General features: G+C 39.6%; 6 protein-coding genes and 1 long non-coding RNA gene across 14 annotated transcripts in view; 4 read left to right on the forward strand and 3 right to left on the reverse strand.

Annotated features, from left to right (window-relative positions):
* Positions 1-208: 208 nt before the first annotated feature.
* Positions 209-79,358, forward strand: mob2a (MOB kinase activator 2a). 4 transcript variants are annotated; one of them, XM_067436575.1, is made up of 5 exons: positions 209-438; positions 66,828-66,991; positions 73,436-73,529; positions 76,906-77,030; positions 78,623-79,358. In XM_067436575.1, the coding sequence occupies exons 1-5, from the start codon at positions 422-424 to the stop codon at positions 78,892-78,894; spliced, it is 672 nt and encodes a 223-aa protein (XP_067292676.1). In that variant the 5' UTR covers positions 209-421; the 3' UTR covers positions 78,895-79,358. The 4 variants fall into 4 exon arrangements, with proteins under 4 accessions (XP_067292676.1, XP_067292675.1, XP_067292674.1 ...); XM_067436574.1 differs by lacking the exon at positions 209-438 and adding an exon at positions 32,422-32,571; XM_067436573.1 differs by lacking the exon at positions 209-438 and adding an exon at positions 35,769-36,140.
* Positions 79,359-94,195: 14,837 nt separating this feature from the next.
* Positions 94,196-95,698, reverse strand: kcnj11 (potassium inwardly rectifying channel subfamily J member 11). The gene has a single exon (XM_067435754.1). The coding sequence runs from the start codon at positions 95,394-95,396 to the stop codon at positions 94,251-94,253; it is 1,146 nt and encodes a 381-aa protein (XP_067291855.1). The 5' UTR covers positions 95,397-95,698; the 3' UTR covers positions 94,196-94,250.
* A 1,654-nt stretch (positions 95,699-97,352) lies between these two features.
* abcc8 (ATP-binding cassette, sub-family C (CFTR/MRP), member 8) lies at positions 97,353-218,057 on the reverse strand. Of its 5 annotated transcripts, none has more exons than XM_067435751.1 (40): positions 217,504-218,056; positions 212,638-212,800; positions 207,450-207,591; positions 207,159-207,280; positions 204,650-204,816; positions 202,519-202,761; positions 198,030-198,218; positions 195,731-195,895; positions 194,864-195,019; positions 191,047-191,181; positions 190,694-190,856; positions 175,042-175,082; positions 174,813-174,958; positions 172,823-172,931; positions 172,220-172,336; positions 172,041-172,113; positions 171,617-171,722; positions 161,525-161,557; positions 152,687-152,719; positions 149,797-149,895; positions 143,666-143,750; positions 143,135-143,215; positions 142,920-143,057; positions 133,275-133,400; positions 132,467-132,560; positions 121,239-121,486; positions 114,449-114,615; positions 112,756-112,825; positions 112,481-112,638; positions 109,269-109,361; positions 109,031-109,133; positions 108,764-108,877; positions 108,554-108,674; positions 108,256-108,386; positions 105,719-105,797; positions 105,515-105,623; positions 105,108-105,211; positions 100,309-100,442; positions 97,783-97,845; positions 97,353-97,592 (listed from the first exon to the last, which is right to left on the reverse strand). In XM_067435751.1, exons 1-40 carry the CDS (start codon positions 217,525-217,527, stop codon positions 97,455-97,457), a joined length of 4,782 nt encoding a protein of 1,593 aa, XP_067291852.1. In that variant the 5' UTR covers positions 217,528-218,056; the 3' UTR covers positions 97,353-97,454. The 5 variants fall into 5 exon arrangements, 4 of the variants coding, with proteins under 4 accessions (XP_067291852.1, XP_067291851.1, XP_067291853.1 ...); XM_067435750.1 differs by having other exon boundaries at positions 132,467-132,563; XM_067435752.1 differs by lacking the exon at positions 217,504-218,056 and adding an exon at positions 212,916-213,252 and having other exon boundaries at positions 132,467-132,563.
* Positions 126,337-127,204, forward strand: LOC137064425 (uncharacterized). The gene is made up of 3 exons (XR_010901545.1): positions 126,337-126,462; positions 126,596-126,766; positions 126,876-127,204. It is a non-coding gene; the product is annotated as an uncharacterized lncRNA (long non-coding RNA).
* A 9,099-nt stretch (positions 218,058-227,156) lies between the features above and the next one.
* Positions 227,157-247,335, reverse strand: LOC137065012 (uncharacterized). The gene is made up of 9 exons (XM_067436583.1): positions 246,793-247,335; positions 242,186-242,485; positions 238,956-238,972; positions 238,820-238,869; positions 238,470-238,678; positions 230,411-230,565; positions 229,861-230,288; positions 228,963-229,168; positions 227,157-228,868 (listed from the first exon to the last, which is right to left on the reverse strand). The coding sequence occupies exons 1-9, from the start codon at positions 247,333-247,335 to the stop codon at positions 228,686-228,688; spliced, it is 2,091 nt and encodes a 696-aa protein (XP_067292684.1). The 3' UTR covers positions 227,157-228,685.
* A 19,501-nt stretch (positions 247,336-266,836) lies between these two features.
* LOC137065245 (uncharacterized) lies at positions 266,837-269,658 on the forward strand. Its single transcript, XM_067436837.1, has 7 exons — positions 266,837-266,872; positions 266,940-266,987; positions 267,105-267,289; positions 267,946-268,100; positions 268,303-268,766; positions 268,956-269,161; positions 269,267-269,658. The coding sequence occupies exons 2-7, from the start codon at positions 266,972-266,974 to the stop codon at positions 269,471-269,473; spliced, it is 1,233 nt and encodes a 410-aa protein (XP_067292938.1). The 5' UTR covers positions 266,837-266,872; positions 266,940-266,971; the 3' UTR covers positions 269,474-269,658.
* Positions 269,659-287,540: 17,882 nt separating this feature from the next.
* The window catches only part of LOC137064926 (pneumococcal serine-rich repeat protein-like), a 6,580-nt gene continuing 5,762 nt past the window's right edge, over positions 287,541-288,358 (forward strand). The window contains exons 1-3 of the mRNA XM_067436484.1: positions 287,541-287,642; positions 287,738-287,790; positions 287,873-288,358. The exon at positions 287,873-288,358 is cut by the window's right edge and continues 5,762 nt beyond it. Of these exons, the coding sequence (XP_067292585.1) occupies positions 287,623-287,642; positions 287,738-287,790; positions 287,873-288,358 (559 nt within the window). The 5' untranslated portion in view covers positions 287,541-287,622. The remainder of the gene's footprint in view (positions 287,643-287,737; positions 287,791-287,872) is intronic.

Raw genomic sequence — 288,358 nt, forward strand, 5'->3', positions numbered from 1 at the left:
ATATATATATATATATATATATATATATATATATATATATATATTTTTTTTTTTTTTTTTTTTTTTTTTTTTTTTTTTTTTTTTTTGCGCGCTGATCATTGTAAATAGTCATCTCGCTAGGTTTTGAGAGCCTGCCGTTTTTACTTCCGGATTCCTGAAATCAACCAGTAGCGGGTTGAAGCATTACTCTTTCAGTTTACTTGCCTTACTGACATCAAGCAACGGACCACCGGCATCCACAACACTGACAAGTGACAACCCCTGATAACACCAGCTGCTGAGTTCATATCCTGGCTCTTCAGAAACACTATTCAAAGTCAGTGAGGAGCAGCTCTATGTCCAGAACTGTTATACATTTAGGCATCAGTCCATAATTCTAACCTTGGATATAATTTGAGACAACCGGTAAAAGTCAAAGCAAATGGACTGGTTGATGGGGTGAGTTCAATATATTGGTCATTTATAAAATATCATGCTAATGTGACATTAATTATGCTGTCTTCACATGTGTAAAGTTTTATGCTAGATCACAGGTTTAGTGGAACATAAACTGACTGTATTGAACTGTCAGCATTTGTTACAGGGGTCCAGGACGTTGTTGTCGGACATTAAAATTCTTAACTTTAAACAGAACAGGGGCATTTTGTTCTACTTATGTGGTTTCCTTCATGACATCCTGCCGCATGAGAAGCTACACCCTGACCTGTCGGGTTATTTTAGGTTAAGAAGCTAACAGAATTATTTGTCACTGCATATTACTTTTTGATTTATGCTTGAATTTTATTCATTTTTGGCCATGAGATTTTTCTCAGGTATTTGGCAATGGTTGGATGGATATCTAAAAATTGATTAGTTTTACATTAACTGCATGAGGTGTACTATACCATGTATGACTATATTTTCTTTGTGGAACATAAAGTTTTTTGTCCATACATTAATGGTCAGGGGGTCAATGCAATGCAAGGGCGGTCCATCTTCTTTTGTGATCTGCTGAAGAAAGGAAAGACGTGAGACAAAATTTTAAGGTGTGTTAAAATGACAATGAAAAGTGTTTCCTTTGCTTTTTCCTTGTACAGGCAGCAAAGCTGTCAAAAAGAGTCCCCCGTTCGTACAGATCCATTAAAATGACTAAAAACGCTGCATTATTCATACCAGGCCAGTATATGGAATATCCACCTTATTCATATGCCCAATGCGTTTTTCCCACCAGGGGAGCTAGTTGATAGAGTAAACTTCTGCCGTATCCGGTCAGAAAAACTCAGAACACATTTTCCTTCTTAAAGAATGACTTCAGTGCCATTCTTTGTTAGCAGGGAAGTAGCAGAGAATGCAACTCTGTCATCACTATGTTAAACCCACCCACTGACTCTATCCACGATGTGATTGGCCTGACTAGAGTTTGGTTTTTCAAGCTCGCAAAGGGTTGCTAGACGACTCTGGCTGCAAATTACATTTGCTGCCGCTAGGGTGCGTCTAGATTTCTAGGCTAAAATCTTAAATGTAATTGTTAAATTAAAGGACACCTCCGGTGAAAAATGAACCTAGGAGTAATTAACACATGATTACAGAGTAGTTCGTTCTTTGGGATGCGTTTTCATGAAAATCGAATGTAAAGAGTTTTATCTCTAAAAACAGATTAGCTTATAACTCTAGTTTATGGGGCATAGAATAAGTAAAATTAAATTGCTAGTTAATACCACTAACAAGGCTCAAAATAGCCTCACTAAGGCCGGGGACACACTGCAAGCATGCCGTGAGCGTCTCGGCTGCGTGGCGTGTCCATTTTTATTTTGCCTCCCATGTTAACTGGTTAGAGGTTGCACACTGGCTGCGTGACACGTGTGGCTCGCGCAGCTCGAGCCACACGGAAAATGCGTGCATGCTTGAAATAGAAGAGACACCTATTTTTCACACGTGTGTTGGAAGCGTTTCCAGGCAAAATTAGAAAAATAGGTTTATATGTCATTTTGACATGAATACATATTAGTAAATGACATTTTCATGTTTGAAAGTCTGTAGGTTAACATAAATGCAGATATAGACCTAATTGTAATAATAAAAAAAAACATAATTATCGATTTTGAAATATTAAACAGAACAAAATATTCTACTGCCGACGTTGTCTTTGCTGTATCAATAGGCAATATATTTATATTTAACATGAAGTATAGGGGTTCCCTGTACATCAATAGCAGCAGGAGCGCCGCATCAGATACGCTCTTTGTGTGCAAAGACAGAGAAAACGCCAGGACACACAACAGAAACGCCATGCTCACGCCACGCTTGCAGTGTGTCTTTGGCTTAACACAGTAGAATAATGACGGTCCCTACATGCAAACTGAAGCATTGAGAACTTTGTAAGTGTACAAACAGTTTAATAAGAAGATACTTTATAAAGACAGTACATTACGTGGATACAAACAGTAGCCATCTTGGAACACAGTCTCGACAAGTCGAGCCATGAATGCTGTGATAAATTGTGGTTTAGTCTATACGGCTAAATTTGCTCTTCCTGACAACTGAATTGTTGTATTACTCACTAATTTAAAGTATATAAAGCCTTCAAGTTCTGCATAATTTTAAGGGCGTGTCACTTTGAGTGACAGGTGGATTGCCGTTTGTTTGCTGTCTGTTAGTCATCACATCACTCAGCTCTTTTGCTTTTCATTTTCTGTTATACGGGAGTGACGTGCTGCCAAGATGGTAATGGCCGACCTTATGATTCAAAACTGCTCTTCAGAACCCTATGGGTGACGTCACGGACACTACGTCCATATATATTTACAGTGTATGAGGTAAACCCATGAATAGGGGTGGGAATCACAGGGTACCTCATGATACGATACATGATACATGGCTCACGATACCGATAATATCACGATACAGCAATTCTGTGATAACTATGAAAACAATATGCCTGTGAAAAAGGTTAAGTGTAGGTTTTCCAGACGTTGGACTTAAACGTGGTTGTGTCATCTATTATTTTACTCCCTCTGCTGTCCACCATCCTGTTAAAAATATATATTTTTCTTAGGCTAGTTAACTTATTTTTCTAGTCACCTTATGCATACATTTTATTCAAAAAAAAAGTTACCCTTGAAAAGTACACTATGCCTTATTTAATTTCCATTTTTAGAAAAATCACCAATATATAACATAATATATTATAAATGTTTTACCCATCTTCTGAGCAAAGTCAAGTTTTGAACCATGTGAACTCCCATCTGCACTCCCATTGGTTGTCACAGCATTATGCCACTTCTCATTTGCATAATGTTGAATTGCACCACATGACTTTTATGTCTGTGCAGACCATGTGCAAAAGTAAGTTCTATAATTTACATATATATTTGATTTAGTTTTAGGCTATGAAGCCCTGAATAAGCACATGCGAGATGAAACGTGTCATTTTAGGAACATCTCTGTTGTCTGTCAGTGAGAGGTCACACGTGGCTTCCGCCGCTGGTTATAAACAGGGTCAGGCATTGTCAAGCATTCCTATGGGTTTATGCCCTCATACAGCTGGTTTAACAGGTCCAAAGACAGTGACCATACATTCACATTCCTGTGTCATTACATAAGCACCCTCTCTTGACCTGCTGCTGCTGTTTTTGTCTATTCTGACCACATAAAGCATCACGCTGGTCATTGCAGGCTGGTAGGCCAAATCCTTTCCTGTTTTGATGTCTTGCATAAGTGACATTTTGGCTTCTGCCCTGCGATTCACCCAGTATTCAGGCAGAAGAATAGGTTTAATTGTGTTTATTCAAACTTGCAAGCAAATTCACTAAATAAAGACAAAATGAGCAAGGATTTGTAACTCATTGAACAGAATATTCAGCAAGAAATTATGCAGGCCAGGTTCATTTTTAAACCCCGACTCTAACCCTAAGCAGTGGGGCATAAGCAGATTATATGAAAACATATGGATAAAATTGTATGAATTCATATGAATTAGCGACTTATTTGCCAAAATGTAAAATAGTTACAAATGGCCATTTAGTTGGATTTTCATTTTATGTTTTCTTTCTCTCTCTTTTTTTTTTTTTTACACTGACAAAAAAGACAATAAAAAATTATATATATATATATATATATATATATATATATATATATATATATATATATATATATATATATATATATATATATATATAAAATTAGTTTTTTCCCCCTGCCTTAGTTAACATTAAAATAATGTATTTTTAGCGACAAGGAACTTTATTTTTATTGATAATTTTTTTCCCATTTTATTTATATCGGTTATTTATTGATGCTTGTTTCCACCACAGAATAAAAACATTTAAAAGATTATTGACTTTAAAACATAAAAACTCGCAATTGCGAATTATAAAGTCCAATTCTGAAGAGGATTTTTTTCCCCCTCAGAATTGCAAGTCTATATCCTGAATTCGGAGAAATAAAAGAAATGTGAGTTTAAGAAGTTGGAAAAAAAAGCTTCTATAGTTATTGGGCAATTCAAGTTTTTTTTGGTTATCAGAATTGGTCGATACTATTTTTTTAAAATATATTTTACAAATATGTTTTATTTATATTAATATTGGATGTTTAATGCTCATTTAATGTGTTTTATGCTTGTGGTACGTTTGCCGTCATCTAATGCTCATTTTTTGGTTATCAGAATTGGTCGATAGTTTTTTTTTTTCTTTATAAAAATATTTTTTCTTTATATATTTTTATTTGATGTTTAATGCTCATTTGCCGTATTTTTACGCTTGTGTTACATTTGCCGTCACCTAACGCTCATTTAACCACCAAATGTGGGGTGCAGAGCTGAAGTGGTTAAAGTTAATAACACTATTAAAATTTTGCCTTTAGCTAATCTCAAAATGTATATTTATTTTCTTATGTACATTATGATATTGTGATATTTAAATACACATGTAGCTATAAATTTTAAAACAAATGAATTTATTTAGACAAAATGGTATAGAATTGTATCAGTCATCGGCCATAATATGTCAGTTATTAGCATCTTATCGGCTAGAATTTTAATATCAGTGTATTGTTCTCTGTCGATTTTGATTTTGTTTGTCTTTAATCTGGTCGGAAGAAATTGTGCAAACACTGGTTCTGTCAAAAGACTGCATTAGATTATTATTTTTTAAAGACTTTGCTATTGATGTCAAGGGGGACACTTGACACACATATAATGGAGCATAGAGCTTTTATTTGAGTGGAGATTTCCACTATGGAGAAAAAATAGCGATTACAGAAAGGCCGGAGGGAAGGAAGCGTCTCTACTGGGTGGAGGGAGCCATTGTTTTCAGAACAGTGCTTTATGGGAACTGTGTCAGATTTTACAATAGCCATGACGTTCATTATGCCAGGTCAAGATTTTATGACTGGTCAATTTGGTTATAGCTTGCTACAATGTATTAAATATTTGATACAGTTATTTTAAAATGTATTTGTTTCCTTTTGACCATTTGTAGACAGAGACTCTACAAATGTAAGTGTTTTACCTGGAAAGGAAATACATTTATTCATTTGACAAAAGACACCATTATATTGCAGTCTTGAGAACTGTGTTTGGCAAATTATGGAAGTGTGTTTTTCCTTCTAAAAGGTCCTGGTCTGTCCTTGGAGTTTGTTCTTGTTTTACTTGGCAAAGCTGCTTATTTGGATGTTTGCTTGCAAATTCTATACTTAGTGCAGAACCGACATTGCCAGTACATTCAAAACAAATCCAAATTTGAGTAATATTAAACTCTCTATTGTATTTAAAAAAAAAAACACATCTAGTCTTTTAAGCTTTCTGAACTCCCATAGCTCTTATATGATAATTGTCCATATAATTTAAATAAAAACACAGTTGAATTTTTCATAGCATCTTGTATTTGTTTATGTGATGCTCCTTTGTTTGCCCAGATTTGTTAATTGGAAGGTACAGTAATTTTACATGACAGTATACAACACATTAGGGTTCGTTTTTAGGGTTCAGGTTTGTAGAATAATTTGATACTTGCAAAGTAAATTCTAGTGAGTAGAATGTCTGTTGGGGAGGATCAAAATAAAGAGCAGATATTAAAGGCCCACTGAAGTGCTTTGAAACACTCAGGGTTATTGTGGCAAGGGGGGCGTGGTTCAGCGAGGTCTGCAGCGGGAGAGAGGGCCGCGGGACGAGCGGTAAGTGAGTGGGTTGGACGCAGATTAATATCACCTGTCTCTTGTTCTAGTAATGAGCGCGGAGACGGGATAAAACACCAGCGGAACCGGAGACCAGAAAGAGAGAGAGTCGGACTGTTGATGCGACCCACTGAGTTATCCGGAACCCGGAAGTGCGTGACCCGGAAGCGAAACTGAGCATATGAGAAACAGACACACGCTGAAGTGTGCACGTTGTGATTTGAGTTATTGAGAAAATAAAGAGCATCAACAGTCCTGCCGACCTCCGTGTCCTCTTCCTTCCTCACTATATCGAACTTGTTACACTGGTGCCGAAACCCGGGAAGGAAGCAGGACAGAGCCGCCGCCATGACAACGCCCTCCGCCTCGCCATTTGCGGAGATCATCAACTCCCTCGCGGTCCTCCACCAGGAACACCATAAGGCATTGCTGGACCTTCGGACCGAACAGGAGCGCCGCTTCGAGGCAATCGTCCAAGGCCAGCAAGAGGACCGCGAGCGGTTCCGGAGCTGGATGGACCGGGAGGTTCGCGCCGAGGCCGCTGGGCGGGCCAGCGCACCGGTGCACGTGCCCCTACAGAAGATGGGGCCGGAAGACGACCCGGAGGCCTTCGTGGATCTATTCCAGAAGGCCGCGGAGGCCTGCGGGTGGCCCCGGGCACAGTGGCCGGTGCGCCTCATCCCCCTTCTATCCGGCGAAGCCCAGGCGGCCGCGCAACATCTACCGGTCGCGAACCTCCTGGACTACGACGACCTGAAGAGGGCCATACTTCAGCGGGTCGGCCGGACCCCAGAACAACACCGCCAGCGTTTCCGCTCCCTGGAGTGGGGTGAGTCCGGTCGACCCTTCGCATTGGCCCAACAGCTCCGGGACGAGTGCCGCAGATGGCTTCTGGCCGGCGGCAGCGACGTGGACCATGTTGTCGATCTGGTGGTGCTGGAGCAGTTTATCACTCGGCTCCCCAGGAAGACCGCCGAGTGGGTCCAGTGCCACCGGCCCACGTCGCTGGAGACGGCCATCAACTTGGCGGAGGACCACCTGGTGGCGTGCCCGGGGGTCGGCGAACCCCCACTAACTTCTCCCTCTCTCTCTCCCCCCCCTCTCTCTCTCTCTCGACCTGTCCCTCTCCCCAGGTCCCGCCCTCCAGGCCCTCCTCGCGTCCCCCCCAGAGGCCGGGGTGGGATGGGCCTTGGACCGTCTGGGAGTTCGCGGGTCCCGCCCAGGGGGGCGGGGCCGCTGGGGGCTGGTGGTGACAATGGCTCTGGTTCCGCCCCCTTTCCGCGCTCATCCTCCAACCCACTCCCCGCCGCCGGGGCGGCGGGTAGGCCTGGGCTGGCCTGCTGGCGGTGCGGCGATCCGGATCATTTTGTGGACCGATGTCCGATGATGGACATCGGAACAATGATCCGGATCCCGGATGTCCAGCGGACCACCCCCGATCAGGCAGGAGAGTACCAAATTCCTGTGAGTATCAAGGGGGGTACATATCAGGCCTTGGTGGATTCAGGATGTAACCAAACCTCGATCCATCAAAGCCTGATGCAGCCTGGGGCATTGGATACAAGCCGCGTGGTTAAGGTGCGGTGTGTGCACGGGGATGTGGTGGAATACCCGGTTGTCCCGGTCACGATACAATTTCGGGGGAAAAAGCATAGTGTAGAGGTGGCGGTTAGTCCACACCTCCGGCATCCGCTAATTCTGGGGACAAATTGGCCCGCCTTTTCGGCGTTATTGGGGTCACTATGCGCGGATGCCGCTTGGGAGAAGAAGGCGAGGAGGGGGGCGGCGCGAGTGCAGCTTGGGGAGACTGAGACGGGACCCTTGAGGACAGCTGCAGCGGAACCGAGCGGGATCGAGAGACTGATTCTCTCGGACCGCGATGACTTTCCGCTGGAGCAGTCACAAGATGAGACCCTCAAAAATGCCTTCCAACAGGTCCGATCGATTGACGGCCAGTCTCTCCAACCTGCCTTGCCTGTCTCGTATCCATATTTTGCCATAATTAAGGATCGGTTGTATCGAGTGACCCAAGACACTCAGACAAAGCTAGATACAACCCAGCTGTTAGTACCAAAGAGCCGCCGGGAAATGCTTTTCCAGGCGGCTCATTCTAACCCAATGGCGGGCCACCTGGGACAGGCGGCCACGCTGAATCGCTTAATGACCCGATTTTTTTGGCCAGGCATTCATGACAATGTGCGCAGGTGGTGCGCGTCTTGTCCGGAATGTCAGTTGGTGAATCCACTGGCCGCCCCAAAAGCGCCATTGCGCCCCCTTCCATTAATGCAGGTCCCCTTCGAGAGAATTGCGATGGACCTCATCGGGCCATTAGAGCGATCCGCACGCGGACATCGTTTTGCGCTAGTTATCGTGGACTACGCAACGCGATATCCGGAAGCAGTGGCTCTCCGCAACATCTCGGCGAAGAGTGTTGCGGACGCACTGTTTCGTTTAATCTCCCGGGTGGGGATTCCGAAAGAAATCCTCACTGATCAAGGCACGGCGTTTATGTCACGCACGTTAAGCGAATTGTACGGGTTATTGGGCATTAAATCCATTCGAACCAGCGTCTATCACCCACAAACAGACGGCTTGGTCGAGCGATTTAATCGCACTCTTAAATCCATGATCCGTAAATTCGTACAGGAAGACGCCAAAAATTGGGATCGGTGGTTAGAACCCCTCTTATTTGCTGTGCGCGAGGTCCCGCAAGCCTCCACGGGGTTTTCCCCCTTCGAGCTTCTCTACGGTCGACAGCCACGGGGTGTGCTGGACGTCCTACGAGAAACTTGGGAGGAGGGGCCTTCGGTGGCCAAAAACGAAATCCAGTACGTCATGGACTTGCGAACAAAACTCCACACATTGGGGCGGCTATCTAGGGAGAATTTGTTGCAAGCCCAGGACCGCCAGAGCCGGTCATATAACAGGGGTACTAAACTACGCAAATTCACACCGGGAGAGAAAGTGCTCGTTCTACTCCCAACGTCGAGCTCAAAATTAATGTCAAAGTGGCAGGGGCCGTTTGAGGTCGCACGGCAGATTGGAGAGCTCGATTATGAAGTGATACGATCCGATAGGAACGGGGCACGTCAAATATACCACCTCAATCTGCTGAAAAAATGGAATGAGGTGGAATCGGTGTTGTTGGCAACGGTGATCGGGGGAGAGGATGATCTCGGGCCAGAGGCGAGCATTAAAGCGCAATCAGTCGCGTTGGCCCCTGGGGGAGATCACCTCTCACCGTTACAACTCGCTGATTTATCGAAATTACAGGCGGAATTCGCTGACGTGTTCTCGCCACTACCGGGACGTACCGACTTGATTCAGCACCATATCGAGACCGAGCCGGGCGTGGTAGTTCGCAGCCGGCCGTATCGCTTGCCTGAACACAAGAAAAAAGTAGTTCAGGATGAATTAGGGGCAATGCTCGACATGGGAGTAATCGAGGAGTCCAACAGTGACTGGGCGAGCCCGATAGTTTTGGTCCCCAAAACAGACGGCTCGGTCAGGTTCTGTGTGGACTACCGCAAGGTGAACGCTGTGTCGAAGTTCGACGCGTATCCAATGCCACGGGTTGACGAATTGCTTGATCGGTTAGGCACGGCTCGATATTATTCGACACTGGACTTAACAAAGGGCTATTGGCAGATCCCCTTGTCTCCATTGTCCAAAGAAAAAACAGCTTTCACCACGCCGTTTGGATTACACCAATTTGTCACGCTTCCTTTCGGCTTGTTCGGGGCGCCCGCAACCTTCCAGCGGCTCATGGATAGGATTTTGCGTCCCCATGCTGCATATGCTGCTGCGTACCTAGATGACATAGTGATTTATAGTCACGATTGGCAGCGGCATATGCAGCATGTGAGGGCGGTCCTGAGGTCGCTGAGGAGAGCGGGGCTCACGGCCAATCCGAAGAAGTGTGCGATTGGGCGGGTGGAAGTAAGGTATCTGGGCTTCCACTTGGGTCATGGACAGGTGCGTCCCCAAATTGATAAGACTGCCGCAATTGCAACCTGTCCGAGGCCCAAGACCAAAAAGGAGGTAAGACAGTTCTTGGGGCTGGCGGGATATTATAGACGGTTTATACCAAATTATTCGGACCTCACCAGCCCTTTGACTGATCTTACTAGAAAGGGGCTACCAGATACGGTCCAGTGGACGGAGCCGTGTCAACAGGCTTTTACCCAAGTAAAGGCTGCTCTATGTGGCGGGCCGCTGTTACACTCCCCTGACTTTTCTCTCCCTTTCTTGTTGCAGACTGACGCGTCGGACAGGGGGCTGGGCGCAGTCCTGGCCCAGGAGGTGGAGGGGGGAGAGCGGCCGGTGCTGTACATTAGCCGTAAGCTCTCCAAGAGGGAAGCTAAGTACAGCACCATAGAAAAGGAGTGTTTGGCCATCAGATGGGCCGTTCTCACTCTCCGCTATTACCTCCTGGGGCGGGAGTTCACTCTCTGTTCGGACCACGCTCCTCTCCAATGGCTCCACCGCATGAAGGATACCAACGCGCGGATCACCCGTTGGTATCTGGCTCTTCAGCCGTTTAAGTTCAAGGTGGTCCACAGGCCGGGTGCTCAGATGGCTGTGGCCGATTTCCTCTCCAGAAATGGGGGGGGGGGGGCGTGGTTCAGCGAGGTCTGCAGCGGTTCTAGTAATGAGCGCGGAGACGGGATAAAACACCAGCGGAACCGGAGACCAGAAAGAGAGAGAGTCGGACTGTTGATGCGACCCACTGAGTTATCCGGAACCCGGAAGTGCGTGACCCGGAAGCGAAACTGAGCATATGAGAAACAGACACACGCTGAAGTGTGCACGTTGTGATTTGAGTTATTGAGAAAATAAAGAGCATCAACAGTCCTGCCGACCCCCGTGTCCTCTTCCTTCCTCACTATATCGAACTTGTTACAGTTATTCAATGTGTTGATGTAATTTCCACTGAAATAGGAAGACAGGGCAGAACAGATTGAACAGCTCCTCCACTTTTTTAAAAACAGCCAATAGCATTTCATTTATATCACAGTTTGGCCACAGCCTTTTAGCTCGGTGAAGCTGCAGTTTCCTCCTAATCTCTAAATGTTTCTACTCCTAATCTCATCCGTATCGCTTTAAAATATAGAAACCTGTGCAGAATTCAAATGGTCTGATACGTATTCTGGTCTGTGTCAAATCATGATCCGCTCTGTGCTGTCGTCTCTGGATCGGAGCAGACTGTGTGTGCGCTGCAGCTGTTTAAGTGATATACTCATGGTGAAGTTCTTTTTCGTTCTTCATTTAGGGGTTCTTAATCCATAGGGTTTAATATGGAGTTGGCCCACCCATTGCAGCTATAACAGCTTGAACTCTTCTGGGAAGGCTTTCCACAAGATTTAGGAGTGTGTTTATAGGATTTTTATTTACCATTCTTCTAGAAGAGGATTTGTGAGGTCAGGTACTGATGTTGGACGAGAAGTCCTGGCTCGCAGTCTCCACTCTAATTCATCCTAACCTACTGTAAACCTTAACCCGATATGCACGATATTATCGGATGCACGATATTATCGGCACGACATTCGGCATTGGCCGATATAAAAAAAAATATGCCTTGCCTATATGATAACTAGTTGATATGCGCCTGCAATAACTCACGTGTGTAAGGAGTGCTATAGCAATTAGATCATGTCAGCACTGCAGTCATTCTCCAAGTGAAAACAAGCAAATACATTCCATGTACAGTGATTTATATTGACTGCTTTAAATTTTGCCTTGAATATCTGAATACACGTACAGAAGGACGTGACCGTCAGCAGCAGATTTTCCACGTTTTCGCAACAAAACAAGCCCAATCGTGTCTTTTCCATAGACAGTAAAAGAAATGGACAGAGCTATCCCATTGACTTAAACGGCGGATAATGAGGCCAATCAGAGGCACTCACTTCCTGATGGCTGAGCGAACTGCGCAGGCTCAGACTAAGCTTGACGACGTAGATGTGATGTAAGCAACCTGTCTGACAGTTGTAGGTCTTCTAGTAGTTGTGGAAAATGAAATCTGAAACGCGTTGTTTAAATATTTTCTCCCGTTGCTTTTGGCTCCCTATCGGCTTCTCCCCATTCTTCTCCCTTGACTTTATTGGACTTTATGTTTCCACGTCCCCCCGACTGTCTCATAGACAGTAAAAGATTGCTCCTGAGCGTCTCCTCCTGTCTATACGGTAATTTCTCAACTGTGCGACAGAGTCGCGTTGTTATGACGCAATCGTTAGCCTATTTTTACAAAAACAGCTTCTACGGGGCGATAGTGTAAGATACAAGGTAATGGAGCCTTTTATGCATTGTCGTGTTTCTTTATAAATAAACAATGGACAAGTGGAGTCTTTAAACGCCTTAGATGTAAAGTTATTCACTGTCAAAGTGACTCAAAAATGAATGGGAGTCAATGGGATTCTAACAGCAGGTGATGGCTTGGTTAGCAATGGCCGCCCCTATGGGTGGAACGCTTTCCGAGCGCTAGATTACCCCCTTGGTCTCTTCACTCTCTAGTGAGTGCAGCAGCCTCCACAGCAGCAGAAGCCTCCTCCAGGTCCTAGTGCCCGCCCGCCAGATCGCTATATATTTATATATGTAGTAGGGGTGCTGTTGTTACAGTAATACAATGAAAAGTAGAACACAAATAAATTAAAGTTACTTCTTGTTCTGATTAAACAAATCAGTAATGATGTCATAAATCACAAGCATGACACTTGTAAATTAAATACTTTTATATACATATACATTTATAGTGTATTAATCTGTAATGAAATTATAGAAAATGGATGATGAAAAATAATCCAAGGATTGACAGACAGCATCTATGGATGTTACCCCCACTTCATGTGCACAAATGTTAAATCCAAAAATACAATATTTAGGTTACAGCTGCATTTGGGGTGAACGGACTTTATTATTGTTATTTTCAGAGCTTTTAATAGACTCTTATCATAAAAAGAACATTATTAACATTAATTTATCTTCAGTAAGAATCCTTTTAGTAAGGATACCTCAGAAATCTGAAACCAGAATGTAAAAAAAAAAAAAAGTTTTTGCTCAAAATGGTGTTGTTTCCAAACGAAGGGAAAAAATAAATATATATCGCATCGGCATCAGCCAAAAATAGCTGAAAAATATCAGCATATCGGATATCGGCAAAAATCCAATATCATGCATCCCTAGTTTACAGGAAAGGTTTCCTCGCTTAGCTCTGCTTTGCCCGCTCAGAGTATTAGTGGATTCAGTTTATCAGTTGTGATATCAGCACAGGCTTTACCATATGGATTCGACAGCACTGCTACAAACAGTGAGTAACAGTGTTTATTAATGCCTGATCTGGGATCAGTGAGTTCTGATGCGTAGCTAATCATCCAAGTTCGCACAGACTTTCTTTGTAAATCATTTAATACTGTCAGTCCTGCCGCTGGTCATCTTGATGCATCAGTGAATCAAGCCAGTGACTAAAACGATCAACTTCACGTCGTTTCTGTTAGTAGTATGAAACAAATCTGTTATTTAAATGATTAAACTACAGAGAGTGATCAAATACTGAACACTCTTTATAATGTTCGGATCTTTCAATCACATGTATATCTGCAGTGCACACTTGTCCAAACTACCATTAAGCTGCACAACAAAAGCTCTTACTGTATTCATGTTGTGTGTTTGCTGTTAGCTGGGGTGAAAGCATGTTGTGAAAGAAATAACGTTGCAAAGTTCACTCGTGTTTATTCAGAGCTCTCAGATACAAACAACATAAACTTGTGCTCTCAAACAACTTGGTACAATAACACTTTCTCAGCAATCTTTCCCCAGCTGCGTCTCTCTCGACTGGCAGTGAGTGCTGCTGCTGCGCCTGCTCGCGCCTGACTAAACCACGCCCCCTCCGCACTTTATCTCATTTCAAATGCAAAGATGTCAGCCAACCATAGGGCTTATATCAGTATAGAAAAAATGCCTTTTATTTCTAAATTATGGTTTTTTTTATGTATAAGTACACTTCAGGAAACATTATAAAATAATAACAACATCCATGCCATGGGACCTTTAAAAGCATGCAATGTGACTTTGAATATCATTTAGTGCTCCCACCTTTGTAACATAGCAGTACTAAATGGAATGGATAATTCACCTGAGATCTCGAAATTAAACATCTGGTTTGGACCGACAAATTACTTGATGCTGGAATCTTATCGCATCTGGTCTGGTTAGGACACGGTGTTCTACCACTGCATCTGGTGCTTTGCATTGCTCATAATGATGTAAGGCATGGATGCAGCTGCTCCGCCATGGAAACCCATTCCATGAAGTTCTCTACACACTGTTCTTGAGCTAATCTGAAGGCCACACAAAGTTTGGAGGTGTGTAGCTATTGACTCTGCAGAGATTGGCAGATATCTCGATATCGATACAATACGACATGACTACGTGTTCTGAAAACCAAGCATTTCTCAGAAAAATAAAAAGATTTAAGCCTACATTTCAAAAATTTGTGTCAGAAAATGTATTGTTTTTAAGCCTTTCGCACGTACGATCACACAAGTGTAATCAGTCTAGGCTGGTCCCTGGAGCGCATGATCAAGTGCATCACGATCAACTGCTAAATTCAAATGTTGTTGAATATATCATTCAGACCTACTTCTGAGCACTGTGAACCTCAGCACGCGCTGACCCTGCTCTGTGATTTTACATGGCATAACACTTCTTGGCTGATTTTCTGTTGTTCCCAATTGCTACCACTTTGTTATAATACCCAACAGTTTACCGTGGAATATTTAGTAGTGAGGAAATTTCATGAATGGACTTATTGCACAGGTGGCAGTCTATCACAGTACCACGTTTGAATTCAATGAGCCCTTGAGAGCAATCCATTCTTTCACAAATGTTTATAGAAGCGTCTGCATGCCTAGGTGCTTGATTTTATACACCTGTGGCCATGGAAGTGACTGGAAAACCTGATTCAATGATTTGGAGGGGTGTCCCAATACTTTTGGCAATATAGGGTATGTGCGGAGCGCTTTCCTGTCAATAACAAAATAAACACAAGAAAATCCGATGAGAAGCTGGAGTGCAGTAGCCTGACAAGCCAGACCCACATCAAGATGTTTGGTCTGGAAACTCACATTTGACGGGGGCTCAATCCGAGGTGCGGATAAACGGTTGTCTTTCAAACTCCCTCTGCACGCAATAGGATAGCGCTACCAGTGCTACCACCAACCAGAGCAACGAAGGTGAAACAGAGCTTGTTGATAGATTAAACATTCGCCGTATCCGGTCAGCAAAATTCTGAACACATCTTCCCTTTTTAAGAATGACTTCAGTGCCGTTCTTTGTTCTTTTCTCAGAGAAAAGCTCAACTCCAAGTCTTCCAGAGTCGCGGTCAAAGCTGATTCGAAAGACCGCCGTTCGCCAGTTTCTGTGTTTACTAGAAGCACGCAAACGCAACTCGGCCGTCGTCATTATGGCCCCGCCCGCCGACTCTATACACGATGTGATTGGTCCGGCAAGAGTTAGGCGAATACAGCTCAGAAGGGTATTGAGAGTTGCTAGACGACACTCGAGGGCAGATTAAATTTGCTGCCGCTAGAGTGCGTCTAGATTTCTAGGCTAGGAGTGCAGAGGGATGTCTTCAAATCACTGATCCATATTGGCAGAAGTGAGAGACTAAGTTTTAAAGGCTTATATCTTCTAAATGTGAATTGTGTCATTGGTTTGGAGAACACTTGCTTATAAATAACAGTAAGGCTAACAAATTCATTCTAAAAGCCAAAAAAATCAATGTAACGTGTTCGTGGGTGTGGAAGGAAGAGGACACGTGGGTCGGCTGGACTGTTGACGCTTTACTTTATTTAGAATACTCAAAACACTTTCAACACACTCAATAGTGAGGTTTCTCTCAACACAACGATCACTTCCGGGTCGGCACTTCCGGCTTCCGGGGTAACTCAGTCTCTGGGGATCGCGTCAACAGTCCTGCTCTCTCTCTCCCTGGCTTCCGGTTCCACTGGCGTTTTATCCTCTCTCCACGCCCATTACTGGAACAAGATACAGGTGTTATTAATCTGCGTCCAACCCACTCACTTACCGCTCGTCCCGCGGCTCTCTCTCCCGCTGCAGACCTTGCTAAACCACGCCCCCCTTGCCACAATCAACAACAAAAAATGTGTTATAAAACAGGTAATGAAAACCAATGCAGACCTATCTTTCTATATTTCATAGTAAGTAAATGTCTTAAAATATCAGTAGTTTTTCCATTTTACTTTAACTAGATCTTTATTGCAATATCTGGAAGTAGCAGAAGTAAATTGAAAGCAGTTTTTTTTTTTTTTGATGTATAAAATATTTCATGTGTTTGACCTGATGTATGTTTCCACTAGCAGTGCAAAGACACACTTGTGATAACTGATAACCTTCTGTGATTGTTTTGACCTCTTTTATCTTGTGTTTTTTAAACAATTAGCTTGCATTGTTATTAGCACTGTAAAGCAAACATCACCACACAAAATGTCAATTTCTAAAAGTGTCTTGAGATATAAGCTATAGCTTTGGTAATGCTGGTAAAACAGACACTTAGAGCCTCGATCAGTCTATCAAAGCCAAAAACAAACCTTCATGGCCTGTTGTTTAGACCTTTAGTCTTTTTAATTGGCTGTTGAGATGGAATGTCTGCTCTCAGCCAATGAGCTCTGATTAGGCAGAAGGTCATGTCATGTGTTCATTTGAACTATCATCATCATAGCATGTTCTTTTGAAGTGCTAAACATCGGTTTTATTCAGATTAAATTAGTTAAAAAGGGATTTAATGCCGTTTTAATGCACACAAAAGCAAAGGACAGGAGTTTTATGAGTTTCAAAGGAAGTTTGACAGCTCAATGAACTCTGCCAGAGCACTAAATCATCCTTATACTGTACTAAAGTAAGTATGTGTTCTTGGTAGCATATTTGTGTCTGTTGGTCCGGTATTATAATAATGCATGTGTGCTCTCTTCAGGCAGGAGACTGTTATTGCATCCTCATTCATGAGCTGTGCAGCACTTGTCTGTAAACGCCACTGCCTGTCATGGAACAGTTGGTAGATTAAGTGCACCTTATTAAACGACATATTGAGCTCCATATGTCTCCTTTATGTGTGCGGATGACGTGCCATGCTTTGTTTTATGCATACATAATTATGCATAAGGATTGTATAATGTGTTCATGGACCTTTTCTTTTATCAACATAAGATTTTGACCTTTTTTAAATAGGTGTTTTGACTTGAAATGTGTTAACATTTTTGAAAGAAGCTAGCCTAGAAATCTAGACGCACCCTAGCAGCAGCAAATCTAATCTGCCTCGAGTGTCGTCTAGCAACTCTCAATACACTTCTGAGCTGTAAACGCCAAACTCTGGTCGGGCCAATCACATCGTGTATAGAGTCGGTGGGTGGGGCTTAACATATTGACGGCCGAGTTGCACTTGCGTGCTTCTAGTAAACACAGAAACTGGCGAACGGCGGTCTTTCGAATCAGCTTTGTCCGCGACTCTGGAAGACTTGGAGTTAAGCTTTTCTCTGAGAAAAGAACAAAGAATGGCAAGTCATTCTTAAGAAGGGAAGATGTGTTCTGCCGACTACGGCGAAAGTTTAAACTTTCAATAAGCTCTGCGTCACCTTCGTTGCTCTGGTTGATTGTAGCGCTATCCAATTTAGTGCATGCCGTGCAGAGGGAGTTTAAAAGACAACCGTTTATCCCGCCCCTCGGATTGAGCCCTGTCAATGGTGAGTTTCCAGACCAAATATCTTGATGTGGGTCTGGCTTGTCAGGATAGAAAGAAGCCTTTTATGCTCAAAATAATAATTTTGAGCATAAAAGTAATAATGGGAAAGTAATAATGTGAAATATTATTATAATTTAAAACAACTGTTCTTCTATTTGAATACATGTTGAAATGTAATTTATTCCTGTGATGGAATTTTCATGAATAAAGTTTAAAAGAACAGCATTTATTTGAAATATAAATCTTTTGTAACATTATAAATGTCTTCACTGTCACTTTTAATTAATTTAATGCAATTTAATCCATGGATCGGACTTGTTTGTTCAGCACATCCCACAGATGCTCGATTGGATTGAGATCTGGGGAATTTGGAGGCCAAGTCAACACCTCAAACTCGTTGTTGTGCTCCTCAAACCATTCCTGAAGCCTTTTTGCTTTGTGGCAGGGTGCATTATCCTACTGGAAGAGGCCACAGCCACTAGGGAATACCGTTTCCATGAAAGGGAGTACATGGTCTGCAACAATGCTTAGGTAGGTAGTAGGTAAGCTCAGGTAAACAATGCTTAGGTAGGTTGATGTGTCAAAGTAACATCCACATGGATGGCAGGACCCAAGGTTTCCCAGCAGAACATTGCCCAAAGCATCACACTGCCTCCGCCGGCTTGTCTTCTTCCCATATGCATCCTGGTGCCATGTGTTCCCCAGGTCAGCACCCGGCCATCCACGTGATGTTAAAGAAAACATGATTCCTCAGACCAGGCCACCTTGTTCCATTGCTCCGTGGTCCAGTTATAATCCTTACGTGCCCACTGCTGCCACTTTCAGCGGTGGACAGGGGTCAGCATGGGCACCCTGACTGGTCTAAAGTTATGCAGCCCCATACGCAACAAACTTCAATCAACTATTTATTCTGACACCTTTCTATCAGAACCAGCCTTAACTTCCTGAGCAATTTGAGCTACAGTAGCTTGTCTGTTTGATCAGACCACACAGTCCAACCTTCGCACCCCACATGCATCAATGAGCCTTGGTTGCCCATGAGCCTGTTATAATCCTATACCAAGATAAACATATTTTTATTATATCAGTTATTGACCATTCCATTATTTTACTATATGTATTGGCCTAAATTTCTATGTCTCTACTGTAGTAACATTTATTCATAAAGGAACAAAAGTAGTTTTTTTACACAACCTCACCTTTAACTTCTTTGACTTGTGTGCTGTGTAATTATTAAAAGGAGGATTGCAATACGTCCTACCACTGGACAGCAAGTCAAGGTCAAATCAGCTCACATTCCAGTGCCATTGGCATCGAGTCAAACCCGAACCCCTACACACACACACACACACACACACACACACACACACACACACACACACACACACACACACACACACACACACACACACACAGCTGCTTCACCATAGTGCTGATACTGAAAAGAAGAAGTAACCAAAAGGATCTCACCAGCAGAAAATGGGACTACACAGCTTGTCTTTTTGTGTTGTGCTAAAATTTAGAAGCATTTGGACTGAATGGATGGGCATTATCATCATAATCTCATGTATATGTATTCATTTATTTATAGGCAAGTAAATGACAAATTAATTTGAATGCACTGAATCTGAGTGAGTTTTCATGGTTTGGCTCTGAAAGGAATTCAGAGATTCAAGAGCGATAGAAAACATTGAACAAGCACGTAACATCTTTCACGTCTCACTCTGGATGTGGTTTTTAAGCTCTCACTGGGTATTGAGAAATAAAGTTCTTTTCAGACAGAAAATAAACGACATAATAAAGGGCCGTTAACAACATTGGTTTCAACCAAAAACAGAACTTTTTAGGCATTTTGGCCGTTTATTTACACAACAACAGTTTTCATGACAACTTTAAATGTCTTAGTTCTTTTTGGTGGTGTTTTCTGGAGAAAGCATCATGCAAAATTAAGTAAAACTTGCAATTTTGAATGTAGTTTTGTAATTTGTATTATTGTGCATAATATTTAATCAAGCTGTATTTTTTTAATGATAAAAAGTTAGAATATTATTATTATTTAACTGTGTAGCATATTTAGGATTAAATGCTAGCTAAAAATGTTTGCCTTAGCAAAACAAAAAAGTATTTTATTAAAAAGAAAAATGTTTTCAAAATATCTATCATTATAATTTCTGCTACCTTATTAAACTATTTACTGTTTAAAAAGTATTTTTTTTCTTCTTTTTTCACAAAGGATGTAACATTGATCAAAAGTGACATTTTGATTTGGAAGAGAGGTTTCCATGTCAAATAAATACTATTCTTTTAACCATTCTATTTATCAAAGTTTTCCTCAAAAATATATAGCAAAACAACCTTTTTCAACATTTATATAATAATAATAATAATAATAATAATAATAATAATAATAATAATAATAATAATAATAATAAATGTTTCTTGAGCATCAGATCATCATATAATAATTTCTGAAGTATTGATGCTGGAAATTCTTATATTATTATTTACAATTTGTATAAAACAAATTCATCCTTGGTGAGCATTAAAAAAATACCCCCCCCCCCCCCAACTATTAAAAGTGTACAATATTTGTCTTGTGGAATGGAACATTTGGACGTTTTTCCCCTCAGTACATTTTCAGACATCCTGCCAAAATCTCAACCTTTTTGCTTTCTCACGTCTGAAATGTGTTTGCAGAACGATGTGAAACTCCTAGAGTCAGATGTTCTTCATCTTATGAAAGAGAAATGAAACCAAACGGTGTATAATGACTTCAAGTGTAATGGTCTACATAACAGGATATTGCAACAAGACAAAACGGTCATATACCCACAAAATCCCCACGGTTTAACCTCTCGAGACAGAAGTATGAAGAAAGCCACCTGATATGAAGTTTCATAATCATTCATGCACATAAATAATCCAAAAATGAAACTTCTTTCATACTTGCATGAAACACAAGTAGAATAGTTTAGCAGAATGCCCAGGCTGATCAGAAAGTAGGCTTTCATGATTCATGATTTTATGACTTATTCTTCATCAGCATGTTTTACATTGCTTTAACGCATCAAAATAAGTTAAGCAACTTCAGTTTTACAAGATTCAACTCACTTTTTTAAAGGGATAGTTCACCCAAAAATGAAAATTAGCCCATGATTTACTCACCCTCAAGCCATCCAAAGTGTATATGACTCCATCCATCCATCCATCCATCCATCCATCCATCCATCCATCCATCCATCCATCCATCCATCCATCCATCCATCCATCCATCCATCCATCCATGTTAATAAATACCTTCTGAAGTGAAGCAACTTTTATGTAAATTTTTCACATTTAACAAGCCAGACCGGCTTCCATATTCAACTTACGAAGAAAGTGTAGCACCTCTTGCAGTTCAAAACGCTTACACTACGTCCGGCTTCACACGTCGTTTCAGTCTGTAAGTTGAATATGGAAGTCTGTCTGGCGGAAACTAGATATTTTAATTTATAACATTTAAAATATGGGTATTTTTCTTACACAAATGCATCCCTTCGCTTCAGAAGGCCTTTATTTTATCACGTCAGAGCAGTGTGGAGTACTTTTACGGATGTATGGATGCACTTTTGCACTTTTTTTGGGCTTCAAATTTTTGGCTGCCATTATAAAGCTTGGATTAGCAAGGATATTTTTTAATATAACTCAGATTGTATTCGTCTGAAAGAAGCATTTCATATACACCTGGGATGACTTGAGGGTGAGTAAATCCTGGGCTAATTTGCATTTTTGGGTGAACTATCCTTTTAAGTCAGTTTAATGTAATTCAAGTTGACTGAAACATTCAAGTTGGTTGTACTCAAAAATTGAAGGCAGCATTTTTTTACAATGATGTTTGTTCTCCCCCTACAATTGTGTTAAGTCCTCATTTATACACTAGATGGCAGCACTTCTCTTCAATAACTCTCTCTGCATTCTCTCTAACAGAAAATCTTTATACTACTGTAAAAGAAGTTCCATACACTAACCCACAATAAGTTTTTACACCTGTTTCTTCTGTTTGATGGTTCAAATTCACAGTTTACCAGCTGTTTTGAAGTGAAATGAAACCGTTGAGTCCTTTCTGACATGTTGGACCATATTGGGAAGTTATGCAGACATGAGTGGAATGTTCTAGAGGAGTGAGAGCAGCACAGCGGCTGTTATCGTCTCTACCCAGACTCCCACAGATGTCATCCTCCTAAACTTGTGTGAAAACTAATATCGCATTCTTCAGCTATTTATCCAAACATAAATCGAGTTACATAAGTTCGTAAACTTTCTCTTGGCGCCAAATAGTTTATGGCGTCTGAGTTTTCATTGACTCTGTTGGGTCAGTTCATCACAGTGTTAACTGTGCCTCAAGTCTTGTTACATTAAATAGATTAGTGAGCCAACAAATAATATTCAGTGCTATTGTTCTTGATCTTTCCTACTGTAATTAGGCCGGGCTATAATGAGATGCAGTGACAGCAGAGACTGTGGTTCGTGTGGTTGGTGCTGATTGATTTGACTGTGCATGTGAGAGACGTCCAACCCGGAGGTCTGACACATTTCAGCAAACACTTACGTCACTTTGGACACATGGTGCACGTTATAGATCTGAGCAATGATACTTCATACTGTCTGCAACATGAGATTGCAAGATCACACACACATGTGTATATATATATATATATATATATATATATATATATATATATATATATATATATATATATATATATATATATATATATATATATATACACACACACACAAGTTTGGACACATTACTATATGCAATGTTTTTGAAAGAAGTTTCTTCTGCTCATCAAGCCTGTACAGATTTTTTTTTTTTAAATATTGTGATATATTATTACACTTTAAAATATTTGGTTTTCAATTTATTATACTTTAAATTATCATTTATTATGCAAAGCTAAATTTTCAGGATCATTACTCCAGTCTTCAGTGTCACATGATCCTTCAGAAATCATTCTAATATTCTGATTTATTATGAGTGTGGGAAACAGTTCTGCTGCCTAATATATTTGATAAATAAAAGGTTCAAAAGAACTGCATTTATTCAAAATAAAAACATTTTCAAATAATATAAATATCCTTTACCATCAATTTTTTGTAATCAATTTAATACATCCTTGCTGAATAAAATTATTGATTTATTTCACAAAAAAGACAGACCCCAAATTACTGACCAGTAGTGTATATTATTGTTACAAAAGATTTCTATTTTTAAAACATTTGCTTCTTTTTTTTCTTTTTTCTTTTTTTTTTACTTTTTACTTTTTATTAATCAAAGTATTATAAAAAGTATCACAAGTTATGAAAAAAATATTAAGCAGCAGAACTGTTTCCAACTTTGAAAATGAATCATCATTAGAATGATTTCTGAAGGATCACGTGGCACTGAAGACTGGAGGAATGATACAGAAATTCAGCTTTGCATCATCGAAATAAATGATAATTTAAAGTATAATAAATGGAAAACCAATTATTTTAAATTGTAATAATATATCACAATATAATTTTTTTCTTCTGTATTTTTGATCAAATAAATGCAGGCTTGATAAACAGAAGAAACTTCTTTCAAAAACATTACAAATAGTAACGTGTCTAAACTTTTGGCCTGTACTGTATATACCGGTCAAAACTTTGGAAACATTACTGTTCGTGATGATTTTGAAAGTCTCTTATGCTCATTAAGCCTGTATTAATTTGATCAAAAAATATTTTGATAAAACAATTTTTAAAAAGAATTTAAAATAATGGTTTTCTATTTTAATATACTTTTAATATATTTCATTCCTGTGACCAAAGCTAAATTTTCAGCCTCATTACTCCAGTCTTCAGTGTCACATGATCCTTCAGATATCATTCTAATATACTGATTTGATCATTTATGTATTTTAATTGTATAGTTCTATTTGAACCATTTTTTTTTATTTGAACCATTTTTTGCTTCATCGTTGTGTTCACACGTGCTCACACAATGTGTGTGTGTGTGTGTGTTGGTTAAGCAAAAAATCACACATTGGAAATAACACAAATTGGAAAAAAGTTGAGAAGACTGATTTTGTTTTGTTGGTTCAGAAAAAATCTAGCCTGACGTGGTCATACTCAATTCTAGTCAGAATATGAGTCTGAAACTGCTCCATTGGGCTGTGATTATGGGGTGTGTTTCAACTGAACCAGGAAAGACCTCAATTGGATAGAGCTACAACCAATCAGAGCAATGAAGTGACACATTGTCAAATGTCAACAGAGTTCAACTGCACTGTGTTGCCAAATCCGCGTTTTTTTCCGCGGGTTTAAGCGACTATTATGTGATATATAGACCAATGAGTATTTTAGCTGGCAACCATGCCAAAATAACACATTTTACCCAAACACCATTTTTCCCCAGAGAACCCTCGAGAAGCTATTGTTTAGAGCTAGTAGTTGGCGGGTTTTGTTGTAAAAACTTGGCAACCCTGTCTGCACGCGCTGGAATAAACGATCTTTGACGGTGTTGTAAAAAAATAAAAGAATTTAATGATACATAGAGTACTTGACCAACATGATCATCATTTCTGAGAGAAATTGTGAAGGTGAATGCATACAAACAAGCTCTCCGTTTAGGATTCGATCAATATAATCCAATAATGGATTTTTTCTAGCCTGGATGCCAGCCGAACTTAGCCCCGCCCACAAAATGTTTAGGTCGAGCAGTTCGGTCTGGCCTCGCTCCATAGAGGAGTAATTATCCCCGAACAGAAACTGTTCGGACCAATGAAATCATCAGGGCGGGCTTTAGACGATGACGGACAGATGATAAACAGCAACGTTTTCATCACGTCATCAAAGGGTTTTACATTTTTTTAGACACACACACACATCTAGAATCAGCATGTGAATCTCAAAAATGGTGACATGTTTCATGCTGCAATGCATGATGGGAACCCTCATTTTAATACTACTTTGGTTCCCAGCATGCATTGTTGCATGAAGCGTGTGCCAACGATGAGATTCACATGCTGATTCTTGATGTCTGCGTGTGAGTTTGTGGCCTTTGTAACGGTGTTTAGCAAAAAAGCATAATTTTTGCTACGAAAGAAACCAAGATGATCTCTCTCTCTCTCTCTCTCTCTCTCTCTCTCTCTCTCTCTCTCTCTCTCTCTCTCTCTCTCTCTCTCTCTCTCTCTCTCTCTCTCTCTCTCTCTCTCTATATATATATATATATATATATATAATGATGGCTTGAGACTGCTGTTAGCTAAAACTTCTCCACATACTGGGCCTACACATTGCAGGCTCGGACTTTCTGCATCACCAATCAATGTAAACCCGAAACCAATGTAACTGTCACAGTATTTGCGTTTTACTTGACATTTTCTCAGTCTCTAATGTAGGCCCATCTCTCTTATAAAGCACATCTTTGTTATGGACCTCTGTCTCTACTTTCTGGAAATATACATCACTTTGACATTTGTTTTAGACAAAGTAATGTATTTACACTAAATTACTCTGGTACCATTTCCACCTGATTTGGCCGACCCAAATTGAAAAGCCTCCCATACACATATAGTCGGTCTAAGTTCAAAATTTTGGTGTATAAATGTATAACTAAGGCCCTGCGTGCATGCTCTAGCACCCTGCCATCAGTTTGGGATGTTTCCAGTATATATAATTAATTCAATGACACTGGAATATTGCATTTATATCACTGTATATGGTGGGGGGTGGGGTCATCCCTGACATGTGAAGTTTACCTAAGTTATATAAGTAAAAATAAATAAGAGGACATTTTTCTGCCATTACAAACATTCTCTCGGTATTTACAACAAATAACATCTCAAAACCAATGATGATAATAATTTTTAATTAATATATATATATATATATATATATATATATATATTTTTTTTTTTTTTTTTTTTTTTTTTTTTTTTTTTTTTTTGCACGTAGCAGCATACTGTATAAGTGATCATATTAGTGCCCCTGCTGTGGGCTATTCATATAGGCCTGTCACGATAACAAATTTTGCTGGACGATAAATTGGCCAAGAAATTATTGCGATAAAGGGTAATATTGTCACTGAGACCATTTTCATCTAAAATAATGAATATGGCATAATAATGCAGCTACACCTTTTCAAAGATCAATAAACTTTTATTTTTAAAGACTATTTACAACTGAAAATGGAAAGCATTATAAATATCCACAATAAATGAACAAAACAACCAAAAAGCAATGGACTCTCAGTCTGTTAACAAAAAATGCATGAAAATGAATGAAAACTGCCACGGATGATTGTGTTTTAGGTGCAGGGATGGCACGGTTCACAAAACCCACAGTTTGTTTCGTATCACGGTTTGGGGTTCTGTACGGTTCTTTTTCTTTTTCTTTTAATCGTTAACACTCCAGAAATGTACATCAGCATATGATCTTAATTATCCACAATTTAGGATACAGTTATTTAAATATATATATATATATATATATATATATATATATATATATATATATATATATATATATATATATATATATATATATATATATATATAAAATCAATCATGGACAAACAGAAATTGACCATCTCTGAGGAAAGCTTGGTGAGATTTTGATACAGCAAAAGACATTGGTGACATGCTTTTCATTTATTTGGCAAAGAAAGGAGATTGTGAATTGCTATCTACAGGAATTCATGTGGCTTTTTTAGCACACAAAGATTGAACTGAAGAATTAACTTGCGTTTATCAAACTGCCAACTTCAGTATACTCAATACGTCCCCACGCGCGCGGCAAAAATGACTTCAACGGGAGTGCACGAGAGACGCCATTTTGCCATGCATGCTGCTCCGCAACCGTTCCAGGCGAATCTGGCCGAGCATGACGTCTCATCATGCCGGCATCCAGTTTAATTGATTTATTGACTATTGCAACAGGTCTATAGTCATTTTGCGTTATTAGACTTTTTTTTTCTTCCAACGCCTTTGGTTGGACGGCCGTTCTGGACTTTTTCAGAATGCACAGATTTTCAATCCGTCCCGTAGCTTCTCTTTGTGCTCCGAAAGAGAGATTGGTGTGTGATTGCAATTCACAACCTACCCGGTAGATGCCGCTAAAATGTACAACCTGCACCTTTAAGTTGTAAGATCAGATAATTTAAAATAAAAATTAAAAGATTAAAGTAAAAAAAAAAAAACATTTTATTGTGTAAAAAAAATATTAAAATGTATTTAAATATATTCTGTCTTAATGATCAGTTGTAAATGGAAATATTTAAAATAAAATATGAAAATGTAAACTAATTATTGTAAAAAATAAAAAAGTTCCAATAAATGGATAATTTTTTAGATGTGTCGAAAGAGCAAAACTAGTTATTTTGTTTTTGTTTGTGATCAATAGGTTTTGAGTGCTGTTGGATTTTTAGATAATGAATATTTGACTTTATTCTCCTTTGCAAATTCTTCTTGGTCTTCCATCTTGTTCTAAAATCTGACATTTACCTCATACCCCAATGATGGATGGTGCGTGAGGGAGACGTGCACTTGAGTTTTGTAACAGTTTGGCAAGCAAAGTTTCCCCAAAAGTCTCTAAAATGAAACTGAGCACAAGTTCTACCCAAAACAGCCCTGTTACCCAGAGACTGAGTAAACAGCCTTTTATTTCATAGAAATTCGAGTTCGGTCCAGATTAAGAATTTCAAACTAAACTAGCTTTTCAGCATCATAAGTCGTCCTATTAGAGAACAAGAGAACAGCTTCCAAAGGTTTATAAGATTCAGTCACAACCAGATGTACTGCTCTTGAAACTCGAAGGTGGTGTGTGTGTGTGTGTGTGTGTGTGTGTGTGTGTGTGTGTGTGTGTGTGTGTGTCCATGTTGCACAGTAAATAGCAGTCTGTCCCAGGATAGTACGGCTGGCTTGTCCTGTAGCTGGTTCTCGCTGAGGATTGCATAACTCTTTGCAGCCGCAGGGATCGATCACTCAGGACACTGCCAGCTTGCTGTAATTATAATGATCCAGCCAGCCAAGCGCTCTGCAAGAGACTAACCTACAGAGAGAAACACATTCATCATATTTTGTGTGGTACTGCAGGATCGGGGAAGATTAAGTAAGAACTGGCTCTTTTTCAATTCATGAGTGTGCATTTGAATCACATTCGCCACACCCTATGGGATGCTGAATGGGAATTAGAATTGGAAGGACAGGAAGAGGAATTCACTGAATGACAATTCAAAGAAATTAAATGAATTTCATGAGTCCAGCTCAACAAATAGGGAAGAAAACATCAATGCTTTAGTGTTTTATTTAAGGGATGATGTAATCTGTTTAAATTGTGTTACTATATTTAAAGGCACAGTTCACCCAAAAATGTAAATTCTGTCATTTACTCACCCTCAAGTTATTCCACACCTGTATTAGTTTTTCTTCTACTGAACACAAAAAAAAAAACACATTTTTAAGAATGTTTTAATTCAGACAGTTGACAGTCCCCAATGACCTCCAAAGTAGGGACAATAATATGGAAGTCAATGGGGACCATCAATTGTCTGATTAAAAACATTCTTAAAAATATGTGTGTGTGTGTGTGTGTGTGTGTGTGTTCAGCAGATGAAACAAATTCATACAGGATTAGAACAACTTGAGGGTGAGTAAATGATGGTAGAATTTGTATTGTTGGGTGAACTATCCTTTCTAATACAGAATTTTTTATTTTCTTCAAATGTGATATGTCTGTATGAAAACGTGTATATTGGTCATTCTGCTGAAAGATTAAATGTATATTGTTTCTCAGAAATAAATAGAAATTGTATCCAGTTCAAATGACATTTTTATTCAGAAACCAGAGATTAAAAAAGTGTCAAAGATCCAGAAAATTACATAATAGTGACAACAGTGCCGCATGCACGCACGCACGCACGCACGCACGCACGCACGCACGCACGCACGCACGCACACACTTTTTTCAAAATTTATTTAATAATTAAGTATTTTAATGAGTTTAATATTAAACTCAATTTAATATTCGAGCTTAATAAAACATTTGTCCCACTTAGGTGGCCTTAACTAACATTTAAATTGATAAATTGATACAGTGCACTTATTGTGTACATACCTGTTTTACATTGTACTTACATTAAAAAAATTACCTGCATGTAATTAAATCTGTAATTCATTTCTGTAGTTAAATTTATAATTATACTGTTGACACTTACTCTTAAACTTACCCACACCACCACACCTGTCCCTAACTTTACCCTTCAACTTACCCATACCACCACACCTGTCCCTAACTTTACCCTTAAACTTACCCACACCACCACACCTGTCCCTAACTTTACCCTTCAACTTACCCACACCACCACACCTGTCCCTAACTTTACCCTTAAACTGACCCACACCTCCACACCTGTCCCTAACTTTACCCTTAAACTTACCCACACCACTACACCTGTCCCTAACTTTACCCTTATACTGACCCACACCACCACATCTGTCCCTAACTTTACCCTTAAACTGACCCACACCTCCACACCTGTCTCTAACTTTACCCTTAAACTGACCCACACCACCACACCTGTCCCTAACTTTACCCTTAAACTTACCCACACCTCCACACCTGTCTCTAACTTTACCCTTAAACTGACCCACACCACCACACCTGTCCCTAACTTTACCCTTAAACTTACCCATACCACCACACTGTCCCTAACTTTACCCTTAAACTTACCCATACCACCACACCTGTCCCTAACTTTACCCTTAAACTTACCCACACCACCACACCTGTCCCTAACTTTACTCTTAAACTTACCCACACCACCACACCTGTCCCTAACTTTACCCTTAAACTTACCCACACCACCACACATGTCCCTAACTTTACCCTTAAACTTACCCACACCACCACACCTGTCCCTAACTTTACCCTTAAACTTACCCACACCACCACACCTGTCCCTAACTTTAACCTTAAAATTACCCACACCACCACACCTGTCCCTAACTTTACCCTTAAACTTACCCACACCACCACACCTGTCCCTAACTTTACCCTTAAACTGACCCACAACACCACACCTGTCCCTAACTTTAACCTTAAACTTACCCACACCACCACACCTGTCCCTAACTTTACCCTTAAACTTACCCACACCACCACACCTGTCCCTAACTTTAACCTTAAACTGACCCACACCACCACCCACACCACCACACCTGTCCCTAACTTAAACTTACCCACACCACCACACTTGTCCCTAACTTTTCCCTTAAACTTACCCACACCACCACACCTGTCCCTAACTTTACTCTTAAACTTACCCACACCACCACACCTGTCCCTAACTTTACTCTTAAACTTACCCACACCACCAAACTTGTCCCTAACTTTTCCCTTAAACTTACCCACACCACCACACCTGTCCTTAACTTAAACTTACCCACACCACCACACTTGTCCCTAACTTTTCCCTTAAACTTACCCACCAGGGGTAGATTTTTAATTAGTTACCTGGAACCATTGACTTCCATAGTAGGAAAAAAAATACTATGGAAGTCAATGGCTCCTGTTTGGTTACTGACACTCTTCAAAATATCTTCCCTTGTGTTCAGCTGAAGAAATAAATTCATACAGGTTAGAAACAACTTGAGGGTGAGTAAATTATGAAAGAATTTTCCTTTTACAGTGAACTATCCCTTTAAACTTACCCACACCACCACACCTGTCCCTCAGTTTACCCGTATCAGACCTCAATATCAGCACAAAGTGTTTTGGAAAAGTGTTTTGCAATAATAATTATTTTCTTTTATTGTTTTCTGAATATGAATCACTTAAACTAAATGGTCCATTCCCTTGTTCCATTAATATTTATAAAAAAAAAGAATAAAAACATAATATTAATCAAATCTTAATTCATAATGTGTAAGGATTAATCAATTCAATTTGATTTTACTGTCAATTGGAATGTGTAAATCTTGAAAAAAAAACTATTGTTTAATGTAACAATCTAAAAATTTACATGTTATTTGTGTATTTGTTCTTTAAAAATGTCATTATTAAAAAAATAATACATTGAATACATACAAGGCTACATTGAAAGAGAGACCAAGCCATATTTGTCCAATAGAGTAAAATTTCTAGATGAATTAGTCTAGCCCATAATCTTATTCCTGATACATGATACACACACTCTTCTTTTTGTTGCTTTCAGAGCTGCACTGCTCTGGTCTGTTTCTATTTTTAGTTTGGCACTTTAAGTGGAACCAGTCAGTGTTGCTGTATTGGGTGGGGTCTTGGTTGAGACCAGACTAAAGCATATCATTACGTTTATTTTTAGCTCTTCCCGCCCCCATATATGCCTTGGGAAACAGCTAAAACTTCTCTAGGAGAACCTTTAAAGGATTAGTTCACTCAAAAATGCAAATTAGCCCATGATTTACTCACCCTCAAGTCATCCTAGGTGTGTATGACATTTTTCTTTCAGGCGAATACAATCAGGGTAATATTAAAAATTTACTGGCTCTTCCGATCTTAAAATGGCAGTGAATGGCTGTTTGAAAGTCCATAAAAGTGTATCCATCCATCATAAAAGTAATCAATATGGCTCCAGGGGGGTTAATAAAGGCTTTCTGAAGCGAATCGATGCGTTTGTGTAAGAAAAATATCCACATTTAAAACTTTACAAACAATCTCTAACTTCCGCTAACTGTCGTGCGCGTGTTCACGAGAGACTGAAGTTCCAGCACATGACATAGAACGCAGTTCCGGTGAGCGGTGACTAACGCAGAAGCGCAGAGGAAAGGGCGAAATAAAACTTGGTTCTCGTGGGAGTTAGTTAAGTTTTAAATATGGATATTTTTCTTACACAAACGCATCGTTTCGCTTCAAAAGACCTTTATTAACCCCTCAGAGCCGTGTGGAGTACTTTTATAATAAATATATGCACTTTTATGAACTTAAAAACAGAAACAGCATTTACTGCCATTATAAAGCTTGGATTAGCCAGGACTTTTTTATATAGGCTACTGATTGTGTTCATCTGAAAGAAGAATGTCATAATACACCTAGGATGATTTGAGGGTGAGTAAATCATGGGCAAATAGTGAGTAATCAAGATAATGTTCATTTTTGGGTGAACTAACCATTTAAGCTTATAAATGAATGGAAGTTGGTCCAAGATTTCTGTTTCTCTCTAGCTCTACTAACAAAAATACAGTAGGCCTAACTCACATGCATTTGGCAACATATTTATACTCGCCTTATTTTTTTTAAAACTCGTCTGGCTGGCAAAACTCTCTCCTTTGTTAGCCAATTTCCTCAGGCAATCAAACACCCTCCATCCTGGCCGCGGTTTCACCAAAACAGCTTAACTGAGACAAAAACATAACGTTTTACTGCCATGAATAACTTCACAGGCACACAATGAAGTGTTTAATCTCCTTTTCATCCCCCTGTCTGATTTTAAGCCAGTCCTACTGAGACAAACGGACATTAGAGGCGGTCTCGTCCTCAGGACTCCCCTCTCTTTGTGTTTCGGCAGCTTACAGTAACATACTCCGTTAGCAGCCTGATTATTTTACAGTTCTGGATTTAATCGTCAAACTTTTATCATCCAAGATGCGGTTCAAACGGAATGGTTCGTACACCTTAAATAGGTAAGCACTTTAAATGTCGTTCATTGATTCGAATTTTGAATTCGATTCTTTTGTGTTCTTCACATTAATGACAACCGTTTTTCGTTCGAATTAAATTGTTACGTTCCACATGTGTTACATTGAGGGTTTCCGTAAGGTCACGCAGGACGTTTGAATAGTAGCCTACGCGTCCACACTCCTTTAAAAGGTTTAAATTGACTGTCATAACAAACACTAATGTTTTAGTCAGGTTTAATGAGTAACGCACGCTAGCGGCAGCGTGCGAACTGGTTTTGCAGCGTTGTTTTACTTTACGAAATTGTTAAACGTTCACGTTTTCTTCTAACGAACCACGAAACCCGGGCAGTAAATGGGTTTAATTTCGCGGGTTTAAAATAAACTAGTAAACTTGTAATACTTGCTTTTAGAAAGGGAGAGGTGTTTCTTTTCTCACATTTCCATTGAGAAACTCAAACGAATGCATAGCATCATTCGTTCCTACTGCCTCCCCGCTACTGTTCATTGGATTCATTGAGTCCAGCATTTAGACTCGAGTGACCAGTCATTCATATTTAGATCATTAGGACACAAGACACATGCACTTTCTCTGCTCATTATGATTTCTCTCCGGTGTTCTGTTACCCAAAATGTTAAGTCTTCCTGCAGTTGTAGCCTACTCTCTGCAGCTTTTCCATCACAAAGGGAAGGTTCTTATCACAGCTCGGGCGCTGAAGTCTCCAGAGCTTCTGCTCCGTAATCACTTTGTTCTGCTACGAATAACGTCATCGAGTCTGGGAGAAGATCACTGTGGTCAATGCTTTGTTTAATGCAGAGAGAGCTCAGATTTAAAACTGAGGAGGCTTGAGGTCCAGCTCCTCTCAGTGGTTTTAGATTGACACAATAGGTGACGTAATGTTTTTTTTTGTCTGTGCTTACTGGTAAGGTATTTGATCTGTATGCATATTTACACAGAAACAAAACAGACCGCTTGCACTGAGCTTATTTTTGTTGGTGTCAAATATAATGTACTATTTGCTACAAAAGTATAACAACCAGTCATGACAATTTTCTCTTATTTTCTCTTTTTATATTTTTAAGAAAGCCACAAATTATGTAGGCTGTTTATGTATGTTTGTTTGTTTATTATTCACTTTATCATAAATTGGATAGATTATCCTATTTTTCCCCCAGTGGAACACAAAAAGCCCCCCCCCCCCCCCCATTCAATGGCAGTTTATACAGACATAAAATTAGTCCATATGATTTGGGTGCCAAATCTTCTGAAGTCGTATTATAGTTTTACATTATGAAAAGGCTAACATTTATGTTATTCACTGAAATCCGTTCCAACTCTCAAGTCAAATATGTTGCCGTTTAATGTCATGAGACACAAGAACCAGTGGAGTCAAACATGCTGGCTTAATTGCTTTGTTCTTTGACAAGAAGGAATGACATTTCATATATATGCTTTCAAGACGACGACACGATAGTGACAGGATAGTGACGACAGTCCAAAATCAGGATGCGGTTCTATGCTAACCTCAACCAATGGCGTGATTTTAGGACTAGTTGTTTCAATAATTGTTTGTCTGAATAGTGAGCGACTATGCTATTTGCCTATGCTATTTCACGAGTTTGCACTTACATATTATTTATGGAGAGTGAGTTTAAATGTGTATTTGCCATGCTGTCCAGGGGGAGAAGAAGGGTAGCGGAGGGATGCTGGTAAACTGTCAATGAAACACAGGTAAGACTGTTGGGTATATATGACCTTCTTATTGTTGATTAGCTATGTGCTCTCCAACTGTGTCCATTATCTGAACGAGCTTCTCCCGAAACTTGTTTATAAAACATTGATTATGCTCTTTCATGCATTCTGACTTGTTTACACTGTTAAAGATTTGTATCTCAATGGTAAACATGGACAAAATTTTAAAAAAAGAGTTGGACATGTGACGGAGTATTTCTGTGCCAAATACACTCCTTCAGGATTCAAACAACTTTCAGAACGCCTGTATGCCGTCATCAAGGGTGGAGTTCCTTGTATGGGCACTTCTCCTGGATGAGTGCGTGCACATTAACCAGAGTGAGAGCACGGCCATGAACAAGCTTTGTTTGGGTTACGGGAGCTGTTGGCAGCGCTGTCATTTTGTTTTTAGACCATTAAATCAACAATGTCACTAAAGAAGTGTGTTTCTGGTTGTGAGGGAAAGATAACCTTGTTCAGCTTCCCAAATAACCCAGTGTTAAGGGAACAGTGGATGCAGTTAGTTTTTTCTGGAGCAGCAACAGAGTTCTGTTTGTGTGTTTGTTTGTTCCCGGTCATGAGTGGAAACTGCAGGCGGTGAGTGAAACTGCATCAAATGTCTGTGCTTTTTTGGCACTTACAAAGTAAGTGCTTGTAATGTCAATAACAAAATATTTAGTGAATCAAAAGTTATCCAGGGATAATGCCATGATGTATTGTGTGTTTCACGAGTTTGGCCTTTTTCTGAGAGCGTCGAAACAGCGTATCTGGCTTTTATAAATCTGATAAAACTAAAGACTCTTCGGAAATATGAAGGATGCAGTACTACTCTATAGGTACTCAAGATTAACACCAGGTTGGCAGAAACGGTGTGTGTGTGTTATGTACCAGTTAAAGGGTTAGTTTACACAAAAATGAAAAATATATCATTAATTACTCACCCTCATGTAGTTCGACATCCGTAAGAACTTCAGCAAGAACTAAAATATCTTAATTTGTGTTCCAAAGTTGAACGAAGTTCTTACTGGTGTCGAACGACATGAGGGTGAGTAATTAATTATATATTTTTCATTTTTGGGTGAACTAACCCTTTAAGTAAGGCCATTATCTCTCCTTTGTCTTTTAAGATTAGGTCATTCTTCTTGTTTCCCTTTAACTTTATGTGCCTGAAAAGTGTTTGAGGTGCTCAGCCATGGCGAGTATATTTTTATTGACTCCTTTTTTGAGAGGGGAGAAAGTTTTCCTCTGAAGAAATGTCCTTAAAGGCACAATTTGCATGGGCTGTATGGGCCCTTAAAAGATTCCTGGCTCAGAATATTCCTGCAGTGGGCCGTCATCGGTTTGCAGCAAGTCTATTTGCCAACCCAGCGCTCCCGCCTCAAAGTCAGAGCCAACGGGAGAGTGAGACGGGGAGGAAAGGGAGAGAGACAGCGACAGAATGAGAGAGAGAGAGAAAAGATGGGAGGGGGGGAAACTGAGGGTATCAGCAGAGAGGAACACACAAGTGCTGAGCGACTGTATGCGCTGTGCTCGCCTGCTGAGGACGCTTGTGTTTGTTTGCTGACTGAAGTGTCAAGGGAAGGGAAATCACCACCTAACAAAGCCCCCACTGTGCGGTCCAGCAACTGAAAACAGCGGGAAACAGGAGAGGGAGTCACAAAGTGTGAGGGAGGAACAGTTTCTGTAGATCTGTGTGGATGCAATGCCAAGAGTTCACTCTGTAACGGATGCCACTCACCTGTAGTATATCTTAAAGCCGGCACAACAGAGGACAGGGCGATCTGATTCCCGACTTCACAAGCTGCATGGGGGTTCTAGTGTGTTGTGACTGCTTCTTTTACAGGTACCAGTTTTGGGATGTTTTATCACCCTCTTCCGCATGTTTTTGTCTTCCTTGGAGTTGTGGGTGTTCTTGAAGCTGTGCCAGGTTATGCAGAGATCAAGTGTGATGTTGTACGATCAGATCAGTCCTAGAACCTTCAGCAAGAGAAAGAGCAGATAGCTAAAGTTCGAAATCAATGCAGCTTGTAGCGTGTGGCTGCAGACCAATGTTGGTTTGGACACTGTGTTCCCAATTTGCTTTTTTCCGTACAGCTAAGGGCAGACTTTGCCCTTTCAAATGTTAGTTTTGACCTCTACCTCAATTTACAAAAGTTAAGCAAGAGGACTGTTCGAAAGTTAGTGAATGTTAACAGACCAATGCATGCTCTTCACATGAAAGGACTGAGAGATGCTGTTCCCTTTTTTTCCTTTTACATGTGGTTGTAGTTTTATTTTACTGCGGTGCTGCTATATATAACAAATCGCTAAAAGTTCCAGGGTTTTTCAAGGATGCTGGCCAATGTGAAAAGTCCCAGATGTATCTGATTAAAAGGCTGAGTTTGTTTCTTTCTGATCTATCAGTCTATTTTTTGTTATATATTCTTCATCTTCACAGTTAATGTTTACGTTGGGCAAGCTAGAAACCATCACTAATGGCTTGATCTGGCATTTTTTTTTGTCTTCTGTGGCTGAGATGTTTTTTGCTCTTTGGTGTGAAAGGAGTTCTCATCTTTTTAGTGCAGTATCCAAACATTGTTTTATTTTATAACACCGTCGTCCGGTGGGGTTGTTTAGTCTTTCAGGCTTACGTTGCCCATTGCAACTGTCCTGAGGGATGTTGGTTTTAGACACACCTGCTTTCCGCAAAAACTGTTTAGCCTCCATAGTGTCTGATGTTTAGATAACCTCAAAGTTATACTCAAGTTGCAATAACTGCACTGATAAACTGTGTGTAGATGGAAACTGTTATATGTGACCACGCCAAGATTTGGATGAATGGAAAATGCATCCTTGCAAGTTCACGGCGTATCAAATACAGTGTTGCTAAACTTGTTTAGGCGAAGTCCAACTCTCAAAATCTGTAATCGCATCCTGTTTGGTATCGTGTAAACAGATTTGACTGTAAATTTCCATTTGGTCCTCAAAGGTGGCCAAAAATGTGGTGTAAGATTTTTCATGGAAGTGATTTGTTATGGGAGTGTGTAAGTAGTTTTTAAATCTTCCAGCACTGTCTGGTTTTGGAGTATTTGTTATCAGCTAAGCCATCTGACTGTGCCGTCTATTTAATCTAATGTGCTTTGATTGGTCTGTGTCGGCCGGCGGTTCCTTACTGTCTGCATTCTTCTCTAGCTTTGGGCCAATCTCTAGTGAAGATCATGTCTTGGGAAGCTAACGTCTATTTTCATGATCTTAGAGGTTTTCTTTTGAATTAAATTTGCATTGTGAGGAATACTTCATTGAGGGTCTCATGTACCATAAAAGTAACCTTGTAAATTTGGATTGTATTCAAATGTACAAAAACGCACAATGTATTGGTAACCCTTTTGCTTTTGTCTAGTAGTAGTTTCTTTTTTAATCTTCAGTTTGATTTTGGATGCTGATAAGTTCCAGTCAACTGTTCTTATTTTCACAGTCAATTCTTTTTCAGGTTTCAGAAGAACTAAACTATACTTAGCTAATTTTTATTTGTGATATCGCCTAAAAACACAAAATTCTAGATTATATATTTAGTCTAAATGTTAACCCTTAAATGAATGAATGTTTTGCTAATCATCATTACATATTCGGATCTTTAGCAACCCGGATCTATATCTAACCCGGATTGATCTCTACCTGTTAAGATAATATAAAGCTATCCTGATATTATAGTAACACTTACAGAAGAATTAAACAAAGCATATTTTGTTACCTTTTAAAGCTTGGAAGTGTTCAGTCTGAGATGTTTTATACCATCATCACTGTCCTCACAGAGCTCATCTTCAAAATCAATATTTTGATCGTTGACAGCTTCTTCATCAGATCCACCATCAGTGACAGTAATATTAGCTAGTGTTCATTTCTTGCTCTGCAGTAAATCTCTGAGCCATTTCAAGTTTTGCTGATGATACTTCCTATTCTTTTGTTTTCTGCCTGCGGTAACTATGAGTGAAACGTCACTACATCATTGTGTATCAGACATTAAGAACTTGTGGAATAAAGGTGAATTGCACTTATTAAGTTATCAAAGATTCAATTTTTATTGTGCAGAAAAATTATTCTTACACTACTACACACCTTGGGTCCTATACAATAAAAAAAAAATGAATGGGAAAACGGCATTCTTTTATAATTGTTTTTACTTTTTTCTTATGTTGTTTATAATTAATTGATTGAAGGTTGATGTCGAAATTAAAAAATATCTATATGAGGGGTAGTGAATGACGTCCCAGGTCACTAAAGATCCGAGGTATGTGTTTAAGGGTTAGTAAAACCTTAAAGATTTGGGTTGCACCTTATTTTACATTGTTTACCTAAGAAAGTACTGGGTAATACAAGGTAATTACATGGATTACAGTTAGGTTTAGGGGTAGGTTCAGGGTTAGTACCTAGTTATTCCCCAGTTATTGTAAAAACTATAATAAGTATGTACAGTATTTGGAAAACAGGTTAGTAAAATAAAGTGCTACCAATATTTGTACCTTTTACCAATCATATCAGCCATAAAATAATTGCTGGAGGTAGGATGTACTAGATTGCACTATACTGTACCTTCAGTTTTTGCAATAAATAGGCAGTACATTTACGATGAGATGTATTTATCCACCATTTTGTTGTATGTTGTCATCATTGAATAATGTTGTCATTTTATCTGTAGCCCCTTCAGACCTCCCAATTCTCCACTGTCTTTCCCCCTCCTGTCTCTCGTGTGAAAATTACATAAGCGCCTCCTCCTACTGCAATAGATCAGGTTGCAGTGATGCCACTCTTGCTCTGCCTCAGCATCCCGAGCTGCAGCGCGAGCACCTGATAATGCTTACTCAGCGTCAGCACCCAAGGTCACTCCATTCATTCCCACCTCAGCTGAAGACTCTGCACACATCCAGCCGTTTGACACTTAATCACATCAGGGAAGAATAAATTAATGCTTAAGTGGTGTTGGGCATAATCTGTTTTGGCGGTACTCTGCGAGCCACGTGTCCACCCCTCCCAGTACTCGTTTAATTACCTTAGAGATGTTGTTCACTCTCAACTTATGTGACCCTTTCATTTCTTTTTAAATTATCTGTGATAAGTTGTGGTGAAATTGAGGGAGGTTAGGTTACCACAAGACTATTGAAGTGCTCACCACTCCCTTAGCTTAATAATGTCCACATCTCATAACGGGAGTGTATTTTTTTTTTCCAATGCTAAGCCTTTCTAAATTTAGCAGACCAGAGCTTCTTGTTGGAGGAGAATTACAAAGAGGAACGCAGTATTGCCCATCACAGCAGGTTCCTATTACGTAACATCCAGAGGTCACAGCTGTGACATCATCAGGCTGAAAATGCCTCTGGCCTCGCTTGTTCAGGTACGCATGCTCTCTGGTGGACCCATTTAGTTGCATATGTGCGCCAAGGTTACATCATTCATACGTTTCAGTGGTTCTTGACATTTAACCATTTTACACATCTTGACATCATGGGAGTAACCTATTTGTAAGAGTTAACTGGATGTGTGAAATTCTTTGAAGAGATGTCATGATGGCTTTATGGAGGATAGAATAGATGGTGCATACATCAGGGTTGGTTGGTCCAGTTTTACTTCTCTTTGGAGCTATTTATTTTTCAAAAAGAGTAGTCTTTGTTTAATGTGGGAGTTTTGCACAGTGCTTCTGCAATCCTACATTGGACCATGTGCTTATAACAAATATGGACAATCCTACCTCTTGTAGAATATAGTTATGGCTTCAGATGGTGTGCTTATGGAAAACTCACTAACAGTTGAATGCATATTAAACCCAAATAGTAACAACTGGCTTAAGTCATCAGTTCCATTGTGACTGAATGGTATCTACACTGTTTCACACATTAGAAAGGGTCTACTCAACCTAAGGATTCCCCTTTCCTCTAAGTTATGTCAGATTTCAGATTTACATTGAACTCTGGTTAGTCACTGAATCCTTTTGATGCTAATGGAGATTATCACTCATTAAAGATACCAGCTAGATAGATTTGTTTGCATCCATATAAGTGTGTCAGACCACTTTTTATGGTGATCTGACAAAAGTCCCTCTTTCTGTTTGTGCTGTTTAGATCTGAGAATGAGAAGCGTAAGTATTCTGCAAGCATCAACGGTCAACAGTAGGATATTAATTTCACCTATTTATCTCTGGCCAATTTTCCTTCCGAAGCATGCACTTTGGAAGTTTTTCATATCTATTGGAAAGCATGTCAGGCCTGAATTTTAAGAACTGGAACTTCTGAAAATAGTTGGCTAGACCGGCATCAGGTTTGTCATGACTAGGAAATCTATTTTTAAATTCCGCAGGAAGTTCTTTTTGACTCTTGGTATGAATATGTTAGCCTTACTGTTATCTATAAGCTGGTGTGTCCAAAAAAAATTATATTTAGAAGATAGATATATAAGCATTAAAAACTTAGTCTCTTAATTCCGCCATGATGGATCAATGTTTTTGATGACATCACTCTGCACTTCAGGTTTACTATCCAATCAAATGCTCTAGAATCTGAAGCCCCGCCCCCTACATTATAAATAGAAGCTGTGGCTAAAATCGGTCATTTGTTCACACAATTACTATTTTCTACATGGCAAAAGGCACATAGTGCACTATATATAGGTCAGGCCTGGGCGAACTCGGTCCTGGAGAGCCACTGCCCTGCAGAGTTAAACACAGTGCAGTTTACTCAGGTTTATCGGGGTTGGAGCTAAACTCTGCCGGGCAGGGGCCCTCCAGGACAGAGTTTGCTCATTTCAGTGGAAATTACATCAACACATTGAATAATGCTGAGTGTTTCAAAGCACTTCAGTGGGCTTTTAAGGTTCACCTGGTATTTTCTACACAGATGTGAAGCTCTGAACCACAACATTCAGTTGTTGTTGATTCAGCATCCTCAGGGATGATATCCAATGGGCTCTGAGGTCTGGCTGGATGAGTTTCTCCGAAACTACCTCCCTCCCAGAGGCATCTAAGCTACTTAGAGGATAACAGTTTCCATGAGCCTCACACCTGATCTGGCCAACTGTTAACGTTTCTACAGCCAATAAAAGCATGAGGCAGAGCCAATGCTTTGTTTTGAGTAGATTCTCAATTAGTTATTCTGAGCTTGTGTCATTGAGTATGTCAACTGAGCACTTATTGCGGCGAAGAGGGACTTGTTATTAAATTAAATGTAAAAAATTAAGAGTATGGGCAATATATGCAAATTGGTAAGCTTTTGAATTAATCTCCAGTTCATCTCTTTGAGGCTGGGTGGAGATTTTTGTATAAACACTGGAAAAATGTCTATGACGGTGGAAGACCTGCTTAAGCAGAATCAGGATAGTGTTCAGGAAATGAGCATCCGAGGGCACTTAAGGGCCAAATTACGTACGGAAATTTACTTGCCTAAAAAGGAATTGGGACAGGAACAAATGTAACCACAGAGTGATTAGCCTAAAATAGCACGAAAACCAGCTGGAGAACATGTCTTGAAGCTCGTCTTGCAGACTATAATCACTTGAGTGCTGCTGTTATCAGAAAGTCCCTACTGTTTGACATTTAACCCCATTAGGGTCAATATCTATTACAGTCGCTTTCTGAGAGAGTGTTTCCTGTTCTGTTCTGTAGCACAGTTATATAGCTCATTGTCTTAAGCATGTTTCATTTACAAACATGGCATTTCGCAGCTAAGCGGTCAGCTTCTTTATTACACCTTCATGCACAAAGGTCTTGATAAACCTCTGTCCTGAGGCCTGTTGCATGAAGCTATAGCTAAACAAACTCTGAGTCTTAGAGTAGGTTTAGAGTTGACAAATCCAGATAAATCCAGCCTGGTTTAGATCAAGTTCAACCGTTTCTCAAAGCTTGGTATAAACTTTCTCTGTCAGCTCAGGTTTAATCCAGAGTTAGCAGTTAACTCTGAAGCGCGTGCACCTTAAAGTGTGACACGTGCGGCATACAGCCAATCACAGTGTCCCTTTGATTCACTTCTCGCAAGAGAGAGGGTGCAATTCACCTCTCTTCTGAAGATTGAGAGATCGTTTTGAAAATTATCATGTAATTAAATGTTTACAAAGCACGAATAAACACTGCTGCTGTAGCGAGAGTTTGAGAAGGCAGCTTAAAGAATATCTGACTATATCAATGCATGATGTGAATCATGAAATATGTTTAATAATTATAGGTTCATAAAGAGCTCAAAGGAATACACGTTGTTTAAAAGAATTATCAATGCATGTATTATATATACTATTTGGCTACTTGTCAATCAATATAGTATTTATACGAACATATTAGGCTATATTAATTCAAAGTGATTATAATTCATATAATATAAATATAATAAATAATTAGCACCAACATTTTTTAGGGAATTTAAAGAATTAGCACCACAATTTTATTTCTAAAGTTGTCTTATTATAAACTGCTTTAATTTGGAACGAGATATACAGGGGGTGTGGCTTTATTGTGTCTTTACTTGCAGCTGATTGGTCCAGTTTGGGTTTGCGATCTCTAACCCAGAATAAAACCTGCTCCAGAGCAGGTTAGCCATGTAGTGTAAGTTACCATGGTGATGAACACTAATAAAAACCAATCCACCTTCTTGAGCCAAAAAACAAACAAAAACAAAAACAGTTTGCTCAAACTAATCTTGAACTTACCTGGGTAACAACTGAAACCAGCTTTGTGCAACAGGCCACTGCTTTTGTTTACAAAAATATTGACATTCTCTTAGCTTGTACCCAAAAGTCATTTGTAACGACCCTGAGTGTTTCTCTCTACCCATTGGTGGCAGACTGTGGGAGTTTCTGAGTCACACCCTCTTCTTAATTGATAATTTGTAGATTAGGGTATTTAAGTGCTCTTAGTTTTCATTTGAGTAGCACTCTCTGTGGGATAGTTTCTCACGGGAGTGGCTCTTTGCTTTTCATTTAGTTTCTTTCTTGTACCTTTCTTATATCATGTAGCTTTAATATTTTGTTTATATCTTTGTTTCTTTAGTTCCCTAGACTTATGTTTGTTATTTGTAATTATTGTTATATTTGTTAATACCAATAAATATAATTTACTTTGATTAAACGTTGGTGTTTGATCCCTCTTTTATGTTGCGACTTAAACCGAGCTGGTCGTAACATAAAATTGGAGGCTCGTCCTGAATTGCTGCATGTGTAAGTAAGTGTATATTGTTTTAGTGTTCACTTTTGTAAATGAGAAGACTTCAGTTATTTAGAGTGTCCTCAGCTGGGTTTACAATCCTTCCATCGAGGCACTGTTTGTTATTTTGTTTGTTGTTTTGCCTTTCTTATTTTTGAAGGTTATTCTGGGCGGAGGTTTTAAATCTCTGTCGGGGGTACGCTTCGGGCTTTTGGTTTAAATGTACCAATTGTCTTGAGTTTAGCGTTTAAATGCTGCCTCGAGTCCGGTACACCTTTGAAGATCAGGTAGGTTTAGTTAGTTTTGTTTCTAGTTAGGAACTGAAGTCTCTCATTTTCATTTAAGGTGACACTTTGTTGCTTTTCATGTCCGTGTTGTTTGTTTATGCCTGCTAAGAGTATGAAGATGTGAAAACGATTCGTGGTAAGTTTTCATCTATCTTGTAACTAGGCGGGTTTACAACAGGAGCGTGTTATGCTGTGACGATCCCTGGTGAAGTGGCTTATGGGATTTGTAGTCTAAACGCTGTAGTTTATAGTGGTGTCAGTCACGCATGCGTGTGTTTTGGTGTTGTTTAGCATCAGTCTAACTCCCGTTTAAGCAAAAATGTCTTCGGTAGTCGAAGATTTCTTTGTGTTTCCTTCAGAAGTATTACTGGAGAGATGCACAAAGGAAGAGTTGTTACAGATTGCTGAGCGTTTTGATGTGGAGTTGACCAGTAATGATAAAAAGCTTAAAGAAACTCTGACGAACACTGTGAAATGCGCACTTTTTGAACGTGGTGTTTTAGAGGTAAGAGCTCAAGTTACTGATCCTGAAGAGTCTTTGTCTCCTTTTCATGATACTGACAGAAATGTAAAGTTTAGCGAAATGTCTTTACAAGAAAAGCAGTTATGTGTTGATGCTGATAAGCTTCGTGCCGAGCGAGATGCTTGTGCTTTGAAAGAGAGAGAGTTTGAGAGAGATGTTGAAGTAAAGAAATTACAACAGCAGTTTGAGATGCGAAAGTTGGAGTTAGAGTTTGAGAGAGAGAAGGATGAAAGGCAGTTTCAGTTGAGGAAACTTGAGTTGGAGCTGAAGGCAAAACCAGTTGAAACTCCACTCTCCGCGCCATCGACTGAACCAGTCTCGACTTCATCTGTGTTTGATGTTTTTAGAAACATTAGGATGGTACCGCCGTTTTCTGAGAGGGAGGTAGAGAAATATTTTTCTCATTTTGAACGTGTTGCAGAGTCGTTAAAATGGCCCCGAGAATTTTGGACGTTATTGTTGCAATGTGTTTTAACCGGGAGAGCACAGGAAGTGTACTCGGCGATGACTGTTGAACAAAGCGGTAATTATGATACTGTTAAATCTGCAATATTGCAAGCATATGAATTAGCACCTGAGGCATATCGTCAGAGATTTAGAAGTTTTTTAAAACCTGAGACATGCACTTATCTTGAATTTGCCAGAGAAAAAGAAAACATGTTTGATCGTTGGTGCACCTCAATGAAAGTAAACACAAAGGAACAGCTTAGAGAGCTGCTTCTTTTGGAAGAGTTTAAACAATGTGTACCAAATGCAGTTGCTATGTATTTAAATGAGCATAAGGTGAACAAACTGTCAGACGCTGCTCTCATGGCCGATGAATTTGTTCTTACTCACCGCAGTTCGATTAGCCATTTAAATGAATTGCATAGACCTAAAGCGAGTTATCAGGGAAAGAGCAAAGCGGCTGTTGTACGACAGAATATTACTCCTAATTCTTCCTCTGATCATGCTGTTCATACACGATTAAAAGGGGAGATTGTTTGCTTTTATTGTAAGAAGGCAGGACATAAAATTTCTGATTGTGTAATTCTTAAGAAAAAAGAGAGGTCCGCTAAAACGGTTGGTTTAATTTCTACATCATGTGAGAACCCTAGTCCTGCCCAATTTGTGAACATGCATGGGGATATTTCAGAAGTAGAGACTCATAATGATTATGCACCATTTCTTACAGAAGGGGCCGTGTCTGTGCCTGGATCTGATGAGACTGTTCGGGTTCGTGTTCTCCGAGATACTGGAGCTGCACAGTCCTTTTTATTGGAAGGACTTCTGCCTTTGTCTGATAGTACTGCTACTGGAACTCATGTACTAGTGAGAGGGTTTGAGATGGGGTTTATGGAAGTTCCTTTACACCGTATTCATCTTGCCTCAAAACTAGTATCAGGTGATGTTGTTGTAGGCGTTCGTTCAGTGTTTCCTGTCCCTGGTGTCAGTTTCATACTTGGAAATGATCTAGCAGGGGGAAATGTGTGGGAAAAATCAGATGGTGGGGTTCCGCCTATAGTAGATCCTGTTGTAGGGAAAATGGATGACTCCCGTGACTGTCCAAACTTATTCCCTGCATGTGCGATAACTCGTGCTAAGGCTAAGAAAGTAAAAGATGAAGGGAAAAGTATTCTTAGTGATACTTTTCTTTCGTCTGTGAATTCCTCTCAACCAGAGAATAATGTGGTGTGTGCTAGTCTTGAAGATGAAACTCCTGTGCCTGATTTACTGCCTGTGGTTGATGATACCATGGAAAAGTCTGATTTCATGCCTGAAAGTCCATTTAATCATGATGACCATGTTAATGCTTGTTCTTTATCTCCACTTTATAGTGTCACTCGAGATGAATTAATTAAAGAACAGCAGTCGGACTGTACCCTTCAGGATCTGTTTTCTTTGGTGGATGACGTAAATGGTGATAAATCACTTCCTCTTTATTTTGTTACAGATGGATTGCTCTGTAGGAAACAACCCATGTGTTCTGATGTTTTGCTAGATCCCAGAATTCAAATTGTGATTCCTCTTACTTTTCGTCAAGCCATCCTACAGCTGTCCCATGAGGGCGTCGCTGGTCACATGGGTGTACGAAAGACCTATGACAGAATTCTGAGAAAATTCTATTGGCCTAGAGTTAAGCGAGATGTGATTAACTATATACGGTCTTGTCATACCTGTCAAATGACCGGGAAGCCAAATCAGAAAATTCCGTTGGCTCCTTTACAGCCTATTGCTGCAGTTACTACTCCCTTTGAGCATCTCATTATAGACTGTGTTGGTCCTTTGCCACGATCAAAGGCTGGACATGCGTATTTACTAACTGTAATGTGTCAGTCCACACGCTATCCTGCAGTTTATCCCTTGCGATCGATTACTACCAAATCGATTTTAAAGGCTTTAACGAGTTTTATGTCCATTTTTGGCATTCCTAACACTCTTCAGTCTGATCAGGGCTCAAACTTCATGTCTCGACACTTCGCTAAAGTTATGCAACAACTTAAAGTTACCCATAACATCTCAAGTGCTTATCATCCTCAGAGTCAGGGGGCGCTAGAAAGATTCCACCAGACCCTGAAGTCACTTTTGAGATCTTATTGTGTTGAGCTTGACTCTGATTGGGAAGAGGGACTTCCTTGGATGTTGTTAGCTATCCGTGAAGTCGTGCAGGAGAGCATAGGGTTCAGTCCTAATGAACTAGTGTTCGGACACACTGTTAGGGGACCTATTGCTGTCTTAGCCGATGAATGGAAGATCTCTGACCCTCCAGAGAATGTGGTGGACTATGTAAGCAGTTTTCGCTATCGACTCTATGAAGCTAGAGCTATTGCCCAACGTAAATTAGGTAGGTCCCAGGGGAAGATGCAGAGATTGTATAACCGTAAGGTCAAGTCCAGAGAACTTCAAGTTGGTGATCAAGTGTTGGCATTGTTACCTGTGGTTACAAGTCCTTTCCAGGCTAGGTTTGCTGGACCATATTCAGTTGCAAAGTGTTTCCCTAATAACAACTATCTACTAAATACTCCTGACCGCCGAAAGAAATTACAGGTTTGTCATATTAACTTATTAAAACCTTATGTGACTCCTGTGACTTCTTTGTCTGTTGATGTTGTATCAACTGCTCTTGTTAGCCGAAGCAGTTTAGATGTATCTGAAAAGATGGGGGAAAATGCAGATCAAATGGCTACGGACGAAATAAACGGTCCTTCTCGAGGAGTCGTGGAAGGGCGACTAAATAATTCTGAAATTCTTGCCAATTTGACTTCTCATTTATCTCATTTATCTGACTCTGAGAAGACAGATATAATGAAGTTGGTAAATTCGTTCCCCTCTCTTTTTTCTGATATCCCTACCCAAACTAATATCATTGAGCATGATATTGATGTTGGTACGGCTTCACCTGTAAAACAACATGCATACAGAGTAAATCCTATAAAAAGGGAATTGCTTCAGAAAGAGGTTGATTATTTACTTTCTCATCATTTGGCAGAACCCAGTTTCAGTTCTTGGAGCTCTCCTTGTATTTTAGTGAGTAAGCCGGATAAATCTTATCGTTTTTGCACTGACTACAGGAAGCTCAATGCTTTAACTAAACCTGATTGCTACCCCTTGCCTAGAATCGATGATTGCGTTGATCGTGTTGGCTCTGCGCAATTTGTTAGCAAATTCGACCTTTTGAAAGGCTATTGGCAAGTGCCTTTGACTTCTCGTGCTAAGGAATTGTCTGCTTTTGTGACACCTGATAGGTTCCTGCAGTACACCGTTATGCCTTTTGGGGTCAGAAATGCACCCGCTACATTTCAGCGATTGGTAAATCGAGTACTGTCCGGGTTGTCAGGGTGTGAGGCCTATCTAGACGACGTTGTTCTGTTTAGTTCTTCTTGGTCTGAACATCTTGACCAAATTAGAGAACTTTTTGTACGACTGGTTGAAGCCAATTTAACTATTAACCTTGCCAAGTGTGAGTTTGGAAAGGCTACTGTGACATACTTGGGCAAAGTAGTTGGTCGGGGTTGTGTAAAGCCAATCGACGCTAAAGTTAATGCTATTAGTAGTTTTCCTAGTCCTGGTACCCGCCGTGAGCTCCGCCGATTCCTGGGAATGGTAGGCTACTACAGAGGGTTTTGTAAGAATTTTGCCAGTGTAGTTACTCCTCTGACTGATTTGTTGAGTCCGAAGAAACCATTCTTATGGACTGAACAATGCCAGTTTGCTTTCAATAATGCTAAAGCCCTGTTAGCCAATGCGCCTGTATTGGTTACACCTAATTTCCAGAGACCTTTCCTCTTAGCAGTTGATGCCAGTGCCTGTGGTGCTGGTGCTGTTCTCCTACAGGAAGATGCTGATGGAATCGAACATCCGGTTAGTTATTTTTCAAAAAAATTTAATCGCCATCAATTGGCATACTCTACGATTGAAAAAGAGGCTTTAGCTCTTGTGTTGGCTGTACAACAGTTCGAAGTCTATTTGAGCTCAATTTGTGGTCCCATTATTGTCTATACTGACCACAATCCTTTGACATTTTTAGACCGAATGCGTGGTAAAAACCAGAGAATTATGAGATGGAGTCTTGCATTACAACCTTTTCATCTGCTGATCAAACATATCCGTGGCAAGGATAATTTGATTGCAGATGCTCTTTCCCGGGTGTAAAAGTTGTTTCAGTATGGGCTGTGTTTTTCTATTTCTCTTTCTCTCCCTTTCTCTATCTCTCTTTGAAACCCTAGGGCCCAGGGGATCCGAGAGTGAACTGGAACGGGATTGCTAGGATGAGTATCAACGGCCTGAATGTTTTGTGTATTTGTGAAATATCTATATATTAATTTGCTTTGTTGTTTGTTTTCCTTTTTTGTCGGTTCTTTAGGGAACCTCTTTTTGGAGCGGGAGGTGTAACGACCCTGAGTGTTTCTCTCTACCCATTGGTGGCAGACTGTGGGAGTTTCTGAGTCACACCCTCTTCTTAATTGATAATTTGTAGATTAGGGTATTTAAGTGCTCTTAGTTTTCATTTGAGTAGCACTCTCTGTGGGATAGTTTCTCACGGGAGTGGCTCTTTGCTTTTCATTTAGTTTCTTTCTTGTACCTTTCTTATATCATGTAGCTTTAATATTTTGTTTATATCTTTGTTTCTTTAGTTCCCTAGACTTATGTTTGTTATTTGTAATTATTGTTATATTTGTTAATACCAATAAATATAATTTACTTTGATTAAACGTTGGTGTTTGATCCCTCTTTTATGTTGCGACTTAAACCGAGCTGGTCGTAACATCATTAAAAATTTGTCTTTGTCGTTCTCTGTGCTGTACATATTGAAGAAAACACATTTGTTTAAGCACAAGTAAAAGTTAATTTTTAACTTAATTCACCCAAAAAATAAAATTATCCCATAATTAACTCATCCTCAACCCATTCTAGGTGTATATGACTCTTCTTTCAGACAAATATATTATGAGATATATTGAAAAATACCCTGGCTCTTCCAAGTTTTTAATGGGAGGGAATGGTACCATAGATTTTAAAGCCCAAAAAAGTGCATGCATCCATCATATAACTGCTCCACACGGCTCCAGGGGTTAATAAAGGCCTTCTAAAGTGAATCGATACTTTATTTTATAACTAAAATATCCATATTTATAACTTTAAAAACTAGAATCATTGACAAGTCGAGTTCTGGCGGACGAGTGACCCTTGACCTGACGTACATTGTTTCTCTTATTAACCTGGTGCCATATGGATTACTTTTATGATGATGGATATATGCATTATTGGGGGCCTTAAAGGGTTAAAGGCTTTTTGGGTTCCCCCATGAAAATTAGCCTGATTTACTCACCCTCAAGCCATCTTAGGTGTCTATGACATTCCTCTTTTTGAGATTAATACATCCAGAGTTATATTAAAAATGTTCTGGCTCTTCCAAGCTTTATAATGGCAGTGACTATGTGTTGTTTTTAAGTCCATAAAAGTTCATCCATCCATTATAAAAGTACTCCATAGGGCTCTGGTGGGTTAATAAAGATCTTCTGAAGCAAAATCATGTGTTTGTTTAAGAAAAATATCAAAACGTTACACACTGTAATCTCTTACGTCAGCTTACTGTCGGGCATGCGTTCACGAGAGACCAGCATATTTCTTCAGAAGACCAATATTAACCCCTCAGCGCTATGTGGAGCATTTTTTATGATGGATGGATGCACTTTTATGAACTTTAAAATCAGAAACAGCCATTCACTGCTTTTATAAAGCTTGGAAGAGTATTGGTCTTTGTGGTATTCGTCTGAAAGAAGAAAGTCATATGCACCTAGGATGAGTTGAGGGTGAGTAAATCATTGGATATTTTTAATTTTTAGGTGACCTGTCCCTTTAAAAATGACAGGTCATTTAACAATTGACAATTTTTAACAATTTTTAACCTCTATTTTTACATAGAGGTTTGTTTGAGGCAATCCTGGCAAAGTAAAGGAATTACTCCTGGTGGTAATGACTAGGCTATTTGGACACTACTTGGAGAAATACTGTTACTTTTGGGTGGCTGTCAATGGAGAAACATACTTTTTTTTTTTTTTTTTTTTTTTTTGCAGATGGTGTAGTTAAAGCATTTACCAGCAGGGGCTAACTGGACTGTGTTATCCAATCACTTGGCCACTTGGTTGATGTACCACTGTATTTCTCCAGTAGGAGGCAGTGAAGTTCTTATAGTAAAAACAGGACTGCCATCCACCTCATTGTGCTTTCAGATGCAACTTGTGGTTCAACCAGTGCAATTTTGCATCACATGGTTGTCTTGTCTTTTCATTTCTTTACTGTTTTTATTTTTTAGCCCACAGCTATTTTTTTTTTTTTTTGCTCTTGATCTTTTTAAATCTTTGCTGGAACTTGCCATCCAATTCGGATGAAATATCTCTGTGTCTGTGCACGTTCATGTATACATCATTACTTTACATAATGCCTGTCCACACTGATGAAGCTTGTCTCATCACCTTTCATGTCTTTATTCTCCTAACAAAGACTTGATTAGCTTTTCCTACCCCCTGAATCAAAGGATCAAAGGCTCTGCCTCCATAATTACCAACATTCAGTAGCTCTCTCACAAGCTGAATGAAGCCAGTTCTTTCCATTGCTTTGTTTTCGAGTTTCAATTGATGTTGCTATGGATTAACAGCTGCATCCCATCTTTAAGTCTATAATCCTCCTAGTCCACTTGAAATCCTGATGACTGCATTTGTTTAAATCACTGTAATTGATGGCAACTGAAGGTGACAAAAGATAGCATGATAGCATTTTTAATTACCAATATTGATAGGGATTGTGGCTGATATGACAAGCTGATCATTTGTATGACCCACAACAGATTAATCAAATAAATTTTTACCAAATTTAAACTGACCAGAATTATAATTATTTATTAATTTGTCCTAATAAATACATTAAAAACTACTTAATACTGTACTACTACTACTACTACTACTACAAAAAAAAACAAAAAACAAAAAAAAAACCTGTTGAACAAACTGTTTACATAATTAAATTAAGGAAACCTTTTCCACGAAACTGAATTACGTTTTTCCAACAAAATCGAATTGGTTTGAAATGATTTGTTGTAATCTTGTTGTATGAACTTAAATTTATTTAGTTAAAACTAAAACATTTTTTTTTTATTCCAAGTAGATAAAATAGGATAGAGAGGAGTAGAATTGATGACCATATTCAGATTGTGAGAAATGTCAACTAAAGTTTTTTCTTTATTTCTATTAAAACTAAAAGTCAACACAACACTTGTCCGCATGCTAATTGTAACAATTGTAGCATACAAGTAATGATCAAAAAATATATGTCTCATCACTCATTAGCACAGTTTCACAGCTCATTGAGAACAGCACAGCCTAATGCCAAGGTCTACACTTTACAATAATGGTAACCTCAAAAATGGACAGAACATAATACAACTTTTAAATGTCAAATATCACTGTCAAATATTACATCAAACTTTAACAGGTCTTTCCCTTCACTAAAAAAATATCCCTATGCTAAGCATGCTGGGAGCTAGAAATACACTGCCCGTTTTAGTCAGCACAACATAAATGATTCATGTAGTCCCAACACAAATGGTTTAGGTTAACTTAACATTTTACAAATTGTATTTAATTTACCGTTAATACAATTGAGTAAAATGGCAATTAAGTGAAAAATTGTGAGATTTGTGTTGTTTCAGCTTTTTTTATTTAAATAAACTGAACAAAAAACTAATATTTTTTCTTCATTTTTTTAGCATCACAATATTACAGTATGAATAATGGATATTTATTTTGAGATTTGTTTAAAAATTGGAAATGTTGTTATATTGTTCTAAATAAATTTATTGAGGAATACTAAGAAGGTTTGTTTTTAATAAATGAATGCAGAGAAGGGTAGTGAATGACGTCCCGGCTCAAGACCCAAGGAATGCGTTTAAAGGTTAACTAAACCTTTGATGGTGGAAAAGATAATGATACTGTCATCAAGCAAGCAATAGAATGTTAACCTAAGGCACTGATGAATGTACACTCAACTAAATGATTATTAGGAACACCATACTAATACTGTGTTTGACCCCCTTTCGCCTTCAGAACTGCCTTAATTCTACGTAGCATTGGCGCTGAAAGCATTCTTTAGAAATGTTGTCCAATATTGATAGGATAGCATCTTGCAGTTGATGGAGATTTGTGGGATGCACATTCAGGGCATGAAGCTCCCATTCCCCCACATCCCAAAGATGCTCTATTGGGTTGAGATCTGGTGACTGTGTGGGCTAGATTAGTACAGTGAACTTATTGTCATGTTCAAGAAACCAATTTGAAATGATTCAAGCTTTGTGACAGTATCCTGCTGGAAGTAGCCATCAGAGGATGGGCACGGCCTATCATATCCATGTCCATGCCTTTATGATCGGCCTATCTGGTGATCATAAAGGCATGGACATGGTCAGAAATAATGCTCAGGTAGGCCGTGGCATTTAAATGATGCCCAAATGGCACTAACAGGCCTAAAGTGTGCCAAGAAAACATCCCCCACACCATTACACCACCACCACCAGCCTGCACAGTGGTAACAAGGCATGATGGATCCATGTTCTCGGTCTGTTTACGCCAAATTCTGACTACCATCTGAATGTCTCAACAGAAATCAACATTTTTCCAGTCTTCAACTGGTCAATTTTGGTGAGCTCATGCAAATTGTAGCCTCTTTTTCCTATTTGTAGTGGAGAGGAGTGGTACGCGGTGGGGTCTTCTGCTGTTGCAGCCCATCCGCCTCAAGGTTGTATGAGTTGTGGCTTCACAAATGCTTTGGTGCCCATCTGGCACCAACAACCATGCCACGCTCAAAATTGCTTAAATCCCCTTTCTTTCCCATGCTGGCATTCAGTTTGGAGTTCAGGAGATTGTCTTGACCAGGACCACACCCCTAAATGCATTGAAGCAACTGCCATGTGATTGGTTAATTAGATAATTGCATTAATGAGAAATTGAACAGGTTTTCCTAATGATCCTTTAGGTGAGTGTATATTAACTTTTATTTTACACACCAAAAATGTTTAAATCAGAAAAAGCGTAGGCAAAGTTATTGCTAGATTTGATACCAGGCAATTGATTACTTTTTTAATTGGTTACAAAGTTATCAGCTGAAACTGTATCACTACTTTGGATAGATTCTGTCGTTTTGTCGGACAGTTTCTGTACAGTTCCTTTAGATACATACAAGTTAGAACTGCAACTACCGACTATTTTGAGACATTGATTTAATCTGAGACTTCAGGATATGTTTGAACATTTGTTTGCCCTGTGTCTAGATTCCCAAAACCAAAGCCGATTCCTTCAACCGCTGGAATGCTGCGTGCGCGTTGAAGCCTTTTGAACATGCTACAACACGCCTCGATCTTTCCTTCATTTTCTGTTTTGCTCACTTTCTTTTTGCCCATCTGGCCTTTTATCTTTGCATGTGCATTTTTTGTTTTATAATACTTGGGAAGCTTATTTTTTCCAGTTGTAAGTGGGCATAGTGATGTCACACTTGCATGGAATCCAATTTTAAACCTTCCTGGAATTTGTATGAATTCCGTTCCAACCTAAAAATGTTATCTCAAGCAAGATTTGTAAAACGAGAGCTGTAAAAACGGAGCTGATATTATTCCTGAAAGGTTTTCTCAATCATTCATCTGCCTCTCGCTCCCTGCCGTGTGTTTTGTTAGCCGAGAGCAGAGCGTGTTGATGCATGCAGTCGCTTCCCCGCAGGAATGCGCAATAGGATGCAGGACATTGTTAATGAGGGCCATCTTCCAAAATCTCTTCAGGACAGCAGGGGAGATGAGTAGATAGACAACTCGTGGTGTAGCAACACATTTTTGCATGTACTTTGCTAATAAAAAAATGGATGATTCATACCATGAATAATGAAATAAATACTTTTGAACTATTGCTGACCAGAACAAAAATAGATCTTGTTTGGGAAGCTTTTGGGAGTGGCATCTTATGATTTGTGTAATGTTTTGAATTAAATGCTCCAGTCCAGATCATGAACAATGATCGAAGGAGGATTTTAACTCTACACTAGATCCTTGAATTGGAACTAGCGATCAAGCATTGGGCAATTCTCGTTAAACGTCTTTTCTCCGACTGCATCAGGACTGTGGGGAATTTTTTTTTTATCTATCTTGTTCATCTCATGTCGCCCTCGGCCGTTCAGCAGTGCTGGATTACTCATCTGCTGGTTGCTTTAGCCCCAGGCCTAATGTGCTGTGTCTGAGAGGATTTTTTTTTTTTTTGAGTTTGCTTTGTCTAAGAGGAATGTTCGTTGACTTTCTTACCAAACGAGTCGAACCAGCCATGTGACCAATCGTATGATCAAGCTTGGGGAAAAAGTGTTTTTGGATACTGGCGCAAACTATAAATTGAGCAGATTTTGTTTTATATTTAATGTTTTAACCTGACATGCTCTCAGTGAATGATGAGTAACATTTGCAACCAAGCATTGGCCTGATGTCCTTGTCTCAAACATGGGGCCTCATTTATAAAATGGTATAAAACTACATTTGATCCTACGCTCAATTCTCAAATTTTCTTCCATATGTGAAATTTATGAATCGCAAATGCAGTGGCGTCAATTCCCCAAAAGCCAAGGTATGGGAGACTCTGAAGACGTCATCATATCTTACTCCCTCAACATGGCAGTCCCCCTAAAAATATATTGTGTGTGTGTGTGGTTTATCCAAAGATAAATCACACATGTGACCCTGGAGTCTTAAGTTACACCGGTATATTTGTGGAAATAGCCAACAATACATTGTTTGGGTTAGAATTCACATTAGGATATTAAGTAAAGATCTTGTTTCATGAAGATATTTTTTTTAATTTCCTACCGTAAATATAGCAAAAATAGATTATTAGTAATAATATGCATTGCAAAGGACTTCATTCTCAGATTCCAGATTTTCAAATAGTTGTATCTCGACCAAATATTGTCCTATCCTAATGAACCATATACAGCTGTAAAGAGTATTTATTAAAAAAATGTGCCCTGATGTTAGCATTCAAATCAGAATATGTGACTTTTAGGTCATGAGTATATATCACACAATTCTGTTGTATATCTCGCAATTCTATGATATCTTTATATCTCACAATTCTGACACTTTATATCTAACAATTCTGACTTTATATCTCACAATTCTGACACTTTATATCTCAAAATTCTGGCTTTATATCACATAATTCTGTCTTTATATCTTGAAATTCTGACACTTTTTATATCTCACAATTCTGTCTTTATATCTTGCAATTCTGACTTTATAACTCACAATTCTGTCTTTATATCTTGAAATTCTGACACTTTTTATATCTCACAATTCTGACTTTATATCTCACAATTCTGTCTTTATATCTTGAAATTCTGACACTTTTTATATCTCACAATTCTGTCTTTATATCTTGCAATTCTGACTTTATAACTCACAATTCTGACTTATCTCGCAATTCTGACTTTATATCACACAATTCTTACTTTATATCACACAATTCTTACTTTATATCACAGAATTCTGACTTTGTCACACAATTTTGACTTTATATCTCACAAATCTGACTTTATATCACACAATTCTGACTTTATATCACAGAATTCTGACTTTGTCACACAATTTTGACTTTATATCTCGCAAATCTGACTTTATATCACACACTTTTTACTTTATATCTCGTAATTCTGACTTTATATCTTATATACATTTTTTATAAAATCCATGATGGCCCATGATGTCTAATCATACAGCACATTTGTTCTCTTCTTTAATTGGTAGTTGGACACATGTGAACATGACTAAATGTCTAAGACTGAAAGTAATGTCTGAGCAGAAAGTGCATCCCGTAAATCAGTGACTTAATTGTCTTATCAGACATGGCAGATGCTGCCATGTTGTTTCAGTTGTCGTGAATCAGGTAGTCAGTAAACATCTCATGAAGTGTGTGGGATCAGACAGAGGATTTTGTTAGGCCTCAGCTGACACATAACCTTTAACTATGCAAGTCCAGTTGCTTGTATATTTCCAAAAGATTCTCTTGCATAATATGTGAAGATTGCTGAGATAATATGCTATTTTTTACCTTAAGGAACTTTTTAAATGTGGTAACATTGCTTATTGTCTGTCATCAAAGTATGTCAGGCTAACACTGCTTCTTTTGTGGTTTTATGATTCATAGCTTCCAGAATAAATAATTTCCTTTTGGGTTTCATTAAAGACGCACAAGATTCCAATTACGAAAATGCTTTTGCAACAACTACATTGTTTAAATATCTTACCAATGAGGTAAAAATAAAGACTTATTTCACTTCATATTTTACTAGATATTTCTGTGTTATCTTTTCTGTATCCAGCTTCAGCTATTTTTCTTCTTCTTTTCTAAAGTATACTAGTCCCCCCCCCCCCCCAATACTCAAATAATTTTCTATAACTAAATAATAAATAACTTTGTTTCACTGTCAGCAGTCAAAGTAATGTTTAAACATGTTCCCTCTGCTCTGTGACAGGAATTTGTGTGTAGTTTGGCTTCAGGCACAGTTCAGTGTCAGGCACATTTATTGATATTTTCTCATGTTGTTTAACCTTTAAAACATGATTTGGACCCTTTATATGTTTGGCTTTAAGTTTGGCATTGTCCCAAATATTAAATAAAGATTTCTGTGCATAATGTGAGCCTTATTGTTTATGTATGTTTAAATATGTTAGTTTTGTATGAAGGATTTTAAAAACAAGTTGCATTGGCATGTTACCTCAGAATGTCTTGATATAATGCTTCTTCTTAAATGTAGTTATAAAGAAGTAACGTCATCTGGAAGCTGGTGGTTTTAAAAAAACGCACTGTCTGACCGAGAAGATCATCAACTGAGAGCACAGTCCGTCAAACTACATGTTAACCAAAACACGCCCCGCCCAAGCGTGCGTATGATTGGCTGTCGTTTGGACCAACATTATCGTGCCCCGCCCATGAACTGTTCTGATTGGCTGGCCTTCGGTAGAACGAGATCTTTGGAGCAAGAACTTTATATGCACGTAGTACCTGCCCAGTCTCTGAAAACATCTGCGGAAGGGAAAGGGAAAGACCGGTCGGTTCAAAACTCTTTGGACTCGCAGTCCATTTTGGTCAAAAGCACTTCGGATATGCACTCGCAGAAAACTCCCAGAAACGGATTAACTTGCAAGATGGTTCTTCAAGCTGTTGGTAAAGTTTTAAGGTAACGTTAACGTGGCTTTGTTGTTTTTATAAATCCGTTTGATTTCTACGTCTCATGCATCTGAATAAACGTAAATAAAGGGTATATTTAGATATTTATTATTTTTTTAGGATAGGACAATATTTGGCCTAGATACAACTTTGAAAATCTGGAATCTGAGGGTGCAAAATAAAATCGAAATATTGAGAAAATCGTCTTTAAAGTTGTCCAAATTAAGTCCTTAACAATAGATATTACTACTAATAATTTATTAGTAGCAATATTGTTAAGGACTTAATTTGGAAAACTTTAAATGCAATTTTCTCAATATTTAGATTATATATATATAGGCCTATATATATATATATATATATATATATATATATATATATATATATATATATATATATATATATATATACATACATACATACATACATACATACATACATACATACATACATACATACATACATATATATATATATATATAATATTGAGAAATATAAAATCGCATTTAAAGTTTTCCAAATTAAGTATACGGTAGGAAATTTACTAAATGTAATAATATATGTAATATGTAAAATGTAATAATAATATGTATTGATTTTTGGCATTAATAAAATATTGATTATTTTGATCAATATAATTATATATTGTTGGCTATGCTGAATATAGCCTACACGTGAGACTTATGACTGGTTTTGTGGTCCAGGGTCACATATAATAAACAAAGTAAAAATATTATGTTAATTAATATGTGTATACTTTAGACATTATTTACACTCATGCCTTGGTAGATATTTAGTTATTGTTATTTTTTTTTACTCCGTATGGAGGATGATTTTTTTATGTAGCCTATATCTCATATCTGTAAGAAGATTGTTATATTTGGATGCCACGCAAAACTTTACATGCCAGTCACAGGTACACAGGCAAATTAGTTTTTTGAAGTGATTGAAGTGAATTCTTAGACTTTCCTACATACTTATATACATTATTATGGGGGCTATACGTGTTTTTTTTTTTTTTTTAGGATTTTGGAATGATGTTACTGACAGTGATTGAAACAGTTTTTCACTATAGGCCATTTGTTATTATTAGCACATGATGAAAAGCATGCGCTAATAATACACATTCCAATCAAAGATATCTGAATTAGTTGCAAAATATTACGTGTCTCATACTTAATTATTAATGAACAAACTGAAACCGTTTGTAATGACTCACCGTTTATTTAAGCACTTGCACTGGTAGGCTAATTCAGTGATAGATAGATAGATTTTAGATAGAAACTATAGTGTGATGTTTTTCTTTTCCTTATTTTACCTATAAAAATGAACAGCACTTTCTTGCATTACTGCTTTTCAACCTTTTCATGCTTTTAATAAGATCAGAAAGGAGTTAAAATTGTATTTTAAGTGTGTATGAGTGAGTGAGTTATGGCTTCCAAAGACCCCTCTTCTTCCCTCCATCTGTTGTGATGCTGATGACTTCTTGTCTGTCCCCATGCCGTTGTTTCTGTGTTTAACACAAGACTGCAATCTTAATGGCTCTTCACACACTCTTCATGCCTAAACAAACTTGTGTAGACTCTCATCCAAAGACCACTGGATGCTGAAGGTCACCGTGGTTGTTTGAAACCATTCGAAATGATATAGCCTAAAATAGGTTGAAGCAAATATAAATTCATCCTGATGAGTTTAATCTTTGCAATATTCATTTTTATTCATTTTCAATATTATATTTTTATTTTTATATTTTTATTTTTATAATATATATTTTTATATATTACATCAGTCAAGGACTTCTGCAAGAACTACATGCCACTAAATATTAGTGCTTATATAATATATAGAGAGCATAATGATATATGTACACTGTACAGTATTAACATGATGATCAATGTACATTAGATTTATTTTATATAATGTTTAGTTAATGGGAAATGTTGATTAATTATCTATTCCTACCCATATTATTACCAGCTTTCTTGGTGGTGCTTTTGCACACCATATTTTAATCTTACTCATTTTAAAATAACATAATCATTTGACACAGTTTATTTGGACTTTATGGACTGAAACTAAACATTGGTTTATTATTATTATTATTACTTCATATTGTCATGACAGTATTTATAGGTTTCTTTTGTTTGCAATTTTCAGCCTGATAAAGAGCTTCTAGCTCAAAACGTCACTCAAAAATTTACAGTTTGTCAATTTTTGGAGAAACAATATTGAAACTTTTAATGAAGTGTAACAGTGTTTCCCTGAAGAGCAAATGAAACCATGCACATACAGATCGACCCTGGATTGTTTTACTGCTGTCAACTGATTTCCAGATTGTAGTTTTGGTATGCATATGGAAGCTTTGAAGTTCTCTGAGTTTTGTTTGAGTCAGAATGATTTAGAGATGTTTAGATGTTTTAGCTGTGGCAGATGCTGGATGAGAATTTGCACAGTGTGTTGCATAATGTCAACCCTCATGCATGGCTCATCTTTGAGATTCTGAACAGCACACCGCATTTAGATGTTTGGCAATGTAAAGTGTTTAATTGCTTCAGTTCCCTAAAGAACCTATGAACCTTTTTTATGCCAAACATTTGAGGAAAACCAGTGAACATTTCACATGCTTAGACACTTCCAACAAACACACAACATGTGTCAGACAAACATCTCTATTGTTGTTTAAGGTTTTAAAATTAATCGTTAGATGTCAGTGTGTGGGAATGCATTTACGTGTCCAGAACACCATGATGTGTCAGTTAGGTTTTACTTGAAGAAACAGTCTGTGCATACAAAAATCTGAACACACATTGTTTTATTTTAGCCTTCCCTGGGTTTCGTAACTTTCCAGGAAGCACTGTTTTTCATGAATTATGTGGCGTAGGGCAAATTCTCAAGCCATTAGCTAGTTTATTTTAGGGGAAAGAAAAACTTTCTAGCTGCCAGCGGTCCTCCTCTTACACACACACACACACTTCATGCCCACTCAGAGCAGTTTCCCGCAGATATCTTTGCCATAAAAGGCATTGTAGTTTTCAAACTCTCAAAGCAAGCCAAGGTTTTGACCTAAGACCTGTATCATCCACTCAGCTACAGAAAAACCTCTGTGTATGTATATCAAACACTAAACTCACGTGTCACAACATCTTTTTACAGATAACCATTGTCGGCTCCACATGGTAGTGTTCACACTACAGTTAAATATGGTGTCACTCTGTTTGTGAGTGGTTGTTTATATGGTTTGTATTTCTAAAAACCTACAATGGTGTCGTTATATGTAGTGAGTTGGCTCACATGATTTAAGTTTCGTGCTTTAGAACTTCTGTTAAGGGAACATAGTGAGCATTGACGCGCAATGGTTTCACTGTTCATTGTGGGACTTTTTACGGAGCGAACATTTCAGTGTACTGGAGGGTTTTGCGATTGGGACAGCAAATGGCCGACTCCCCTGATGAGTGAACTATCTACTGAACTAGGGAGCTGATTGAGACGTACCCTAAATTATTGCGAGAGAGTCCCCTCTGGCTTCGAGTATGAATGAAACATGAACAATACATTACATCGCCCTGTTTTAGATAAAAATAAAATGTTCAGGCTTAGACTATCTTGTCTCTTTGAATTTAAATCCAGATGTATTCATAATGAAAACTTCTATGTGAACATATTGAACGTTTTATTAAAAGTATACACCCATGACTATAATGTTTACTGTGCGTTGTGTGTTCAGGAGTGACTACTACTTTTATTATGTAGAATGAATTTTGGGGACATCAATCTGACATTTGCTTGTAGTTGTCACTCCCCAAAAAGTCTGGAATGGAGCTGATGTAATCCCTAGAAACAGAAAAGCCATAATTAGCAGGACTGCTGCAAAGATGTTGATGTGAATTTGGTATAACTGGAGTACAAGTTTTTAAGGTGGATTATGTGTGTGTTTGGCTAAAGAAATGCGTTTTTTTATCTAGATTTAAACTGGGAGAGTCTGAGTTCCAAACATTATCACAAAGGCTATTCCAGAGTTTGGGAGCCAAATGTAAAAATGCTGTTCTTCCTTTAGTGGACTTAGATGGTACTACCACAAGACTTTTGTGTCTTTAAAGAGTGTGATGGATTGCAGGGCGATAGAAGATCGGTTAAATACACAGGAGCTGAACCGTTTAGGGCCTTATAGGTCAATATAGCAGTACTTTATAACTGATATGGAACTTAATAGGTAACCAGTGTAAAGATGATAACTTTGGGGTTATATGATAATACTTTCTTGACCTGGTAAGAACTCTAGCGACTGCATTTTGGTCTAGAGTAGCTTTAAAGTGTGCAACTTAAGAAACCGTATTCTCTTCCTATTATTTTGCGGAATGTTTGAGCTCAGCTGCGGTGATCCATCAAAGATTCTGGGAGATTCTTTGGATCTTCCAGCTGCTTTAAGCCTTGGGTTCCTATTCTTCTCAGATGGACCTGACAGCTGCCTGCTGGCTTCACTTTCACTTCATATTGGTTGGTCCTTCAGTAGGTTCTTTACTAATAAATTGGTTTCACTTTATTTTGATGGTCCCCTTTAGACTTTCTGCTGACTTTAAGTAATGTTGCACCAACAATCACTAACTCTTATTAGAGCATTAGTAGACTGGTAGGATTAGGATTAGTAGAACAAGTTAACTTGCAGAGTTACTTATTGTCAGTAAAAAGTCAGTTAAGGACCTTCAAAGTAAAGAGTTTCCAGACAGTCTACTAATACTCTAATATGAAGGTGGTGCAACGTTGCTTATAACCAATGGAATGTTAAAAGGAGACCATCAAAATAAAGTGTTAATTGTATTTGAAAAATGAAAGCTCATCCCACTAGTGTTGCGTGATATACCGGTACTAGAAAAGTATTGCGATACCCTGCTATTACAAACGGTACTATATGGAATTTTATTGGTACCAGTACTTTAAAACAGCGCTATTGAGGACAGCTCTAATGAGCTGTATTTCTTAATTTGCGTCTGTGTGCACACCTTTCAGACAACATGCGATCGAGATTCAGTTCTTTCGCGGATTATTGTTTGGGTTTTTTTACGGTCTATGATTTGAATGGTAAAAAAAATATGTAAAAATGCACGGCCTGGCGAGTATTCAGGTAAATACAGTGGGATATGTCTTTAGTAAAGATATGAGGTAATTAGACCCTTGGAGGTCTTAAGCCAGATCTAATATTCTTTGTGATTAATTTTAATCAAACAATGAAAAATAGAAAGCCACTACATGCTTGGCTAAATAACTAAAATATTAAGAATCAGTGTATAATTAAATTATAGAGTGAAGACTAAATAAGCAGTTTTATATTTGATTATTTAATTTCTTTCTTGACTTAATTGCTACTGTTAAATGGACCTAATGTAGCTGAAAAATGAAGAACTGTTTTTGTCATAGTGTTTGTAATTTGCATTTTTTGCTTATTTTTAAAAACAAAGATACAATTCAAAATCTATATTATAATTATAAAATTACATTAAAAAACATTAAATTACTCGTATCATGAAATAAGACTTTGTTCATCCTAACCTGTAACCTGTTCAGAAATGAAAGGTTAATGAATGATAACATGATTGATAATGTGATCTCTGTAAGGATGTTCACACTGGCATGTAGTTATTATAGCAAAATAAGAGAAGGGAATGGTCAAAAACCAGGGCAGGAACATGCTGGCCAAGTGAATTTGTAGTAAAAAAATAAAACAATAAATAATAAATTCTGTTGTCATATTTATATTATCTGTTTTTTTTGTTGTTGTTTTTTTACCATGGTATCGATTTAGTATCAGTATAGAGGTATTTTAGTCTGGCATCGTATCGAAGTCATAATTTTGGATCAATTGTGCAAGTTCTTTGACAATAATTCAAACAAAGAGTTTTGAAGAATAATTTCATGATCTGGATGTCTCGTTCTGCTCAGCTGAATTAGCTGAATTATACTGAAACATACACTTTTTAGAACAAAAGAAAATTTAACCCTATCCGTCAGTGGGACGTACAAGCAAAATCATATGAACATGTACTGAGATTGTATAAATTAGCCACCCAATTCACCTAAATATATTGCGAAATGCCATGAGTGTTTTAGTAACACTTTCATTAGGATTCTACTGTTTTTAGGTGGTTGACAGGGCTTTGCTATGCAGTTGCTTAGGTGTTCAGAATAGGTTAATCTGTCCACTGTTACCATAATGCTTAAATTAATTAATAGGTTTGAGTTGAGCCAATTAAAATTAAATAAATTAGTTCAAACAAATCCACTTTTTGAGTATTTAGCACTTTCTTTTTCTTTTGAGTTCTCAAAACTGACACATTTGAAATAATCTGAATTGTTAAATTGTTTTGAGTTTTATAAACTTGTTTCTTTTAATTTAGACTAACTTAAATTTAACTGAAACTAGGCTGGGATTTCTATTTCACAGCATGCTTTGCCATGACACTCAAAATGGAGAGTAAATGATAAAATTGGTATATAATGTTGGTTTTGGGATTAAGATAAGGGGTTAAGTGGGAGATTCAGTAGTGTTTAATGTTTGGCTATGCTAGTTTAAAAGAGTTTCTGTTATGTTTTTTTTTTTTTTAAATGGGGGGGGGTGAGTTTGTTGGATGTCATTCGTCATAATCATTGCCTCAGTGTTTTAATTTTAATAGTGAGGCGCCTTCTTTTTATAGTAGTTCGTCATTACTGTTAAAAGAGGAAAAAGAAAGATCCTCTTTTGTTGTTCTGTCTATATTTTGTTCATATTTAGAATTTTTTGTATATTTGATTTCAAGCAGTAAACTGGCTCATATCCTGTGGTGATTTCTTTCCTGTTTTACACAATACACTGATCCTGTGTAGTTAAACAGAATGACATGCAACTAAAGTTGAAGTTTACCAGACTTCCCACGCTCCAATGATGTTTGATCAGACCGTGCTCCATGATTAACCCTTTTAGACCTTTGACACGAGTCAATTTAAAACCTTGATATGAATGATAAGATCTTTCCCGCTCGGAAGCAATCCAGAATCTCATAAACCATTCCTTTGTCTTGGCTTCAGTTTAAAAAACACTGTTTATGGACTTTGGTCTCTGTGATAAGTCCTCTTCCTGCTCCTATGATGGAGTGTGTGGAACAGAGGAAATGGTGAAGGTGGTCAGAAACTTGAGGTTGGGAATGAGGTGTTTACACTGCAGAGGGACTTTAACAGGAAATCAAGTTGGTGGATGAGCAATAAATTCAGTGAGTTCCTTTGTCTGAAGCAAAACAATGATTTGAGACTGAAACGGAAGAAAAGAGTTCAACTGAGCGAGCCGTAAAGAGAAACTCCCCATAATTTGTTCACATAAACACAATAAACCGAGTAGGGGTCGCAGCGAGCGCAAGGAAAGGATGTAAATTCTTTATAACCCGTCCTTGCCTGTACTCTTGTTATGAACTGTTTAATGACCCCTATAACCTTTGTCCCAGCCAGCTGCGGGATCTGCCACAGCAATGCAATTCTGGCATTTGCATGTTAAAACTAGCACTGGAAGTCTGTTTTGACACCTGAGTTTGAAACAGACGAGAAATGTGGTTTACTCCAAAGAAGCAGAGATGTAGGACAGCTTTGGGAAGTTTTTTCAAAGGCCTTGAAAATTCTTACACTTTTTGGCTGGATCTATTTATTTAAACCATGTGATTTACAGATATAATGACTTGAATACACCTCTTCTACAGTCAAAAAGATTTTTAACCCTTTTTTAAGATTTACTAATTTAAATTGTATAGTACAAGTCCATCACATAGAATTTATTAATGCTTACATATTATTCATATTATGCATTTTTAAATAAGAATAAGAAATAAGAATAATTTTAAAACAAGCTCAATAAAACATTTTGTATGAATATTAATGGAATAAGGGACCATTTAGTTTGTGATTTGTATTCATTAATTATTATTATTATTATTTTTATTTTATTTTTTTACAGAGAAATTAAAAAATGCTCAACACACTCAAAAAAGTAGCCTTTTTTAAATTTACGAACTTCAATTGTATAGTAAAATTCCACCAAATGAAATGCAATAATCCTTACATATTTATGAATTAAGACTTTTTAAATTAGGGGGAAAATCTAGAGCTTAATAAAACATTGTATAAATCTTAACAAGGGAATGGATCATTTCAGTTTAAGATATGTTTAAATTATAAGTAGAAATCACAAACTAAATGGTCCATTCCCCTGTTCCATTAAGATTTATAGAAAATGTTTTATTAAGCTATTAATTTAATTGAGTTTTTAGGAGACCTAGTCAACAGCTGTACAATTGTTCTGAAAACAAGACATAAGGAAAGAAAAATGTAACAACCGTTTCAATGCTTATTAATATTTGAAAAATAGTCATGTGGTGCAACCAACATGAAAAAAAAAAAAAAAACATTACTCAGGAAATGTCATCGCTGAGAAGATATTTGCAGAGACTCATGACTGTGTGTCAAGGTCAAAAAGCAGAAATATCAAGATAATTGAACCTTTTTGACTGCAATTTTGGTTCAAAATGTCATGTTGTGTGACTCCCTAAAAACTTGTTTCATGATGTCTGTAAAAGTAGTTCTTACATTAAACAGTGCATTTTTGTGATGTGCAGTGTGCAGTGCAATGCAAATGTCTCAAATATACGTTTGGTGTATGGGAAATGTTATAATATTTTACCAGATAGTTACACCATATGTCATTTTTACAGTCATTAAATTCAGATGTTTGAAAACCACTTTTGGTACCGCTACTGAAAATGCACTTCACACTTGTTTCCATGCTGTGCGTCTCATCTTGACGTGTCATTCTTCTCCTGTCTTGCAGGAAATCCAAAACGAAGCCCAATGGAAAGAAAGCACCCGCTGAAGAGAAGAAGCACTACTTGGAGCCGGAGTACACAAAAGTGCGGGTTGTGGACTTCGACCTGAAACATTTGGTGGCGCTTCCCACCAGAGAGATAGACCTCAACGAATGGCTCGCCAGCAACAGTGAGTTCCTAACCAAACATTATAGCCAGTAGAAGTGTTCGCCCTGTATTTAGAAGGTGAGAGTCTTTGTCCGTCGTCGAAAATAACCTTCTGTCAGTCAGGAGTTTGTAAATCAGCATTTTACTGTGTTTGTGTGTGTGTGTGCAAAGTATACAAAGCCATTTCAGAGCACTAGCTTTTTAGATAGTTACCGCTGTCAAAGAGATCATTTAATTATGAGCCAAATTATTTCTGAAACTAAAGAGACAGAACAATAGCAAAATACCAGAGATTGCAACAACAGACACCCACATTGACAAGCGCTTGTGTGAGGTGGTTATGAGAGCCCCATAAACACATTTTTGTATAGGTCTTAACTTTTGGCGAAAAATAGCCCAGACACTGGTTAAAGATTAAACTTTCCAGAGCGCATGCCTGTGTTCGCATACACTATCAAATGGAGTATGCTACCTAGGGTGACCAGATTTCCCATGGTGAAATACAGCCCTCCCCCAACCCCATATACACTAGAAATATCTAACACAACTCCGCTTGACAAAAATTCACTGAAACTTTGTGTAGCACCCTTTTTTATACTTTGGCCTGGCTCTGCAGCATGAGCCTCCGCTGCCTGCGCGCGATTGCCGTTGTGCTATTCTCTGAAACGACAGTGGCCGACTTTATAGAACAGTAATTGTTCTATAAACCATCTTCAGATGCGAAATCAGTGCGGAAAGTTACAGAAGTTGCAGTGCACACCGGCAAACAAAATGGGGTCATGTCCATCCGCTATGACATCATTTTGCCGGGTGCACCTTCGAGCTTGTGCGGACACGTTGATTTTTAAAACCAAGTTTTAGGCAGGATCCACTAGGGGTGAGAAATATGACCAAAAACATATTTCACAATATGAGAACATTAATTTCATCATAACAATATATATCTTAGTATATCAAATTACAAACAATAGGACAAATGCAATTTACAAATTAAGTAAACTACAGGTAAAGTAGGTTTATTTAACATGTAGATTTTTTTATGGATACAGTAGGGTTTATTTTAACCTCTTTTATTGTTTGATTCACATTAGGGATGTCACGGTACCAAAATTCCAGTAGTCTGTACCAATACCATAAAAATTGTACGATACTCGGTACCAAATTCGGTACCACAGCAAAATGATATTTAACTTTTTTTTTTTAATTAATAAATTCTATGAGTTTATTAGTTATGATGATAATCATTATAAGTCAATAATACATAAGCATCTTAAGGCTGTATGCGGTTTAAAATTAAACATTGTTTATAAAAAAAACAAAAAGATCAAGTGAAACTTAAGTAAAGTTTACTTAAGTAAACTTTTTGAGTATCTGTACTTTACTTGAGTATTATTGTTTCTGGCAACTTATGACTTTAACTTCACTACATTTGAAAGAAAAATATCTTACTTTTTACTCCACTACATTTCTATCAAGTCAAAATGTCAAAATGATCATTTTGTTGAGTATTCACATAAACAAAGTTGATTATGTCTTAAGTGTAGGTAAACAGTTGGTAGAATATCAGATGTGTATCAGTGTATTGTGTATCTTTGTAACTTTTATACAAGTATTTAAGTTTAAGTTAGTGAGTTTAAGTTAGTCGTATGCTAGTATGTCAGATGGAGCATCACTGACTTGCTTAAACCATGATGGCATAATGTGCATTTATACAACAATAATAGTGTTGTCAAAAATATCGATATTTCGATATATATCGATACTGGAATATCTGAAACGATACGATTCTCAGTTTTTACAGTATCGATATTAGCTGCGCTCTCCTCTCCGACCGTCAGCGAGCTGACACACACCGGCATATTCTCACTCAGCCCGGTTAACCTCTGAGCACGGCGAACGCGCGTTCTGCTGAACTTTTTCCTCATGACAGTGTGTAGGTGTTAGTGTGTGATCGGTCTGAATTTCGCGCGGGATTGCACATAAATTAATTCTAGCCTACTAATGCCCGCAGATTTCGTGCTCCACATCTGAAGCGCACACACACATAGCCTACCCTAATAAAGCCGCCTCTGACATGATACAAGTGCAAACATTTGCTTCCTTTTCCAGCATATTATTGGTCAAATACACTCAAAGAATTATCAGTGCACATCTGGAAGAGTATTAACGTAAACAAAGTCGCAAACAGTTCAGGAAGAACGAGTAACAGGAGCAGTGTTCAGGATCCATGCGTCCGTTAGTCTTAAAGGGACCGCAGTCATTTGTTATTCAAACTACAAAAAGACAAACGATCAACTGCTCTTGACTGATCAACTTGTGTAACTTTAATAGTTTCATCTGTACGCTATTGAATTTTTTACAAAGAACATTATCCAATGTTGTTTTAAATGTAATTACTATGCATTTTTTAAATTCAGTTTCTTATCTGAATGTTAGACCTACCTGAAAAAATAAAGCAGTCTTTTTAATTTTTATCTTCTATTCTATTGCATTTATTTGTGCTATTGTTTGTAATCTGTTTATTTGTTCTTATTTTATTACTGTTTACTCGTCTTTTTAAATTCAATTTGCCATTCGAAATCCAGCTTTCTTGTGCTGTGTATAAGCTACTGCAACACAATTACCCTATTGTAAAAAATACATTGAGATAGCAAAAATTTGTGAGATAATTTTAATAGTAATTGATCAATTGATCAATAATTGTTCAAATCAAAATGATGCCCAACCCTAAGGAACATGCTGACCACATGAATTTTTAGTAAAAAATAACAATGAATAATAAGTTCTGTTGTCATATTAAGCATCTTATCTTATTTATTTATTTATTTTTTTACTGTGGTATCGATTTAGTATCGATATATCGATATTTTAGTCTGATATCGTATCGAAGTCATAATTTTGGTATCGTGACAACACTAAACAATAATAAAACAATTAGTTGACATTAAAAAGAAAATGTACTTTTGATACTTAAGTACTTTTGAAAACAAATAGTTCTGTATTTTTACTTAAGTAAAAATCTGTTTTTACAACTTTCACTTGTAACGGAGTAATATTTGACCAGTAGTAATTTTACTTTTACTCAAGTAATGAAGTTGTGTATCATTCACGCAGAGCATAAAGGAGTAATATGTAAATAGTATTTTTCAGTTTAATATTCACATACACTAGTGTATATTTGGCTTCAGTCTGGAGCCCTGAGGTTAGATTAACACTAAGCGACTGAATGCAGTTGCAGTTACCGGATATACTCGGGAGTCGGTACTACAGAAATCGTCACATTTTTTTACATTTCATTTCCAACTTGGTACCGAATTACTTGTACTTGTGACATCCCTTATTCACATTAATGACACAGAGAGGTTTTTTTTATGTTACTGTCACTTTAAGACAGAATGCTTTGATTTAATATACTGACACACATCCATAAATTATGAAAGACCGCAATATCGATAAGCTCTGTTATCGGTTCTGCTGTATCTGGAGCAATGAAGAAAATACACTTACCATTTATTATCGCTACATAGTTATATTGCGAATTCTATATTGCCACCGTTTCTATAAGCAATAATATTAAGCTACACTCACCTAAAGGATTATTAGGAACACCTGTTCAATTTCTCATTAATGCAATTATCTATATGAATAATAATCAACCAATCAACCACGTGGCAGTTGCTTCAATGCGTTTAGGGGTGTGGTCCTTGTCAAGACAATCTCCTGAACTCCAAACAACGTCGGAATGGGAAAGAAAGGTGATTTTAAGAAATTTTGAGCGTGGCATGGTTGTTGGTGCAAGATGGGCCGGTCTGAGTATTTCACGATCTGCTCAGTTACTGGGATTTTCACGCACAACCATTTCTAGGGTTTACAAAGAATGGTGTGAAAAGGGAAAAAACATCCAGAATGCGTCAGTCCTGTGGGCGAAAATGCCTTGTTGATGCTAGAGGTCAGAGGAGAATGGGCCGACTGATTCAAGCTGATAGAAGAGCAACTTTGACTGAAATAACCACTCGTTACAACCAAGGTATGCAGCAAAGCATTTGTGAAGCCACAACACACAACCTTGAGGCGGGTGGGATACAGCAGCAGTAGACCCCACCGGGTACCACTCATCTCCACTACAAATAGGAAAAAGAGGCTACAATTTGCACAAGCTCACCAAAATTGGACAGTTGAAGACTGGAAAAATGTTGCCTGGTCTGATGAATCTCATTTTCTGTTGAGACATTCAGATGGTAGAGTCAGAATTTGGCATAAACAGGCCCCTTAGTTCCAATTTGGCATCGTTTAAATGCCATGGCCTACCTAAGCATTGTTGACCATTACTGATCATGTCCATCCCTTTATGATCACCATGTACCCATCTCTGATGGCTACTTCCAGCAGGATAATGCACCATGTCACAAAGCTCGAATCATTTCAAATTGGTTTCTTGAACATGACACTGAGTTCACTGTACTAAAATGGCCCCCACAGTCACCAGATCTTAACCCAATAGAGCATCTTTGGGATGTGGTGGAACGGGAGCTTCATGCCCTGGATGTGCATCCCACAAATCTCCATCAACTGCAAGATGCTATTCTATCAATATGGGACAACATTTCTAAAGAATGCTTTCAGTACCTTGAATCAATACCACGTAGAATTAAGGCAGTTCTGAAGAACAAAGGGGTTCAAACAGTATTAGTATGGTGTTCCTAATAATCCTTTAGGTGAGTGTATGTGTAAGATTTACTAGTCGCAAACCAGAAGAGAGAGAGATAGGAGCTATCTATCACACGGATACAGCGCGCACGACATGACAGTGCCTGTTAATAGTGACGACGATGGCCAACACAAGTTTAGTCTGGTTATACTTCAGGCCTGTGATATTAATCTAATTGTATTTTCGATTTTGATTGACAGGAATTATAAATAGATGATGAAGTAAAACTATTAAAAATGCCGTGTTCTGTCTTGCGCAACTTCCTTCTCTTCACAGCGGTGAATATTGGTTAACCCCAAACTTAACATCAGAATCAGCACAATCTGTGATTAGTGTAAAATGCAGTCTCTGCTGTTGCTAAATTGTGGAACGTGTTTGGTAATAAATAGATAGAGCTATTAAAAGCACAATTATCCACGCTAGAGTTTCCAGCTTTAAGGCAGCTTATGCGTGTGCTCTTTGAAACCGACCGCAACTCGCACATTGTAGTACTTTAGGCTTAATGTACACTTCTACACCATCAAATACACACAAAAAATAGCCTATGTCAAAATGACTGCTTGGAGAGTATTCACACAGTTTATGTCTTAAATGGGCATTATAGTTGGGAGAGAATATTATGTATTATACTGTACTCGGTCTTAAAGTGGCAGCGTCTAATAAACCCAAACGATTGTCATTAATGTGAATCAAACAACAAAAGGCGAAGAGAAAGATACTTGCAGATTTAAAAAACATTAATCTATTAATGCTTGTAAGTGCATTGGTGGTAGATTTTTTATTTTCGTTTTTTTGTTTAAACATTGCAGTTTATTTTGCTATAGAAATTTTACATGTTCAGATTATAAAGCCATGTTCATTATTTTCTTAATTTTCCTTTTTATTATAATGAAGTATAACAAAAAGAACCGATAAGAATACGGTTAAAGTACCGGATCGATAAGCAGTATCGGTAAGAGTAATACCATTAAAACTTTAACGATACCCATCCCTAGTAATGACTTGATAAACTCTTTTTGACGTTCCTGGTTAAATGCGCACACACACTTCTTTGACATCTGCGCGTCTGACTTGATCTCAAAGCGCTCGCTAATATCCCACTCTAACGGCAAGTTAATCGATGACGGATTGTGATTGGATAGGATGTTTGTTCCCCAAAATATACTTTAACGAGATTGGCTACTTTTGATCATGCTATTCTCGCGCGACTGAAGACTGCTACTCGCTTTTATGATCAAAGACAATTTAGGGAAAAAATAAATACATTACAGTAATAAGTCGGTACACTGAAACAGAGCTGTAAAACGGGACATCTGGTCACCCTAATGCTACGTGTTCGACTTTATTCTAGCATACGAATAAAAAAAGTATTCTTTGGTCTTAAGTGAGTGGACTTAGCATTTTCCTAAGCTAACAACAGACTAGTCAAATAAAAAAAGTACAAAGTGTTACTAATAGAACAGAATAGATAGATTTTTATGATTTAATGATTTTCGCCTGGTGAACAATAAAGCTTTTAAGGTTGATCTTAGCATTTTTGCTAAGCTAATGACAAGATAGTCAAATAATATGCAAGTTTATTTATTGTTAATTTAGAGTATTGAATAAAACACTCGCCTCATCCACCTGTTTTCGATCTGACGCCTTGAGCGTGACTGTGATGCCTGCATAGAAAGCTCTTCAGCGTCAGTGACTGTGAAATATCAGTGAGTCGTCACAAATTCTCTGAATGTCAAACTTTTCTTTTATCCTTTGCAGCCACAACGTTCTTCAATCTCATAAATCTGCATTATAGCACAATCTCAGAGTTTTGCACTGGGGACACATGTCAAGCCATGACGGCCTGTAATACGTAAGTCCTTTCATTTTCTTTTCTTTGTTTCGTCTGTTTCTTTCTTCCTCTAGATGTGTCCTGGGGCAAGAACTGACGACAACTGCTGCTGGATCAAATGTTTCTCATATTCACCATGTTTTTCCATATTAAGGCCAGGTCCTGGATCAGCGCAGTGGCTTTGTTAGAATCTGGGTGTGTAGGTCTGATTCAGGTGAATGCATGACTGGAGGGAAAGCTGACACGATTTACTAAAGCCACTGCTTGTTTCACTTTCAGATGTGTTTTGAGCGAGAGAGAGAATACAAGGGAACGGTTCTCAGAATTAGAGCTTTTGTAAGTTTGTTCGAAGCGGAACCAATGAAATGGCCTTAACACCTATAGTTAATGTTCTTACAGACTGTATGAGTGTTTCAGAAGATCAGGGGCCAGGGAGATCAGTTATAGAATTACTTGACAACATTTACCTTATAGCTTTAGTCTCTTGACCAACTCTATGAAAGTAATTATTACTTTTTACTATTTTTAAGAGTAAAGAGTAAATTTTCCCCCCCTTTCCTTTGCAAAAAATCTACAGTTTTAACTTATCTATACTATATCACAAGTATTCAGAAAATCCAGAGAACTGTTAATTATTATTTGAGTTGTTATTAATAATTATATCATAAATATTTTAGTGCTATTAAATCAATTAATCGTATCCAAAATAAAAGTTTGTATTTACATATATATTTGTGTGTACTGTATATAATTATGTATTTAAGAAAAATATTTATTAATTCAGAGAATTAAAGAATTCAAAGATTTGCTGTCCCTAATACTGCATCTCTTTACCATCACACAAAGCATTTTAGAGAACTGAATTTCTATTAAATAGCTTAAACTCGATTGTGATAGAAATGAGAATGAAAAGAGGAGCACATCTCTGCCAGAGCCTCATTGTGAGAAATGGCATTCGTTTTAAGCATTTTTACCGATATGAGAACAGCTTTATTAGGTGCATTTCCAAAACACCCCAAAAAATTTCCAAAACACTCAGTATTTCTTCACACAGTTAACAAACTTATTGAACGTTTGCTCAGGAAAAACGTTATCACATTTTACCAAAAAGTAGACCATTATATCTTTCTTCACAGTCTTGATTTTGTTTTTGATATCTACTAGAATATGTATACTTGTTTAAAAAACACATTATTTTTCAAGGAGACTTCAGTCTGTCAGTTCCCATCCCTCCTACTGAAAAGCACAGTGTGCTCTGATTGGTCGGCTGAATCAGTGTGTTGTGATTGATCAAACTCTATGAGCGCGTATTAGAAATTTCAAGCCTCGACTATAAGCGCGAGTTTAGACACACTGCTAACGCACCTCAAACAGGCCTCATCCGCTTGATTATGCGTATGCCTTTAGGTGTAATTATTTAAGTGACGGACACTGTGACATGAAGAAAACTCCCTTTGGAGTGACTGTGATTTGCAACTTTGCAGACGTTTTCCACGCGCAAACAGCAACATTCCACTCCAAAGAAAGTTGAAAAAGTAAAAAGTGTTTCAGGTGTCTTATTATGCGTGTAAAATATAGTTTGAAAAAAGTTTTGTTTCATCAAAAAAGCCCTAATTGTAGAATCACAGGAACCGAAAGCTGTGCCTCTGACTTTACACAGTCCCAGAAGCAAGCGTGTTGAAATCTTAGCACAACTCGTTTGCCCTGTTTGGCCGGAGCGAAGCCTGGGTGTGAATCGCTAAAGGCTGACACACTGACCCTGTAGAACCAGATACTTGACTATTCATGGACAAGAATTACCGACACAAAACACAAACAATCGCGCGCTCACCCCAGGCATACCACGGAGGGCAAGGATGGGCGCGCTCAGAAAAACACAAGCCTTATTTTCCATCGCTATCATTGTTCAATTAATGGAAGAAAGGGATGGACAAATAGACCTGATGTTCAAGTTGTTTCTCATTTAGTGCAGAGTTATGTGGTTAATGAGATATGATTGTATGTGTATTTGTATGATTATGTTTATAAGATGCTGGGCGTTTCTTAAACTATGAACACTTCTATGTCCCAGGGGTTGATTTTTTTTTTTTTTTTTTTTTTTTTAAATGCTTAAATGTTGTCTTATTGTCCCAGACTTTACAATCTTAAACTTTGAAAATTATTAATACAAATCTATGATAATTATCTATGATAATCTGAACAAAGAGTTAAATAGAAAATATTTATTTTGGAAATATCGGTTTTTACAAAAATTATGGCAGTCCCAATGGAAGTTAAAGTGTTGCTATATTTAATTAAATATTTTAGCAAATCTGACGGTTTTTCTTACCAGTAAGTAATTTCAGCTTGATATGATTATGAAATATAAGACAAGTGGTCCATGAGGAAAATAAATAAAGTAAACATAATTTTTGAAAGCATATTTTTACTGTGCATTTTGAAAATTCTGATTTGTTTTTAAAATATGTGTTCAAATTAAGGTCATTTTTGGGTGTTTATTTAGTAAACATAAAATGCTAGCAAAAAAAAAAAAAAAAAAAAATGCCTTAGAAACACAAAGAATTCGAAAAATGTATTCCAGAAATGCTTAATGTAATTTCCACCTATTTTTTTATTTTATTTTTAACAAGCACGTGGTTTAAAAGACACATAAATAGAAAATTCTGTAATGCATGTAAACTTTTGGACATTGTTAGACAAAGTAATCGAATCAAGTATGAAAATAGGTTTAAGAGACTTTTATTTTCTTTTTAGAAAATAAAAGTCTCTTAAACCGATGTTCATACTTGTCTTTAGTCGCCCATAGTTGAAGAAACACCCTAAAATGTTTTCTACTTGTGCAATTGCATGAATTGAAATAAAAACTTTGGAAACAGGACTTTTTTTTATATCATAGTGGGCCTTTTTACTGTAAATGTTTATTACAAAAATGAAACAATGCTTTGAGCGTTTTGTACAGTGGTTGTGAATTGAACTGCCACCATTTCCACCTGGACTTGAAATCTGTTACTTGCTGGCACTCGGCCTGCCATTTGCTTGCCTGACCATTCAAAGACATGTGTCGTGTGTGTTTACGCGCGTTAGTTTACCATGACGGTTATTTCAGTTAAACCGCTTGGTTGATGTTTGAATCTGCTCATCCATTGAATGCATAAGGTCACTGGGTTTCTTCTGTAAGGTCAGTTATGCGGACAGTCTGCATTCCTAGAGATTTGTAATGTCTACAGCCCCTCAAACCCACGCTATACCCTCCCAAACCGAGTAGTCCTCCTTAAAAGCTGATTGCAGCCGCATTCCAGCTTCTTTCAACAGTAAACTGTGTTCACTTTGTCTAATGTGCTCGAAATGTGACTCACAAGAAGTGAATTTTAATGTTAGTTTGTCGTCTTTTTCACAGAATATACTACTGGTATGACGAAAGGGGGAAGAAGACGAAGTGCACAGCGCCTCAGTATATCGACCTTGTTATGACTTTTGTCCAGAAATTAGTGACGGATGAAGAAATCTTTCCCACAAAATACGGTGTGTATAATCACTGTCCTCTAGCAGTCATAATGGAGAACTACACTATTTGAGAGTTCAGCGTCTGAGTAAAATCCTCTAGATCAGTGGCACCCTCTAGTGTTCAAAGAGTAGAATGACAATGTCAATATAACTAATGTGGCCTTTCACCTTGATTTACTTTATCTTTTGAAAGAAATAGCCATGTATAGTATAGGATCACAGTAAAAATGCATACAACGAAATTATATATATATATATATATATATATATATATATATATATATATATATATACATATATATATATATATATATATATATATATATATATATATATATATATATATATATATATATATATATATTAGTCCTAGATTTTGTATATATTATTTAAATTAATTATTTTATTTCAATCTTTAATGGTTTGTTTTAGTGCTGTCAAATCGATCAATCGAAATGAATCGCATCCAAAATGATATGTGTGTATTAAGTTGTGTTTACATAATATGTGTGTGTACTGTTTCTAATTATGCATTTATAAATACACACACATTCTTAAATACATATATGTGTGTGTGTACTTACACGTAATCATTATACACAATACACACACACAAACACACACATTGTGCTAACAAACTTTTATTTTGGATGTGATTACACAAGCTTTTATGTCAGATTGTGATTAATTGTTTTGAAAACCCTACTTTAAATCAAATGCTAGGGAATTAAAATTAAATAATTTCAAACAATAAATTAAATAAATAATTTGCATTTTAATAAACCTGAATATTATAATAGTTTTTATTAACTTTTTTTCTCTTGAAAGAAATAACTATTGTAAAAGTAAAATAAACTTATATAAACAATACAAAATACTGTAAATAATATAATAATAACTTTATTATTTAAATTAGATTTTTTTTAATGAATCCTAGCAGGTTTCCTAATTTCCTAACAATTGATTTAATTATGAACAATAAATGATATTGTTTGTACATTTATTTAAACTGGATTATTTATTTTAATAAAGTTTAGAAATAGCTGTTGACAAAAAAAGATCATTATGGATAATAATTATACTTTTTTGTAATACTAGCTGGTTTTGATATTTAAAGCTGCAGTCTGTAACTTTTTTTGTGTTCAAGATTTACAAAAAAATATATAATGAGAACATACAACATAAATCCATTTTCCAAACCGTGTTTTTGTCTTACCCTGAATCATGATGGTACACTTATAAGGTACCGCTGCGCAGTCCCTGCGTGATCCGCCATAGACATAAAAAGAGAGAAGTAGCTCCAGCTGAAATGTTCTTCCGCAAGATGCATGCAGTTCTGTTAATTAACCACTAGAGTGCAAAAAGTTACGGACTGCAGCTTTAAATAAATAAAGCATTACAAATTATCTATTTAATACTTTATTTTTAATTTCCTAACACAATTAAATTTCTAACTAATTAATTTCCTAATTATAATCATTACATTAAGTTTGTGAATACATCTTATTTTAATCCCTTAACTTGTTTTAGTTTCAAAAAATCCCTGCAAAAAAGGGACTATATTTATTTGGATGTAATTTAATTAAATAATAATCTCAATTTCCTTTCAGGCAAAGACTTTCCCAACTCGTTCGAGTCTCTGGTGAAGAAGGTCTGCCGGTATCTGTTCCATGTGTTGGCGCACATTTACTGGGCGCACTTTAAAGAGACAGTGGCTCTGGACCTGCAGGGACACTTGAACACACTGTACGCACATTTCATTGTCTTCGTCAGGGAGTTCAACCTGATCGACCCCAAGGAGACCTGCATCATGGACGACCTGTCAGAGGTGCTGTGCGCCCCCCTGCCCCCCCATCCACACAATCACGTGACGGAGAGATGAGCCGATAGCGGATGTGACAGAACCCCTCGGAGGAAGACGACAAAAAAAACAAAAAAAGCGGGAGACCTCCTTGGATGGGCCCCTTTATCAGTTTTTCCTCACCGTCTCGATGCGAACTGATCGAAAGGTGGGGACGGGTGGTCTGCAGTTCTTGTACCAGCACAGATTGGTGTGAATGTTTCCTACAGGACAAACAATCTGTCATCATTATCATTTATATAGGAACATTTTATATTTTAATTTGCTTTTTTAATATTATTTTTGCGCATGCACTCTTGGAGGTTTCGTTTTCTTTTAGGGAATGGTATTTCAGCTCAGCTCTCATCGGTGCCTTGGATATATAGCTAAGGTATTGTCTGTATATGCAACACTGTTTAGAAAATGATCGTTGACCTCTTGCTCCCCCTTGTGGAGGGAGCGAAGTCACGCACCGACTGACTGTTTATGATCTCTCTCTGCAGCCTTATCTCTAGGGTTGGGCATCGAGAACCGGTTCCAACTTGGAACCGTTTAAAAAATAACGATTCCATTGGAATCGTTTAGAAAATTTATTTTCGGTTCCGATCTTCGGTTCCAAGCGCGCAAGTTTTGGTTTCCATGGCCACCTGATTTCCGGTGCTTGCGCGCCCGCTTGTTCATGGAAGCCCGGTAAGCGGCTCTGAAGTGTGGATTTATTTCACTTTTAAAAGCCTGGGTCGGCACAGTGCAACTAGTGTTGTCAAAAATATCGATGCTGAAATATCTGAAAAGATACGATAGCCTGCTCAGCCTACAGTATCGATCCCAGCTGCTCTCCTCTCCTCTCCTCTCTGACCGACAGCGAGTTGACACGCAGCCGCATATTCTCACTCAGCCCGGTTAACCTCTGAACACGACGGACGCGCGTTCTGCTGGACTTTTCCTTACGACAGCGTGTTAGTGTGTGTGATCGGTCTGAATTTCGCGCGGGATTGCACATAATTCTACGAATCCCCGCAGATTTCAAGCTCACATCTGAAGCGCACACACACACATAGCCTACCGTAATAAAGCCGCCCCTGACATACAAGTGCAAATATTCGCTTCTTTTTTCCAGCTTATTATTGGTCAAATACACTCAAACTAATTCTCAGTGCACATTTTGAACAGTATGTAAACACAGTCTGAAACAATTCAGGAAGAAATGAAGAATGAGTAACAGGAACAGTGTTCAGGATCCATGAGTGCGGCAGCTCTTAAAGGGACAGCAGTCATTTGTTATTCAAAGTCAAACTACAAAGAGACAAACGATCACACTGCTCTTGACTGATCAACTTGTCTAACTTTAATGGTTTTATATGAAACTATTTATTTTTTTGCAAAAACATTATCCAATGTTATTTTAAATTTATTTAGACACGTTTTTTTATTCAGTTTCTTACCTGAATGTTAGACCTACCTGAAAAAATAAAGCAGTCTATTTCATTTATATCTTTTATTCTATTATATTTATTTGTGCTATTTTTTGTAATATGTATCTTTGTTTATTCAATTTACCATTCAAAATCAAGCTTACTTGTGCTGTGTGTAAACTATTGCAACACAATTACCCCGTTGTAAAAAATACATTGAGTTAACAAATATTTGTGAGATAATTTTAATAGTAATTGATCAATGTTTATATATGAGAAAAAGCTTAAAAGCTTTATCATATAAAGTGATTTCTTCAGAAGAAATGTTTGATTGCCTAGACTTTCAAAAGACAGACAAAAAAAAAAATTTATATAAAAAATATCTAATTGACAGTATATGCAGCGTTTTTCCCCCATTGTATTGAAAATAGCATTGAATATCGATGTGACATGTTTTGACTCCACCCCTCAAAGAATCGGAATCGAGAATCGAAAAGAACCGGAATCGAAAGTAAGAATCGGAATCGGAATCAGAATCGTTCAAATCAAAACGATGCCCAACCCTACTTATCTCACATACTGTAAACCGTACTGGAGTCGCTCTCTTTCATATTCCAGCCATCATTCATTATCCACTTTCCTTTACGTTATCAGAATCATTTCCAGTGGTTCAAGTGTACTCTTTAGCCTTTTAAGATTATGTAAAAAGGTGCGATGGTTTGAATGATGCTCTAGAGAAAGCCTGGATTTGCTTTTGTAGGTTTCTGACAAGGATACTAGCGATATCTGCTCGCTCGGAGAGATGATGCAGACAAGGACAATAAAAGGCGCATGGCAGTTGACTTGCTGTGTTGCATTGATGAGAGAGCACATCCTCCAGTGTCGCAGCCATTATTTTTATTTCACTTTTTATCTTTTTTTTAAAAAATTGATCAAAATAATGAATATTGTGGCAGCCCACATGTGTATAAAGTGCACATTAACCCCCCCACCCCCACTGAAATAGATTGTAACTATATATATATAAAAAAAAATCACAATAATTGCCTTTAGCGAGAGAGTACCTCTCCTCCTTATTTATTTTTTACTTTTTTATCTATTTGCAGAGTTCTTCTGTTCTCGCTTTCTTTTTATGTATTTTGATTATCTAAGTTAAAAGCCACTTAATATTTTAAGCTCTGCAAAACATAATCAAATAAAAACAAGAAATGCCACATTACCTTTGTGTTGCGTTTACTTCATTGAGACGGTTCGGCTAAAATGGAATGAGAGTCCTCAGTGTATCGGCAACAGTGTTGGGTAAGTTACTCTAAAAAAGTAATTCATTACTACAGAGAGTGCAGAATTATTAGGCAAGTTGTATTTTTGAGGATTAATTTTATTATTGAACAACAACCATGTTCTCAATGAACACAAAAAACTCATTAATATCAAAGCTGAATATTTTTGGAAGTTTTAGTTTTTAGTTTTAGCTATTTTAGGGGGATATCTGTGTGTGCAGGTGACTATTACTGTGCATAATTATTAGGCAACTTAACAAAAAACAAATTTATACCAATTTCAATTATTTATTTTTACCAGTGAAACCAATATAACATCTCAACATTCACAAATATACATTTCTGACATTCAAAAACCAAACAAAAACAAATCAGTGACCAATATAGCCACCTTTCTTTGCAAGGACACTCAAAAGCCTACCATCCATGGATTCTGTCAGTGTTTTGATCTGTTCACCATCAACATTGCGTGCTGCAGCAACCACAGCCTCCCAGACACTGTTCAGAGAGGTGTACTGTTTTCCCTCCTTGTAAATTGCACATTTGATGATGGACCACAGGTTCTCAACGGGGTTCAGATCAGGTGAACAAGGAGGCTATATCATTAGATTTTCGTCTTTTATACCCTTTCTTGGCAGCCACGCTGTGGAGTACTTGGACGCGTGTGATGGAGCATTGTCCTGCATTAAAATCATGTTTTTCTTGAAGGATGCAGACTTCTTCCTGTACCACTGCTTGAAGAAGGTGTCTTCCAGAAACTGGCAGTAGGACTGGGAGTTGAGCTTGACTCCATCCTCAACCCGAAAAGGCCCCACAAGCTCATCTTTGATGATACAAGCCCAAACCAGTACTCCACCTCCACCTTGCTGGCGTCTGAGTTGGACTGGAGCTCTCTGCCCTTTACCAATCCAGCCACGGGCCCATCCATCTGGCCCATCAAGACTTACTCTCATTTCATCAGTCCATAAAACCTTAGAAAAATCAGTCTTAAGATATTTCTTGGCCCAGTCTTGACGTTTCAGCTTGTGTGTCTTGTTCAGTGGTGGTCGACTTTCTGCCTTTCTTACCTTGGCCATGTCTCTGAGTATTGCACACCTTGTGCTTTTGGGCACTCCAGTGATGTTGCAGCTCTGAAATATGGCCAAACTGGTGGCAAGTGGCATCTTGGCTGCTGCACGCTTGACTTTTCTCAGTTCACGGGCAGTTATTTTGCGCCTTGGTTTTTCCACACGCTTCTTGCAACCCTGTTGACTATTTTGAATGAAACGCTTGATTGTTCGATGATCACGCTTCAGAAGCTTGGCTATTTTAAGACTGCTGCATCCCTCTGCAATATATCTCAGTATTATTGACTTTTCTGAGCCATTTTGCCAAAGGAAAGGAAGTTGCCTAATAATTATGCACACCTGATATAGGGTGTTGATGTCATTAGACCACACCCCTTCTCATTACAGAGATGCACATCACCTAATATGCTTAATTGGTAGTAGGCTTTCCAGCCTATACAGCTTGGAGTAAGACAACATGCATAACGAGGATGATGTGGTCAAAATACTCCTAATAATTGGCCTAATAATTCTGCACTCCCTGTAGTTACTAATTTCATCTTCAGTAGTGTAATTAGATTATTTTACAAATTACTCTCTCCAAAAACCTGATTGCAAAACACTGTACAAAGTGTAAATAAAAACAGAATGCAATTATGTGGAAGTTTCGAATTATAATATTTATTATGTTTAAACTGAGAAAATTTTAAGGGGAAGATAAGTTTATTTTAAATTTCATGGCATCAGCACATCTCAAAAAAGTTGGGACAAGGCCATGTTTACCACTGTGTGGCATCCCCTCTTCTTTTTATAATAGTCTGCAAACGTCTGGGGACTGAGGAGACAAGTTGCTCAAATTTAGGAATAGGAATGTTGTCCCATTCTTGTCTAATACAGGCTTCTAGTTGCTCAACTGTCTCAGGTCTTCTTTGTCACATCTTCCTCTTTATGATGTGCCAAATGTTTTCTGTGGGTGAACTGGACTGCAGGCTGGCCATTTCAGTATCTGGATCCTTCTTCTACGCAGCCATGATGTTGTAATTGATGCAGTATGTGGTCTGGCATTGTCATGTTTGAAAATGCAAGGTCTTCCCTGAAAGAGACGACATCTGGATGGGAGCATATTTTGTTCTAGAACTTGGATATATACTTTTAAAGCACTGATGGTGCCTTTCCAGATGTGTAAGCTGCCCATGCCACACACTCATGCAATCCCATACAATCAGAGATGCAGGCTTCTAAAACTGAGCGCTGATAACAACTTGGATTGTTCTTGTCATCTTTAGGCAAGGCAAGGCAAGTTTATTTATATAGCACATTTCATACACAAAGGCAATTCAAAGTGCTTTACATAGAAATTAATTAAAATAGTGATAACATATGCATAAGAAAAATAATATCATGTTGTAAAGAGAATGTTGTGGGATGTGTATCAAATGTGTTTAGTTTAGGACAGTTCATGTGCGTGAATCACAGTGTGTGCATGTCCGAGGAGGGCGCCCTGTGTGAGTCCCAGAGTTAGGGAATTAACCCCGGGAGGAAAACTTACGGCTCTGGAGAAGATGGCTCTCCCCTGTATCTCCCAACCATGGTTAGGAGACAGAAGCAGAAAAGGTTAACAAGAATTTAAAAAATAAATAAAGATAAAATAGTGATAAATAGATCCCTATCTGCCTGAATCTAAATTCGGGTACTTCTGAGATGGAAGAAATGGAGCAGGTTCGCAATGTCTCCCGGACCTTACAAGACGGGCTCCTGAAGGGGACATTACCTTTGCCCCGCAGACCTTCCCCTTTAAGTTCTTGGTATTTCTAGTTGCCTTGATCCTGCTGATCTGAGTGATCTGTTGGGTTTGTATTTGATCATCATATCTGCAGTGTATTGAGGTCCCAGGTCATTGAGTGATTTATAAACAAGTAATAGTACTTTTAAATCCGATCCTAAATGTAATTTGAAGCCAGTGTAAAGACCTAGTGTCTAGTTCTGCTCAGAATTCTGGCCGCGGCGTTCATATGAGCTGCAGCTGTCTAATGGTCTTTTTGGGAAGGCAGATGAGAAGGCCATTACAATAGTTCACCCTGCTGGTGATGAAAGCATGAACGAGTTTCTCTTAGTCTTGCCTGGAAACAAAGCATCTACAGTAATACTTGCAATATTGCCTTGACATGACCACTTCTAGGAGATCTGCTTCTAAGCAGTTAAACATACTTATGAAAAAAGAAGTGGGGAGTGTGTCAAGAACGCTGGTTGATGTTTTAAAGTGCTGTCCTGTTTCTTCTAAAACATTTACTGTCAATTGTCTCGAAATCAGGCATAGTAACTTTCTGAGGTTGTGGTCTGATCTGTCTGACCCCAGAGCAACTCAAGGATGTGCTGATTGCCTTTTTGATATAATTCATTTTCTCTGAGAAGAAGAAAGCAAACTCAGTGCATTTGCTGTCTGAGAGCATTTCACTAGGAATTTGACTCGGGGGGGTTTGTTAGGTTCTCTACAGTTGCAAAAAGAGTGTGCGTGTTATTAATGTTTCTGTTTATAATATTTTAGAAGGTCTGTCTAGCTTTGCCTTGTTATACATTAAAAGCATGAAGGCTGTCTTTATAGATGTTATATAATGGACTACAAGTTTTATCTTCTGCCACATGCGTTCAGATTTCCTGCATTGTCTTTTTATTATTTGAACTGCTGTTGAGTTTCTCCAAGGTGCTTTTTGTTTTCCACTCTTTTTCCTGACTTTCAAAGGAGCAATATCATCAATTACACTCTTAACTTTTGAGTTAAAGGAGTCAAGAGAAAAATCAACAGAGTCAGCAGATGTGTTAGAGATATAGCGTTCATAAACAGCACATAGCGTTCTCATTTAATCTCTTTTTGACAGAGATAGATCTAGTTTCAATGGCAGGACAGCTTGATATATCAAAGAACATACAGAAACGATCAGACAGTGCCACATACTTAATAACAATCAATTAAATGTTTAGACCCTAAACTGATAAATAAATCTAGAGTGGGTCCATGATTGTGTGTGGGTCCATGTACATGCTGTGTCAAATCAAAAGTGTTAAGAACGAACAGTCATGTTCTCGTTACAACCATCACGATTTGCTTTACACATGGGGCAAGAACAGATTAATGGTGCACCTTTGAAAGGAACTATTCTATGGGTACTTTGTTCAAACTGAGTTAAAGTGCTGTTTGTGTTAAAAAAAAAAAACCTTTTCCAAAAGTTTATTGGAGTTTAAGGCTTCTTAATTTTCCATCAGGATCAGTGAATCAGGATAAACTCAGGATTATACACAATTATGATCATTCACAGATCCCGAGCATCATGATTAAAACAACCACATCCCTACGAATGCATTAAAGGGACATGGTGATAGAAGAAAATATAAAATGAAAGACAAATTATATATTTTAATACTTTTGTGTTCTTTTGTAAAAGGGTTGTGTCCCTGTAAAAAAAAAAAAAAAAAAAAACAACAACTTTGCTTTCATTTGCAAAGATCTTAAGTTTTGAGAGTGAATGCAAAGTTTCTTTGGGGAACGCAAAACATTTGTGAGAGAATGCAAAACCATTAAAAGTAATTTTTTCCATCACCATGTCCCTTTCCATAGTTGCCATAGCCCCACGTGTATGGTGGCGGAGAGAGCCACCATACATTGCACATGTTTTCTGCAACTGAAGAAAACATGCAAATAAAAAATAGACAGAAAATTCAGAAACCATCTTCATCAGTTTGAAAACACATGTGCTGAAAATATTCACAATGCATACAAGAACATGAATGCCACAGACCACAATGGAACAAACCTGTCTCCGACATGCTTATTTTTCAATGGTCAGTCAGTGTTGTCGATGACCTGAAATGTGAGTTTTTTTTTCATTTTAACATCCTGATTGCATGTGTGTGAGCGAATGTTTGCAGTGTTTCTGTATTTGGTTGTGTTGAGTATTTGCAGTTTTTCTGTATTTGGTTGCGTTGTGAGTATTTGCAGTGTTTCTGTATTTGGTTGCATTGTGAGTATTTGCTGTGTTTCTGTATTTGGTTGCGTTGTGAGTATTTGCAGTGTTTCTGTATTTTGTTGCGTTGTGAGTATTTGCAGTGTTTCTGTATTTGGTTGCGTTGTGAGTATTTGCAGTGTTTCTGTATTTGGTTGCGTTGTGAGTATTTGCAGTGTTTCTGTATTTGGTTGCGTTGTGATTATTTGCAGTGTTTCTGTATTTGGTTGCCCTGTGAGTATTTGCAGTGTTTCTGTATTTGGTTGCCCTGTGAGTATTTGCAGTGTTTCTGTATTTGGTTGAGTTGTGAGTATTTGCAGTGTTTCTGTATTTGGTTGCGTTGTGAGTATTTGCAGTGTTTCTGTATTTGGTTGCGTTGTGAGTATTTGCAGTGTGTCTGTATTTGGTTGCGTTGTGATTATTTGCAGTGTTTCTGTATTTGGTTGCCCTGTGAGTATTTGCAGTGTTTCTGTATTTGGTTGCCCTGTGAGTATTTGCAGTGTTTCTGTATTTGGTTGCGTTGTGAGTATTTGCAGTGTTTCTGTATTTGGTTGCGTTGTGATTATTTGCAGTGTTTCTGTATTTGGTTGCCCTGTGAGTATTTGCAGTGTTTCTGTATTTGGTTGCCCTGTGAGTATTTGCAGTGTTTCTGTATTTGGTTGCGTTGTGATTATTTGCAGTGTTTCTGTATTTGGTTGCCCTGTGAGTATTTGCAGTGTTTCTGTATTTGGTTGTGTTGTGATTATTTGCAGTGTTTCTGTATTTGGTTGAGTTGTGAGTATTTGCAGTGTTTCTGTATTTGGTTGCGTTTTGACTATTTGCAGTGTTTCTGTATTTGGTTGCGTTGTGAGCATTTGCAGTGTTTCTGTATTTGGTTGCGTTGTGAGCATTTGCAGTGTTTCTGTATTTGGTTGCGTTTTGACTATTTGCAGTGTTTCTGTATTTGGTTGCATTGTGAGTATTTGCAGTGTTTCTGTATTTGGTTGTGTTGTGATTATTTGCAGTGTTTCTGTATTTGGTTGCGTTGTGAGTATTTGCAGTGTTTCTGTATTTGGTTGCGTTGTGAGTATTTGCAGTGTTTCTGTATTTGGTTGCGTTGTGAGTATTTGCAGTGTTTCTGTATTTGGTTGCGTTGTGAGTATTTCCAGTGTTTCTGTATTTAGTTGCATTGTCAGTATTTTCAGCACATCCTGGTCTCACAAAATTCTGGGAAATCAACATGGACCCTTGATTCAAAAATCCGTGGTAATTTCACGGAATCGCTGAAAATTCTGTGATGGGTTCACGGAAGTGATGCCTATGTAAGTCAATGACAGTCAGCATCCGTGGTCCACACACGGATTCCCAACACATTTATTTATTTGCATTTGTAAAAGAAGACATAATTTTATGAATATTTATAGCCTAGTTTTATATTTCGGAGCAACTAACTCCACTCCTACCCTAATACATAACAGGCAAATAAATGTACAGTCACAGTTATTTATTGCAAAAACGGACCGAAAACAGTATAGAAGTATTAACTCATGTTGCATTCCAAGTTTCTGAAGTCATACTATATCTTCATGTGAAGAACAGAGTTGATCTTAATGTTTTAATCATTGAAATGATGATTGCAATATTTGAAATGTATTAATATTTAGCGGGCTCGACGTTACTGATCGTTTTTGGGGATTTTCTTCACACAAATCAGCCGTTTGGCCTCTAAACACTTGGAATATTTATAGTTTCTGAAAAAATTGTCCCTGCAGTATCTGTATATCTGCCTGTTATATCCTGTTTTTTATAATACACAAATGGGTGGGTTTAGGAAAGGGATGGAGTTACGTGTTCAAAACGTAACATAAAAAGAAAATAAATGTAAATAAATTATGCTGACTGAATCAAACTGACGAATATAAGGTGTTGGAACTGTGGATCAGGTTTTTTCAGCGTGTTTCTGTATTTGGTTGCATTGTGAGTATTTGCAGCACATGTGATGTCAAACTGAGGAAGATATTTTCTTAACTTTCCCCCTGCCATTAACAGACATTTCTGGCTTTCCATGATTTCACTGTTATGCTCTAGGGGGCGCTATTACGCATCTTATAAAAAAAAGCACATACTCTTCAGATCAAAATACATGTGAAGAAGAAACAAAAACAAATGATTTCATATGTAAACAGATGCAGATATAAAATAAAGCTATCAATGACATTAAACATCATATAAATCAAAACTGCCTTGTGCTATTGAATGAAATGTTGACCCAGGACAAGCTATAGGACTGTGAAGCTTTGACTCTATCTACTCCATCTGTGTTTTGATCATCGTTCTGAATCCAATCAAGAGGTTGTCTTTGACAAAAACAAGATTTAATTTTTTTTAAAATCTTCAAAAAATCCACTTTTCCCCGGACAAGGTTTCATTGCAAACTGTGCGCAGCCAATGGGGTATGAAACGTCATCACGTAGCATTACGACACCGTGTTCTTGGGAAATGTAGGAAGTGCTGCCAGGGGGATAAATGACCAATAACAGAGCCTTATGTATCATGGATGTAATGCCTCGTGCATCACCGGCTGTCACAATCCCTGTGTGTTTTTTTGGACTTTTATTTTATTTCCTTTTGAGTGTTTTTGATTTGTAGACCTTTGTAGTTTTTCATGCTGATTTAGTTCTCCAAACTGACCAAACTGGCTAGTAAGTTTTTATCAACATATATTGTTAATTTAGAACCCTGATTGAAGGTCCAAATGAGCACAGTGGGATTCCATTTACTTCTTCTGGAAATGGAAGAAGTTTGGAAACACCAGGACTCTTCCTAGAGCTGGACGCCCTGCCAAACTGAGCGATCGGGGTAGAAGGGCCTTAGTCAGGGAGGTGACCAAGAACCCGATATTCATTCTGACAGAGCTCCAGCATTATCTATGTGGAGAGATAATAACTTATTATCCAGCATTATCTATGTGGAGAGATAATAACGAGAAGAACAACCATCTCTGCAGAACTCCACCAATCAGGCCTGAAGTGTAGAGTGGCCAGATGGAAGCCACTACTCAGTGAAAGGCTGCCTGGAGTTTGCCAAAAGGCACCTGAAGGACTCTCAGACCATGAGAAATAAAATTCTCTAGTCTGATGAAACAAAGATTGGAACTCTTTGGCCTGAATGGCAAGCATCTGGAGGAAACCAGGCACCGCGCATCAACTGGCCAATACCATCTCAGTTAAGTATGGTGGCAGCATCATGATGTGGGGGATGTTTTTCAGCGGTATGAACTAGGAGACTAGTCAGGATCGAGAGAAAGATGAATGCAGCAATGAACAGAGACATCCTTGATGAAAACCCGCTCCAGAGGGCTCTGGACCTAAGACTGTCATGTTTTGTGAATGCATCGTCTCACCTTTTCTGCTGCACTCATCACTGGGACTATTTATTACAAGCTTCTCACTCAGTTTTGTTGTCAGATTATTGCAGTTCATCTGGTGCCTGTCTGCGTGGTGTTTCCTGTTCCTGCGTGTCTTGGATGTTCTACTCGTCGCTCCGGAGTCCCGTCTCCCGGCGATTTGGATAGCCCATTTGCAGCCCTGCGTCCTGCATGCTCTCTCTGCCTGATCTACAGCCTGCCTGTCCTATTTATTTCCTGAGTATTCGTCTCGCGTCTTCCAGCAAACTGTTTGTGTTCATTTTGAACTTGAGTATAATAAATACCCTAATTCTTGCTACTGGATTCTCTGTCTCTTTTCCACCGGCTGATGTAACAAAGACTGGGATGAAGGTTCATCTTCCAACAGGACAACGACCCTAAGCACACAGCCAAGATAACAAAGGAGTGCTACGGGACAACTCTGTGAATGTGAGTGACCCAGCCAGAGAGCAGACTTGTTTGAACATCTCTGGAGAGATCTGAAAATGACTGTTTTTATGTTCCCCATACAACCTTGAGAGGTCCTGCAAAGAAGAACGGGAGAAACTCCCCAAAAATAGGTGTGCCAAGCTTATAGCATCATACATAGTGGAATGTGCTTTTCCAATTTAAATTGATTTTGAAATATATATATATATATATATATATATATATATATATATATATATATATATATATATATATATATATATATATATAAAATATATCGTTGAACTACTGCCTGAAATTATAGTAGGCTACATGGAAATAACCTGTTTATATATATATTTGACTTTCAGTTATGTTATTCAATTAATAGTCTGTTTGATGAGGACACAAGTAGAAACAAACTTGTTATTGCACTAGCATTAACAAAGTTATTGCTCATTGAACAAAGCAACATTCTTCATAATAATAATCATAATACTTCCAGTTATTCACAACCTAACCACCGGCTCTACTCTTCTGCAGAATGGTAACGGTCAAAACCTCAACATATAAGAAATTCTTTCAAATGTCAAACATAAATGAACATTATACAGATAACAGATGTTCCCCTTCAATCAAAAACACATTAAACAACACTTAATTTCAATATTTATCTCCAACAATGGTGTCTCTAAATAAAACTGCATAATTGAGCTAATTCTCTTAAAATAAACATGTAATCTTATTTTTCTTAATTTTATCAGCTTAATTGGTTCCTCAATTGAAGCCTCAAAATTGCTTACATTTCCTTAAAATTAGGCCTGAGGCCTGAGGCCTGAGGAAGATCGCAAGATCGAAACGTTGCTATGAAACAATAAATCTTTTTAATTGCAAGTTGATAGTGTGCGGGACTTCTCCTTTTCAATTGATGAAAATTACAAGACCCAGGATTTTTTTCAGAGTGTCACTCCTCAACCCTGCACACATTTAGTTATAAAATACAGATAATGATACATTTAAATAAATGAACCCCTCAATGTTGTTTAATTAGTTTTGTTCCAATGTTATTTGAATTTCAAAGTAATAAAATAACACAAAGTTGATGTAAATGCAGTTATCATTAATTCCAAAGCAAAACTCACTGAGTAACACTGATGCATCTAATTCTCAATCGCTCCTCAAATGTTTTATCATTGAGTCTGCAGCGTTCTGGTGGTTTTAAGATCTTTCCATCAACACTAAAGATTCTCTCAACAGGTGCAGAAGAAGCTGCTATGGCAAGATGGACATGAATTTCTTGGAATTTTTCCTGAATTTCAATTCTACTTCCTTTAATTCAAATTCGAATTGTAATTCTACGTCCTGTTGACATCAATTCAAATTCAATTCAAATTCAAGAACTGAATTGGAATTTAGGAGTCATTCTCAATTCAATTCTAAATTGTGCACAAGCCTGGTCATTATGGGGTATTGTTCGTGGAATTGAAAAAAATTATAAATTTAATCCATTTTAGAATAAGGCTGTAACATAACAAAATGTGGAAAAAGTGAAGTGCTGTGAATACTTTCCGGATGTACTGTATGTTCATTAAGGGATGCAACTGTTAGAAACGTAACGTGTAACAAGGACACTGTAAAATAAAGTGTTACCCATATCTGTTCCTGTTTGTTTTAAAGATATCCCGATCTTACTAAAAAAAAAAATGTTTGACAACACAAACTGGGGATTTGATCCAGATCCAAACCTTAATTGGACTGTGATCTAATCCGATTTCAGACTTTTTGTTTCTTTTGAAAAACCCAATTTCAAATTTTGATCCAATCCAAAAGCTGAAAACCGATCTGATTAGCCTACTTTTGAATTACTCAGGAGGGATATCTGGGTCAACTTCAGATCTACCACTACTTGGCCACAAGGTGGAAGCGTTTCACAAGTAAGGCACTATTGCGAATATGCCTGACAAGAATGTACTAATTCTAGGGCAGGGCCTTGTCTCATGAATATTGATCAAGGTAAATGACTCCCAGTAACTTCAGGACGGTTGCCACGCAACGTCAGCATGTGCTATCTATATTCTGGTAAACAAGAGGAGGATTCGTAGCAATGAAATGTAGGCTTACACATTAATATTCTAAGCTGTAGGCCTATAGGGCATTACAAATAGACTCAATACAAACAAACGCTGGTTTATTTATTACAAGGCAAGCATAAAACAGGGATTTTATTAAACGTCATGCGCTTCCTCATAGCACGTGCATAGTAATTCAATACCCTGAGACCTTTATTCAACGTGCATATCTCAATAAGAGATATAAAGAAAAAAACGTAGAGGTGGGCGGGGCACAACCAAACGCGGGGTTTTAAACGACACTTTCAGTTATAGGCTACTAGTTGCCATATCAACAATATTTTGCAAAAATTCGCCAAAATTAAATATATATATATATATATATATATATATATATATATATATATATATATATATATATATATATATATATATATATATATATATATATATTTGGAAGATATCACTGAAAATATACTTTACCATAGACTTGGTTGTCATTACTGGGAAAGCCCACAAACGTCATTCGCCGAAAACAAACCATTAGACCTTGTTAGACAATTGAACAGAATTTTCTGATTGAACACAAGAGCATTCACGACCAAAATGTAGTAATATGTCTATAAGAAATGTGTTTCAGTTAAGAAAAAGAATCACCCCAAGGGGAATTTTTTTTTTTGTGTGTAATTCTTTAATAGTTGAGATAAATTGGGGAAAAGCATGGTTATTAGGCTACCTTATACATTTTGTGTACCAAATAAAGTTAAAGATTTACATTTAAAAAATCTACATAACATTACCAACTAATGAGATTACATCCAAATTTGGTAGGGCTAATGTTCATTTGAATTGTAACTTTTGTAATTCCAGTACTGAGTCAATTGATCATCTTTTCTTCAAGTGCCCCCTTATCAAAGAATTTTTGTCTGATTTGTCAAAATTTCTTTCTTCAAATTCCAGTTTTGTCATTGATTTTACCATGTGTGATGAGCTAACAGCAGAAGACACGAGCCGGGTTTATGAATTCTATTGAGAAACCATGAGAAAGAGGTGAATCTCATGGAGATTCTCATGAAACTGAGAATCAATGTTCAGAAATTATTCATTATTATTATTATTATTATTATTATTATTATTATTATTATTATTATTATTATTTACTATGCTGTATCTTTGTTTTGAGGTGTGTTTGTCAGTTAGTTTATTTATAATGGTTAATAAGTGCCATTATTTTATATAAAAATGTTGATAATTGTATTTTATTGACAAAATATTTAGTTTATCTTGTGTATATTTTTTCTATTACACCATAAACTTTATTAATAAAAATAAAAATAAATAAAAAATAAAAAAACCTAAACAAACAAACAAACAAACACATAATTGTACAAGACGTGTGAAATTAATGTGGGGAAAAAAAAAAATCAATACTCAGAACCCCAAGTTGATTTACACAAAGTGAGAAAATCAAAGTTTGTGCCCCGCTCCCCTAGTTTCAACAGTGCATTTCTTAGAGATCCGAATATTCTCGCTAAGCGAACATATATAGGCTAATATTAATATATAATATGGCTTGTTTTTTTCCCCCCTGTACATACAAACGTAATATTTCAGCATTAACCTCCTGAGACTTACCAATGCATTTGTCCACTGACGTGGACTTGTGGACAGTTTTGTTGTATTAAGGAGGTTCTTTTTTTTTATAACAGTACAACAACAAAAAAACAAAAACAAAAAAAAACTCTTATTCGGTCTCAGGAGGTTAACGGCAGAACAGGTTCATTTGTCTTTGGTGTGCTGTCGTTTGATTCTCCTCCTCACTGACGCGCCTGCGCTCGTGAACTCCTTCAGTTTGAACCTCTCCAATCCTCCCGCCTCGTCCAGCGCCCGCGCGCTGCAGCTCGGCGTGGCCACTTTAATGGTGTTTCCAAACTTGGAATAGTCCACAGCATACATCCCGTCTTCTTGGGACACCGTTGGCACAAACCTCTGACCCCATAATATCTCCTCGGACAGGTAAGAGGTCCGCGCTTGGGTGGTGATGCCGGTTGTCTCCACCACCCCCTCCAGTACGACAATCACCTCAATGTCCTCGTGCAGCAGCCCATCCGCGGATAGATCATACAGCGGGCTGTTTTTATCAATAACGTGACTGATGATGAGGGGCGACACCAGAAAGATGCTGTTGGTGCCCACCGGGTTGTCCATCTGTATGTCTATCTGGTCCAAAGGCACCATCTCGCCTTCATTGGTGACGGTTTTCCGCACCACCTGCATGTGAATGGCGGCACTGATGATCATGCTCTTCCTCAAGTCCCCGAGGCGAAACATGAAGCACAGCTTGTTATTTCGGACCGTTATAACCGCGTGTTTGCTGAAGATGAGCGTTTCCGCTCGCCGGTTGGCTTGCGCCGTTTTCATGAAGATGCATCCTAACATGATGGCATTGATCAGCAAACCGACTATGTTCTGGATGATGAGTATCACGATGGCCGATACGCACTCCTCCGTGACCATCCGTCCTCCAAAACCGATGGTCACCTGCACTTCGATGGAGAACAGAAAGGCGGAGGAGAACGAGTGGATGTCCGTTACGCACGGCACAAAGTCGTCACCTTTCTGGTCCAGGTCTCCGTGCGCGAAGGCGATGAGCCACCAGACCATCCCGAACAACAGCCAACTGCATAGGAAGGACATAGTGAAGATCACCAGAGTATGAAGCCATTTTAGATCCACTAAAGTGGTGAACACGTCCTGTAGAAAGCGTCCTTGTTCGCGAATGTTCGTGTGAGCGACGTTGCACGTTCCGTTCTTGGCGACGAATCGCGCCTTCCTCGATTTAGTCTCGAATTTGGGTTGTAACACATCCTCCGCCAACCGAGTCAGCAAATAGTCATCGGGAATGAGTCCTTTTCGGGACAACATAGCTGGTCCATACTACAGTTTCGCAAGTTGTAACAAGGCAAGTGCGCTCATCTTCTGTCCGCGCTGCGGTCGGTGTGCGTCCGAGCGCTCTCATGAGGTGAGGAGGTCCCGTGGGAAGAAGACGCCACTTTTAGTGATCCGGCTGCCGCTGCCAGTCAATTGCAACCGGATATTTTTCTAGCACATCCTCAGACGTGACTTCAGAAAGACTCACTCAGCTCAGGGCATGCGTGCTGAATGCGAACTTTACCACAGATTCACCGCTCTGCGTTAACAATTAAACGTCATGCTATACTGTAGCCTACAGTACTTCTATAGTAAGAGCTCCAGTTCAAAAGAGAAACTAGAATCCACTACACTCTTAGCCTGCTATATATATATATATATATATATATATATATATATATATATATATATATATATATATATATATATATATATTAAAAAGAGTATATTAAACATAATATAATATAATATAATATAAAAATATATTAAAAAGAGCATTATTAATGATGGTAACACTTTAAGGTTTCATTAGTTAACATAAACTAATAATGAATTGCTCTTCTACAGCAATTTATTCCTCAAAAGTCGTATTTGTTAACATTAGTTAATACACTTTGAACTATCATGAACAAACAATGAACAACTGTTTTTTATGAACTAACATTAACAAAGATTAATAATACTGTAACAAATGTATTGCTCATTGTTAGTTCATGATTGTTAATACATTAATCAATGTTAACAAGTGAGACCATATTTTGTTTTTTTTAACTCCGTAACCCATTTAAAACATTTATATTAAATTTCTCTTATTTATTGCTTTATTAACAGATTAGCGTACCATATTATAGACACTGTATTACTGTATTATATAGCTATTACTAAATTATATTATGTATTATAGCTTGCTATATTACAATACTCATTAAAAATAAAAATGAGTGTCAGTGCAGGTTTGCACGAGACAATCTATACTATATAACTAATAATATATACTATAACTTTAACTGTGAATTAGCAACATATTTAGCTTTTAGAGACTATAAACTACAGAATAAAATACAAAATAGCAACCCGTTCCCTAACATCATAGCCTACTATAACATACTGTGCTATACTTCACTACAAAAAAAAACATTTAGGGCTGTACTAGTTCTGAGGTGAATTAATTTCACCCACTTTATATTAGATGGGCTTAACAACTACTAACATTTAAATTAATAATTTGGTAAATTGCACTTATTGTGTACACACATGTTTTTACATTGTACTTAGATTTTAAAATTACCTGCATGTTATTACATCTGTAATTCAGTTACTGTTCAAATTACACTGCTGACACTTCCCTTACACCTAACCCTACCCCAAAACTGACCCATATCACCACACCATAATGTATAGTTAATACTACAGTACATGTGACATTATTGTATAGTGTCCTCACTGTAAAAGAAAGTGTTACTGCATACTGTACTATAGACAACAGTGCTGAATATAACTCTCTTCATTAATAATAAACATATTGCATCAGTTCTAACTACCGTATATTAGACTACAGCCAACAATACTGTACTAAAATACATTAAAGGCTACTAATCCTGTAAGTCATGGAGTTCACAGAACATTTTATTCATATATTTTCTTGGCAATGTGAAGTACAAACTATATAAATTAATAATTTTCACAACTCACAACTTTTAAACCTGTTTTATAGAGTTTTTGTCTGCTTTCGTCTACCCTGACTTTACTTTAGTATTTAGTAATCTTGGTGAACTTGTTTTAAGTCCACTTTAGGATATTTAGAATATAAAAACAATATACAATCAATGTAAAGTTTAAATTATATGAATTATTGTTTTATATAAAGTTTTGAATCAGTCAATTCTATATACATTTTTGTATTTTTTTTAATTTAATTTTAAAAAATGGAAAGATGTAAAGAGTGCGGGTTGTTTATATATTTTTTATTAATAAATGATTAACATTTTATTTACAAATGTGATAAATAATTACAGTAATAAATAATGCATTAATCATGGTACAATTGCACTTTCATTTGTCGGCTCGCACGAACGACGCGAACACGCTGTCCTCTTGATTAAGGAGAACCTCTGGTTTATCAAACTCCAGAATGACTCCTCTCTTCATCACAATCACCAGGTCTGCATTCAGGATGGTGTGCACACGATGCTATGGAAACACACACACACACACACACACACACATACAAACACATACACACACATAATGATGTTAAGTGGCTGAGACCTAGTTTGATCTGGCTAACATGCCTCTTAATCATTAAAAGCACTAAATCATCCTCATGCTGTTATGCTTTAGACTTTGAATATTAAAGAAAGAAAGCTAGCAGGCGACTTACAGCGATGGTGACCACAGTTCTGTCGGCAAAGGCAGTCATCACAACTTTCTGTAGAATGCTCTCCTATTAAAAAACAGCATTATTAATATAATATAATAAGCTAAAACTAACCAATTAAAAAAGATCATTATATTATATTATTATTATATTATATTATAATTTTTTATCTAACCTATTACAAAGAGCATTATTATATTATATTAATTATATTATATTATATTTATTGTATAAATGTATTATATTAATTATAATTCATCTTTATAAATAAATATAACTTTTTTATAATTTATATCATAAAATGGCAGAACATTATATATATATATATATATATATATATATATATATATATATATATATATATATATATATATATATACATATATATATATATATACATATTTATGTTTTACATACATTTTAACATAGCCTATGTAAAACATATTCTAATAATTTTTTAGTCATTTAAAAAAAACGAATTAAAAAGAGCATTGTATTATATTAATTATATAATTGTATTGTATATATTATTGTTTATATATATATATATATATATATATATATATATATATATATATATATATATATATATATATATATATATATATAAATGGCTACATTAAATATAGTTTACATTTTACTATACATTAAAGAGCATTGTTATGTTATGATTCGAGTGATAGGTTAACAACATTTTATACACATTTTTATGTAATAAAATAATTTATAATTTCTATTTTTTTTACTTAATAATGTTATATAATATAGTTTTTGTTTAAATAATTGTCTCTTTAAAAGTCTCTTTTTAAATGCATTACTCCAATTTAATATTATTTTATTATTATATGTGCTAATAAAATATGTGCTAATATGTGCTAATTATTGTTAGAACAATTTAAGTAAGGATTTAATTGATTTATATATATATATATATATATATATATATATATATATATATATATATATATATATATATATATATATATATATATATATATATATATTAGTGTTATAATGATAACTTACATCAGGGGTTTTCAAAGTGTGTGGCTGGGGTGTAGAGCTGGATGATATGACAAAATCAATCAATATAGATTTTTCTCTAGTTCATCTGTATGTAAATATCCATGCAGCGCAGGACTGCTTAAACACGATAGAGCAGGAAAGAAGCACGGATGAATGAGAAGAGCCGGACGAACTTTATGATGAGTTATTAAGAGCATAATTAATAACTAAACTTTCTGTGGTGCACATCTGAAGCTCACAAATGCTGAAATCAGTTCACTTTTGCGGCTTATTGCGCTTGAACGCAATACTCATATCATTTTGCTTATGTGTCAAAATTACAGGTTATGGCTAGCGGGAAACTGAACAGTTGGGTGAAAGTATCATTATATTGGCTCCATGCATAACGTCTTAAAGTGACAGCAGCCTCTTATAAGCCTGCCATTAAAGGGTTACTTCAGTGATTAGCATATGGCTTTGTATCAGAAGAAACCCTGGAGTATATTCGAATAAGAGTGCCATAGTGCTTTTCTCAGTCTAGAAGGCACCAAATTCAAAAATAATTTCACATTTCTACTACATTAATGATCCAGTTTAAATACAGATTCATCTTTCCAGCGCTGACGTACCCCTTTAATGTTAAAGGGATAGTTCACCAAAAAATGAAAATTAGTCCATGATTTACTCACCCTCAAGTCATCCTAGGTGTATATGACATTCTTCTTTCAGACGAATACAATCAGAGTTATATAAAAAATGCCCTGGCTGTTCCCAGCTTTATAAGGCAGTGGATTGTTGGGTCGTTAAAAATCCATTAAAGTGCATCTATCCATCATATAGCTGCTCTACACTAGTTATTTTAGTCTATACAATTTTAAAAACACAAACGCACCACTTCTCTACAGAAGGCCTTTATTAACCCCCGGGAGCGGTGTGGAGCAGTTTTATGATGGATCGATGCACTTTTATGGACTTCAAAAATGACCCAACAATTCACTGATATTATAATGTTTAGCATTTTAATATAACTCTGATTTTATCTAGAATGTCATATACAACTAGGATGACTTGAGGGTGAGTATAAAGGGCTAATTGTCAATTTTGGGTGAACTATCCCTTTAAATCAAACAACAAACAAAGGCTTACATTCAAGCTGGCTAGCCATTTTTATTTGGAATTATTTATGTCAGTCTGTAGGAGGTGTAGAAACACCAGTACTTTTCACACGGATGCTTTCCTTTCATTTTGAATCTATCAAATTGACCCTCACTGTGTGTTCCTCTATTAAACCCAGCCAGTGCATTTAGCACAGCCACAGTTCATTTCAGGCGAGATGAAAGGAGCGGAGCGGTCGGAAGAGAGGTGTGCTTGAGAGTAGTGTGAAGCGAATCGAGGTTGTGGCCCCAGGGGTTGTTCCTTCTACCTCTTAGACTCTCTTAATCTCTATTGTACTTCAAAGCACACACACACACATACACACACACACGCACGCACGCACGGACACGCACACAAACACACACACACCGTAGCCATGTCTATGGAAGCAGTGGCCTCGTCCATAATCAGAATACTGCTCTTCCTCACAAATGCGCGTGCCAGACAGAACAGCTGACGTTGCCCCTGGCTGAAGTTCTCCCCACCTTCTGTTATTATGGCATCTGAAACACAAGGGAAAAGTGTCATCTGTCATATATTTACATTTGTTTGATAGCGTTTGATTTCCAGTCTGAAATGTTGGTACAGCTGGTTTGATGTCCGGAGGTGATGTGATTATCCCGTCTCACCGCACAGTCAATTTGATCTGCATCCTTCTAGAAGCGCAGCCATTTTTCTGCGAATCACTCGAAAATAAGATATACATTTTGAATGAGACTGCTGAGAAGTATACGCAAGCGCTTTCATTCATAAAAGCATAAATGCCTGACAGTGAGGCCCATTCACACCAAGGACAATAGCTTTAACTATAAAGTTTTTAATAATCATTCTAATTCTATGAGAATAGGGAAGTCCACATTGCATCCATAAAGATAACACAGAGGAACAATATTGTTAGAAGTACTTTCAGGATGATTTTTTTTTTTTTCATTTAAGAAACAATAAAAAAACTGAGAGCCAATCAGAATCAAATTTGAGCATTTAAAGCAGAGATCAGCACACACCTATAATAAACACTGCATTATTGCGTGTTGAAGTGGACATTAATATAGTTCTTGTTCTTGTTGTGAGGCCTTACAGGCCTTATACAGGCCTTAAAACCTACTGTATCATATTTGACACACAACATTTGAAGGCCACTAAATTATCAACATGATCAAAACTTTTGTTCTTCTGTTGTACACAATCTGCTACATGCCTTTGTAGTCTGATTGATAGCTTATATTTTTAGCAAAGTGAAGGCTTTAAAGTATCATTCTGAATTCCCTCTTTAGCTTTTGGTTCTGGATCGCTTTTGCTTTGAAAACTTCAATGTTTTTTATAAAGTATATGTAAAAACATCTTTTGGTAACACTTTAGTTTAGGGTCCAATTCCCTCTATTAAATAGTTGCTTATTAGCATGCATATGATATTGGCTGTTTATTAGTACTTATAAAGCACATATTAATGCCTTATTCTACATCCCTTAACCCTACCCAATTATCTAAATGTAGTAATTAAGAATTTAATGATGCAAAAGTTATAGTTAAAGGTGCAGCGTGTAGTTTTTATGAGGCTATATTGACAGAAATGCGATATAATAAACATAGCTATGTTTTTAGTGGTGTATAAAGACCTTACATAATGAACCGTTATGCTTTTATTGCCTTAGATTGACCACGTGTCCCCTTACAGTGAAGTCGCCATTTTGCGCCGCCATGTTCCTACATTAGCCCTAAATGGACAAACTTCTCTACAGAGCGCTAATCACTCTCTGCTCTCTCAGACGATGACATCTTTGTCCTGTGTCAGCCACCGTAGCTTCTCTGTGTGCTTCGAAAGGGAGGGGTGAGTAGTGGGCGGTTGCAATTCGCAACCTCACCACTAGATGTCGCTAACATATACACATTGAACCTTTAATAGTTAGGGTAAAACTTACGGGGAACACATATTCACTATCAACTGTGACTTTTGCCATGATAAACTCTTTTGCTTATTAATAGTTAGTAAGGTTTTGTTGTATATTTTAAGTTTAAGTATTGGGTAGGATTAAGGGATGTAGAATATGGTCATGCAGAATAAGGCATTAATATGTGCTTTATAAGTACAGTTCCTGACAAAAGTCTTGTCGCTTGTGTACAAATTGACCTAAAGTGCCGCTGAAATATATTTCTAATCAAGATTTTTTTTTTACAAGAAATGGCTCATTTTAATCCCACCAGCTTTTGTGATAATGTTTCAGTGAAAAACTAAACTTTCAAAAAGTATTCTAATATTCACAGCTTAGTAAAGCCCATTGAGTTAATTTTTTGCAAAGACATAAGTGTTGTCACCTTGTCATATGAGCTTCCCCTGTGACTAATAATGGATCAATTAGGTCTCAAGTGTGTATAAAAAGATCCCCAGTACGCTAGACCTTCACATCAACTGCAACTAGACCTCTGCAAACATGCCTAAGATTCACCCTGAGACTAAAGTTTTGATTATCATGAGGCTGAAGACCAGATCCACTGCTGATGTGGCAGACACCTTCAATGTGTCTCAGCTTCAAGTACAGAGGATTAAAAAAAGATTTGAAGAGACTGGAGACGTTTTTGACAAGCTCAGGTCAGGCAGACCCCGCAAGACAACAGTTCGAGAGGACCGTTTGTTGGCTCGAAAATCCAAGGCCAGCCCATTTTCCACTGCAGCAGAGTTCCACGAGACCTGGTCACCTGAAGTCCCTGTGTCAACCAGAACAGTTTGTCGGATTCTGTTTTGAAATGGCCTCCATGGTCGAAACAGTGCCCAGAAGCCAGCACTAAACAAAAGACAATTGAAAAACCGTGTGGCATTTGCCAAGGCCCACAGCCTGCTAAAAGGATGGACGTTGGAAAAGTGGCTGAAGGTGGATTTTTCAGATGAATCTTCTGTTGAATTACACCACAGTCACCGCAAATATTGCAGGAGACCTACTGGTGCCCGAATGGATCCGAGATTCACCCAGAAAACAGTGAGGTTTGGTGTCGGAAAAATCATGGTCTGGGGTTACATCCAGTATGGGGGTGTGCGAGAGATCTGCAGGGTGGAAGGCAACATCAATAGTCTAAAATACCAAGAAATCTTAGCTACCTCTTATATTCCCAACCATAAAAGAGGCCAAATTCTGCAGCAGGACGGTGCTCCATCGCATACTTCCATCTCCACATCAAAGTTCCTCAAGGCGAAGAAGATCAAGATGCTCCAGGATTGGCCAGCCCAGTCACCAGACATGAACATCATTGAGCATATGTGGGGTAGGATGAAAGAGGACGCATGGAAGATGAAACCAAAGAATATTGATGAACTCTGGGAGGCATGCAAGACTGCTTTCTTAGCTATTCCTGATGACTTCATCAATAAATTGTATGAATCCTTGCCAAACCGCATGGATGCAGTCCTTCAAGCTCATGGAAGTCATACAAGATATTAAATTTGGATCTCACAGCGCCACAACTTAATTTGCTGACATATTTTTGTATTTGCAGTAAATTTGTTCAATTTCTGTATAGGCGACAAAACTTTTGTCTTGCCAAAATTTGACCTTTCCGTCTTGATTAAATGATAAATATTTTTTCTGTGAAAATTATTTATTTCAGTGCATTAAACATCATTTGGGAGGGATTTAGCTTTTCATATGAGCTATTTCTAACACCAATTAATTAATTAAAAGTCAGGTTAATATCAGGTATTTCTAGAAAATAGATAAGCGACAAGACTTTTGTCAGGGACTGTACTAATAAACAGCAAATATGATAGAAATATGCTAATAAGCAAATAGTTAACAGAAAGAATTGGACCCTAATCTAAAGTAAGAACTAATTTTTTGTAATATTTCAACACTCTGGACTGAAGCAACGCTCATGCTTAATTATTATCAAATATGATACATCAGGCTTTTGAGGAAGATTTGTTTGTACATATGTCAAGCATCAATGTATTGCTTTACACATTAACAACTACAGAGCTTTCATCATAAAATTACCATTTAAATGGGAGATATAGAGTGACAACAGATATTTTTAGGCATTTTTTGTATGCAGTCTGTTATACGGCTTAAAAGATCACATTGATTTACATTTTAAGCTATCATAATTTCAATTAACTTTTTTTGCCATATCGTTTTTCTCCTTGAATATGAGCTCTATATTCTCACTATCACACTGTAGTATGAGACATAAAAACCTGATGCATCAAACATAATATTCAAAAAAATCTGGCGTATGTTTTTGTCAATCATTTATCTAAACATTGAATAAACTTTTCCATTAAAACATATTTCCTATGACATGGTTAAAGGGTTAGTTTACCCAAGAATGAAAATTCTGTCATATACTTGCCCTCATATCATCGCAAACCTGTATATACACTGGTCCCCTTTTCTTATAGTGACAGTATAGTGCCATTTTTCAAAATATTAGGCCCTATTATACACCCGGGGCAATGCAATGCCAGGCGTGACACAAGTTTTTTTTTCTAGTTTTAGCCTGACGCAGTTATCATTTTTATGTCCAGCACCACGTTGTTTAAAAAGTAAATGCTCTTGCGTCCATCTATTTGCCCAAGGACATGCTGGTCTGAAAACCAGTTGTGTTCAAGTGCATTGCTATTTTGAGGCAACTGTAAACGACTGCGCCATTGACCAACAAAAACCAGGTCTAAAGTCAATAACGCAGTTTTTTTTGTTATTTAAAGGGTGCGTTAGTAATATGTGCCTATAGGCAGGTGCACAACATGCACAAACTCAGCTTATTACAAACAGAGCACAGCACACAACATTTTTTAATTATTAAAAATATAATGATTCCTCTCTGGAGAACCGTTCAGTCTTTCAGCTTGTAAATTCCGTCATGTAAATAGCGAATGCAACACACCCATGACTCATTAAGAGAATAGGTGCAACCCTAGCCATTTTTTTTGTTAAACTAGCAAAAATGGATTTGGATGGCATGTCCAAGTGCACCTGCGTCATGCACTTCAGACCATGCGCTTAGATTTGTAAAATAGGGCCCATAATCTTCTATGTTCCACAGAAGAAGAAAAAATCATACTGTAGGTTTGGAATATGAGAGTGATTCAATTATGAAAGAATATTAATATAAGGACAAACTACTTAAACATTTGATTTATATCAGTCTCTATCATGTTTTATGACTCTTAGGTGTCTTACCTAGTCCTCCAGGCAGGGTTTTAACTACAGGTTTAAGCTGTGCGATTTCTAACGCCTCCCACAACATACAGTCTGTGGCCTTCATCTCTGGATCTAGATTAAAACTGAACACAAGAAAATTAGATATTAAAGATGTATGATGATGTATTATCTCATTATAAATTCAGTTTGCCCCAGAAATCCTTTAGCTCTACAGCTCCATTCTGATGTGTAATGGGGCTTTTAAAAACCCTGAAATGGGACAAAAAGCTATGGTAGATTCAGAGAGAAAACAGCAATGATAAAATATATGAATGAGGCAGTTTGGTCTGTGAAATTCAAATTTATTATGTTGATTGAAAGTGCATTTTTTTATTATTATTGTAAATGAATAAAATGTCTAGAATATTTGGCTTCAAGAGACTCACCGGATGGTTCCACTGAATAAAAAGGGATCTTGTTGAATAATAGAGAAGCGTGACCTCAGTGTCTGAAGAGGCAGCTTTGCTATATCGATGTCATCGATGATTATTCGCCCTGTTGGAGTATAGAGACTTAAAATCCATGCCACATATTGTATACTCTGTAGAACGAATTAAATAAGCTAGACCTTAATAAAAAATGAGAATCACCCTCAAACGTGTCCACCATCCGGAAAAAGGCCAATGAGAAAGATGACTTGCCACTTCCTGTTCTACCACAGATTCCAAGCTGTAACAGATCAACACAAAGTAAAGGTTAAATGGTTAACACAATACGTAATCATAATAATAATTGTATATATATAGACATTCCCGCCGGGGCACACCCCTCCCTCAGTCACACTGAGACCCTGGTATTAAGATTTTTCGTTTTAGTCGATCGGATCACAAGTATACGAGGGAGACACATTCCGTCTTAATCCGTCTCTATTGTCCACCTTCAACCACTTCTGTCCTGATTTCTACGAGGGGAGGGTCTATGCAAATCTATGTTTTTTTCATATCTTTTGATCTAAAGGACAAAATTAGCTTGTGCAATTTGCATATGATTTGCACCTGGACACGACGGAAAAACCTGTGGAGAGCCTCAGCTTTAGTTTCTAATCTGAACCGCAAGACCAGCCAAAAATTGTGTGTGTGTGTGTGTGTGTATTAGAAATCAGGAGGACATCGTGCTTGATACATTTTTTGTCTTCAAACCAAATTTTGTCTTCAGCTGACAAAGTTTAAATCCTATCTGGCTTGTGCGCTTCCCATAATGTTTACTCTTTAGGTCAGAAGGTGAAGAGTAGGCATCTTTTGTGGCTGTTTAAACATATGAGCGTTTACACTATGAAAGAAATCCAGTCAAATGTGTTTTCAACTGTCTCTGGAAGTGGTCAAAAGTAGATAAGCTCAAAACGTTTTAGACTTCATTTACACCTGTACTTTACGCCGCCCACTTGTGATCTGATCGACCAAAACGCATTTTAATAGCAGGAGTAAACAGGGCACGAGTGGCAAAACATCCTCAACATGAATGGCTTTAATAGGGGGAGCTGTGGTTTGACTCGACCCGGGGCAGTTAGACTGACAGTCTAATTCGGATTCTATAATATATTCAGAATAATATTCAGAACTCAAGAACCAGTGGTCCATATACATTGACATGTTGCCAGGAATCAGGTTTTCTGACATATAAATGCAAGAAAATGTGAAGAGCTATACAAAGAAATCTGAATTGATGCTTGGTCATAATTCCAGACAGGATCTGTTGGTAAAAATCAACGTGTCAAGGAAATCAGTGGTCCAATATATTTTGTACAAACTTAGAGTTGAGTTATCTGTCAGCTGTCGCCATCAGGCAGACTAGTTCTGTGCTGTAAACTGAATCTATTTAAGAATCCTTTTCGCTTCTATCTATTTATTTATCTATTTAAACTTGCGGCTAGTGATTTTCCAAAGTTATTAGCCACTCAGATTTTCACTGGCCACAATTTGACATTGATAGCATGGAGAAAAACCTGCAATATAGATATTTTAATTAATAAAATGTTTATATATATATATATATATATATATATATATATATATATATATATATATATATATATATATATATATATATATATACTTTTTATTGTATTCATTTAATATTAATTTTAATAACAATTTGGCAGCAGGAATATTAGGCTGCTGTCACTTTAAGACCTGATGCATGGATCCATTATACTGTTACACGTGTATTCTTTATCAACGATTTACATTCACTTAAAACAACTGACTGTGTTTACGTGAATACCCACCAAGACAGGCATTTTGAAATTATTTTGTGTGTATTTGACAGTTTAAGTGCAATAAGCAGCAAAAATATAACTAAATTTAGTTCTCAGATATATATATAAAATTCAGTTCTATACATATATAAAGTCAACCTGCCAAAGTGGCTAGTATTGAAGCACGCCATTGCAGTTAAACATCACTGCTGAAATGCACCCGAATTTGGTGGGTTGGCGGGTGTTAATGCCAAGACCTTTTTTTAAGGTAATCTGGGTTTGTCCTACATTACATGGTCGCTGTTATTTTGCCAAGTAAGACATGTTCCTGGAATAACTTTCCTGTCCGAAAACATAGCCTTAACCCTACCCATATCTTAACCCTTAAATTCAAAGAGAATGATAGATCAATAAAAATAGTGAAGAAGCCCTGTAACTCTTGTTGTAAACATAAACTAATAATATATGGATAATAAAATAGTGGATTGTTTTTTTTTCAATAAACGCTGACAAAAACTTTACAGTTAGGTGGAATATAAGATGGTAAACATTTAATTGATGAGTTGTCAATACAATAAATGACCTAGGGTATGATTTTACCCCAAAATTCAATATCTGATATAAAACGGTATCTGCAAAACGGTTTCGCTGCCTAGATTCCAGAGATTCAGGTATTTCTGCGATTCCAGTTGCTTCTCTTATCTGTAGCATCTTGTGAAATAGCTCAGATTTCTTGTTGAATCTATTTGTATACTCAATCGCGCAGATCTTTTCAATTTTTTACACAGTAATTTTGTCACTCAGTGGGTGTAACCGCAGTGACTCCACCTACTTTGACATCATCTGCATACCCTCTATATATTTAATAAGTTCAATATAATTATTTAACGTTCTTAAGAAAATTAACTTTCTTAAATATATGTATAATTGTACCTTTTGTCCTGGATTGATGTGAGCATTGACCTGTTTGAGGACAGGCTTCAGGGTGCTGTCGTACCTCACACTCAGATTCTGGATCTGAATCTCACCCCGCCGAGGCCAACCTTCTGGAAGCTGAGACGCAGCTGAGAGAGAAACATCCAACCAAAGAGATAAGAGGTGTAATATATACAGAGAACGATGGACAGAATGTGAGAACAGAGGAAATGAAGGAGACAGATGCTGAGTGAACGAATTCAGTGAATATGAGAAGCAGTTGTAGCACATATATCCAGTGTTTACTGATACTCACACAGCAGACCTTCGTAGTTTTCAGGTTCTGTCTTCAGTAGGGCTTTTATTCTCTTCACAGCTCCCAGCTGCACCTCCATGTCTGCCAGATTACGCACCATCCAGTTCAGGTAGTTGGACACCTGAGAGATAAAATATAGAAACAGAACAGAAGGTATCCAATATTGCTGATGATCACCATGAAGAAAGACGTATGTGTATGTAGTCTTACCATGAGGGCGTATGTGAATCCCAACCCCACCAGCCCAGTGGACAGATGATTGTACTGGGAGTTTGTGATGGAGGCCACAGCTGCTATCAGGACAATTAAGGCCCCAATGTACTCCTGCACAAGAGATACAATAGTATAACAGTTACTGTTGAGTTGATCAGGAAGTAAATTCTACTTTAGCCAGGGCTGTAACCACCATAGACATAGAGGGTACCTCTATGTGTACCAACTCTACAGATGTCACACTTGTGTGGCTTATAAGCTCACCATTCGAACCTCCAGCCAGCGATTCGCCGCTGTGAGGAAGAGAGAGGCCATGTTATTGGCATCTGTGAACTCTAGAAGTCTCTGTCTGAATCTAGGCTCATACCTAAGAGAGGAAAAACACAAGACGCATCTGTTTAATACTTTTGATGGAAGGCATTTAGCAGATGCTCCCATCCAGAGTGACTGCCACGGTCAACAGATGAGCAAATAAAGCACTCAAACCTATGATTTTGCCCACCTGAACGCTCTGATGGTTGTGAGCCCCTCTACTGTCTCAGAGAAGTGTGAGAGCAGAGGAAGCTGGGTGCTGTCTTCTAGCTGCTGGAGATCTCTGCAAATACAAAACATGCAGCTCACTAACACTAAACATCTGAATCGAAAATCAAGGTTCCCTCATCATCTATTTACCCTCATGCCATCACCAAAGGACATGTCTTTTGTTTTTCAGATGAAAACAATTTAAGTTTTTTAGAAAAATACCCCTTTAAGTCCATATGAAGTGAAACAATAAGTGGGTCTAAAAAAACATGAATATGTATAGCTATAAACCATTGCTTCCAGTCAACTGTCATATGTATTCAAGAGATGCTCTTGAATAGTTAAGTTCAGCCCTCTTTAACATCACTTCTGAATGACTTCACAATTACCTTTACATTTACATAAAGTGTAAACTCAAGGTATAAAACCTCCCGGCAAATTGTCATATTTCAAGAGAGGGTTGGGTTTACACGTGAGGGTGTGTTGCATTGTAAAAGCTTGCGCAGTTCCATGTCAGTGTACCAAAACTAATAAAGAATACCAGTCACAGCAGCAATTGTTCGCCCCTCTGCACACCCAACTTGAAAATTTGAGTATCAAAATTATCTTTCCCAGTAGTAAATAGGACTTTAGGGGGCACTGATGTCCAATTTCCCACTATAGGAACCTTCGTAGTGCTGCATTCACGCCATTCTGTATTTAACGTAACTACGAGATGGCAATCCTTGATTTTCTACTAGGAAATATTCATATCCTATTGAATTTATGCGTTTTAATGGCAAAACTATCAACGGCAAAACAAATCTGTAGCAATCAGGTGCTACAAGTAAAAACGGTGACTACACTGGATGCGGACGCAACACAATAACAGCAAATGCAACAAGCAAATACAAATACCGTTATAGTCGGTGATGCTGTCTATACTGGATGCTAGCACAATGGCTCACCCGCAATCTTGGAGTGCTCAGCGTCGGGCTACTCGCTCTAGATTACTTGCAGGATCACTTGTTTTTTTCATTACTCACGCAAATAAAAACATTGCATGATGAGGAATGTCTTCATGCACGTTTTAACATGTAAAAAAGCTGTTGGCTAATTGGCTTGCGTGACAACGTGCCATGCAAATTTTGCACTGGAAGACACGATTGAGGCAAATATTGTGTGATCAATTGCGTTCCCCAATGTGAATTTGCGTCTATTTGTGTCTTTGCATTGACTTTGTATGTCATTTGATTAATAATTAATATAAATAATTAAATTAGCTTTTGGTGCCTACACACCATAAGAATCAATGATGCCACAATATTACACAGCTTCTGGTTGTGAAACCGCCAAGATTTTAATTCCTGAAGACATGGGATAATCTTTCTCAGGTGAGAATGTGTTGGTTTGTTTTTGGTAACTTTTTAATGACGTGTCAGCTAACGCCTTTGTCTTGTTGTGTTGTGTTAATTTTGAAAATACATCAGCTGAAGTCTATTGCAAATATAGATACTATCGTTGCAGACACAAAGTCAATTTGCTCTTGAGTGTTGATAGACCAGCTTTGACCGTTCCCATATGATGCTCTGTCTATGCGCAATGATGTGTTTTGGAGGGTTGGGATCTTATGCTTTTGAGCCTTATTTCAACGATCTGAGTTGAAGCGCACGACACAGGTGCACTGAGGGCGTTTCCGAATCCCCTTTTCTAGTTTAATAACAGAAAAAATGTTTGGCGTGGCCGGTGCATGGTCCAAAAGGGTTGTCCCTATTCTCTTAATGAGTCATGGGTGTGTTATGGCTGAAACGTGCAATGAACCAATCAGAGTCTCATCTCCCATTCCTTTTAAAAGCCAGTTGTGCTTACACCATGGCGGATTTACTATTTACATGGCGGAATTTGAGCAGAAAGACTGAATGCTTCTCCAGAGAGGAATCCTTTTATTTTTAATATTTAAAAAAGTTTGTGTGCTGCTGCAAGTCCCTGTGTGTGTAATAAGTAGGGCTGTCAATCGATTAAAATATTTAATCACGATTAATCACATATCATAGGTTAACTCACGATTAATCGCAACTTAATCACAAATTTGTATCAGTTGTAAATGTATCTTAAATTATTATATTTCAAGTTCTTAATACTCTAATCAACATGAGTATGGACAAATATGCATGCTTTATGCAAAATATATGTTTATTATTAGTGAAACCATACTCATAGATGTCTTTCAAAGACCTAGTTCATGTCTCTTAAGCCTAAGCTTAAATTCTGAATAAGCAGTGATTTCTCTTATTTTAAGAATATAAATAAAGGGAGTTTTTACATTATAAATTGGTAATGTGAAAACTGTCATGCGGACCTGTGAGCGCACCAGTACCACACCATACACCATGTAACGTGTAGGAATATAGTGTTACCCCTTTAAGAGATGCTCTGTATTTTGTGTGCGTGTGCATGCCGAACTGTGCCACAATTCATGTGAACAGTGTGAGAAACATTGTCTTGGGAGCGCTCTTGTTCAGAAAAGTAACCTGCGCATTCATTTTAGCCAATTGTAATGTATTTACTTCAGTAAACCACATGTACTGTAAGTGGTGATGGTGTTAATGATTTACCTCAGATATAAGCGAGAGTGAGCTTACAGTGTATTTGCGCATCGTGCTCGGTCTGCAGAGAACGTGCTCAATGTAAAAACACATTTTTTCGACCTGGAGTAATGTTAGTGTTAACCCTTTTCTTTCCTTATTAATGTTTGCTGCTGCATCCTTGCACAGTGATCCACTTGGGTTGTAGGGAGTACTGTCATGATGGTTGTTTGTGCTGTTTTAAGCATTATCTTTTGGGCACCCATTGACATGAATCATATAGACATACAGAGATGCATTATTATTCTAAAAATCTTTGTTTGTGTTCATCTGAAGAAAGTAAGTCATACTTCTTGGACGCATGAGGGTGAGTAAATAATAAAATAATTGTCCTTTTAGGGTGAAGTATTTCTAAGTATTGAGAATACATTTCTAGCTTTATAGGTATACCAACATATATACTTATACGTATACTTCTGATTCTCTTAAAATGAATAAAATTACACAAGAGTTTCATGAATACAATGGTATATACACAATATAACACATCAAATCTGGACAAAAAGTTGCAACTGAAATGAAGAAGTAAATGTCTTAAGATAAATTACAAATTAATCAGATTGGTTACTTTGATGCGACTCTGAAGTATTTCTGGATGAAGTAGCAGGTGATGGCCAGTGGTGCTAGTACAATTAGGAAAACCGGCGTAACGTATGAGATCACACCCAGAGCCGACACACACAGTAGTGTGGAGCGACTCAAACACTCCAGGGTAGCGGGAATGTGCTGAAACATAGAGACAGATATATTCAAATGCAGATATAAAAAGTTATTGCTAAATGTTGTTGATAATGATCACCAAGGGAAACATTTTATGACTTTACATAAATCCTAACATCCTACCTGATCTATTGTATTGGTATCGGAAGAGAAACGGTTTAATATGCTTCCTAAAGGAGTCGTTTCAAAGAGCCTGAAAAAAAAAAGAGAAAACAAGCAAACAAAAAAAGTATTCAGTTTTAAAGGTTAAATCACTTGACTCTAAAAGAAATATCAGAGTATCTATTTACACTAAGTCTAAATAGCCTGCCTTGTTGGCAAAGGCTATTTAAACTAACTCTGCCCACTGACATCTGGTTAGGCCAAACAAAAAATACAGAAGACACTAGATTATGTACAGTAGCAACCCCAGATTGAATTAGCCTTTTGCTGAACTTGCTCGGAAAGGCATTTATTTTCAATAAAAATTAAGAATACATTCGAAAAGTGGAAATAAAGTGTCTATTGTGTGTTTATCATTTAGTATTTAGGTTTAGGGAGGGCCTTATTGTCCCAGTAAGGTGGCATCAATTTAATAATTTCAATAAATATAATAATATAATACATCAATTTACATGTTGTTGTTATTACTGCATACCGTTTAATGTACAACAACAATGAGTATACATATAATCTACTATGTACACTTATTACAAAGAAAATCTTGCTATTTCTACATATTGTACATAATATTACTATTTTCAATTAGTGCATATAGAAATGCTGCTATTTTCAGTGTAAATAGCTGCTGCCAAGAAATACTCAGCAAAAAAACAAAACAAAAAAACAAAAGAAGAAAAAAACACCCTCCTACTTTCAACAGTTTTTTTTGCCAGAAAAGTGTGTAAATATTTGTATGAACATAAAAAGATTCAGCAACTTATTTCCGCCAAAATGTATTTTGTCTTCTGTGAAATGTACATTGAAATTATTACACTGTGAAAATCTTCTTTTTTTTTCAGGGGCCTTCAGGGGTTTGAGAGCTGCATCCATATCCTATCCCCTTTCATTGTATGTAAAACAGCAACTTAAGACATTCTGCTAAATATTTCATTTGGCATTCCACAGAAAATGCAAAAATTTAAAATACAAAATGCATTTACATAGATGAAGAGCAATAAAACAAGACACGTTCGCATACATAAACTCTCTCCTATATAAACACTGGCTGCCCACCTCATGTCCTCTTATTAAAAAGAGTAGTTGACTTTAAAATGAAAATTACCCCATGATCTACTTTTTTAAAATTACACTATAAAGTGTAAAAGACTAATATCGGTTTCTGTATTCAGCTTGCGCAGAAAGTGTAAAGCCACACACAGTTTAAAACACTTGTTGCGTCCGACATTATGCTTTTTTGCATAAGTTGAATACGGAAGGCGGTCTGCCGGAGCTATAGCAGCTATATATTTTACTTTATAACGTTAAATATGGATATTTTTTCTAACAAAACCCCATTGATTCGCTGCTTTATTAACCCCCCGGAGCCATGTGAAGTACATTTATGATGGAATTTTTTAAGCTTCAAACATATAAATATATTTAAAGGTAATTACAAAGCTTACAAGCGTCTGGATATTTAATAATATAACTCCGATTGTGTTCATCAGAAAAAAGAAAATCATACACACTTAGGATGGCTCGAGTAAATCATGGGCTAATTTAATATTTAAAGTGAACTACTCCTTTAATACATACGCACACACATCATGATGCATGACTAATTATACAAAACACACCATTTCAAACTTCAGGAATATGAAGGTTTCGGAAGTACCTCATTGGGGCGAGAATAATATTACTGAGAAGATTGTGGTGCAGTTCTTTGGCCACCCGCAAGCCTGTCCACTCCACGGCCACTGATGTGGCCAAACACAGCACAATACCCAGACAGCACAGCAGGCTGAACACCAGCAGATATGATGAGTGACTGAAACCAACGTCCTGTGGAGAGAACAATGGTGACACTTAAAGAACGCCAACTCACTTGATACACAGTTCATGAGTTGAAAGACACAGAATGGGTTGTTGAGCAATTCTATCATGCTGAGCTCACTCTAATGCATGTGGTTATACTTTCAAAAAAGATCAATAGCTGCATATTTTAAGCATTTATTCACCAATATTATTGTTGCAGCCTGCCGCAGTATTGTTGCAGAACGATAACTATTCATAACTAAATTATAACGGCCACAGCAACAGATAATAATATTCTGCACATTCGTCTGACACTTTAAATGCGCAAGCTATTTAAATTAAAGTGGATTCTGATTGGCTGTCAATGTTTTTATTGTTTATCAGCTAGAAACAACAATATGGTTTCTCATTTCATTATCAATGTGGTTTGATCTTCCCCATTCTCAAAGAAATATAATGATTATTAAAACTGTATATTATTACCATTAGAATTATTGTCTGTGCTGTGGTGACATAGACAGACAGACAGAAAGAAAGGCTTAGTTCACCAAAAAATGAAAACGACCCCATGATGTACTCACCCTCTAGCCATCCTAGGTGTATATATATATATATATATATATATATATATATATATATATATATATATATATATATATATATATATATATATATATATATATATATATATATATATATATATATATATATATATATATATATATATATATATATATATATATATATGACAGTTATATGAATAAATGTCTGCAGCCCAGAATTTGAAGCCCCCCAAAAGTGCATTCATCCATTATAAAAGTGCTCCACACATCTCTGGGGGGTTAATAAAGGCCTTCTGGAGTGAATCGATGGGTTTGTGTAAGAAAAATATCCATATTTAAAACTTTATAATGTAAAATATGTAACTCACGATGGACTGCCTTCTGTATTCAACATGATGTATTCAGTATGATGTCAGCGATAGCACAAGCGTTTTGAACTGCAAGAGGCATTACACTTTCTTCGTGAGTTGAATAAGGAAGGCGATATGCCAGAAGGTAGATATTTTACTTCATAAAGTTTTAAATATTAACATTTTTCTTACACAAATAGATGGATGGATGCACTTCTTTAGGCTTCACATTTTGGACTGCCACTCACTGCCATTATAAAGCTTGGATGAGCCAGGAAATGTTTTAATATAACTCTTTTAAAGGGATGTTTCCGTGTTTTTTAAGGCTTGGTTGTGTTTATGGGGCCCAGTATAACATGTCTTAATACTTTTATATATATATATATTTTTTTTTTTTAAAGTATTTTTCTTATATTTGACCTTTATTCCACACCGCTGTCTCCACTGTCCTTTGAACGGCTCATTTGCTTCCTGCTTCTATGAAGCCTATCCCTCCGAAAAATGCAATGGTCTTAGATTGGTTAGATGGCCAAATGTAGTTTCATGTATTTTTATTGGCTGAAGTGCCAAGCACCAGTTGTCTAGAAACGCCCCTTACCATTACGGGCAGAAATCCCATCTGTGGTGACTAGCAAGGGTTTATGATGTCACCAACCCGGGAAAAAGTCTTTGTAGTCCAAAACGGCCGTTTTTGTAGGCAATAAACTAGGGGTGGGCAGATCGATTTAAATATCGATAGTATCGATGCCAACACTGGTATTAGGATCAGATCAATACAGTTGTAATTTAATCAATATTTTAATTTAAATATCTCTCCTCCATGTTTATTATACTTTGCTTGTGTCTTCTACCTACAATCCTGAGCAAAAATGCTGCTTTCACATCCTGGCCAACTTTGCTACTTCTCCCCCTCCTGCAGCTCCTGCTTTGGTTTGTTGTTGTGTCATCACGTGACTCACTGACGAGGAGCAGCGAGCTGAGTGAGCGAAGCTGATAGTACATTGAATGAGAGATCAGGATGGCCAAGAGGAAGAGAAGCGTTGTGTGAAGCTATTTTACGGCACTAAATGATAATACTGCAACTTGTGATATGTGTAAAAAGAGCATCCGATACTGTAGCAATACTACAAACCTAAACACTTAAAAACACAGAAAAAAGGGAGATTTTTGCTATTCTTCATTTTTTTAAATATTTTTTTTTAAATGCTGTAAAGATCTCATTACAAAAAAAAAATTATACAGTGCCTAATATCATTTTGGGACTTTAATACATTAATAAAAAAATATTGCCTAAAGAATTGATCATTCATTCACGTCAGAAATAATAACATACTGCTCTCCCCAACACAAAAGTAATTTTTAAGTAAAAAGTATCGTATTGGTATCTGTATCGGCAATACTGACCCTATATGTATTTGTATCGGATCGATACCAAATTTTGCAGTATCGCCCACCACTACAATAAACTGCCGTGACTTTAAAAGACAATATCTCCGTTTGCATTGAACTTTCAGCGCTGTAACTTTGCAGATACTGTTTATGCTCAACATTACACACTAACTAAAGTTAAAAAAGTGAAATCGCATGCAACCACCCCTTTAGTATAACTGACTGTATTCATCTGAAAGAGGAATGTCATATACCTATGGCTTGAGGGTGAGTAAATTATGGGATATTCAATTTTTTGGGTCAACTCTCCCCTTAAGTGTATTTACTGTACATGATGCAAAAAATAAATGACACTGCTAGCAGGCAAATCATTTCAATTACACATTAAGACACATGAGGATTTTTTGACTGATTCTGATTTATGTCCATCAACCCTTCAAATGCTAATTGTACACACTGAAAAAAATATATTACAAAAAACCTCACAAAGTGAAAGAAAATCAATCTGGCAATCAAAGCGACTTAAAGGCTTTTCATTACCGTAGAGCTCCAGCAGAGAACATCAATAATGTGAATCCACTCAAAAACAGAAGAACTAATTAGTGGAAATCTAAATCAGGGGTTATGTGAGAAGAAGTGACAACATGTAGAACGCAACATGTCGTGACTCGTTTCTGAATGGTTAGTTTATCAATTTATGTAGTTGATTTTCATGTGAGTAATTAGCATATTCTGTCATTATAATCTATAAAACACTCGTGTGGGACTCTTGTAAGATGCCTTCAGAGCCAGAGAATATATGCTGCTTGGAGATAGAACAGGTTTTAGTTCAGTTTAATTATGGTTATAACTTGTTCTCCTCTTGCTTTTATGACATTTCAAAGCATTTGTGTAACTTACTGTATTGCAATAAATGTGATTGTGAAAAGTGAAAAGATGAAAAGGATGCGACACCTAAATGTGCTCTACTACAACAACTCTTCCTCTTCTCTAAAGCAGCCCAACATGGCCCTTTCTTGCATGTTCCCAGGGGCAGCTTAAAGGGTTAGTTCACCCAAAAATGAATTTTATGTCCTTAATGACTCTCCCTAATGTCGTTCCACACCCGTAAGACCTCCGTTCATTTTTGGAACACAGTTTAAGATATTTATATTTAGTTATATTTATATTTATATTTAGTAAACTCAGAGAGCTTTTCTGTCCCTTCAATGAAAGTGTATGCACACTATACTATATGTCCATAAAGGAATAAAAACATAATCAAAGTAGTCCATATGTGACATCATCAGTTGGTTAATTAGAATCTTTTAAAGCATCAAAAATACATTTTGGTCAAAAAATATCAAACACTACGACTTTATTCAGCATTGTCTTCCGGCTTTGTTTTTAATCCTCAAATAAAGATTCAAAATATTTTAAATCAGCGTATTGATTTATGATTCGTGATTCATCATGATTCATGAATCATGAATCAATACGTTGATTCATAACGGTTTGAATCTTTATTTGAGGATTGAAAACAAACCTGGAAGAGAAGACAATGCTGAATAAAGTCGTAGTTTTTGTTATTTTTGGACCAAAATGTATTTTTGATGCTTCAAGAGATTCTAATTAACCAACTGATGTCACATATGGACTACTTTGATGATGTTTTTATTCCCTTTCTGGACATGGACAGTATAGTGTGCATATGCGCTCTCTGACTAAATATTTAATATCTTATACTGTGTTCCGAAGATGAACAGAGGTTTTATGGGTGTGGAACAACATTAGACATTAATGACATACATTTATTTTTTGGGTGACCTAACCCTTTAATGTACATTTGAAGCTTTGTGATGTCACCAAATGGTAAGAATTCCATTGTAGTTTTGTTGTAGTTCTTAAAAACTGTAAAAGTTAATATCTCCCTTTGCTTTGAACTTTTAGCATTGTAACTTTTCAGATGTTGTTTATTCTCAAACAGCAACTTCACACACTAACTAAATATACAAAAAGTGAAATCATAATCAACCACCTAATAAACAAAACTTTTGAGCTGGACATGTGGGTCAATAAGAAATATGGAGATCTGGAGTCCTACCGGCTTCTTTAAAGTAGCACAATGCTTACCATCTAAATAACTCAAGCTTAGGTTTACTAAATAAATTGCATTGCCTCTAACTCTGAACAACTGGAGTCTACACTAACTGTTATCTGAGCTGTCACAGCACATGCTAGCTCAAGGCTAAGCTCACCACAACACGCTCTTCCTCACTGGCAGGGTGATCTATTAATAAAGTGGAGTGTTTGTATCTGGCGCTTAACACCTTCTCTTGTTTTTTCCCACATGCCATTCAACTTTTATGTGTCTTGTGGAAATATAAAACACACCTTCTTTTGTAGGATATTACAGTGTGGCATATTTATCATGGAGAAGTTTAATACCCAAGCAGCCAATGAAATCATGCATCTAAGCTATCCGAGGTCAACGAACTGCCTCTTCAGCAGGTGCAAACCATAAATAATGTAAAATAAGCCAAAATAATTCAAGAGGGGACTCAATTTTCAAAGTAGAAATCAAATGTCAAATGTGCCAGATGTACATTTTACATTTTTTTTTTTCATTTTGAATAAATTTAACCAGAATAATATAGAGAGGAAAAAACTTCTGCAATCCACATAGCATAGCAACCCCTGACAAACCACCCACAATGCATCAGTTTTTAGTCACTCACATTCTTCAGAACACTCTCAGACAAAAAGGTACAGTGGAGGTACAATTTTTGTTCCTTGGGGAACAAAACATATAACTGTACATTTAAAGGTACACAATTGGTCCTTATAGGGTACAATTATACTATTGTTTTCCTCAGTTCGGTCCTAGTGAGCTGTTGTCCTGCAAAGTTTGTTTCCAACCCTGAAAGACATCTATAGAAGCTCTTATTGTGAATTAACATGTTTAGATTTTGATGTTTTATTGAAAAAGTTTGGTCACCATTATGGTGATCAGTGTTTCCTTTAGTTGGGCAGTTTGACTTGGATTTTTAGTTTGCGGATTTTGTTACAGTGTAAACTAGGGGTGTCCCCGACTAAGGATTTACACATTCGAATCAGAATTTTCGAATCTCTCATATGGTCGATCGATAGTCGAATCATCTGTGTGTATGTAAACCATAGAAAAAAATAAACGGTATAAACGGGTTGGGAAGGGCAGAACACTAGACAGCAGGAGGCTAAGACTATTTTTATTTTACTTTACACAAGGCACACAGCCACCACTTTTAACAAAGTGATCAAAACTATACACTACACATTCGTAAATTAACCGTTATCTCACATTTAAAGGCTGCGATCGAAACACAGAACATCACACAAATATATAAAAGAACATTTTGATAAATAAACCTAAAAAAATACCTGCCTAGAGAGGAGAACACTTGAGTGCGTTTGCACGTTCTTAGGGGGTCGCACACCGGACTGAAGCTCAGCGCCGTGTCTCAGGTATCTCACACCAGGCAGACGTGAACATTACGCGCCGCGCACACGCTCAATTTTGAATCACTGCACGATGAGTGTATCTTGTAGCACAGGGTGAAATCAGTACATTTACGATTTGAGGGAAATATACATTTAATCGCCGCGGACAGGCATCAAATGCCGCCGTTGGTGTATATTTGTTCGAATTTTAAAGGCGCGGCGCGTCCGGTGCGAAGCTCAGTGCCCTTAAAGGGGCAACCACTCAGCGCCGAGACACGTCTTTATAACACTAATATTGAGCACACCCATAATGCCAAAATGGTATAATCCTCGTTTCATAACACCCGCGAAGATTCGACCATGAGATCAGTCGTCGAATCCGGTCCTGCATATCGATGCACCGAATCTTCAACTATTAGGGGTCACCCCTAGTGTAAACGAAACACATAATTGTTCAAAACAAAAGAAGCCATAAACAAACTGTATCACAAAGAATAATGTTTGATTAAATTAATCGCTGAATAAAAATAATAATAAAGAATGTTCACCTACAATAATTTCTTGCCACAGATCAGATGTTCTAAATTATGATTTTTAAAAACACTGTGGAAGAGATCTGTGTTAGACGCACACAGAATAATCTCAATAATAGTGACATACTTAATGTTGCAATGCTTGCTGGGAGCCATGAGTTTTATACAGTGGTTGTTTAGAATGGTTGGAGCTGAACTCTGGAGGACATAAAATCTCTAGGACCGAACTTGCCTACCCCTGACTTAGAGGTACAAAAATGTACCCTTAAGGGTACCACCCCAATGAAGGCCACTTGTACCTTACAAAAGTACAGTTTTGTACTTTTTTTGGACAGTGAATGATCGTCTAACTTTACCTGCACTAGGGAGCAGTTGTGTGCAGCTGCAACGATTTTGGCCGTGATGACTTTGGACGTCCAGTGAGCGAGCCAGTAGTCAATGGCCACCAAAATGGAGTGTTTGAGGAGCTGGGACAGCAGGAGCAGGAGAAGCAGGAGGAGGCCTGCAGAGCTTAGGTACGTTCCACAGGATTTCCAGGGAATGGTGGCTCTGTGCCTCATCACTCGAGACAGGTTATCTTCATCATCACTCTCCACAGACTCTTCTATAGATAAGAAAAAAGACTGATAAATATAGAGAGCAAAATGTAGATGGATACAGACAGATGGATAGATAGAAACAAACAGTTCAGACAGACAGACGGACGGACGGACGGACAGATGATAGATAGATAGATAGATAGATAGATAGATAGATAGATAGATAGATAGATAGATAGATAGATAGATAGATAGATAGATAGATAGATAGATAGATAGATAGATAGATAGATAGATAGATAGATAGATAGATAGTGTAACATACAAAACATGTGTGAACTTGTCTATCTATTTAAAATATCCATGTCCCGAGAACACAGTTCAACCTTTAGAACAAGTGCAAACTTGAATGTAGAGTCCACACCACACTTGCTGCTCTAAATTTAAAAAGCAGCATCACGCTGCCATTTTAAAACACACGTGTAGGTGGATAGCGAAACGTGGGGAAAAAAGCTGTAAAGCCCAGCCAAACACTTGCACCATGCCAAGAATACCCTTGAGTGGCAGAGCAGTAATCTGTGTGTAAATATCATGTTTAGGTCAGTAGAAGAGCATTAGCCATCAGCAAATTAGTCATCGTGGAGGGGTAAAAAGCAACACACTATGGTTTGAGCACTCAGCACAATCTCAGTGCTGAGGAGACAGAACTGTTCCCACATTCATTATTTCGTCACTACAACACAGTCTTGTCCATCAGCAGATGTTAAATACTATTGCTCACTTTTCGACGCTGCAAGGAAAATCATTCTGGGAATCGTTGTGTTTCATCTCCATGAGACAAAAATACATTTTCTGTCTATTCTCAGTCTAGAAAGAACTGAATTAAAAAATAATTTCACATTTTGACTACATTAATGACCCAGTTTAAATACAGAATCATCTTCCCAGCGCAGAAGTACCCCTTTAAAGCTACACTGTATGATATTTTCCCCCATCAAGCGGTGAAAAGGTATATGACAATTCAGTGAATATTAGTTTCTGTTCCTCTCAATTCCGATTTCTTTCCAATTCCGAACTCCTATGGTGGCCGATTTAGTCCAAGATTAACATGGCTTCCAGTTCAACCTTGTCGATGAGTGCCATCGAGTGTTAAAACGCGAAAGGCGAAGCTTGAATTTACGGGTATGTCCCTCTTTGGCTAATGTACTGTCAAGATGGAGGAGCAACATGGTGACCGGCATTCGAACCCCTCACCTGTTTGTATTTTCAATGGCATATTATAAAACTTACGAGAATACTTTATTACTTGAAAGAATATACATTAATGAGCACATTATTTTTGAAAGGTGTTTTTAGCTAAGAATAAACTAAAAAAGTTACACAGTGTAGCTTTAAGTTTACTATTTCAGGCAAAGTATGGAGTTATTTTGTCAGTCACTGCAGTAAGAAGCTTCAAATACCTTCAAATATAGCTTCAGTACTGGAGTATATTTAAATTTGGCCAACTGCCACATGACTGACACTTATCTTCCAATGCCTGCCATCTAGAGAATAATCAATTATGAAGGTCCTCACCTTACCTTACAAAACGTAAGACTGCTTCTTACTGTAGTGTAGAAGAGGGTGTAGAAATGTAGAACAACTTTGGCCTTAGTGGGTAAAGCTAATACGGTAGTAGGTCAGTCGGCGAGAGGTTCAAAGAGGCAAGAAGAGAGGCTCAGTCAGGTTAGTTTGTTTGTGTATTCTATTTAATTTAATTTAATTCTTTTGTTTGCAGTAAGGAAACAAAACTCACAACAATATTGTTTTGGGTTTAATAGACTTTATTTTAAACTTTCGTTTGAGTTAAGTGCGCACACTCTTTGACGAGTAGTTGGAGTTTATTCTTACCCTTTCTTTGTTTGTCTGTTTTGTTATGGCTGAATCCCGTCAGCTGGTGCGCCGACTAAAGGGGTTTGGGCGGAAACACTGTGTGTTTGACATCGGCTGCGGCTGGATGCATGCGATCGGCGAGTGTAGCCGAGTGCAGGCAGGGAGGAGCTGCAAATAGAGACGTGAAGTCGGACACTTTCTACCTCCCTATTCTGTCGCAATAAACCCCTAAGCATTAGTATCAGCCTGCTGCCTCCATGTTCTTTTTCCGTTCACTGGCTACATCTATCACAATTGGTGGCAGTGGTGGGATGTGCCAGTAGGGGGCAGCAGTAAGTTGTTTTTTTCTCCTCTCCCTCTCATTTCATTGGTCAAAGAGGGCAACGAGATGGCCGTATCCGCAATGGGAGGTGTTGATGCTGAAGGTCTGCTAGTTTTAGATGACTCACAGAATGTTACTGTAGAGGAGTTACGGGACATGTTCCGGGCACATATGAAAAAGCAGCAAGATAGAGATGAACGACTAGACCAGGAAACTGCACGGCAAGAGAATAGATGGAAGGCACACAAGAATGGCACCAATTTCTCCCCCGGGTGTTCAGTATACCCCTTTGAACCAAGAGCGTGAACAGGGAGATGTGTGGGGGTCGCCATCCGTTGGGGGTCAAGTTGTAGAACAGGCAAGGCTTAATGAGGACGATGACGTGGATAATTTCCTTACTACCTTCGAGCGAATAGCCACGGCGTGTCGATGGCCAAAAACGGATTGGGCCATGAGGTTAGTACTGCTGCTTACTGGCAAAGCTCGTAGTGCTTATGTGAACATTGAAAATAATGAATCTCTCATCTATGATTGTGTGAAATCAACAGTTTTAAAGAAATATGACATTAACCCAGAGACCTATCGTTTGAGGTTTCGGTCCTTAGATGTAGGAACTGATGAGACCCCTAAGGAGCTCTACGTGCGTCTTAAAGACACTTTTAACAAGTGGGTTTAGCCACAGGATCGGAGTAAATAGGAAGTTGCGGAGGTAATCAATATGGTGCAATATCTCCGTGTGCTTGCTCCAGAGCTGCAAACATGGGTTAAGGAGCATAACCCGGATTCGGCGGCAAAGGCTGCAGAACTGGTAGATGTGTTTGTTGCAGCATGAGGAAGAGGTCAACCCTGGACTTACAACCAGTAGAAAGCATTCAAAGACTCCAAGCAACCCAGTAAAAGATCTGTATCACCAATGAAGACAAATGTAATGGCAGGTAAGTCTGTGGGTGATAATGGTGGTCTTATTAGCGGGAACCCAATATATAACACCATGGTTATTGTGTGCTATCAGTGTGGGCAGGAGGGACATACTAAGCCTAGGTGCCCTAATAAGCCTTCCACTCATGCAAATCTCTGTGGGGTACCTAGACCTGAAGACCCTACTTGTAGGGCAAATGTTTCTTTGCATCATGTGACTGTGTGAATGGGCAAGAAGTGAGTGCTTTGCACTGCATGAAAAGTGGGATTTTCGTCAGTAAGCGGCACTGTAGATTGTCGTGGAAGATCAGGTTTACGACTGTACACGGCAGTTTGCAGGCGACACCGAAAACTGCCGTGAATTGTCAGAAATTGACGTGGGCCTTGCTTGGCAGTTGTCCCCCCCAAGACCCCCCTTCTCTTAACTCCAGGGGAGGCTTTAACATGTAAATGAACATGCTGTGAGCTATACAAATGCAAATCAGGGTAGCACGAGTTTTAACCCATGTGACATTTTTCTAAAAGGTATTAACTTCCTTCTAAAAAAATCTCTTAGATAGATCAGGCTCAGTATAGCCTAATTGTAAAATCTTAAACTTAAGCTTGAATTTATATATTTGATGAAAGTATTCTAGATTTTTTTATTGTGTGTCATTTGCAATCAGTCCCCGTGAATTCAGTGCGACTCGCAATTTTGACCAATCACCGCAACTTTTACCAATCATTGCAGTCTCCTGCTAATAAGCGGCGTCATGCAGCAAACTTTATATATCATATATCATTGCCTGTCAAAATTAACGTGTTAACGCAAATTAATTTTAAGGGCACTATATATATATATATATATATATATATATATATATATATATATATATATATATATATATATATATATATATATATATATATATATACATACACATATTATACATTGACATTAACTTTTTTGCTCACCGGCCACCGTGGCTAGTGGTTTTCCAAAGTTACTAGCCACTCAGCATTTTCACTGGCCACAATTTTGCTGTTTGGAAATTACATTGTATATGTTTAAAGTTGACTTTGGCATATATAAATTACTTTATTTTGAATCATTTTACTTTATTTAGAAGATTTAAAACCCTTTCAAACTTTCAAATGCAGAATGACCCCCCAAATCTTGTATATCAGCTGGGATGTGCAGGTGGGCAAGGGGTGGGCAATATAATAGATTATAATAGAATATAATAGGCTAATATGAGAAAGGTAATATGACAGGCTTTGAGTTATTTTAGTTAGGATATATATATATATCTATATATCTTTTAAAAAAATACCCTAAGCAAATTACAAAAACAATAGTTATTAAAAATAAAATAAAAATTCCGATACTAATACGACACAATGTAATTTATTGAATGTAATTGTCATTGGATACGACTTTCATCGAAAAGAATGTAACAAAATGTGGGCGTGGTCTGTGTTGTGAAATGAAACCACATTAAAAATTCCCTTAAACTGCGTTTGAAACATACAGCAAAGCAGCGACAGAGGAAAACACAGAGCATGATATTATGCAAACATTTACCAATAATGTGGAAAGCGTTTTAAATCTGTTCAGTGGAAAATCCGCTGTGACGAATCTGTCCTCGTCTAACATCTGCTGTAAATCCAGGTAAAACTAGCTGCGTGCACGCGCCCGTCCCCAGATAACATGATCCCCAGTTGATCCGTAACACCGGCGGGAAAACAGCTGAATGCAATCATTGGGCTGCTATCTCGTCAGCTTGCTCAGTTTGCTGCCGATTTTAACGAGCAGTTAACTTTAGTAATCTCCAGGTTGCTGTCCATAGATGATAGGTTGCTTGCTTTGGAGTCGAAAAACTGTGTGGAAGATACTAACTTTAAGAAGAGAAGACGAGTGCCTAAGAGAAGACCAGTCCTAAGATTGCGGTAAGACTGTTATCTAAGCTTAAGTAACCTAAAGCAAAGCTTTTTAAGTAGCACAAGCTGAAATTAGCCTTGTAAAAGAACAAATGTAAGTTGCTTTTTATAAAAGTGTTTTCTTTTTCTGGTCATTTTACAGGAAGCAGTACGCCGTCTTCACAACTTCGTCATAACACTCATTTAATTGTTTTCCAGCTGCATGTAAGACCTAGAGACAGTACGCAGGAGCTTCAGGTACAAACATCCAGTTCTTGCATCGCAGGCAGAAGCTGTGAAGAGTTCAGCTCGGAGTCGATTGAGAAGAAAGAGGGTAAGATTTATTAGATTAGATCCGTTTTTGGTCAGTGTGACTATTTTTCAGGTGCATTTTAAGCAGTACATCGCGCAATACTGATTGTCTTTATTGTTTTTTTTTACAGCTGCTACAAGCAAGAAAGAGTGTGTTAGCTGAGGATGAGGTGGGCCTTTGGAAGTGCGCTACCATAGACCTGATGTCTGATGAGGAAGACGGCATCGTTCGCGCGGTGTCTGGATGGACTGTTCGACCAGCCAGGAGCTCGCCGAGCTCTGTGCCACGCTGCAATCGAGATTAGAGGCGATTCCAAAGAACAGGGCAACGCACGACAGACGTCTGAAAAATGGACTTAAAACAGACAGAATGGCGCTAGTTACCTACAGCTCTGAAGCGGAAAACAGAGACTTCATGGTGCTGTAGGATTTTGGGCTTCTCGTGAGCTTCCTATTGTTGTGTGGGTAGATCTCAAACGTTTTGCATTTGGTTACGTGTTTGTGTTTGTTCTAATAAAGCTCTTTCTTTGAATAAACTGCACGTCCCTGGCATATTTTCCTTTCCTCAATAAATGAATGTCCTTGATGGTTATAATAGCGTAATCCATAGGATAACAATGACATGAATATAAAACATAATAGCATATCACATGAATATGAATATATACAATTAAAAAATAATATGCAAATTATAATTTTATATATATATATATTTGTGTAAAATTATTATAATTTGGGGGTTTAAATTTATTAATATATTACTCAGGTTGACCAATAGTAACAGATCTGCCAACCAATCACGAGTGATATTTCTTGTTTCAATGTAGTAGTTTCAACCAATACTGAATGAGGAAATTCAAGCCTTTCCGGCAAGGCGCCGCCCAGAGCTGCTATTCATATGCTAATTAGAGCCATTAGCGCCGGCGCCAGCATGCCTCCGCAAGCTCCACATACGTCATGGTTCGTTTCCGTCAATATGTGGCACAGACGAACGCGACGTTCACAGGCTGTAAACTGACGTTAATTGTCGAAAATCAGGGAGATTTCCGGCCGTTTACGGGGACGAAAATCCCACTTTTCATGCAGTGTTGGTGGATACTGGGAGTATGCAGACACTGGTCAAGTCTGAATTAGTTCCAGCCTAGAGAACTAGTCCTTTCTTTGGGTCATTCGGTACCTTGGTCAGTTCATTTGGGTAGGCATAAGACAACTGCAACGTATCCTTCTGCACTTTTATTGGCCAGGCATGAGAAAGGACATAGCTGTCTACTGTAGAACTTGTCCGCAATGTCAACAGACCTCCCTGAGGATTCCTCCTAGAGCACCTCTTGAGCCTCTCCCAATTATTGGGGTACCGTTTGATCAGTTGGGCATGAATTTTGTAGGACCCTTAGAGAAGACCAAGGCAGGCAACCGTTACATGTTGGTCGTTACAGACTATGCCACAAAATACCCTGAAGTTTTCCCCCTCAAATCCATCAAGGCGAGAGTAGTAGCATGTTCCCTCATACAATTATTCTCCAGAGTGGGGTTTCCTAAAGCTATACTTCCAGACCAAGGGTCTAACTTTATATCAGAACTGTAGAAACAGGTGTATAAACTATTGGGTATAAAAGGAATAAGAAACACCCCGTATCACCCACAGACTGATGGGTTAACCGAATGCTTTAACCAAAAGCTGAAACAAATGCTGCGTAAGTTTGTCACAGACAAAAGTGATGACTGGGATCAGTGGCTCCCATATCTGCTTTTTTGCCTACAGGAAAGTTCCCCAGATCTCATCTGCATTTTCCTCGTTTTAATTATTGTATGGATGGGAGGTTCGGGGACCGTTGATGCTTTTGAAGGACATGGAATGGGGAACAAGAGTGTGTAAGTCACACTAATGTTGTTGACCATGTTGTTCAGATGCAGGAGAAGCTTGAAGCCATGAGTGTGTTGAACCATGAGTATATGGCACAGAAAAGACAAAAGACCTGATATGACCAGAAAGCCAGAACACGGACCTTTGAGCCAGGCAATCAGGTATTGGTGATGCTGCCCACTGATGCGAGCAGATTAAGTGCCAAATGGCGTGGTCCCTTTGAAGTGGTGAGGAAGTTAGGGCCGGTTACATATGAAGTCGCCACTCCTGGTCAGAAACGTTCGAAGTGGACTTTACATGTTAATCTAGTCAAAGAGTGGTTTGCTAGACCAAGGGATGCAGCAAGGGTGTTCCTGATCAGGAAGGTAAAGGATGAGGAAGAGGTGGAGGCTCAGTATCTACCAGTTCCATCTCCTAGTCTATCCCTAAGTCATCTGACCCAAAGTCAACAGTTTGATTCCTATCACACCAAGAATCGATGACCTCATTGACCGTTTGGGTAAAGCCAACTATTTAACCACTATAGACTTGGCTAAAGGTTACTGGCAGGTCCCGTTGAGTTTGAGGTCCCGAGAACTCATGGCATTCCGGACCCCCTGGGGTCTTTATCATTTTTGCATGATGCCCTTTGGCCTTCATGGGGCTGCTGCAACTTTCCAGCAGCTCATTGATCAGGTACTTTCTGGTTTGACTGACTTTACAGCTGTGTACTTGGACGACATTGTTGTTTACAGTTCAACTTGGGAAGAGTATCTGCAGCATATGGAAGTGGTTAATTAACAATATTCGATCAGCTGGGCTCACCATCAATCCTTCCAAGTGTTCCATCGCAAGAGCAGAAACTGAGTACTTGGGTATGTGATTAGCTGTGGGGTTATGAGACCTCAAGTTCAAAGAATTCAGGCAATACAGAATTTCCCCAAGCCTCAGACAAAGTCACAGATAAGATCTTTTCTCGGAATGGCAAATTGGTACAGGCAGTTTTTACCCAACTTTTCTGTGAGAGCAGCTCTACTTACCGATTTGACGAGGAAAAACTTTCCGAACCAGATTTGGTGGACGGAGGAAGCAGAGCGGGCTTTTCAGGATATTAAGAATGCGCTGTGTCAGGGGGCCAGTCTTAAGTTGTCCTGATTTTGATCAGTCTTTTGTACTTCAAACTGATGCATCAGATGTTGGAGTAGGAGCCGTTCTTCTTCAGGGTACGCAAGAAGATTGACATCCTGTAGCTTATATCAGTCGCAAGTTATTCTCCAGAGAAGTGCGGTACTCTACAGTGGAAAAGAAATGTTTGGCAGTAAAATGGGCCCTTGATACACTCAAGTATTATCTTCTTGGATGTGAGTTTGTGCTTGAGACTGACTATAAAGCATTGCAGTGGATGAACCATATGAAAGATTTAAATGCCAGGATTACATGCTGGTATCTGTCTATCCAGCCATATCAGTTTTCCATTCAGCATGTCCCAGGCCGAGACAATGTGATGGCAGACTTTCTTTCCTGCATGCCGGCGTGAAACCAGAAGTGGGGCAGTGTGTGAGGGATTGTGGTGGAGGTTAGTTTGTTTGTGTATTATATTTGATTTAATTCAATTATTTTGTTTGCAGCAAGGAAACAAAACTCACAACAATATTGTTTTGGGTTTAATAGAGTTTATTTAAACTTTCCTTTGGAGTTAAGTGCACACACTCTTTAACAAGTAGTTGGAGTTTATTCTTACCCTTTCTTTTTTGTTTTGTTATGGCTGAGTTATCGCCGTCTTACTAACTACAGTGCTTAATAATAACATTCCGGTTTGGGCGGAAACGCTGGACATATATATATATATACTGTTCCGGCCCGTGATCTAGCCGCACCATTCCTGGTTCTGCCTGGGGGGAGGACTCCAAGAACTCTTCCTCTTGTTTTGATATATATAGGAAGTAAATTTATAAAGTGGAGTAACGTGTTATTTACTGTATTTGTTTCCAGGTTTATTTGATGTTTTCATATGTTTGTATTTTGTGTAATGGACATTATTTGTGTATCTGTTTTTCCCATTTTTGTGTTAATTGGTGCTGGCCACCAATGTATAAAGGTGTGTCTGGTGTTTGTAAGAGTTAGTGTTGTTCTGTGAGGGAACGGGTCCTGTAGTCCTTAGACCTCTGTTGTATTTTTTTTAGAGGCAGATATGTATAAGTTGTTTCTTTGGTTGTTGTTTTTTTCTCTTATATTTTGGTTTAGCTCAGTTAGGTTAACATTTGCTTTATTTTTGTAATCCTATTCTGTCGCAATAACCCCCTAAGAACTAGTATCAGCCTGCAGCCTGCAAAAAAACCTGAGGTTTTAATTATAAATAAACCCATCAGTTTAACTGTTATACAAAACTTAATTGCTTTATATGATGAACATATTTAATTTAGGCCTTTATTCACATATAAACAACAAAAATGTAACCGTCATCATGACAGACATGGTCACTTTGATCTGATGTCTAGCAAAGCACAATTCATTGTTCAGAATTAAAGGGTGTATATCAATATTAATTGACATTGCTAACTGCTTGACTGGCATGCAGCGTGTATGGAATGACATGAGGGTGAATAATTAAATGACAGAATTTTAATATTTGGTTAACTGCCAGATTGGTTAAGTGCTGTAGATCTAGGGCTATTGCTGCTTACCATGCACTTTTGGGTGAGGAGTAATTGGGGAGAAAACCCATTTGGTGTCATGTTACCTTGGTGGTGCTTTGAGGCTGATGCATGCAAGTCCCACAAGGGGTTCCGTTATGGGATTTGGTCATTGATTTGGAAGACTTTGCCAACAGCTTAACTATCAACTATCAAGACATAAATGCCTAACTCAAATTTTCCTCTTTGCTATTGCTTCATGTTAACTAAAAGTGCATTTGAATGATGTTGCAAATTAAACTTAATCAACAAGTACAATCGCTCATGACATCCTTACCTTATCTTATTCCACATCGCCTCTGCAGCATATTCCAAACAATAATGACGTATGCAAATTTGGACCCAAATATCCCACATTTTAAAGTGTCAACTAATTATCCTGGTGCTGAGAACAGCAAACATATCCTACCTAAACAGCTGTGGTCCTATTCTCTGTACCGGGGTAGACCTGCTCCAGGATGGCTACCATCCTGCTCCAACCCTAATCAAAAACACCTGAACCAGCTAATGAGGATTATTTGAAAATTACAGGTCTGTTGGAGCTGGGTTGAAATTGGAGTTTGCAGGAAGGTAGCAAAAGCTGGATTCGCTACCCCTGCTCTATACCAACTGCAATTTGTTTATCGCAGGCAGAGACCTGGATGATGCCTAAACATTGCAATTAATAATGCGAGGATCTTATTTCTTAATTACAGCTTAATTACAACGCTCTGTTCCAAGACCAGGGACTTCAGCCATCTGTCATATGATCCTGGAGTTCATGACAGATGGCGAGGGTGGGAATCCAAACATCTTGGCATAGACCAATCACATCAACAGCTTGGTCAGGAATGGACAGCAATGACTATGTTGTTTCAGGAGCCTGAATCATTTAAGATGCCATCCCAGGAGATCCTTTGCAGGTGGACTACAAGAATTAGCATAGAGTGCTACAATTAGAGATTTTTTCAATGCTGCAGTCAGCAAAAAACTACAAAGAGGAACCAGTGTACTACCCACTTGTCAACCAGATATTTAATGAAGATTTATGAGGATTCCTTCTAGGGGCTTGCATAGTTATCAATGCAACAACCCATTGTTCTTTTTTGCAGATAGTTTGCAGGAAAAGGTATTGCACCAGATGAGCATGTGATATAAACTCTGCTAAATCATATTAGCATTTTGCTGTATGTTTATCTACTCGTACCTTCTACTTCCTCTTCAGTTTTTAAAGCCTCTCTGGAGTACATGGCCCGCCTCAAGTTTTTTCTTTCCAGCACCGTCATATTCTCATCTACTGTCTCCTGGAACACAACAAAGACATCAGCCTAAACAAATATTAAGAACAGGGAATACTATTTAGCATATTTGGCCAGTTTCTTAGCATAAATCAAAAGTACATTTTAATTGTTTTCCAATTAATTACGAGTATTTGGGTCTCTTAAAAAGAACACTGGTTAAAAGTGACATGGGGGTCAGTAGCCTGTTTTGCAAGAACACCTTCCTGCAAATGTTGAAATACTGAACCCATAATGAAGGGGTCATCTGATAACATCTCCAGGTAGTTTGGACCAAATACTGTAAGAGATTTCATTTGGAAGAAGAACAGGAAGGGGCCCAAAAATGTTCCTTGAGGTACTTCAGTGTTGTATGATCTTCAACACACAGTTGTGTGGCTTAAATATTTTTTATTTGGACACAGAAAGACAGTTTAGAGACCTGACTGGCTGCTGTGTAGGCCACTAGATGGCATATAAACACTTGTTTTGACACTTTAATTTATTACAGTCATTTGTCCCAAGTCACAGCCACCCATTTAGTGTATACTATGTCCTGTCTTCTTGATTGCCAAGCTTGTTTTTTCAGTATAAACCTAAATAATGTTTTTCCAATCTCTCAAACAATTCAAACAAATGTCAACAGAAAGGCCAAATGGGTAGCTTTACAAAGCAAAATAAATGAACTTGCCCTTTAAATCGCTTCTTCCAGTATCTCATACATTTTTTGCAGACTACCTTCTCAAATTCTTTGTCTTGTCTGTGCATTAGAGTCTTCCACTGCTCGAAGAGCTCAGGCTGAGAGTTTTGGATGTCCTTCAGTGTTCCTTCTGCTTGTATGCTGCCATCTTTCATCGCAATGATCTACAAACGAACAACAAATATTCAATTATTACTTCATTCTCCTGACAAGCCACATAAAAGAGAAGGTGGACGTTTTTAAAGCCCTGTGAGAAGTAAAGCCAATATTTAACAGCAAGCCTGTCCCTTTCTATCTGTCAGCTATGTCTAAATAACAGGGAGTTGAAAAACTCTTCTGACCGCTGATGGTTTATTGAGTGCTGGGAGGAGGAACACTTTAACAAGGCAATTCATCACCCAGGGTGAGAGGGACCTCATTTATTTCTAATAACAACTTAGAAGGCTTTTGAACTGTAATATGTAATATGTTTCAGCACAGGTTCTGCCAGGAAGATTCAAATGCCACCACATTTATTACAATCTGACAATCAGCCAATTATGATCTGACATCTAATATATATGACTGATCTAACTGTGTCATTAGTTAGTCAGCCGAAATTCCCTCCATCCTCCCCACCGACAACAGCAGGTTGGCCCTTTCTTTCATATGGAATTGGCTCCACCCCTCCCTTCATCTTCAGGCAGAATCTATTTCAAATGTTTATTTCTTTTAATTTTGATGATTATAACTGACAACTAAGGAAAATCCCAAATTCAGTATCTTAGAAAATTTGAATATTACTTAAAACCAATACAAAGAAAGGATTTTTAGAAATCTTGGCCAACTGAAAAGTACAAACATGAAAAGTATGAGTATGTACAGCACTCAATACTCAGTTGGGGCTCCTTTTGCCTGAATTACTGTAGCAATACGGCGTGGTGTGGAGTCGATCAGTCTATGGCACAGCTCAGGTGTTATGAGAGCCCAGGTTGCTCTGATAGTGGCCTTCAGCTCTTCTGCATTGTTGGGTCTGCCATATCACATCATCCTCTTCATAATACCCCATCGATTTTCTATTAGCGCTTACTTGCACACTTTTTTCTACCACATTTTTCCCTTCCCTTCACCTTTGGGATTTTCCTTAGTTGTCAGTTATAATCATCAAAATTAAAATAAATAAACATTTGAAATATAGCAGTCTGTGTGTAATGAATGAATATAATATACAAGTTTCACTTTTTGAATGGAATTAGTGAAATGAATCATCTTTTTGATGATATTCTAATTATATGACCAGCACCTGTATGTATTTTCTTAAGTCTCAATATTATCCAAATGTACATTCTAAAGCAAATTTATCTTGTATTAAGGATGTTTTACTGGAAACAAAGAAGCAAAACAATGGAAATGAATGGGGCCCATTCTTAAACATTAAAATACCCACTGTTTCAAAAGTATGACCACAAGATATGAACAATATGCATGTGACAATGTCTAAACCCTAAAACTACTCTAATTTTTTTGAGAACAACTTTACAGCTCAAATCATTGTAAAATCTTTTTTTTATAAATGTATTAGACTTATATTTCTTACACGTCTTATATACTTTTAAATCCTCTAAAAATTGAGCCTTTTTTGTGGTAATTAGCATCATGCTACAAATATTGTCAATTTAGTTAAGGCGGGCGTACACTGTGCGAATTCGGACACTCGGAAGGTCGTGAGATATTGCAGACGCTACGAGTCATTTAATTTGATCATCGCATCAAATCAGCTGGTACACGGCACGACTGTTTGCACCGCGAGCCGGCCGCGATCACACCAGTTTTCATGTAACACAGACACCGGAGCTTTCAATGTTGCTGCTATGGCTTTATATACAAAAAAATAAAGAAAAACGGTGTGAAAATGATTTGTTGAAAAGCAAAGAACAGCCATTCCTTTTAACCGAAACAACCAGAGGGAGAGAGAAGATTTCCTCTCACACGGTGCGAGCCGCGACCATACGAGCATCCACGATGTCCACGCGATTTCTCCCAAGAAAAAAAAATCGTCTGCGAGTTCGTACGACAGCAAAAATCGCACCGTGTATGCCCGCCTTTAAACTTGTACTGAACCCGCAATTTTCCTTTTCTTGTTTTCATTCTTTCTTAAAATATGTTTTCAGTTAAGTAAAATATCTGCAAAAGTGGAACACAAAGCTTTCATTCTGAAAAAAGAAAGAACAAAAATACTTAAATGAATAAAACAATTAATTGAATCATGTTTCTTTCAATAAAAGTATCCAATAATGTTTTCAAATATCTAGTGACTTTTTATTAAAAGTTACAATAAAATGTAATGGTTACGTTTTTAAAAGTAATGTTTCTGGCCACAGGTACTGAGCTTATAGTGTAGGAAAGTCTATCTTTCTTTCTTTCTTTCTTTCTTTCTTTCTTTCTTTCTTTCTTTCTTTCTTTCTTTCTTTCTTTCTTTCTTTCTTTCTTTCTCCTCAAAACAGTGTCAGTAGATGTGGAATATTTCTTGTCAGTGAAAAACAATATCAGGTTAGTTAGAAGAAGAGAATTATTTGCTTGGCAAAAAAGGCAGGTCCAAGGCACTCAGTTAAGTAAAGGATGAGGAAATAATTAAAAAGCCTTTATTTGGTATGGCTTAAATCATTTTAAAATACAAGAGCCAACATGTTTCGACCCAAATTGGTCTTCATCAGGGCAGAGCAACACAATGAATGAGAATGTTAACAATTTATATGTTACACCCCACCCATAACCCAACAAACATCCAATTAGCCTAACAAGGACTAATACAATCAATTAATCCAATGAGGCAATCAGGTGTACGGGATTGGGGATATCAACGTAATAGAAAAAAAAAAAAAAAAAAAAAAAAAAAAAAAAAAAAGAGACAAACTCCCCTTTAACGTAGGCTACCTGGAGAGAAAAACAAAGCAAGTGTACAATATTAGAAACAAAACCCAAAGACCAGAAAAGCAAAAGTAAGAAAGACTAAAGTAAGAAAGACAAAGCAAAATCATCATAAAGACATAGACAATACATCATAAAAAACACTTGAACTCTATGTCCTCGTTCAGACCTGGATAACGAAGCGCGTCCAGCTGATGGATCCAAAATGACTCACGCTGATTAAGTTTGCGGATCCTATCACCTCCTCTATCCAAAGGTCTCACATGCTCCAAAACCTCTATTTTTAATAGAGAATCATTCTTATTGTGCACATATAAAAAGTGTTGGGCCATCTGATAATCAGGATTACAGGTACGAATAGCATACTTATGCTCCGCCAATCGATCACGCAGACGTCTTTTAGTACGACCTACATAAAACACATCCTTCCATGGGCAAGATAAGCGATAGATGACAAATGTGGTGTTACAATTTATGAAGTCATTTAACTTAAATGTTTTGTTAGATTTAAAATCCACAAAGGTTCTCGAGGGGATGACATTACTACAATGGGGGCAGTTCATGCAACGGTATAGACCGATTGGTCTCTTTAGCCAACTTTCTTTCTTCTCAGCAGGAAGATAGTTATGTACCAGCTTATCTCGAAGAGTCGGGGCCCTTCTGTAAGATACAACAGGAGGTTGAGGAAAGACCTGTTGGAGGACAGGGTCAGAATTAATAATGGCCCAATTATCGTAAATAATCCGTTTTATCTTTCTAGCCTCCATACTATACTGTGTGATAAAAAAAGGGCGGGATTGAATATCTCTCTTACGTCCCTTCTTAATCAAGGTATCAGAACGGTTCAAGGACTGGGCTCTGGAACGTGCATGCGCAACAATATCTGGTTTGTAAGCTCTTTTAATAAAACGTTCAGACATATCATCTGCCTGCTTTTCAAAATCAAAATCATCATCACATATGCGACGAAGCCGCTGAAATTGGCCAAATGGCACATTATTAATGAGGTGTGGAGGATGAAAGGAGTCAGCCCTAAGAATGGTGTTTCTAGATGTCTTCTTTCGAAACATAGTAGTATGTAACATCCCCTCTGAATCAATGGAAATAGTTAGGTCTAAAAAATCAATGCTGATTTTGGAGTATTCAATGGACAATTTGATGTTACTATTAATGGAATTAAGGTATTCATGAAACTCCAGTACCTGAGTCTCAGTGCCCTTAAAAATAAATAATAAATCGTCAATGTAGCGACCATACCATGTGATACAATGATAAAACGGATTACACGAGTTAAGGACATGCAACTTCTCCCATAACCCCAAATACAGGCAAGCATAATTGGGTGAGAAACAACAACCCATTGGGACACCAATTTTCTGTTTGTACAGCTTGTCAGTAAACACGAAAACATTGTTATGAATAATAAACTCAGTAAGTTGTACAATGAAGTGAGAAGGAGGTCTTGTGTCATTTCTATCAGAAAGAAAGTGTGTCAAGGCGTGTAGGCCCTCCTCATGGTCAATGTTGGTATACAAAGATTCAACATCCATAGAAATTAAATATTGAGACCCAACATTACCTAGACTAGATAAACTGTTTAAAACATCCACCGTATCCTCAATAAAAGAAGGGAGAGTCCTGACAAAAGGCTTGATGAAGAAATCAACAAACTTTGATGCTGGTTCAGTAAGTGTACCATTACCCGATATAATTGGTCGCCCCGGGGGGTTATCAAAAGGAGGTTTGTGTATTTTAGGAAGTAAATAAAATGTAGCCAAGGCAGGGTGTTCAACTGTCATATATTTCATTTCACTCTCACTAATCCATTCTGAATTTTTGGCATGGGTTAGAATATTATGAAAAACATCAGTCAATTCAGACAGAGGATTATTTAAAACTCTTTCATAGTGTTTGGTTTCTAGTTGTCTTGTTGCCTCTAAGATATACATGTCTTTAGACAAAACCACTACAGCCCCACCCTTATTGTACACTTGCTTTGTTTTTCTCTCCAGGTAGCCTACGTTAAAGGGGAGTTTGTCTCTTTTTTTTTTTTTTTTTTTTTTTTTTTTTTTTTTTTTTTTTTTTTTTTTTTTTCTATTACGTTGATATCCCCAATCCCGTACACCTGATTGCCTCATTGGATTAATTGATTGTATTAGTCCTTGTTAGGCTAATTGGATGTTTGTTGGGTTATGGGTGGGGTGTAACATATAAATTGTTAACATTCTCATTCATTGTGTTGCTCTGCCCTGATGAAGACCAATTTGGGTCGAAACATGTTGGCTCTTGTATTTTAAAATGATTTAAGCCATACCAAATAAAGGCTTTTTAATTATTTCCTCATCCTTTACTTAACTGAGTGCCTTGGACCTGCCTTTTTTGCCATTCGTCTTTTCCCTTTCCCAAGAGCACCGATTACAGACTATTTAAACTCCACCAGAGCGCCGGGTTGAATCTGTTACAGTTCATTGTCTTGGGACAGTATAGGGAACTGTCCTCAACTTAGGCCTTGCTCCGCTATAGTTGGTAGCGTTTGGTGAGTAAATTATCATGGAGACATACTCTTTTTCTACGGATGAAGGAAGAAACATTATTGTCACAGACTCTTTACTCACGCATGTTGAGAATGTTTCAAGTACTGATTATTCTACAAAGAAACATGAACTACGCAAACTTTTAGAGAAAGATATGAAGCTTAAATGGCATGTAATTTCACTTTCTGATTATTGGAGAGAAGGCCGCATCCCTCGTGGGCTACGCCTGTCTAAATTCCCCTCCACTTACACAGAGGATGTCGCTTTTAAATTGAAATGGGAGTCTATTCTAAATAAATGCTCAATGGACTTGATGCTGTTGCTCATTCAAGAGGGCAAGAAAGAGATGGAACAAATCCAGTCCCGTATTAGAGACATTGAGTCTTCCTTACCCACCTCTTTGGAGCAACAGGTCCCTATTCAGCAAAAGATCAGAGAGGAAATACTCAAGCTAGAGACGACCATTAAGGAATTGAAGGTGCGGAAGTTTAAGCGTGACGAGGAGGACTACCAGAGAGGACATGTATATCGGTGGAACCAACCACGCCTGTCCCGTCATCACCGTCATTCCTACCGTCAACCAGACCGTCAACCACGCCCCCTTCAACCTAAGGTGTCTTTCAATCTTACGTCCAGTGAAGATGAGGGTCGCTCCCTGGGTTCTGAGTCTGACCATTTTTTGGAGGACGACTGGCCGCGGCTTCAGAATATTCATCGAGGTCCAAGAAGACGCGCCGGGGCTCCCGAGGGAGACGAGCGACCCCGACCACCAGCACTGAGACCGCTATCGAGGAAGAAATATCCTCGGTAATCAACCTTTCCGACACGCCTTTGTCCAATGAGCAACTTTCTGTACTGTCTAAGGGTATGTCTTTTGCACCTACTCACACCTCTAGTCTGTTTAACACTAGAGTGGATTTATTCCGCTTTTACCGCCATTTACACTTAAAGATGTTTTATCACAAGTCAGGACACAATAACGCTTGCTCTAAGATGGCTGACAACTCTGATATCACTTCTGACAGCACACTTGATAATTCAGTTCCTGACAGATCTCCCGGCATTGACTCTTACCCTTTGTTTAGACCTAAATCCTTGTTTACACCAATGGTATCGAATCCTTCTCTTGTCGCCTTTTGTAAGAAAGTTGATTTTGATGTGAAAAATTGTTTTGATGCTCAGTCCAGACCCACACATAAATCGAATCTGTCAATAAGCGAACGTAAGGCTCTCAAGGAGCTGTCTTTGATTGATGACATCATTATCCGTCCTGCTGATAAGGGTGGGGCTGTAGTGGTTTTGTCTAAAGACATGTATATCTTAGAGGCAACAAGACAACTAGAAACCAAACACTATGAAAGAGTTTTAAATAATCCTCTGTCTGAATTGACTGATGTTTTTCATAATATTCTAACCCATGCCAAAAATTCAGAATGGATTAGTGAGAGTGAAATGAAATATATGACAGTTGAACACCCTGCCTTGGCTACATTTTATTTACTTCCTAAAATACACAAACCTCCTTTTGATAACCCCCCGGGGCGACCAATTATATCGGGTAATGGTACACTTACTGAACCAGCATCAAAGTTTGTTGATTTCTTCATCAAGCCTTTTGTCAGGACTCTCCCTTCTTTTATTGAGGATACGGTGGATGTTTTAAACAGTTTATCTAGTCTAGGTAATGTTGGATCTCAATATTTAATTTCTATGGATGTTGAATCTTTGTATACCAACATTGACCATGAGGAGGGCCTACACGCCTTGACACACTTTCTTTCTGATAGAAATGACACAAGACCTCCTTCTCACTTCATTGTACAACTTACTGAGTTTATTATTCATAACAATGTTTTCGTGTTTACTGACAAGCTGTACAAACAGAAAATTGGTGTCCCAATGGGTTGTTGTTTCTCACCCAATTATGCTTGCCTGTATTTGGGGTTATGGGAGAAGTTGCATGTCCTTAACTCGTGTAATCCGTTTTATCATTGTATCACATGGTATGGTCGCTACATTGACGATTTATTATTTATTTTTAAGGGCACTGAGACTCAGGTACTGGAGTTTCATGAATACCTTAATTCCATTAATAGTAACATCAAATTGTCCATTGAATACTCCAAAATCAGCATTGATTTTTTAGACCTAACTATTTCCATTGATTCAGAGGGGATGTTACATACTACTATGTTTCGAAAGAAGACATCTAGAAACACCATTCTTAGGGCTGACTCCTTTCATCCTCCACACCTCATTAATAATGTGCCATTTGGCCAATTTCAGCGGCTTCGTCGCATATGTGATGATGATTTTGATTTTGAAAAGCAGGCAGATGATATGTCTGAACGTTTTATTAAAAGAGCTTACAAACCAGATATTGTTGCGCATGCACGTTCCAGAGCCCAGTCCTTGAACCGTTCTGATACCTTGATTAAGAAGGGACGTAAGAGAGATATTCAATCCCGCCCTTTTTTTATCACACAGTATAGTATGGAGGCTAGAAAGATAAAACGGATTATTTACGATAATTGGGCCATTATTAATTCTGACCCTGTCCTCCAACAGGTCTTTCCTCAACCTCCTGTTGTATCTTACAGAAGGGCCCCGACTCTTCGAGATAAGCTGGTACATAACTATCTTCCTGCTGAGAAGAAAGAAAGTTGGCTAAAGAGACCAATCGGTCTATACCGTTGCATGAACTGCCCCCATTGTAGTAATGTCATCCCCTCGAGAACCTTTGTGGATTTTAAATCTAACAAAACATTTAAGTTAAATGACTTCATAAATTGTAACACCACATTTGTCATCTATCGCTTATCTTGCCCATGTAAGGATGTGTTTTATGTAGGTCGTACTAAAAGACGTCTGCGTGATCGATTGGCGGAGCATAAGTATGCTATTCGTACCTGTAATCCTGATTATCAGATGGCCCAACACTTTTTATATGTGCACAATAAGAATGATTCTCTATTAAAAATAGAGGTTTTGGAGCATGTGAGACCTTTGGATAGAGGAGGTGATAGGATCCGCAAACTTAATCAGCGTGAGTCATTTTGGATCCATCAGCTGGACGCGCTTCGTTATCCAGGTCTGAACGAGGACATAGAGTTCAAGTGTTTTTTATGATGTATTGTCTATGTCTTTATGATGATTTTGCTTTGTCTTTCTTACTTTAGTCTTTCTTACTTTTGCTTTTCTGGTCTTTGGGTTTTGTTTCTAATATTGTACACTTGCTTTGTTTTTCTCTCCAGGTAGCCTACGTTAAAGGGGAGTTTGTCTCTTTTTTTTTTTTTTTTTTTTTTTTTTTTTTTTTTTTTCTATTACGTTGATATCCCCAATCCCGTACACCTGATTGCCTCATTGGATTAATTGATTGTATTAGTCCTTGTTAGGCTAATTGGATGTTTGTTGGGTTATGGGTGGGGTGTAACATATAAATTGTTAACATTCTCATTCATTGTGTTGCTCTGCCCTGATGAAGACCAATTTGGGTCGAAACATGTTGGCTCTTGTATTTTAAAATGATTTAAGCCATACCAAATAAAGGCTTTTTAATTATTTCCTCATCCTTTACTTAACTGAGTGCCTTGGACCTGCCTTTTTTGCCATTCGTCTTTTCCCTTTCCCAAGAGCACCGATTACAGACTATTTAAACTCCACCAGAGCGCCGGGTTGAATCTGTTACAGAATTATTTGCTTATTCTAAACCTGGAGTGACCTTATTCTGGGCGAATGGCTTTGGTTTGGTCTGCAGTTTGATTCCTGTCATTGCAAACATTGGCCAAATGGGGATTTAATTAGATTTTTTCTGTAGACCAGATGGTCTATTTTGCTAGGATTTGCCGTTGAAAATGTGTCAGCAACAAATTTAACTTATCCTTTTCAACAGACCCTTGTATTGGACTATAAATAACCGACATTATGGGGTTCCTCTGAAATAATTTCTATGGGTTCAGTGGCTAGACGACAGCTGATAAATGAAAGTGAATTATTCATAAGTATAACTCAAGCTTTGTGAGATTTGACTTTTAAATTAGGCTTCAACATCTCAGAGCTCACCTATTCAATAAACCTTTTGCTTTCTCTCTTTCCGATTTAACAGATACGAGCCAGAGGTCCAGGACTGCTGTTCTGCCTAAGAGCATTTTTAAACTTGATCTGCCCATCAAAAGTCTGACCAACTTATACAGATTTCTATAGGGGAAGACATTTGAAAAAGTGTGTTTGCATATGAAGTACCCAGTCTGCGTGAGGGAGATACTGCAGTTTGTGTGTCACAAGCACCACTGTCCTCTTCTCCTCTCTCAGTAGTTTAAGAATACCCTCCTGCATCAGGTGATCACTCAGGTGAATATCCAGTGCTGAAAAAGGATCATCCTGTGATAAAAGAAAAATAAATAAATAATTGAAGTCTCACTTTGTTGCTTTGTGTGAATAGATGGTTCTGGGCTTACCAAAAACACCACATTGGTGGTTTGATAAAGAGCTCGAGCCACACTGATTCGCTGCCTCTGGCCTCCAGAAAGAATAATACCCTGGAAAGAACAAAGAACAAAGAATAAGAAAGAGAAAAAGTTTACAGCAAGGTATTGATTACAAACCTCAATAAGAAGGAGGCAGGTGGTAGAAGTTGTTACAGTAACCATTCCACACATAAATGCCATGTGGATTGATCATATTGACTTGGCTAACACTTTTTACATGAGGCTGCTTTTAGGTACAACCTGAAAGCCATTTACAACATCAAGCTGCTTTAAATGTGACCTTAGCTAAAAACCAGAATGAGCGAGAGTAAACAACAAGACGGCGGCCTTTTAACTGCTACCTGGATACTAAATCACAAGAATCCCAAACTAAATGCTTGGTTATTAGTGGAATTCAGTATGTCACATTATAACTGAAACACAACCATATGTAGTTATAAAACCATTCCAGATGGCTGGTAATGAAATGCGTCACAAAAGTCACATGGGCAACACACTGACCCGCTCTCCGATCTCCGTCTGGTCCCCTTGGGGCAGGATGTCAATGTCCGGCTGGAGAGAACATGCTTCAATTACTGTCTTGTACCTGGAAACAACAAAAGATGAGACAGAAGCACAGCTGGCTAGACACTTAACACTATGTGGTAATCTATCTTTATTACTTTTTAAAATATTAATGTTGAAATAAAATTCATGGTTAATAATAAATGACGGATTTCTCTGCATGGACTCTGTCATTGATATAATAGTGTTTAAAGCATTTCAACTGATAAGCCACCTATGTATGCCATTTGGGACTGGGCCATAAGCCAAAAAAACTAATTTCCCTCAGAATTTCCCTCAGGACATTTATTCAAATCTCGGTGTCGGAACAATGTGCAAGTTTTAAGAAATAGCCTGTCCATAATAATGTGAAAATGTACATGACACAATCAGTCAGTCAGAACATTTGTTTTAATACACAGAATTACTAAATGGGATTAGCAAAGAATCTGGTCACTCATTAGTGATAACTTACAATAAAATGATAATATATATCACATAAATTAATATAGGAATATTAATTTATGTGATATATATTATCATTTTATCATGTGTATGCTTTATTTAAATTTTTTTGACCATGGCATTTTTAATTAAAATTAATGAAAATGTAATTAAATTCTCCAATCATTTAGTCTACTTAAACCCGACCCTTTCTTACAATAGACTGCAAGGTCACATTAAGATTTTTTATGCAAAACTCACATCTCAAAATTCAATCATTAAAAGATAGATTGAAAAAATCTCCACCCTAAAGAACTTTTTTCCCCTTTTGCGATAAGCAGTTTCACTCGGATGAATAACACAATATGAAAAAAAAAATGCTATTTCTATTTCTACAAGACTTCAAGACAAATTTGTCTGTCCACAATAATGTGAAACTGTACACAACACAATGACAATAAATCAGTCGATTTATGATGTTATCAATATTATATGGCTTCTAATTAGATTTCTTTGTGGGCGGAGCTACCCAATAGACCGTGATCATAGTTAATTAGGAAAAAACTTAATAAAACACTGTCATAGGGATCATTTACATATACAAGTCTAAAATGTATGATAAAAAAGTTTAACTCGAAAGTTCAGAGAGAATGTAAAATGGTCATGCAAAATTAAATTAGTGCATTTCTGTCATGACAACTCTTGGAGAGATTGGCATGGTAATGGTAATGGGCCAAGTTAATGAATTTGGTCTTGGCGGAATAGATCTGCTACACCGCTGCTGCTGCTGCATATGTAACATACATGAATTAACCCCGTAGCAGATCTATACAGGTGGAGCTGGGGAAGGTGAAGGGTTTTTCAAAGCACACACTGCTAACAGCAACACAACTTTATTTCTTTGAATGTTGTGCCGCAGCTCATTGGCCGCTGATGCAACAGCAGCCAATCAGCTGCGCTGTTTAGATAATGCGATCAATGCCAAATTAAGTTGAGGACCTATCAGTCTGCGCCATCTAGAGTTTCATACCAGAACTTGGTATGAAACCTTAACTAAAGGTTAAGGTTTAGTTAACAGCCTTAGTCCTAATGGGTTGTAGCTATCTTAGCTATCAAAATCCAGTGTTCGGCACTGTGCGGACGTGAGTTTTTGTTGTAGATGTCTGTCTTTAAAAAAAAAAAAAAAAAAAAAAAAAAAAAAAAAAAATTGTGTATTGTGCTAATTAATTGAGATTTCTTACAGCTCTTACAGGTTTTTGGCCTTGTCTGTTCCGTTGCTTCTATTACTCTCCCCTTTTTTGTAAGTCGCTTTGGATAAAAGCGTCTGCTAAATGATTAAATGTAAATGTAAATGTAAAGGTGCTTTACCATTGCTCAGCAAAAAGTTTCTGACAGAACACAGTATATTTAAGCTGCATGACTGGGAAACCTTTCCCCACGCAGGTTTCCCAGTGTTTCATACACCACTGCATTATTAACTATAGACTTTTTCGACAGAAAATTTCACTGAAATTTCACTAATGTGACCACACCTTAAAGCAAGGTTCCTAAAATCCAGCCCTGGAGGGACACTGACCTGTAGAGTTTAGCTCAAACCACTGACTTGCAATTTTCAAGTAACTCTGAAGACATTAACTAGCTTGTTTAGGTTGGAGCTAAACTCTGCAGATCAGGGTTGATTCACTCAAAAATAAAATTATCCCATACGCAACTCTACTTGTTGAGATAACTATCTCAAGCAACATTCTTGACAATGACATTCTTCTTTCAAACAAACACAATTGGAGATATGTATATAAAAAAACATTGTGACTTTTCCAAGCTTTATAATGAGAGTGACCTGGTACCTAAATGGTAGATTTTGAAACCCAAAAAAGTGCATCCATCCATCCATAAAAGTAATCCAGGGGATTGATAAAGGCTGTATGAAGCCAAGCGATGTGTTGTTGTAAGAAAAATATCCTTCTTTATAACCAGAGGTGGACAAAGTACACAACTTCATTACTTGAGTAAAAGTAACAGTACTACTGGTTGTAAAAACAGATTTTTACTTACGTAAAAGTACAGAAGTATTTATTTTTAAAAGTACTTAAGTACCAAAAGTAAATTTCCATTTTTATGCCAACAATTTTTTTTTATTATTGTTGTAAAAATGCACATTATGCCATCATGGTTTAAGCCAATCAGTGATGCCCCATCTGACATACTAGCATACGGCTAACTTAAACTCATTTAAATACTTGTATAAAAGTTACAAAGTTGCTGTCACTTTAAGGCTGAATGCACGAATCCAATAGCCTGACAAGCCAGACCCACATCAAGATGTTTGGTCTGGAAACTCACCATAGACAATCTCAATCCGAGGGGCGGGATAAACGGTTGTCTTTCAAACTCCCTCTGCACGCGATAGGATAGCGCTACACCAACCAGAGCAACGAAGGTTAAACAGAGCTCGCTGATAGATTAAACATTCGCCGTATCCGGTCGGCTAAACTACGAACACATCTTCCCTTTTTAAGAATGACTTCAGTGCCGTTCTTTGTTCTTTTCTCAGAGAAAAGCTTAACTCCAAGTCTTCCAGAGTCGCGGTCAGAGCTGATCCGAAAGACTGCCGCCGTTCGCCAGTTTCTGTGTTTACTAGAAGCACGCAAACGCAACTTGGCCGTCGTCATTATGGCCCCGCCCGCCGACTCTATACATGATGTGATTGGGCCGTCCAGATTTTGAGGAACACAGTTCAGAATGGTATTGAGAGTGCCTAGACGACACTTGCGGGCAAATTAAATTTGCTGCCGCTAGGGTGCGTCTAGATTTCTAGGCTAACAAAGAACGGCACTGAAGTCATTCTTAAAAAGGGAAGATGTGTTCGGAGTTTAGCCGACCGGATACGGCGAATGTTTAATCTATCAGCGAGCTCTGTTTAACCTTCGTTGCTCTGGTTGGTGTAGCGTTATCCTATCGCGTGCAGAGGGAGTTTGAAAGACAACCGTTTATCCCGCCTTTGGATTGAGATTGTCTATGGTGAGTTTCCAGACCAAACATCTTGATGTGGGTCTGGCTTGTCAGGCTAGTTCATTGTTCTTTTCTCAGAGAAAAGCTTAACTCCAAGTCTTCCAGAGTCGCGGTCAGAGCTGATTCGAAAGACCGCCGCCGTTCGCCAGTTTCTGTGTTTACTAGAAGCACGCAAACGCAACTCGGCCGTCGTCATTATGGCCCCGCCCGCCGACTCTATACATGATGTGATTGGGCCGTCCAGATTTTGAGGAATACAGCTCAGAATGGTATTGAGAGTGCCTAGACGACACTTGCGGGCAAATTAAATTTGCTGCCGCTAGGGTGCGTCTAGATTTCTAGGCTACGGATCCAATACACTGATACACATTGCTATTCTCCCAAATGTTTACCTTCACTTAAGACTTTTATAGATTTGTTTATGTGAAAACTCAACAAAATGAGCATTTTTGACATCTGTCTTCTTCCATTTTGCTGTAAACTATACATCAGTGTTAAAAAAATACTGTGAAATCATTGAACTTCACGTGCTCTACAAGAGTCATTCCTGAAAGGCTTTCTGCAAAAACCAAAACACCTTTTAAAGAAGAAAAAAATCATCCACTGACTTTCAAAGCTGCGACATAATTGAATTTTGACTCTGAGGACCTTGATAGAAATGTAGTTGAGTAAAAAGTACGATTGTTGTCTTTCAAATGTAGTGAAGTTAAAGTAATACGTTTCTAGAAAAGTACAGATACTCAAAAAGTGTACTTAAGTACAGTACTCAAGTAAATGTGCTTAGTTACTGTCCACCTCTGTTTATAACTTTATAAACTACAATAACTGTCTTCTGGTACTGGCCATATGCGAGTCATGTTCCAGTGGAAGAGTGAGATCTGACTCAGCGTAAGGCGAAGGATGTGGGCATAGACGAATCTCGCATTTCAAACTAATTGGACTCGCCAGCAAACTAAAGCTCCTTCAACTTTTCGCTTTAAAAATTCTTGTTTTAAACTTCTAATTCATGACCAGTGTTTTATTTTGCTATATCCCCAGGACTTCCGCATGCATGAATAGACCCTTTTACTGTTTGTATACAATGATGACGTAGCAACGTATGCGCACGCATTTTGGCAACAAACTGTGGCCAGAATCAGCAGCATGTCAAGCTACGTGAGCGGATTAAGCAACACAAACCGAGAAAGTTATTTTAAAAAGTTGACTTTATCAAATGGTATTCGGCTACCAGATCCATGTACTATAGTGGAGTGGATAGAAGACGTTAGCAGATGGCCAGATATAACTATATAATATAACAGTAATATAATGCGGATATATACGTATTTAGTTGAGAAACCGAGCATGTACACCCGAGACAAGCATATAAATCACTGAATGCTTATGAATACGTTGTCTGTGGGCACAGAATGTCCAATACAATTTTCTACATTTATTCTTATTCTTCACACAGACATACATTTATCCTTTTCCTTACATTTTATGTTGTTATTGATTCGTGTCGACACACTTCTGTTTAAAGTTTAATTTTTTAATGCTATAGTACTTTAATAGCAACTATGTTGCTTGCATACATTTCTCAGATGGTTATTTTGCAATTAAACTATTAATAAAATCATTACAAATGAAATTGATAAGTACTGTGATTATTGATATGATAATCTGGGGATGGGGGGGTACATTATACACACCAGTGGCAGCCAGTGTTGGGAGGTTTATTATAAATAATTAAGTTTCAAGTGCAGTAAATGTTTTACAAATGATTTTTTTTTTATGCGAGCATTTTTATGTCCTCGTTCCAATCAATGCATTTAATCACCTGCAGCCACAGGTACCGGTTCTTTTGAAATGGCCGTGATCCTGTCGGAATCCTATAAAACTTAAGCCCATTGGTGGAATAGCGTTTAGTGCAACCGAAAACGCAACAGCCAGACATTTTGATGCTGCAAAACCGTTTTGATAAACTTTCGGAGTTGCTAACACGTTAGAACCACTAGGGAACAACACCACTTCCGTTGCCAAAATGCGCGCGCAACTCTTTGATCACGTGGGCTGTAAAAGGGTCTATATGTCATGCGTCGGGTTAGAGGTCATTCCTCCATTGGAACTAGACTCACTTTGTTTTTTTTTTTTTTTTTTTTTTTTTTGTGAGTAAATCGTGGGGAAATTGTAATTTTTGGATGAACTATCCCTTTAACATTATAGGCATACTTTAAACATAGAATTTGTCCTCATGTACTTTGAGTACAGACACCATTGACATGTGCCAGCTGCTGAGGCTCCAGGGAAGGTAAATATACAACAGAGATTAAGTGTCGACTCACATAGAGACACTTACTGAGGGCCACATCTGTCTAATGACTGTTACTAAAACTTAAAGAGGCGAGAATGATTGGGCATCAGATGGAGAAAGAGGACACATTTCTATTGACAAATGGACATAGGGGAATATAAACGAGACAAAAAAAGGATAGTAAACACTTGACTTTTGTACATCACTAGGGCAACAGGGTGCTAGACACAGGTTAATGCGAACAGAAGGCACATTTGGCACAAATGTTGTACCCAGTTGACATATGGTGCCGTTTTTGTCATATTATTGTGTGGGCAGAAAGTAAATGAAGGTAATTTACCTTTGCTTTATTAAAGGCATCTCAAATGTGATGTTCTCCGCTAGTGTGGTGTTTAGGAGCCAGGGCTTCTGGGAAGCGTATGCCACAGCACCTCTTTTCCTGTCAGAGGGGTTGCCATAACATCAGTGATCTCCTTCACAACACCAATGTTGCTCTTAAATATAAAAGAAAGGCTTGTTCAAGGTTTTTTTTTTTTTTAATTTTATTAATCTAACCTACTCTAAGAATTATAATTTAAAGGAACAGTTCACTAAAAAAATGATAATTCTGTCATAATTTACCTCCTGTTGCTCCAAACCTGAATGTTGTTGTTTATAATCCTATAAACTCTAGATCGTAACCTGCACCACAGGCACCATATTTAATATGAGCCATGTCAAGTCAAGTCACCTTTATTTATATAGCGCCTTTTAGTAGAATAGAAGGGATTTTTTTTTTTTTTTTTTTTTAGTAAATAATATCTTAAATTTCATCTGCTTAAATATGGCACACAAGCCATAACTTTTATGGAACTTATCTTTTTTTGGTCCTTATGTGTGGTCACTATGAACTGTTGTTAGGTGTGGTGATTTTTAGTACTATTCAGATATTTTATTGTTATTTATATTCTATTAAAGTATTGTTACATTTAGTAATACTGGACAAGTGTTTATCATATATTGAATTAGCTTTTACTTTTAAATTTTTAGCTCCCTTTCAGTTGATCACTCCCAACATCACATCGGGTCAGTGAACCTACAAATTGGGATCTCATTTGCGAGACCAATCCACTTCGAGTGTAACTAAATGAGCATCAATGTCAAAGGCAATGTTGCGTCATGTTCTCACAGTGGGAACATGACCATTGTGGTGTTGAGATCGAGACTCGAGTAAATCACACGGGGTGGAGTTCCTTTGCCTATTCCCCGATCTAGTTCTGATTCTAGTGGCCACCTCTCCGGTCTCCGTACCTCTTTGCCGGATGTTGATCACTGCACCAGAGGGTGAGCTAGAGTCCTCCAGGGATGAAGATCCAGCTGCGCTAGCCCCCTTTGGGTATTGTACTGTTTGCCCGGGTCAAACCCAGAGTTGGCTGCTATGCTTTTGTCAGCGCTTCGCCCCAAAGCCATTCTTCCCATAGAGGCAGAGGTAAAAGGTCACCAGATTGTGGACAGTACCTTTAACTGCCAGAAACCGGTCTGGAGGCTCCCCCCCCACCCCACCGATGGCGGGGCAGTTGCGATGCAGCTGTGTCCAAAGACCGCTAACGGTCAAAGGCCTGTAAATTCTCATCTGCTCTTGCAGGCAAGGCTTACAGAGCCTGACAACAGCAAGCCCATCCAGGCCCCTGCCAAAACTGGCAGTAAGAGGAAGAACAAGTGGCCCGTGGAGGGAACTGCTCTTCAGGAGATGGTGACCGCATCACTCCTGGTAAAGAATCCTTTGTTTTCTTTTCTTTTTGTTCCCCCACTGGCCACACAGCAATTTACATCCTCAGACTTGGATATATGCATTTCTATGTCAACACTATCAAAGCTGAAATAAATCTGTAACAGTCAGGTGGTACAACTAAAGCTGTTGTTTGCGTTCATTATTTTAATGTTATGTGTGCGTTCATGTGTTTTGGAGGAGGCGTGGCTTTGGAGACACTCTGAAGGAAGGAAGGGATATTATGCTTTCAAAGCTAGTTTAGGATTGTCTGGCTATCACCAGACCAAGCTCAATTTAAGATTGAACAGTGGTCTTGGAAGTCTGCTCTGTATTTTCTTCTGCACAAGAGGTGTGATTATTATTCAAATGACTCTGTATGCAATTGGATAGTCCTTCAACCAATCAGAGCACAAAAGGCGAAATAACTGAGCATAATTCAAATGACTCTGTACGCAATTGGATAGTCCTTCAAACAGTCAGACCACAAGAAAAAAACTTTATTATATATATATATATATATATATATATATATATATATATATATATATATATATATATATATATATATATATATATATATATATATATATAATTTTTTTATTATTTTATTTTTTATATTGCACCAAGTGGATAAGCCAGTCTGTGATTGGTTCCCACAAAAGTTTAAAAAGAAGCAGTAGAAATGAACAGGTTTGTACAGGTTTCCAGACTGAGTTGCAGGGCAAAATCAAAGCACCGGCAGATCAGGCTGGGTTTACCCGGTCTAAGCTTGGGATAGACAAGGAATGGGATTAGTAAAACATGCTGATGTATTAGGAAGTTTTGGGAACAAATTGTTAATTTGTGTCCATGATATAACATATTTTCCCCATATGTCAGTACATATAAGTTTGGACTGACATGATGTAAAATAATCATTTTTAGTTAACTGTTCCTTTAAAATGTACTGCGTGCTCTATCAAACAGTTGTATGTCAATATCTACGTCATATCGTAATAATTAATCTTTCTAATTGCTTATTTTATTTTCGCAGAAAAATTATAATTAAATTAAATTTACATTTTACCTTTATTATACAGTAACAACATGTAAAAATGCAGAATGTTTTCTGTGATGGGTATAGAATACATGTTTTTTACAGTATAAAAAGCATTAGGGCTATGGAAAGTCCCCATAAAACATGAAAACATAACGTTTGTGTGGTTATGGTAATCCCTACATGAGAAAATGAGGGCAAAATGTCCCCACAATATCCAAAGTCCTTAAGCGTACATTTTTTGATCCCCGTGAGGAAGACAGCTTAAAAATCAGGCTAAATTATGTTTTTTGAAAAAGTAAAAATGCATTCTGTGATGGTTAGGGTTAGTGTAAGGGGTTAGAATATGGAGTTTGTACAGTATAAAAATTATTCTGTCAATGTAAAGTCCCCATAAAACATGAAAACTCAACATTTGTGTGTCTGTGTGTCTTGCTTACACACCTGATATCCTCCTCTGCAGATGCACCTGTGGGGCTGAAAACATAAATGCATAAATAGCACTTTAAGAGACTCCCCTAAAACATCATTAAAGGACATTTACACACACACACACACACACACACACACACACACACACACACACACACACACACACACACACACACACACACACACACACACACACACACACACACACACACACACACACACACACACACACACACACACACACACACACACACACACACACACACACACACACACACAGGCATATCACAGTGACCTCTGCTGTACATTTCTCTCAGCCACGACCATGCTTCACATTAAACCTGAAGCACTGCTGATGCCATGTAATGGGAGGCCGGAGAAGTGCTGTGTAATCATGTATGGTTGAATCGCAATGCAGTGCAGCTGACCCAGTGAATGTGGTTGAGTACAGCGAGAAAGACTGTTAATGGATTTGTCTATAGATCCTTTGGGCTTATAATGTCATGTTGTCCTTGAGAACATGTGTTAAGCCAAAAAATAAGTTTTTATAGGAGTATTGGTATGGAAAGTTATATGAATATTCTGTTTCAAGGCTATATGTTTGAAACAGCATACTATAAATCTGCATAATGCATACTGAATAGCTATATTATAAGAAAATGCACTGCATTTTCTACTGTGCAATACACTGTGCTTAACTTTCTATTTCAAATAAAATCAACTGATCAGCAAAATCAACTCTTTTGATTTTTGTTTTTTAAAGTCTTGACAAAAATGAAGTCATTCTTACAACAAGCTGTAAACTCTAATCTCCAAAATAATTAATTGGTTTGCTTAGGGTAAACTTAAATTAAACAAGTTAGTTCAATCAAATAAACTTTTATTTAGCACATTATTTCTCAAAACTGACACAAGTAATCTGAATTGTTTCATTATTTTGAGTTTTATGAACTTGTTTCTTTTCATATAGACTAACTTAAATTTAACTGAACCTAGGCTGGGATTTCTATTTCCCAGCATGCTTTGCCATGAAAGCGAGATAAATGCTAAAATTAAGTGTTATATAATATAATTGTGCAAGATTGTTGTTACATGTCTTGCCTCTTTTGGTTAAGATTCTGTCACTTTATTTTTCCCCAGCTTGATTATCAGTTATGTCTGTCACCTTTGCCTTGTCCATCATTTGCACCTCATTATCCTTATTTGCTCTGTATTTAAACCCTCAGTTTGCCCTCAGTGTTTGTCGGTTCTTGTTTGTATGTTATGTGTAAGAGTGTTCCTGAGTTTTATGATTAAAGTCCTTTTTCCAGTTCTCCTTCATCTCCTACACGTATTGGTAACAATTGTTAAGTGGAGGATTTGGTAGTGTTTAATGTTTAGCTATGTTAGTTTAAAAAGAGCTGAGTGGAGCATAAGCTTGAGTGGAGCATAAGCTTATGGGAACAGGGATATGCTAAATGTTCTTTATTGCTGTCCTCATTCAACTATTGCTATGCGATGCTAATGCTATCAAAACATTGTGTTACCAATTAGCAAGTTAGCATTTACTGAAAAAGCTAGTTAAATGCAGCCAGGTTCCTGCTTCTAAAAATATTTAAGTTGACATTACATGATAATTTGAAGTGAAATGTATGAGTTAGCTTACTCAAATATTTCAAGTTAAGAGCAAATAAAATGTACAAGTACAAAATTAAAATCTGCAAGTTCTGCTTATTTAAACATTGAATTTAACTTAAAAAATATATAAGGGATTATCTCAAATATTTAGAGTTTTGCCCACTTATTCGTGTTTACATAAAATACAAAAAAATAGATCTGACATGAAAACCAAGCCAGCGGCATTTCAGTGTTATTCACTGGTGAACCAGCGTTATGAATATAGGGAGCCTCTAAAGGGTCATCGTGGTAAAAAAAAGGTGAAAAAAGTCAATACTTCTGTGTTTTCTCCAAAGCTATCTCACAAACAATTCATTTGTATTTTACAAGGTGGCTAACTCATACCGATTTGTACATTATGTCTAAACCTCAATGACGAGTAGGTTTAGGGGCGGTGTTTGAAGTAGGCCATTCGTAAGAATTCATACGAACTTGGCAACTTGTCAAATACATACAATTTAGCAAAAATGATGAATTCGTATGAGATAGGTCATACAAATTTGTACAAATTAGCCATCTCATAAAATATGTACAAATTGCTGTGAGATCTGGTTGGTTTTCTCGCAAATTTTTTTGCATTCCCCCCCCCATAAACTTTGCGTTTACTTGCAAAATCTTGTGAGCTCTTTGCGAGCGACTGCAAAGTTTCTCGATGGAACACAAACGTTTTTGTGAGGGATATTCCATCATTGTTTCAATGTATTACTTTTACAATGTATTGTTAAAATTGTAACTTTATTTTTGTAAATTATATTTATTGTATATTTTTAGCAGTATAACTATTTAGCAAATCGTTATTTTTAAATTTTTTTTTAGCATTTCAATGTTTATTCACAGGTGAATCATGATTATGAATCAGGTATTAATAACTGATGATTTGTTTTTATTTTTGCAAATGTAATCAATGTTGATTTCAACATTGTTTCAACGTTTTTTACAGCATAACATTCCCATTTCAATGTGATTTATATGTTACTATTACTACATACAACTAGTTAGCATTAAACATTAATTTAATTTTATTACTTAAATACTTACGGTTTAGTTATTAACTATTATCTAGTTGCTTATTAGCATGCATACTAGGATATTGGCTGTTTAGTACTTATAAAGCACAAATAAATGCCTTATTCTGCATGACCACATCCCTTAATCATACCCAATACCTGGGTAGGTAATTATAAATGCTACAAAAACTAAATTAATAACTATTAATAAGCAGTAAATAAGGAGTTTTGAGGCAAAATTCCTAGTTAATAGTTAATATATGTTCCCCACAATAAAGTGTTACCAAAATTGTTTATGTTTCAACATATTCACAGGTAAATGAAACATCATAAATCACAGTGATATGACATTGTTTCAACGACTTTTACAATGTCTTTTTAAAATTTCAATAGTATTTTGTCAACCTTTTACAATTATTCAGCGTTTCAATGTTTTCATTTCAGTGTTAAAGGTTAGTCACACTCCGGCTTGGGATTGTCACTTAAACAATCAAATGAATGTATGAGGTCATGTGACATCAGGTCATGTTTCATATTGCATCATGCATACTGTTTCACACACACATATATATATATATATATATATATATATATATATATATATATATATATATATATATATATATATATATATATATATATATATATATATATATATATATATATATTTTTTTTTTTTAAACATATATAGAACGTATAACTGCACAAGTATTCCATTTCAAACACAACCATGTTCTATTTAAGCTCTGAGAAGAATGAATAAAGAAATAACACATTTTTAGAACAATACAATGCCACATAGTTTAATTATAAAAACTGCTTTTTCATTTTAATGAATTGAAATAACATGTCTCTGTGGATGTCTGGTAATGGCTTTGTAATGTATGAAATAGTGATTGCCGCCACCTGTAATAAGAGTCGTCTATTCTTGGTTGCCATTCCAGCTCAATTGCCAAGAATAGGACAGACACCTACACACTTCACACACCCACATTCAAACACTGTGACATTGCGTGTTGTTTTATTGATGACCAAGGGGCCGGTAGCACATTTTATCACCAGCACCAACTGTCGACTTTGAAGTAAAATGTTTTTTAATAGCTGTTCCCTGCAGAGTTTATGTATTTAACAGACAAACCAAATGAGTCCACCCATTACATTAGATAAGAGAGCCATTAAAATTGCAGCTGTCTCTGTTGGGGCCATGGCTTACATTGTAAACGCTAACATGTTGTGCACATACAAGCCACACAAATGCAGCCGGTGTCATTTCCATCTGGTTTTCTCATTATTTTCTGTCCTCGCATAAGCCCGACTAGACTACTTTTTAACCACAACATGTCCAACAATAGGTATTGCAGGAGGCAGTATATATTCATTTCCTACAATTTGAGACAAGCTTTGTCTCTGCAGCATGCCTGCTTAATGCCATTCAGGTAGCTCAATAGGGTGAGACGCAGCTATAGACTTGTTAGATAGCTAATATGTTAGCATTAGAATGAACTGAGCATTAATAGAGTATGAAATATTTGAGTGGCTGCTAATGAAGTTAATGTTTATGACATAATTTTGAGTCCATAGGGGATATAATAGGAGATGGGGAACATATTTCAACACTTTTGTATTTTCTCGTGTTCCCCAAGAAACTTTCACTCGTAAACGTTCAGCATTTGCCAAATGTTATCTCACAAAAGTTTTGCATTCCCCAAGAAACTTTGTGTTTGCTCAAAACATGAGTTCTCTTGCAAAAGTTTTATGTTCCACAGCACCCTTCCATTAGCTTGCAAAAATGTGTTCTCGCGCAAAATGTTTGCATTCCTCAAGAAACTTGCAAAACTTTTTGCTTCACTTTGAAAAAAATGCTGCGTTCCCCCAAGAACCCTAAATAATTATCGAGAGATGAGAGATGTGTACAGTACGTGTGTCTGTTCAGCGTTTCTCTATTAACAACAAAGCTGTGAGTTTAATTGCTTCAAACAGCGATATGACCTCGTTATGGAGAAATATAATGTAGCGATTTAGTAGTGAAGCTACTTTATTACTAAAATTCCCAGGACAGCATTGATAACACATTTCGTTGCTCCTAAATATTTTTGTGTGCAAGTGAGGTGTGTGTGCTTTAATTAGGCATGTGCCGGTATACATTTTTAATGTTGCGATTAATTGCTGAAGCTTTTATCATTGTGTATGTTGTTATCATGATTTTCTAATAAGTTGCAAAAACGTGTTACAGTATAACAGCGTTAAAAACTCTGAATGTTTAAATACAATAATACAATGAACCAAAAATATATAAAAGTAACATTTTCAAACAGATTAAAGTGCAAAAGAATTAGGTTATAAAAAAACAACAGGTAACAATACAATAAGGTCTCATTATTTAATGGATTAACTAAGATTGAGCAAAAGCTATACATTTGTTACAGAAAGTATTATTTTTTGTTAATATTAGTTAAGAAATACAACTGATCATTGTTAGTTTTATCTTAGGTCCATTAAACAAGTTATTTTTATTTTAGTAATGCTATTAAACAGTAACTAAGAAATTAACATTATTTAGAATAATTCATTCTTTATAAGTAGTACTTTCATTGTCAGTTTGGTAATGAATTAACATGTTAACTAATGAAGCGATATGTCTCAAAGTTTTACTGAACAATAACAAATAATCTGAAAATTTCATATTCAAAGTGATTCTTAAAAAGGAAGATGTGTTCAGAGTTTTGCCGACCAGAAACAGCAAATGTTTATGAGCTCCGCTTCATGTTGCTCTGGTTGGTTGTAGCGCTATCCAATTGCATGCAGAGGGAGTTTGAAAGACAACCGTTTATCCCGCCCCTCGGAAAGAGCCCTGTCAATGGTGAGTTTCCAGACTAAATATCTTGATCTGGGTCTGGCTTGTCAGGCTAGTGATGAACAACATTGAGATTACAAAAAATGAATGGCTGTTTGGAATATTCTAAAAACTTCACTAGCCCAGTTGCTTTGTTTGCAGGGTTTCCACAAACATTCAGCGTATGCGTCTCCTTCACCCGTTCAGCATGTGCAAATTAGCGGTATCAATCTTTCTCTATTATCCCATTAGAATTTTATTCATTCGTTTTTTTTTGTATTGAAATTATATTTGAATATTAAATGCCCAAAATTTTACTTATTAAAATGTACTATGTATCTATCTAGGTAATCTATTTCAGTTTAAACATATTTGACAACGTATTACTTAAACAAAAACAAGTAAATAAACTAGTGGCCAAGACCGCAGAGTGCAGACCTCGCTCTCTCTCGCCCTCAGCTCACGCTCTCTGCGCATAACGGTTTAAATGAACAAACTTTGAGTGCTGATCAAGAGTTTTGTGCAAGAAATTTAAGGTTGCAACTCTTGTCCCAAATATAGCAGGCTTCATTCAGTGATCGAAACAAATATTATTAATATTGATTTAAGTTTTACAGCATATTGAACGCTCCGAGCGATCTGTGCTAAACATGGAACTTTTCCTTGACATGAAACGGTAAATAATTAAACCAGTGGAAGGAAGCAGTGCATTTTTTCCTTTATTCATGCAATATCTCTTCAGCCAGTATAGTAGCCTAAACTCTAGCAATGTTTCTGTTTACTATTTTTAGTGCCCACGATAACAATATTGTGCATATTCTTTATCGTACGGAAGCCCTTAACGGCAATGGGTAATATTTTTTTTCTGTCTTGTTATGGTGTGATCACAAGTTAATTATCTTATGATCTCGGGATAACAAAAGTTGTTTTCTCGTGATCACAAGTTAATTTTCTCGTGATCTCGAGAAAACAAAAGTTGTTTTGTCGTGGTCACGAGTTCATATTTTCTTAGTTACACAACTACGCCACGAGGTGGCAGTATAGAACCAATTAACTGATAGGAAGCGGCCTATCCACCGTGATCACTATAATTTGTGCAGTACTGTGTGCACAACCCGATCACACATAAATGCGTATAAATAGTACGAGTGTGCAATGTCGTGGAATGTATACGGCAAAACTCATTTTGGCGTGCATATGATGCGCTGTTTTTCGCGTGCATATGATACGCACTTTATGGCGTATATATGACACGCTCTTGGGTAGGTTTAGGGTGGTGGGGCGTATATATGACACACTCTTGGGTAGGTTTAGGGTGGTGGGGCGTATATATGACACGCTCTTGGGTAGGTTAAGGGTGGTGGGGTGGGGGGTTCGTATGTATAATACGCCATAAAATGCATGTCATATGCACGCGAAAAACAGCGTGCCATAGACACGCCAAACTAAGTTTTGGCGTATACATTCCACGACATTGCACACTCGTACTATTTATGCACATTTTTGTGAGAATAGCCTGGTGTGCATTAGGCAATTAATTTAACGGAATAGTCTAATGTAATTAGTTTGCTATTATAGCGTTTGGTGTGTTACTAAACTTATTGTTTAACTAATTTGATGTCACTATTCTGTTTGCACCCTTCTCTTTTCATCAGTTAAACCTTAATTACACAAATAAAATGTTTATTAAGTGAAGCAAAGATTTTGCTGAAAGATCCAGCGCATGGTTTATTGTGCAGTGATCAGATGCGCGTGAAAGTTGTGTTCGTTGCTACAGCAACTTTGGACTCTGGATGCAGTGCAGTATTTCAGAATGAAACTCGTGATCACGAGAAAACTACTTTTGTTATCTCAAGATCAAAAGAAAATTATGTCGTTATCACGAGAAAACAACTTTTGTTATCTTCAGATAACGAGAAAATTAACTTGTGGTCACAACATAACACAGAAAAAAAAAAAAATCTCCATGGCCGTTCAGGGCTTCCGTATCATCGTGATATTTCGAAAATCGGCATATTTTCTAGCTTCAATAGCTATGTTTCCATCCATTTTATGTACATTTCGGGATTACGAGTTTATATCCATTCTTGCTTTCTAGTTCACAATTTTGACTTTCTCGGAAATGGAACTTAATATATCTTGCAATTCTGACTTTATAACTCGCAATTCAGACTTTATAATTCACTATTTTAACTTTTTTCTCACAATTGCGACTTTATATCTAGCAATTCTGACTTTATATATTGCAATTCTGTCTTCATAATTCATAATTCTGACTTTAGAATTCGCTATCTTTACTTTTTTCTTGCAAGTCTGACTTTACATCTCGCAATTCTGACTTTATATCTCGCAATTCTGTCTGCATAATTCGCAATTCTAACTTTGTAACGTGCAATTGTAACTTTATATAACTTAATTCTGACTTTATATCATGCAATTCTGACTTTATAATTTGTAATTTATATAAAGTTGCAGTTACCTTTTTAACTATTTATTCTGTGGCAGAAACAAGCTTCCATACATAAACTATGATGGAAACAAATTTACAGTATAATTTACAGTATAAATTTCTCCTTTTTTTTAAATGACGTGTTTTTGCGATGGGACAGCATAACTGCATCTTGTTGCAAAGTATCTTTTCTGCTGTTTTGGTCATTCTGAAATACCTCAGCAAAATCTATCTTCAAAATGGTTCGGTATAATAACCTCCCAGAACTGTCTTACATGACTGCGTTCCCAAGCAGCAGTCAGCAGGCATACGCAAAATAATGACCGCATTTATTGCGTTTTATCTACATGCAAGTCATTTGTTATAAATGAAAATTATAGTATGGAGAACACATATTCACTATTAACTATGACTTTTGCCTCAAACTTCTAATTTACTGCTTATTAATAGTTAGTTTTGCACATTTTGCGCAGAAGCAAAATGTGCAAATTTGGATGGAAACATAGCTATTGACAGCAGTGCATTATTATAGGGAGGTAATTCAACTGACTTGGAACTACCTGTGCATTTAACGGTTTAATTGCACACCATCCATCCAGAATCGAGTATTCAGAAAGACCATGGCATATAAACTATAATATATTATGAATTATAAAAGGTATTTGTATGTATTGTCATTATAAAGACCTAATGAAGAAGCTGAGAGTGACTAAGAAAATCCAGAGACGAGTAGAACAAAGCCAAGGGATTACGTCAAGACAACAAACCACAGAAAAAGGATCAGCACTGCACGGCATGACAGGACACATCCTCCTTATGTGTACACAATAATTAACAGGCTCTCTGCGGGATGGGCTAAATGTTTATGCTTGTGTTTTGCAGCTTTGTAATAAAACAGAACTTACCTTTCATTTCCCTCTCCATCCAGAGTGGGCAGTCTGCAAAATGATACACAGAAAATTAATAAATCAACATGGAGGAGAAATTAACATGACAAAGATGCTGATATGCATGTGCTGAAAATATCATGCAATAATTTATCTTATGTAATTGCTATTCATCAATCTAAGAGATTCCAGTGAATGATAAAAAAGGTGCTATCATATTGCAAGGATTCTGAAAGGCAAGATACAATGGCATGCAAAACGAATCCATAAAGTGCCACTGCTAGAATTGAAATCGCTCTGCGGCTAAACTAAAAAATATTGTCCTTGAAAAGTCAACAGGAATATAAATAAGAGCTTTTTCTGCTTTCCTGAAGGCATTAGCTGCAGTTGTAGCTCTCTTATGCTCTCCCCTTTCAAAACTGGAAACAAAGTAAAAGAAAAAAAGGAAAATAACTCCAGCACATTTAAAGCCATAATACAGGTCAGTTAATGTTTTCCCATGTTGGCTTTGTAGTTAAGCTAAGACTCAACTTGTCAATTTAAGATAGTCTGAAGTCTAACTACAACGTGTTTTGATAATATACAGCTAACTGTCAATCCACATGAGAGACAACGGTAGAAATCAGATGACGTATGCTGTTCCAGAAAAGTGATTTTGACACACCATACCGAGAGATGTAATTAGCCACCAATTAGATGCCACCATTATAGCCACCATTATAAAATGACATTTTTTAAATCACGGCATAGCATTTGTAGAGGTGCTATGTACAGTACTTCTTGGAGTCATATGCAAAACTTTTAGGTGCCCCTGTCAGTGCACCCCAAACCTTTAATCTGTTCTTTCAGAGCAGTTTTCACTGTCAACAAACAATAGCGAGTTCAAACAGTACTACAAAAAAATGAATTACAAACAATATGACAACTACAGTATAAAAAAGACAGAGACTACATTTCCCAGAATTCACTGCCTGAACTCCTCATCCCTTAATGTTGTTAGCTGTGTATCATTAACCTTTTAAACTCTGGCACTGTGGATCGACACATACTCTTAACGGCTGATATTACCTACAACCCATTGCGTGTTGGACGAGGATTTGAACTACATTAGAACTAATGTTCTAATGAACAATTGATTAGAACTACAAACGTGGATAAAAAGTGTTAACAAACTACAAACATGGCAGATTTGAGTCAGACGAAGAGAGGTTACATAAAGGTTTGAGTGATCATTATATTCAAATACATTAAGTTTCAGTTAAGGAAATAAGGAAATAAGGGCCTGCTGGATTTACAAACTAAGATCATCCACTTCTCCTGATTTGTGACATTTTTTTCTGATTGTGTAATGTAATTTGAAGTGTATGAGCTCAAGTCAGTCTCTCACTCACTCAGTCTCTGGCTCAGCGCCAGTCAACGCGCTAAAGCAGATTTACATTTTTGAATTTGGCAGTTGATCGCTGAATGTTCTAATCTTAAATATATATATGATGTGATCGTACGCTGCAGGGACCATTTTCCTCAGTGAAAATGTGCAGCACAGAGAGCGAGATTAATATTTTAACCATTGATCCCCAACACCCCCGTCCCTAGGAAGGCTGAACAAAGTGGACATACAATCCGGATGAAAATAACAGCGTTTCGTCGGCATTGCAAAATGGCCTCGCCCCCCTTATTTAACATTCTCGAAAGAGGGGTTTATGTAAATATTTTAGCTACTGATGTCAGCGAGTCTGGAGGAAAAGGCTGTAGTTCCCTACCGGGCGTTTGCTGTAGTCCTTAGAAATTGATTTCTTTAAAAGCAAATATCTCCCTTTGTTTTAAACTGATCATTACAAACACCAACAATCGATGGTGTCTGAATGAATTACTACACTTTTATATGCTACGTTTTTCGGATTAGTTTCAATTACCACCTAACGTTAGTTAACAAAGCTAAACAGTGTTGCACTTTGTGTCATGAGTTACATAAACTGTTAAACGGACCGACTTAAATAATAAAATACACTTACCGGTTGTGGTCCATAAACAACAAAGAGGGAACTGCGTTATCTTTTAAGAATAATCTTTCTGCGAATCTGGCATTAAACTGATTGAGATTGAGGAAGCAGTCCTCAGCAAAATGTGCTGCACATAGTTTTAAATTGTGATTATAATTTTCTGGAACCGAGTTAACCATAAATGGACTGCATTTATAAATGGACTGCATTTATCATAAACTGTATCCATTTACCATAAACTGTAGCCATTGATCTCTACGTACAGCGTCCGTGGGAAGGCCAAACAAAGGTGATTTGACTCCGGGATGAAAATAACAGCGTTTCAATATCATGGCGACAAACACACTCTACAAAAATAATGCTTCCTATTCTCGACCTGCGAGAGCAAAAGGACAACGCCCCGAATTTGCGTGTTCTTGTCTCATCAACAAACGGTTTAAGTTGCATCATTAAAGCAGGAAGTGCAGGGCTGTAGTCCAAACCGGCCGTTCGCTGTAGGCTTTGAAAGGGAACTTCTGTTAAATAAAATATCTCGCTTGGCATTGAACTTTGAGCTTTATAATTTTACAAGTATCATTTATGCTCTAACAGCAACATTACACACTAACTAAAGTTTGAAAGATGGAATCGCAAAGAATGGGACCTTTAATAATTTAAATAAAAATTATAATTTACACTGTTATTATTGCATCCTGTTAATGTACAACAATACTAAGGTGCAAATAGTAATTATCTGCCCAAATAAATGATAAATTAGCCTCAGGTAATTACTATTTATATGGCAAATAACTGCTACTTTTATTTTGTTTAAATATAATATATTACTATTTTCACTTAGTAAATAGCATCTAGAGATATTTGCACTTAGTGTAAATATCATCTATTGCTAAGAAAATATGTTATTTTCAATGAGTGTAAATATAATTTAGTTGCTTTTAAAAGTACCCTCTATTGTTATCTGCACCTAGTGTAAATAACAATTATCATTAAAGTTTGAACATTGTAACTTTGCAGATGTTATTTATGCTCAAACAGCAACATTACACACTAGCTCAAGTTAGAAAAGTGAAATCGTGTTTTACCACCCCTTTAAACTACAAGCACATGAGGGGAGTTTCTGCATTAAAGACCCACACATGGTAAATGAACATGCGGCTACATTTCTCTCCGATACCGTAGGAAACTAAACTGAATGGGGAGGGATTTTAACTGTGACGAATCTTACCATGCTTGACAGGGCAGTTTAAACGGTGATGCATGTTACTAAGCGTCAGAGTCCGTTAAAGATGGTGAAGTAGTATGTCCCAAAAGCTTGCATACTTTTCTGCTACACACTCAAAAGTATGTACTTTTTCTTCGCAAACAGAGTGCATACTTTTAACTCGTAGTATAAGTAGGTAAATTGGGACACAGCATTGGTTTATTCAGTCATTTATTGCTAAATCTTGTATGTGTCACATCTGCATATCTGTTCCATGGTACTGACCATGTAGGATTTGACCTGTTTGCCCTGTTTGAGTTCCTGCCCTGGTATCTGTTTGGATTGTCAACAAGCATTTGGGGGCGGCAGTGGCTCAGTGGTTCATGTAGGTTGTCTACAAACCGAAAGGTTGGTGGTTCAATCCCCGGTTCCACCTGACCAAGTGTCGAAGTGTCCATGAGCAAGACACCTAACCCCAGCTGCTCCCGACGAGCTGGATGGCGCCTTACATGGCTGACATCGCCGTCGGTGTATGAATGGGTGAATGTGAGGCAAAAATGTAGAGCGCTTTGGATAAAAGCGCTATATAAATGCAGTTTTTTGCATTTATATTTATATTTGCAGTATAAATTTATATAAATTAAATAAATGCACCATTTAGCATTTTGTAACAGTAGAAAAAGGTGGCATTGCCTTCATTTAATAATCTTTGAGAGCAAGGGGGCCTCCTGGTGGTTCAGGGGCCCTACGTGACTTATGTGCTTTAAATATAGGGATGACCGGCACTGGATGCGAAGCACCATGTCAATCTATTGGCCCTATTTTAACAATCCGATCACATGGTCTGAAGTGCAAGTTGCATATGCACTTAGAATCTATGTATGAATCCATGTTTGCTAGTTCTAGTTTAATGAGCACATGGTCATTAATGGTTGGCACGCCAAGCAGATGGTCCAAAAGGGTTGTACCTATTCTCAATAACAAGTCATGGGTGTGTTTTTGGCATAATGTGCCATGAACTAATCAGAGTCTCATCTTCCATTCCTTTTAAAAGCTGACATGGTGGATTTGGTATTTACACGTTTCCCCAGAGAGGAATCCTTTTATGTTCAATATTTGAAAATGTTTGTGTGGTGCTGCGCATCCCTGTGTGTGTAACAAGCAGAGTTTAATAACAGAAAACACTACCGCATTGACTTCAGTTAAAAGAAAGTAGACCGTATTTCAGTTGTTCAATGGCGCAGTCTTTTCAGTTCCTCAAAATAGTAACACACACCTGTATTTCAGACCAGCATGGGCGAATTGATGGTATGAGTGCATTTGAACAAAGGGGTTTATTTTTTTCCATCATGCCCTGATGGAGTTTTGGTTCCTTGCCACTGTCACCTTTGGCTTGGTTTGCTTAGTTGGGGACATACCATTTTGATCTATGTTTTCAAATATATATCACTGATCTGCCCACATTGTTGCTTTATGATAAATTTAAATGAGCTGATAACATTACCATTTTCTCCAGAATGACTGTACAGCCGAATCAAATTTTGTTGCAATATTTTCCAGTTTAAAGCTACACTGTGCGATATTTTTTCCCATCTAGTGGTGAAAAGGTATATGACCATCCGGTATTCACAGAATAGTTTCTGTTCCTCTCAATTCTGATTTCGTTTTAACTCCTACGGTGGCCGATTTAGTCCAAGATTAACATGGCAATCCCCCTCTTCACATTCGACCATTCGACACGCTGTATATTTTTGAAAGTTTTTAGCTAAGAATAAACTAAAAAAGTTACATAGCTTTAACACTGTGAAGCTGCTTTGAAACAATTGTCATAGTAAAAGCACTATATATAAAAAAAGTTGACTTGCTGGACATGCAGATTATAATTCTACTGGGCTGAAAAAACAACAAAAAACCTTGCATCACACCTGCCTTTGCTGTGCAACTGGGTATATGATAGGACTCTAAAACCCAAGTACAAAAATAGATAAATAAATAAAGAACGAAAATTGGGAAATATTTATTAAAAAATACTACATTTTTATATGAAAAATACTACATAAAAAAAAATCTGTTTAGCGAATCTGTTTAACAAATTTCTAAAATAATGACAGATAACTTTACAACATTTGACTTGTGAATAGGACATGTTGACATTTATAACAGTTTTAAAGTCATTTATTTGTGCAGATAACAGTCATTTGATAAATTATTGATTTAAAGGGGATGTCGATACTCTTGTGGGCTTGTTTGTAAAAATACAGACTAAAATACTATATATCTAGTAAATGCAATTCTGTTCTTTAGCTGTTACAAACATCATTATTAGCTTGCAGAGTAATGTGATCAGATGAGTCTGTGATCTCTTTAAAACAAAGCAAAATAGCTTACTTAAATAAAAAGACACAGTAAATGGTTACAGACAGCAACTGTCAGGGATCAAAGACTATTTAAGCTTATCTATTACTTACCGCAAAGTCTTATTTTTGGACATGGCATGTTGAGATCAGAAGCTGTGACAGTCATTTATGTGGACATTTGTGTGATAAACGATTCAGATAAAAGAGAGGTTTTGTTGCCACAGTGCCTGATACTCTCTGATCATCCGCCAAAAGATGTCCAACCCAACATGAACGATCACACGTAAAAAACATTTCCTTTGGACAACAATTAGACAACACCCGGTCAATGCAGTCATTTTGTTATACTGTAAGTATAAACATTTGCTTTTCAAGACCTAAATTTAGCCTGCTCGAAAAGTTGACGACTGTTCAAGACGATATTTTGTGCCATAAGGCTTTGTAATATACACTGATTAGGCATAACAATATGACCGGAGAAGTGAATAGCATTGATTAACTCTTCATTATGGCACCTGTTAGTGGGTGGGATATATTAGGCTACAAGTGAACATTTTGCCCTCAAAGTTGATGTGTTAGAAGCAGGAAAATGGCAGGCGTACGGATTTGAGTAGCTTGACAAGGGCCAAATTGTGATTCTAGACGACTGCTAAAACTGCAGCTCTTATGGGCTGTTCCTGGTGTGCAGTGGTCAGTATCTTTTGATAAAAAGTGGTCCAAGGAAGGAACAGTGATGAACAGTGGTGAATGAAGTGTCATGGGCCAAGGCTCATTGATGAACGTGGGGAGCGTAGGCTTGCCCATGTGGTCCATACAGACAAGATGCTGTAGCTCAAATTGCTCGAAGATAATGAAAAGAAGATAATGCTGGTTCCGAGAAAGGTGTCAGAATACACTGTGCATTTCAGATTGTTGTGTATGGGACTGCAATGTGCCCTGCCACAAAGCAAAACAAATTTCAGGAATGGTTTGAGGAGCACAACAATAAGTTTGCGGTGTTGACTTGGCCTCCAAACCCCCAGATCTCAATCCAGTCAAGCATCTGTGGGATGTGCTGAACAAACAAGTCCGATCCATGGAGGACCCACCTCGCAACTTATACGACTTAAAGGATCTGCTGCTAACATCTTGGTGCCAAATACCACAGCACACCTTCAGAGGTCTAGTGGAGTCCATGCCTCGACAGGTCAGGGCTGTTGGCAGCAAAAGGTGGACCAACACAATATTAGGAAGGGGGTCATAATGTCAATCTGTGTATTTTTAGAGAAAACATAATTTAGCTTCACCCTCAGCTGGCATAGCCATGCAGTGGGTACACATACCATGTCACCCATTTGAATATTGGAGATGGTTCTCATAGTGTTCACATCTCAAATATAGCACTTTAACAATTAATCTTCGTGACAAGCAGGGCAGGATCTCTCATCGAGGAACAATGGAAGCATAAAAGGAGAAGCGACGAGAGTGAAGGACGTGCGAGGACCAGTCCTGGATTTTACGTTGTGTTTTGTTTATGTATTATGATGGGTGCATCCCCATGGACGGCTGCTGTTTTTACTTTTGTTCATTTTAAGATTAAAGTTTGTTGAACCCTGCCTCCTTCTTCCCATATTAGCATACCCCATTACAATATTATATGTCAGATACCTTTTGCATGCTTAGCCAATGCATTGTGGATTCATTAACAGACCTCAGTACTCAAGGGGTACTACTTTCAAATGTCTGTGCCATTGTAATAGATGTCATTATTCAGATTTAACTAATTGTATGAGAAATTGTTTTAGGTCTAAGAAAGTAGTTTGATTCAGACTGCTTGAATGCAACCTTTCATTGACTGACCCTGTTTCTATCATACTGATGCATCTATCCTACAGGTTTATTTATATTTTAATCTAAAACACTTTAAGTGGATCCAAATTGTCTGTCTAGTCCCATTGTTATCTTAAGTAGGTCCATTGATTTGGGCTCAATTGGTTGGTTGTTGCCAGGGAGGACTGGCACTCGAACAAACACCCATCTCTGTATTGTGCTTGACCCAGGATGCTTCTCATAAAAGGGTGTGCGCACATCACAACACAAGCCCCAAATCAACATTGTAATCAGTAATAGCCTGTAGGACAGCACAGGCTGAAGAACAGGTGACTCATTTGTGAAGAGGACTTGATATGGTGGATGGGTACATCACAGACTCTGTTTGACCCAAGAAGGTCAGGTGTGACGTGTTTCTAGTTCTCTAATGTCAATGTATTTCTGATATGGCCTTGTTACCCATGATCTGACATTTGAGTCAAGTCAAGTCAAGTCATTAAATTACAGATCTCTCTAATCTTTTTAAATGGGAGAACTTGCAAAATTGGTGGCTGACCAAATACTTTTTTGCCCAACTGTACATATATAAATGTGTGTGTGTGTGTGTGTGTGTGTGTGTGTGTGTGTGTGTGTGTGTGTGTGTGTGTGTGTGTGTGTGTGTGTGTGTGTGTGTGTGTGTGTGTGTGTATGTGTGTGTGTGTGTGTGTGTGTGTGTGTGTGTGTGTGTGTTGGTTAAAATACAGTCTTTTAATATATGAACAAAAGCAGGAAGAGTATCACAAACAATAACCGACACGGACTGAAAAGAACCAGGAATATTATATATATGTAATATATAATAATAATATATGAAAATCAGAACATGTCAAAAAAAAAAAAAAAGCTAAATACAAATAAATAATAAATAAATGAAAAGTGAAAAAAAAATAAAAAATAAGAGTGGTTCGTAAGAGATTTCTTACAAGAACCCTGTAAATATTTTTTGTAAGATATTTTTCATTAAATATTTTTATAAAAGTCAGCTTATTTTCAACAAATAAAAAGGCAAGGAAGTTGTTTTATGAAAGATAAGTTTTTGTAGTACATCAAAAAATCAAGGCAAATGTGATTCCTCATGATGACTCCAATAAATCCTCACACCCAAAATGGACTCTTTGTGCATCAGCTGATCCCGATAAAAAATGGTGCTCACAAAATTGGCACTCAATATCAGCTGCAGTCCTATTTTTCTTTTTAGGCACTTACTGTGTCTTACACAAGCCTGGAACTGAACAGCCACATGAGTTCAGACATTCTTTGAAATGTTAACAAGAGCTGGTAATACAATAAGTAACTTTTAGATTACCTAGAGATTGAGGATAATAGAGTGATATTAGCTTACAAAACAGAACCACACTAAACAGACCCTTATCAGAAATGTTTCTTTATATAATAGCAATTCTGAGAATTACCAATCCCCAAAACAATTTCAAGCTCTATATAAAAGCATTACTCATTACAATGTATTCTCTACACACAGTGCTCTCCATGTGCGCTATGATTCAAAGAGCTCTCATGAGCAAATGGGAATCTGCAGTGAATACAATAATCCCTTCAACCAGGCCTGAGTAGGAAATCAGTGTGACCACTTCTGCCATCGATTAGAGCTTTTCAATTACTGTAACAGCAAATTCACATCTTTTGGTATTTCTGCCACATCCCAAACCAGTGTTCAATCAGGAAACTCACGAGAGAAGGAAATAAACCTTAGTGCTAATTATATTATGACACTTGATATCAAAAAAGGGAGAAACTGTACATCGGCTACTGTACATCAGTAAACATTTTGATGTGCTAAACCTTTTTCTGCAAACAAAGTCCTTGTATGAAAACTTGGCTGTTGACACTAATGGTGCATTCACACCAGAAGCGATAAGCGCAAGTGATTTAAATGTTAAGTCAATGCAAAAGACACAAATAGACAAGTGATCTGTGGTGCGATTCACGCTAATCACTCAAGTTGAAAAATCTCAACAAAACAAAAAGAGCAACCTAGCAAAAGCCCCTCCCATGACACAAATTTGCGTTTGTTGTGTAGTGAATGTCGCACGCGAATGAAGAGAGGAAACTCAAAATATTCAAGCGTCTAACTACACCCGAATAGCATGATTTATTCGCTTCATTCGCATCTGGTGTGAACGCCCCATAAGAAAGATAGGTAACTATAAAGATGATGTGGCAAAAAGTGTGAGGCAGAGAGCTGTTGGAACGGACCAAGGCCGGTGGCACGAGGGTTTATAAGCCTCACCTGTGCCACATCAGCCTCCAGAAGGATAACAAAAGGATTGATGACAGTACAAGACGAGAGAGGAACTGTGTGTGAACGTAACTGTATTAAGGACTCAAATACAGGACTTCCGAATTCTGCTGCAGTGTGAACGTGGCCATAAAGTATAAGCCTGGTCCTCTATCGTCTTCCACTTTCATCACTCTGTCATCACTTCCACTGTCATCACTTTTATCATTTATCTGTCCAGAGCTCGACTGTGGGACTCGAGACCTTCTCCCATGGCTCTGACTGGATGTCAATTTTTTTATCGTTCATCATTCTGAATGTGATTCCAAAAATATACTTTCTCTATGTCATTATCATTGTACTTGCGGTGTAGACTTCCCTAAAATTGTAGTTATAGTTATAAGTATCATCCTTGGTGTGAATGTGCCTTTAGTCTCCAACACTATCAAGCACTCTAGAAGTTCTCACCTGTTCCATATAACTGTGCCAGAGATCTTCTGCATCTCGCCAAGCGCAGCAAGCAACAGAGATGATTTCCCACAACCCACCTGGCCCACTATCATAGTTAACTGGCCTGCAGAGAGAATAAATCAAGACTCAAGGTAAGTGGATTTCATAAAGCAACAAAACAAATATGTACGTTTAAGTAACAGTTCACCCAAACTGAAAGTTCTGTGGTGAAAGGGATAGCTTTTCACAAAATATATGGACTTGGAATATATTGCATTAATCATATGGACTACTTTTATGATACTTCATGTCTTTTGGAGTTTTACAGCATAAGCAACCATAAAAGATCAGCCTGCACCATCAAAAGAATGAGTTTGGAATGTCAAATTTTAATTTACAGTTGAAGTTAGTAGATTGTAGATTTATTTTTGACAGCGCTTACCAAAAGGAATCTTGATATCCACATTGGACAACGTTGGGGTTCCATCAGTCCAGCTGAAATAGCCACTTGTTATCTAGAATAGACATAATGGAGGCTGACAGTTATTCTTATTCTCAATGGGCTGTTCACATAAATGAGATTCCCGTTTACTGCCCGAGGACAGAAATAACCCGTCTCACCTTAATGCAGATATCTTCATCCTCTACAGCCAGCGGCTCATCCTCTTGCTCGCTCTGAAGGCCAAAGCTGTTCCAGTCATCTTTGACTGGGTGCTTACGGTTCACCACCTTCAGAGGCTTTATCAGAGGTGAGAAAAACAGCATATCTGATTAAGCTCAGCATGAACATACTCTTCAACAGTCATAACCTCTCCATGCCGACCAGGATTGGGATAATAAAAACATCAATAATGTATTCATAGTGATATGGCTGGGTTACTGGAAGCCAACATCCATCCATCCATCCATCCATCCATCCATCCATCCATCCATCCATCCATCCATCCATCCATCCATCCATCCATCCATCCATCCATCCATCCATCCATCCATCCATCCATCCATCCATCCATCCATCCATCCATACATACATACATCCATACATACATACATACATACATACATCTCTATCATTAAACCAAAAAAAAATATCAATCAACCAACCAAACAACCAACAAACAAAAACAAATTTTAAAAACATATATTTATTAAACCATCTTTTAGCTCAGGGTGCGACAATCTGTGGATATGTTTAAGCTTTTATGCTAAATTGACTTGACTTACCAGGGCTTGATACTTGTGGTGATTGGTTGAATTGAGTTGGATAGTTGCTGTGGGCTCCTGTTCACTTCCAATCTCATCACAGGAGAAAAACTCGCTGAGCTTCTGAACACTGGCCAAAAGAAAACAAAACAGTATGTTGCGATACTCAATAAAAACAACTGCATTTGTTTATTCTTATTTAATAATTATTTGTTCACATATCAAGAAATAAATGACATTCTGAGATGACTGACACCCTCCCTAGACAATATGTGTAATCAATAGTTCTTTGAGACTTTAGACAGATGCATTTTATTTTCTAGTCTAGAATGAATGTATTGTTGCAATGTTGAAAAGAAACTGGAAACAGCAGATGCTATCGTAAAAAATGATCACTAGCGGGCAGTCACTTTCCCTCTGGTGCCAAGTCATATATTAAGACTGGTGGCACATATGGTCTGTTTTTTTCCAGCAGCACTGATTTATGAACTGTTTGTTTACTATGAATACAGCCTTCACTCTCTAAAATTTGTTCCACATCGTTGGGTTGATGTGATTGAACCCGAGGCACACAGACAGACACACATTTCCTTCAGAGGAGAGTCTATCAGCGATGAGAAAAGAAAATGCATAGCTGATCTGAAGTGATTTATCACACGTTGACACAAGAAACACAGGAACGATTCATTATATTCCTGGGTGGTTAATTAAAACCTGTAAATCCTGAACCCATGTTGTGAACTGTATATTACGGTCATACACATACCCATTTCTATCGCACAACACTGCATACAAATTAAGCAGTAAATTGTAATATTAAAATTGTTTCAGCACAAGGAGTCAGTTATAAAAAAAATGGAAAATTTTAATAATGAATGTAATTTTAAAGCCTACTTTATACGCACATTTCTAAGGCCTTTAAACGATCAGCATGCTCAAAACTGCAGAAAAGCCTGTTATACAGAATCTAAAGCATTCCAAATTGCATAGTTTATATTGTTTTGTTATTAACTTTTTGCTGTAAAATCATTATAGATTTTTAGTAAAAATAAGAATGCATTTTATATTTTTAAAAAATATTTCAAGGTGAACACTTACTGGACTGATGCAACTTTGTTTTTGTTTATTAAAATTATGTGTGGATAATCAAGTAAAACTAATCAGGGTAAAATGTGAGTATCAAATAAGATACATCAGATTTTTGAGGAATGTTTATTTGTTCATCTCTCAGTTATCAGTGTATTGTATTGCATTATATGTTTTGAAACTACATCATAAAACTCTAAGCATTTAAATATCATCCTACTGAGACATACAGTATTATCATTGGGAGATATAGAGTGAAAACAGACAATTAATATGCATTTTATGTAAGTAGTTTTTTAATCTTACTGATGTGAATTGCAAGCTATCAGAATTTCAGCTTACTTTTGTAGATATATCAGAAAAACAACCAAATTGCATATTTATTTTGTAAAATGTAGGTGTTTTTTCCTCCTCGAGTGTGAGCTCTCTATGTGAACCTGGAGCACAATAAGTCATAAGCCGCATGGGTATATTCATGGCAATAGCCAACAATACATATTTTTTTCTTTTATTGACCTTTATGAATGGTCATATGGTCCAGGGTCACATATATATTTTCACTATATCATACTACGCAATAAAAGCCTGTTTTTATTGAAAAAAATAAAGAAAATAAAATAAAGAAAAAGTCAAAAGCCTGATGTTTCAAATATGATACACAACAAAAACCGTCTCGGTCCCGTCAATGTCACTGACTTATTGGGATCAAAATACGTCAGTGACATCGCCATAATATTGAATGTGACTGACTGAAAGGAAACAGATATGCACTTTTTTTTCACACTACTATTTAAATATCTACAGCATTTATAGGATTAAATAATCTTTTTCAAAACCTACTTGTGGTGGCTTTTAATTTTCAAGTAATTCTTCATATGATTTCTTTTATTTATATCTCATCCTGTCTCAATAGCATGCAACTGACCTGACCAGGGCTTTGACGGTGGAGCGCACGACACTGGACAGCAGGAAGAGAGGAGTGACCAGGATATGGAAGAGAGAGAGGGAGGCAAAGGCGACAGCGGGGGACAAGTCCCCATCATCCGACAGATGCACATGGGCAACGAACGTCTGAAACAAACAGCTGATCTTTTCATCTGCCGTGTTTATAGTTTCAATATGAATAGATATCAGACTAAATGTTGTATACTTACAACGAGAACCGCTGCAATGGGAATAGCTGTGTTCATAAATACTGTGAAGACAAACAAAAGCACTGTTTTATTAATTTGCAAAAACAAACAAAAAAAAAGAAGCAAAAAGGTGCAGATAGGTAAAAAATTCTGTGAACACACCATCTATCCATGTGTCCATGTGTTGTCACCTAATATAATAGTACCCAGTAATTTCCCAGGAGAATATAGATTTCTTCAGGTTTCATATGTGTCTACTATGAAGTAAAATACACTGAGATATAGTACAGCTGCTCTACCATTTCTCCAGGGTCCAGGTGAGCATGCGGTTTTATTAAAGAATATAAGAACATTGACAATGATCTAGCAGTGTTTGTAAGCTGAGATACATGGCTCACCAGCGACCCGTAACCATGATATATTTATCCATCATCTTTGACCCAAAGCTCAGAGGATGCTTTTAAATTAGGGCTGTGCGATTAATCAAAATCGTAATAAAATCGCTTCATAGCACAATTTTTTTTCCCCAACCTCCCAGTAGCCTATGCTATCCGAACCAATCAGAATGCAGCGCGCCTAAATTGAGCGCGAGAACGAAACAGACCAGTCATAACATATCAACAACACAAAAAATATTCTAGGCTAATATTTAAAAAAAAAGCCTAATTAAATAGGCTATGTTTTCTTTAACCCAAGGCTGAAAAAGTCAGCGCATTCTGATGGACATTGTTTTTTTATCAAGTTAATTTAAAAGAAATGTTTAGAGCAATTTTTTGTTTGTTAAATTAAAGCTTACATTTTTTTAAGTGATGGCCAGCGACCGATAGTGAGTTAACCGCATGTTTAATCAATTTAACCTCTCAAATCAACTCTTGACTTGTCTTGCCTAAAATCCATAGATATAAAACACTTCAAGCATCGCAATGTTAGTTTATTTAGCCTACTATTACCACCACAGTAAAAGGCATTTTTGATGAGCTGAGGCAGGCTGATGCTGCTCGCGGCTCTTGCAAACGAAACGAGTGAAACAATCTAAACTAATAAAAAATAAAATAAAAAAACAACAACATGGAGGTTGTCTTATACCTAAAACCTCTGCAAAATGAATATAAATCCAATCTTCAATTGCCGCGGTATAAGCTAATTTAACGGAGTTCACATCAACTTTTCAAATTTGTGATTTCTTCGTGTTTTTTTTGTTTTTTTGTCCATATCGCACAGCCCTATTTTAAATACTGTGAGGTAAAAAAGTATTTAGTCAGCCACCAATTATGCAAGTTCTACTTAAAAAGATGAGAGGCCTGTAATTTTCATCATATAGGTACACTTAAACTAAGAGAGACAGAATGGGGGTGGGGGGTGATCCAGAAAATCACTTTTTTCAGTCAGATTTTTAAATACTTTATTTGCAAATTATGGTAGAAAGTATTAGGAATTTGGTCACCTACAAAAAAAGCAAGATTTCTGGCTCTCACAGACCTCTGACATCTTCTTAAAGAGGCTCCTCTGTCCTCTACTTATTACCTGTATTAATGGCACCTGTTTGAACCTGTTATCAGTATAAAAGACACAACTTCAAACAGTCTGATTCCACACTCCACTATGCCCAAGCCCATAGATCTGTCAAAGGACACCAGAAACAAAATTGTAGACCTGCACCAGGCTGGGAAGACTGAATCTGCAATAGATAAGCAGCTTGGTGTGAATAAATCAACTGTGGGAACAATTTTTATAAAATACAAGACCACTGATAATCTCCCTTGATCTGAGGCTCCACAGAAGATCTCTTTTTGGGTCAAAAAGATCACAGGAACAGTGAGCAAAAATCCCAGAACCACACGGGGGGACCTATTGAATGACCTGCAGAGAGCTGGGACCAAATTAATAAAGGCTACAATCAGTAACACACTACGTAAATCCTGCAGTGCCAGACTTGTCCCCCTGCTTGCCAGTATTTGGAGGAGAAACAATGCCGAGTTGCATCCAAAGGTTGCATCCATACCTACTGTAGCATGGGTTGCTTTAGGGCTGTTTATCATTGAAAATAAATTCTTTAAAAATCAGAAAAAATATGCTTTTTTTCTCATTCTGTCTCTCATAGTTGAAATGTACCTATGAAAATTACAGGCCTCTCTTATCTTTTTAAGTAGGAGAACTTGCACACAATTTGTGGCTGACTAAATACTTTTTTGCCCCACTGTACTTGTACAACTCATTCAGCTGCTCTAACAATACAAAATTGAATTAATTGTATTCATAGAGAATAATTTCCACAGAAGAATAAAAAAAACTGCACAATGAAAGATATATTGTATGTTTCTATGCTACAAAAATTTAGGAGATCAATATGATTGATTTAGTGTCTGTGTTTTCAAAAAGATTGTGCTCCAGCTTGTTATGAATGAATTTCTCGAAATGTTCTTTGTAAGAACAAAAGTTTTTGAAGAAAAATAAACAGTAAAAAAAAAAAAAAAAACATTTGATGACAAAAAAGGATGAATGGATGGAGGGATGGATGTCAGAATAAGTCATGCCCTCCTTCCAACCTGCATAGTGAAAAGTGCAATTCCATTAATGCAATTGCTTGTCTAAACAGCTTGGAAGAGCCACAGCTGAGTGAATCTTACATTTGGCTTTATACAAAAACTGCACATTCAAGAAGCTGCTGATTGCTGAGGGATGCAGCCTTTGTTTGCCAGCTGACTGCTGACATACTTAAATCAATCTTGGTAATTACTGAACAGACTGGTTGAAAGTAAATGAACAAACACTATTATCTGTTTAGGTAATCACTATTTAGTAATTCCTATTTGCAGCAAACCCATGAATTAGCAACTGATATGGCCGAGAGGTTTAAGCATGTTTCTCGCTATCACTCTCACAAATTTACACCTTCATGTTCCATTAAATGAAGGCAAATGAGAATTGACTGCATTCATTACTCATGAATGTCTGTTCAGGTTTTAATTAGTACCTTATGGACTATCTTAAATCCCTACAATCCCTCATAGTTGATCACTATAAACCTCAATAGAATTGCATAATGCACGTGTTGACACATTCCTGCATTGATTCAGTGCTGCATGCGTACTATTCTTTAAAAAGCTTCAGATTCAGTTACATGTGTCTTTGACCCAGTTCCATCCAGATGTTACTGGTTGTGGCTTTCAGCTCTAGGGCTTTGTCAGCTACTGAACGCTCTTTTTCACTTAATTGCCGAAAGTTGTGGGATGCCTGCCTTTACATGCACATGCACTTAAATGACATCCCATTCTTAATCCATAGGGTTTAATATGGAGTAATATGAGGTCAGGCACTGATGTTTGATGAGAAGGCCTGGCTTGCAGTCTACACTCTAATTCATCTCAAAGGTATTCCATCGGGTTAAGGTCAGGACTCTGTGCAGGCGAGTCAAGTTCCTCCACACCAAACTCACTCATCCATACCTTTATGGGCCGACACTTTGTGCACTGTTGCTCAGTCATGTTGAAACAGGAAGGGTCCATCCCCAAACTGTTCCCACAAAGTTGGGAGCATGTAATTGTCCGAAATATCTTGGTATGCTGAAGCATTAAGGGTTCATTTTACTTGAACTAAGGAGCAGAGCCCAACCCCTGGAAAATACCCACACACCATAATCCCTCCTCCACCAAATTTTACACTTGGCACAATGCAGGTGTGGTACCAGGTACCATTCTCCTGGCAACTGCCAAATCAAGACTCATCCATTAGACTGCCAGACAGAGAAGCGTCCAGACAGACAAGCATAATCGGTCACTCCAGAGAACACGTCTCCACTGTTCTTGAGTCCAGTGGCGGCGTGCTTTGCAATGGAAACCCATTCCATGAAGCTCTCTACGTCCTGTTCTTGAGCTGATCTGCAAGCCACTTATTGACCCCGCTCGGTGATTTTATGGCATAACACTTCATGGCTGAGTTGCTGTTGTTCCCAGTTGCTTCCACTTTGCTATAATACTATTAACAGTTGACTGTGGAATATTTAGTAAGTTAAGAAATTTCATGAATTGGCTTATTGCACAAGTGGCAAGCTATCACGGTACCACGCTTGAATTCACTGAGCTCCTGAGAGTGACTGTATGTTTGTAAAAGCAGACCGCGTCCTTGATTTTATACACCTGTGACCATGGAAGTGATTGGAACACTTGAATTCAATGATTTGGAGGGGTGTCCCAAGACTTTTGGCAATACAGTGCATTTATATATACACTACCACTCAAACGTTTGTTTTCTTTGAAAGAATTCTCTTATGCTCACCAAGGCTACATTTCTTTTATAACAAAACTATAATATTGTGAAATATTATTGCAATTGTTTTCTATTTGAATATATTTTAAAATGTAATTTATTCCTGTGATGTAAAGCTTAATTTTCAGCATCATTACTCTAGTCTTCAGTGCCACATGAAAGTGCCTCTGCAGTACAAAATGCTACCAGTTAACCCTCATCAGACGTAGCATAAGTATTTTGAACTGCAGAGGCACTTTTAACACTTTTTCCATAAATTGAATATGGAAGGTGACTGGCTGGAACTTTACTTTATAAAGTTTTAAATATGGATATATTTCTTACACAAACGCATTGATTCACTTCAGAAGGCCTTTATTACTCCCCAGAGCTGTGTAGAGCACATTATATGATGGATGCATTTTTATGGACTTCAAAAACAGAACAACAATTCACTGCTATTATAAAGCCTAATTAGGCAGGACTTTTTAAATATAACTATGATTGTATTAGTCTTAAAGAAGAATGTCAGATACACCTAGGATGACTTAAGGGTGAGTAAATCATGGGCTAATTTAAATGTTTAAATATATATATATATATATATATATATATATATATATATATATATATATATATATATATATATACACTCTAAAAAATAATTCAGTGGCTTAGTAAATATCACAGTAATAATTAACTTTATTAACTTAATAAAATCTCTCAATATCATTTACTTGATGGTTTTAGTAAAACATACCAAAATAATTGACTAAAAATCCAACAGTTAATTTTGTCTAAAATTTATAGTTATATTTAAGTTTTTTTCACTAAAATAATTTAGTATTCAAATAACCAATTATTTATTTTAAATATACTTAATACATTTGTGAAATTTATTTTAAAATATTTGAGAATGGAGAATTAATCCAATCTGTTTCAAGAACCACAAATATTACTTAATTAAAATCAAGATTATTAATATTTAAGACACACTGACGAAATTGAGTAAATTTACTCGATTAAAACAATGCACCCCTCCCCCACCCTCTGATGTGACGACAGCTCGACGGTTGAGTGAGTGCATATTTGAATTCTCCTCAGTCACCAGAGCAGTTTCTTCTTCTCAGCATTGCAGAATTGGGGCATTTCCTCTGTGAAATTCAGGTTTGTATGTTTTATTTATTATCTATATAATCATTACTGTGCTAAAAGGCATTTTATTTAATTCAAAACAACAAATATGGGGGCAGTGTGAGTCACCTTAAGTTAACGTGTGGCGTTGGTCTTTGAACACACAACTTTATTTCCTAAAGATAATGAATATAATGAATTTGGATGACAAAATCTTAAAACTGGGCACTGTTTGTTTATTGTCAGGTTATGGAGTCTGGCGCCTCGCAGCATCTTTCAGCTACGAATGAAACGCAGGACAGTGGTCTCGAGTTCAATGTCCACCCGCAGACCGTTAGTCCATCTCAGGCTCGAGAAACAGCGCTGATACGGTGGAAATGGGATAACAGACCCGTTGATTACACTTGAATTACTTTTAAATGTTTAATTTTTACTTCTAAAATGTTTGTTACATGAGTTTAAATGTTGTAAAATAACTGTTATTCTTTACATGTCAAAACAGTCATATATGCTGCTGTAACGTTATTGCTGTAACGTAACGTTACTCATCGACAATAAAGGCCATGTCATGTTTAAGTGTGTTTGTGTGGACTGTGGAGTATTTTAAGGTTTTATTTTAAGGTTTAGAGGAAATTAAAGTTATACTATACAAGTTAGTAATACTCATAAATAAAAAGTTCATATTAGTCATAAATATTGTTTTTTAAATGCTTTTTACCCAATTTTTTCTACTCAATTGAATTTGTTAATGTAACAAATGCAGTTACTCAGATCTACTTAATTTTTTTACTTACATTTACTCAGTTCATATGGTGTCTATAATTGATTTCACTGCTTTAAAATTTACTCAATTTTTTTAGTGTAAAAATGTTTCACCAAAAAAATTGAGTAAATCATAGTATAAGTTTTTAGAGTGTATGTTTTTTTTTATGATATGATTTAATGCCATATCAGCAGCAATGGCTATATTCATGGCAATCAGCAGTATCACTTCAATACATTGTTTACAATAATTTAACAATTTTAAAACAATCACTATACAAAAATCAGGCATATATATCAATAACAACAATAGTCATAATAACAACGATTACATAGAATCTTTCAATTGAATATTTGACAAAAAATCTAAAATTACTCCAGAAGAAACCTTTTTAAAAATATCAATTAATGTGTTTTCTGAATAAAACCGTTGTCTAATATTATTTAGAAAAGGACATTCTATTAATATATGTTTTATACTCGTGAAATTCTTACACAAATCACAAACCGGTTTCTCTTCCCTCTTCAATAAATATGAATTAGTGAGTCTTGAATGTCCAATTCGGCATCTCGTATATACAACCTCGTCATATCTATTTTCAAAATACTAACTAATAACTCCTTGACTTAAAACTGGATTCACCTCATATCATTTGTTATTTACACATTTGTTCCATTCCATTTGCCATTTGTTATAAATGTACAGGTTCAATATGGGTTTAACGTCAGATGCTGGTATTTTACATTCTGTCATTTCCAACTGAAGTGCTTCCTTTGCTGCTTTATCTGCTTGTTCATTACCAGTCAATCCCATATGACCTGGTATCCAACAAAAAACAATATTAACATCTTGTTTCTTTAAAGAGTCCACTTTCCCTATTATGCTAATAATTATAGGATGTTCAGTTTTCAAAGAATCAAGTGCTTGTAGGCAGGATTTGGAATCTGTGCAAATTAAAAAATTGCTTTGTTGTTCCTTCTCAGTTTGTTCAAGAGCTAGAAGTAATGCACAAGCTTCAGCTGTGAAGATTGAACTTTGTCCAGAAATGCATTTTCCATAGCGTTTTGACCCAATCACTACTGCAGCCGATACCCGACTGTCTGATTTGGATCCATCTGTATACACAGGTACATGAGTTGGTAAGCTGCGTCTTATATCCAAGAATTCCTCCTGATAGACATTTGGATGATTTATATATATACAGATATAGATATAGTGAAGTGATATACAACAGTTGAAAAATTCAAAGGTCAGACTTTTTATTTTGTAACAAGTTTCGAAAATAATGACATTTATAAATAATTTTATAAAATAATAAAACACCTGACAACTGCGGCATCTGACCACATGCTGAACCAGGAGCAAGCGTTTTTACTTACATGAGACTTACAAAAGACTCAACAGCATTCATGCATGTCTTTCAAAATAAAAATAGTCTTGCATCATAAGAATTGCGTGCAGATTCATTTTTTTTCCCTCTGCGACCCACTCAAAATGTTCTTGTGACCCACCAAAGTCTAGAAAGAGTCATTGAATTTACTGAATGCTTCATAGGAGTAGGTGGTCACTTCAGGCTATTAATAACCTTGGGGCTCACAGTAGACATTCAGTAGTTTCCATGGAATTGTTTTCTATGGAGAAAACTTTTGCTTTTTGCTCTATAGAGGCTGAGCCGTCCCTCACATTTAACCAGAGTGTACTAGCCATCATCATCCCTCGCCTTTGAGCAAGTTTGCTCATTGCCGCCGAACCAAACTAGTGTACCAGTATCTAAAGAAGGAAGTCATACCTGCTAACATGGTCCATTACTCTGCTATGAGGGATGAGCCATCTCCTTTATGTGCTGGGAAGGACCCATGACACCATTAGCCATTAGAAAAGCCATTAGAACTCAATTTAATTTGTCTACCATGGGTTCAATCCTACATTTTCGGAAGAAAAATGTTTTTATGCCAGTACTACCAATGGGATGAAACTGACATCAAAGTAATTGTTTCCTTTGACTTCTGCTGCATCAAGCTATCAGCTATTTTACAGCTATCTACTGCTGTGGGTCTACAGTTTTATCACATGGATGGGACTTCCTTCCCAAATGAGTTTGGTGAAGTTTGGATAATTGGCTTTTTGTGTCCTTATTTGGCCTCCAGGTAATATTTTGCTGTATTCTTGTTGAGTTTGTTTGTGAATAATTTAATTAGTTGTTGGTTCATGATGAATTGAAATCTGTAGATCTTATAAAAGAGCAATCCAAAATTGAGTAATCCTCTGCAGAAATACCAGTAGGGAATAATATTGATTCTCAGGCACTTGCAAAGGAGCTTTGGCAGCATGAGCCCCGCCTTTTTTCAAAAGTAATCAAAAGTTCCCCCTCACAATATTTATCAACAACAATATTGTGTTCAATAAAATGCATTTTAATTAGAGTATATTAATTATAGTATATATTTAAATAAATTAGTCCCACTTTATGTTGGTGGTAGGGGTAAGTTTAAGGGTAAAGTCTACCATTTTAGAACTACTCCATAGGAAAAAAATGGAGTACTCCATTTTTTATTAAATTTAAAAAAAAATGTTTTTACATTTGAGCCCCGTCCCTGAGAAACTTGCTGCATGTCCCTGTTCAATCTGAAAGCTACTTGAACTTGATGTCTTTTGACACCACTGCATGCAAGATGTTCTCCAGCTGAGCAACACAGTCCTTCTCCAATATTGCCAGTGTCGCAAAAAAAGAAACAATGCAGTGTAAAGAGATCTGAGAACAAACTTGTGCCTTGAGCCTTGTGGTTGAAAGACTGAAACCTTGACTTAAATTAGAATAAATTTAGAGAGCAGCACTGTTAAAAGGACAAAACTATTTCATTTATGCAGTCGGCAGCTCTTTTTTTTCCCTATTTTTCACTCGTGAGGTGGGGCCTCCATGGATCGGACTTATTTGTTCAGCACATCCCACAGATGCTCGATTGGATTGAGACCTGGGGATTTTGGAGGACAAGTCAACACCTCTAACTCGTTGTTGTGCTCCTCAAACAATTCATGAAGCATTTTTGCTTTGTAGCAGGGTGCATTATCCTGCTAGAAAAAGCCACAGCCACCAGGGAATACCGTTTCCATGAAATGGAGTACATGGTCTGCAACAATGCTTAGGTAGGTGGTACATGTCAAAGTAAAATCCACATGGATTACAGGACCCAAGGTTTCCCAGCAGAACATTGCCCAAAGAATCAAACTGCCTCTGCTGACTTGCCTTCTTCCCATAGTGCATCCTGGTGTCATGTGTTCCTCAGGTAAGAGACGCACCTGGCATCTCTTACATAATGTAAAAGGACCAGGCTACCTTCTTCCATTGCTCTGTGGTCCAGTTCTGAAGCTCACGTGCTCCACTGTTGGTGCTTTCGACATTTAACAGGGGACAACATGGGCACCCTGACTGCTCTGTGGCTATGCAGCCCCATACCCAAAAAACTGCGATGCACTGTGTATTCTGACACCTTACTATCAGAACCAGCATTAACTTCTTGAGCAATCTGAGCTACAGTAGCTCGTCTGTTTGACCAGTTGGGCCAAGCCTTCGCTCCTTACGTGAATCAATGAGCCTTGGCCCATGACCCTGTCGTCGGTTCACAACTGTTCCTGCCTTGGAGCACTTTTGATAGAGGCTAACCACTGCATACCGGGAACACCCCACAAGAGCTACAGTTCCCTTTCGGGGAACTCGAGCTGCGTCGAAACGCTGTGAGAACGACTCTGCGTTAATGCGTCGTGAAGCGCCTGTAGAACCATTCCATCGGAAAAAAGATCGATTGTCGGCGTGATGACGTCATCGACCGGAAGCTATAAAACGTCCGTGCAAACAAACAGGAACTAGCTTCTGAGCCTTCAGCAAGCGATCTGTGTGAACCTGTCTGTCTATTTGGTGTTTTTGTCTGTCTATTGAAGAGTTTTTCCACCCTTTTTGTTAAATATTTTATATATATTAACAAAACAAAGACAAAATAAAATAGATAGAGAATTATGGCGAGTGAAAGCAGTTTTAAGAGGTGTGTTCATCCCTGCCCACGTTACATCACGAGTGGGGATACACACTCTCTTTGTGTAGCCTGCTTGGGAGCGCAGCATGCCCAGGCAGCCCTCGAGGGGGCTGCTTGCGAGCATTGTGAAAAGTTACCGCTGAGAACGCTGCGCTCCCGCCGGGCACTCTTTGAGGAGGGTGCCTCGGCTCATGTTCCCCGCGGCTCTGGTCCCGCTGCCGCCGAGGCGGAGCGGAGGCTGCAGTCGTGGGGATCACAATTGGATGTTGCAGAGGGGTTAGAGACGGGCGCTGCCTTATCTCTGCCCTCACCTGCACCATCCAGCGGCTCTTCTCGGGGCATGGAAGCACGCATGGCGGTTTCTTCCCCCCCGAGAGAGTCGCCGGTGCTTCATCTGTCCAGCTCTGAGGAGGTGGACGTTGAAAGCATCGAGACTGAAGACTCGCCACTTCAGTCCCCTGCATGCGAGGAGCTCGTTGAGGTTCTGACGCGAGCGGTGGCCAGGCTTAACATCGACTGGCCAACCGAGAGATACGAGGCAGGAAGAAAACGTGCAAGTAAATTAGACGAGAGATTCCTGCCTTCTCGCGCTTCAGAGCCTCAGCGGCGGGGCTTGCCGTTCTTTCACGACTTGCACACTGAGGTGGCAAGATTGTGGAAGAGACCGGCATCATACCGTGTTTTCAGCCCACAGACTTCGGTCTATAGTAACATCGCTGGGCTGAAACAGTATGGGTATGGGGCAATGCCAAAGGTTGAAGAGACGCTCGCGAGCCATCTCTTGCCTTCCTCGGCATCGTCCCTTAAAGCCCCGTCTTTGCCCACCAGACCTCTAAAAACAACGTCGGCGTTGGTGGGCAAAGCGTACTCGGCAGCGGGTCAGGCGGCTGCATGCCTGCACACTATGGCAATCGTGCAGGCATACCAGGCTGACCTGCTGAGGGATCTGGACAGTAGCGATGCAGTGGGGGGAGATATTATCACGGAACTTCGTTCTTCTGCCGATTTAGCTCTCCGGGCCACCAAAGAGACGGCCAGATGTGTGGGCCGCTCTATGGCAGCCCTGGTGGCCACGGAGAGGCACTTATGGTTGAACCCCACTGACATCAAAGAGAGGGAGAAAGCTTTTCTACTGGATGCGCCGCTTTCTCCTGGAGGCCTCTTCGGTGACGCAGTCTATACTGTCACCGAGAGGTTCCAGGAGTCCAAAAAGCAAGCCGCGGCGCTCAAGCAGTTTCTCCCTCTCAGGGTCCAGGTCCCTGGGGCTGCTGCTGACATCAAGCAGCCCAAGCCAAGTACGAGCGCCTCGCACAGGGCAAAACAAAAACAGAGCGTCGCCACCCGAACTCCCCCTAAGCGCGGGGACGAGGGGCGGCGCTCTCAGACGAGGCCTTCGAGGGGCAGGGCTGATCTGAGGACAGTCCTGATCGCCAAGAAGGCCTCGTCGAAGCGTTCCTGACGCTAGAAGCGCCAGGACGCTGAGGGTGGTTCCCCCCGTAGGGAAACGGTGTTTACCCCTGCCTACGGTACCTGTTTTCCCTGAGGAGAAAACCTCTCCTGGGCATGCTGCGCTCCCAAGCAGGCTACACAAAGAGAGTGTGTATCCCCACTCGTGATGTAACGTGGGCAGGGATGAACCCGCTGCCAACCCCGCCGCAATGCCGGGGCGCAGTCGGTCTCCGCGGGCCACCTGAGGGTGGTCCGCCCCCTCCTCGGAGGGCAGGAGAAACAAAAGGACGCTGAGGGTAGTCCCCTCCGAAGGGAAACGGTGTTTACCTCTGCCTACGGTACCCGTTGTCCTGCAGCGCCCTCTGGGGGCCGCGCTGCCAACCCCGCCGCAATGACGGGGCGCAGACGGTCCCCGCGGGCCACTCGAGGGTGGTTCGCTCCCCCTTCGGGGGGCTCCCGAGCAGTCAAGTCAGTCGTTCCCTGCCGGTCCGCCGCTTCAGGGCACTGTGCTTGTTGCTCAAAGTACACCAGAGGCCAGCCTCGAGAGGCTGGTTCCCTTAGTAGATTTTCTAGACGAGTGGAAACGTCAATCAAATATATCTCATTGGGTCCTGCAGATAATCGAAAGGGGGTACGGCATTTAATTCAAAAGCCGGCCACCTCCTTTCAGCGGTGTCCTACCTACAGAGGTGGGCCCGGAGCAGGCTCTGGTAATGGTACAGGAAGTACAGACACTCCTGCAAAAAGGGGCTATAGAGAGGGTTTCCCCTCCCAGCAGGGAGTCTGGGTTTTACAGCCGTTACTTCATCGTGCCGAAGAAGGATGGGGGCTTACGCCCGACATTAGCTTCCTTTCGGTCTAGCACTGTCACCCCGCACATTTACCAAGTGTGTGGATGCAGAACTGGCGCCGTTTCGTCTGCAGGGCATCCGCATACTGAGGTATATCGACGACTGGCTGATTCTAGCGAATACAGAGCAGATGGCGGTTCAGCATCGAGATGCTGTTCTCCCGCATATGTCGAAGTTGGGGTTGAGGCTGAACGCCAAGAAGAGTGTGCTTTCTCCGGCTTAGAGAACCACTTTTCTAGGTGTGAACTGGGACTCGGTAATAATGCGGGCGCAATTATCGCCAACACGCATAGCATCGATCCTGGCAGCAGTCAAAGAACAGAAGCTAGGCCGGGCCGTCACTGTGAAACAGTTCCAGAAACTGTTAGGTCTCATGGCAGCAGCGTCCAATGTAATACCTCTTGGCCTACTGTACATGAGGCCACTGCAGTGGTGGCTCAAAACAAAGGGATTCTCCCCGAGGGGAAATCCACTCCGCACGATCACAGTCACGCGGCGATGCCTACGTGCTCTGGTCATGGGGAAAAACCCGGGGTTTCTATCTCAGGGTCCCGTGTTAGGGGCTCATGTTCGTCGCGTAACGCTAACGACAGATGCCTCTCTCACGGGCTGGGGGGGCGACCATGAGTGGTCGCTCATCCCAGGGTCTATGGTAGGAACATCAGCGGCACTGGCACGTAAATCGGCTAGAGATGCTCGCAGTGTTTCTTGCATTGAAACAGTTCCTGCCCCACCTCAGGGGCCACCATGTGCTAGTCAGGTCAGACAACACATCAGTGGTCGCCTATATAAATCACCAGGGGGGTCTGAGGTCCCGTCCGTTGGACAAATTGGCACATCGGATCCTCCTGTGGGCCCAAGGGAAATTGCTGTCAGTCAGAGCAGTATATATCCCGGGGGTCCTGAATCAGGAAGCAGACAGCCTGTCGAGGCAGGGGCCGAGGCCCGGGGAATGGAGTCTCCACCCAGAAGTGGTGGAGCTCCTATGGAAGGTGTATGGGAGCTATTTGCTTCGGCGGAGAGTTCTCACTGCCCGCAGTGGTTTTCTCTGACCCATCCAGCCCCGCTGGGGTTGGATGCCATGGTACAGGAGTGGCCGAGGCTACCTCTGTACGCCTTCCCCCCGATTGTCTTGCTTCCAGGAGTTCTGGAGAGGGTACGCCGGGACGGGGCCCAGGTACTTCTAGTGGCTCCGTACTGGCCGACCCGAGTATGGTTTTCGGACCTGATATCTCTCCTGGAAGGCTCTCCGATGGAGATTCCGACCAGGAGGGATCTACTCTCTCAGGCGGGCGGGAGATTCCTGCACCCACGCCCAGAGATGTGGAAACTGTGGGCCTGGCCTCTGAGGGGGCTAGGCTCATAGAGGAAGGTCTCTCGGCCGAGGTCGTAGAGACCATCCTTCACTCCAGAGCTCCGTCCACGAGGAAACTGTACGCTCTGAAATGGAAACTTTCTCAGCATGGTGCAGAGAACGCCAGTGGGACCCAGTTAACTGCCCGGTTGGTACAGTGCTGGAGTTTCTGCAGGCAAGGTTCTCGGCAGGGTTGACCCCCTCCACAATAAAGGTGTACGTGGCGGCCTTGGGTGCCTTCCACGTCCCTTTGGGTGGAGTGTCTTTGGGAAGACACCCTCTGATTACACGTTTCCTCTGTGGCACTTTAAGGTTGAGGCCTGTTATGCACTCGAGGGTCCCAGCATGGGACTTAGCCATTGTTTTGCGGGGCTTGTCCGAGCCTCCGTTTGAACCCTTGGAGGAGGTGTCGGATAAGTTCCTCACCCTCAAGACTATATTCCTTTTGGCTATTTCATCTCTCAAAAGAATAGGAGATATCCAGTCCCTGTCTGTAGGGCCCTCATGTCTAGAGTTGGCGCCGGGGATGGTGAAAGCATTTCTACATCCCAGGCCGGGTTATGTCCCCAAGGTTCCTACGAGCCCACGGGGCCCCATTACTCTTCAAGCATTCTGTCCTCCTCCTTTCACGACGTCAGACCAGGAAAGATTAAATCTGCTGTGCCCTGTTAGAGCACTAGATACTTATGTCCACAGAGCTGCCCTGTGGAGGAAAACTGATCAGCTGTTTGGCTGTTTCGGGCCCCCTAAGAAAGGGGCCCCAGTATCTAAGCAGAGAATGAGCAAGTGGGTGGTCGAGGCCACCTCACTTGCTTATGAGGCGGTCGGGCAGCCGTCTCCACTGGCTGCCCGGGCGCATTCTACCAGGGGTATGGCTGCTTCTAAAGCACTGTTGTCGGGGGCTTCCCTCCTTGACATCTGTAACGCGGCCGGTTGGTCGTCTTCATTAACTGTTGTCAGGTTCTACGAACTAGACCTGGCATCTACTGTTGGGGCACAGGTACTCTCGTAACCGTGTGCGCTTCGGCTTCACACATACGAGACACTTGGTCCTATGGCGTTGTGGGTATAAGCGTTCTCACAGCGTTTCGACGCAGCTCGAGTTCCCCGAAAGGGAACGTCTCAGGATACGTATGTAACCCTAGTTCCCTGAGGGAACGAGACGCTGCGTCGCTTTGCCATACTCCCGGCGTGTCCGTGATCACTTACTTCAGGCTTTATCAGAAGTTAGTTCCTGTTTGTTTGCACGGACGTTTTATAGCTTCCGGTCGATGACGTCATCACGCCGACGATCGATCTTTTTTCCGATGGAATGGTTCTACAGGCGCTTCACGACGCATTAACGCAGAGGCGTTCTCACAGCGTTTCGACGCAGCGTCTCGTTCCCTCAGGGAACTAGGGTTACATACGGAACCTGAGACGTTTTGGAGATGCTCTGACTCAGTTGTCTAATGATCACAATTTGGCTCTTGTCAAGCTCGCTTAAATACTTACACTTGCCTATTTTTCCTGCTTTTAACAAAATCAAAATCTTCACTTGCAAAATCTTCACTTGCTGTCTAATATATCCCACCCACTAACAGGTGCCGTGATGAAGAGATATTCAATGTTATTCACTTCACCTGTCAGTGGTGATGATTGATATCTATCTATCTATCCATCCATCCATCCATCCATCCATCTACATATATATATATATTTATATATTGTATATAAATAGGTGTTAATATTGCTTTAATAGTAAAAAACCTTTAACATTTCTGTAATAATATCACCCAACCCCTTCCTCAAACAAATACTCTCTGTCCTATTCTTCTGTGAGGTAAGTGTGAAAGCTTAGGTGTCTTACTGGATATTGATGTGTACAGGGCAAAGTTCTGCAGGCTGGTGAGCTCCTTGCCCCGGGTCTCCTCCACGCTTGAGCAGAAGATGTGTTCCCAGGCATACAGCTTCAAGAGTTTGATACCACGAAGCAATTCATTGGTCTTCTTCAGGCGCTCGCTGGAATACTCCTGAGCACCGTCACATAAATTATACATTAGTTACAATTCTAGGGGAGCTTCAAAACTCAATATTTGTCAGGTTTATCATTTGGACAAGCTCTGCCTTTACTGCTCAAATATCATTTGTGTTTGAACAAAACCTGTATTTGCACAGTCACTTGACTGCAGTTAAAGAATTAAACAAAGTAAAGTAGCTCACCAATGTGCTTTTCTGTGCATCTGATAATTTGGTGGCCACAAAGTACTGCACCGGAGCCAGGAGGGTGATGACCGTGGCCCCTATCAAGGCACTTATTCCCAGGAGGTAGTAAAGGAGGATGATTCCCACTATGATCTGCAAACAAGAGGAAAATGAACTTTTGATATCCTTTTCACTTTCAGTAGCATTTTTGTCACAGTACGTATCTGCCTGGTATTTTAATCATCAGGAGAGTAAGGGCTTTTTTTTTATTGTTTGATGCCAAGAACCACAAAAACCCATTTATATAGTGTGAGCCAAATATTAACCGTTATTATAGACCAGTGTTCCAAATGTAATAATCAACTTTTTTATTAGCATTGTAACAAAGCAAATTATTACAATACCTGGGAAATGTTTACTCAGTATTACATTGACACTGTTACTAATGATATTCTCACAGCAGTTTTTCCTCAGATATCATTAAACATTGAGCTAAACATAATAAATAGTATGGTTAAAATGTATTATTATATAATTATACACATTTAATTAAATAAACATTTTAACTTTGACACCACTTATTTATTAATTTTTTTTATGCCAATTTTTCCCAGCCACCACTGTTGCTTGGACCCCAGTTTGAAAACATTGGTTATATTATGCTCTATTAAGATATTTTGAATATTAAATATTTAGTCTTACTATGGAGAAGCTAAGCATGTGTTTTTTTCAACAGATATGCAGCAATAATAAAAAAAAAATATATTGTTCACTAAAAATAAAGAAGGAGCCTTAGGGAACCAATCAAGGTTTGCACAAAGGCAGCCATGAGTAACCCCAAGGGCAGAGTACATGCCATGATCAACCAATGGGGACCGACATCCTACTCTAAGTGACTTCCTGTTTTTGAGGCTGAGTCAAATGTGTATGCGTGGGTGTGACTTAATCAAAGACAGTCAAATGCGTGTGCGTGCGTGTGTGTGTGTGTGTGTGTGTGTGTGTGTGCTTGCACACATGCACGCAAGCACATGCACGCACGCACACGCACACAATTACAAGAGTAACCTGATGACTTGATTATTGGCCTTGTTGAATTTTTGACCTTCCACAAATGACTGCATTTTTATTTAAATGTGGACACTTCACATCTCTTCATTCAAAAGCCCCACTGACCATAAAAAGGATGAGGATTTTGAGGGCAAAAATACCGACTAAAAATAGTCAGTGTGAAATGTCAGATACCTCTGCAAGATCTGTCTAACCTCGAGAGAATAGCAGGAGTGAGAGAAATAAGGAGTGGGTTTGCAACATTTTACATGTTTTCTTCAGCTCAGAATCCATCAGTGTGGCCAACTCATGTCATCCCATTCAAAGGCAAGAGTGAGCTTGTTGAGGGAAAAATGGGCAAAATGACTGCAAATAAATTGCGGGTCATGTTTTTACTTATGCAAGATTACATCCATAAAGTGTTGAGGAAGTTATTTTTATTATTGAATTATTGCATAAAGGGATGACTTATGTGTCTACATTCCATGTGTATTCTGATGCAGATTTTTTTATGTGTGAATGAAAGAAAGAACATACATTTACATGAAGAAAGTTATCTACACATTGCCAAATCCAATAATTAAACAAAGAAAAAAAAAAAAAAAACCTCAAAGTTTAATAAAACCAAATGTTAAAAATGTTATCTAGAAAAAAAATGAAAAGGTCCATCACAATTAAATATATTAATTGACAGACCTAAATCAGACCTAAAAATGTATAAATGACAGTGTAGTTATACAATTTTATGTAATGCCATGTCAGCATCTATGGCTATTTCTTCATGGCAAAATTTGAAAACAAAACAATAAAGCAAAACAAAAAGCTAAATAAAACAAACAAAAAAAGAAAACACATAATAGTTTTATTTAATGCCAGTTCAGCATCTGTGGCTACTGTATATGGCTGTATATGTGTATGGCTACATCTTAAAAAATAAAGCAAAACAAAAAGCTAAATGAAATTAAAAAAAGAAAAAAACAGCTAAGTGAAATGAAACGAAACAAAAAGTTTAATTAATGCCATGTCAGCATCTGTGCCTATATGACAACGACACTATCCTGTCACCAATCTTTTTCTAAGAGAACAGGAAACTAATTATAACTATATTATATAAATATATAATGTAATTAAAGATTAGGACAACAAGAAAATAAATAAATTAAGCTAATGAAAAGAAACACAGCAGACAGAACAATGTCTTCTCACTGCATTTGGAGGTTATGAAGGTATAATCTAGATAATACCTAGAATATCTAAATCAACTGCAGGTGGTCAGTCCTTTTCCTATTTAGCACCTAAACTCTGGAACAGTCTTCCAAGCATTGTTGTGGAAGCAGACACACTCTGTCAGTTTTAATCTAGACTAAAAACGCATCTCTTTACTATGGCATACACATAGAACATTTTACATTCATTATTCAAATCAATTGACTGATTGTTAGGCTGCATTAACTAGGTCAGCCAGAACCGGGAACACTTCCCATAACACCTGATGTACTCGTTACATCATAAAAAGAGTGGCATCCACACTAATGTTAGTCTCTCTGTTTATCCCGAGGTTTACTCCAGTCAGCCAGATCCAGGCCGTGTCCAGATCGGATGGTGGACCTGCGCATGGACATGACCAGCGCATCCTGGAGTGTCTGCTGAGACCGTGTCAATTGGTGTCTCTTCTGAATTTGCCTCACCGGCACGTCATCCTCAATAAACCGTTTCCGGCACGACAACTCCGATCTTTTAAATATTCATACTCTTGTGTAATCGACGCGCCATCCTAAATGAACCCGTCTCTTGCGTGATACCCAGAAATTTGAATCACCAGAAATATGATCCAAGTTATTCAACTAAATATACAAATAAAATTAATGAATTAGGTCTTATTTAATTATAAAAACTATAATACTGATCTGCCAACATTGCCGCTATATGATCAATTAAAATAAGCTCACTGTTTTCTCCAGAACGACTGTACAGCCAAATTTAATTGTATTGCAATATTATTAAAACACTGTGAAGCTGCTTTGAAACAATTATCATTGTAAAATTGCTATATAAATAAAGTTGATTGATTGATTGATTGATTGATTGATTGATTGATTGATTGATTGGCGAGGCATCACTATTGTTCTCCTCCATACTTATTATTCTTCTGGACAAAATTCTGGCACGCTACTCCTTCAATAATCCTATATCTTCATGGCAAAAACTGAAAACAAAACAAGAAAGCAAAACACAAAACAAGAAAGCAAAATAATAATAATAATAATAATAATAATAATAATAATAATAATAATAATAATAATAATAATAATAATAATAATAATAATAATAATAATAAAAAACCCAGCAAAGCAAATCAAAACAAAACAAAACAAAACAAACAAATCTTGCTACACTGCCATTGGATATTCAGCTGAGAATCTCTGATATAAAGAAATGAAAAGGGCACTAACTATACATCATTAGATGCAGGGAAACAGATTAATACATCTCTAAAATAGTAGTTAAGATCAGATTTTTCTTCAGAATTAATTAGATTTTTGCTGTGATTGGGCACGTTGGACTTGAACACAAAATCTCTTCCTATGTAGGTCAAGTACACATAACATCACAGATATCAAATAATTTAATGGAATACCACTCTCCGCCAAGACAGCAGAAGGTTTCAAACCTATAATTACATGAAGATGTGCAGTGGTATCGGTATGGTTGCATCCCATCATGCATACTGAACATATGAAATAATATATTCAGTTCCATATATAAAGTACTGGAACCTCAGGCTTACCTGAACTGGCATTGCGAACAGGTTTGGGCACAGGAAGAAGAACCACATCAGTTGGTTAGTGTCTATGGCGACAAGGTTGCAAATCTGGCCCACTGTCATTCCACCCATGGACATGTTGGAGGTGCAGAGCCGCATTATTTTATTGAAGATCTTTGTCTGGAAGTAAAAATAAATATAATATTATTTTAAGGTCTAAAGTGTATGGGCCCTATCACATACCCAGCACAGAGTTTTTTGCTAGTTTTAGCCTGACAAAGTTATCATTTTCACCTCCAGCGTTGTTTAAATAGCGAATGCATTTGCGCCCATCTGTACACCCATGGGCGTGCTTGTCTGAAAACAAGGTGTGTTCAGGCACACTGTTGTCTGAAATGCTAAAATAGACTGAGCCATTGACCAACTGAAACCTGGTCTAAAGACAATAGTGCAGTATTTTTGTGTTATTTAAAGAGCACGTTAGTAATATGTGCCTATAGGTGGAACATGCGTACACTCTGCTTATTACACACACAGCAGCACACAAACATTTATAAATATTAAAAATAAAAGGATTTCTCTCTTGAGAAGCGTTCAGTCTTTCCGATCCAAATTTTGCCATGTAAATAGCAAATCCGCCATGGTGCAAGCGCAACTGGCTTTTAAAGGGAATGGGAAATAAGACTCTGATTGGTTTATTGAACGTTTCACCCAAAACACATTCATGACTCATTAAAAGATTAAGGACAACCTTTTTGGACCATTTTTCCCATCGTTAAACTAGCAAAAGCGGATTCGGACAAACCCTAAGTGTGCTTCAGACAATGCACTCAGATTGTTAAAATAGGGCCCATTGCCATTGCAGATGGATCGGTAGACCATTGTGCTGACCTGTATGGCTCCTCTCAAGTTGATTCCAGTCTCGATGGCAACGTAGTAGGAGGCCTGGAGGAAAGTCCTCTGGAGGAGCAGGGCGAAGAACAGGAGCACAGCTAGGACATAGGCATTGGCGAGGAACTCTTGAGAGGAGATGAAATACATTCCAAGATGCTTCACCTGCAACACACCAAACCATTTAGCTTAAAAAGCCTTGACAATCATCTATACATTTAGTTAACATTTTAATAATAATAGAGCTTGTCTTTTCCGACAACGGCACTATCCTGTCACCAAGCTTTCTCTAATAAAAGAGTAGAGGAAACCAATTATAACTATTATATAAATATATACAGTGGGGCAAAAAGGTATTTAGTCAGCCAACAATTGTGCAAGTTCTCGCACTTAAAAAGATGAGAGAGGCCTGTAAATTTCATCATAGGTACACTTCAACTATGAGAGACAAAATGAAGGGGAAAAAAATCCAGAAAATCACATTTTCAGTCTGATTTTTAAAGAATTTATTGGCAAATTATGGTGGAAAATAAGTATTTGGTCAATAACAAAAGTTCATCTCAATACTTTGTTTTATACCCTTTTTAGCAATGAAAGAGGTCAAATGTTTTCTGTAAGTTGCCACTAGGTTTTTATATACTGTTGCTGGTATTGGCCCATTCCTCCACACAGATCTCCTCTAAACAGTTTTTGGGGCTGTCACTGGGCAACACAGATTTTCAACTCCCTGCAAAGATTTTCAATGGGATTGAGATCTGGAGACTGGCTAGGCCACTCCAGGACCTGGAAATGCTTCTTACGAAGTCACTCCTTCGTTGGCCGGGCGGTGTGTTTGGGATCATTGTCATGCTGACAGATGCATTTCACCTTCAATGCCCTTGCTGACGGTTTTTACTCAAAATATCACAATACATGGCATGATGGCCCCATTCATTCTTTCCTTTACACGGATCAGTCGTCCTGGTCCCTTTGCAGAAAAAATGCCCCAAAGCATGTTTCCACCCCAATGCTTCACAGTAGGTATGGTGCAACTCAGTATTCTTTCTCCTCCAAACATGAAAAGTTGGTGTCATCCGACCATATGACATTCTCCCAATCCTCTTCTGGATCATCTAAATGCTCTCTAGCAAACTTCAGATGGGGCCGGACATGTACTGGCTTAAGCATGGGGACACATCTGGCACTGCAGGATTTGAGTACCTGGCGGCGTAGTGTGTTACTAATGGTAGCCTTTGTTACTTTGGTCATAGCTCTCTGCAGGTCATTCACTAGTTTGGTTCTGGGATTTTTAAGATCTTGCGTGGAGTCCCAGATCAAGGGAGATTATCAGTGGTCTTCAAACAGGTGCCATTAATACAGGTAACGAGTGGAGGACAGAGGAGCCTCTTAAAGAAGTTACAGGTCTGTGAAAGCCAGAAATCTTGCTTTTTTGTAGGTGACCAAATACTTATTTTCAACTATAATTTGTAAATAAATTCTTTAAAAATCAGACAATGTGATTGTCTGTTTTTTGTTTGTTTTCTCATTCTTTCTCTTAAAGTTGAAGTGTAACTATGATGAAAATTACAGGTCTCGCTCTTATTTTTAAGTGGGAGAACTTGCACAATTGCTGGGTGACTAAATACTTTTTTGCCCCAATGTAATTTCATTAAAGAATAGGACAACAAGAGATACATAAATTAAACAAATTAAAAGAAACACAGCTGACAGAACAATGTCTCCTCGCTGCATTTGAAGGTAATTAGTGGTGTTTGCCACATGCAAGGCATCCCTATTGTTCTCCTCCACACTTATTATTCTTCTGGACAAAATTTCGACGCTCATCTTCCCGCACCATTTGTCACTAGACCCATGAATCCATCCATGCATTTATTAATTCATAAATAAATAAATACAGGTGCATGATGGCCATGGATTTTTCTATGCAGTTTTTCTATGTGTTCATTCATCTCACATCAGTGTTTTTTTTGCCATCACTAACTCTATGTAGTGAAGTAGATTACATCATACAAAGACGTCCAAACAGGTCAACATCCGACATTCGAGAGCCAGACAGAATGCTGTTCAGCTTTTTAATAATTGATGACAGCTGCATGGTGATAAAACGCTTTGTAACCAAAGATGAAAATGTTACATGAAAGATGCAGCCATGACCTGAAGTCAGTCCCTCACTGCAACGCTTTCTAATTGTACCTTCAAAAAAAACCTCAAACTGACTAGCAAGTAAACAACACAAATACTGATTTTTTTATTTTATTTATGTGGCTTAGACTGGTTCAAAAGACAGAAATTCTCTTACTGGTGGCAGAATGGTGTGGTTCTCTTTACTGAGATGGTGCACAATGCCTGAGATGCAGAGCGGGCCAGCAAAGCCAAGAAGATCCGCTAGGAAACGGTAGGTGATGCTGAGGAGCAGAGGTCTTCCAAAAGCCTTTCGCAGAGCCGTCCAGATCCACTTGGACCCCTGCGGATGAGAGCATTGGGGCCTCTGCATAGACAGAAAAATAAAGACATTACTTGAGTATTATTATATTTACTATTACAATGTTTTATATTAGATTCTATACTTCCAGTTTCCATTATATCTAAATAATGTTGATATGGCAATTAGTAAATGGGCGACACTAAGTCTCGTCATCCTGGCATGTGAGGATAGTTTTAAAACATGCGTGTTACAACTAACCGCGCATTAGGTTGTGCCACATGCTCCCCTAAATTTTTTGTAATTGTGTTATGTCCTTTTGTAATTTTTTTCGTTTTTAATTTTATTTTGTTATTTAGGTTTGATTTATTATTATTTAATTTTAATCCTTCAATAAATTAACCTTATTTCAGGAAGTTGCCAAAACAACCAGTTTTTATTTCAGCCTTACTTCAATTAACAAAAATGTTTTTAACAGTTTGAGTTAACGCTAATAACCTGGAGACAGATATGAATAGATTTAAGATTTTCTTAAATGCATCTAAATTATTTGCTGTATTACAAAGGTGAAAGTCATAATATCTCTGATCGAAAACCTGGTGAATGTGACACAGGTGAATTTAGAAACGATTGTGACGCAGGCGAATTCAGAAACAAGGAAGAAGTGTATCCAAATGCAGTAGGTTTCTTAAAAAGGCTGGTAAACAGAAATTAAACGCACCAACATAACAGCAATAGAAAGTCTAGACCTGACAAACAACAATGTGGTACACAAGGGCTATTTAAAGACACACCCGAGGATTCAATCAAGGGGAACCAATCAAACAAAAGGATTACAAAAGACTACAAAACTAGACACGGGAAAAAGGAAACTAGAAATACATCATAAAAGTCCAGACAAACAGGGAACATGTAACAGTGAACTTGCTATCTACTGTCAACATAGTTAGCTACCTTTTAAGACAGCACCCAGTAGACAGCATGTTCTACATTGGCAGCAAGTCAAGCAACTGCTTCATAATCTTGAATGAATTAAAAAGAGTGCTTATTATGTAAATAATAACTTCAAAATAATATAGTTAAAGGGTTAGTTCACCCCAAAATGAAATTCATGTCATTAATGACTCACCCTAATGTTGTTCCACACCCGTAAGAACTCCGTTCATCTTCAGAACACAGTTTAAGATATTTTATATTTAGTCTGACAGCGTATCTATTCACACTATACTGTCCATGTCCAGAAAAGGAATAAAAACATCATCAAAGTACTCCATATGTGATATCAGATAGTTAGTAAGAATCTCTTAAAGCATCGAAAATACATTTTGGTGAAAAAGTAACAAAAACGATGACTTTATTCAGCATTGTCTTCCGCATTTCTTTTCAATCCTCAAATAAAGATTCAAACGGTAATGAATCAGCGTATTGATTCATGATTCGGATCGCCAATATCACGTGATTTCAGCAGTTTGGCAGTTTGACATGCGATCCAAATCAACAAATCAACAAAATCAATACTCTGATTGATTACTGATTCATTACATAAATTTCCTTTTTAGGTGAACTAACCCTTTAAGTGAAAATTGAATGCAGAACATTTTTATACATTTATTGCATTTTAATGCAATTAAATTAAAATTTTACAATATAATTAAAGTGTACTGCCAAATTTATAGACAAGCACTTATGGTGAACTCTCTTTAAGAACATTTAAAGGGATAGTTCACCCAAAAATGAAATTTGATGTTTATCTGCTTTACCCCCACACTGTAAAAAAAACAAAAATAACAGTCTCCAATCGAAAAATGTCTAGTGACTGATCACATCTACATTTTTTTAAACACATTGGTATCTTGAGACACGTAACGATCGGTTTCTGCGAGAAACTGAACAGTATTTATTTTTTTACCTCATATCAAACTAATCTCATCTAATATTTTTGGTGATATAAGTAATCACCATTACTTCCGTCAAAGAAGGTCAACAACCTGGCATGAACATAGATCCATTTTACCTTTTTCGACGGAAGTAATGGCACTGGTGAATACTAGATGAGATTTGTCTGATATGAGATATTAAAAATAATTAAATTACTGTTCAGTTTCTCACAGAAACCGATCATTTTGTGTCTTAAGATATCAATGTGTAGCCATGAGCCACAGGGTTTAATATGGATGCGTATGTCTGTGTGTTTTTTGCTCTCATAGAAAAACACCCCATTGACATGCATTATACGAGCAACGGTTAATGGAGTTCATCACATAGCACGTGACAGATGTCACAACACACTCACATGCCGCATGTGAGAACTGTCACGTTCCAAACTCTCCCAATATCTGTTCACCTGGAGCTGAATACACAAACATGAAACCGCACACATCCCATGCTCTTTATTCCATCCAGCACAAAGATACAGAGGTCCTTCACCCCGCTGAGGGTCAAAATGTCACTGTGTTCCCAGCACAAAAGCATCAAAAGACACGTACCCCCATTATTCCACATCTGTCTTGCTGTGGTTTGTGACGTACATGACTTTTTCGCTCTTCATCAAAGAGAGAGCAGCAATCCCCAAATCCACAGAGAATAGACTACCGCATAGACTGTGTGTGAACTCATTTAAACACTCATTTGTGCGTCTTTCAAATAAAGGAAGTATGACTATTTATGAAATAGTGTAATACTTTAGCACTTTTTCTGCAGTATGTATATGTCAGGGATCTGTTTTGTTTCATTGTGTTTCCTTTCAGGGGTGCGTTTCCCATAAAACAACGTAACTCGCAACTTAAAGGAACCCTCCACCGTTTTTAGAAATAGGGCTTATTCAACTTCTTTCCTACATTTAGATATGTGGGCAAATGCATTTTTGTCTCAGTGCATGCATTGTTTTAGTTTGGCAAGGTCGCCGCTAGAATCCTATGTTGGCAGCTAGCATGTCTCGAGTAAAAGTGAGTTTTGTTTTTGTTTTGTGCACAAAAACTATTCCCATCGCTTAAAGGGTTACTTCAGCGATTAGCATATGGCTTTGTATCAGTAGAAACCCAGGAGTATATTCGAATGATCGTGCTTCCTCCTCTCATATCCCCCTGAGATGAGAGATCTCAATATTGAGAATTGACGATATTTGCGTCATCTGTCAAATTTTTGGCCAGAGGCTAAAGACTACAGGCAGCGGAGGAAGCTATTTCCGCATGTTTTCAATCCCTGCATGGGGGATGGGAGATCGCACTCACAGCTCAGCTTGCAGATGCAGGCATTCATGTAAACGGAGCGGCTGGCGAAGCGGCTGGAGCAAAGTATGTGTTTTAACTTCTCAAATGAATTCCTATTAAAAGTTAAGCTTCCAAAGGCAAGAACTGAAAATGCGCCAGATGGAACATACGCTGAGAACTATTGCCGCGAGTGCGGACGCGTTTACCTCAGCTCATTCATCACAATGAGTGTAATCTTACTCCTGCTGTGTTTGTGACACTCACTCAGCGGCTAAATCACATTATATTGAACAGACACGTTCAGTTTTTAATTGTAGTGTCTGTTCACTAACTGAACTGATTTTATGAAGATGAACGCGGTGGGAATGATCAGTAATCCAGTAGCTGTGGCTTTGGGAATGGCATCACAGGGCAGCGAAGCATTCTGGGAATTGTTGGCTTTCATCCCCATGAGACAAAAATACATTTTTTGTCTTTTCTCAGTATAGAAAGCACCAAATTCAAAAATAATGTCACATTTCTACTACATTAATTAGCCAGTTTAAATACAGATTCATCTTCCCAGCGCTGAAGTACCCCTTTAATAAAATTACTGTAGAACCACTGTAGTGAGATGGGACGTCTAATGATGTCTTTAGTGCCATTTATGGGTCTTGAGAGAGGAAATGACACTGTGGACATTGAAGGCCTTTCTGAGACATTGGATTTCAACAAAAATATCTTAATTTGTGTTCCATTTGTGTAGTTCGCTTGTATTTTATTTAGGCTTTAAATTTCACAAAAATCATGTTAATTTGGGAAAATTATCATGATGGACAATATGAGTAAAAACCATAAACTTTTGTTGGTCAAAGAGCTTATTTTTGTTAATGCTCAAAAGCTAGTTAAAACATTATTATGGTTTTGTCAAGAGAACCAGCGTTATGCTAAATTACAGGTTGGCCTAAAATACATTATCACTGCAGAACTCTATAATATTAAAAATAATATGTATTTATTATTATTATTATTTTTTTTTTTACTCATTGTTTGGTGTCATATCCTTGTATTGTGACAGAAAAAAAGCAGTTTTGCCTGAAAATAACAAACATCAATAAAACCATCAAAATGTTGATAAAAACATCAAATGAAATAACAAAAAAAACTATGACAGATACCTTTTGGGTTTCAAAGGCCTCACGGAGCCTCAGGTAGTTTGTTAGAGCTCTCATAGCGATTGGTAGCCTGCCAATGACCTTCAGATCGATGGGGCGTCTGTGTGCTGAAGTGATGAAGGTGTTCATCCACCAGTATGTGCTTTTGGACAGCAGGTTTACAAATGGCTGCAGAAATCGAACCCCCAGGTCCTGTAAATCCTCCGGGGGCTTCACTTCAGGGGCATATGCAAAACACATATATCGCTGTAGAAAAACACAAGAAAACCTTGTCAAAATTGTTGCATAAATTGTACACAAAAGAAAATGGCAATTCAAAAACAATGTTTCTAATCTAAACATTGAAGAACAGAAATTAAAGGGGTCATAATTACATGACAAACCTTAACAAAGTATTTGTACCATTAAAGCCTGCAATTTTCATAGCTTGAACATTGGCCTTTTTTTGGCATTTATTTAATCACGTCCAAAAATGGCTTTTGTGACATCACACGGATAAATGCATTTGTATATATTTGCATATAATAGTTTTACACCATAGAACTCGCCCACTTGTGCTCAGATGCTTGCCTACACCAGAGGCTAGCTTCGTGTTGCATCAAAAGGAAGTATAACCCATTATAATCATTGACGCTGTCTACACTAGATACAGGCTACAGATGTGTGTTAAATTTCTGAAACACTCCACACGCTTGAGCAAAGACTTTATGTATAGAAAGACGGTACACTCGTATTATTATGCATGGGAGAAAATGCAACACAGAATATGGCAGAATATGTCCCGCCTTCAAATCAAGAGCCAATTGGTAAAGTCATTGTGTCAAGTTCTGTTTCCTATAGAAACAGTCAGGGCTGTGTATGCACATTAGCTCGTTCTGGTGTCTTCAATATTGAACCTTTTCACAATATTCAAATTTTCTGAGATACTGAATTTGGGATTTTCCTTAGTTGTCAGTTATAATTATCAAAATTAAAAGAAATACATATTTGAAATATATCAGTCTGTTTGTTTAATGAATGTATATAATATACAAGTTTCACTTTTTGAATGGAATTAGTGAAATAAACTTTTTGATGATATTCTATTTATATGACCAGTACCTATGAAATTTAATGACATGCCATTCTTAATCCGTAGGGTTTAATATCAGTCAGGCAAGTACCATTTTCCATCGGATTGCCAGACAGAGAAGCGTGATTCATCACTTCAGAGAACACGTCTCCACTGCTCTAGAGTCCAGTAGCAGTGTGCTTTCCATCACTGCATCAGATGCTTTGTATTCCACTTGGTGATGTAAGGCTTGAATGCAGCTGCTTGGCCATGGAAACCCCTTCCATGAAGCTCTCTGCGCACTGTTCTTGAGCTAATCTGAAAGGCCACGCAAAATTTGGAGGTCTGTAGCTCTTGACTAGCAGAAAGTTCTTTACTTCTGCGCACTGTGAGCCTCAGCATGCGCTGACCCCACTCTGTGATTTTACATGGCCTACCTCTTCGTGGCTGAGTTGCTGTTGTTCCTAGTTGCTTCCACTTTGTTATAATATCACTAACAGTTGACCGTGGAAAATTTAGTGAGGAAATTTCACGAATTGACTTATTGCACAGGTGGCAGCCTATCACGGTACCATGCTTGTATTCACTGAGCTCCTGAGAGCTACCCATTCTTTCACAAATGTTTGTAGAAGCATCTGCATGCCTAGGTCCTTTTTTTCACACCTGTGGTCATGGAAGTGATTGGTACACGTGAATTCAATGATTTGGAGGGGTGTCCCAATACTTTTGGTAATATAGTGTATGTGATCCATATTATCATACAAATTCAGTCATATAGATTTACAAATTAATGCAGCTTGTACATTCCCCAAATATTCTTTTATGTTCAACAAAAGTAGCTGGAAAGACATGAGGGGAAGTAAAGAGACTGTACTCGGACTGATAAAACTTTAAAGCCTAGATTAAAGATTGGATTGCATTCAGAGCTTCCGAAACTCCCTGCGGTCTGCCAGGATGTTAAAGCAGACGTGAGCAGACTTTTGTATTATTGGAAACTGAATTATGAGTATATAGCAAGGAAATCATAGTCAGAGGTTAAAGAATATGACTGAAGAATCAATGGCCAAGAATACAAATCTTTACCCTAGTCGTGATGACGTTAATCTCCACGGCCAGGAGCAGACCGTATAGCAGGGTCAGTAAGCCTGTGATTCCGAACCGCAGCTGCCTCAGGCCGATCCCATGCTCAGTGTACTTGGCAAACTTGATTGTTTTAGAGACAAACGCCAGAACCCAGTAAATGAGCAAAGCTGTGAAAGGAAATTAAAACATTGACAGTAAATATAATCATATATGAAATTGCATTCTCTACACACATTATACTAAACGCATCAGGCTTTGAAAGCCCACTGAAGTGCCTTGAAACGAGCAGAGTTATTCATTGTGGTGATGAAATTTCATTGAATTGAGATTGGGCATTTAAAAAAATAGCCAATAGTGTTTTGTTTATATCAAAGCAATCATGCTGAGGATGTGTCGTTCGAAAGTGTCTAAGCTATGTTGGTCTATGGGACTAGTGTTATCTTCTGTAGTCGTCAGTGCTTTTTCTAATGCAAAGTCTGCCTAACGATTGCTAATCCAAATCACCTCCATATTGCATTGAAATACAGCATTGTAGATTTCCGAATTTAAATGGGTCTGATAAGTTGTTTTGTGTTCTGCCTCGACTTGCGCACATGATCCGCTCTGTGTTGCCGTGTCTCTAGACTGGATCAGACTGGGACACTATTGTGAAACCAGATTACATATGCCCCAATGGAAAGCAAATTTGTACTGTCTAGATTGTTCCCTATCCCCTGTATAGTGCCCATGTGCCATTTAATATGTTGAACATTGTAAAGTGTGAACAAGTGAAGTGTGAACGATCTGCAGTTTCAGCCTCTATTTATAATGTAGGGGTGGGGCTTTAGATTCTAGAAAATTTGATTGGACAGAGAATCTGATGAGAAGCTGAAATGCAGTGATGTCATCAAAACCATTGATCCATATTGGTAGAAGTGAAAGACTAAGTTTTAAAGTCCTATATCTTCTAAATGCGAATTTTATCATTGTTTTGGAGCACACTTGCTTATAAATAAGAGTAAGGCTCCTCTTCATTCACTTTCTGTAAAATGTTGGATTCTTACATTTCTGGATGTGATCTTTCTAGAATTGTCTACTGCTCGAGTTAATGGTGCGAATAAAAAGACACTCTGTAGTTGGAACACTTTTGCTGAGTCATTGAAAGCCTGGTTATGATAATTTATTACATTAATTCGAGCTCCTGAACTTGAGTAATTCCCATTTATATGTAAGTGTTCCCCTCTTTTTTTAATTTTTTTTAAAAAAATTTTATTTATTTATCTATTTTCCCTATATGCGTATATTGTTTATGTATGTATATTTTATTTTATGTAAGTGTGTATATGTTTGTATGTATATTTACATTTTCTTTTGACTGTCTTGTTGTGATTTTGAAATGCCTTGAAGTATCTTGTTCTTTTCCTTTCAATAAACATTTGATCACAAAAAAAATAAAAATAATAAGAGTAAGGCTAGCATATTTATACTAAAAGCCAAAAAACGTCTGTTTTGATTCCATTTTTGCTATTTAAAGATTCTTAATTTTGTTTTGGGGTTTCTTACAAATATGTTTACATGCATCCAAGGTCAAGGTCAACAAGACTTAATTTTCGTATAATATGCATTGCAGCATCAGCTCTTTTCTCACAGTGTCAAAAACTGCTCGATAAAAGATTCCGTCTCTAAACCTGAGAGCTTCCTCTTTTCTTATTGGTCAGAGAAATCAAAGCATAAAACGGTGTCTTCTTGATATGTCGACAACATGAACCAAACTCTTTCAGGCCTCAGCAACAACTACAATTTTGGGGCTTAAAGTAGAGTGAGAGCTCAATGAAGACCATAGGCTGGCATTATGCAAATTAGTTACAAACCTAAATATGTTTGTGCAGGAAGTAAGAGGGGAATTACTGGTGACTCCTTGCAAGCAGTTGGGAATTGCCTCTTTCTTTTGGGAGACAAAAAATCCATTTATCTTTGATTTGATATTTGAAACTTTGCAGACCTTAAAAAAAAAAAGCTGTATTACACACTACATGAAAGTTAATATCCGCAAAAAGTATGACTCAAACCATTTTAAAATGGCTTTTCACTCCAGGTGTTCAATGCCAGGAAGATAAACAAGGTTTGAGTCTATTAAAGAGGATATTACAGTCAAGGAATGTGATTGTAAGGCTGAAACATCAATCTCTTGAGAACGTTCAGATGATTTCAAGTCATTGTAAAAAATAAATAAAACAATTCTGGAAATGAAATTGTAGGCGGAAAATATAATTGAACCATCAAGGGCACCAAGTCTGTAGCACTGCAATGAAGTCAGCTTTCTAAAAACACGGGGGCTGGTGTTAATGTCATTGTTGCAATTCAAATATTTTTCCAAAGTAATATTTCTTATTAAAATTGCTATAACATCCATATAAATCATCATTCTTTAAAAAGTGATTTGCATTATGAAAGAAATATGCATGCCACATCCAAATAACAGTAAAGTAAATCCTTAAAAAGCAAAAGACACTATAAAGTCGACACATACTAATCAGAAGTTTGGGAAAGTTGGAGGTCTCTATGTTGTGGTAGTAGATTATTGATGTGATGGCAGCCATGAATGCCAAACATGATGGCATATAGAGGTGCAGGTGGACCGACTGATTAAACCTGAGAAAGAGAGAGACAGTATTAGACATACACTAGAATTTCCAATTCCAAAAAAATTCCCAATTCCAAATAAATAATCTGTCATTGAGCCTATGACTAGGGCATGCTCTTGACAGGCTTTGAAATTCACACAGACGTACAGACAGACAAACAGACAGATAGAGCTCACCCATCGGACACGATGCCCTCGGCTATTTCGCACACGATGACAAAGAGCAGGATGAAGGTGAGGATCCAGCGGAGGTTGTGTCCGGGGAAATGCAGCCAAGTGCTGTGATGGATGTGCACCTTGGAGCTCTGACTCCCCCAACCTGCAATACAATGATTAAATATCTGTACATGGCTTACAGCAATATATTTCTCTCTGTCAGGAAGTGATATTAACTATCCTTGAGGAATAAATTGTTTGTCTATATATCCTAATCTCGACTAAAGAATGTCACATACGTATCTGGCAAGGTGCTTTTATGCAAAGTAAGAAATCCGTAACTTTTATATGGGCCAATTTCCATGCAGCAATGAAAAAAGATGTTTCATGTCTCAAAAACAATATGAGTTATTGCAATAATACTTGACAGATTTTGGCCTTATTATCCAGGAGAACTGAATATTATGGATGTGGGGAATCTGGTTAAAAACAAACACAGGGCATGTAAGGCATATTAAAACTGATTTAAGCACTTTTTTGGAATATCATGGATGTCTAAATTGTATGGCATTTAATGATACTCTTTCACTAACAGTTCCATTAAAAATGTTGTTAACCTATTGCATTTATTCAACAAATGTTAAATACTTATTATTTTCAAAAGTAGGCCTATTGTAAACAGACTGCTCCAACTTATTCATACATGTTTTGATTCACTAAAAATAAACTGAATAAAGATATTTATTCTGGAATTGTACCATCAGTATACACTAGGCACTGTATATTTTGCAACATTTCAGCTGTCAGTGGGAGTAAAGTTGTGAACATCATAATTTCGGAATAATATGTGTTATTGGTTAGCGATGTCTGTATTCACAGATATCACTGAAATAGTGTCAAGTTTGGGTTTTGTTTAATGTCTTTTATTTTGTAATTCTCATTGTCATGTTTCCTGCATCCTGTTTGTCATGTGCTTCCTTTGTTCCTCATGCTAACATTGTTAGATGTGTCATGTTCTGATTGGTTGTTGAGGTCATGTGTTTTTCAGTTATTGGTTTATTGTTTGATTGTTTGACAGCTGTGCCTTCTTAGTCATTTTCGGTGCGTCCCAATTTGTATACTATTCGTCCTAAATACTATTCGAAAATAGAATTAGTGCGTTCCAAATCAAAGTACGTTGAAATGAGTATTCCAAAGTTACCCGGATGGTTTAATATTTCTGGTTAGAATTTGAAGTGCAGATCTGTGCACACTCTAACAGCTAATATTGCCCACAACCCATTGTGAGTTAGAACGAGGACTTGATTATAACTAAAAAAAAAAAAAAAAAAAAAAAAAAAAAACATCCGTGCGAGTCTGGTTATTTAGAGAGGTGTTGTGATTCTTCACGCCGTATGACGTCATCAGGTCGGAAAGGTCCGTCCATGACGTACGTGGAAGTACCGACCCAATGTTAAAATAATGTTTTTTCTTGAAAATGGCCATTTCGCTAGATAAGACCCTATTCCTTGTCTGGGATCGTGCAGAGCCTCGGAAGCCCTTCGAAGCCTGCATTGATTTGGACCTTCAACCCGTTGGTTGCAACTGAAATCCATTATGTGAAAATTGTGAAAAATTCTGGAAAGTTTTCCTCAAAAAAACGTAATTACTTTCCGACTGAAGAAAGAAAGACATAAATATCATAAATAGGATAGGTGGTGAGTCAATTTTTAGGATATTTTAATTTTAAAGTGAACTAATCCTTTAACTTTGAAACAAATGAGGAGTCTCTGCATGAAATAACCACAACTGGAAGATCAACGTGCTAATACATTTCTCTGTGTTACGGTAGGAAATTAAATTTAATTGAATATGGAGGATTTTAACTGTGACTTGACAGGTCAATTATATTTTGATATTCAAAACAACACATAATTTACACTCTACTGCTTACTGTTGACCATTTTGCATATATCAGAGCATGTGAGCAAAGCAGAATGTTCTGCTCTATGTCAGCATGCTTCACAATGAATTTTAATTATTCGCTTAGTTCCAGTTCATTTTTGAGACGTGTTATAGGAAGATTCTCATGGAGACAGAGACAGTTGAAAGTGCACCCTGTTTATTACAAAACCAAAAAGTTTTGTTGTTATTGTAAGCTTACACAAGTAAAAGTACACCACTTATAGTTTATAATGATGTCTTACATATAAAAAAACCTTAAACAAACATGTATTTTAATTTGTTTCCGCTGTCATTAAGAAGAAAAAAAAAAACACTTACAACAGAACACTCCGGTGCATTTTTGTTTCATTTTTATGTTTAAATATTAGCCTACAATATATATTTTTTAGTTAATCTATACATCATAAGATTCACAATATGTCTGTAGATATGTAGTGGTTTGGACATGATTTTAAGTTTTTCATTAAGTTTTGTTTTGTAGAAAGCTTTTCTTTAAAGTGAAACCCTCCCTCGATCCTCAAACTCTTGCTAATTATAGACCTATACCTAACTTGCCATTTGTTTCGAAGGTTTTTGAGAAGGTAGTTGCCAGGCACCTCGAGGACTAAAACGGCATGATCTAAACAGCAACAACATTTTTGAAAAGTTTGAAAAGGCCTCTGTTCTGGCCACAGTACAGACACAGCCTTAGTGAGGGTTGCAAATGACCTGCGAATGACAGCTGATGCTGGGTCACCATCACTACTTGTCCTCCTGGATCTTTCTGCAGTATTCGACACGATGGGATACTTCTCAAATGACTGTCTCATTCTATTGGACTTGATAACACTGTCTTGCAATGGTTTGAGTCATACCTCTTAGACAGATCTGAATTTGTGGCCATGGGTAGCTCAAGGTCCCTTTCACATGCAGTTGGTTGTGGGGTACCTCAGGGCTCAGTTCTAGGACCGCTCTTATTCAACCTCTAAATGCTTCCACTCTGTAAAGTCATCAGTCACTTAGGAATTTAATATTCCCTGCTACGCTGATGATACACAATTATATCTGAAAATTGACACTCATTCATCATTATCGTCATTGTTGTCATCATTATCGACGCTTTCTGTTTGTCTGGAAGACATAAGGACATGGATGAACTACAACTTTCAACAACTGTACAACTGAACAGCTCTAAGACAGAAGCCATTCTCATTGGTTCCCCTCATCAGATCAGATCTTCCACCATAACCTGTTTCACATTTTCTGGCCAGGACATTCCTCTATCATCCATAGTCACCAATCTTGGTGTTAGGTTTGATCAACACTTAACCTTTGAGGCCCATATTAAATATCTTTGCAAAACATTATTTTGTCCAATCAGGAATATAGCCAGACTCTGTCCCTCACTCACCCTTCATGATGCTGATAAACTCGTTCATGCCTTTGTCTTCTCGAGACTGGATTATTGTAACGTTCTTCTCTTTGAGATTCCTACCATGAGCATCCAGAAACTCCAGCACATACAAAACAGTGCAGCTAGGATCCTGATGAGAGTGCGTAAATATGAACCCTTCACACCAATTCTTCAGTCTCTACATTGGCTTCCTATTTCCGCTCGGATCGAATATAAAGTTTCCCTCCTCACACATCAGTGCATCCATGTCAATGCTCCTACCTACCTTAAAGAACTCCTTACTCCACAGATCTAAGGACGTTCTCTTCGCTCCACAAACACTCATCGGCTCCATCCCCCTAGGATTAAGACCTGCACCACTCGCCACCACCCGCCTATGGAATGCCCTCCCTGAACATCTGAGGGCTCCACAAACCAATGATGCTTTTAAAAAGGGACTAAAAACATACCTGTTTAGAAAGTCTTTCAATGTTTAAATTGCTTTGTGTTTACATTTGTGTTGATTTTAACTTAATTCTTAATTGCTCTAACTGCTTTATTTAATTTTTTTCCTCCCTTTGTAGCACTTTGAGATTTTCTTTGAAATGTAAAGTGCTTTATAAATAAAATGTATTATTATTATTAATTTTGTATAAATTGTATCTTAATTGTATTCAATATTTCCTTAACGAATTGCCTGGATTTAATAAATAAGTAGCAAACCAAGAACTTTGGGTTTGGAATGGTTTGAAGTGCGTAACAAACGAACCCACTAGCCTATCATGTTTCTGAGACCTTTGAGTAAGCCTGAAATGATGCTTCTTTCTGTCTTTAATACATTTCTCGAAAACATGTCTTAATTAAAGTATATATGCCTATAGAAAGTTATGATATTTCTTTATTTTGCAAAAATCACAACAATTTGTTTTTATTGTGACTGTAACCAAAAAATTATAGAAATTTAACAGATTATAATAATGTATAACATTTAAATGAATGATAAAAACCGACAGAGTTATTTGAGTCTCTTTGGCAGAATAAAACACAAGTCACAAGAAAACACAAGAAAAAAACACGAGTCTATCGCCTGGGGGTTAAAGCAATAGGCTATGCTATATTGTATAAAGTGGTATAAAACAAAGTGGTGTATTAAAGTATTAAGTAGTGTATATTGCTTACAAAAGTGAATTTCCATGTTCAATGATTTTAATCTTGTTTTTTGTTTTTTTTTCAGCAGAAACTTGGCGCAAGGTGGCAGGACATAAAATAAAGAGAGTAGGTTGCCAGGTTGGTTAACTTTGACATCAGTGGGATTTTTGAATGTTGCTCTGACTCTTCTGGCATGGCAAAACGAACAGTGCCTTCTTGTAACTCGACTCTCTGGCTCTCTTCGGCTCTAAATTACACCACTAAGGTCACATTTGTTTGTCTAAAATTGTTTCACACAGCAGGTTGACCAACTCTGATGGTCAGACCCTATGGGACTCGCCAAACCACATTTTCCAGCGGATGACTACTTGAGTGCAAATCAATTATGCAGTGTTTATCTTCGTGATGAATGAGCCAAATATTCAGAAGTGAATTTAAAAGAGCCCATTAATCATTTCCTGCCTGTTTCTCTGATCCTTCAAACAAAATACTACCCTAATCTATCTATCTATCTATCTATCTATCTATCTATCTATCTATCTATCTATCTATCTATCTATCTATCTATCTATCTATCTATCTATCTATCTATCTATCTATCTATCTATCTATCTATCTATCTATCTATCTATCTATCTATCTTAAAGTAGAGTATATCGTTAAGTTGAAGTATGTTTAGTCACTCCAGCCATTCAGTATTTTGACACAAACATGCACTAGTTCTCACCTGTCTTTGACACTCACCGATGAAGAGGATAGGAAAGGTGATGAAGAGCAGGAAGACGTGCGGCACCACTGTGAGGGCGTCCAGGAAGCAGCCGTTGTTGAGGACACCGGCATCCACGTTGTAAGCGGCCGAGTTGTTGTCGTTGCCGCAAAATGCCAAGGACATGGTGGTATCGGGTCTCTGAAGTGATCCAGCAGAAGAAAGACAGTGGCAGGAGGAGAAAGAGGACAAGAAGAGGGTTAAACGCTAAAAGAGATCATCTCAGAGCATAATCTGTCCGCAGAGGAGGCGTTACATCCTTGCTGTAGGTGGAGGATATCAGCCGAAGTGAATCACTGCACAGGTAGAGCGCAGCAAAGGCTCTGGTCCTGCATGGGATGAGCACATCCAAACAGCTTCTTTCCGACAGGGGGGCGCCTGCATCGGATTCCACTGACAGAGCCACGGCTCACGGGCATGCTTTTAATACGGCGCAGCTTGATGGCATTAATAAACAAAAAGCATCTCTGTTCATGCACAGACACACGCGTGTGCTCGGATGCGATCTTCCTGTGCTGCGCTGATCAGTTGACCTTGTGGGAGGATAGCTGGATGGCGGAGTGTGTGCAGGAGAGTATGATGAGTGAGAGAGAGAGAGAAAGAGGGAGGGAGGGAGAGAGACAGCATGACGGAGAGGAGGGGGAGAATTTCATTGCGGGCGGAATCAAAAAACCGGCACACGTCACAGTGTGGTTCACACCATGAGACATCAAACATTATGATCGGTGAACTGACTCACAGTAAACAAAGACTGATTTGGTCGGATTGTCAGGAAATTCAAAAACCAAAGCGAACCTATGAGACGGTTGAAGGACGAAGCTCTTGTAATGAGGCCAAACAGAAATATACCAGGTTTACTGAAATGGTTCGTTCAGTGGCAGATGCTGATATCTAGAAAAGCATGATAAAATGTCCATATATAACAATTTAAGTAAATTATATTTATACTGCGCGATTATGATCATCAACAAAAAAACACAACAGGAAAAACCAAACATATACACTTGGGTTATTGTTTATACCGTAATCCTGTGCTGATCTGTCTGGGACATTTTTTTTTGGTTATTCTTCTCAGGTTTGGGGTAGTTTTTGTGTTTCCCCGAAACAACCCAGTGTTTGGTTAGTTTTTGAGTTACTCAGATCCTGGTTCAGACATAACAACCCAGCGTTTATGTAGATTTTGTGTTACCCAGATCCTGGGTCAGACATAACAACCCAGTGTTTAGGTAGATTTTGTGTTACCCAGATCCTGCATCAGAAGTAACAACCCAGTGTTTGGGTAGATTTTGTGTAACTCAGTTCCTGGATCAGCATTATCAACCCAGCGTTTAAGTAGATTTTGTGTTACCCAGATCCTGGGTCAGCTGTAACAACCCAGTGTTTAAGTAGATTTTGTGTTAAACAGATCCTGGGTTAGCTGTAACAACCCAGCGTTTAAGTAGATTTTGTGTTACCCAGATCTTGGGTCAGCTGTAACAACCCAGTGTTTGGGTAGATTTTGTGTTACCCAAATCCTGGGTCAGCTGTAACAACCCAGTGTTTAAGTAGATTTTGTGTTACCCAGATCCTGGGTCAGCTGTAACAACCCAGCGTTTAAGTAGATTTTGTGTTACCCAGATCCTGGGTCAGCTGTAACAACCCAGTGATTGGGTAGATTTTGTGTTACCCAGATCCTGGGTCAGCTGTAACAACCCAGTGTTTGGGTAGATTTTGTGTTACCCAGATCCTGGGTCAGCTGTAACAACCCAGTGTTTGGGTAGATTTTATGTTACCCAGATCCTGGGTCAGCTGTAACAACCCAGCGTTTAAGTAGATTTTGTGTTACCCAGATTCTGGGTCAGCCGTAACAACCCAGTGTTTGGGTAGTTGATGTGTTACCCATATCCCGGTTCAGATACAACAATCCAGGTTTGAGTTTTTTTATCACAGGCTTTTTGCAACCTCTTCAGGAAAGAGGAGCATTCCAGCTCTGTTAGTGTCTTCTGTAAAATTCAGGTCTGTGTAAATTGTATTTTATCTATAAATTCAGTATTGTTCTCTCATTTAATTTATGCAAACCAATGTACAGGGCCATTGCGGGTCGCTTAAACTAATTTCCTTGACGGTATATTCACGTTTTAGGAAACGCATGATGCCAGCATAAAATGTTATGAATGATTTATAGATATACACAATATAAATAGTTATGATGTTAAAGTATGTTCTCAGAACTGGACACTTCTGGACACAACCAGAGTCAGTCACAGCATATTTTAGCTACGAGTGAAACGCAGGGCGGCGGGCTGAAGTTAGAAGTTCCCCGCCCACAAAACATGAATCTTTCGTTATGCTATATTATCATCAAATATTGGATTAAAACGTATTGTTTTCTTTCAGTTAGCACTGGTTTTGTATTTGTTTTTGAAACTGACTGATTGGAAACCTCATTGGTCTGAGCTCATACACTGCCTGGGGCGGCAGTGGCTCAGTGGTTCATGTAGGTTGTCTACAAACCGAAAGGTTGGTGGTTCAATCCCCGGTTCCACCTGACCAAGTGTCGAAGTGTCCATGAGCAAGACACCTAACCCCAGCTGCTCCCGACGAGCTGGATGGCGCCTTACATGGCTGACATCGCTGTCGGTGTATGAATGGGTGAATGTGAGGCAAAAATGTAAAGCGCTTTGGATAAAAGCGCTATATAAATGCAGTCCATTTCCATTTACCATATTCGCTTCGGATTTGTGCATGCATGGCTACCACACACACACACACACACACACACACACACACACAGTGTGTGAACTGTGGGGAAATTCCATAGGCCTACAAACCATATTTTCTATCCCCCTACGCTGCCCCTGTCCCTAAACCTACCCATCACAGGAAACATTCTGCATTTTTACTTTCTAAAAAAAACCCTCATCCTGTATGATTTATATGAATTTTAAAAAGTGGGGACATGGCCAAAGTCCTCATATTGCACCCTCTCCTTGTAATACCTATGTCATACCCATGTTATTATACACAGTTGTGTCCTCATATTTCACAAAAACATGCCCACAAACACACACACACACACACACACACGCACCCCCCCCCAAACACACACACACACACACACACACACACACACACACACACACACACACACACACACACACACACGCGCGCACACACACACACACACACACACACACACACACACACACACACACACACACACACACACACACACACACACACACATGTTCATGTACACGAACAGAGAATTAAAGGCTTTCTTTTTCACAGAGATGAACTTTGACCTCAGATCAATGAGGCTTACGATCAATCAGCTTCAAAAAAATAAATACAAAACCTATCCTAATTGAAAGAAAGCAAGCTGACAAAAAGATTGAACTCAATATTTGGTGATAAAATAGCATAATAAGAGATTTACAAGTCATTTGTAGATGACCCGGAACACATAAGTCGTTACAGGGTTTTAAACACAGCATAAGGGTTGTGAAAGCTAATTACAAAATATTGAAGGCTATGTCAAAATGTGTGTCCAGACAAGCTACCTGACCCATGCTGATAATAGATCTAGAATGTATAGATCATCACTAATGTCCAGAACTAAAACAAACACCTATTGCCATAGTGTGATAACCTTATGAGACTGTGATGAGAGGATAAACTTGATCTATTACTCAAAGGTGTCAAGTACAGACAGGTGTGGTGTGTTATTTGAGTTATTTCAGTAAGGCAAGATGTTAATTCTTGTTGGACCAGCAGATGCCACAGAGCAACGGTTAAAATGCACCACCGCTGAAAGAGAATTTAATTTCCTTAAAAGAAGCATTTCCTGAAGATTAAATGAGTCGCATGACCCTTTAATCTGCAAAAGTGGGCCTAAAGGTATATTATTTATTTCAATATGCATTCAATTCTATTTGTACTGTGATTCCCATCAAGTGTTCTTTAATAATCCTCTACATTAAATATTTTAGTAATCATGTTATAGAGACTCTATAACAGTGGACATGGGTACAAAGCTTCATGGTCAAAAAATGATATTTGTTGTGCTGTAATTTATACTGATTTTAATTAAAAATGTCATGGACATGAATAAATCGAATCAGAAAGAACAGTATAAATAGCTTTGCTTTTGACTCCAAATGATACTAGACCATGACAGTTCGAAAAGATTAAGGCCAATCACATTGAAAGACGTATGCACAGATGAGACATCCTTGTGCATTTGCGAAAATAAAAAAAGAACCCTAAAAAAAATCCACACACACACACACACACACACACACACACACACACACACACACACACACACACACACACACACACACACACACACACACACACACACACACACATCAAGAGAAATTATTTCTGTGGAGAGCTGGCTGTAGTATATCGATTTCTTTCTCTTTTTTTCTTTTGGGCTTCATCCCATTGAAACAGGATCAATCCCAAACAACTGCGCATGCGCACCATTTCAGTTCACCGGCGCTCAATTTGGCTATCGCAACTTGTCACGAGCAAAAACGTGTTGAAATGGTAATAATGTCAAAATATTGTCTAAAGCGACATCTGGTTCGACATGGTTCGTATATGGAAAATATTAAATAAAAAGTTACTGCATCTTTCTTTGATGTAGCCTAGCTGTGTGTAGGCTACGGAGAAAAGCTTATATTGATTAAAAAACTTCCTCACTAAAAATAGAGTCGAAACAACAACAACAATTATCAATATACACAATTCAACACATAACTTCGTGTTTAGGCACTTAGGCAGCACTTAATTAGGAAACACAAATGAACATTTCTAAAGGAAACCACTTTTCAACAAAAAAGAAATGTCCTTACCGGTCTGTAGCGCGTGATCATCATCCTGAAACTCCAGTTGTTCCCAAAACCTCAACCTCATATGATGATTTTCAGTCCAGTCCAGAGACCTCCCCGTCAAATAGAAGCGTAGAATGAGAATGAGTAGTCTCACACGGGAACATGTTCAGAATAATACAAATAACTGAAATGTGTCCGTGTCTTTGCCATATGGTCCGAGCGTATCCCCAGAGGAACTAACCAAGGTGCTGAAAAGAGCCTTTACAGAATCTGACAGGTCCGCATTCCCAAACATCGATTTGAAAGTTGGTCGATGAATCCAGTTCATCCAGTCGTCACTCGTCACGTACACACGCGCGACACATCAATCACAATCAATGATGCAACAGAACAAAATGATATCCACTCAATCAACAACACAATAGACGAATACTGTAACCGATGCAGCTGGTGTTACAGCGTGAGCATTTAACGATAAACAAAGACAATACAATTATAATAATGCAATTTCTAATAACTGTGATCACGTTGGTGGAAATAAATATTTGTTTCGAGACAAAAAGAACCTAAAATTACAACCTCCCTACAAGAAATTAACCAATCATTCGCAACGCCTGGTATATAAAGGGCAAACTCGACAGGTGCTGAATATATTTTTTGCAAAAACTAGCCAATCAGGACGTCAGCAGAGGGTGTCGTCATCGCAGCACAGCATACCGCCTTCTTATGTCTCAAAACAAAGAGCATAGATGATGGCTATAACATATCAGAAGTCATACAGACATCATGCATATTGGTATAACATCTCCCAAACTAATTACTGTTTCAAAAACACTATACTTTATTTATAAAGCATGTGGATCGCGCATGTTCTTTCAAGCGTTACAAAATAATGACCACTGTGGCCCGTTTTGAAATAATATATAATGATATGAGGGGTAAATAAAAAAGGTAGCACACTAAATAAGGAAAAGGAAATCAACAGCAAGGATTCATTTATTAATATATTTAAGTAGCTATCAGGTTGCTATAAATAAACAGTGCAGCCAGGGAATGTGTCACTGCGTTGGTTCAAAGAATGTGTAAAAACATAAACAATGCACAATTACTATCTGCTGCGACCAGCAGGCCATTACTGGAAGTGCAGGAACAAGCGCCTTCAAGCAGACAGAGGCTCGTTTCCATTGGTTTCATAATGACTCACAGTTCTAAAGAACCAATGGCAGTATCTTTTCTTAATTCCAGGTACTGCTGTAGACATTTATAGCTACATGCAGTAGCAAAATGACTGATCGAAGGTGTAATAATCAGTGCAGTGGGTATGAGCATGGAACAGTTACTTTGAACAACATCGAACAACCGCACAACCTTGAGAATCCCTCACGAAGAGTAAGTTCAATTCAATTCACAATTATTTGCATAGAACTTTTCACGATATATGTTTCAAAGCAGCTTTACAAAAAATCTGTGTCTGTTGGGAAGGAGATAAAAAGAAAAAGAAAAAAAGTTACAGATACAGATTAGAAAGTAAACCTATTTAAAATGTAATTAGGCCCTAGTGTTACTATTTCTTTATTAAAGTTATGTAACGGATTTCTTTTCTAAAAAAAAAAAAAAAAGTATTTCTAGTATTGTAGTGTTTTTCTCCTTATTGATTACAGTTACTTCTGATGTAACTGAATAAATACTAAATATAATTATATATAATACAATAGTGAAATTTACATCAACATTTAAAGTCTAACTTTAAAATGCATGTTTTATGTATCCTTTTCACATTTGTAATACTTTGGTCAGTTAATAAGAGTAATTTATGTAGTTTTATATGATTTATTTGAATGAATTAAAAGAGCCATTTCATGTCTAATCTTGAATTGCTTAACTCGAAGCAATTTAAAAAGTATTTTTTAGGATTTAAAAAGTAATAAGTAATGAAATACTTTTTGGAGAGAGTAATTTGTACAGTAATCTAATTACACTATTGAAGATGTAATTAGTAACTAGTAATTAATTACTTTTTTAGAGTAACTTACCCAACACTGGACCTAATATTGATTTGTCACAAACAGAAGCAAGAAAACATTCTAATTTTATACTCACTGGCAACCCAAACCGACGCAGTGTAGCTGTCATAAAATGCATGGATTTTTGTTTTTAAATAGTTACAGTATATTCCACCTAAAATATTGTTTAGATTCAGTAACCAATCGTTGTGTAGCTGCAGTGTGTAATATTTATGTGGATCTATTGTCAGAAATGCAATATAATATTATGCTTTTATTACTTTAGAATGAGCCATTTCTATCGCTATACAATGGGGGGGTCCCCTTATAGTGAAGTCGCCATTTTGCGTTGGAATTTGATATCCCGGCCCTCAAATGAAACTAATTAAATGGCCCTGCTCTAGAGCAAGCTATGAATGTGTTTTTTTGTTTGTTTGTTTTTTGTCTTGTGTAACATTCAAACACACATGAGATTTCATATTATACCATATTAATCATGATTTTCACTTTCCAATTTTTACATACATTTATCATATATAGTGCAGTAAAAAAAGTGCGTTGGATTTACATGATTTTAATGTGTACATCGATCCCACATGAATGAATTGCGTTAAACAAACATAAGTTGTTCATGTAACTTCAACATCATAGAATTAATACATTTTTAGTGTCTCAATTAAGTAGTTTAAAAGTGACTTCCTGTCATGATTTAGACATTCAATTTCATATATTCGTTCATCCACTTCACATTCATATACTTTAATGTTAAAACAACTGATTTGTAATACTGCACTAGCTAGCTGACTTTTAGCTAGCAAGAGCACACATTAAGGCTGCATCTCTCAACCTGGAAAATCTTGCTGAAATGATCATTAAACTGCACTGCCTTAGAAGTCTGTCCAAAATCAGTTTACTGAGGTGCCTTCATCCATATAATACTGCCTTACAAGTCATTGTCTGATAAGGCAGCGACGAAAAAAGCTGTCTAGGTTTTCAGACGCATTCTAGAATGTTAAATGCTAATGCTAATAGCTTCATCAGCAAACCAATTATGACATTAGTTGTATTAGTCCACAGGCTAACCAAATGCTCCAATCTTCTCCACAATGGTAACCCACAATAATTTCAATTGTTCTAATCATTTCAACATAATTGAATATTAAACTCTATAAAACACAATCAAGTCTCCCTCTTTCTCGCTTTTCTCAAAAATACATTAAAAAAACACTTTTACATATAAAATAACAACATTTAGGCCGCTTGTCCACCAAAGCGTTTTAGCCAGCAGAAAACACTAGGCGCTCTGCTGAAAACGCCTCGCTGTCAGCGCTTGAGAGCGTTTTGGCAGGCAGCGTTTTTTTTTTTATTCAGTTGAGACTCTTTGCTTGTTATGATACGGAAAATCCGCGGAAGTCTTACTAATTTCACAGGTAGTTTGTTTCTGTACTGATTCTATATAAAACTGCAGATCCAATGTAAAGTATGTGCTCTGGCTTTTGTTTTAAATCATTTTGTTCCGTTATTATTGCTTGTTTCCATCTGATGACGACACGCAGAATGTGGCAGTTGGTCTGTGTTGTATTTGTCCCGCCCCTCCTCCACTGTGATTGGACAGCTTGGGTGAAGAGTGACAGTGATGAGTGCTGCGTTTTACTCAAAGTTGAACATTCTTCAACTCTCGGCGACCAGTTAAAAACGCTGAGCGCTCAGCGCTTTAGCGTGAAATACTGGCTCAGCGCCTCGTTGCGCTCCAGGCGTTCTAAAAACATTCAGCTTTCATTGAAAACGATTGAAAATGCCAGCCAGCAGCATGAAAAAACGCTTTAGTGGACACATGGCCTTACTTGCTCTTGATTTTGCCATATGCAAATCATGCTGGAAACTAACAAGCCCCGCCCAGTTTCAGTTAATGCAACACAAATGGATTAAGTTTGACTTCAATTTGACTTATATGTAAGTGGATTGAACACAATCAAATTAAGTTTGGACAAAATGTATAGCAGTTGTGTTGCTCTAGCTCATTTTAATTACACAATTTGAACAAGCAGTATCATTTTTCTTTCAGTGTATATACCACAGCAATTTTATAAATCAAACTACAGACAAAGAATGGGGAACAATGAATTCCACAACTTGGAATAACATCTATTAATGTCATTGTTACGTGCTTTTAAGATTTAAACGGGATGATGAAGCAACAATTGCGTGAGATGTGACTGTTGAGGTGCAGGCAGCAGAAACAAACGATGTTAATTAACAAAGATTCGGGAGGAGGGCTTTCAGATAATTGACACAGGTGGATAGCACTCAGCTAATCAACGAGAGGTGCATATATATACACAGCAGTCTTACCTCCATTCTGTTGACAGTTTATCAGCACGGGCGGCATTTCCGACCATTCGCCCCGCCTGCCAGCCCCCTCACGCTGTCTACGGCTCCGCACGCCTCTTGAAGCAGTTCTACAAAGCTAAAATCTTTTTCTTTCAAAATTATAAGCTACCTCAAACCCCCTATTTGGGCCGCGTCGATCAGCATTCACGGTAAAAATAAACTTATGCTTTTCACGAGATGTAATCATTTCTTCGTCACGTTCACAAGCGCGTCTCTGTCTTCTAACCGATTGACAAAATAAGCTATGTTCTATTAATAACGTGGTGTGTTTAGAGCAGCACTCGGACAGCGTAAAGAGTGTACATCGCACAGACTTTCAACAGGGACAACAACAGTTCCTGTCTTTAAATGATGTGTACAGCAGCAAGCTTTTCTTGCGATCTCGCCGCCTCTTTATAAGTTACTACAGTACAGACGGTCACTTTCACACACGAGAAGTGTAAACACCATGGACGCGCATGCAGTTGCCGTGGTGATGAACAACAAACTTGCTGGTAAAGCAAAACGTATCGCGAGGCTAAATCGTTAAAATAACGGCAACGTAAACAACGCTTATTTTGCCAAACAAATCAGCCACTATTGGAATCAGCTGATTATCATTGCTTTGATTCAATACTTCCCAGCTGTCGCTCACAAGCTCGGTCACAGCGTGACCATACTCTCGTTTTCGACTATGAACAGATGTGTGCGATCCATACAATGTAATTAGTGGGCACTTGAGCGTTCACGTTTCAAAAAACTGAACGTGGCACTGTTGTGTGTTCTACTAGCTTGCAAGTTTTTCAGAATGCTTCAGAGCACTTTGGATATTTATGCAAATCTCCTTATGAACAATTACATTATTTTATTAACATGATTTATATCGTCATATTTTGTATACAGTTGTAAGGCTGTATTCCATGTCCCTCATGAATTTTAATGAGTATCTTGCAATATAAGGCATATAGGCCTACATTTCAAAATAAGAGTCTCATCTTTTAGCCAAATCAAATTCCGATGCAGTATTGTCCCGTTAAACACCGTGAAGCTGCTTTGAAACAATCGTCATCGTAAAAGTGCTAAATAAATAAAGTTGATTTATCGATTGATTGATCTGGTTACACAACGTGTTTCCCATTTGTCCATCTAATTTTTTTTCTCATTTTTCCCCTACAGGAGATCAGTTTTTCTGGCTAATTTTCTCCACCAGCAGTGCTGTTCCTCTGCTCCCACAGGAATTAAGTTTCTAACTAATTTTCTCCATTGCAGCAGCAGTGCTGTTTCCTCTGCTCCCGCAGGAGCTTCGTTTCTCTGAATGATTTTCTCCACCAGATCAGCAGTGCTGTTTCCTCTGCTCCCGCAGGAGCTCAGTTTCTCTGAATAATTTTCTCCACTGCACCAGCAGTGCTGTTCCCTCTGCTCCCATAGGAGCTCAGTTTCTCTGGTTATTTTTATCCGCGGCTACAGCAGTGCTGTTCCTTCCGCTCCCGCAGGAGCTCAGTTTCTCTAACTAATTTTCTCCACTGCACCAGCAGTGCTGTTCCCTCTGCTTCCGCAGGAGCTCAGTTTCTCTAACTAATTTTCTCCACTGCACCAGCAGTGCTGTTTCCTCTGCTCCCGCAGGAGCTCAGTTTCTTTGGTTATTTTCTCCACGGCTACAGCAGTGCTGTTCCCTCTGCTCCCGCAGGAGCTCAGTTTCTCTAACTAACTTTCTCCACTGCACCAGCAGTGCTGTTCCCTCTGCTCCCGCAGGAGCTCAGTTTCTCTAACTAATTTTCTCCACTGCACCAGCAGTGCTGTTCCCTCTGCTCCCGCAGTAGCTCAGTTTCTCTGAATAACTTTCTCCACTGCACCAGCAGTGCTGTTCCCTCTGCTCCCGTAGAAGCCCAGTTTTCTCTGGCAAACTCGTGTCTTTGAGAGCAGAGGAGACACAACATAAAATCCAACAGTTCAAAACGTGAATTTCTAGCCCTGCTTGGCCATTTAAACTTTGCAATGCACATCGTTCCGCAGGGTCGCCCCTTCATATCGCATCTCCTCTCGCTCGCGTCCTCCGTCCAAGCGCTAGAAGATCCCATCTCCATAACCCAAGCATGTCATGGCGAACTCAGGTTATGGTTAATATTTCTAATTCATTGGAAAGCCTTCTCTATTTTGCTATAGCTATCTCGTTTCGTGCCCCATCGATATATAATTGTTCACAGACGCTACCCCCTCAATCGGTTTGGGGGATTTTATCAAGGTAGTTGGTTCGCTTCTCCATGGTCACCGGAGCTCAGGACATGACAGTCCTTAGCACTATTCAAGCTTTAACAGCTCACAGTACCAGCTTTCCCGTGGGAGAAATAATGGGCCACTAAAAGCATTTTTAAGGGCATTGCAACAACGACACAATGGTGCATTACATAAATGAAATCCTATGCATCTGCTATGATGCCATTTTTTAAGGTGCCTCGTTTGTGATTAATATTATTATATTGCGAACATTTATAATATATTTAGTAACATATATTCATAATTGCTAAACACGTCCCTGGATCAGAAACTATGTTGCTGACTCCCTGTCTTGCTTTCTATTTCAGAAATTCAGGACGCTGGCTCCAGAGGCAGACAAATTCCCAACTCCAGTACCTCACTATTCGCAACTAATATTCCCGTAACCCACCCGCTAAGACCCCTCCTCAATGCATCGCTCGATGCCATCCTCCAAGTGATGTCTCCTAGGACCCTCCAATCCTATGTGACCGCTTGGAGAAATTTTAGAGCATTCCACATCTCCTACAACATACCGTTCCCCGATTTTACTCTCCTTTTAATCACCTCGGTTATTTCCCACCTCAATACTATAAAAGGCCTCTGTCGGGTCCATTAAAGGTTACCTGAGCGGCATTCAGTTTTCCACAAACTGATGTATGGCGCTCCTTCTCAGGAGATAAATAACTCTCAAACCTCCCTCGTGATCAAGGGATTCAAAAATCTCAGCCCACCTGTCCCGACACCAGACAACCTATAACATTAGACATCCTCAACAAATGTATCCGTACCCTACGCACAGGCTACCAACCTCTCAATACCGCCCGGACACTCGATTCCAAATTTATCCTTGCCTTTTCTCGGGTTTTTCAGATGCTCAGAACTCGCTATCACTTCAAAATTCGACCCTAAAAGCCATCTCACCATCTCAGACTTATCAGTACTAGATGGAGAAACAATCTCCAATGGAGAAATTCCCAAGCTGCCGAAGCAATTAATCTCCCAGTCAAACACTCATGCTGTTCTTTCATGTTTTTCAGTGAGTCCCCGGGAAGTTCCCACGCAGCACAAAAGAGAGTGGAATGTTCCCACACAGCACAAAAGAGAGTGGAATGTTTCCACGCAGCACGAAAGAGTGGAATGTTTCCACGCAGCACGAAAGAGTGGAATGTTTCCGAGCAGCACGAAAGAGTGGAATGTTTCCGAGCAGCACGAAAGAGTGGAATGTTTCCGAGCAGCACGAAAGAGTGGAATGTTTCCGAGCAGCACGAAAGAGTGGAAAGTTTCCACGAAGCGTGAAAGAGTGGAAAGTTTCCACGAAGCGTGAAAGAGTGGAAAGTTTCCACGAAGCGTGAAAGAGTGGAAAGTTTCCACGAAGCGTGAAAGAGTGGAAGTTTCCACGTAGCGTGAAAGAGTGGAAAGTTTCCACGTAGCGTGTAAGAGTGGAAAGTTTCCACGTAGCGTGAAAGAGTGGAAAGTTTCCACGTAGCGTGAAAGAGTGGAAAGTTTCCACGAAGCGTGAAAGAGTGGAAAGTTTCCACGAAGCGTGAAAGAGTGGAAAGTTTCCACGAAGCGTGAAAGAGTGGAAAGTTTCCACGAAGCGTGAAAGAGTGGAAAGTTTCCACGAAGCGTGAAAGAGTGGAAAGTTTCCACGAAGCGTGAAAGAGTGGAAAGTTTCCACGAAGCGTGAAAGAGTGGAAAGTTTCCACGAAGCGTGAAAGAGTGGAAAGTTTCCACGAAGCGTGAAAGAGTGGAAAGTTTCCACGAAGCGTGAAAGAGTGGAAAGTTTCCACGCAGTAAGGAAATGTTTTTATTGTTGTTGTTTCTCTCATATTTCTCTTTTCCCATTTTTCTTCTTTTAGACAATCTACCACCTACGCACACCAAACCAACATCAGGGGCCCCCTGGTCAAGCAACCGGGCCCTTTCCCGAATGCCAGCCCGCCAAGCTCAGCTTTTTGGGGGGTAATTAGCCAGGCGGCTGTCCTATGCTCTCTGCATTTTGGGGGGTACTCTGGGTTCGGGCCAAGTTCGAGCTCGAATCCCTCCCCCCGGACAGCACGCCAAATACGCATTTATATTACTCTATATAATTATATGTAAGTGTGAACTCGTGAAACGATGTTAATTAACAAAGATTCGGGAGGAGGGCTTTCAGATAATTGACACAGGTGGATAGCACTCAGCTAATCAACGAGAGGTGCATATACACAGCAGTCTTACCTCCATTCTGTTGACAGTTTATCAGCATCCCTCCTCCACCCCTTCTCCACATTTTGCTCTTTTAGTTCTAACCACTTACACGAAGGGGGGGGGGTACTCTGGGTTCGGGCCAAGTTCGAGCTCGAATCCCTCCCCCCGGACAGCACGCCAAATACGCATTTATATTACTCTATATAATTATATGTAAGTGTGAACTCGTGAATCACACATAAAATGTAAGCTTAAATTGTTTATTACAGGAAATGCAAGATGTTCACAAGAACCAATAAATGTAAACATATGTAAGAATAAAGAAACCAGAAACAATAAACAAGAGTCGCCCAAATCAATGAAATAATCAAAACGTAAACTTCACCATTATTAACCCAAACCTCTAAACTAACTGACACAAAGAAAAATGTAGAAACAAAATGGAGATCTCCAGCATATACGAATAAAATAAACTGCGCTGACTACTAAACCAAAATCTCTCCATTTAACTAACAATGAACAGAAACTAAATCTAAATAATACAAAAAAATGATTTAAATCAATAACTGAAATTAATCAAAGCACTCAATACCTGGCCGAGTAGAAACACTGCGCTTGTCTCTAAACACAACATTATATCATGACTTTGCGTAAACATACACGCCACTTTCTAAAGCCAAGTGGTGTGTTTTCTGTACGCATTTTGAGCTATCCGCGTGTATTTCTACGCCGTGTGATTCCGCGTGTATGTCTACGCCTAAACGAACCATCATCTCGCGTGTATGTCTACGCCGTGTGATTCTGCTTGTATGTCTACGCCTAAACGAACCATCATCTCGCGTGTATGTCTACGCCGTGTGATTCTGCCAACCTGATCTCACAGAATTCATATTTATAGCTTAATTTTATATTTTGGAGCAACTAACTCCATTCCTACCCTAAACTTACCCCATCTCAACAATATAAAACACGTAACAGGCAAATAAATGTACAGTCACATATATTTATTGCAAAAACGGACCAAAAAACAGTATAAAAGTATTAACTCATGTTGCATTCCAAGTCTTCTGAAGTCATACGATATCTTCACGTGAAGAACAGAGTTGATCTTAATGTTTTAGTCGTTGAAATTATGATCGCGCCCCGTGAACAGAACACACACGCACTCCTTAATATTTCTGTTTCAAATGATACACACGACAAGTTTAGTATGATGCGATCGGTCACGAGACACACGAGAGCAAATGGCATTTTACAATCAAAGCTGACCTAATGACGCAATTGGTCACGAGACACACGAGAGCCAATGCTGTCAAATCTGACGTGACGTTTCTTCCGGCGGCAATATTTGTAATGTATTATTAATCTTTGGCGGATGGACTCGACGTTCTGATCGCTTTTGGGGATTTTCTTCATGCAAATTAATCGTTTGACCTTGGAAAACTTGGAATATTTTCTGAATAAATTGTGCCTGCAGTCGTATAATACACAAATGGGTAGGTTTAGGGAAGAGTTTGAGTTATGCGTTAAAATGTGTCTGAATAAGTGTGTGTAAATGGATTTATAAACATACTAAATTATATTGTTTTGAAAATGTAAAAATGCAGAATGTTTCTTGCGATTGGTAGGTTTTGGGGCAGTGTGTGTGTGATGGGTAGGTTTAGGGGTAGGGACAGTGTAGGGGTATAGAATGTAACATCGTTGATAAACACGCTAAAAAGCGATTATGCGTCTTGATAGCACGCCAAAATGGCATACGAATTGGCGTGTCATACATACGCCATTTCATGAGATCAGTCTGCTAAACATTAACATGTCCTATATGCAAACAAACTATGCACGTCTTCTCTCAGAAAGGACTAGAATAAGAATAATACATAAAAAACAACAAATCCAAAAAGGATGTCAACTCGGAACAAGTAATCAAGCATCTTAAAGGAAATTATGGTTCTTTAAAGGCCGACAAAAAGCATGGGAAATGAGTGAGAGCTCGCTCTGATCTAGCCTCTCCGCCCATTCATGAGAACCGGGGCCTTTTAACATGCCGGCACTTCATCGGATTGGTCGAACATCACTCATCACTCATTGCGTTGAACGTCCTCCTTATGTATAGCGTGGTGACTCTATGATGAACAGCCATCTTTGTCCGATGGTTCCAAGAATAACTGATAAAACAGAAAGAAGAGAGAAAGAGAAAGAGAAAACAAACCACAAAATGATACAAAACACACATGGAATGTTACATAAACATTACGAGGAAACTAGTGGGAACAGCCACCAGCGACCACAATACTAGCCAGCGATAGTCTGAACGTAGCTTTGTTCTAAAACATTATAAATGTTTAAGTTCTACGTCTATGTACTGTAATGGCAGCCATCATTGGCTAATGTCCACAGATGGCGGTATCCATTTTGGTCAGGTTTGTCTGGACAGTGTCATACTGCCTTTTCCATTCCTCTGGTGTAAGATAAGATGGGATGAAATTCAGGAACTTATACGCATCCTTATTCTGCAAGCTAAAGGCCCTCTTTGCCGTCAGACAGGATTCACCAAAGGCCTTCCAATTCTGAAAGATCCGAGGTACAAAATGAATCACAGCACAGAAAATGTAATGAAATGAACTGTTACAAACCTGCAACTGAACTCAGTGTGTAAGTTACCTCTTGTGCTACATCAAAATGCTTCAGAACAATCTCCTTCAGTTCAATCTCCCCAATGAAGTGTTCCTCAGCAAAGGCCTCGGATTTGAGGGATTCCACAAATACTAGCACTGATTTCCAGAACAAATTATGCTTAAGCAGAGTTTGTTGGATTTCATAAAGGCTCTTTTGGACATCACTCAGATGGACACTGTCAGGTATTGAACCTTGAGAAACAATATGAAGCAGACATTAAAGGGTTTTTCACCGAAAAATTCAGTTATTAATTAGTTACCCTAATGTTGTTCGACACCCGTCAGACTTCCGTTCATCTTCGGAACACAAATTAAGATATTTTTGTTAAATCCGATTGCTTAGAAAGGCCTCCATTGACACCAATGTGATTTCCTCTCTCAAGACTCATAAAAGGCACTAAAGACATCATTACAAAGCCCATCTCACTACAGTGGCTTCACAATAATGATATGAAGCAACGATAATAGTTTTTGTGTGCAAAAAAACTAAATAATGGCATATACTGTATGGGCCATTTTCAAAACAAAGTTTCGAACAGTTATGAATCAACATTGATTCATGATTCAGATGATTCAGATGAATTCTCGTTGCTTCATAAAATTGTTGTAGAACCACTGTAGTGAGATGGGCTAATGTTTGTAACGACATCTTTTGTGCCTTTTATGGGTCTTGAGAAAGGAAATTACATTGGTGTCAATGAAGGACTTTCTGAGCCATCGGATTTCAACAAAAATATCTTAATTTGTCTTACGGGTGTCGAACGAATTAAATTTACATATTTATTGATAGAATTTTCATTTTTGGGTGAACTAACCCTTTAATTATGAGTGATTAATTTGAGACTCTTGATTATTGGCAAACAGAGATCTTGAAAGAATCTCACCCTTTTGCGCCTTCATGTTTGCCAACTTCAGCTGAACATCAGTCAGCCTGACTTGGATATTGTTCTCCCGGGTTTTCAGGTTTGACTTCTGAGCAACAAGCTGAGCTTTTTCATTGGCGACAGCCGGGTTATTTTTAGGTTTAGCTTCAAAAATGGATTTAAGAATACTTCCAACAAATGGTACAATGGCAGCCAGGAAACTAAAACCAAGCCTTCTACGAGCACATATGGTTTGACACTGGCTTATCTTTGCCTCAATTTGTCCTATTTCCTCTAAGGTTTTCCTCAGTTCCATCTGAAGATCTCTCACCACAGTCTCTAGAGCCTCTATCTCCTTAGTAGTCTGTGAAATTTTTTTTTCTGTCTCAGCCTTTTCAAGAATCACATCACTGGTGCAGGAGGCCACACTGCGGTTGTGTTTCTCATATCTGAAGATGACAGATTTCAGATAAACCATCAGTTTAGTCAGTAAAAATAGTTCTGTTTGAGTTTGTAATATTATAATGCTTCTGGCTTGTAACACATAGAAACTTTTTTATTTTTATTTTACCTGTCTACCATCTCTGTCACGCTGTTAACAATTTCTGTGATCCATTCTCTTGCTTTTTCCAAAGACATTGTAGCCTGAATGTTTTCATTATTTTCAACAGCGAGTTTCAGTAGAGGGAACATTGAGGAAACCATTTGGTTACTTGTGTCCGCACACTAAAACACATTAATAGAAAAGAAATTGTACATGTTATGTCCTTGCATTTGCCCCCTTAGATTTTTGAGCCAACTTAAATGATTAACATTTGGTAATTAAGTTCCATGTTTATTGTGGAACACAGGGTGCCAAAATTGTCACCTTTTCATGAATTTCTCTAATTTGAAGCCAAAATATGCAGGTGGTTGGGGAATCCATCCAAAATATCCATCCATTACAAAATATTAATTTATCAACACAACCAAAGATTTTTAGCATTTAATGAGATATGTATACTGTACTGTATATTACATCAACTGCATCAGATGCAACAATAATTTGTACAGTCATGTCAAACATAAATCAAACATATATTAAAACTTTAATTTACCAGAAATTCTAACAGTTGAATAAAAATAATGGTAACACTTTATTATAGGGTTTAATTCTGGCTATTAACTAGTTGCTTATTTTAGCATGCATATATTTCTAAGATATTGGCTGTTTCACTCTCCTTGTGAAAATTTGAGAAATTATGTAAAATGTTCAAATTACAGTGACGAGAAAAAATATGTGGACCGCTTGTAGAATCTAATCTAACTAAATAAGAGGGATCATGCAAAATGAATGTTATTTTTTATTTAATGTCCTGAATAAGATAACTGACTTTTTATTTATTTTTATTTGTAAATTTAGTCCACAAGACAAAACAATTGCTGAATTTATTAAAATGAGCTCGTTCAAAAGTTTATCAACCATTGATTTTTAAAACTGTGTATCACCCGGATGATCCATGGCTGTTTTTTGTTTTTGTTTTTTTTTGTCTTGTGATGGTTGTTTATGGGGTGAAAACTTTTTGAATTTGAAGATCAAGGTAAATAGTACGGAAGCTTATTGCATTCACTTGAGAAAAAAAAAATCTACTCTCTTTTTCTGAATTAATGACTTAATTATCTCAGAATTATGAGATAATTTTTCATGAATAATTTTTTTGCTCTGTTTTTCTGAATTAATGACTTAATTTTTTCTTGAAAAAATATTTCGTTCTGTTTTTCTGAATTATGACTTAATTATCTCAGAATTATGAGATAATTTTTCATGAATATTTTTTTTGCTCTGTTTTTCTGAATTAATGACTTAATTTTTTCTTGAAAAAAAAAAAAGTTCTGTTTTTCTGAATTAATGAGATCCCTCAAAATCCAGCCAAGAGCTCTTATTTTAGCTGGATTGCATGGAAAGTAAACATGTCCTGCCTTTCAGATTTAATCCGGATTTATTTTACTTTGGGTTTGAGACGTTGTCTTTAAAGGGGTACTTCAGCGCTGGGAAGATGAATCTGTATTTAAACTGGGTCATCAATGCAGTAGAAATGTGAAATTATTTTTGAATTTGGTGTCTTCTAGACTGAGAAAAGACAGAAAATGTATTTTTGTCCCATGGGGATGAAAGACTACAATTCCCAGAATGCTTCGCTGCCCTGTGAGGCCATTACCAACACCACCAACTTCATTACTGTGACTGAGTTAGAAGACACTACAATTAAAAACTGAACGTGTCTGTTCAATATAATGAGTGAGTCGCCGCGCGAGTGTCACAGCCCTGAGCACTAACTGCACGAGTGATGAGAGCTGAGGTAATCGCGACTACACTCGCGGCATACATTCACACAGGAGTTCAGTCTGGCGCGTTTCAGTTCATGCCTTTGCAAGCTTAACTTTCATAGAAATGAATTTGAGATGTTAAAAGACTTACATTGCTCACCATAGCTCCGTTTAAATGAGTGCCTGTAGCTGAGCTGAGCTGAGCTCTTCCTGCAAGCTGAGTGTAATCTCCCATCCCCCATGCGCAGATTCAAAACATGCGGAAATAGCTCCCTCTGCTGGCTGTAGTCTTTAGCCTTTGGGCAAACATTCCTCCTATGATGCAAAAATCGTCATTTTGCATCATAGGAGGAATTTTTCCAGAAATAAAATGCATAAATCTCTCGTCTCAGGGAGATATGAGGGGGGAAAGCACAATAATTTGAATATTCTCCAGGGTTTCTACTGATACAAAGCCATATGCTAATCGCTGAAGTAACCCTTTAAGTAATAAAAATTGTATTGTTATGCGTATCAATAGTACGAGTGTGAAATCGTGTCTAATGCATATCGTCTGGAATGTATATTGTGTGGAATGTATACTGAGATAATGCAAGTGCTATGCAGTCTTTCGCGTGCATATGACACGCACTTTATGGCGTGCATATGACATGCTCTTGGGTAGGTTGGGGATGGTGGGGTGGGGGGTACGTACGTATAATAAGCCATAAAGTGCGTATCATAAGCACGTGAAAAACTGTGTACCATATGCACACCAAAACTAATTTTAGCGTATACATTCCACAAGATTGCGCACTTATTTATACTACTATTTATATGCATTTTCATGAGATCGGGCTCGCAAAGCATACCATATCTGATATGGAGAAACAGGCTATTTCTGGAGCTGTCTGCACAAATTTGACGCACTAAAAACAATACCATTTATATTACTTAAAGACAATGTCTCAAACCAAAGGTAAAATAAATCCGGATTAAATTTGAAAGGCGGGACATGTTTACTTCCATCCAATCCAGCTAAAATAGAGCTCTTGGCTGGATTTTGAGGGATCTCATTCATTCAGAAAAACAGAACAAAATATTTTTTTTTCAAGAAAAAATTAAGTCATTAATTCAGAAAAACAGAGCAAAAAAAAAATATTCATGAAAAATGATCTCATAATTCTGAGATAATTAAGTCATTAATTCAGAAAAACAGAGCAAAAAAAATGTATTCATGAAAAATTATCTCATAATTCTGAGATAATTAAGTCATTAATTCAGAAAAACAGAGTAGATTTTTTTTTCTCAAGTGAATGCAATAAGCTTCCGTAAAATTGTACTCAATTTGTGTTCTGGGAAATAAGTTAGTATCTTCTGTTTCTTCTGAAGGGCAGTACTAAATAAAAAATTAAATAAAATAAGAAATATTTGGACATCTTCATCCTGTTCAAAAGTTTTAACCCCCGGCTCTTAATGCATCGTGTTTCCTTCTGGAGCATCAGTGAAGGTTTAAACCTTTTTTTTATAGTTGTGAGTCAAATTGTCCTCAAAATTCCACCTCAAAAGATGAAAACTGAAGAATGTGCAGGATCTGGAGGATTTTTCTGAAGAACATTGGACTGTTTAACTGCTTAGGACAATCAATGGACTCAAGAACAACCATCACACACACACACACACACACACACACACACACACACACACACACACACACACACACACACACACACACACACACACACACACACACACACACACACACACACACACACACACACACACACACAAAAAAACACACACACACAAAAAAAAAAAAAAACTTTGGATCCTCGTGCTGTTTCCACGAGGATCCAAAGTTTTTTTTTTTGTGTGTGTGTGTGTGTTTTTGTGTGTGTGTGTGTGTGTGTGTGTGTGTGTGTGTGTGTGTGTGTGTGTGTGTGTGATGGTTGTTCTTGGCAAAAAAAAAAGAATGTGAACCGCTTGTAGAGTCTGTGAAAATGTAAATAATTGTAACATTTTCACAGACTCTACAAGCGGTTCACATTCTTTTTTTTTTGCCACTGTATATCTTTTTCACTTAACCTAGAAGTATAAAAATCTATAAAACCCACAAAGGCCTTGAAATGAAAATGTTTTTCATATGGTGCATGAAATGAAACATCTTGGTTACGTATGTAACCCTCGTTCCCTGAAGGAGGGAACGGAGACGTATGTCAGAACTGAACCGACGAATTGGGATCTGACTTTAGAGACCAATCCTACTTCGAGTGTGTAATAACGAGCTAATGAAATTTGTTATGCAATCCACGCATTCCACGCTCCGCCCCGAAGCGCGGGTATAAATAGGAAGTGGAATGGTAGATCAGCGCTTTTTCTGCTGAGGAGCCGACTAGTGACTCGCACTCCTAGCGGAAGCACAGCGCCTAGCGACGGGACGTATGTCTCCGTTCCCTCCTTCAGGGAACGAGGGTTACATACGTAACCGAGACGTTCCCTTTCAGTCGGTCACGTTCGACGTACGTCAGAACTGAACCGACGAATTGGGATCCCTAATGAAAACGCCAAGATGCGGGCCCTGAGCACACTGTACCGTCTAGTATGGTACGGAACCCAGGGCTCCAAGCAGGGAGGACAGTCACTGCTGTTTCTGCAAGACCCACTGACTATTGGATAACGCTGGGAAAACGTGCCTGTCTCGGGAGATGGAACACTGCGGGACCACGGCCCCTTGAGGGCATGGTGGTAGAGTACACATAAGGACTAACCTGGCAGGGTAGTGCAACATATGGCAGTCTCTGGGGGGGAAAGAACATGCCCAGAGACGACAGAGCGGGCTCTGTCCAGGGAAAAACACGGGGCTAGCCCGAAGGGTAGCTGGTACCGTGGAGGAATACACATATGGGGTTGCAGTGAAGGAACCGCTACATATGGAACCCAGCCTACAACCACGTTTCACAAGCATACGGGTGCAGGCCTGGCATCAGACAGTCCGCAACATCTGACACCGATGGGGTGACGGAAGAGCTCGACAGGGTAAGCCGGTTTCCCGGGAAACACAACTGGAGACAATAGACGCACGTATCCGGCCCAGATGGCGGGAGTGGCATTTGCAAGCCGACACTTAGAGAGTTACCGGGCCCGAACTCTAGGCACGATCCGTTGACCGAAAGTGCATGCAGGTCCCCTACCCTCTTGATAGAGGCCAATGCGGTAAGGAGCACTGTCTTCATTGACAATATCTTAGGCTCACACAACACCAAAGGCTCAAAGAGAGGGCTCTGAAGTGCTCTGAGGGGAGGGGAGGGAGGGGAGGGAGGAAGCGGCAAGGCCCGGGGGAGTCGCACACTACGAACCTGGCCCTCTTGGGGCCCAGAGAGAGAGGAAACTGCTCTTGAAAATGTGGGTACCGCTGGACTCCGGAGAGCCAGTGGCAGAACCGTTAACCAGTCAGTTGGTTGGGGATGCGAACATCATCTCCCCCCGAGCAGCTCCTGTTCTCCCTAGCCGGCCCATCTAAGGGGCCGCGTCCCCTTGCACTTGCCTGCCGGTTAGCGGGACCCTGAACAGGTTGGACGCGGGGGGGGCCCTCTGTGACAAGCTGGCAGAGGCGCTGCGACCGACGACCGGGTGAAGGCAGCAGCTGGTTGTCGGCACCTTGGTGCCACGCCTCCGTCTGCTTCTGGGCCACAGAGAACTGCTGGGCAAAGTTCTTGGTGGCGTCGCCGAGGAGGCCAACCCGATAGACAGGCTTTTTTCCTCACGCATATCTGCCAGGTTAGCTCTGTTCCTGGACTACTAGTGTGGACATCGCCTGACCCAGGGAGTTCCTGCACAACCCCTGGGTTGGGACTACCCCTGTGCATGCAGGACAGAAGGCAGTGAGAGAGGGAAACAATTATACTTTTTTTTTTTTTTTTTGAATTATGGCCCTTTTGGTGTTCCATATTTCCCTCTCTCCGATGCAGCAATTGACATCTGTCCTTTGCCAGAGCTCAAAATGAAACGCTAAGACCTTTTCTTTTTCTTTTTTAGGATCAGCAGTTCCATCTTTAACTACCAGCAGGCGTGTGAGACAGTAAACATGGCCGTCAGAACGGCACACAGAGCACTGAACGCTCAAGCCTCTATGAAGAAGGCAAGGCGAACAATGCACTGACGTGGTCATGTTCTCATGAGAGAACCCGAACCACCCACGAACAGAGTCTCAGCATGCTTTTGATGCGATAGAGGAGTGGGGGCCCGAGGGTACCCGGCGGGAAATTCCCACTGTGATCCTCAGGCCACCAGCGCTTATCAGCCAAAGTAGCCCTCTTCCAGTAGCACCACAAAATGAACTAGATCAGGGGACAGGCGAAGGGACTCCACCCCCTTTGAGGTTCCATAGTCTCGACCGCGCATCTAGAGCACCGACTGACGCGTGCCGGTTGCTGTGACAACCACCACTGTCAGCCGGCCGCTCGACGGCACACGGCGCGCTGAACACTCAAGCCTTTACGAGAAGGGTGAGACAAACAACGCGCCGACGTGACCACGTTCTCCTGAGAGAACATGAATCACCCACGATCGCAATCTCACACGTCTACATGCGAGAGTGATCGTGGCCGTCAACAAGGACAGGAAACAATTGCATTCCAGGAATGCACGGTTGAATGACATCTTGAAAAAGACGCAGGGTCAAACCGTGTATGTACAACGCCCAGCAAACCAACAGCTCTTTTTGTTTGAATGGGAAACCGCCCACTGAACCAACAAGCTCTTTTAGTTTCACTTTCGTCGATCACTCGCTGATGCGCCGTATCATCCGCACTGGCAGTTTTCTCTCACGAGACTCGAAATTCACACTCTCCGTAGAAACAGCAATACAACTGTTCGGCTCCGAAGTAGAAAGCACTGACCTACCATTCCACTTCCTATTTATACCCTATTTATACCACCTACTCTTCGGGCTAGCCCCGTGTCTTTCCCTGGACAGAGCCCGCTCTGTCGTCTCTGGGCATGTTCTTTCCCCCCCAGAGACTGCCATATGTTGCACTACCCTGCCAGGTTAGTCCTTATGTGTACTCTACCACCATGCCCTCAAGGGGCCGTGGTCCCGCAGCGTTCCATCTCCCGAGACAGGCACGTTTTCCCAGCGTTATCCAATAGTCATTCTGAGTGGATCTTGCAGAAACAGCAGTGACTGTCCTCCCTGCTTGGAGCCCTGGGTTCCGTACCATACTAGACGGTACAGTGTGCTCAAGCAGGACGCTGGAAGGGCCAGCATCTTGGCGTTTTCATTAGGGATCCCAATTCGTCGGTTCAGTTCTGACGTACGTCGAAAGTGACCGACTGAAAGGGAACGTCTCGGTTACGTATGTAACCCTCGTTCCCTGAAGGAGGGAACGGAGACGTACGTCCCGTCGCTAGGTGCTGTGCTTCCGCTAGGAGTCCGAGTCACTAGTCGGCTCCTCAGCAGAAAAAGCGCTGATCTACCATTCCACTTCCTATTTATACCCGCGCTTCGGGGCGGAGCATGGAATGCGTGGATCGCATGCCAAATTTCATTGGTTCGTTTTTACACACTCAAAGTAGGATTGGTCTCTAAAGTCAGATCCCAATTCGTCAGTTCAGTTCTGACGAACGTCGAACGTGACCGACTGAAAGGCTAATTAAGTAATTGATTATATTGAAATATATTTCAATGCATTTCAGTGCTTCTCCTTAAAATGACTGTTTTGTACCTGATTTCAAATGATATACAAATCTATCCTCGATGTCCAACTGTTAATAATATTAGCCAGGGCCATAACCACCATAGACATTGAGTTACATTTAAAAGTTACATTGTAGTCTGGTTTGCCTCAGGTCTTACGGCGCTCGTCAATGTCACAATGATTTAGATGGCCAATCAAATCAAAGTATGCCGTTGCAGAGAGAGACAATTTTTTTCTGGTGAAATCACGAACAAAATGCACACAAATGAGTTCCTGCTCTTAATATACAATCATTGATGAAAATCTTAGATTTTAATCAGACCACTAGAGATTGTAAATATATATAGCAGATCTATGCATTTATTCACTAATGCACATAATCTTGGGGCTAATAATATATTTGACACAAATGAATGCAAATACTGTGTGCAAATAATCTCAAAAGGATTTTCCCCCAACTAGAATTAGACCTAGAATTGTGTTCACTGGTCTGTTTCTTTATGTTTATAAAAATACAACAACAACAAAAAAAAAATCCCCCCAATGTTCAAAACATGGTTATGGACCTGCTATTACATTATTTTAAAAGCTTTAAACATTTTGTAGTTTGATTCAATAAGAAAAAGATCAGAAGTACGTTGACTTTACCTTCTGCAGAAGAGCCTCAGAGGAGGCAAAAAGAGACTGGGTTTCAAGAGCACACTCTCTGACAGCCCTTTGCAAATTATGGAACTTAGTTGAGCAGAGATAAGAGAGATGGAAGAGCAAAGCTGTACGCTCAGCTGACGGAAGAAGCTCCTGGAAGAAGCTGAGATCATTTTTGGCTGTCACTTTTTCAAGCACTTCCTCCGTCATTTCTGTAGAATTACAAATGCAATACTTACTATATTATGTTTTTTCACAGACTTGTCTAAAACACCACAGCATTAAAGCTTGTAAATAAAAAATATGTTTATTACATTTTATTGGTCAAAAACAAATCATAAACTTTTACTCACCTTCCCCAACTGGAATTGCTCGTTTGCAAGCCATCTTTACTCTTCTTAGCCTGTAAATAAATTACAGTGCATGAGAAAAAACAAGAGACACGTATCCCTACAGCAATGATTGATGGAGCATGTCAGGAAAAGTTACCTGTAAGAGGAATGAACCTATGGGAAAGGCAATTGTTGGTATCAGCATAGGGAATTTATACTCTATGGCACCTCCTTAACTTTTTTTTTTTTTTTTGGAATGAAGAACTCATTGTCAAAGAACAGATGGAGTAACCTTTTGGGGATTAGCAGGCATCCTTAAAAGGATAGTTCACTTTTTTTTTTTTTTTTTTTTTTACATTTTGTACATGTACATTTTTTTTTACATTTTTACATGTCTGTGAGAAAATTGGTTGTTGTTAAGATATGTAATATGTTGATTGTTCTCTGCAGCAGTTCCTGTACAGGCCTGTTTATGAAACTGGATTTATTTCAACAAACCTCAAAATTCCATATTGCACAAACCTACCTTGCTTTAGAAAAAGCCAAATTGCATAAACAGCCTTTACTGTCATAGTGAAATACACACCATTGACATGCATTATACGAGCAATGGTTGGAGATCAATTTTCACAAATCTTCATTTGTGTACTACTGAAGAAACAAACACACATACTTCTTGGGTGCCCTGGGGGTAAGCAGGTAAACATCACATTTTCATTTTTGTGGGAACTATCCCTTTAAAGGCTGTAATAAAGCTCTACTAGTTCAGGCATGAGCCACTGAGGTCTATTCATCTGTAAGAGTCTCATCTGTGAGATTCTTTTAATTTACAGCCACACTATTTTCACCCAACACAACCCCATCTGACAAAAACATTCTTATTTGAATATTTGAGGTTAAAGTCATTGATTAGATGGAACTAGTGACAGGTATTCCTTTCTGAAGCACATAGAGCCTCTAAAGGGACATGGTGGTGGTAAAAACACGAATGTTGTGTAAATAGGCACAAATAACCTCTGTGATCTAAATACTAAACAATAACTCAACAGAATGAGCAAACTCTTTATTGTGAAAATTCAGAATAAAAATTATTTTATAGGAAAAATCTAAAACTTTTCAAACATCTCCACCACTCTCACTTGACAACCAGCACCCACACATCATTCATCCTCTTCTATGGCTGTGTCCCAATTCAGGGGCTGCATCCTTCGAATGTCGCATTTGAAGAACAATTGCATCACCGCTTTGTGAAGGAGGCTATCCCAACTCGAAGGAGCCTTCAAATGTGGCCTGCCGTCTGAATTCCCCACTGAATTGGGCTACTTTTAAGTGGTTGCCATGGGTAAAAATTACTTCCTCGGGTTGATTTCCACCCCGTAAGTATGATATCGACGCTCCAACATCCCCAAATGCACAAATACAGTGAAGAATTCAGCTGTTCGATGGAGAAAATTGCATTGAGAGTTTTGAGCTAGTTTTGTTGCGGAGACCTGGCAACCTCACCTACCATCGTTCTCCCCGTGACGCTAAGGATAGAAAGTATCCTTCACAGCCTAGCCCATCCCAAGGCCGAGGAATACAAATATAAATGTATGTATTTTGTTTTAATTTACAAGTTAAAGGGGTCTTTAATTCTTAACGTGAACTTGACCCCTGCATTGCCACTGTGTGGCTTCATTCCTTCTGTGATCTGACATAATATTTTGTTTTGTTTTATGGAACAAGTAACATTAGCAGACAGCTTTATTAAAATGAGGGCAGCAAATTAGTATGTATTTACTTGGCCGAAAAACTCGCCCAGTGTGGATTGGAGGTAATGACCCATTCGTAGTATTTCCACTGGGTTCTCGTGTATTATAGCCCCCCTTATCTAGTAGATAAGGCAACAGTCTCTCATGCAAGCTGTAGCTACAAATGTTTTAACCAGATTTGAGTATCTAGAAAATATAATTTCTGAAGTATTTTGTATGTATGTACTACTGCATCATATTTGTAATCGTTTTAATATTGCACCCCTGCCTTGGAGGTTAAAATATATATATATATATAATTATGCACATTAATAGACACATTTTTGCTGAAATGTATTGTGCTGTTTGTTATTGTTAACAGGAATGTTTATTTTCTCTGCCTTAGGATTGCAAGTGTTCTGGGACAGGTGAAGGAGTGGGAAACTTGGCCATGGTTTGTCCTCAAGGATGAGGTGTTGGGACAGGCATTCTAACAATCCCCGTCATCATTGCCTCCATCCCTGAGGACACACCAGGGCCAAATTCAGTAGTGGATGACCAGGATGAGGTGGAGCTCGCACCAGCCAAGAGGAAACGAGACAGAGACGATGAGATAATCGAGATACTTAGGGAGGACATGAAGTTTCAGTGAGAGACAGAGGAGAGCGAGAGAGAATGGACAGATTGTTTTCTCTTCTTGAGGGATTGGTAGAGAAATAAAATTTTGGCTTTGTAAATTACAATTTGTAAATGAAACATTATCGTTCTACACATTATTTTTGTTATGCAAGTTATAATTTAAAAATGAAAGGAATTTCTGTGCTTTGTTTATTTTTGTAATGCAAGTTAAAATTTTAAAAGGAAATCAAGAATAAATTGTTTTATACATATTTGTTATTCAAGTTATTATTTGTAAATTAAATAAATTATTCTGTACATTTATTTTTGTCATATCAATTAATTTGTAAATGAAACTGTTAATAAATAAATTGTTCTATACATTTTACAGTACTTTTTACAACTATTTACAAGATGTTACATTTAAGATGGGAAAAACAAAATACATTTTTAAATTAACAGTACATAAAACAGACTGGAAGAAAATGTTTTTATGTAAACTTTAATTAAGCTGGGCAGGGAGACCCTGGATGGGCTGCACAAGAGATACCCTGACAAAGCAGGACATCTGGGATCAGTGCATATTTCCACTATCTACCAACAGTATTTGTAGAATCTGTGGCTTATGGGATGAAGATGCAATCAATGGCAGAAATAGTAAGCCATTCAGGTATTTCTCTGTAATGTGTTATGAATGCTAAGACTTCAAACATACTAAAAATCTAAAGAACCTGTTTCCACTTTTATGGAGAAACTCCAAGAAACTTTTATGCAATAGAAAGGTTCCATGAACGTTAAGGGTTCCCTTTCAATGGGGAACTCGTACTATGCGAAGAATGCATTATAAGGACCGCCTCCAGTGTCTGAATCACTATCAAATCACGTCAATCACGTCAAGACCGGTGACAGCCTATAACGTCATCGTAGTGTGACCAGTAAGTATATAATAATAATAATAACATTTTATTTATAATGCACTTTTCATTCCGAAGAATCTCAAAGTATTTAGTTCTGTTTTAAACTGGTCCAGGCTCAGTACTGCTCTCAGCTTACTGGGGAGGTGGTTCCAAAGCCGCGGTGCAGCCGAGCAGAAAGCTCGGGGGGTGGGGACTTGAAGAAGCAGGTGGCCTGATGATATGAGGGTGCAGGTGGAGGATTTCAGACTGATGAGTGTAGATATGTAGGATTTTGTAGTCGATTCGAGATGAAACAGGAAGCCAGTGCCTAAGTGTAGGATGGGAGTTATGTGATGATATTTATGGACTCTCATAAGGACTCTGGCAGCATTGTTCTGGATGTACTGAAGCATCTGGATATTTCTGCCAGAAATCCCAAGAGCCTGTTGGAGACAAAGGCATGCTCAAGTTTTTCTGCATCTGGAAAGGTTAGAAGGGGATGGAGTTTAGAGATGGTTTGGTGGAAGGAGGTTTTGCAGATGTGTTTAATATGGTCATTGAAGGTCAGCTGAGGGTCAAATCTGGACCACTAGGTTTGTGACTGAGGAGGAGAAAGTGATGATCTAGCCATCACAGATGAGCTGAGATAAGAGAGAGTAGTGGATCTGATGCGGTGTGCGAACCAGTAGGGCCTCAGTTTTACTGGAGCTCAGCTTGAGGAAGTTACTTCCCAACCATGCCTTAATCTCCTCAAGACATGCGATGAGTCGTGACAGAACTGTGGAATGGCTTGGGGCAGTTTTGATATAAAGTTGCATGTCATCAGCATAACAATGAAAGGACATACCATGTCTTCTGATGACAGGACCGAGGGGAAGCATGTAGATGATGAATAAGATTGGGCCTAGAACTGACCCCTGCGGAACACCACATGTAACAGGAAGCAGCCTGGACTCGCATTCTTCCAATATAACACACTCAGTCCTGCCAGAAATGTAGACCTGAAACCACTGCAGTACTGCTCCCGACAGTGCAACTATGTTGTGGAGGCCGTTCAGGAGGATGTATGGTCTAGTTTGTCGAATGCCGCTGTTAGGACGAGGAGAATGAGCAGTGATGGTGATCCGGAATCAGCTGTCATAAGAAAGTAATTTGTCACTCTAAGAAGAGCTGTTTCAGTGTTGTGGGCTGAGCGAAAGCCTGATTGAAATATCTCAAATAGGTTGTTGTTTTTTTAGATGATTGTGGAGCTGAGAGGCGGCTTCCTTCTCTAGAACCTTTGGCAGGAAGGTGAGGTTGGAAATCGGCCTATAATTAGCAAGGAGCAAGTTGGTTTCTTTAGTATTGGATGGATGACAGCAGCTTTAAGGGCAAGAGGGATGTGACCAGTTTTGAGAGAGAGATTAACAAACTTTGTGATGATAGGGCTGACAATGGGAATGAACGACTTGAGGAGAACATTCGGGATGGAATCCAAGTTGCAGGTGGACGGCTTCAATTTTTTGATGGTTTCCTCAGCGCGGCTCTGCTGAACCTCAGTAAAGTGTGGAAGGGATGGTAATCTCCTGGGCGAGGAGTTGAATTATACATTTACATTTGTACAATTGTACAATTATACATTTAATCATTTAGCAGATGCCTTTATCCAACTTGAAGTCTCAGTTAATTAAGCACAGTACACCAACTTTTTTTTTTTTTTGGATAAACAAACAAAACTTTAATGGATAGTTAAGTATTTATTGGTCTTTATCGGTCAGGTGCAATTGGAAAAGATGTGTCTTAAAGCAGCACTGGGTAACTTTTGCTCTCGGGGTCCCCCTACAGTTGGGAAAATATTATGTCCTCAACTACTGTCATAAGCTGTCATCCTACAACAGGGGATGCCATCACGCGTGCATTTATTGTCATGACAACCCTGATAGCCCTCAACTAGTGATGCGCGGGTCGTCTCATAACCCGCGGACCCCGTATGTCTATTTAATGGTCGCGGGTGCGGGGCAGGGTGTAAAAATATATACAGTGGTGCGGGCGGGCCAAATAACTTCATAAAAGCGGCCCGCGGGTTGGTGCAGCACTAACAGTTACCCTGAACACTGCAGGAGGAGTTCACATGCAGGTGTTCTTCTGGCGTTGCGTGTGAAATGTCTTCATCCCAGGTACAGTCAGTGGCATATGTTTCAGCATGTCATATGAATAGAATTTTATGGGTTTTATTTTTTTCAAACGCCATATAATCGTGATGCTCACATTTACAAGCCAGCGTCATTATAGTAGGCTATTGGTTACCGTTTTACCGAATCTATGATAATTCAATTCAATGTTTGAGTGGTAGGTAATCACCATAACAAGCATGACAGCATCAGCTCACGCCAACGAGCAAACGCAGGTCCAATGTTGATCCTCGTCCTGCCTTTAATCTGATCACTTTTTAATTTCATCTTATTGCATTCCTCCAACAAAACCTTTTCTTTCTTATTTGTCTGTGCTGCTTCGGACATGACTATATTATCCGATGAACAAAGTTTGGCTCGCACGTCCGAATTTAAGGAAGTGTGGGTATTGGTGGAAGTGACGTATATGCCGTAAAGCAGTCGAATTTTGTAGTTCTTTTTGTTCTCGGGTTACTACCCGAAACCCGAAGTTTAAAAGTACGATTAAAAATGATACAGACCCCATCAAGCTATGGCAGACATGTCATTCCACCTATTGTAAGTCAATGTATCATCACAAGAGTCTTGAAAATACATTATGAAGTTTGAAAAGTTACCTAGTGCTGCTTTAAGATGTTTCCTAAAAATGGCTACAGACTCAGCGGCACGAACTGAGATCGGCAGTTCATTCCACCAGGTGGGAATGGTCCAGGAAAATGTCCGTAAGAGTGATTTCATACCTCTTTGGGATGGAATCACGAGGCGTCGCTCACTCGCAGAACACAAGCTCCTGGAGGGTGTGTAAGTCTGAACAAGCGAGTTTAGGTATATTGGTGCAGAGCCAGTGGTTGCTTTGTAGGCGAGAACCAGTGCCTTGAATTTGATGGAGCAGCGATTGGCAACCAGTGCAGTCTGATGAAGAGAGGCGTGACATGCGCTCTCTTCGGCTCATTAAAGACCACTCTCGCCGCTGCATTCTGGATCAGCTGCAAGGGTTTGATAGTGCATGCTGGGAGGCCAGCTAGAAGAGCATTACAATAGTCCAATCCGGAGAGAACAAGAGCTCGAACCAGGAGTTGTGCAGCCTGTTCTGATAGGAATGGTCTATTCTTTCTAATGCTGTATAAAGCAAATCTGCAGGACCTGGCTGTTGCAGTAATGTGGTCAGTGAAGTTTAAATGGTCATCAATCGCAACTCCAAGATTCCTGGCTGTCCTGGATGGAGTTATGGTTGATGAACCAAGCTGAATGGAGAAATTTTGATGAAGTGCTGAGTTGGTTGAGACAACAAGTAATTCTGTCTTTGCAAGATTGAGTTGAAGGTGATGCTCCTTCATCCAGTCAGAAATGTCTGTCAGACAGGCAGCAATACGAACACTGACTGTAGGATCATCTGGTTGAAATGAGAAGTAGAGCTGAGTGTCATCAGCATAGAAGTGATAGGAGAAGCCGTGTTTCTGAATGACAGAGCCTAATGATGACATGTAGATGGAGAAGAGAAGTGGTCCAAGCACTGAACCCTGGGGAACCCCAGTAGCTAGATGATGTGACTTAGACACTTCACCTTTCCATGACACCCTGTAGGACCTACCAGAGAGGTAAGACCTGAACCACTGGAGAGCAGTTTGAGATACCCATTGTAACAAGTTTGTGGATGGAAGGAAGAGGACAAGGGGGTCGGCGTGACTGCTGACGCTTTCTTTATTATGAAAATGACTCAAAACAATGTGCACACTTCAGTGTGTATATCTCTCAGTCTCTTTAGCTCATTCACTTCCAGGTTTGACTTTCCGTATCCAGTTTCCGGTTTCTCAGGGTCTCAGGGTGGAGCGTCAGCAGTCCCTCTCTCTCTCCCTGCTTCTGTTTCTCCAGGCGTTTTATTCTCTCTCCACGCCCATTACTGAAACAAGATACAGGTGTTATCAATCTGCGTCCAACTCACTTACCGCTCGTCCCGAGGCTCTCTCTCCCGCTGCAGACCTCACTGAACCACGCCCCCCTTGCCACATACCCCCACCGGGGAGCCGTCCCCCCCCCCCATTTCTGGAGAGGAAGTCGGCCACAGCCATCTGAGCACCCGGCCTGTGGACCACCTTGAACTTAAAAGGCTGAAGAGCTAGATACCTAACGGGTGATCTGCGCGTTTGTATCCTTCATGCGGTGGAGCCATTGGAGCGGAGCGTGGTCCGAACAGAGGGTGAACTCCCGCCCCAGGAGGTAGTAGCGGAGGGTGAGAATGGCCCACCTGATGGCAAGGCATTCTTTTTCGATGGTGCTGTACTTAGCCTCTCTCTTGGAGAGCTTATGGCTAATGTACAGCACCGGCCGCTCCCCCCCTCCACCTCCTGGGCCAGGACTGCGCCCAACTCTCTGTCCGACGCGTCAGTCTGCAACAAAAAAGGGAGAGAAAAGTCAGGGGAGTGTAATAGCGGCCCGCCACACAGAGCAGCCTTAACTCGGGTGAAGGCCTGCTGGTCCGAATAATTGGGTATAAACCGCCTATAATATCCCGCCAGCCCCAAGAACTGCCTCACCTCCTTTTTGGTCTTGGGTCGCGGACAGGTCGCAATCGCGGCAGTCTTATCAATTTGGGGACATACCTGCCCATGGCCCAAGTGGAAGCCCAGATACCTTACTTCCACCCGCCCAATTGCACACTTCTTCGGATTGGCCGTGAGCCCCGCTCCCCTCAGCGATCTCAGGACCACACTGACATGCTCCATATGCCACTGCCAATCGTTACTGTAGATCAAGATATCATCTAGGTAGGCAGCGGCATATGTCGCATGGGGACGTAAAATCCTGTCCATGAGACGCTGAAAGGTAGCGGGAGCCCCGAACAAACCGAATGGAAGTGTGACAAATTGGTGCAATCCAAACGGCGTGGTGAAAGCTGTCTTTTCTTTGGACAATGGAGACAAGGGGATCTGCCAATAGCCCTTTGTTAAGTCCAATGTCGAATAAAAGCGAGCCGTGCCCAGCCGATCAAGCAACTCGTTAACCCGCGGCATTGTATACGCGTCGAACTTCGACACAGCATTCACCTTGCGATAGTCCACACAGAACCGGACCGAGGCGTCGGTTTTAGGAACCAAAACTATCGGGCTCGCCCAGTCACTGCTGGACTCCTCTATTAACCCCATGTCGAGCATCGCACCTAATTCCTCCTGAACCACCTTTTTCTTGTGTTCAGGTAATCGATACGGCCGGCTGCGAACTACCACGCCCGGCTAGGTCTCAATATGGTGCTGAATCAAGTTAGTACGACCCGGTAGGGGCGAGAACACGTTGGCAAACTCGGCCTGTAATTTTGACAAATCAGTGAGTTGGGACTGCGAGAGGTGATCTCCACCAGGGGCCAGCGCGACTAATTGTGCCTTGATGTTCGCCTCTGGCCCGAGATCATCCTCCCCCCCGACCACCGTTGCCAACAACACTGATTCGACCTCATTCCATTTTTTCAGGAGATTGACGTGATAAATTTGACGAGCCCCGCTCCTATCGGGCCGTATTACTTCATAATCGAGATCCTCGACCTGTCGTGCGACCTCAAATGGCCCCTGCCACTCAGATATCAATTTTGAGCTCGACGTGGGGAGTAATACACGTGATAGACGCTTGTTCGAATCGATTTAATGCCCAGTAACCCGTACAGTTCGCGTAATGTACGTGACATAAACGCCGTGCCTTGGTCAGTGAGGATTTCTTTCGGAACCCCCACCCGGGAGATAAGGCGAAACAGTGCGTCCACAACACTTTTCGCCGAAATGTTGTGGAGGGCCTCTGCTTCTGGGTATCGTGTTGCGTAGTCCACGATGACTAACGCAAAACGATGCCCGCGTGCTGATCGCTCTTAAGGCCCGATGAGGTCCATCCCAATTCTTTCGAATGGGACCTGCATTAATGGAAGGGGGCACAAAGGCGCTTTTGGAGCGGCCAGTGGCTTAACCAGCTGACATTCCGGACAAGACGCGCACCACCTGCGTAACGTTGTCATGAATGCCTGGCCAAAAGAATCGGGTCATGAGGCGATTTAGTGTGGCCACCTGTCCCAAGTGGCCCGCCATAGGATTGGAGTGAGCCGCCCGGAAAAGCATTTCCCGGCGGCTCTTAGGAACTAATAATTGGGTTGTATCTACCTTTGTCCGAGTGTCTTGGGTCACTCGATACAACCGGTCTTTCAGTATGGCAAAATAGGGATAAGTAACGGGCAAGGCGGGTTGGAGAGACTGGCCTTCGATGGAGCGGACCTGTTGGAAAGCATATTTTAGTGTCTCATCATGGGACTGCTCCAGAGGAAAGTCATCGCGGTCCGAGAAAATTAGTCTCTCGATCGCGCTCGGTTCCTCTGGAGCCGTCTCCCGTGGTCCCGTCTCAGTCTCCCCAAGCTGCACTCGCGCCGTCCCGATCCGAGCCTTTTTCCCCCAAGCGGCATCCGCACATAACGACCCCAATAAAACTGCAAATGCGGGCCAATTCGTCCCTAGGATTATCGGATGCCGGAGGTGAGGACTAACCGCCACCTTTACTCTATGATTTTCTCCCCTAAACTGAAACGTGATTGGGACAACCGGGTATTCCACCACATCCCCGTGCACACACTGCACCTTAACCATGCGGCTTGTATCCAATGTCCCCGGCTGCATCAGGCTTTGATGGATAGAGGTTTGGTTACATCCTGAATCCACCAAGAACTGATATGTACCCCCCTTGATACTCACAGGAATTTGGTACTCTCCTGCTTGATCGGGGGTGGCCTGCGGGACCACCCGGATCATTGTTCCGATATCCATCATCGGACACCGGTCCACAAAATGGATGTCCCGGGTCCCCGCAACGCCAACAGACCAGCCCAGGCCAGCCCAGGCCTACCTGCCGCTCCAGTGGCGGGGAGTGGGTTGGAAAATGGACGTGGAGAGAGAGGAGACCTAGAAGCATTATCCCCTCCCGCCCCCATAAGCCCCGCCCCCCCGGGCGGGGCCCTCGAACTCCCGAACTGCCCAGGGCCCATTCCTCCCCGGCCTCTGGGGGGAATGCGAGGAGGACCCGGGGGGCGGGACCTAGGGAGAGGGACAGGGCGAGAGAGACAGACAGAAGGGGGAGAGAGAGAGGAAGAGGTTAGTATGGGGTCGCCGACCCCCGGGCACGCCACCATGTGGTCCTCCGCCAGATTGATGGCCGTCTCCAGCGACGTGGGCCGGTGGCACTGGACCCACTCGGCCGTTTTCTTGGGGAGCCGAGTGATGAATTGCTCCAGTACCACGAGATCGACAACATGGTCCACGTCGCTTCCGCCGGCCAGTAGCCACTTGCGGCAGGAGTCCCGGAGCTGCTGGGCCATCGCGAAGGGCCGGCCGGCCTCGCCCCAGTCCAGGGAGCGGAAGCGTTGGAGGTGCAGCTCTGGCGACCGGCCGACCCGCTGGAGGATGGCCCTCTGTAGGTCATCATACTCCAGGAGGTTCGCCACCGCAAGTTGTTGGGCAGCCGCCTGGGCTTCTCCGGACAGTAATGGTATCAGGCGCACCGGCCACTGCGCACGGGGCCACCCGCAGGCCTCCGCTGCCTTCTGAAAAAGTTCGAGGAAGGCCTCGGGATCGTCCTGTGGACCCATCTTGTGCATCAGCATGTGGACCGGTGCGCTGGTCTGCCTGGTGGCCTCGGCGCGAGCCTTCCGGTCGAGCCAGCTCCGGAACCTCTCGCGGTCCTCCTGCTGGCCTTGGACGATCGCCTGGAATCGTTGTTCCTGATCCGACCTAAGGTCTAGCAGAGCCTGATGTTGTTCACGGTGAAGGACCGCGAGGGATGAGATGATCTCCGCAAGTGGGGTGGAGGACGATGTTTGCATGCCGGCGGCAATGTCCTGCTTCCTCCCAGGTTTCGGCACCAGTGTAACAAGTTTGTGGATGGAAGGAAGAGGACAAGGGGGTCAGCGTGACTGCCGACACTTTCTTTATTATGAAAATAACTCAAAACAATGTGCACACTTCAGTGTGTATGTCTCTCAGTCTCTTTAGCTCATTCACTTCCGGGTTTGACTTTCCGTATCCAGTTTCCGGTTTCTCAGGGTCTCAGGGTGGAGCGTTAGCAGTCCCTCTCTCTCTCTCCCTGCTTCCGTTTCTCCAGGTGTTTTATTCTCTCTCCACGCCCATTACTGAAACAAGATACAGGTGTTATCAATCTGCGTCCAACCCACTCACTTACCGCTCGTCCCGAGGCTCTCTCTCCCACTGCAGACCTCGCTGAACCATGCCCCCCTTGCCACACCCATCTTCTTAAGTGTTGACAGGAGGATCTGGTGGTTAACTGTGTCAAAAGCAGAAGACAGATCCAGCAGGATGAACACTAAGGATTTGGTAGCTGCTTTTGCCAGTCTCAGTGCCTCAGTTACCGAGAGCAAGGCAGTCTCAGTCGAGTGGCCGCTTTTGAAGCTGGATTGGTTATTGTCCAGGAGGTTGTTCTGTTCAAGAAACATAGAGAGTTGATTGAACACAACTCGCTAAAGTGTCTATGAAATTAAAGGAAGAAGGGATACCGGTCTGTAGTTTTCTAAAAGTGTTGGATTCAGAGAGGGTTTCTTAAGCAGTGGGGTTACCCGAGCCTGCTTAAATGCTGTGGAAAAGTTTCCCATGTGAAGAGAAGTGTTAACAATGTGAGTGAGTGCAGGAGTGATTGAGGAGTGCAGAATTGCATACTGTGATAATGTTCGTGTGTGGGAAGGAAGAGGACAAGGGGTCGGCTGGACTGCTGATGCTCATTTATTTCTTTAACTCAAAACACAGCAAACACACTCAGGCGTGTGACTTCTCTTGAACACTCCTTTACAGATTACTTCTAGGTTACAGCACTTCCGGCTTCCGGGTCAAACTCAGTCTCTTTGGGTGCGCATCAGCAGTCCGTCTCTCTCTCTCTCTGGCTTCCGCTTCCACAGGCGTTTTATCCTCTCCCCACGCCAATTACTGGAACAAGATACAGGTGTTATCAATCTGCGTCCAACCCACTCACTTACCGCTCGTCCCGCGGCTCTCTCTCCCGCTGCAGACCTCGCTGAACCACGCCCCCTTGCCACATATACATGCAGTATATCCTGGATATAAGAGGGAGCTTGATCATGCATGGCTCTGTAAGTAATGGTTAAAATAGGAATAGGTTCCTGAGATGTTCCTGAGATGGAAAAAACAGGAACGAACCACAGATTTAACATGACTGCCAAACACATAGATTAATCAAAAATGAAGGAGGGGGAGGCGGAGGACAAAGAAGAGAGGAGAATGTTTTAAAGAGTGTGCAAGAGTCAGAGCATTTTTTTTTTTGGTAGTATGTTGTTTTAGCAGTGGAGACATTTGTAGAGAAAGAAGAGAGAAGAGACTGATACAAGGTAAGGTCAGTATAGTTTTTATACTATAGGCGGGCTGGTCTGGATGAAAGGGGGCAAAAACTGTCTAAGGAGGATGTTACAGTGGAGCAAAGAGTGTCAGTAGCTCTGTTAGTGTCCAGTACTGAGAACTGAGCAGGTGGAGGGAGTGAAGATGAAACCATAGTGGATAGGCGAGAGGGAGAGAGTGAGCGTAGATTACGCCGAAAGCTTATCTGTGTCACAGGATACTAACTTAAAGTCAAATGAAGTCAGTAGAGTGGTGATGTCTGTGGCTAGTTGTTTATCAAGATGGATGTTGAAGTCACCAAGCAGAATCAGAGGAGTGCCATCCTCAGGAAAGCTAGAAAGTAACACATCCAACTTCTCCACAAAGTTACCGAGGTGACCTGAAGGACAGTAGACCACTACAACATGGATTTTAACAGGGTGAGTAATAGTGATTGAGTGTGATTCAAATGAACTGGCCGATAGAGGTGGTAAGGGATCAAATTTTCAATCATTTGAGATGATCAAACCAGTACCCCCGCACCTCCCAATTTGTCGAGGGGTGTGTAAAAAAGTAAAATTAGTTGAGAGGGCTGCAGGAGTGGCAGTGTCCTCTGGTTTGATCCAGTTCTCAGTTAGGGCCATGAGGCTGAGTTGAGAATGAGTCCCAATAGATGAAATAAAGTCTGCTTTGTTTACAGCAGACTGACAATTCCAGAGACCAATTGGAATAGAGAGTAACGTAGGATTTATGTAGACTGTGCAATTTATTAGGATTGCGGTGTCTCGCGCGTATAAAGCATGATTTACGAGTGCTAGTAGTAAAAGTAAAGATTTGAAAGCACAGGGATGAGCACATACAGATCAGAGAAAAGGCCAGATCGGAATAAGAAAACTGAACACAAATAATGAAAAGAAAAAATAATGAAAAGGAAAAAATAATGAAAAGGAAAAATGCCTTGTCAGGGTCCTTGCTTGGGAGGAGTTGCACAGGGAAGAGTTGAAGTCTTGTCAGTCTTGCACAGGGAAGAGTTGAAGTCTTTACACTCGTCAGTCTTGCACAGGGAAGAGTTGAAGTCTTTACACTCGTCTGTCTTGCACAGTGAAGAGTTGAAGTCTTTACACTTGTCGGTCATGCACAGGGAAGAGTTGAAGTCTTTACACTTGTTGGTCTTCACACAAGGAGGGCTTCATATGAGGGGTGCCGCTTCCGCGGACTATCAAGCTATTTATACTCACCTGAGTATTGTTATTAAAGCAGCTGGGAACGCCCCCAACAAACGCAATCACTCACAAACGTAGCAATGACAAAAATGCTAACTCCCCCACACACACACCACGAGAATACACCAAAACTACTACTGCACTACACAGACACACTTATTAAACAACAGATGAACAAACAATCAAATGAGAAAAGTTACAAACACTTACATAGTAATTGTCTTATCAGTCAATCGATGCTTCACCTCTAGCCTAATGCTACAAACACACAGGGCTTTTATACCTTGTTGGCCACGCCCCCAACAAACGCGTTCACTCACAATTGTGGTAATGACAAAACAAATGCTGACTCCCCCCCCCCCACACACACATCGCGAGAATACACCAAAACTACTAATACACACCACTGCACTACACAGACACACTTATTTAACAACAAATGAACAAACAATCAAATGAGAAAAGTTACAAACACTTACAGAGTAGTTGTCTATCACTCAATCGATGCTTCAAGCAGGAGGGGAGACAGGGAGGAAGAGCCAGATAGTGAAGAGCAGATGTTATTGACTTTAAATCTAAAACAGTCAATAAAGTCAATGATTTAATGCAAATGTGCCTTGCAATCATGACACCATCCTTTTTGTCTTCAGGGACTGTTCTGTCTGAGTTGACTAGAGAGATCCGCAATCTTATAGAAGATAACGCAGAGAAGAAGTGCGACTACCGCAAATGCACTGATCTGTGTCCCAGGTTTTTCATGCCTGAGGACACACATACACTCTGTGTCTTCTGCCTGGGAGAAGAGCACGCATGGGTGGTTCTTGAGGGAGCCACCTGTGCAAATTGTGTGTGTTTTCCGGTAAGGGAGCCGTTCAAGGCAGAGGCTGAGCGGCGACGTTTGTCTTGGGGATTCCATATGGATCTGGCTCATCGTCTTGAGAGAGGGTTTGTTCTCTCAGATGATCAGCCAGATCACGAGAGGCGGCTGCTGGGGGAGGAGTCGAATCTGAGCTCCTCCTCGTCGTCAGCTACAGCTCTTCTGCTTGAGCAAGGGATGGCTGAGGAGGGTGGTTATGATCTGGTTGAGGCCAAATCCTCTCAGCATCTCAGCATTCAATCCTTGAATGCATCACCCACAGGGTGAATTAGGAGAGAGAGACAAGCTCATGCAAACTGTCTTGGAGATCGGTTGCTCTCTGACCCCCCAGCTCTTGGGAGCCTTCCAATTCTCCCCGAGCAGATTGCGGGGGCATGAAAGAACATGTACTCGGCCAGTATCCATCAAAATCAGCTGTCTAACTTCACTGATGTTGAGGGATTGGCCGAGGCTGCTTATGTGTCAATGCCGCCTGTGGACGAAGCTTTGTAATCTCACATCTAGGTGGCCATTGACACTGAGGGTTCCCACACCCTGCCATCAAAACCTCTTAAGACGATCCTCTCATCTTAACGGCAGGGTATACATGTCAGCGGGTCAGGCTGTGGTGGCTTTGCATTCCAGGCTGATCTGTTGAAGGACCCTGATCAGGGTAAGGGCCTATCCCCTGATGGGATGGCCGAGCTCCGCAGCACCACAGATCTCTGGGCCACCAAGCAAATGACAGTCACCATCTGTTGTTCGATGGCAGCTATGGTGGCCACAGAGAGACATCTGTAGCTGTACCTGGCAGACATTGTGGAGAAAGAGAAGTCATTTCTACTCAATGCCACAGTTTTGCTCTCTGAACTCTTCAGCGCCTCCGTTGAGGTGGTGGTGGGGAAGTTCAGAGAGGCGAAGGTGCACTCGGCAGCGTTTAAAACTAGTATCAATGAGGTCCGGGGCCACACCCAGGCAGGTGGGCAGCCCTGGCCTGTCATGGTCTGAGGATTGGCGACAGGGCCAGCGATCCAGCGTCACCTCTTGTGCACCCGTCCATGGCTGAGTAGGGTGCAGAAGAGGTGTGATGCCCGCACTAGGAAGAGGAAGGACGCTGGCGAGGCCAACCAGAACCAGCGCCAGAGGCAGCGCAAGAGGTTTCCACCCCCTCACCTTTTTGTTCCTTGGTGCTTTGACATCAGGCGGGGCTGGACTCGTCTGGCTTGGTCTGTGAGAGTGCCCCCCCCCCCCCCCCCCCGCAATAGGCCTCCCTGAAGGTTTACTGTCAGGTAGTAGGCCTCACCAGGCCTTCCTGAAGGTAAGCTCCTGAATCTGGATGCTCGGGCAGCTAGCAGGGTCTGCTATCAGGTAGTAGGCCTCACCAAGCCTTCCTGAGGGAATGAGTCCCTGGTTTCCAGCTGCCTCGACGGTTAGCCTTGACTACTGTAGGTGGCAGCCCCTCCGGGCCTCCCTGAGGGAATGAGTTCAGAAGGCAGGAACTAATAACTGACTTTATGCTGACATCTGAGCTTGCAGCTGCCTGATCAGACGGCCGTAGGCCCCTTGCGAGGTCTCCCAGTTAGATCAGTCCAAAGGCCTGTCCGGCCTCCTGAGCACCTCTGTGAAATAAGTGCTCGGTAGATCCTAGGATCGAGCAGATGAACTCATCTCACTGGCAAATGTTAGAAAGCGCTACGCTAAGTACTGCTCTCCAGGAGACCCATCTCTGAGATCCGGTCTGAGGAGAACACAGCCAGTTTGCAGTCCCTTAGTCTGGATGCTTCATCAGGGGCTGAATGTCCTCTGTTTTCAAACAGACAGGGTTGGCCAGTCCAGCATTCGGTGGAAAATTCCCGAATAGTGACTGGCTGGGGTGCACTCAGATCCCCTAGCCACATTCCCTTAAAGGAACCCCTTCTATTGAATTGGTTGGTTCCAGGCCTTTGAGCAGCCTGCCTAGGACTTCATTTTGAAGTAGGCTGTCAATGACAGCATTCCCTATTGTCATAGCCCAAGCTATTAGCCTCAGAAGGAACCTTCATCCATTATACACTGTGATCGCACCAAGTTTTTGACCTTACTCGATGAGAGTAATGGCGCTGGGGTATACAAGATGAGATTTGTCTGCTATGAGGTAGGTAAAAAAAAAAAAAAAAAAAGGAGGAAAATACTTGTTTAATATATTGCTTTTTATGTCTATGTGTTTTTTACTCAAAGTAAACAAAAATATGCACACTGCTATTGCCGCTCTTTATAGTTTATTGAATCCGGCACCTGCAAAAGTTTCATTCAATGTGCGCAGTTTATTTCCTTCTTTATGTGTTTTTTTTGCTCTCATAGTGCTTCTCATAAAAATACACCCCATTGGCATGCATTATATGAGCAACGGATGGAGATGAAAATCTTCATTAATGTTCTTCTGAAGAAACAAACACGCCTACATCTTGGATGCCCTGGGGTAAGCAGAGAAACATCAAATTTTCATCTTTGGGTGAACTATCTCTTTAAAGGCTTTATTATGCCCTACTAGTTCAGGCATGAGCCACTGAGTCTATTCATCTATCCGATTCTTTTAATTTACAGCCACAAGAATTTCACCCAACACAACCCCATCTGATATCATACAGACAAAAACAAAAACACATTCTTATTTTGAAATTTGATGTCAAAATCATTGATTTGATAAACAAAGAACAAGGAGTGTTTAAAATCGTAAAAACATGGAACTAGTGACATATATTCCCTTCTGCATTCACGGCCCTTAGCCTCAGCACTCGCTCTCCTCAGGGCTGTGAGCTGAGTCCCCTGCTCTACTCCCTATATACACATGACTGCATCCCTGTCCATCGCAGTAACACCATTGTAAAGTTTGCAGATGATATCCCAGTGGTGGGGCTCATCTCTGGGGGGGGGGGGAAATGAGTCCGCCTATAGAGAAGAATTGGAACAACTGTTGAATTGGTGCATGGCCAACACCCTTCTTCTTAACACTGCAAAGACAAAATAACTCATAATAGACCACAGGAGAAAGAAGACAGAGATTACACCATTGCTCATTAGGGGGACAGTGTGGAGAGGGTGGCAGACTTCCACTTTCTGGGAGTCCACATACAGGACAGCCTATCCTGCAGTGTGAATACCTCTGAGCTACTGGAAAAGGCCCATCAGACTGTACTTCCTGAGACTACTCAGGAGGAATAATATCATACAAAGATGCCTTTTTATCAAGCCTCTATTGAAAGCATACTTACTTATTGCATATGCATTTGGTATACCAGCTGTACAGTGGCTCAGAGAAATGCGCTCCAGAGGGTCATCAACAACGCTTAAAAGATTGTGGGCTGTCCTCTCCCCGCAATCTAAGACCTACACAGATCGCATTGTCTGAAAAAAACTCAAAACATCATAAAAGACACTTCACACCCTGGGCACTCCCTGTTTAAAATGCTGCCTTCAGGCAGAAGTTACAGATTAATCAATGCAAGGACAAACAGACTCAAATTATCCAACTGCAATAACCACTGTAAAGGCAGCCAAAAAATAATGTGCACAGTGTTAAGTTATGTGTGTTTGTATGACTGTGTGTGTTTGTTTATAGTGCTGTCTTTTTTTCTTATTTTTCTTAGTATTTTTAAGACTTAATTTTTTATTTATATTTTATATATAGGATCAATGAATGATGCACTGACCGGAAGCACTTTTAATTTCATTGTACAAGTGACAATGACAATAAAGATCTATCCTATCCTATCCTGCATTATGAAGTACATTTGGGTGAAAGACATGGAGCCTCTAAAGGGACATGGTGGTGGAAAAAAAGATGAGATGGAAGGAAAAAAATAAGTAATTTGCTTGTGTTATTTTGCTAAAGTTTTGCGTTCCCCCAAGAAACTTTGCATTTCATAGCTAAACTTTTGCAGTCCCTCGCAAAGAATAAAAAATTATGTAGTTTAAATAGGCAACTATAACCTCTGTGGCCTAAATACCAAACATATTAATTTAACTGGCTGTGTCCCAATTCAGGGGCTGCATCCTTTGAAGGTTGCATTTGAAGGCAGATTGGGTCACCGCTGCATGACAAAGGCTATCCCAATTCGAAGGAGCTTTCAAATGTGGCCTGCCGTCAGTTTTGCAGAGCCCACGGTTTTCCCACCGAATTGGGCTACTTTTAAGTTGTTGCCCCAGGTAAAAAATATTTCGGCCAGTTGATTTCCACCCCCGTAAGTACGATATAGGTGCTCCAACATCCCCAAATGCACAAATAAAGTGGAGAATTCGGCCGCTCGATGGAGAAGATTGCATTGGGAGATTTGGGCTACTTTTGTTGCAGAGACCTGGCAACCTCACCTACGGTCATTCTCCCCGAGACGCTAAGGATATAATGGATCCTTTGCAGCCTAGCCCATCCCACGGCCGAGGAATACAAATATAAATGTAAGCATTGTGCTTTAATTTTAAAATTAAAAGGGTCTTTATTTCTTAACATGAACTTGACCCCTGCATTGTCACTCCATGGCTTCATTCCTTCAGTGATCTGATATAATATTTCTTTTATTTTTATGAAGCAAGTAATGTTAGCAGACTTTAAAATAATTTTAAATAAGCTTTATTAAAATGAGGGCAGAAAATGAGTATGCATTTACTCAGCTGAAGAACTTGGCCAGTGTGGATTGGAGGAAATGACCCACTCGTAGTATTTTCACTGGGTTCTCGTGTATTATAGCCCCCCCTTATCCAGTAGATAAGGCAATAGTCTGTCAAGAAAGGCTGTAGCTACAAATGTTTTAGCCAAATTTGAGTATCTAGAAATATGATTTCTGGAGTATTTTGTATGTATGTACTGCTGGATCATATTTTTTAAATTGTCTTAAGATTGCACCCCTGCCTTGCAGGTAAAAAAAAGGGACAATTGAAAAAAATAAAAACAATATACGCACGATAATAGACACATATTTATTGAAACGTATTGTGCTGTTGTGTTTATTGTTGTTAAAAGAAATGTTTATTTTCTCTGCCTTAGGACTGCAAGTGTCCTGGGACAGGTGAGGGAGTGGGAAACTTGGCCATGGTTTGTCCTCAAGGATGAGGTGTTGGCATTCTAACAATCCCCCTGTTCTCATTGCCTTCATCCCTGAGGACACACCAGGGTCAAGTCCACTGTCTACCAACAGGTTTGCAGTGCTGACTTAGTCGACAGCTGAAAGAGGCCTAACAGTTTTCAGGAAGAGGGAATAATAAATTAAATTAACTCACATCCTCAAAAATCAAACCATAAAATATAGACATATTTTGGTGTATTTTATTTGTAGATTCTATCATATAATGTTCATATTTTTAAAACAATAACTAGTAACAAAAGGTAATATCCATGTAAAAAAATCAGTTTTTCATGAAACTACAGTATTTGCCTCTGAGGTGAAGTTTTTTACTTAAGTTCAACTCCCTAAAAACAAAACAAAACAAAACTAAAGATGTTCACCTCGGTCCATTTATTATTACATAAAAAAGAGTATAAACTATATGAAATCACACATTGGTAACCTATTAGTCAACATTTGAACCTTTATTGCATTTTTTATTTTATTTTTATCATTAGATACATTAGATTACTGGAGTAAATTGAAACCCAATGCTTACATTTAAAAGTGTAATCTGTCAATTACTTTTTAAAAATCTGACGTTGTGGTGTGCAATTAACTCTGGGGTAGGCAAGGTTGATTAGATATGTAATAATTAGATTGTTCTCTGCCAGCAGTTTCTGTACAGACCTGTTGATGACACTTGATCATCCAACAATCCTAAGAATTTCACAATTGCACAAACCTGCCTTGCTTTAGGCAAGGTCAAGTGTGTACAAAAACCTTAGTGATAGGCCAGGACATGTTCAACCCATAAACACCTATGGTTGGTGCAATTTACGGAGTAGCCACTCATCATGGTAGTTGAGTATGCACTGTTAAAAATTACCAGCATTTCACAATAATTAACAGTATTATTTTACAGTAACTTGCTGTAATTAAGTTTCCTTGTAATATCCCAAATGAATACCTGTAAAATCTACAGTATCCTTGGATTTTACAGCATTTAACTCTTTTTTTACAGTAAAATCTTGTAATCTAAAACCTGCTGTTATATCACAACATTTCACAGCATTAAACCGTATTATTACAGTGAAATATTGTATTGAAATATGCCCTGGGAAGTCACATGACATAACCAACCTGTTTTGAACTGAAGGCGCGGTGGTCTTTTCCCTCGCCTATTCCAGGCTGAATGGGGAAGGTGAGCATGCATGTTTGCAGCACTTACACAAGTTAGTTGTGTTGGTAATGACGAGAGTTTCGCTAACGTTCTAATTTTTCATGTCACTATCACCATTTAGACAAATCTGGTGTTTGTAAAGTTTATAAAACCAATGATGGGACAAACATTACTTTTTATGTGTGCACATTTCTGTAATAAGTCAAGTTTATCATAGATTTCCTAGTTAAAACATGACTGAGCTAACTGGAGTAATGTGTTCGACAACAGTAGGGTTTTAACACTAGGGTTCTACTTGTCCTGATATGAATGAATAATATTTGTAAAAGATGTAAATGCACTCTACATTGAGTGAGCAATCTCAAAGTGCTACAGAAAAAATAACACTACACACACACACACACATGTTGGTCTATGTGGTTTACAGGGACTTTCCATAGGCGTAATGGTTTTTATACTGTACAAACCGTATTTTCTATCCCCTTACACTGCCCCTGCCCCTAAACCTACCCATCACAGGAAACATTCTGCATTTTTACTTTCTCAAAAAAACATAATTTAGTATATTTTTAAGGTCATTTGAATTATGAGGACATTTGATATGTCCTCATAAACCACATTCATAGTGTAATACCAGTGTAATACCCATGTAGTTATACAAATTTGTGTCCTCATAAACCACATAAACCGGCTCACACACACACACACACACACACACACACACACAAACACACACACACACACACACACACACACACACACGACTAAAAAATAAATGACAATGATCTATGATCATAATCGTCTCAGGTTACGTATGTAACCATGGTTCCCTGAGAGGGAACGAGACGCTGCGTCGAAACGCTAGGGGACGCCTCTGCGTACCATGTCATTAAGCACTTGTGTAATCAGTCCAATAGCGGGACGATACGTCACGGGCGGGTGACGTCATCGACCAGGAAACTATAAAGCACACCTGGACCAAACAGTCACTAGCTTCTGGAAAAAGCCGAACAAGTCGATCACAGGCATGCCGGGAGTATGGCATAGCGAAGCAGCGTCTCGTTCCCTCTTAGGAACCCATGGATACATACGTAACCTGAGACGTTCCCTATCTCGAGGGAACTTCGAGCTGCGTCGAAACGCTAGGGGACCTCAATACCCACGCCGCCAGAGTCCCAAATGTCTGTATGTGTGAATCAACCCAGAAACACCCGGGACCCCGGTGTAGAGGCTACATCTAGATTGTAAAACCTCACAAATGTATGCGAAGAGGACCACCCAGCCGCATCACATACCTCTGACAATGAAACTCCCGAAATAAGAGCCATAGAGGCAGCCATACTCCTAGTGGAGTGGGCGTGGACCCTCATTGGTGAAGGATGTCCGGCCGACTCATAAGCAAGCGAAATAGCCTTGACTATCCACTTGCTAAGCGTCTGCTTTGAAGCCGGTTTTCCCTTGCTCGGGGACCCAAAACACACAAACAACTGTTCTGAGTTTCGCCACAGGGCAGCTCTGTGGACATATGCATCTAGGGCCCTGACCGGACATAGCAGATTTAGCTTCTCTTGGTCTCTTGGTGGAACGGAGGCGGACAGAAAGCCTGCAGCATTACTGGTCCCGGCACATTAGTCGGGACCTTGGGAGCATATCCTTCCCTCGGGAAGAGAAATGCTTTTACCATTCCTGGTGCAAATTCCAGACAAGAGGGTGCCACTGCCTAAGTAGGCACCCTCGAGCGTGCCGCAGGTCTGAGCCTCAAAGTACCATGAAGGAAACGCATGACCCAAGGGTGTTTCCCCAATGATGCATTATCTAATGGAATATGATAAGCAGATATCGCCGACACATATACTTTCAGTGTCGACGGGGATAACCCTGCGGATAATTTTTCTTGTAGGAACTCAAGAACTGAACCGACCGGGCAGTTAACAAGTTCCAAAGCCTGGTGCGTACACCAGGCGACAAAAACTCTCCATTTGAGTGCGTAAAGTCTCCTTGTGGATGGTGCTCTGGAGTGCAACATGGTCTCTATCACCTCAGTAGATAGACCCGTGTTTATGAACTGGGCCCCCTCAGGGGCCAAGCCCACCGTTTCCACAGTTCCGGGCGCGGGTGCAGTACTGACCCCCCGGCCTGCGAAAGAAGATCTCTCCTGACTGGGATTTCCCAGGGAGGACCTTCTAGGAGAGACATAATGTCGGCGAGCCATACTCGGCCCGGCCAGAGCGGGGCTACCAATAAAAGCTGAACTCCGTCCCGGCGGACTCTCTCCAGCACTCCTGGGAGCAACGCCAGAGGGGGGAAGGCGTACAGACGCAGCCTCGGCCACGTCTGTACCATTGCGTCCAGCCCCAGCGGGGCTGGATGCGTGAGGGAGAAATATGCTGGACAGTGTGTCATCTCTGGAGACGCAAACAGATCCACCTGCGGATCCACAGCTCCTCCACCACCTCGGGGTGGAGTCTCCATTCTCCCGGCATCACTCCTTGCCTCGACAGGAAGTCTGCCGCTACATTCAGGACCCCCGGGATGTACATCGCCCTGAGCGAGAGCATCTTGCCTTGGGCCCATGTTAGCATGTGATGCGTCAGCTTCCACAACCGACGCGATCTCAACCCCTCCCTGGTGATTTATATACGAGACCACCGAAGTGTTGTCTGACCGAACTAACACATGGCGGCCCCGCAGGTCTGAGAGGAAGTGTTTGATTTTATGTGATTGAAACACAGCCATCAGCTCCAGCTGGTTTATGTGCCAGGAGAGCTGACGGACGCTCCACAGACCTTGGGCCGAGTGGCCACTCATGACCGCTCCCCAGCCAGTTAGGGAGGCATCCGTCGTTAGCGTTACGTGACGACAAGGAGCCCCCAGAACTGGACCTTGGGACAGGAACCAAGGATCTTTTCACTTCACTAAGGCACGTAGGCAGCGCCGCGTGACCTTGATCAAGCGAAAAAGGGTTTCCCCTCGGGGAGAACCCCTTGGTCCTGAGCCACCACTGTAAGGGTCTCATGTACCGCAGGCCAAAAGGTACCCCGTTGGACGCTGCTGTCATCAGCCCTAACACTCTCTGAACGTGTTTCACAGTGAGTGACTGACCTAGCTTTATCTGGTTCACGGTATCCAGGATCGTTTTTATCCTGGGAAGGGATAGCCGAGCCGACATTATTTTCGTGTCCCAGACTACCGCCAGAAAAGTAGTGCTCTGCAGCTTATAGGTGCCAGCACACTTTTCTTTCCGTTCAACCTTAGCCCCAACACTCTCCTATGGGCGAGAACAGCATCTCGATGCTGAACGCCCGCTGTTTCGACTATGCTAACACCAGCCAATCGTCGATATAGTTGAGCACGCGAATGCCTGGAGTCGCACCTGAGCCAGAGCTGCATTCACGTACTTGGTGAAAGTGTGGGGTGATTAAGCTAGGCCGAATGGCAGCACTCAATACTGGTAAGCTTCGCCCCCGAAAGCAAACCTGAAGACCTGGAGCCAGGATGGAGATGTGGAAGTATACATTTTTTAGGTCTATTGTGACACAACAGTCCTCGGACCTGACGTGACACACGATCTGTTTTTTTCGTGAGCATTTTGTTTAGCTGATGCAGATCTAAAAATAGGCCTTAATCCTTCTTTGGAACTATGAAGTACCGGCTGTAAAAGCCCGACTCTCTGCAGAGGGGAGGGACCCGTGTATAGCCTCTTTTCGCAGAAGAGTCTGTACCTCTCGTTCCACAAATTTTGGGTGCACAAATTTATTTATTATATATATATATATATTATATTTCACATCTCAATATCAATATCCCCCAGCAGGTCTGCTTGTTTTATACGCTTGCAGGGCAAGCGCCGGTTTGTATCTGTACCGCCTTGATCTGCTGTCGAATATGCCCTACCCACAAAGCCGACTTTTTTTGTTTTTTTCTACCGGCTTGTTGTAGGCAGCTGTGGGGCTGTGGGGCTGTGTGACGATGCTGACTCGGGGGAGAGATAGCTCGCAAGTGTCTCTTCCCCGCGAGACATCCTCGCCTCTGAATGATAGATGCAGACCCATAATCTATGCGATGCCTCGGCAAACACGCGATCTGAGCCACTAGACTCAACCCCGTAATCTACACGCTGCCTCGGCAAACGTGAGATCCGAGCCACTAGATTCAGCCCCTCGTAATCTCAAACATGCTGTCTGCTCGCCATTATATTGTTCTTTCTCTTTCTTATTTATTTATTTATTTATTTATTTATTTATTTATTTATTTATTTATTTATTTATTTATTTATTTATTTATTTATTTTTTGGCGAACTTCTTGACACTCGGCCGGCCAGTCTAAACTTAACCTGGACACAGCGCGAGTTACACCAATAGCTCCTCTTTTTATGAGTGTGTGTGTGTGTGTCGTTTTCTTTTGGCAGATCATCATCAGCGCTAACAACATCCAGTTCCTCGCAACTGGAGTGCTGCTGCGTTTGTGCCTCAGCGCGAGCGGAAGAAAACTGCAGAGCGTGCTTCCAACTCGCTAACTGAGGCATGAGATCCAGCGGGTAAAGGCAGAGATAGGGGATCACCTGTCTCTAACCCCTACACTAGATCCAACTGCGATCCCCAGGACGCGAGCCTTCGCTGCGCCTCGGCAACAGCGGGACCCGAGCCCTGAGGACCGCGAGCCAAAGCATTCTCCTCAAAGAGTGCCCGGCGTGATCTTAATATGCGCATTGGGAGTCTCTCGCAATGCTCGCAGCCAACCCCCTCAAGAGCTGACTGGGCATGCTCGAGCCCCAAACACATCACACATAGGTAGTGTGTATCCCCACCCGTGATGTAACGTGGGCAGGGAAGAACACAACGCCTATACGGACTTGCCATATTTCTTTCTTTCTTTTTTTTTTTAACACACACACAATAAATGGACATACAATTCACACAGAGCGCTTGTGAAGACACAGAAGCTAGTGACTGTTTGGTCCAGGTGTGCTTTATAGCTTCCTGGTCGATGACGTCACCCGCCCGTGACGTATCGTCCCGCTATTGGACTGATTACACAAGTGCTTCATGACATGGTACGCAGAGGCGTCCCCTAGCGTTTCGACGCAGCTCGAAGTTCCCTCGAGATAGGGAACTGCATTCAAACTGAAATTTGTATTGTTGGTTGTCTTTGTGTAATTTGGCGACATTGGCAAGCACGGGGATACTGCTGGAGACGGATGTCACTTTCTTCTGCAACAAGTAAAAACGAGAGTGGAGTACAAAAATAGGAATAAAGTTTGTTCGAAAGCATTGTATATGACCAGGAATAACCATGAACCAGGACAAAACATACTTTTCTCTTGACTACTTTATTGATACTTTGACATGGACCCTTTTCACAGCAATCATGTTGCGATGTTAAAGGGTTAGTTCACCCAAAAATTTATGTCATTAATGACTCACCCTAATGTTGTTCCACACCCGTAAGACCTCCGTTCATCTTCAGACACAATTTAAGATATTTTATATTTAGTCCGGCAGCATATCTAAGTGTAGGCACACTATACTATCCATGTCCAGAAAGGGAATAAAAACATCATCAAAGTAGTCCATATGTGACATCAGTGGGTTAATTAGAATATTTTGAAGCATCAAAAATACATTTTGGTACATACATTTTGATTCATGATTCGGATCGCCAATGTCACGTGATTTCAGCAGTTTGACATGCGAATCCGAATCATGAATCAATCCACTGATTCATAACCATTTGAATCTTTATTTGAGGAATGAACAAAAACAGGGAAGAGAAGACAATGCTGAATAAAGTCTTAGTTTTTGTTTTGGACCAAAATGTATTTTCGATGCTTCAAGAGATTCTAATTAACCAACTGATGCCACATATGGACTAATTGTTTTTATTCCCTTTCTGGACATGGACAGTATAATGTGCATTCACTTTAATGAAGGAACAGAAAAGCTCTCGATCTAAATATAAAACATCTTAAACTGAAGATGAACGGAGGTCTTAAGGGTGTGGAACGACATTAGGGTAAGTTTTATTTTTGAGTGAACTAACCCTTCAAGCTCATTTTCCACCTCCCCTTGAGTAGTGGCAATTTTAGCATGACTTCCACAGTATAAACTATAAATTCACAGTAAATTATTGTCAACTTGTACATTACTTTCACAGTAAACACTGTAAAAGTACAGGGCCATGTTGTAATGATACAGCACAAGATTGTAATTCCCCGGTAATGTACTGTTATATCACAGTAATTGCTTTTGTCATTGAAGCTGTGAAGTTACAGTATACAGTTGTGCTTTTACAACAATGCATTGTAAAATCAGATTTACAAATTACAGTAAATTGCTGTGTATATTTCACAGTATAGTGCTGTAACCCTTACTGTGAAAGTCATGCCAAATTTGTCCAATTATATATTGTAAATTTTCAACAAAAATTTTTGCAGTGTGAATACAGAAGGCAATTGGCCAAACGTTACTTTTAAATATGGAATATAAAGTTTTAAATATGGATTTTTTTTTTTTTTTTTTACACAAATGCATCAATTCACTTCTAAAGGCATGTATTAACCCTGTCGGAGTGTGGTGCACATTATTTGACGGATAGATGCATTTTTGTGGACTTCAAAAACAGAGCAACAATCCCTGCAATTATAAAGCTTGGATTAGACAGGACTTTTTAAATATAACTCAACATTTATTTGTCTAAAAGAGGAATGCAAATATACCTAGGATGACTTGAGGGTAAGTAAATCAATTATAGGCTAATTTTCATTTTTGGGTGAACTATCCCTTTAACAATAACAGCTGTGGTAAGAGGGATGTGGAAAATCCAAGTCTCATCCTGCCCAACCACAGAGATCCCCCAAGGCTACAGTCCAACATCTGACTCTTGTTGGTCACAAACAATTTTAAGGAAGTGCCATAGAGTATAAATTCCCAACGCTGATACAGTCAACTACATTGCTTCAAAGGCTCATTCATCTTGCAGGTAACTTTTACTGACCTCTCTTATTTATTGTTGAATGTTATCTCATGATAGTGTTGTTGTATTTCAGTGTTTTTCAGGTACTTCCTTTGCAGACAAAAAATGTCAGAAAGCCAAGGTGGGTAAAAATTCCAGAATTGTTTTTCAGTGATAAAACATAAATCTCTTACATGTTTAATGTTGTTAATAATTGACACAAGTCAAGTTGTAATTCTTACATTTTGTAATTCTACAGAAATTGCAGTCCCAAATAGCCCCGAATTTATTAGGGAGCTTCTTCCATCTGCTCAGCGTACAGCTTTGCTCTACCATCTCTCTTATCTCTGCTTGGCTAAGTTCCCCAAATTGGAGAGGGTTCTCCGAGAGCGTGCTGTTGAAACTCAGCTTCTCTTTGGGTCCTCTGAGGCTCTTCTGATGAAGGTAAAGCCAATGTTCTTGAGCCATTTCTGTTATTGGATTCGAAAACACTCTTAAAAATAAAGATTCAAATTATGGGTTTCCAGTGCTATAGAAGAACCATTTTTAGTTAACCAAACAAACTTTCAGTGAACAGTTCTTAAAGGACTTAATAATAATAATAATAATAATAATAATAATAATAATAATAATAATAATAATTAAAGAACCTGTTTTGACTAGAATCTTTTGTGCTAAGAAAAAGTGTCATGGATTGTAAATGTTCTTCATGGAATCATAAATGCCAATAAAAAAACATTATTTTCAAGAGTGTACTTCCATCTGTCCAAGAGATGAGTGCATTGTTATGTATACTGCACAAGATCTATTTACAATCTTGGTTAATATTTCTAATAAGTCCACCATTCTTTTCACCAAGTAATATAATAATTTAAATTACTGGCAAGACACCTACAGTATTTAGATGAATAATTAAATATGTGCTACACACTCTCTCTTGATAACACAATTACAAAATACAAATTATAATAATGAGAAAAGAGTGTTTACGAAAGCCTCGGATTACAGATTTCCTTGAATTATTGATTTTGGCCACTTGTTTACTATGTAAAGTATGAAATGTGGGAATAAACAATATTGGCATTTCTGCTTTCTTTTAGTGTGCAGCCACAAGTAAAAATCTCGTTGTCACACTGCTGCCTGCGCTGAAGGTTGCTGTAGAAAAAGACAAAACCATTTTGGCTATTAAGTCCTTGGAAAAAGCCAGAGCATGGATCACTGACATTGTTGACAAAGTGGGACAGATGGTGGAGAAGTAAAATGTTTCAAATTTTTTTTTGAAAACAAGAACATTTAATTTCAGCATAAAAAAGTGTAGTAAGATTAGTTGATTTTACCATATCTGAAATACTTTTGCTAAAAGTCCTTTTGGATGAAACAGAACAAGAGTCTCAGTGTACATAAAGAACATTTACTCTGTTTAAGCTGACGATTAATCTGAACTATGTTATCACCAGATATGAGAAACACAACCGCAGTGTGGCTTCCTGCACCAGTGATGTAATTCTTGAAAAGGTTGAGACAGAAAGAAGAAAAGCACAATGTTCTCAGGAGATGACTGCCCAAGAAAATGCGGTGAAGGATCTCGAAGACCAACTGAAGAAAAACAACGAGAAAATTGTACAAATTGAGACAACGATTGCACAGAAGAACCAAGAGCTGTATAATCATGTCAAAGCGTCTTCTAGCAAAAGTAATCGTCTGGGTGTCTTCTCTAGCCTTGTACCATTTGTTGGACCCATTGTGAAATCAATTTTTGATGCTAAAGATGCCCCTGATACAGCTGCAAAAGCCCAGGTTTTGTCCAGCGAATTGACTCAACTCTCCATTGAGAAGACAGGCCTGATGAGCAAGGAGTGGAACATCCAAGTCCGGATGACTGATATGCAGCTGAAGTTGGCAAGCCTTAAAATAGAAAGTGGTAAGAATCTTTCACTTAACCGGTCTGTGGCAGGCTGTCAAGGAGCATCTGTCTGGCTTGTTTTGTGGTGTGTTGTTTTTGTAGCTTGTTTTCGAGACACAACCCATTTTACACCAGAAGCCTTATAGTGCCTTAAAAGAAGCCTTAGAGTGATATCACATAGTTAATGTTTGCTTATTGTTTCTAAAGGTTCAATACCTGACCCTGTCTATCTGAATGATGTCCAAAAATGCCTTTCCCGAATCCAAAACATTCTGATTCAGCTTCAGAAGTTCTGGGAATCAGTGAGTGTAATGCTCGAAGCTCTCAAAGACGAGACTTTTGCTAATGAAGACTTCATCGAGGAGATTGAATTGAAGCAGGTCTTTCTGGACTCTATTGATGCAGCACAAAAGGTAACTTAGGCATTGCTAAAATATTCAGTTTCAGGATTACAGAAGTTAATTTCACCTTAGTTGCATTCTCTTGTCTGTGATTGATTTTGTACCTCAACTCCTCAGCATTGGAAGGCCTTCGGTGAGGGTTGTCTCAGTGCAAAGAGCATCTTTAGCTTGCAGACAAAAGATGCATATAAGTTCCTGGAGGTCAGCCCATCTTCACTGACACCAGAGGCCTGGAAAAAAGAGTATGAAACTGTCATGGAGGAACTGAAAAAAATAAATCCTGATAATTCCTCTGCTCAAGCGCCACCTGCCATTAAGCCGTAATGTAACAATGTACGTAATGACTGTTGTCATGGAATTTAATTTTTCTGGTGCCCTCTCTGTTCACTCTGTGATTAAATTGCTTTGAATTTCAAAAATATAAACCATATGTTCTTTTCAACTGGATGCTGTCATGCAGGAGTTGTTCAGTAAAATGCACATAATCAGAATGTAATGGGAAATCAATAAACCAGATACATTTTCATTCAATACTGTATGTACTGCTTAATACAACATCTGTTTGTACAAGAGTAAAATTCAAAATATCCGTATGTTGAATATATCCATATATCCATTCTACACTATCCATAAAGTGGAGTTTACGTTTTTGTATGAACATGACAATATAACATTGTGACCACATGAAAAGAGCTTTTATCATTACCATTTCAATAAGGAGGTTCAACCAACTTTGAGTAAAAGCCTGAACTCTGAGTTGACTTACCCTAAGATGAGAAACTCATCAAAGTTTTGGACAGCTGAACTGAGTTCAGTCCAATTCTGAGTAGGCTGACTCTGAGTTAAGCATGTGCACCACAACTATGAAAAGCTATGATAAATGGAGCTCCAAAATTATGATTCACTATGGCAATTGCACTCGAAAAAAAGAAAAAGAAAAGATGTCTGCAAACTGAGATGAAAGTTTAATTCTTAATCACCGTTATAATATCTGAGGTGAAAACTGGCAAAACGGCAAGTTATTAAACAAATTTTCATTTTCATGGTATCCCACAGGCAAAAAAATAAGAACAAAAGGGAATGTGGCAGCAGCTTAAAATTGCTGACTTCTACTCAGCCAACAGCAAGAAGGCAGAAGCTCATAAAAAAAAAAAAATTAGGGGTGTGTGTGTGTGTGGGGGGGGGGGGGATGCCAATACCAAGTATTGGAAGAATATTAAAATCCAACAGGAATAAAACCAACTGTTGCTTTTCTATTTGTATTTGTAGTAAATAAAGATGTCCAAATATACATACATGCACATACATATACATACACACACCTATTATCAATGATTAAATTGATTAACTTAATGTGCTCCACTCTTGTTTAATTTGGTTTCATTATTTGAACAAGCTCCTCCCCTGAAATTTGTTAATAAAACATCACAAAAAAACTACTTTCATCTACTGGATCCATGCTATTTTTGTCACTTTGACAGTGTCTGTGTGATGAATACGCTTTTCATACCTTCCTTAATAAGCCTTTGACAGACCAAGTTTTTCTGTGCTTAAACTCATTCACAAATAGTTTGATAGTCTCCATTAAAGGTGGGATAAGTGATATCTGGTAACCATTGTTGTTATTTCAAATCACCAAAACAAACACGCCCTTATTTACCCCCAAAAAGGGTCTCGGCCCTACATTGATAGCTCCGCCCCACACATACGTAACCCAGGCAAGGACTATGGCAGAATCTGTGTGTCACTAATCCAGGTCGAATATTCAATGAAAAAGTCACCCCTTCCATCACAAAAACACAAACCGTTCTCATGAACAACTCAATAGTACACGAGACGACAGTCCAACTAACTAACATATTACAATTATGACAAGATTAAAGTTATAGCGATCACAAAACACAAACAGTTCTCATGAACAACTCGATAAAGTTAGTAGGCTATACAAGCTTGATAGTCCAGCTAACAACATATTACAATTATGACCGGATGGGTTATATAGATGAAAAGAGGAAACAAACATATATTAGGAGTATAGTTAGGAGTATAGTATCTTACCTTACTTGAAATAGGCTTATTTTGATGACTACTGTTATTAAATAACATTTTACTGTAATTTATTGTGCATGCAGATTATTGTTCAGCGAAATGTGTCCATCTGATCCGGACACTGTCTGGATCCGGCCGACTGCAGTAAACCTCACGATAAACAGAGAGACTAACATTAGTGTAGATGCCACTCTTTTTATGATGTAATGAGTAGCCCACATCAGTGGCCTGTTGCACAAAGCTGGTTTCAGTTGTTACCCAGGTAAGTTCAAGATTAGTTTGAGCAAACTCTGTTTTTTCGGGTTCAAGAAGATGGATTAGTTTTTATCTGTGTTCATCACCATGGTAACTGACACTACAGGGCTAACCTGCTCTGGAGCAGGTTTTATTCTGGGTAAGAGATCGCAAACCCAAACTGGACCAATCAGCTGCAAGTAAAGACGCAATAAAGCCACACCCCCTGTATCTCTCGTTCCAAATTAAAGCAGTTTATAATGAGACAACTTTAGAAATAAAATTGTGCATCTTCTGGTGCTAATTATTTATTATATGAATTAATCACTCTGAATTCATATGTTCATATAAATATATTAATTGACAAGTAGCCACATAGTAATATAATTTTGTTTGCGTTCTAGGTTGATGACGTAGAATGGTTGCACCCGGCAATCAGCTGGCGCTACACGTAGCTATTTTTACCACAACACAACTCGAAAATTGTTTCAGAGTTAAACAAAACCAATGAATTGCTTTGTAATTGTACTTAAAACACACTCAAATACACGTGCACACAAACTCCCCTACACAAAATCACAAACAGATCGGCAGACGCGCACACACTGTCAGCTGTCTCAATCGAGATGTTGGACTGCTTAGTCTCCACGACAGGGGCTGAATCTGAAATCAACCTCCTATACACTGAAATAGGGCATTATTTGAAGGGACGGCCATTTGTAGTGTTGTCTGACACCAGTGGACATGTTCGAGTGCTCTCATTCAGTCTCACGTTGCGCCGCAATAACGAGTGTACAGCCGATTTACACACAAACAGCTGTCCGACGTCACGCACTCGTCTTCATTCACTCCTTTAAGTTGTATTAGTGAACAAAAGTAGGGAATGTTATTCGTGTCTCAAAGATGAAAGTTTAAAGATTAAGGTTTTAAATTACTGAACTTGTGCTCAAACTTTAATGCACGAACCAACATCATAACCAAAACATCCTGCCTCTTTTCCTCACGTTCCCCTATCCCATTGTATAGATACCCCCTATCCCTACCTAGATAGTTCCCTCTGCTGGTCACATTAGGCATTACATGTAATCTTCTGCATATCAACCGTCTATCAACACAGGGAATAGTGAATGAGGGTGATGTATACGCAGTGCGTATGTGTGTGTTCGCGCCGATCTGTTGGTGTGTGTGTGAGTCTGTGTGAGAGAGAGTGTGTGTGCACATGTATGTTTGAGTGTGTTTTAAGTACAACTACAAAGCAATTCATTGGTTTTGTTTAACTCTGTAACAATTTTCGAGTTACGTTGTGGTAAAAATAGCTACGGGTAGAGCCAGCTGATTGCCGAGTGAAACCATTCTACGTCATCAACCTAGAACTCAAACAAAATGGCGCCGCCCATGGTCCAAATATAAAATCGATTTTTTAAATAACGTAGATCTTTCATGGGTTTTCTACTACATATTTCAGTAAGAGACATCATTTATGTTATATTAAGCCATACAGGTCTTAACACCAGGGGATCCCTTTAAACCTTCAGTTTGCCCTCAGTGTTTGTCAGTTCCCTTTCGAAAGGGAACTCGAGCTGCGTCAGCTGACGCTATGGGGAACGCCTCCAGCGTGACCGGTGTCTGAAACGTTTATCCAATCACATCAGTCCTACTGACCGGCGACAGCCTCTGACGTCATAGACGTGCGACCAGGAAGTATAAAAGGGCGCCTTGCAAACACAACCGCATCCAATTCGTCTTCAGGGACTGTTTGTCTGATTCAAAAAAAAAAAAAAAGCATCATGTCGAAGCGTACGCACAAGTCGAAGCACGGCTTCAGAAAGTGTGCAGACCCGTGTCCCAGGTTCCTCACACCTGAGGACACACACACACTCTGCGTGTTCTGCCTGGGTGAGGAGCACGCACGGGAGGTTCTTGAGGAAAGTGCCTCCTGTGCGAACTGTGAGCGTCTGTCACTGAAGACGCTCCGCTCTCGTCTGGCCCTCTTCTCGAGGGAAGGGGGTCCAGCGGCTGGGAGTGGTCCCGCTTCGGCCGAGGCCGAGCGGCGACTTATGTCTTGGGGCTCCCAGCTGGATCTGGCCCGCCGTCTAGAGACGGAGGTTGTGCTCGGCGAAGGGCCAGATCACGAGGGGCGGCCGCCGGAGGAGGAGTTGGGTGATAACTCCTCCTTATCGTCGGCCGAGGAGCTCCCACATCCGCAAGGGATGGAAGTGGAGGGTGGTGAAGCGGCCGAGGCCGAACCCTCCCAGCCATCCTGCCCCGTGTACGGGGAGCTGTTGGAGGTTATGGAGCGGGCCGCCGGGCGGCTACAGTTGCCGTGGCGGCGCGCTAGGGGAGAAGCCGCTCGTCCAAATCGCCTGGACGATCGGTTTCTCTCCGGCCATAACCCCCCGGCTCTTGGGAGCCTTCCATTCCTCCCCGATCTCCACGAGCAGATCGCGGGGGCATGGAGAACCCCGTTCTCGGCTCGCTTATTCCGCCATCAGCGGGCGAATTTCGCTGATGTGGAGGGAGTGGCCGAGGCGGGGTACGTGTCGATGCCGCCGGTTGATGAGACGTTTGCGAACTATCTCGCATCCGGCCGGGCATCGACATTGAGAACTCCCACCCTGCCGTCTAAACCGTTGAGAACGACCTCACGGTTAAACAGCAGGGCGTACACGTCAGCAGGTCAGGCGGCGGCGGCGCTGCACACCATGGCGGTGTTGCAGGCTTACCAAGCCGACCTGCTGAGGGACCTCGATCAGGGGGAACGCCAGGGTGGCCTACCCCCTGAGGCGATGGCTGAGCTCCGCCGCACCACGGATTTAGCTCTCCGGGCCACCAAGCAAACAGCAGTCGCCATCGGACGGTCGATGGCGGCTATGGTGGCCATGGAGAGACATCTGTGGCTGAACCTTGCGGACATCGGGGGGAAAGAGAGGTCCTTTCTCCTCGATGCCCCGGTTTCGCACTCTGAGCTCTTCGGCACCTCCGTCGAGGCGGTGGTGGGAAGGTTTAGAGAGGCAAAGGCGCGCTCAGCGGCTTTTAAGACCTGCATCCCACTGAGGTCCGGGGCCGCGCCCAGGCAGGCGGGTGTCCCTGGTACGTCACGGTCTGAGGACCGGAGACAAGACCAACGAGCGAGCGTGGCCTCTCGGGCGCCCCCTCCATGGCGGAGTAGGGCGCAAAAGAGGCGGGACACCCGGAACTGGAGGAAGGGTGCCGGTGCCGAAGACCGGAACCAGCGTAGGCGGGGGGAAACTCCGCCTACGAGGGCGAAGCGGAGGTAGTAGGTGAGCCCTTCCTTCCACCCTTTTCCTTGGCGCTTGACATCAGGCCGGGCGGGGCCAATGATGAGCGGACGTGAGACTCTGACGGCCCGTCTGGTCTGGTGAGCAGGCGCCCCCGTCAGGTTTGGGGTGCTTTCGTTTATGAGCTTATAGAGAAGTTATCATAAGCACTAGAAGCGGAAAAGTGGCGTTTTCCTTGTGGGAAAGGAGTCGTCTGAGTAAACTCGACCGCTTCCCTGAGTGGGCATGAGGAGGAAGATTCAGCGTTGGACGCCTCATTGGAAAACAACCCTCGGGCGGTGTGTCCGCGCAATGGATGCTGTGAGTATATGCCTGTGCACGGATGTCATCACGCGCCGGTGGACAGCGGGTAAGCCCTCAGTATGAGGGACGTTTTATGTTCTTAAAATGCTGTGTGCTCCCGGCCGAGGGTGTGTTGTACGGTGCCCCCGTTTGGTGGCCGGAACGATTTATTTAAGGAAGCCGTGAGACGGCTGGTGAGAGCTAGCCTCGCTAGTGGAGAGTAGCCGTCACGTTAAGCCAGTAAAGTAAACATGTTACTTGGTGTGTTCTCTCAGTTCGTTGAGAGCGGTTACCGCTCATTTTCGCGGAAATATGTTTCAAAAGGGAAACTAAGCTAGTGTGGGTGTCCCTAGCGGTTCGGCTAAAAGCTCCGGGCCACCGGAGGGCAAGTGTTGTAGCATTAACCCCTGCGGACGTAAGTAAGCGCGAGGGTGAGTAGGCTAACACACGAACGAAGCATATGTGTACCCAACCCTCGAGATATGGGCTTGGGACGTTAAGTTGCTAGGGTGGCAGCCTTAGCAGAGACTGGTATACAGGCAGCTAGCTTAGGCTGTGTTTTTACAGGATGATAAAAACCCCTATTCAGCCTCCTCTCATGTGAGAGTCGCCTGGCCAGGGCCCACCCCCGGGTCTGCGCTCGGGGGTGCGGTAATACAGATGGGAAAAGGTGAGAGCATGATAGTTTTTGCAACCTAGCCTGTAAGGCGGTAAGTAAGGTTTGTGGGTCACCTGGGCCAAATACTTTTACCCCATCCAAGGGATGTGGGACTGTGGTAACCATTATTCGCATATTGCAATAATTTTGCCCTGTGTTTTTTGCTCCACCTTTCGTAGGGCTCGGGGTGAGCGACACGCACAACCTGTGTGCCTCTTGAGGGCCCAGCGTTGGATGCTCCCCTGGGAAGCCAAGCATCACCATGGCGACGCCTTGGAGGAAACTGCGGGTTGCTGGAAATAGCAGCGGTCTCCCCGGGGCTGGTGTGGTAAGGAATGAACTCCCCTTACTTAAAGGGGTTGTAAGAGCAATGTGTTGAGTACACCGCTCTGGCGATGCAATTAGGTCTGTGTTGTAGGTTCTGCCGGAGGACTGGGCTTCGCAGGGAGGACCCCGTGAGCCTCCGAATGAAGCCAGCTGTGAGCTGTGAGCAGCCAGCCCGGACAGTCCAGGCAGTAGACTCTGAACAGGAGGCCTCGACGGGCCTTCTAGTTGGAGTGACGACATCGGGGCCCGTGTGCGGGATGGTAAAACAAAACAAAAAAAAATCTCCCTTTTGTTGTCACAAACAGTATTGTCTCGTCAACAGGCTTCGTCAGCCAAGCAGACAGCCATGGTTAGCCCGACATGGAGCGGCCAGCATTCATCCGACCTGCCAGCGAGTATTCATCGCTGGCATGGCTACAAGCCCAGTTAGTAGGCCCCCCTAGGCCTCCCTGAGGGCCTGCTGGGGTGCAGCAGGCCTTGCCGGGCCTCCCTTGAGAGGGTATTCCCGTGCTTCAGGTGTGAGACGGCAGGTAGTAGGCCTCACCAGGTAGTAGCCCTGAGGGCCTGCTGTGGTAACAGTAAGCCTCGTCTGGCTTCCCCCAAGGGGTCGTTCCTGGGCTTCAGTCACTGGATGATAGGTAGTAGGCCTCATCTGGCTTCCCCTGAGGGGGTACTCCAGGGAACCAGCGCTGGATAACAGCTCCCGGGCTCCAGTCACCAGATGGCAGGTAGCAGGCCTCACCAGGCCTCCCGGAGGGCCTGCTGGGTTGCAGCAGGCATCATCGGGCTTCCCCTGAGGGGGTGGCCCAGGGCCTCGGCCTCTGGGTGACAGGGGTTAGGCCTCGCTAGGCCTCCCCGGAAGGTGAGCAGGGAGCATGGTTGCTAGCCGGGGCGGTTAGCATGATCTGCTATCAGGTAGCAGGCCTCACCAGGCCGCCCTGAGGTCGTTCCCCGGCCGAAGTGCCGGCTACGAGTAGCCTGGCAGGTAGTAGGCCCTGCGGGGCCTCCCTGGGGGAACGGGTTCCTTGGAAGGAGACACAGAACTGGAACTCAAGCTGACAGCTAGTGGTTCCTGCCGTCAGGCTTCGGTCCTAGCCGGCAGCACCTGATGGCAGGTGCATACTCTAGCACGACGAGTTTACACTGCTGCTATGCGGTCCTTACAGGACAGGGACCTGCATAGGTTGCCTACAGCATGGTACCTACCAGGCAGGCTTAAGAGCTCCCCTCTTAGGAGGGTTGTCTGTGAGCTTACGGCCGCCTGGGCCTGGTCAGTTGGTCGTAGGCCCCTCGGGGCCTCCCTGTGAGATCAGCCTGTAGGCCTTCTCAGGCCTCCTGAGCACCCCTGTAATGTATGTGCTCGGTAGATCCTAGGATTGAGCAGCTGACTCCCCTCGCTAGCAAGCGTGGGAAAGCATTACGCTGAGCGCTGTTCTCCAGGATAGCCCGTCTCTGAGTTCCGGCCTGAGGCGGACACTGCCAGTTCGCAGTCCCTCAGCTTGATGCCTCTCCAGAGGCGAGTTTCCAGAGGCTCTGTTGTTAACAGACTGGGCTGGCAGACGGAAGCGTCCCGCATAGTGACGCCAGGTCAAGCCTCCCTGGTGGCATTCGGTGAAGTTCTTCCCGAATAGTGACTGGCTGGGGCGCCCTCGGGTCCCCTAGCCACATTCCCTTAAAGGAACCCCTTCTGTCGAACAGGTTGGTTCCAGGCCTTTGAGCGGCCGGGGTAGGGTACATGAAGGTGCCCCAAGGCCACAGCTCGGGCTATGACCGTAGGGAATGCTGTCACTGACAGCCTAATGTGACCAGAGGGGGAGTGGTTCAGGCATTTCAGTTGAATTTGCTTGTCCTGACAGTTGTCACTGCCAGTAGGCATGCACTCCCCTCGGCATGGCGGCGTGGGTATATCGTTCCCCATAGCGTCAGCTGACGCAGCTCGAGTTCCCTTTCGAAAGGGAACGTCCCTGGTTACGACTGTAACCTTAGTTCCCTGAGAACAGGGAACGAGACGCTGCGTCACTTTTGCCATGCCTCGGGGCCTGCCTGCAAACAGTCCCTTCAGACGAATTGAATGCGGTTGTGTTTGCAAGGCGCCCTTTTATACTTCCTGGTCGCACGTCTATGACGTCAGAGGCTGTCGCCGGTCAGTAGGACTGATGTGATTGGATAAACGTTTCAGACACCGGTCACGCTGGAGGCGATCCCCATAGCGTCAGCTGACGCAGCGTCTCGTTCCCTGTTCTCAGGGAACTAAGGTTACAGTCGTAACCAGGGACGTTCTTGTTTGTATGTAGATGTGTATCATGTGTTCCTGAGTTTTCTGATTAAATACCTGTTTCCTGTACTCCTTTGTCTCTGTGCGCTTATCTACTACACACATTTGTAACGAATACTGTCCAACATGCTTTGTTTACATCTAGCTACCGCTATTCCTCCTGCTCAGGCAGTTTGGCGTGTCTTTGCCTGGAACGCTACAAAGTCGTGAGTCGTGGTTTGAAGTCATAACTTACAGGCTGAAAAACCTGCCTGGTATGCAGCATAAGCCCTAGCATCTGAATCTCCGTGACTAGAGTGATTTCTTGCAATAAGGGGAAGGTGTTTTCCACAACGCTATCACCAAGAGGAGAATATTGTCTTAATACAGACAAATCTATCTATCTGTGAGTAAATAATGACAGTTTTCATTTTTGGGTGAACTAAACCTTTACAGTTTTTCGCCGGCGCTTTGGTACATTTCTCAGATCAGAATTGAAATTCTCAAAACTACCTGTTAAATTCTCACATCATTGTGCACATCAAAAAAGCAGTTTCTCATTTCTTTGAACAAGTTGCAAATGCTTTGGTACATTCATGAAAATGATTATGTACAACTCTCTGTTGTTTCCTACATTATCAGCTGCTTGTCATGTTGATCAAAATTTATTATATTTATATTAATTTATTATATTATATTTATCATAGTTTCCATCAGAACATCCCTCCAGAGTAAACTGTTATATTGACAAAATGACTAAACAATTTGACTGTCTTATCTGTTCACAATGACACAAGGACTTGTCATTCTGATGGCACTGACATGTTCATTGACACAGATATTTACGTTTGAGAGATGAACTAAGGATTTTGAGTAAGAGATTGGCTTTTGCAGGTTATCCATGGTGTTTTGCTATTTGTACAAATTGTTTTGAGAAATGCACTTACTGTTCTGCAAATTGTGAGTTTGATTCGAGAAATGTACCAAAGTGACTGAGAAAAACTGTAATAAATCTCATGTGCTCTTTTATATTGATATGCAAATCTATTCGCCTATCAATGTACTAGCTTCTTTGAATGATGAAATCAGCCATTGGCGAGGGAATGACATGCAAAGACCACTCCGATGTTTCTAATCATCTGGGCCCGGTTTTTCAAAAGGTTTAATCCAGATAAAATTGATCCAGATTGAGTAATCCTTTTTGTGCGATCCGTGATCACGTAATCCACCTTACTTTTGGAGCCAGTTTTTGAAGCAACATCGGATTGGATCAATCTGATCTGGATAGAAACTTTTCAGGATTACTAAATCTGGATAACCAGTGCTGGATAACCAGTGCTCAAACATAAAATCACAATGTAGAACTATACGTAAAGAGCAACAAGTAGAATAGCCAGTGTGAGGTCAATATAAGATTAATTTTATTTGAAATGAAAACACACATTTAAAAAAAACTAAAAACAAGAAAAACCCCACCCCATCCTCTTCCAGTAGTCCGCTCATCTGAAACCTACAACACAAACACTGCACATTGAGGATATTTATAACAAGTATCAAGTATAGATGTACTGTAATCATTGCATGCATCACTAATAAATATTCTAAAAACAAAAATATTTTTGATTGTGATGAATATATATATTTTATGAGGCCAAACTCTTTCTACTTTGCTGTAGGCCTATACTGAAAGGCTGAATATGTTAAAGCCTACCTAATCACTGTAGCCTGACGGATTAACAAATACAATTAAAACCTTATGAATAAATAGGATATCTTGTAAGATACTGCATGATCCAAATATAGCATTATTTGATACATTTTTAAAGTTTTCATTATATTTTGGGCATAAAATCCACGCTGAAACCACCCTTCTGATGGGATCAGTTTAATCCAGATTTTTTTGTTCCAAATCCTACAAAAAAGTTCTGAAAAACGTCTCAGTTACGTATGTAACCCTCGTTCCCTGAAGGACAGACAAATTGGGGATCACTTATGGGAGCCCCTATCAACTTCGAGATATAGAAAATGGTGCAGCAACTGTGGCGACGGGACATACGTCTCCGTTCCCTCCTTCAGGGAACGAGGGTTACATACGTAACCAAGATGTTCCCTTTCAGGCGGGATGTACGTCGGAAGGACCGACAAATTGGGATCCCTATGGAAAACGCCACAGTTACTACCACTTCCAGCACCCTGCCGGAGTCCCACGGACCCCGTCTAAATGGGCGGGGAGATTCCTGCAGGAAGAGTCACACTGCTGTTCCACAAGACCCATTCAGCGGACTATTGAATAACGCTGGGAAAGCGTGCCCAGGGGGGCGCTGCGGAAGCCACACTACCCCGAAGGGGGATGCCATGTGGAAATTACACGTATAGACTGGCCATGGGCAGTACAAAATACGGAAGTCCCAGAGGTGGCCCCGACCCTCTTGGGCGGGGGACAATCACCGCACTGAGACTGCAGAGCGGGCTCTGCTGAGGGAAAGACACGGGCTCGCCGTAGGGAGCCGTACCGTGGAGAATACACCCATGGGACCGTCGTGGGGGTCACAACATATGGAACTCAGCCTAACACAAGTTCCACTTATGCATACAAGTGTTAGACCTGGCATCAGACGCTCCACCACGTCTGATTGCCGAGGGTTGCGGAGGACTCGACAGGGTTCGCCATTCCGAGGAACTCGACTGGATCATATAAGCGCACGGATCCGTTGTATGAGGACGCAAACAAGCCGACACTAGAACGAGCACTTCGGTGCTACCGACTATGGGAAGTGAGTACACGGGAAGATATTGGCTCTACACGTAGGCTATAGAATCTAGCTAACGTGTTGGGTGTCGCCCAGCCCGCAGCTCTACAAATATCTGTCAGTGAGGCGCCACGAGCCAGCGCCCAGGACGAGGCTACACCCCTGGTGGAGTGGGCTCTAATCCCGAGCGGGCAGGGCAGTCTTGGGATTCATACGCCAAGACGATGGCATCCACTATCCAGTGGGCCATCCTCTGCTTGGAGACCACCTTTCCCTTCTGCTGGCCTCCGTAACAGACGAAGAGCTGCTCTGAGGTCCTAAAGTTTTGCGTTCTGTCCACGTAAGTCCGAAGGGCTCGGACGGGACAGAGAAAAGCCAGGGCTGGGCTCACCAGCTGGTCCCGGAAGGGAGTGGTGGGAACCTTGGGCACGTATCCAGGCCGGGTCTCAGGATTACATGAGAGTTGTCCGGCCCGAATTCCAGGCACGATTCGTCGACCGAAAATGCCTGCAGGTCCCATACCCTCTTAATAGAGGCCAATACAGTCAGGAGTACCATCTTTAGAGACAGGATTTTAAACTCTACTGACTGCAAAGGTACAAAGGGAGGTCTCTGCAGTGCACTCAGCACCAGAGACCGGTCCCAAGAGGGCATAGAGGGGGGGTGAGATGGATTTAATCTCCTCACGCCCCTCAGGAACCTGATGATCAGGTCGTGCTTCCCCAAAGACTTACCTTCTACTAGCTCATGATTGGCAGCGATTGCGGCCACATACACCTTGAGGGTGGAGGGAGACAGCCTTCTCTCCAACCCATCTTACAGAAAGGAAAGCACGGCCCGACCGAACATCTTCGGGTTTCTTCTCGATGAGAAGAGCACCAATCGATGAATAGGTTCCACTAGAGGTGCCTCATGGAGGGCGCTCTAGCGGAAGTGATGGTGTCTACCACAGCCTGTGGTAGATCACCTAGATCCTCTGCGTCCCGTCCAGGGACCAAACATGGAGTGTCCAGAGGTCTGGACGCAGGTGCCAGAGGGTGCCCCGTCTCTGAGTCAGGAGGTCCTTGGATGGATGGATGAGGCATCTGTGGAGACTGTGGAGACAATCGCATGCCTGGATACCTGTTCTAGGGGCACCCCCGCCCATAGAAATATAGGGTCCGACCATGGCTGAAGGTTTGGCGGCACCTCGGTATAGCTAAGACACGGAGCTCGGAGCTAAGACACGGAGCACGGAGCCCGAAGGGTAGGACTTTGTACTGACATGCTCGTCCGTCGAACGCAAAGCGTAGAAACGGTCTGCGTCAAGGGAGATTCGAGACCTGGAAGTACACGTCCTTCAGGTCAATCACTGCCAACCAATCTTGGGGACCGATGCACCTGAAGATGCGTTTCAGTGTTAGCATTTTAAATGGCAGCCTGTGAAGGGACTGGTTCAAGAATCGCAGATCCAAGATCGGCCATAACCGCCGCTTTCCTTAGGTACAACGAAGTACGGGCTGTAAAAGCCGGTCTTCAAATTGGCTGGAGGGACTGGCTCGGTTGCGGCCTTCGCTAGTAGGACTGCGATCCCCACCTGAAGCACCGGGGCGCCCTCCTTCGACACAGAGATGAAGTTAACGCCCCTGAACTTGGGAGGACGCCGGGCGAACTGAATCGCATAGCTGAGTCTAATGGTACGGATGAGCCAGCGGGGCGGGCTGGGGAGCGCTAGCCAGGCCCCCAGCGACCAAACCAGCGGGATCCACCGTGCCACAGATGTACCCGCAGCGGGGAAGTGCATGCAGGGACCCGCAGGGACCAGGCCCGGGCGGCGTGGTGGCGGCCCGTGGCGGGGTCGCGTGCTCGTGGCAACACTTACCTGCTTCTGCTGAGGGGGCGCGGTACTGTGGGGAGGCCGCTTGTGGGCGTCCCGCACACCCCCTACTGGCGATTGGAGAGGCATTTGAGGGTGACAAGGCATGGGAGCGTCGAACACCGCCAAGCTCGCTCTCTTGGCACCCAGAGATTTTGGAAACTGCTCTTTTTTTGTGTAGTTTTGGGTACCACTGACGCTGGGGCCTGTGGAGGAACAGATGTTAAACACAACCCCCGGCCCTCCTCCAAGGGGAGGAAGTGGTGCTGCTACCACTTCCTGTAGAGCAGACTCCTCCATCTCCAGGCGGCCCGTCTCAGGGTCTCTTGCGACGGTGCTTGCCACCTGGCTTGGCAACACCCGGGTAGTGGCTGCTGCTGGGGAGGTGCAGGAGCGGGGCGTCGGCGGGAGGGCGTCCTCGGTGACGGGCAGGCGGAGGTGCTGCCAACGGCGACGGGGTGGAGGCAGCAGCAGACCGCCGGGGCAGTATGTGCCGAATAGCCTCCATCTGCTTCTGGGTGGCCGAGAACTGCTGGGCAAAGCTCTCAACCGCGTCGTGAACAAACCGGCCGACAAAATAGGGGAGTCCAGGAACCGAGTCTTATCGGTTTCCCTCATAACGGCCAGGTTGAGCCAGAGATACCACTCCTGGACCACCAAGGTGGACATCGCCTGGCCAATAGCACAGGTGGTGATTTTCGTCACCAGGAGGGCGAGGTCTGTTGCCGCCCAGAGCTGTTCCCGGAGGAGCTCTGGGCCGGGACAACCCTCATGCATGTCCATGAGTGCCTGGGCCTGGTGCACCTGAAGCAATGCCATTGCATGCAGGGCAGATGCAGCCTGGTCACAAGACCTGTAGGCCCTTGCTGTCAGACCGGAAGAGACTCCACAGGCCCCGGACGGGAGTTTTGGGTCCCCACGCCAGTTGGAAGCGGCCGCCGGACACAGTTGCTTCATGACGGCCCATTCCACTGGTGGGAGACCTTCACACCCCACTGGCTTGCCCGTCATCCAGGGTAGTGAGGAGGGAGGAGCCACCAGGTCGCCCTTGGGCACTTAATTGTGTTTTCCATGACCTAGTAAGCTCCTCATGCACCTCCTGGAAAAAAAGGCACAGGGTGGGACGCTGAGAACCAGCGCGGCCCACCCCGAGAAACCAATCATCCAACCTAGAAAGTTTGGGACATGGTGGAGGGTTCCACTCAAGATCGACCTTTTCGGCGGCCCGGGAAAGCATAGCCATCAACTCGGGGTCCGACTCGACCGTTGCCACTCTCCCAGAGGGAGGCAGTACAGCTGAATCTTCATACTCAGAGGACAAAACTCCCCCTCCAATGCAGTGATCGACATCTGTTCGCCCGCAGGTGCCACAAAGGACACCATCTGACGCCCATGAGAGGGGCAGAAGGAATCCTCTGGAAGCACCATTGGTTGCAGTGCTTGTGAGGGAATAGGGTCCCGCGGAGGATCGCTCAGTGGGTTTGCCCTATACGTAATCTTCAGGTCACCCCAGCCATCCATCGAAGTAGACCTATTCTGCTGGGCAGGAATAGACTTAAATCGAGCTATGGGTAGGGGGACTCCACCCTCCCGGAGGTAGGTGAGTTTTGACCTAAGCTCCGAGATAGTCATGTTCCTCCAGGGAGAACATGAGCTATCCACAAACGCCGCCTCAGCGTGCTCTAAGCCCAGACACTTGATACAGCGTTTGTGACCGTTAGCGGGCGACAGGGAACGGCCGCATCCAGAAATGCACGGGTGGAATGCCATATTGAAAAAGACGCAACATCACCTGTGTAGCTCTTTTTGTGAGGAAATTTGCTCTTTTAGTGCTGAAGCAGCCAGGGATCGACTGCGGCAGAAATACAGGAGAATAGTGCAGCCTGTACCTGCTCTCACCAGTATGAAACGCCCACCGAACCAACTGTGTGTTGTGTGTGTGTGTGTGTGTGTAGTGCAAATTTCTCAGTTTCTCTTTTGCTGTTAAAACAGCAGCTCTCTCAGCAGCAGTGAGATCGCGGTCATGCTGTTTTGTGCGTTCTGGTCAACACGAGCGATTACCCCGGCACACACTTTCTCTCTCTCTCTCGCTGAATGACAGGTAGTCAGATGCTTCATCAACGCCGTTCGGCTCCGAAGTGAATGACAACAGTGCGTGGCGATTGCTTCCGCTTTATACCCACGCAGCAGGGCCGGGGCCGGGGCCGGGGGCGGGGTGCAATATGCAAAGCACGCACGCCAATGTTCATTGGCCCGTTTTCTATATCTCAAAGCTTATAGGGGCTCCCAGAAGTGATCCCCAATTCGTCTGTCCTTCCAACGTACATTGAAGTGAAAGACTGAAAGGGAATCCAAACTAAAGGTTTGATCCGGATCAAAACCAAGATTGGATTACGTTATCTAATCCGATTATGTAATCTATTTTTTTCTTTTGAAAAACACATTTTCAAGTTTTGATCCAATCCGTTATCCAAAATCCTAGTGAATTACTTTTGAACAACTGGGCCCTGGTAAATTGATGAACATACAATTATCATTCAGAAGTTTGGGAGTTGTAATATTTTTTTGAAAGAAGTCTCTTATGCTCACCAAGACTGAATTTATTTATTAAAAACAGGAAAATGGTATACATTTAAAAAATGTTTTAAATTGTTATTTATTCCTGTGATGACAACTGAATTTATTTTAGCATCATCATTGCAAATTTCAGTGTCACATGATACTTTAAAAATCTTTTTGTGCTGATTTACTGCTCAATAAACATTTATTCTTTTCAATGTAATTTTTTTTTTTTTGAGGATCATTTGTAATAGAAATATTTTTGGTCTAGTTTAGTCTCTTTTTTTTCTTCATTTTAACTATGCCATGCACCCTTGCAGAAAAGTATATATTTCTTTCAAAGAAATAAAATAAAAATACAGTATATATTTGAAGAATATAGTAAATTTTAAAGAAACAAGTGAAGACTTGTCTCTTTCACAATAATTTTCCCGCCGTGCAAATTTATTTTGTAATTTAAATTCATTGTGTATCGATATTTACTTTGTCTGTGACAAAGTGTCTCCTTTTTTGCAGTGTAAGGAGGGCTAGAAAAACCCACAAAATTACTGTATAAACTCTATGATCTTTAGGGTTAGGTCACATGTTTTCATCAACATCACATCTGATGTTTTCCAAGGTGATGCAGCTGGGATAAAACCGCTTGGTATGTCCACCCTTGGATCCTGCACCTCTCACTGACTCTCTTACTGCACCTCTCACTGCTTTTCTCACTAGGCCTGCTTTTGTGCCCCTTGCTCTTACTTTTCCTCATCCAGACATTACAGTATTTGTCTTTTTCTGTTTCCAAAAACATCACTCCTCAAAGTACTCCTTTTACTGTATAAGTGTCAATGTAATAGAAATAAAGAACCCCTGCCACTGATTCTAAGCCAGACTGGAATCAGCTGTTTGTCAATTATTCATTTGTTTGTTTATTATCAGCTGATATATTGTTTTAAACTGATATCATTGCAGAAGCAGAGGTTTTTATACTGTATCTAAGGTTTGGAGTATTGTGTTTGCTATTGTGGGATGTTGTGTGTTAACATTCGTAAATGCTACAAAAACAAGTATGTTAAGAAAATGTAAGCATTGTGGAAATGTGTTCACTCTGCATATCGTGTGGAAACGACATGAAATATGTGAAAGGTATAGCCACCAAAGACAGATGCTGTGCTAATTGTGTTTAGAGTTTTGAAAATGTGACAACTGATTGGACAAATGCTTGTTAGCCTGTTTCTTTAGTTCAAAACTGCCAAGATGAATGTATAATAGCTTAATGTATTCTATGAATTTGATTTGTCATCATAGTGATGAATTCACTATATCATAAAGTATAAAAGGAAGCCATATGGTCATATAACACATTAAAAAATGAATATAGAAAAGCAAAGTGGCCCTATCAAAGGAGGAAATCCACTAAACAATTATTTTATTTTATCTTTTGCTTTGTTGTACTGTCACTGTTTAATTTATGTTTTGCACAAAATTGTGCAATTCATAGTTGATTAAGCAATGTATTTATTATAATGTATGTTGATGGTGCATATATATATATATATATATATATATATATATATATATATATATATATATATATATATATATATATATATATATATATATATATATATATATATATGTATATATATATATATATATGTGTGTGTGTGTGTGTGTGTGTGTGTGTGTGTGTGTGTGTGTGTAACTTGTCTGACAATTAGGACTGCTTTAGCCTTCACCCAAATTAGCATACATTTTAATTTGTTCTGCTGCATGTGCCCGATCATAAAACTTATCTGCCCCATATCATCAATTGACTCTCTGCAAAGTCTGCATTACATTATGATAATTACACAAAACAATTAATAAAGGTCACCCTAAAGTTATCAGGCACATTTTGTGAAAGTGTATGAGAATATCCCATGGAGACATTACACAGAGAAAGTTGAGTAATTTTCTGCGTTACAATGTTTAAACAGTAGAGGGTATCAGAGGCTTCATAAAACAATCATAAATTATTTTTTTCACAGCTGGTTAGTTTCCCAGGTGAACACTGTTTCATGCAATTAGCTATTTGCTCTAATTGGACTGATGAAAGCCTATAAAATATACTTATCTCCAGCTATGTGGATCCTTGGTTTTGTACTCTCTCTATGGTGGTGTGAAAACGTGCCCTTTGAAGGTTTTTTGTTACCCATTGTTTTTTCTTGGTTTGTTTGCCATGGATCAAGGGTGGAAAGGGTGAGTTTATTAATATAAACTTTTTTTTATGAATTATTTTGCAAATATTTATTTTTATATATTTAACTCTCTCTTTTTTTAATAAATGCTTGTAGGTTACCCTTTCTGGTAAACTTGCTGCTTTTGAGTAATGCTTATGGTTTTAGAGGTAAGCCTTCTCAAGGTCTTCTCAAGGATTTTAAATCTGTGAGGTTTGTCTGTAAGGTCTTCTATTTTTGTCTAATTCACAGATGGTGCTTATTCAAATGCCCACCACTATTGGGGTCAACCTTCTGGTAATATGTTCTCACCTCGTGCAGTCCAGTCTTTGGTGTCAGAGGTCCCTGTGTCTGGGAATCTGCCTAAAGAAGCGGACTCTAGTTTATTAGCTGACAGACCCCTGAAAAGGTTCAGCTTATTCCAATTTGTTAAAGGTCATGTTTCCAGTATGCCTGAATCAACGTTGCATGCTCAAACTGCTCCAAGCAGCTCTGTTTTAGCTTCTTTGCCTCTACCCTTAAATGAACATCAAGCAGGCAGTTTGCCATCACTCCAGGGCTCCTCTGGGTCAATCATTACAGAAACCACTAATGTTGCTACACAAGAAGGTACTAGTTTCCCTGCTTTACTTGGCACTTCTGGCCTGTCCACCAGTATCCAGAGCTCAACTAGTTTGTATATGGCCAGCTCCCAGGAAACTTCTGATTCTACATCAGCACAAGCCACTTTGCCTGTGT

The sequence above is a fragment of the Pseudorasbora parva genome, chromosome 25 (genome assembly GCF_024679245.1).
Source record: "Pseudorasbora parva isolate DD20220531a chromosome 25, ASM2467924v1, whole genome shotgun sequence".
Lineage (NCBI taxonomy): Eukaryota > Metazoa > Chordata > Actinopteri > Cypriniformes > Gobionidae > Pseudorasbora > Pseudorasbora parva.

Bases quoted from the DNA above. Each gene is read 5' to 3' on its own strand.
- mob2a (XM_067436572.1), top strand. From the start codon at position 57,709: ATGATTGGCTGTCGTTTGGACCAACATTATCGTGCCCCGCCCATGAAC. The intron at 57,999-66,827 runs GTAACGTTAACG...CCTGTCTTGCAG, and splicing joins GCTGTTGGTAAAGTTTTAAG to GAAATCCAAAACGAAGCCCA. The intron at 66,992-73,435 runs GTGAGTTCCTAA...TATCCTTTGCAG, and splicing joins CGAATGGCTCGCCAGCAACA to CCACAACGTTCTTCAATCTC.
- kcnj11 (XM_067435754.1), bottom strand. From the start codon at position 95,396: ATGTTGTCCCGAAAAGGACTCATTCCCGATGACTATTTGCTGACTCGG.
- abcc8 (XM_067435750.1), bottom strand. From the start codon at position 217,527: ATGATGATCACGCGCTACAGACCG. The intron at 175,083-190,693 runs GTAAGACACCTA...TTGTCTTCACAG, and splicing joins CCTGTACACATCAATATCCA to TATTTATGAACACAGCTATT. The intron at 100,443-105,107 runs GTAAGACACCTA...CTTGTGTTTCAG, and splicing joins AACCCTGCCTGGAGGACTAG to ATGCCATAATAACAGAAGGT.
- LOC137065012 (XM_067436583.1), bottom strand. From the start codon at position 247,335: ATGGGGTTAATAGAGGAGTCCAGCAGTGACTGGGCGAGCCCGATAGTT. The intron at 238,679-238,819 runs GTGAGTAAAAGT...GTAATTCTACAG, and splicing joins AGCAATTCCAGTTGGGGAAG to AAATGACGGAGGAAGTGCTT. The intron at 228,869-228,962 runs GTAACTTACACA...CGGATCTTTCAG, and splicing joins ATTTTGATGTAGCACAAGAG to AATTGGAAGGCCTTTGGTGA.
- LOC137065245 (XM_067436837.1), top strand. The intron at 267,290-267,945 runs GTAAAGCCAATG...GCTTTCTTTTAG, and splicing joins CTGAGGCTCTTCTGATGAAG to TGTGCAGCCACAAGTAAAAA. The intron at 268,101-268,302 runs GTAAAATGTTTC...TGTTATCACCAG, and splicing joins GTGGGACAGATGGTGGAGAA to ATATGAGAAACACAACCGCA.